This window comes from Cryptomeria japonica, chromosome 6, assembly GCF_030272615.1.
Source record: "Cryptomeria japonica chromosome 6, Sugi_1.0, whole genome shotgun sequence".
Classification (NCBI taxonomy): Eukaryota; Viridiplantae; Streptophyta; class Pinopsida; order Cupressales; family Cupressaceae; genus Cryptomeria; species Cryptomeria japonica.
In genome coordinates this window covers 240838703-241127060 of record NC_081410.1, presented here as the reverse complement: position 1 = coordinate 241127060, position 288358 = coordinate 240838703, and the positions used below count along the sequence as shown (strand labels likewise).

General features: G+C 36.7%; 1 protein-coding gene across 6 annotated transcripts; it reads left to right on the top strand.

Moving 5' to 3' along the window:
* The first annotated feature begins 113295 nt into the window (after window positions 1-113295).
* LOC131075655 (protein root UVB sensitive 4) lies at window positions 113296-246730 on the top strand. Of its 6 annotated transcripts, none has more exons than XM_058012492.2 (11): window positions 113297-114174; window positions 115177-115323; window positions 115406-115552; window positions 145325-145387; window positions 145507-145583; window positions 230442-230547; window positions 230680-230782; window positions 230976-231124; window positions 231229-231294; window positions 245550-245820; window positions 245918-246730. In XM_058012492.2, exons 1-10 carry the CDS (start codon window positions 113704-113706, stop codon window positions 245808-245810), a joined length of 1590 nt encoding a protein of 529 aa, XP_057868475.2. In that variant the 5' UTR covers window positions 113297-113703; the 3' UTR covers window positions 245811-245820; window positions 245918-246730. The 6 variants fall into 6 exon arrangements, with proteins under 6 accessions (XP_057868477.2, XP_057868475.2, XP_057868474.2 ...); XM_058012491.2 differs by having other exon boundaries at window positions 245914-246730; XM_058012495.2 differs by having other exon boundaries at window positions 113818-113954; window positions 114086-114174; window positions 245550-246730.
* The last annotated feature ends 41628 nt before the right edge of the window (window positions 246731-288358 follow it).

Genomic DNA, 288358 nt, shown 5'->3' with positions numbered 1-288358 from the left:
GAGTCTCCATAGATGTGTAACTCAACAACCTTCCATTCAATAGCTAGCTTTATTCCATTTACCAAAGCTTCATATTCTGCAATATTGTGGGTACATGGAAAGAGAATCTTGTAAGCCTTTGGGATTGAATATCTTTGAGTGATAAAAATAATTCCAGTACCAGAACCTTGTTGAGTGAAAGACCCATCAAAGAACATTTTCCAGGATCGCTGAGTAAGGTGCGTGATGGATTCATCCAGAAATTCTATGTGCAAAGGTTGATTGTCTTCAAGCAGAGCATCAACAAGTTGATCTACAATGACTTGTCCTTTGATAGCTCTGCGTTCTATATATTCAATGTCAAATTATGTAAGAACCATGACCCATTTAGCCAATCTCCCTGTAAGTGTTGCTTTGCTTAGAAGGTATTTGAGCAGATCAATCTTAGCCACCAGTTTGATAGAATGTGCTAGCATGTAGTGTCTTAATTTCTATGATGCAAAGACCAATGCTAAACAAGCTTTCTCTATGATAGTATAGTTCATCTCATAGGACACCAAGGTCCAGCTGATATAGTATATATCTCTTTCCTTTTTATTCTCATCCTATTGTGCCAAAAGTGCCCCCATTGATGTATCAATAGCTGATATGAAGAGAATTAATAGATTGCCTTGAATTGGTGGCATCAATATAGGTGGATTAGAAAGATATTCCTTGATTTGTTTTAGATCTTGTTCACAATCTTCATTCCAGTTATATGTGACTCCTTTCCGTAATGCCTTTGTGAATGGTCGAGCCTTATCTGGTAGTTGAGAGATGAAACATCTTATGGATTGGAACCGCCCTTGGAGAGTCTACATTTGACTAACATTCTTCGGAGGTGATATTTCCATTATAGCCTTAACCTTTTTTGGATCCACTTCAATTCCTTTCGCTGAAACAATGTATCCTAGGATCTTACCAGATGTAACTCCAAATGCACAGTTCTTGGGATTCAATCTAAGTTTGAATTTTTCCATCCTGTCTAAGATTGGACCTAGTTCTGATAGATGTGTTGACCTTTTCATAGATTTGACTAGAGTGTCATCAACATAGTCGTCCATATTTTTGTGCATCATATCATAAAAAATTATTGTTACAGCTCTTTGATAAGTAGCGCTTGCATTCTTTAAGCCGAAGGGCATTACATTCCAGCAGAAAGTTCCCCATGCACAAGTGAATGTTTTTTTCTCTTGATCCTCAGGTGTAATTTTGATCTAATTGTATCTAGAAAAACCATCGATTAAAAAGTACATTTCATAGCTAGCAGTCATGTCCACTATCATGTCTATGTTGGGTAGTGGAAAATAATCTTTTGGAGAAGCTTTGTTTAAATCTCTGAAATCTATGCAAACACATATTAATTTGTTAGGTTTGGAAATAGGTACAATATTAGATATCCACTTGGTATAATCAATTTCTTTGATAAATCCAGCTTTTAGTAATTTTTCTAGCTCAACTTTAACAAGTAATGCAACATGGGGATGCATTTTTTAGAGTTTTAGCTTAACAGGTTTAACTCCGAGAGTGATAGAAAGATGATGCATTATGAGGTTAGGATCCAAACCCTAGATTGTATCCAAGTCCAGCTTTATTATTTGTAGACTTAGTTTGTAGTTTAATAGGTTTAAAAATTCCTTCTTGACGCTTGCCCAGAGGAACGGTACCTGAATATCCCATGCGTTGAATCATCTTATAGCCCGGACCAGATTGTTCAAGGGAAATCCCTCAGTGTTTCACTTCTTTGTTTTCACTTTCTTCTTAAAAATTAATTTGAGAATAGCCTCTTCTTTTGTTCCATCTGTAAGGGAAGTAGAGGATTATACAAAAATACCATTGTAAATGACATTTGGAGTTGAAATTTGTGGTTTTATAGCCTTAGTTGGTTTTCTAGACTGTCTTGGCGATGGAGGAAGAGACATTAGTGAAAGTATAGGTTCTATCTTGTATCCATCTATGCCAGTACCTGTGGTTTTCAATTTCTTTTCTAATTCTTTCATCAAAGTTTCTAAACTTTCAACTGCAGAGGATGCTCTATTATGAGGAACAAAGGTATCAGTACATTGTTTCAATGCATTACAGGTGTAGCTTGTATCAGCAAGAATACTGACTTCAACTCCATTATAAGGAAATTTCAAGCATTGATGATGTGTAGATGGTACTACTTTCATTTCATGAATCCATGGCCTAGCCAGCAAGATATTGTAGGAAAGAGGAAGGTCAAGCACCTAAAAAATAACATCTCTTTCTACAAGTCCCACCCTGGTCGGTAATAGCACCAGACCTTTAAAGGTTCTCTCTTCTTCATCATAAGCTTTGATTGTTATTTTCTTTGCTGGATCAATGACATTTTCAAAAAATCATAACTGTATCAGTAAATTGGAAGTAAAAATATTCAACCCTGTGCCTCCATCTATCAAAACATGTTTGACTCAGTGTTAATGGATCATAGCTTTGATGTGTAATGGCTGGTTATGTGGGTGATTCTGTGAATTGTCATCTTCTTCAGAGAAGGTGAGGTAACGAGGTGAAGTCAAGTGACCCACCATAGATTAAAACCAATCCACATCAAAATCTTTAAGGATGTTAGTAGTGAGAAAAGTTTTGTCCAAGATCTCTTTATGAGCAGAAGAGATCTTAAGCAGTTCAAAAATGGAGATTTTAGCGATAGTACATTTCAATTGTTTGACAATGCTATAACTAGGAGAGGATGATGAAACTAGTTGTTTAGATTTAGTCATGATCATATATGTTTGTCTGTTTGAAGAAGTCAATAGTTTTGATGTTGTTTGATCAAGAGTAGAGGAATTAGCTCCTTTGAGAGTAACCTTCTTTTGAGCGTAGGTCACAACATTTGCAGTTTGTGTTTTATTTTGTTTATCTTTGACTATGATCACACTGCAATATTTAGATTGGGAAGATTCAATCATGTTGATCACATTGTCATTATTGGCATAGGTGTAATTGACTTTGGCACCTCCTTTAGATTCAGAGGATTCTCCTTGCTCATAAGTAGGCAAAGGATCTTTAAAAGCTTTATGATCAGTATTGGTTGCATGACTTCTAGCAATAATTTTGCCAGCATCGATAAGGTCTTGTATCTTGTGTTTGAGTTTCATGCAGTTGTTTGTTGTATGACCCTTGTTTCGATGATATTCACAGTATTCATTTTCCCTCCACCATTTGGGTTTAATTTCTGGATCATATGGTTTAAAGTTGTCAAGCAATATTATCAGATCATTTGCCAATAAATTCTTAAGAGTCTATTCATACAATTCTTCTAGAGGAGTGAAATCATGTTTAGGCTTTGAAAGCCAAGGCTTCTCTTTAAACCACTCTTTGGATTTCTAGGAGGGTTTTCCGTCGTAGTTTCAGCTGCTTTGAGGGCTTGTGTGCCGCTAGCCAGATTAAATATTGTGGGTTTTGATTTTGGTTTAACATTATCCACCATTCCATCATTAATAACATTTCTATTGTTATCTTTGTCGTATTTCCAGTATTTGTTCTTTTCTTTGGAAGCAGACCCTTGTTGTGTTTCTTTATAAAGTGATGTATCTCCTTTCTTTATAAGCACATCTTCCATTCTGAGGGTACTATCTACCATTTTGTTGAATTAGCCAAATTAAATATTGTGAGTTTTGATTTTGGTTTAACATTAGCCACCATTCCATCATTAATAACATTTCTATTGTTATCTTTGTTGTATTTCCAGTATTTGTTCTTTTCTTTGGAAGCAGAGCCTTGTTGTGTTTCTTTATAAAGTGATGTATCTCCTTTCTTTATAAGCACATCTTCCATTCTGAGGGTACTATCTACCATTTTGTTGAATGAAGGATACACTTGCATTTTGATATTGTATTTCAATTCAAGGATCAAGCTATTGACAAAGATGTCCATCTTCTCAAAATCTGGAATAGATCATGAATATCTAGAGAACATCTTTCTCCAACGTTGAAGGAAAGTGAGAAAAGGTTCTCCTGATTTTTGTTTGGTATTGCAAAGCTCAATCATAATGACTGGATGATGAATGTTATAGGAGTATTGTTGGAGAAACAATTCAACTAATTCCTCAAAAGACTGAATTCCTATAAGTAGGCTTGAAAACCATTCCATAGCTTGTCCTCCTAAACTCCTCGGGAGAATGTGCATGAGATACCTTTGTTCATGCATGAACTCCATACATAAAGCACAAAATTCTCTGACATAGTCTTAGGGATCTGTGTTACCATCATATTTGTCAAACTTAGGAATTTACACTCTTGAAGGAAATGGAGGCATGTAAAGGTTTTTGTCAAATGGGAACAGGCATATCATGTCCAAAGATATTGCTTGGATGATTTATCCTTGTTTTTCATTTCTTTGATTTTAGTCTGTAATGCTTGCAATTGTTTGTTTACCAATGCTAGTGGTGTCTCTTCCTCTTTAGTGATAAGAGTTTCAATGTTATAATAAATTGGAAGTTTAGCGCCTTTTTTAGCTAGCTCTAGAAAATGCTCTTCTTTTTCTCTATCCATGATCATTTTTATCATTTTTCTGAAATCTTTATCATTTTGATAGCTATGTATAACAACTTCTGTAGGTTTGGAAGCTTCAAACTCGCTAGATGAGGAATCACTATCATTAGCATGGGCTCTGATATTGTCATGGGTATCATTTTTAGCAGCATCTCTTTCTTGCCTTTCTCCAGACATGGTGGGAGAAGGGTTGATCAAAAATTGGTATACTTGACGACAAAGGTTTGTTAGAGATAGAGTCTTCTACAAATAATGGATTATTCTGTAATGAAAAGGATGATCCTTTACCTTTGGTAGCTTTCTTGTGAGAACTTCTGGTTTGAATAGGCATTTATGACCGATGTGACCAAGAGCTAGATGTGATGCAGAAGTCAAGATCAAATTGGAGCTAGTTGTTCATTTAACATAGTGATTTGAGAGAAGTGTCTAAGACTCAGTCTAGTTTCAAGAATTATCTAACCTGTATAAGACGTTATCTAAGTAACTTAGTTTGATTTAAGAGAAGTTACTAAGACTCCATCTAGTTTTAGGAACGATCTATCCTATATAAGACATGATCTAAGTAACTTAAGATTGATAAGTAGTTGATTGAACTAGCTAAAAGATGATCGACAAAATCGTGCAACATAATGACAGGGGTACACTATCAAGATTTTTTATGCTCAAAATTATGATGACCAAATATACGCTCATTGTAGAATGATTAGGCAAGTATAACAATTCTAGAAAAGTGTGTAGACAGACAAGTTTTTGGACTAACAAAATTAGAAATTTGTACGACAGAGTTTTCAGACCCAGACGACCCAGACAGTTTCTCGTACGAGTTGCTACCTGTACTTGCATGATAGTTTAGTATTCTCTAGATGATAATCTGATGAGGATGATGATTACTCATATGACAGTTTAACTTAGACCAGACGATAATTCTCTGGGACCAAGACGACAATTCTAAGGACCAAGACGACAATTCTGACAGGACCAGATGACAAACTGACAAGACCAATTCAGACTCGTACGACAACAGGTATATAACCAAATGATAATTCAGTAGACTTGTACGACAAATGACTAGATAGAGACAAGATTATGACACAGACAGAGTTTTGATCACTGACATAGATGAAATTCTAACAAGGACATAGTTTTTATTACTGAGTTTTTGACGTTTTTGATTATTTTCTCCAATTTCAGTATTTCAGTTTCAATTTCAAGGATGAAAACATAGTAAACACACAAGATGTATAATGACTTCAAGCACAACACGCTAACCCTACAGAAGTTGGCTGAGAGAAGAAAACCTTTGCTTCCAGACTTGGGTACACACCCAATAGCTAATCAGAATACGATCGCTGAGTCTCACACAATGGATTCTCAACATCGTATTAGCCGACTCCAAATGCTAATGGGGGCATGAAATGGCAAGTATCTTGGGAGAGTTACTATCTCTCTTGCACAAAGATTATCCCCCTTTCGGAGGTGAATCGGGTAGCATCTATCTTATAGTTCTTAGTCAGGAATTTCATTCGAAATTACCCCTTAAAGTCACGCAAGCGTGATTGAGGCTTATAGCTCGACAAGGTACCGAAACAAGATGTATTCACGTAAATGTGATTGAGACTGTGAGGCCCTACAAAATGTCTAATATGAGAGATCTCAAAGAGAAAACTCAAATAATCCCGTCCTTTTAGACGTTAATCACCAGAGGCCTATTTATTATAGTGAGTTGGAATGCTCGGGTCCAACTGTACTCACTTGGGTTGTTCTCACAGGGTAATTACTTTTTCCCACGATGACAGGCCCGCTAAATGTACACAAATCTCAAACTTAGAAAAATCTTCGAGGGTCTAGGTTTTTGATAGTCTGTGTAGACAAGAGCATACTCTCCTACCTCTTAGATTTTTCTTAAAACACAAAAGACAGATTTGTTCATTAACCAAATAGAAATTTCAGTGCCTAAAAAATGAATTTAAATAATACATGAAGTTCACTTGAATCTCCTCGGGCAACCTACAAAAACAACAAATCAGTAGTCATATTGTTTTTATGTGACAGGCGTGTTCTTCGACAAACGTTCTGCAAAAAAACTAGTAATGCTGTCAAAATCTCTCAGGCAGACAGAAAACAAGCCAGGGTTAGCATTAGTACCATAAAAAAATTCAATAAGAAAAACCCTAACAATGCAATTTTTTTTAATAACAAAAACCAGAATATCGTACGAGTATTCTCACCCAGTCATACGATACTTGCAGATTATCGTTTGGGCCTCTGTGAAAACTCGTACGAATTTTAGCAGTAATTGTACAGAAAAATCCGAAAAATAAAAATAAGTTGATCTACGAGGCTAAAAATTGTAGTCTTCTACCCCACGATGGGCGCCAAAAATGTATGTAAAAATTGGAATAAGTCTTTGTAAGTTGTAAGACACAACACTTCAATTAAGTCATTGCATGCATGGTTAGATAGATATAATCATGAATATAAAAACCATAACAAATCGACCTATTTCCTTCTAAAAGATGTGAGTATAGACTTGCTCTCAGATTTGTCTAAGCAATACCAGTGACTAGACTACACCCAGACAAAGGATTTAATCTATATGAGCACAAGATTAAGCTAAATGGATGCAAGATTAACCTAGATGGATGCAAGATTATGCTAGATGAATGAATATTAAGCTAAATGAATTCAAGAAATCATGATTAAACTAAATATGCAAAAAGATAAACTAAGATGTGTATACACCTAAAAATGGTCAAAAGATAGTTAATTAAATATGCAGTTATTTGATTAATCCCCCTTCCCAATTAATTGAATTCACAAGCAATTTGATTAATTTCTCTATTCATCTACTAGTAAACAAATCTACATGATTTATTTATACAGTCCATTTCATATCCCCCTTTGATTAATTAGTTCTAAATTAATTAATTCCCCTCATTTTAGTCAATTCTTCTAATTCCTAATTAAGATTAACAAACTCAAGTTTGTTGAGATTAATTATCATTTTCCAATTATTTGAATTTCTAAATTCAAATGAGCACATGGCTCCTAACTTTTAACCCTCTAACCTAACCCTGGGTTTAACTAACCCTATCCTATCTTGCACATCCTAACCTCCTTATCCTAAACTCCTATGGTGTGGATATTCTCCCCTTGAGACACATGGCACGTTTGCCACATGTCTCCTCCCTTGGACACTTTCCCTCTCATGAGCAAGGCTCCTTGACACTTGTTACCACAAAGATGACAAGTGTCCCTTCCTCCAACCTCTTCTCCAACTTCCTCAATCTTGGCCCTTGATATCTTCAAATCAAATTTGGACCGTCGATTCCTGCCACCTCAGCTTTGGCCTTGGAATTCCTATAAATACGCCTCATTTTGGACAAATAAGGATCCCTTGCATTCATAGTTTTAGCATCATTACTATAGGAAATTTGCATTTCAATTATCTAGTAATTAGCATTTTGGATTAATCATAGCATGTTAATCTAGTTTCTTAGATCATGCATTTCATATCATTTGCATAATCAATCATGATCAAGTAGCTACTCAACTCTTGAGTTGCCACTTTGGAGGTCATTGCTTTGCTAAGAGCCAATCAATCCAACACCTTCAAGGTCCTCAAGAATAGAGGAAAATGGGACATTCCAAGGAAGGCTTATGGTTTGCATCTTTAATTTAGTTTTCAATTAAGCTTTCCATTATGTTTTATTGTCTCATTATATGTGTATGCCTTTCCTATTTACCACATTTTTAGCATCACATTATTGGTGCCCACTATGGGGCCCATCCCCTTTGATCTTTATCAACTTTGCTTGTAGGAAATTTTATTGACAGGTTGATTAGCTCTTTCAGTGTGTAGATTAGCTCTCTCAAGCTCCCGAATCGCGTTCTTGGTCTCTATTGTAGCATCTTGGCACCTCAAATAGCGTTTATGGGAGATTTCTCAACTTTGTTTTTATGTTTTTCTCTGCTTTAGCATTTTTAGTATATTTTGTAGCATTTTTGGTATATTTGACAGCTTTTTCAATCGATTTAACAATGTTTTTGGTCAATTCAGCAGCGTTTTTGGTGTGCAGAATATCATTTTGGGTCCATTTGGCAGCGTTCTTGGCACATATGATGGCGTTCTTGGTCAATTTGATGGCGTTTTCAGTTTTTAATTGATTTTTCTAACGTTATATTTTGCATTTCTTATTTCTACTTCTGGACTATCATTTTCCTGAACCTAATTTGCAGATTATTAGTTTTGTAGGTACTTATTTCGCTATGAGAGACTGGAGTCATAAACCATTTCGTCATCAAAGAATGCAATATAAACTACTAACTTTGTATGCAGCTGCGGGATTTTGTACTTATTTTTGTTAAATTAGGCACATAGACTAATTACAATGGAAATGAACAAACATGTCTTATGTGTTTTGATGATAGGCGAGTATGCTCTCACCTTTCTTAGGTGATCAGAAAGCTAGACTCGTCTTTTTCTTTCAATAGTGCATATCTTTAGCGGGCCTGCCCTCCCGAGGAGCCTATAAGGCCAAAGCCACTAAGGTCGGTGAGAGGGGAATGACCCAAGTGGGAATGGCTAACGCCAAGTACTCCAACCCACTATAAATTAAATGTGATTTGATGAAAATCAAGTCAACGGCAGTGCTCAGGAATAGCTCTCCTTCGTACCTTCAAGTATATCAAACCTTGGTTTTCAAGGCTGGGAGACCTCTTAATTGAGGTTATACCCCAACGCTCCAAACAAATCCCTTACTAGTTCCAATTAAAATTATAAGCTACCCAGTTTACCTCCAAACATTATTAAATTCTTAGTGCATGGAGGGGGAAGAATCTCTCCTTAAGATACTCACCATATGTCCCTCTTGAGCGTATGTGTGAACTCCCCTTTTGAGACCTTATTTCTAGGCTCATAATGGGACTCCACTAGCTCTCACAAAGGCAAAAACATAGGCGCCCTTTAGGGGGTGACAAGGTTGTGTGAGCTAACAGGGTACCAAGTGTAGGCTAAGAACTAATAATGAAGCCAATCTCCTTAGGATAGACTGAATGACATGTTTTCAATTGTTCAAAACCTGTGAAAACTTAGGCTTTCTTTAAAGATTCTTGAACATACACTTTATGTGTCCTTTGGGACAAAAATACAATCTGAATTATGTGTTTGTAATTCAAGTCAAGATATCATCCATTAAAATACAACAAAAATTGCAAACTCAAACTTTAAATTGTCAAATTTACAAGTTTCACAACAGATTAGCTCTTTCAATCCAAACAGTAGCTCTTGTGGTCCAAACAGTCGCACTTTCAGTCCAAACAGTAGCTCTATTGGTCCAAACTATCGCACTTTCAGTCCAAACATTACCTCTATTATTCCAAACAGTCGCACTTTCAGTCCAAACATTATCTCTTTTGGTCCAAACAGTCGCACTTTCAATCCAAACATTAGCTCTTTCGATCCAAACAGTCGCACTTTCAGTTGAAACATTAGCTCTTTTGGTCCAAACAATCACCCTTTCAGTCCAAACAGTAGCTATCACAGTTCAAACAGTCATGTTTTTGGTCCAAACAGTAGCTCTCACGGCTCAAACAGTAGCTCTTTTGGTCCAAACAGTCACACTTTCAGTCCAAACATTGGCTCTCTTGGTCCAAACATCAGCTCTCTTGGTATGAATGTTAACTTTCTCACATTTCAACATTAACTCTTCAAGGTTGAGCTTTCTAGGTATAAGCATCAATTTTCTCAGTCTACACATCAACTCTTGGAGTCAAAACACCCATTGTCTAAGTTCCAACATCTTAATCAGGGAAAACTTTAAGAAACCCCCCCTTGGACAAGGTGTAAAAACCTGGCGAAAGTTGTATAATTCTGAGGAAAATTTTAATTTTACTGGCGAATTTTTGCGGTTTACGAAGAAAAATAATAATCTCCATTGGCGAATTAGCCGTGATCGCTCAAAGTTTGTGAAAAATCCTAGCAAATTGTACTATTTTTAAAACCCCAAAAATAATTGCATAGGCGAATGGTAATGTTTTTAAAACCAGAAAAATATTTGCATTGGCGATTTCAACCTATTTTCAAACCATAAAAATAAAATATTGGCGATTTCATGCTATTTTCAAACCATAAAAATAAAATATTGGCGATTTCAAGCTATTTTCAAACCATAAAAATAAAATTTTGGCGATTTTAAGATATTAACTTTAAGTAATTAAAACATGTGGAACACAGTCGTCAACTCTCTGCCTCTCATAGTCGTCAACTCTCTCTATCTCCAACTCGCAAGTTGAAAATGCTAAGCCTTCTTAACCTCGAGATCTAGCGAATGAGGGAAACTGAACTGGCACTCGCCAATTCTCGACCACAAATGTTAAGTCCTCGTCACCGTAGCGACTTGGAGATAGTGGTAACTTAAAAACTTTAACCCTTGTTGCGTACTCGCCAACATAAAACTATTTATCTCAGACCAACTCGAGACCTCGCGACCAAAGCAATTTCACTAACAATCTCTAGCTCGGTAACATAAAATGCTAACACCCAAAAAGCTAGAGACCTCGCGATGTAAACCCAAACCAACTTGTCGCCAACTCGCGGCTTGATCATGTCTTCAGACATTTTACCTCGTGAGCTGGCGATAACCATAAAACTTAACGACAAACTATCTGGTCGCTAGCTAACAACCTAAAAATTTTAAGACTTGGATGTTGACTCATTCCTGAGGGACTAGTTTGAAGGTTTCTCTTGAGTCGAGGTTGATTAGACAAGCGAGGATGATAGTTTCAAAGGCATAAAAGGATTTGATAGCTTCTGAGTTAGAGATGAGAGATCATGGATTTCTGTGAGAAATAAGAGGTCAGGTTGCTTGTTGTCAGGGATTTTGAAGCAGAATTTGTCTAATCAAGGAGGAATAAAATCAAAACAAAATCATTCACAATAGATGAGCCTTAGCAGGATGCAGTGGATTTGATAGGCATGATGATGACTTCTAGGAATCTAGAGTCTACAGTCATGTTGAAAACCACCAAAATGATAATTTTTCACGTGAATGCAGAATGAGCATCACCAAATGAAGTGTGAAAATGTTATAAATACAATGGAGTGGTGACTTAATTGGTAGAAGAGAAAATAAACCTTTTTCATTTTTTTAGAGTGTTTTTTTTCCTCAGAAAGGAAGATGATGTTTGAGCAGGATTGTGCATAAAGTTGTACTTGTTGTGTGCTCTATGATATCGGATGGGTGTTTTTTTGTTTTCTTCTGTGTGAGTTTGTTTATTGTCAGAGGGGTTGTGAAAGTGAGAAGGATTGCCAGAGGGGGTGTGAAAGCCTTTTTTGTCAAGAAGGGCCAAGCATGGCACATCCTCTGCTTCTACTTTGCCATAGGATGGCAAGGGGTTTGAAGAAGGAGCCTGCAGAGGAATGAAAGAAGGATTTCTTTGGGTGGGGAGTGGCAGCCAGTCATCTTTGTGATGACATGGAAGCTGCAACCCCCCCCCCCCCAATAGATTACATTTACCCTAAAGCTCTTGTTTCCACTTTCCTTGATCGTGGGCAGGAAGGCTCAAGTTCGTCTTTCCATTTTCTCTGTTCCTAGGCATGAAGGCTTCCTCCTCAATTTGGAAATGATCTATTGGACTTGGACACAGCGTAACATCTCACATTCCATCTGAAATGAAGGCATCAGGGTGATAATGGCATGGCTCAAGTAGTTTTGCATGTTGTATAGTCATTGGGGTTCCTTTTCTGGTTCTAGTAGTGATTCTAGACTCTAGGTGAAGGGAGCAAGTTGTATACTGTATAGTCATTTACAGAGCAAATGAAAAGCATTTAGTGTCAAGCTTTGTCTATATATAAATTTATTTTGTGTATAATTCTATCTCTTTCAAATAATCAAAATCATGGGATTTAATTTTTTTCATTTGTTGCATTGTTATGGTGTATGTAATTTTTTATTTAATGCTTCCTAATCCTATTATGCCCAGGAATGCAAAATTTATGTTAGTCTGGAATCATATTAAATAATTAAGGATTCACCTTGTTGTAATTGGTGGGCGGATTATAGAGTCATAGACCATCATAGAACACCTCCATATATATTACATAAACATCAATAGCATATAAAATCATAAGAGTATTAAGAATGAAAGTATTAAACACCACAATAGATTATTAGATAGGAATACAATTATACAACATAATTAGTAAAACATCAAGACAACAAACCAATGCCTTATCCTAGGGCATAGAGTCACTTACAATTCAAGACAACCTGATAATAAACTTCAATAAGATTCATTTGCAGATAAATAGGAATGAAATTATGAATAATGCCACTACATACAGTTATACAACCCAGATTCATATGTAAACTGAAAAACCCTTGACCATTCAATTCACAGTGAAAACATAAATTCAACACAAAGACAATTATGTGAAGATCGCATTGCTCAAACTACAAATGATATTGATATTATATTCATAATGATATCAGAAAGTAAATTCACAATGCGATTCAACTATGCACTTATCAAATTCTTGAACAATTGAGCTATTATAACTATATTAATATAAGAGTTTTCAAGTTCAACATCATTGATCAATAAAAGTGGCAACCTCAACCTGAGGATTCAACAAGCTTAGGATTACTGTGAGGAATCTTGGGTAGCAACCTCAACCTGAGATTTCTTCTTTGGCTTTAGCATGGCTTGCCACCTGTCCACCTCTTTGTCTGTTGGCCAACTGAATACCTTTACCTCTTCCAACTTTGCAACTGAATCTGCCCATCTGGCATTTATAACTACCCTGGACTCAACAATAAACTTTGCATGGTCAACCTCAACCTTGAATAGTGAATCAAGAAGACCGTTAAGGAAATCAGCATCAACCTGTTCATTTACATGCTTGATTATTTCTTCTTGCTCCATGATCAAATCTAATTCATTGGTCCAATCAGAAAGTAATTTCAAATCTCCATTACTACCATAAATTGAAGGCACCAATTTATTATAACCTTCCCCAAATGTCTGCAATTTTTCATTTATAAGCACATCCTTCCCTGTGAAAAATGCATAAGTTGCATTCATTACCTCCACCACGTCTTTAGTGTCACTGATCTTGGGAGGGAACTCGTCACTATACATCATTGCAGTATCTAGCTTATCCATTAATCTGCTTCTTCCCGACCAAACATTGAACAAAGGTCCAAGAAAAGCGACAGCCTCAGAGGATGTTTTGCTTGCCTCTTACAAACAAATGTGCATATCATGCACAACCATCAATTTTACTTTCAATACACTAATCCTGAGTTTCAAAATTCTTGACACAACAAAGATAGCCTTGACATTTTGTTCCTTTTCAAGCTTTTCAATTTTCCTTGTGTATTCCTCCATTTTTGTTGTCACATCAGTTGGTATTTCTTGTACTTGTTTTGTAATCTGTATTGGAGGGGGCTCATTTGCAATTTTTTCTTTCAACTCCACTAACTCTTCCTCCAGAGCGCCCTTCTTCATTAGTGTCTCTTCATATTTTTTAGACAATGCAATCAATTGGGTATATGTTCCTGTGTATCTTCTTGACAATTCCTTTGTTGTTGATAAATTCATGAAAGAAACTTGAGTCAAAAATGAGGCAATCTCCGTGTCAGTTGTGTTCTGCAAGTTCCAATTCTATCAGCTTTCTTTTCTACTTGGATATTTAGAAGGTGGGGCTTTTGAGTGGAAGGGGCCAAAGACCAAGCAGCAAGTGTCTTTGACTTAGGATTAAATCCTAGTCCTCTTATTACATCTCCAATTTCAAATTCAATTCTAAACATTGGGTCCTCTTGCTTCCTAATCTGATCAATAATAAAAATAGACTGGATATCCCAGTCAGGCATCATAATCATACCAGTACTCTTTATCAATTGTCTTGCCTGTTCCACAGATATTTCCTCCTTGTCCAGATCATATTCCTGCAGTGCCTTGACAATCTCCTCTTTCTTTTCTTCATTTTCTTCCTCTATGATCAGATTTTGTTTTAATTGATTTTGTTTCAACCTTGTCAAAAAACTTTTAAATTCATTTGACTTAATAAAGTCATCATCTTTCATGAACTCATTTGACAACATCACACGCTCATCAAAGCCTTGAGCAAGGGCTTCGATTGTTTCTCCCTGTTCTTCACTCTGCCCTGCTTCTCTAAGATGTGTCCTTATTTGATGAAAGTAGTGTCCTTGTTCTATAACAATTGCTCTAGCAAGGTCTCTCCTCACAATTGTACTGACCTCAGTGGTTTTTTGTTTATTTGCAGCTAGCACTTGGGTAGATTGAACTTCATCCCCACTCTCTACATCATCAGCAAACATACTAAGTGGCCTCTTGCCATGTGAAGAATGTCCATCTTGGGGTTTTTGCTGCTGAGCAGTCACTTTTGGAATTTGAGGCATTTGTTCCATCAAAGTTTGATATAAACTCAGCATTTTGTTAATCCTCTCCAGGTACGGGCTATCAGGGCAAAAACCTAAGAAACTAGGGTCAGCAGCGAACAATTCTGCTTCAACTCTCATCAATTTTTTCCATTTTCTTCTCCTTTCTTGTACTTCATCTTTTCTCAGCAAATTTCTAACAACGTCTTCATCATCCAATGGTTCATGGTCCTTTATTGTGGCCCAAGGTGTCATTTTTGGCATTGCAACTTTAATAAATTGTTCCGGATCACAGAATCTAGACACAGCATTAACCAGCCTATACTATTTAAGGAAATTGTTTACTTCATCAAAGGAACTCCTACCAATGGTAAAAGCAGATGCAACCCAAAGCCTAGGAAGAAAAGTACCCTTCCTGTGTTTATCAAGGTATTATTTTTCAACTAGGGTCAATTGCCAGATAAACTCCATAAAAGCAATCCTAATTGGAACAAATTTTGGTAAAATATGGGGAGGCTGAGGACACCCATAGACTCTCATCATAGTAAAGTTATCAAAAAAATAAAAGTCCCCCCAGTTATGTGAAATAGGCCAGTTTGGAACATATAGGTAAGGTCCCAAAACTCTCCTAACATTAATTGACAATCGTTCCCTATTTATTCCTAGCATTTCCATAATTGGCGAAACAATCCAATTTTCAAAGAAAAGGAAAGAAGAATGGGGAGAACTACTGTCCCAAACCTGGGTCCATCTTTGTATTGGGACTAAGACACCGAATTCTTCTTTGAAAAGCTCCAATTATTTATCCACGAACTCAACATTATAGAATAAGATTAAATGCATCAGCAATGAATAATGCTTGAATGTAGGGCTGGGTGCACCATTCTAAATTTCAACTAGAGCATTGTGAATGTGTTCAACCACATAGCCCACATAATCATAATCTTTGTTAACATCTGGGTGTTGAATGTCCATAGCCATCATCAGTAATTTAGCTGACACTGTTGAATCTCCATCAAAACCCAACACTCTACATAATCCATAGATTTTACAATGCATATAATGGTGGAAAGGTGTGATGTCAAATGGTGGTTCGATACTCTCTGGAATTATAACCAGCTTCTTATTCACCCTAGGCATGTATCTAGGCATTGCATGCTTCTTGATAACACTTTTGTATTTGTCATAATCCTCTGCAATCCGCTCCAAATCTATATCTTTACATGCAGCACCAGTAATCTGGAAAGCTTCAACAAAGCTATCTCTATTAATTGAAACTAGGGCAGACTGGTTCTTTCTTCTAATTACCCTAGATACTGGGCAATAGCGTTTTCCCAACTCTTTGATCAAATCCACATCAACATACACATTTGGCACAATTAACTTTGCCATATTTAAATCCCAAGGGTTTGACATCAGGACACCCTTAACCCTATTTTTCCAGAAATAATGAAACAGAGCAGAACCAGTCATATTAAGGGTGGTAGGGTTTCTGCATTGGCTACATAAATCTCTCCATGCCAAATGATTTGTATTCAAAGCAACGGAAGTCCCTGGCATCAAATCTACAAATTCATCTTTGTATTTCTTAACCATCATTTCCTCAATGGCACTGGCCTTGGAACCTCCAAGTTCACCTGCTCCACTTGTCGTGGCCTTGGGCTTGGGCTTGGGCTTGGGCTTGGAACCTCCAGCACCACTCATCGCCTGGCTCATTTTAGCTGCAGGAGAAAAACTTAACCAATTTTCTAAAATTTTCTCACACCCAACACTCTGAATTCTCCAACGTTGTTGCAGAGCTCAATTCACTGGATTACCTCGAAGATAGAATGCATTAATGCAATTATACAAAACCTCGGCTTGATAATGCAATTTATGGTATTTACTATTTGAATTTTGGGCATCGTCACTTCTCTCAAGTCTCAAGTCTCAAGTCTCATTAATTTCCACACTTGCATGAACTAGCTAGCTACTGTGGCATAATGACATTAATTCAAACTTCAAACTGAAGTACTCGAGCGAAATTTGAATTCATGCCCTTCTATTTGATTGGCGATTGGCATTCAAAACTTTAACAGAACCCAGCAAACAAGTCCACGTGTTAGTGAGTTAGCGACAATGCTACCAAATCCTCTTAATCACAAGCTCGCAACCCCTTTTACGAATCCTCAAATAATCTTGCGAGTGAGCGACAGCCGTTGATCTAACAAAACAACTTATTTCATCGCAAGCTCGTAACTAGAAACTTAACTTGACTTAAACCCTTGTGATCTCGTGACAACAAGACACTTAACCACCTTCGCATGCTCGCAACACTTTTTGACTTAAGATTTACGAACCTGCGAGCATGCAATGACCACAAAATCAGACCAAAACTTGCATGTCGCCAGATCACAACTTAAAATGCTAAACAACTTCAAAACCTGTGAGCAAGCGACCTAACCGCATCGCATGATCAAAAATTAAAATGACTTAACCGCAAACACCTTGCGACCTTGTGATAACATAAAATCACACCCAGTCGCAACCGCGCAACATAAAATGGTATTTGGGCACTGTCACTGACTCACTTCTCTCAAGTGACCAACTCTCATTAACTGCCACACTTGCATGAACTAGCTAGTGTGGCATTAATTCAATCAAACTGATAGAATGCATTAATGCAATTGTACAAATGTAAAAATCTCGGCTCGATCATGTCAAAACATTTACAGAACCTGACAAACAAGTCCACATGTCAATCCCCATCTTTAATCACACACTCTCAACCAGTTATAACAATCAGGAAAGGAACCTGCGAGTTAGCGAGAATGCTACCAAATCCGCTTCATCGCAAGCTCGCAACCCCTTTTACGAATCCTCATAGAATCTTGCGAGTGAGCGACAGCTGTTGATCTAACAAAATAACTTATTTCATCGCAAGCTCGCAACTCGAAACTTAACTTGACTTAAACCCTTGCGATCTCGTGATAACAAGGCACTTAACCACCATCGCATGCTTGCAACACTTTTTGACTTAAGACTTACAAACCCGCGAGCACGCAATGACCATAAAATCAGACCAAAACTTACCTGTGGCCAGATCGCAACTTAAAATGCTAAACAACTTCAAAATCTGCGAGCAAGCGATGAAACCAACTAAGCTGCGATACCTCATACCAACTACATCGCATGATCGCAAATTAAAATGACTTAACCATGAACACCTTGAGACCGTGCGACAACATAAAATCACACCCAGTTGCAACCTCGCTACATAAAATGGTCAATTGCAAAACATCTTGTGAGCTAGCGACAACTAAAATCTCCCAGTAGTCACAAGCTCACAACTTAAACTGACTTGATGATAAAGGACCTGCGAGCTAGCAATAACCATTAAACATATCTGACCAACCGTTTGACCACACTTGACGTTGACATGGACAAATAAATAGAGGACAACTTAGATTTTCAATGCACGACAACTTTGGTTTACTAGCCAACTAAGACAAAAAAACAAACACAAAACCATAATCGCCATGAACATCGTTTTAAGCATTTAATGTAGAACAGTAGAAAGGTAACAAAGGTTCTAGTAGTAATAGTTATGCAATATGAATAATTTTATGGATCTTGTGAGTTGTGACACAAATTTGTTGCATTTCATGTTCAACATGTTACATAATGTGGAACCAAATACCAATTTACTAATAATTCAATTGTTTGGTAATAATTCAAATTCACAATTAAAAATATGAAATAAGTATCTGTTCTACTTCTGATTGACAAATTCAAGGAATACAATATCAAAAATCATCAATGACAACTATAGTATTGCAATTTTGCAAATTGAAATTGTAATATGACTCAAGAATTGTAGTATAATTATAAATACCTATAAACTGACTGCTAATTCACTTCAGTGATTCAGTCCGACTGTCTAAGGCTTCTATATCCTAAATGGACTCAAGATTAAGAAACTGACTAGTACTTACAGGTTCATCTTCATTCTGAGTCGGGTATTCAAAAATGTCTTCGTCTTCATGCTGACTCTGAGTCTACGATCCATCATATTCATTTGTCTCGGCACTAGCACTAGCAATAGCACCACCAGCTTTTAAAGTGTTGCACACCCCTCATCTATCACGCATGGAATTCCAAATTGCCAGTGCCCTATCATATGGAAAATCTCTAACATTATACTGGGTTACAAACAACCTCAAGCAAGTTTCCAAATTCTTGTCTAATTTGTTTCTGATCTTTGATCTCAAAAGCCCTAATGCACTGAAAACTCTCTCATCTTCCACCGACCCCAATATCATTGTTTGACATAAATCAACAAGTTTCAAATATTCTGGTATTGCAATACGTAATGCTTCACATTGATCTATCCTTTTCCAAAGCCTTATGATTGATCCAGGTTCAAATGGATTCTCCAAGTTAACCGACTATTGTTTCATAACCAATGCAAACTATTTACATTGTTTTCTAAGATGATCTGAATTTAAAATTCCTTCTATTGGTTGTCCATTGCAATATGCATCTTTTGAAAATGTCAATATCAATTCCTCTAGTTTTTTATGATACATCTTTGCGTCATTCGGATTATCTCCAATTGAATGCCAAAATTGAGGATACACATAACCCATGGCTTCAAGTATTTCTTCTCGAGGGAATCTTTCTCGAATCTCAGTTGAAAGTTCATATGCAATAGACTTCAAATTATCACTAACAAATTTAACAATCCTGTCAATATCTTCCTTTTTAACTGGTAGTGCTCTGCCTCGCTTGCCCGTCTTAGATTGGTGCATTGGTATCTGAAATCCTTTTACAAAGACACATAACTCATTTTTTGTATTGAAATGTAAAAAAATTTCAGCATGATTCAAATCTGTAATTATCTGCCACCTAAAAAAATTTGGGCTTCGCCCTGTTAGATCTGAATATAGACCATCCAGGCTCAAACATGTCATTTTACGTAGAGTGCTATACTCATTGATATATATAGTTCTGTCTTGGGATTTCTTAACAAGTTTGTTCATTGAATCTAGCATGGGGAGAAGACTAGCTAAAGTTAACAGAGTCTCTATATCACTTAACTTATGTAAGAGATCAGGAGCTTTGTCTACTATGAGGCATTGCTCATACATTAGTCCGATCAAGGATTGATATTCTGTTAGAACTTGTTCCGGTGGTCCATGCAAGGAGATCCATCTGGTCTCAACATCCCCAAGAAGCTTGTTTCCTCCTGTTACTCCCTTAGCAAAAATCTAAAATTCTGCAAAACGTTTAGGACTTTGGTAGAAGTATGAGTGGAGCTCGTGGACCAGATCTTCAACTTTTGACACTGTAGGGAAATTGCTTACAAAATTCTATATGCTAAATTCATTCGATGGGCCATGCAGTGAATGTCAACCATGTATGGTGCAATACTAGTTTGTAATCTTGCGTAAAGACTGGTCCTTTGACCTTGCATTACTACAGCTCCATCAACTCCAACACACACCAACTTCTTGGCAATTGTCAAGTCATCCATACCAACAATTTCATTCAAAGCTTTCTTAACTTCCAAATATAAATTTTTTGTTGTTGAATTGCCCCTCATTTTATGAACACAGAGTAGATGAGCTTGACGGACATGTTCTTTTACGGTATACACATGCATACAAACCCAAGTAGTGTTATCTACTGCAGTAACTTCATCTATGGATAAAGAAATGAAATTTGACTCTTTTACACTCTTGTAAATTTTCCTTTTCCACCTCAGCGAGATAGTTTGCCATTTCCCATCCAGCGTTTATTGGCCAATGTGACATAGGATAGTGAGGAACATTCAAAAAAGATAATAAATTACTAAATTCTGGGAAATCTTTCATAGGACGCCCTCTCGACATAATATAGAAAACAACACTCATCTGAATAGTCTTTGCTAGGTTTACATCTTTCATTGCATGTTCAAGCCCAGCCTTGATTGTATTTCCAAATCCACTATTACGAATCAGTGATGTTTTGTGGTTATGCTCTTCATATTCTGTGGCATACTTAACATGAAGACATTCTTCCTTTGATTTCCATCTTACTACTCATGTTTCCTTTCCATCTATGATCTGTTTTTCATAAACCTTACCAATATGCTTTTCTATGGTGTCAAGCTTTAGCTGCATCTTCATCTCTCTCTTAGTTTTCTAGCTACAAATCTTACACCTGCATTCTATTGGTTGTTCATCTTTGTTTGGGACCGGTTCAATGAATGGGTACTTTGCTACCCAGTCAATCTTAAAACTCCTTGTCATCTCCCACTCTCGCCCCAGTTTTACTTTCCTTTTTCTTTTCTTCCTACCAACATCATCTTCAGTACTGGCATTTTCATTCGCCAATGGTATCTCATTGTGTGTATCCCTTAGAACATCTTCTGTCATGTCAGTATTGTCATCCTCATTTGATGCATTTAACTCAATGACAATCCCACCTTGTGGTACTGGTGGTGGTGAGCTACTGTGAATGGGTTCTGCAACTGCACAGGTTGATGGACCAGAAACTTTGCCAATTCCAAAAAAAGACTTTATGGTACTATCTTTAAGTTTAAGTTTTGGGCATTTTGATGGACTCCCAATCCCTTCAGTTTCATTGCCCTGAGGAGTCTTACCCTTGTCTGACATCCCAATCCCTTCACCACCCTGAGGAGTCTCACCCATGTCTGACTGTGACATCTTGAGTCTTGACCTCTCACTACGAATTAAAAGTTAAAACTAATACTATCAAATATCAAGTATGAAGAAATGATTACTCACCTTTATGCCTTCTCAATTCTCTAAATCAAGAATGAATGCATAGGCATGTGTTGCAGGATTGTAACTCTGGCCCTCCTCCCTACAATGAACTTCGACTTTCCAACTCAATTTGCGGAATGTGAATCGAGACTCGAGACTCCGAGAGCTCCCAATTTACTAATCAGACACGAACAAATTGTAAGAAAGAGTGTAAGAAATAGTGTATTTATAGCAATCCATGATTGCATTTTTGGCGAATTGCGCGGGGCCTAGGCGTCGCAATTGCCAATAAACATTTAATTTAATTGCATTTTTGGCGAATTGCATGGGCGTGCAATGAACATTTAATTTAAGCGGGGTGAAATGGGTCCTCGAATGCTTATAATGTTTTATTTGATATTGGCGAATTTGGCCGACGCATGCAATGAACATGTAATTTACCATTGGTGAATTAGGTCCTGGGTACGTGGTCATTTAACTATTGCTAGTGAATAGCAGAGGTGATCTAATACCCATGTCCGAGTGATTCCAAGCGACTATTACGGGCATGCACGTCGATGGGGTGTGGTCATTGGTGAAGCCAGTTTCAACAGTGTGTCGTTAACCCCTAAATTCCAGGCGATTTGACCACGATGGTGCCCAAGACTATTCATGTGGAATTCACAAATTGGCGAAGATTCACCACTAAAAAACTCTCTGATCTTAATTTGAAACAACAGAGTTTCTGGTCTAAACAACATAGTTCCTGGTCCAAACAACAGAGTTTCTGGTCTAAACAACAGAGTTTCTAGTTCAAACAACAACTCTCTTGGTCTAAAAAATAGAGTTTTTGGTATAAACAATAGAGTTCTTAGTCTAAACAGTAGCTCTCTTGGTCTAAATGTCAACTCCCTTGGTCTAATCAACAACTCTTTTGGGTTGAATATCAAATTACTCATGTTTCAATACTAGATCTCCTAGTTTGCACTTGCTAGGTCTAAATATCAATTATCTAAGTCTAAAAATCACAAAGGTGGGTCAAAATAAAAATCTCTTAATCAAAAACAATCTCCTAAGCTCAAACACCAAATTTGTTGAGTCTAAACATCACTATTCTAAACTTTAGAGTCACTGCATTGCATAATAGCATTTTTTTTTCAGTATAGCAGTGTTTCTGGTCAGTTTGTCAGCATTTCTGGTTAGTATAGCAGCGTTTCCGGTCAGTTTGTTAGTGTTTCTAGTCAGTATAGCAGTGTTTTTGGTCATTTTGTTAGTGTTTTTGGTAAACTACATCGAAATCAGAAAACAAAAACAAAAACAACCCATTTCTTATACTGTCAAACATAGAGACTAGGTCATCTTCTCGAGTCCCTCAGTTAGGTTATCTTTTTTCAAAACAGATTCAAAGCTAGACACACTAAGGTTCTCAAGTATTCACCTCCAACAAGTTCAAGATCTAACATCTTAAAGTGCAACATCAGGTTTTCTTTGATAAACTGATCATTCAAATATAGTTTCTCATTAGGATTTATCATCCTTTATTATGAAACTACAACACTTGATCAGATTAACCTCGTTCTCTATCATAGGATATATCATTCCTATTGAACTTGGTCATATCAAAAATCACAAAATTTGCACTCCAAAACTAAGATCAAAAAACTTGCAAACAAGCAAATACTTGAAAAGATCATTTTGTGTCTATCCATCTATAATATTTACCTCAACAATTGATCACTTATTGCGACACATTATAGAACATTTAAACCTCACAAAACATTCAGAACACGTGTATGTCCGTTTTAACCAGAGCTCAGAGACGAAAGATTGAAGAAACATAAATAGAAGCATTTGAAATGATTGAAGATTATAGGAACATGGAATACCAAAACAAAATACAAGAAGAAAAGGAAATAACTAAACAACATCTCAGAGAAATCAAACAAGATCATAAATTTGATAAATTTATGGAGAAAATATCGGAGGGAGAAAAAGAAAAATACTTCTTAATGTTAGCAAACTCTGGTGCTACACTCCCCCAAGATTTTAATGTGAGCAATTTAGGATGAAGGAGAAGTAACCTTTTCCATGATAACGAACAACATGAGGAGATTTCCGGTCACAAAAAGGACGACACATCAATTCCTAATAACGCAAGAACTAATGAGAAAACTTCCATTCTGAAAAAGGATGATGTATAAATTCCCAACCATGTCAAATGTAATGAGGACACAAGAAAGAGTCGGCAGGATATGAGAAGAGACCAAGATCATACTAGAGTGCAAACTCATGGTTATGCAAGAATAAATCATGTGTATAATCCTCTCACGGCCCTTACACAACAAATACAAATACTGCAAACATAGATTCAAGATATGCAGAAAGAAATTATTAGAAGATATTAGCTTCAAGAAATTTGTCCTTACCCATTCAACAGAAATCTAAACATGATACCATTTCCTATAGGTTGTGAAACTCTAAGATATGATAAATATAAAGAAAGCACTGATCCCCAAGATCATATACGAGAATTTTTTACGATGAGTATGCAGTTTGCACATGAGGATACATACATGATGAGATTATTTTCAAAGAGCTTAAGTGGACTAGCTATGGAATGGTTCTCCAAACTTCCACCTGGAATTAGATCATTCACAGAATTGGTGGATAAGTTTGTTTCACAATACTCTTACAACATTCAATGTGAGGTCACAATGCTCGACCTATGTAATACTAAACAAAAGAGTGGAGAACCTTTCATGATGTTTCTACAGAGATGGAGACAGTTAGCTTCACGATATCCTCATATAGTGCCAAAATACGATAAAATGGATATATTCATCGACAACCTACACGATCAAATGAGTTATAATCTAAAAATGCAATGTCATCAAAATTTTAAAAAAATGATTGATAACGGAATCGGAATGGAGGAAGCTATGTTAAAGAAGGGTGAGTTGAATCTATACAAAGAAGGAGTTCATCCTCCTAATAACAATAACAACAACAACAATGATAAGCCAGTATTTTGGAATAGAAATCGAAATATTGTCAACAATGGGACAGTGGATAACAACAATGTTGTCAACAATGGGATAGTGGATTACTACTTTCTCCTAAATCCTATGGAAAACCATCAAACTCTAAACAACAACCAATTGTGAAACATCTTCCAATATTTGATGGAGCATTTGTTAGTGCTGGGACCTTATCAGAGGAAACATAATACAAAGATGTGCTACAGTGGCTATACAAGGATGAAGAAGTCCAACAAAAGATCAACAATGTCAGAATACCTATAGAAAAGTATGGAAAAGGATTTAACATCCTTCAAAAAATGGGATACACTGGAATAGGTCCTATAGGAAAAAGAAAAGAAGGTATCTCAGAATCTATCCAACCTCATACTCAACAGGCTACAGAAAAAGCAGGCTTAGGGTATGGACAAGTTACTCTACTAGAGAACACATCCTCTAGCCAACAACAAGATGAATATGAAAACACACAAGAACAACTTGTAATTGAAAGGGAAGAAACAACTGTCAAACAACGAGAACAAACAAACATGAAATGACAAAAGAAGCAAGCTTTTGATCAACAAGAATAACAAACTAAAGGCACCTCCCAAAAAGCATTAACTCTTAATCAAAACAAGTAAGAAGCTAGTACAAACAAAGGAGAGTTGATAGCAAGGTTGACAAAACTCAATCCCAGTCCAGAAGAAGCTGAATATGAAAGAAGAAAAGATATAGCAAGAAAACTAGAAGAAACAAATCAAACACTATATGAAAAAAGTTGTAGATTGCAAGCTACAAGTGAGACAGATTCTAATGAATGGGAATGGGATTCCTATCATTTTGAAGAATCAGCTGAAGAAACTTGCTTTGAAGAAGACATAGGAGTCGATGTAGTTCATACCTATGCAGGGTAAATGCTAGGAACTAGCCCACTTGAATTAGAATCACATTCGATTGACTTGGGCGTAATCAAGGACAATCAGGAGCTACTTGTAAGAGGTCATTCTAATGAGAGTATCGTTCTAGACATTGAAGCACATATCAAAAACTTTGACATCTCTATCATGACCCTTGATACCCTCAAAACATCTCAACCTGAGGACCCCTTACCTCTAATCCACCCTGAACTTATTGATTGGGAAAATGAAAGACATACTGCCATTGATACCTTTCCTAATGACCATTCCATATTTGTATATCTTAATGAAATCAAACCTGCAACAACTTTCACCAGGAATTTCAACAACGCATACTCCAGTCAAGTGGGTGCCAAATCTCCCAGTCGTAAAAAGGAAAATAAATAAAACACTATTAGGTCTAATGTTGAAAACCATTTATTGGCAACATTAGACCAGGAAAAAGTAAAAAGAAATGACGCATCTAACAGTGAAAACTTCCTCGAGGTGCCGGAAGATGGGAGATTTGACACTTTACCTGAGTACTATCAAGAAAGGTCATCAATTTTGATTGAACCAACAGAGGTAGTTAACATTGGGAAAACAGAGCAACCAAAGATTCTACATCCAACAACTTCTCTGTCAGAACAAGAAATGTAGCAATATATGAAATTCTTCAAACGACGACATCAATTTTGCATGGTCATATGCAGATATGCCAGGGTTGGATCCAGAGCTTATTATGCATCACTTAAATGTCAATCCCGAAGCCAAACTAGTTAAACAAAAATTAAGGAAGATGCATCCTCATATCGCTCTTCTGGTCAAAGAGAACTAAAGAAATTATTGGATGTAGGATTCATCAGACCTGTAGCATATCCTCAATGGGTATCAAACATCGTTCATGTTTCCAAACCAAACAAAAGTATCAGAGTATGCACAGACTTCAGATATCTTAATATTGCATGTCCAAAGGATGACTTTCCTTTGCCTAACATTGACATCATTGTAGATTTAACTACTGGACACTCCATGTTTTCTCTAATGGATGGTTTCTTCGGATACAAACAGATTAAAATAGCACCTGAAGATCAAGAAAAGACAACTTTCACATGTCTGTGGGGTATTTTCTACTGGAATGTCATGCCTTTTGCACTAAAGAATGTAGGTGCCACATATCAGAGAGCTATGACAATGATATTCCATGATATGATGCATACATTCATGGAAGATTATGTGGATGACATATTGGCCAAATCATACAACCGAGAAGAACATATAGGGATACTGAAAAATATCTTTGACCGGTTAGAACAGTACAAGCTACAGCTAAATCCTAAGAAATGTGTCTTTGGTGTCACTTAAGGAAAGCTTTTGGGATACATTATTTCAGCTAGAGGTATCGGAGTAGATCTAGCTAAGGTCAAAGAAATCATGGGAATGGCATCTCCCAAGAATATCAGTCAACTCATATCACTCCAAGGAATAGTGCAATCAATTAGAAGATTTGTTGCTCAACTGGCAGATAAATGTCAACCATTTACTCATCTCTTGCACAAAAATATTAATTTCAAGTGGGACCATCAATGTGAGGACACCTTCAACAAGATCAAGGCCTATCTCATGCAACCACTCATCCTAATGTCACCAATTCCAGGAAATTTGTTGTTACTCTATGTATCAACGACCAAAGTATCATTAGGAGTTATGCTCGCACAACAAGATAATGAAGGAAAAGAATGAACCATCTATTGCATCAACAGAACACTAGTGGGATAGGAACTCAACTATTCACCAACATTAAAAGCATGCTTGGCGATAGTTTTTGCTTCTAAAATATTAAGACACTATCTACTATCTCACTCCATCAAGTTGATAGCTAAAATTGATCCATTGAAGTATTTGCTTAGCAAGGCAACATTAACAGAAAGATTAGCAAAATGGATCATGATCCTAAGTGAGTTTGATATTGAGTATGTGGACAGAAAATCTATCAAGGGGCAAGTCATTGTAGACCAACTAGCAGAGGCACCGCTTCAAGATAATCATCCTTTACACATTGAATTTTCTGATGTTGATATCCTAACGGTTACCACAAAAACATGGCAATTATACTTCAATGGTTCATATACACAACATGGATCAAGAGCAGGTATTCTATTCATCACGCCACAAGGTCATACAATTGCGAAAGTGCACAAATTAAGCTTTCCATGCACCAACAATATTGCAGAATATGAAGCTTTGGTTACAGGTATCAAAATGGCTATAGAATGGAACATTACACAACTTCAAGTCTTTGGAGACTCTCAGCTTATCATCAATCAAATTAATGACAATTACCAAACAAAGGATGACAAACTCATGCATTATAAAAAGATGGTAGATGATTTCAAGAAGTATTTTGTAGAAATAACTTTTGAGTGAATTCCAAGGAATGACAATAGAGCAGCAGATGCCATGGCAACACTTGCTTCTCTAAATCAGACACAGGAAAATCAAGAGCGTTATGAATTCCTGGTGGAAGAGTTGTTTTACCCTGCTCATAGTTGTCCGGATTCCCAAACTATCTGTCACCTTGTTGGGAATGTTTCCTCCCACTACGGCCAAACTTATACATACTTGAAAGATAACATCCTCCCTCCCGATTTGTCAAAAAATCAAAAGAGAAACTTTATTCGCCAATCCTCCCATTATACTCTTGTCGTGGATACCCTTTTTAAATGAGGTATGGATGGTACTCTTTTAAGATGTCTCGAGCAAGAATAATCTGAGAAGGTCTTAAATGAAGTCCATAATGACATTTGTGGCACTCATTCAAATGGTCTTACCCTTTCAAAAAAACTCATACAATTGGGCTATTATTGGCCAACTATGGAACGAGATTCTTTTCAGATAGCTAAAACATGCAAACAATGTTAGATCCATGGAATTTTAATTCATGCACCAGCACAAGAACTTTATGCTTTGGCAACATCTTGGCCTTTCTGCCAATGGTGTCTTGATCTAGTAGGAAAGATAAATTCTTCTTCATCAAATGGTCACAAATTCATTTTTGTAGCTATATAATATTTCACAAAATGGATTGAGGCAGTACCTCTCATCAATATCACAAGAAAACAAATTATTGCATTTATCTTGAACTACATCATCTGTCGCTATGGAATACCCATGACCGTTATCACTAATAATGGGCGATCAATCAAAAATCAGGATGTACAAGAGCTATGTGAGAAATTCAAGATCCAACATAGATTTTCCACACCCTACTATCCACAAGGGAATGGGCAAGCAGAAGCATCCTATTATCCTACTATCCATCTATTGGTTCATGCATCCTTCTGCTTGGATTCATTTCCATTAGTGTTATTCATATCCATAATAAAGCCTTTGTACATATGTAGGCATCACAGGTGATTTCTCGCAATGGTTTGGATCATTGTATGTGTCATAATCAAGTTTATTTCTAGATTGGGGGCAAAATCCTGAACCTAGTTGGAGGCAAAAAAATTCATCGTTTTGAGCTTAATCAAACAGGTAGAACAAAAAGTTAGGCAACACTTGTCAAGCGAAAACCAAGACACAAGATCAACTTGTCAACCGTCAACTATCAAATATCAGTCTAAACATGACAAACACATATCAATGGATGATATCTTTTGACTAATTATTTTCACACTTTGACAATAATGGTTCAACTATTTTATCTTGATTTTTCGCTATCATGATTTCTGAGTGACTCTAGGATATCTTTGACTAGAGGAACAAGGAAGGAACATGATATTTTTTCTTGTTTGTTGTCTATAAATTAATCGTTAATATGTGCAAAGTTGTCACGGGACATGATCATCAGAATATCATAGAAGACATTTCGCACTTGCATATAGAAATGGTTAATACTGCTTGTTTTACGCAAGCAACACTTAAGTCATCTTGGTTCAATTATACCTCGATGCTTGTGCTAACTTGCAATATCAAAACCCAGGAAAGTAGTGCTCAGGTCATCATGGTTCAATTATACCATTGATGGTTGCACTCACTTCCCACATTTTAAAGGCTCAATGATGAAACAAAGCAATCACCAAATGACCGGTCCGCTCACTGCATTACATTTCATTTTGCATTTACTTTTTTTTAAGTAGATTTGCATTTAATTTTTACATGGGATCACAACACTCATATTTTCCAAGGCCAAAGGCTTCAACATGGTGTTATCTCTCTTATTACGTGATTGAGCACATTGGACAGAAACAAAAATAATCAATTCATTCATCCTACATAATAAGTTAGTTCATCTCATGTAACCATTGCATACTAAGACATCATTCATGTAAAACATCCAATCATTCATTCATTTAGTTAGATCATTTCATTGCATCCATTTCATATCAATCATATAAAAGTACCATCATTGTATTGTACTGCATCCATCTCATATTAACATGCATAAGAAAATCATATAAAACATCATAAAAATAGAAAGCGTTGCACATACATCACATAATACTTATAAGCATCACCATACATATTCACATTTGCATAACATCATGTAAATATTACATCATAATATAAGAAGCATACATCCATCCTCTATAATCCATAAGCATATCGAAAATAAAACATACATCATGAAAGTAACTACACAACATAATCATATAACAAATAGAATGTGTCCATCATCTCAGAGGTCATGTAGAGCAAATAGGATCAACTGCGTATCATATTATCAAAAAGATCAATGTCCAAGGTACAATGATATCACAAAAATATATGAGATACATCACAAATATACATCACGAGAATCATCAATATCTCATCACAAAAGGTGTGTACATGAATGGATCAATGTCCCATATCAGTGTGACCACTATGATGCAGAGCGAAACTCTATCCTGATGCACTAGGTCTAGTAACACCAGTTGATACCCTTGTACTTGGGTCCCCACCTAGGGGATCTCTCTGAAGTGGCCCTGTCACTCCTTGACTCTCCAGCTGGCTTTGTCTCGATCTCCTACTCAGCTATGAGAAGCTTGGAGCCCTCCAATCAACAAGAACAGTAATATGGTATAAGGCCCTGTAATACTCAGCCTCCCGGATAGGCTAGCGCATCATCTTCAGGGCAGCATTCCCTAAACTAGACTCTTCTGACATTTGTACCTGCACCTCATCCTGTCGACACCTATCCCTAGATGCATCTCTCGTGATCATGAGATGGGCCATCTGGGCCTCTACCTGGACAATCTGGGCCTGTGTCGGTACTTGTAACTATGTCATCTTGACCCCTAGCTGAGCTATCTGAGAGTCTCTCTCTGCTAGTCGACTCTCTAGCTACTGAACCTAGCCCTGTAAGTCAGTAATCTAAGCCTGCTACTGATGAGATGGCATCCTAATGAGGATTTGTCAAGGTGCCTCTGCCTATGGCTTCTCAACCTATGATACTCCCGTAGGTACTTGCTCAACCTGGGGAACCTCTTGCTCTGGGACCTGATGCCCCTAATCCACTAGACCTGATCTGTTGGCATTATGTGAACCAGCATGAAGACATAATGATATTGTATGTTGTCATTGATGTCAATATGAGACATGGTGATAGGTGAAAAGAGAGAGAAACCGGCATATGTATGAACCGGTTTATATACCAAAGTTAAGAGGTATATTTGTTCAAGGTGAACCGGCATGTAGTTATGGGAACCGGCACATGGAAGCATTGTATGACTACCGGTTGATAGGTAGCTTCCACTTCAGGATTTCTAGTTGGAGTACCTCAAGTCTGTGTGACTCAATCGATGATCTTTGTGTGATGAGTTAGCAGTATAATGGAGGACAAATCATGTTGCCACGTAAACTTTGTGCACGTGAAGGATCTTGCATAAAGAAGACTATTCCTATCTACCTCGGGAATGTGCGAAGTCTATCAAATGGTGATAACGCGTGATGGGTTATCAACTGCCATGAAATCGGTGGATAATGGATGATGGAGAATGTCTTGAGATTGATTCAAGACTGTTGCATTTAATGCAATATAATTCAATGGTCAGGATAGAACTGCTTGAATTGCTTAACCTAACAGGTTTAGGGTTTAGGGTTTTCGCTACCAGCCTGTCTGTTTCCTATAAGGTCGATGTTGTGTTTCTTTCTAGGGTTGTTGGCAAAAGTTGTGAATGTGTATCCAAGGGAAGTGATACGTGATTCTTGCCAGACCAAAGGAGAGAAGAGATACCTACAAAGTGAATGTGTAGAAGGAGAAGAGGAGCCTAAATGGATCTGTATTAACACTGAGTGTTGTTAATAGATCATTGTAATTCCTGTTGATATCTAACCACTTCAATAGTTGTAAAATCCCCTAATAGGGTAGCCTTAACTGGTTTGATACAAAATCCCCTAACAAGGTGGTCTTAACAGGCTTGATTCAAATCCCTTAACCGGGTAACTCGAGGTTAATGAGTTTTGAGAAGCTATAGAGCTTAGGAGATCCTTTAGCTATTGAGTTCTTGAAATCCTCTAACAAGGTGACCCTACCAGGTTTAACCCTTAACCAGGTATTATAGCTATCCCTTAACTGGGTGATCCCTAACAGGATCGGTTCCTAGCAGAACCTATTGTAATGTCTTTAACCGGACAAGGCTCCTAACAGAGCGGACATCCAAAGAGTTCAAAAAGCAACTTGTGGGTATTCATCCCCACCATGGTTTTTCCTAGTTGGGTTTCCACGTGAAAAATATGTGTGTCAGGTGAAATGCTTTTATCTTGTGATGCTTTGCTTTACCTATTGAGCATATGAAGGTTCTATGTTTTATGCCTGTATATAAAACATATTGAACTCACTGTTGTGAAGATCTGATGATTAAGTTTACCTGTTTATGCATGAGAGTATAATGATGCTGTAGTATTGAGCTAAGAGGAAAGATTATTGAGTGACCGGTTCATGACTAATTGAGTTGTACTGGATGTTACTGGTTGCACTCTGTTTTACCAGTATCCTTGTTTGTCAGTCATTTGGAGTGTTTGTTGTCTTACCGGTTTTCGACTATATTTCTGTTTGTACTGATTCACCCCCCCCCTCTCAGTATCGGTTTGGTACTAGTGGTTCATCATTGAGTTATCATGATCTCCTCCATCTGACCACCTGGGTCATCCAATCCATATATACATCTCTAGAAGATCTAGAACTGTTGGCTCCTAGTGTGTTAGCCATTGCCACTACTCCGTCATCTCCCCCATCATCATCTCCCCCATCACCATATCCTACATAGTCATCTCCAATGCCATGATCTCCTGCATCTCCTTTGTTAGGGTTTCAAGTAGATCCGAAGCAAATATGAACTAACAATTATATGCAGATTTAAATACAAAAGATAAAGAAATAAAACAAGACACAGATAACACAGAGATTTAACGTGGTTCACCCAAAATGGGTTACGTCCACCATACATAGTCGTCCAATCTTTCTTATTATCCAGCAAAAATAGTACATCAACCTTACAATGCCTTAAGCATCCCAACCGCTTATAACATGCATTTTTAGGGCAACAAACAAAGTTGGCCTTTTTAGGGTTTTATTACAATGTCGGTTTTCATCAACGAAAAACGGCAAAAATAAAATTTCTCAGGGGCTCCCGCCCTCGAACCCCCGCCGGTGAGGATACATGCTGAGTGTACAGTACTTTGTTGATCATTCGTCACATTTCAACAATCTCCCACTTGGAGACTGATCAGGCTCCACACCGAACAATCTCCCACTTGGAGACCGATACTACACGGCACCACTGTACATGCAACATCTGCTGGATAAAACACTAGGACTCGACTGGTATAAATTCCACAATTATCAATCAAGAAGACCAATAGAAACTGATGAAGAAATCAGCTTCTCCTGTGGAATTGCCTTCGTGAACATATCGGTCAGATTCTCACTTGTGTGAATCTTCTCAAGCCGTAACTGACCCTCCTCCAAAATAGTCTGGATGAAGTGGTACCTGAGCTGAATGTGCTTTGTCCTTGAATGAAAAGCAGAGTTCTTCGCAAGATGAATGGCACTCTGGCTATCAGTATACAATGAGCTATCCTCTTGTGTCTAACCCAATTCCTCCAGAAAACATTGCAACCAAATCATCTCCTTGCTGGCTTCTGTAGCAGCAACATACTCAGCTTCAGTGGTTGAAAGTGCAACAACCTTTTGCAGCCTAGAAATCCAACTGACTACAGTTCCCCCTATAGTAAAAACATACCCTGTAGTACTCCTCTGTGAATCAATATCACCCGCCAGATCAGAGTCAACAAATCCACTTAGAGCAACATTAGATCCTTTAAAACATAATGCCTTCGTAGTAGTTCCTTTCAAATACTGAAGAATCCATTTCACAGCATTCCAATGTTCCATACCCAGATTACTCATAAACCTGCTCACAACTCCCACTGCATGTGCAATATCTGGCCTTGTGCATACCATTGCATACATCAGACTGCCAACAGCTGATGAGTACAGGATGTTAGATATTTTATTAACCTCTTCCTGTGCCTTTGGGCACATCTCCTTAGTCAATTTGAAATGACTAGCCAAAGGTGTACTAACTCCTTTTGCATCCTGCATGTTAAATCTTTTCAACACCTTCTTTATATACTCACTTTGGGACAAATTCAAGGTTCTATTTTTCCTGTCCCGTGTAATCCTCATACCGAGAATTTGCTTAGCTGCACCCAAATCCTTCATAGCAAATGACCTGGCTAATTTCAATTTAAGATCATTTATATGTTGCATGTTAGATCCAGCAACAAGCATGTCATCAACATAAAGCAAAAGGATAATATAACTGCCATTATCAAATCTCTTAAAATATACACAATGATCATAATGACATCTATGATAACCGTGTTCAACCATGAAACTATCAAATTTTAAATACCATTGTCGGGGTGCTTTCTTTAGGCCATATAGACTTTTCTTCAACCTGCACACCAAGTTCTCCTTACCTTTGACCTCATATCCCTGTGGTTGTAACATGTAAATTTCCTCCTCCAAATCTCCATGGAGAAAAGCTGTTTTGACATCTAATTGTTCAAGATGTAAATCATCTATAGCCACAAGACTAAGTACAGTTCTAATTGAAGTCATTTTTACAACTAGAGAAAATATTTTATCATAATCTATACCCTTTTTCTGTGCAAAACCTTTTACCACAAGTCTGGCCTTATATCTTTTCTGACCTCCTTCCTCCTCCTTCAGCCGATAAACCCATTTGTTAGGCAAGACTCTTTTTTCTGCAGGTAAAGGGACTAAGTCCCAAGTCTTATTTTTCATCAAGGAATCCATCTCCTCTTTCATGCCTAGCTCCCACTGTTGTTTGGCATCTACTTGCATTGCTTCTTCATATTCTTCTGGTTCACCAGAATCCATTAATAAAATAGAATACAAAGAAGGAGAAAATCTTTCAAGGGGATACTTGTCCTCGTAGAACGTCTAACACTTGCAGGAGTTTGTGGGACAATCTGTTGTTGCTGAGCATCGGGTACCTATGGTATTTCATTTTTAGGAATCTCATCCAACACCACATATTCTTGTTTGTCTTGTTCATGCTTCTTTTCCTACATCTGTTCTTTATACATAACCTTCTCATTGAATATAACATCTCTACTTCTAATTATTTTCTTATTTTCAAAATCCCATAACCGATAGCCATATTCATCTATCCCATATCCAATGAAGGTACATTTCTGAGATTTAGCACCAAGCTTGGTTATGTTTTCTTTATCAACATGGACAAAAGCTTCGCAACCAAAAGTTTTTAGAAAAGAATAATTTACCTTTTTACCAGTCTATGTCTCCTCTGGAATACCACCATCCAAATAGGGGTTGAAGGTCCTCTATCTATCAAATAGACATCAGTATGTACAGCATCTGCCCAAAAATGTAAGGGCAATCCAGCATGCAATCTCATGCTCCTCGCGTGTTCCATGATAGTCCTATTCATTCTCTCTGACACACCATTTTCCTATGGAGTTCCTGGAATTGTCTTCTGCTTTTGAAACCCATTTAAGGAGCAGTAATCTTCAAATGCTTTGTTGCAATACTCACCTCCATTATCTGATCTGAGACACTTCAACTTTTTTCCTGTCTCATTCTCAACCAAAGCTTTCCATTTCTTAAAAGTTTTAAAAACATCTGATTTTTGTTTAAGGAAATATACCCATTTTTTTCTGGTTGAGTCATCAATAAAAATAACATAATAACAAGAGCCACCAAGAGATGATACCTGAGTCGGTCCCCATACATCTGAATGTACAAGCTCTAACTTCTCACTCTTCTTCTCTTTCCCAACCTTTAGAAATCTGACTCTTTTCTGTTTACCATAAACACAATTTTCACAAAACTCTAAATCAATCTTCTTTAGTCCTGGCAATAGATTTTTGGAGTGAAGGGTTTTCATCCCTTTCTCACTCATGTGCCCAAGCCTATGGTGCCACATTATCGAATCTGTTCTTGCAACATTTATTGTTGTTGTCCCTGCAGTAACTTTATCTGTAGCAGCTAAGGTAGAGTAAGTGTTACCAGTACACAGATATAATGTGCCTACCTTCGCACCTTTAGCTACTACTAATGATCTTTTAGTGACCTTCCATATACTATCTGAGAAGGTAACTATGCAACCTTCACTACCTAGTTGCCCTGCAAAAATTAAATTTCTTCTTAAATTAGGAACATGTCTTACCTCCTGCAGAAACCAATCATTACCATTCTGCAACTTGATCTTTATCTTTCCTTTTCCAACAATTTGACAGGGCTCATCATTACCCAAATATACCTATCCAAAATCACCTTGAACATAATCTAGAAAATATTTTCTATGGGGTGTAGCATGAAATGAAGCCCTAGAATCTATTACCCAGGAATCATTAACATTATCCAAACATAAGATTAAAGCATCTTGTAAAGTATTACTTGCAATATTAGCTTCCTTACTGTCATTTTCATTTTTGTCTCCTTCTTTGTTTTTTCAAGACCAACAGTCTTTCTTTAGATGACCAGGCTTTCCGCAGTACCAGCAATCTTTATTTCCTCTAGATTGAGAGCGTCCTTTTTTTGACTTCCCTCGTGACTTCTCATTCCCAGGGCCTTTTCCTCTTTCCTTTGATCTTCCTCTGTTCTCCACATTCAAAACACTACCCAATGATGTTGGAGTCTCACCTGTGCTTTTCCTTCGCATTTCCTCGCTTAGGATAACATCAATAATATCATCAAATACCAAAGTATTTTTACCAGAGACAGAGTTACAGCCATAACCAAGTTATTCCAGCTTTCTAGCAAAGAACATAAAATCAAGAGAGCCCTAACCTCTTCTGCAAAGGTAATTTTTACCAAAGACAATTGACTGGTAATTGTATTAAATTCATTTAAGTGCTCCGCTACAGATCCTCCCTCACTCATTTTCAAATTAAATAAACGCTTCATAAGAAATACCTTATTCGAAGCCGAGGGTTTCTCATACAACTTAGCCAATGTTGCCATCAAATCTACAGCCGTTTTTGCTTCTGTTATATTGAATGCTACAGACGGCGCAAGGCACAATCGAATGGATCCCAGTGCCTTTCTATCTAAAATGTCCCACTCTTCATCTGACATTGTGGTCGGTTTCTTTGCCTTTCCTTCCAATGGCCGCCACAAATCCTTTTGATACAGGTAATCCTCCATCTACATTTTCCATAATTAATAATTCTGGTCGTTAAACTTTTCAACCTTGAATTTGGAATCCTCCATTGCTCCCACTCAAATCTGAAAGTCCTGCCAATTTACAAAAAACCTCGCTCTGATACCAATTGTTAGGGTTTCAAGTAGATCCGAAGAAAATATGAACTAACAATTATATGCAAATTTAAATACAAAAGATAAAAAAATAAAACAGGACACAGATAACATAGAGATTTAACGTGGTTCACCCAAAATGGGTTACGTCCACCATACACAATCGTCCAATCTTTCTTATTATCTAGCAAAAATAGTACATCAACCTTACAATGCCTTAAGCATCCCAACCGCTTATAACATGCGTTTTTAGGGCAACAAACAAAGTCGACCTTTTTAGGGTTTTATTAAAATGTCAGTTTTCATCAACGAAAAACGGCAAAAAAAAAAATTCTCGGAGGCTCCCGCACCCGAATCCCTGCCCGAGGCCCTCCCCAGCCCCGGACCCCGGTGAGGATACGTGCTGAGTGTACAGTACTTTGCTGATCAATCGCCACATTTCAACATCCTTCATATCCATCTCTATAATCCCCTCCATCTTAGCCATCATCTCCACCCCCACCTCCTCTCCCCCCACCATCCCTCGATCGTCTAGGAGCTCTACATCGTAGCCTCTCGTCATCCTCATCTAGAATTGGCTCTGGCTCATCTGAACATATCAGCCTAGGAAACCTATGTGCAGTAAAATATATAGTGTACTCATCTGTCATCCCACTATCTATCAAACCTGATAGATAATCCCAATCCAATGGCCCCAATGATCGATACTTTGCACATGCCTAGTCATATGAGATAAAGGGCCCCCAAGTAGCCACATCCAATCTCCTGTGAGCATAATGAGTTGTACCCTGTGGTATCCCCCGTATCCTGTCATACTGTCTCAACACCCTCATACAAAGGAATCGCTCGATAACATAGGGTGTCGATCCAATCAAGTATCGCATCAAGAATACATACGACATCTCCACTGCACCCTTGGGCCAAATCTCACAATCTTTGTATGATCTCCATATCACAGTATCCAAATCATCTAGTGTCTGTCACCAATACTCCAATTTGCCCAGCTTTCGCTGGATAATGATTCCTGGATACCCGTCAGCATAAGGCCTGCCTACAGGTCTATCTCTATCAGCCAATGGTCGTGTGATAGGCAAGTGCTCCTAGGCCCATAGCTGGAGAATGGTCACCCTTGCTGATAATGCAACTGATCTATGGTACACAACTCGGTGCAAGTCATGGTACAAGTGCGCCACCATGCATGACCCCCACACAAATCGAGTCCCCTGTGTCACCATATTCTCAAGGAGATGACCCCATCCAATGTATAATCCCTTTGACCTTTGATTAGGACAAAGGAAACCCTTGACGAATCTAGCAAGAGTAGTGGGTAATGTTGCATAACCTAGCTCTAGCATCTCTTGCCATGCAATTTCATATCCGCCTATCTCATCATCCTTGAACACTCGACAAAGTGCATTTGTCCCACCCTGCTCACTGAGATCGTAATACACTAGTTTGCCCATCACAGGGATGCGCAATAACTGGTATACATCCTCGAGTGTCACTGTCATCTCGCCTATCGATAAGTGAAAAGTATTGTTCTCACTATGCAAACACTTTACTAAGGCTGTCAATAATCCCTGGTTAATCAATGGCCAGGGCATGTCAAGAAGGGAAGATAAACCACACCTGTCAATGTGGTCTCGCTCTACCTAGCTAAAGCGAGTATCAGAATCCATGTCTTCGAGAAGTGCTCCCGAGACCAGGGATAACTTTAAGAAACCCCCCCCCCCCCAACCCCCGGGCAACTATGTAAAATCCTGGCGAATCAGACATTATTTTCGGGGGGAAATTTTCATATCGATGGCGAAATTTATTTTTTAAATGACGAAAAAATTATTTTGTATTGGCGAATTTTTTTCTAGTGTGCAAAAATGCCATAAATTTCTAGCAAATAATACCTTGTTCTATGGGGAAAATATTTATTGTGGGAGGCGAATAATTATTGTTAAAAGGAACAAATATATAATTGTATGAGCGAAAATTTTTACTCCGAAGGAAAAATTATTTAAATGTATTGGCAATTTTTATCCACTGCTTGAAAATTATTTAAATGTATTGGCGATTTTTATCCACCGCTTGAAAATTATTTAAATGCTTTGGCAAATATTATGTTATTTATGGTATAATACATAATTCATTGGCGATTTCATAAATTCATTGCCATTAATAGACAAGGCACATCACATCACATCAGTACATCACATCACATAATACATTGAGTCTGGACTCTGCACGATGTATCAATAAGCGCGGCCTCTTTGACATGTAAAGGGTGACATGTACCTAAAATCTATCAATGATTTTAAACCGTTTGATGATCGTATATCAATGGCTGAAGTTTTATTTCGGCCCAATTTTCTGAAGAGAACATAGCTCACCAGAAAGTGCCCGGAATGGAATTGGATTCAATAGACACGTATCAAATGTCACGAATCACGATCGATAATTTCGTTCATTTAATATATATCTTTTCACTTATGGCAATCCACTCTGTCCCCATGACTTCCAATGTGATACTTGCCAATTTGGTACGGGTTCATAGCTGTTTCCAATTTTGCACACTCATGCATTTATGGGAAAGATTTGCAGAGATACGAAAGATTTAAAATTTTTTATAGCAGTTAATACTGTTAAAGAAGTAATTATTACAATCAAGAGCTTCAACAATTTATATACGATCTCTGCTTCTTTCATCTTCAATTAGCCTTTGCCATTTAGTAGATAAATCGTCAGAGCTCACGGTATTTTAGGTTTATAGGCTCACTGCTCAGGTTGTTTAATTTGTTAATCTGTTTTCTCAATATGGACACTCCCATCCGCTTGAGAAGCATTTCTACAGAGGACCAGAGGGCCTTTCTAAGCTCCGTTAGAGACCCAACCCTCCAATCAGTCTGCAAGGAGGTTGGGTCATTCACCAATGAAGCTGTGCGGATGGTGCTGGGCAGAGAATTTCTGCGAAACGAAAATAGGTACCGTGTTAACACGGACCTTACATCCCGCTTCTTAGCGTCTCTTCTGGACTTGGGAGGAGACAAGGTGGATATGCTGATGTTGTTGAAGAAGGTTTTCAAGGAAGACTTCCATGGAGACGACATTACTCTTGTTGTTCTTGCAGAAGTAGGGGTGGGGATCCCTTGGGCGAGTGATTTATCCAAGCTTCTCCTCCTTGACCAAACACTGCCAGTGGCCAGGCAACCATTTCTCCTAAACCTGAATGCAGAGCAGCTGACGCGTCACAGAAAATGGGCATGGATTGGCAGGGACTTCCTCCGGAAATGGTTCCTCCTGGATGACTTTCCAAACTACATGTGGCTTGAAGAATTCTCTCAGCTTATGCTGTCTGAAGAATTCTACATGGAAGGAGGGCCAGATTCATAGGGAAAAATTGTAAACAATTCCACTACCTGTAGTTTTTTTTTCCTATGTCCTTGAACCCTAACAGGCTGAGTGCCAGAGGCTCACTCATTTTGGCTTTTAAGTTTTTGGGGGACTCAAGTCTCTAACGAAAAAATTGTAAATTTCAAAAGCATAAATAATTTAATGATAATTTTTCAAATTCCAGTTTGTTTCACTTTGCCTCTTACATTCTTATGGATATAAAAATGCTTTCTATAATTCTATTTCATTTTTATTAATTAATTTCTTTCAAATGCTTTTTGTATATGAGCTACGTTATTTCAATTATTTGTTAAACAATGGAAATAAATTTAATACCATGATCTTTTTATGTAATGCTATTAAAAAAAAATTCAATTCGTTCCATTAATTATTTGTACATTGATTATGGTTGATTATAATTTTATAAATATATACTATTACTATATAGTCATTCAAAATACAAAATTTCAAAAGTTGCAAGATACAAAAGTTTATCGGTCAAGGTTTTTTCATTCAATTAATTGAAACGTTTCAAGATACAAAATTTGTCCACAGCTTATAGCAAGCAGAAAAAAAAACTAGTTCATTGCCGATAGGCCGCTCACTCAGTCTCACTATCCCCCTGGTCCTCCCAGTCCCTTCCCTCCTCAAAGGTCGATGCTTTGGCTTTCCCTTTTGCCATTTCAGCTTTCATTTTTGGAATGCAGTTTAGGAACCCGAAGTTGGGGTCGTCCTCCAAGCTTGCCAATAGTTGTATGGCCCTTCCTTCTTCAGCCCTATCTCTCAATGCCCTACCAACCTCCATCCTTGCCACCACATGCAAAGCATTCAGGACTTCATCCACCCTCGTTAATTTAACAAAGAGTTTCATCGCTTCCCACCCCACTCGGGCTCGTTCACGGCACTGGTATTTGATTTCATCCTCTGGGCCATGAATAAAAGGAAGCAATTCCTCCTAGTCATCCCCTTCCATAATTCGAATGCCAACTCCCGGCACCACCCACTCCAAGATTGAAACCAAGTTAATCAAAAACTCCCCATCAATCAATTTGACCAATGTGAGTTTTACCTTTTCCAGCTTTGGTTCAAATTCACAGGCCCACGCCATAATCAGAGAGTAAACCTCCATGTTAGTTCGATACCGGTGACTGATATGTGCCACCTCCTCTGCAAGCATCAGTCGAGTTGCCGCCCACAACTTCTCCTCCTTAAACCTAAATAGTCCTTGCATTCATTTATCATATACTTTGCCCAAAAAGGGCACCAACTTCTTGTCTATTTGAAGTGTGAAATTGGCCTCCATTGTCTTACAGAAGGTATGATTCTACGAACTACAAACTACAGATTTGTTCTGCACTTGCAGCTGCTTCAAAACAAAAAGTGGTACACAGATGAAAAGGTAAAAAAATATGCCTCCGTCTTAACTCTTATAGGCCGGGTAATGAATGTGCAGAATAAGACATTAATGCCATGAGATCAGGAAAAAGATTTCCTGCCATCCTCCCCTTCCTCCTTTCGTGCGGCATGCCACATACAACTCCTTGTGCAACAATTAATCACCACCTTGGCATTTGTACTTTCCAAATTTTCTCGCCTTAACAGGTTGAGGACTGCAGTTGCACATTTTTTAAAATTAATAGACTAAATTTATGTTGAAATTTTATATATATTTTAAACTATTTTTGAAAATGATATATCGTAAACATATTTACAAAGAATTTTGTTAAACGTTAAATTAATATTTTAGATTTAATATTGAATGTTTTCTTTTTAATATTAAACTTTTACCTTTCAAATTGCATATCAAAATTTATATTTTTATTTAGTTATTTGTTTTATTCTAGAAACTAAGTTTCATGTTTAATACTATTTTTGAATTTAAAATTTTTACAAATAATATTAACATTATTTTTAATAGTTATCTCAAACTATTGCCCAATGCCCAGAATTGAACATTTTAAATTTAATTAAATAGAATTAAGTGAAAGTCTATACTTATAGTCTATGACTCTATAGACTATAAATCTCTTTTTCAGGCGGAATTTTAAAATGATTTAGTAGACTTTAAAAACGAACCAGAAAAGTAACACGAGTATGGTGACGTGCTAGAAAAAATGGCAGAAGTCGTGGGACCCACTTCATCGAAAAATAGGTACCATCGACCGTTGGATGAACAAAGATCAACGGCTAGGGTGGATTTCGGCCCGAATGTGGGAAGCGAACACCTTTCTGAGAACTTTGCCCGAAATTGGACATTTTAAATTTAATTAAATATAATTAATTCTAAAAATCTCTTTTTCGAGTGGAATTTTAAAATGATTAAATAGACTAAAAAAAAAACCAGAAAAGTGACACGAGTATGGTGACGTGCCAGAAAAATGGCAGAAGTCGTGGGACCCACTACATCTTAAAATAGGTACCATCGACCGTTGGATGAACAAAGATCAACGGCTAGGGTGGATTTCGGCCCGAATGTGGGAAGCGAACACCTTTCTGAGAACTTCACCCAGAATTGGACATTTTAAATTTAATTAAATATAATTAAGTCTAAAAATCTCTTTTTCAAGCAAAATTTTAAAATGATTAAATAGACTAAAAATCAAACCGGAAAAGTGACACGAGTATGGTGACGTGCCAGAAAAATGGCAGAAGTCGTGGGACCCACTACATCTCAAAACAGGTACCATCGACCCGCGACCGTTGGATGAACAAAGATCAACGGCTAAGGTGGATTTCGGCCCGAATGTGGGAAGTGAACACATTTGGGAGAACTTCGCCTGGAATTGGACATTTTAAATGTAATTAAATACAATTAAGTCTATAAAGCTTTTTTTCGAGCGGAGGTTTAAAATGATTAAATAGACTAAAAATCAAACCGAAAAAGTGGCACGAGTATGGTGACATGCTTGAAAATTGGTAGAAGTGATGGGACCCATGACAACTGACAATAGGTACCATCATCCGTTGGATGAGCAAAGATCAATGGCTTAGAGTGGATTTCGGCCCGAATGTGGGAAGTGAACACATTTGGGAGAACGTCGCCCGGAATTGAAACGTTTTAAATTTAATTAAATATAAGTAAGTCTGTAAAGCACTTTTTCGGATGAAAGTTTAAAATTATTAAATAGACTTAAAAAACACACCCGTAAAGTCACAACAGGTACCTTGGTCCCTCGTCCGTTGGATGAGAAAAGATCAACGGCTTAGGGTGGATTTCGGCCCGAATGTGGGAAGTGAACACATTTGGGAGAACTTCGCCCGGAATTGAACGTATTACATTTAATGTCCTCAGAAATTCAGAATTTATACTGAAGTATTGAATGTTTTGTCCTTCGGCATCGAATAGTTATTAATAATAATTAATAAAATTACAACATGATTCTTAATGTCCTCGGAATTTATACTGAAGTAATGAATGTTTTGTCCTTCGGCATTGAATAGTTATTAATAGTAATTAATAAAATTATAACATGATTCTTGATATTTTGCCCTTTAGGTTTTACTTTTCTACTTTTTAGAGTTTTCAAAATAAGAGACTCGTAAATCATAATCGTCTTTCATTTCTTGGATAAACCTGTAAATCAAGGGAGATTCAGAAACAGCTACTAGATTGAGGAATGCAAGTTGCAACAAAGACTGTCTGCGCCAATCTAGTGTGAAATAGAAATTCCAATTTCCGGGTAAAATCTAGAACACCTACATCCCACCTTTTTTGCTTTTGGTAATCTCGTGGTCCAATTTGAGGGTTAGCATTTTCAGGTTTTTATCTAGCTACCTAGCATTATTTTGAATTATTAACAATAATAGTGATGGGGAAAACGGGAAGCAGTAGTTCAACAAGAAGCCAAGTGAAAAACAAAATGTACCTTAACCTAACCAAACTGGTTAAAACACCAGGTTTCACTGATGAATACCATGATATTTATGACCCTGCTGTCCATGGTGAAAAGTGTATCATAGATATTAGATATACATTGTCTAGTAAGGCGGCAGATGCATCCAAGGCAAAATTTACTATTTTCAACCCAATGTTACAACAAAAAACAAATAAAATCGCATCGTGGGATGTTGGATTGGGAAGCATGATGTTACCTGAAGTATTCCCTTGCCCTGATTTTATCATGGTCTATGCCAAAAATTATGATGAAGATAAAAAAGCAATTGTCAATAAAAATACAAAAGAGGAAATTCTATCCATAAACGAGGGAGAATTTGCTCGTTTGTTGAACCTAGGATTTGAAGCCCAAAATTCAAACGTCCAAATTGACCTTGAAAAGCTTGCAGGGAATTATGAGACTCTCGATCCAAGTCGCAGAGATTCATTTATCAAAGGTCTAATAAAGATTGGTACTAGTATTGTGTTGGATCAGAATCATAAGCCTCCTTATGATTCTAAAATTTTTGTTCCATGGGTTGAGGATACTATTTCCTTGCTGTCATTTTGCCTGGGATTGGAAAATGATAGGGAAGTGGGTGCAAACCTTCTTGAAATGATTTATAATATCCATTGTGCAAGTCAGCCAGTAAGATATAATTTTATTGGTCACATTGTAAAATCCATGCAAAAACAATTACTTATGATCAAAAAAGGTTCCTGTAAGACATTTAGGTTCTCATCCTACTTGTGTTATCTCCTTCTATCCAAGTATCGTGCAATATTTGAGACCAACAAGCTTCAAATTGTGAGTTATAAGATTGATGAGAAGACTGGGAAGAGAACAGACTGTCCAATATATGATTGGAGCCCAAAGATAAGGATGCATGATAACAAAAAGAACTACAACCATTTTGTAGACTTCTTTTTGGCACCAATGTATAATGAAATTACAAGCACTCCAATGCCTAGGTTGCCTATGTCTTGTAGAGATTGCATTCAACTCGGAAGTCAAATAGAATTGGTTGACTGGTTCTTCATGGAAGAATTCACTGTGTTTAAGGTTTTACGGATCGGCAGTAAAACCATACAGACTTCCAATACATGTGACAGAGAGGGTATTTGCATTAGAGTATGTACAGCAATTAGAGAGCACAGATAGGCACTTCCATGGTCAGCAAAAGAAGAGCATATTTCCTTCCTTGCCTTTCTCATGTGGAGGGTTCACATTTGAGAGAAAAGCATTCATTGTGGCACATGATTTCTTGACAGTTTTTAACTTTGGTGACGAGGGTCTCTGGCAGTATGATCCAATCGGTGTAGTTCAAGAAAGGATTAAGAAAAATGGGAACTCTTCAGCGTTATGTCAACATGAAAGTAAACCATTGCTAGAAAAGCTTAGAAACAAGGACTCCTGGGATGAGGTTAAAAAAGAGATGGAGAAAATTGCAGTTGACAATAACATTTCAACAGAAGAAATTTCATCACAAATTATGGAGGGCCAGGACATCCAAAATAGGAGGTCCTACAATTTCTACATAAAATCTGCTAATCCATCTAAGAAAACTATTCCCAAATCAATTCTACACGAATGTAAAGAGAATTACTGGACTCAAACCAAAATAAATGATTTTTGGACTATGAGGAGGAATCTCGGTGAACCAAAGACAAGTACAGAATTTGATAGCATCGACGAGGATGAAGAGTTTAGCAAATTGTGGAATATGGAGCATCCCACAACATCATATGACAGGAGTGAAGATGTTGATCAGTATGAGCCTGAGGTTGAGCCCACTCAAACAACTACTAAAGTCCCTAAAATATTAGGTATAGTCAATGAGGCAATGAAAGAGAAATATATCAAAGGGTCAAGCATTGTGGAAAAAATGGGATTTGAAGGTGGTGGTCTAGGTCCCAGAGGAGAGGTCATTTGGTATCCACTTCAGGTACAAAATCCATCAGGGTCAAAATCAAAAGGTCCTTATAGACCAATCGTTGGACTTGATTCTTCAGATTCATCAGGGATAGGTACTACTCATTACCCTCAGGGTCCACCTACATTTGTTTCTGGTTCAAATCCACAACCACCACCACATCATGGTATTCCCATTGGTGGTGAATTAAGTGCCACTGCCATTGGTTGGGAATCTGGGGATAGTATTCCTATTATTGTTCAGTCAAGTGCCGCTATGATTGGTGTTGGACAAGGGCAACAACAAAATATCTCTTGCAAGAGGCCACTAGAGGTAGATACTCAATCTCATACTATTGAGAATCCTATATCAAGTGCCACTGACACTACAAATCAATCATTTGTAGCTTCAGATCACACACTTCAAAAGACTATGAAAACTACACATGAAAGTGTCAGTGGGAGTGGGACAGCATCAGGAATTGTTGTTGGTAATCCTAATCCTAGTCAAGCATTAGTTAAAACCACAGGAATAAGTGGAACTGGAGCCTATGGTATTCCTATGTCACCTTTCAAACATTCAATTGCTTCAGCAACCCCAGATTTTCAATTTCGTGATTACTATGAAAATTTTGAACACACGACAAAAGCAAATAAAGAAAAAAAGAAAACATTTCATAGGAATTTTGTGTCTGAAGTTGTAAACGAACAGCCTACAAGGAATAGGGTATTTCCAACGTATGACCCACAGAAAGATATGATGGAGTTCATGGTTGTTATGCCCCTGGACCCATCTAAAGATAAAAATCCACCACACAGTTAGATAGATCCCTCTCAATTTCAAGTTAGCACCCTCCAAATGGATTTCTCCAAAGTACATAATGTGGACAAAATTAGTGTGTCAAAAAGGACCAACGAAGTGGTCTACACTTCATTGCTAAAGGTGGAGAGAGAAAAAAATAAACTGGAGAAACAAATAGAAAAGTTACAGGCAGACCTGGAAAATGAGAAATCAAGGAGGAAAGCAGCAGATAGCAAGTGCAATGAATTACAGAAAAGGATAAAAAATTTGGGCTCTGCAGTAGAAATTGCAGAGTGGGACAAGAAGGATGCAGAATTGAAGGACCTGACACAAAAACTGGCTAAAAGCAATAATAAAATTGTTGAGGAAAAAGCCAGTTTTCAAAAATTATACAAAAGTTATGAGTCTGCTCCCGCCGAAATGAAAAAATTACTGGACCTATTGGATCATGGGAAGGAAAAAGAAAAACATTTGCAAGAGGAAGTAGAGGAAGAAAGAAAAAAATGTGCACAAATGAAAGAAGACCCGCACAATGCAAATGATAAAATAAAAACTTTGGATGATAGATTCAAAGATAATATGAAAAATACAACGAAGTATATACAAGAAAACATTTGGCGGCAAATAATGCAGAGGAGTGAGAAGTTGTGTGAATGGTTTCAATTGACTGAAAGTGTGAGACAATTTTTTTTTTAAATCAAAGGGCACTATGAGAAGAGCACACATGTTTATTCAAAAGAGAAAATGGCAAAAAAGATTCTGAAAGTAGTCTACAGTTCCAGTTACAGCTACTTGGCATCCAAGGGAATTAAGAGCCGCGTTGATGCCACAGTTAAGACATCATCTATCATTCAAAAATGCCAGAAGCTAAGGGAAACATCAGAAGTTATGGACAGTTGTGGAAACAAGATAATGAAGCTGCAAGAAAAGAAAAATAATTTGATTAAACTTGGTTTGCCTAAGCCTGTTGACACAGAAAATAAATTCATTGGAGAAGAAGCTTACAAAAAATCATGGAGAAAAAAATGAAGTCTGATTTAGACTTGCTTCCAAAGGACACAACTCCCAAAAGCTTTCTGGAATTCATCCAACCATTTACAACTCTAAATTCGCTATTGGATGAAACAGTGATGTCAAGTAAATCTTCTAAATATGGAATGTTGACGAAGTTGGAGTTGACTTTCCATAGTTTACAGAATATTGACCTTCCATCAGACGAAGAGTGGAGCACCCTACAAAAACTGGCACATAATTCTTAAGAATCATAGTATGTATTGCACAATTTTCTTCTTTTATTCTTAATTTCAAGGTTTTTTTTTTCCTGTTTGCTATTTTGCTAATCTAGCCTATGAATCTAATTTATGAATAGGAAAAAAACAGCACTCGCTATTGCTATTTTGCTAATCCAGCCTATGAATCTATGATGCACAGTGCAAAACTTCAGCCAGTAAATTTGTATTCTCAAATTCTCTCTTGCTTTAACATTTATGCATTTCTCTATTTCTGATTAGTAGGTTTTAGGCACTGCTATAGCTATTATCTATGTTTAATTTGTCATGACTCATGGCGTGAATTAATATTTAATTTTGAACTCTGTTTTTTGAATAGGAGACATCAAACATGTAGCAAATGTTAAATTGCTAATACGGCCTGTGATGGCCATATAAATATGTGCTGAGTTTGTGATTTTGATGTTCAGTGTTCACATGTTGCAAACTTGCAATTCAACCTGAAGTTGTTGTTGCTCCCTTGTTTCTATAAAAGGGAATTCGGGGTCATTTGCACTTTTGCAAAGGGTTCTGAAACTTTGTATTCACTTTTGCATGGACATTGGAGAATCACACAAGAGTTGTTGTTGCTCTCTTGTTTCTATAAAAGGGAATTCAGGGTCATTTGCAAAGGGTTCTGAAACTTTGTATTCACTTTTGCAATTGGCATGTAGAATCACACAGATTGGTGTATTACTATTGAATGAATTGTATCATATGGCTATATTTTGAAAGAATTAATGAAAATCTAAGTTCTCGACATGTGTATTACTATTGAATGAAATTTATCATATGGTTCTGAAATATATCACACAAATTTGAGACTCAAACATGTATAAATAAACAATAGACATCTATGTATCAATAAACACATTATGGTTTTTTTTATTATGCTATTTTAAATCTGGAAATAGAAAGTTGAAAAATAAAATTACAAATCAATATTAAATTCTAATTGCAAAAAGTAATATGCTTTTGTAATATGAATGATGAGATACAGTAATAAGATTAATAAATACCAATCTCTTACAGTTGCCATTCATCCTCATCAAATTCAGTGCTTTCTTGATTCTTGTCTGTGGTTTCTTTACTCTGAGACTGAGTCTGCATATCTTCACCGAACTGCATCTCAATGCTACCAGTAGGTCCACTATTCCCACTGGCACTTTGGTTTGAAGTGTTGCCCAAACCTCTTCTTTCACATTTGGACCTCCAGATTTGCAGTGCCCTATCGTAAGGAAAAGTGTGAACATCATACCTAGATGTATAGAGCCTCAAGCAATTTTCCAAATTTTTGTCTAGTTTGTTTCTTAGCTTTGATTTTAGGAACCCCAAAGCACTGAAAACTCTCTCATCTTCCACCGAACCCAATATCATGGTAAGACATAAAGCAGCAAACTTCACATATTCTGGCATTGAATCACGCAAGGATGCGTTCTCAGCTATATATTTCCAAACCCTTGTTACTGATCCCTCTTCACGGGGGTTCTCCATTTTGGCATATTGTTGTTTCATAGTGTATGCAAAATGAGATGATTGCTCTCGAAGATGAGTTTCGTCTAATATTCCATTTATAGTTACTCCATTCAATTCTCTGGCAAAATTGTTTTATCAAAGTCAGTAGCTTACTTCAAAAATCAGATGCACTGTTAAGGCTCCAATAATGAGGAAACACAATAGACATGGCTTCCAGTAGGTTGTCAGGAGGGAATCTGCTTCTAATTTCTGACGAAAGATCATATACAATTTTCTTCATAGAAGTAGTTACAGTCTCAACAATCTTGTCGAAATCTTCCTTTGTAACTCTTGCTAGTTTCTTCCTGGGGCACTTTCCTGGTTCCTCGGGGTCAACCGTGGCATAGAAGTGCATTGGTATCTCAACTCCCCGTACATTGGCACATACCTCCCCATCTACACCGATTTGTAAAAAGTTATCAGGATTGTTCAAATCTGTGAGTGTCCGCCACTTAACAAATTTTTCATCAGATAGTGTTGGTTGATTTCGATAGAGATTGTCGAGGGTCATGCATGTCATCTTACGCAGCGTAGCATATTCTGCAATATACAAAGCTCTTTTTTGGGCAGCCTTCATAATATTCCTCATTTCCTCTAGCATGGGCAGAAGAGCTGCTAAAGTTAAGAGTGTCTCTAAATTACTTAACCTGCCAAGAAGTTCAGGAAATTTCGGTTGATCTGATTCGTCGCGAGTTGTGTGAAATAGTCCAATCAAGGATGGATATTCTAAAAACACTCGATGCGCTGGACCATCCAAAGAGATCCATCTGGTATCATTATCCTTGAGAAGCTTGTTCCCATCAGTTAATCCATCAGCAAAGTGTTGAAATTCCATAAATCGCTTGGGACTTCGACAAAAGTGTGAGTAGAGCTCTCTGATTAAAATTTCAATTTTTTTAACCGAAGCAAACTTGCTCACAATTCCAAAAGCTAGATTCATTCTGTGAGCCATGCAGTGAATTGCAGTAATGTACGGTGCAAATGAAGTTTCAATCTTTGTACAAAGACCATTCTTGTGACCTTGCATTACTGAAGCTCCATCTGCTCCAACACAAACCAATTTTTTGGCTACCGTCATGTCATCCATACCTCCATATTCAATTAAACTTCTCTTTACTAGTTGAAATAAATTTTCCGCTATCGCACTCTCCTTCATTTTAGCAACAAATAGTAGATGAGGTTGGCGGGTATGATTCTCTACAGTATAAACATGCATGCATACCCATGAAGTATTGTCTACTGTCGTAACTTCGTCTAAAGAAAATACATTGAAGTTTGACTCTCTTATTTTTTCCTGTACATCTTCTATTTCAACCTCAGCAAGACAACTTGCCCATTCCCATCCACTGTTTACTGACCAGTGTCTATTAGGATAGTTAGGAACTTTCAAAAAGTGTAATAAACCACTAGTTGATGGGAAATTTGTCATAGCACGCCCTCTGCTCAAAATATGAAAAACAACGCTTAACTGAACAACTTTTCCCAATTGTTCTATTTGCATTGCTTTTCCAAAAACAGCTTCAATAGAACCTTTAACTTCAGCAGGCTTCGTCTGTAATTTCTCATGAAAATAATAATCTTCGGCATTCCTCACATGCTTACATTCATCCTTTGTTTTCCATCTTATCATTGATTTTTCAACCCCGTCTATCATTCATTTTTCATAAATTTTACCCATATGCTTTTCTATGGTGTCAAATTTTAGTTGCAACCTAATTTCCTTCTTATTTTTCCAAGTGCAAATCTTACACCTGCATTCTATTGGAGGATCGCCTTCAATTGGATTCTTCACTAGTTCAATGAATGGATACTTTGATGCCCAATTAATTTGAAAATTCCTGACTGACATGTCCCACTCCCGATCCTTTTTTGATTGTGGTTCACCGTTTTTTGATATGGCTTTTCTTTTCCCCTTCCGTGCATTATCATCAATGGAATTATCACCCAAGTTGATTATATCATTCCGGCTAACTTGGGCATCTACCAGATAATCTTCTTCAAGATCATCCTGATCTGAGATATCAGGTTCGCCGCTATCTTCAACATGCGGTGCAGGTGGCGAATTTTGTACTTATACTTGTGATGATGTACCTTCCTGATTTTCACCAGTACCACAATCTTTTCCAATGCCAAAGTACGAAGACAACGTTCTGCTTTTTGTTGGCCTCTCGTGGCCTTCCCCACATTCAGGTTTCCTACCCCTCTTCCTGTTCGACATCTCCAACGAAATAAAGGCTGCCAAAAAAATATCAATTTGCTGAAGAAGCAATAATAGACTATAATGTATAATATACCAGTTCAAAAATACGATCGCTCACCTTTAGGCTTTAGGTAACTAGCAGTCGCCAATACAATCAACAACAATGATTTTCCTTGGTCTAAAACTTCGCTATTGATCAGAATTCAGAGCCTAGAACCCACCAGATTCTGTTGAGATAGATCTGATCTTTGCATGTATTTATACCAATCCTTATATGGCGAATTCCACGGAATTTACCAGTATACAAATATTTGGCGAATCCCGTGTAACTATAACACGATTTATGTAATTTTTGAGGTGATTATAGGTCGTCCAAATAATGACTTATGTAATTTTCGAGGCGATTATAGGTCGTCCAAATACGACTTACGTAATTTTTGAGGCGATTATAGGTCATCCAAGTAATAGGCGAATAGCGAATACAATATAGTTGGCGAAAGTTGGGGTGACTGGAGACACGCGTCAGCAAGATGTCGGGTGAATTGGGTCCCCCTGGATAACAAATCTTCACATGCCTATAGGCGAATTAAGGTCATCTATTAAGGCAACCTCAGAGAGTGTAAGCGAAATAATTAAATTTACCGTGTGTCCACCATATATTGTATTGGCGAAATCATCGCATAGAAACATTTGATTGCATAAAACATATGGTGATCAGGTCGTGACATTGACAAAAATTGATAATGTTCTGGTGACATGGCCACCCCCAGATGGTACAAAATATTCGCCATTTCCAACAGGGCCGACGTGAAAAATTCGCCATTGGCGAATATTCGCCACTAAAGTAATCTCTGCCCGAGACTGGAGGACACTAAAGTGCTCCTCAAATCAAATCATCTCATCATATTAGTCTCTCAATTTATCTATCTATCAAATTAATCTATCTATCAATCTATCTTGCTCACTTGAGATTTTTATCAAATCTCGTTGAGTCCCTATCAATGATGTTCATCTATCATGAGGTCATTATCAATCCTATCTCATCTCACACGTACATCAAGATATTCAGAACTGATCATCAAATTTTATCAATCAGGAGTACCTAATTTTATCAATTAGATAGCTAATTCAATCTATCTTACCCTATTGAAATAAAAAAATCAAATCAAATTGGCAACATTCCAGCATCTTTATCGAAAATCATGACGTTTGGGGGTCGGAGGGAAGCAAGATTTTTATCAAAATCATCAAATTCAATCATTCGAAATTTACATCAAATCATACAAATTCATAAAAAATTCTATCGCATTCAAAAACTTAAATAATCAAGTCATCAAAAGTCGAGATCAAAAATCAAATCAATTCATTAAAAATTTGAAAAAATCAACTAATTAATCTGAAATTAAAAGAAAAAAATCAACTCAATAATGCGCAATCAAGAAAATCATGTCGACAATTATTTGCAAAATCGAGAAAATCATGTTGAAAGTTATTTACGAAATCGAGAATATCATGTTGAAAATTATTTACGAAATCAAGAAAATCATGTCTAACAATTTGGCAAAACACAAAAATTAAAAAAAATTTAAAAAAAAAGTTGAAAATGTTTTAAAAAAAAAATATTAAAATTTTATCGGGCCCGACCCCCGTACAGGTGTCTGTCGCCATGGCACCACCACCCACCACCCCTCCCCAAATGTAGCAAAACCCCAAGAATAAATAATAAATAAATAATTTGGGGGGGGGATGTGATTTGAAATTTTTCAAAAATCGAAAAAAAAACCATTTTAAAGTTCGGAAAACCCATGTCAAAAATGCAAATTTTTTTCAAACTCACATGGTGAAAATGTTAAAAAATATTTTTTTATAAAAATGGCTAAATTTTTCAAAAATCACTTAAAAATTGACAACGTTGGGTTTTCTCGAAGTACGTATCGGTGGACCGTAGGACCGAGGACACTCGTGTCGCCGAACTCACTCGAACCTATGTTGGCGGTACGGGATCACCATTCCTTCCTCCAAAGCAAATTTTTCCAATTGAAGTGCACAAATGAAGAGTGATAAAAAAAATTCACCTTTTTAAACTCAAAATGAGGCATTTAAGTGGGATTTTTATTCCACTAATTTTTAATCATCTAATCAACTAATCAACCTAGTAGGGCAGTGTTTTCAAATTTCTTATTGAGAAATGAATCGGATCGACTCTAAATATATCTAAAAATCGGAAAATCATTAAAAATCTAAAAATCGTAAAAAATAAAAAAAATATCAAAAAAAAAATCGCGAAAAATTCAAAAACATTGAAAAAATTATCTGATTCATCTCCTGAGGGGGCATCCTCGCATTGATATCTATCAATCAGCGCCTAGGGCATCATATCGAGATTTATCATCTCAAAATCGAAACTACATCAAATCCACATCATATCGAGATTTATTGTCTCAAAATCGAATCAGTATCATATCGAAACCGAATCCGCATCAAAATCAAGATCAAATCTACATCCTATCAAAATCAATATCAGCAACATCATCAATCGAGTTTTCTTTGAACCAACACGTCGTCACACATCACTTCAAAGAGGGGCAAAATGTATGCACCTAAAAATGGTCTGAAGATAGTTAATTAAATACGCAGTTATTTGATTAATCCCCCTTCCCAATTAATTGAATTCACAAGCAATTTGATTAATTTCTCTATTCATCTACTAGTAAATAAATCTACATGATTTATTTATATAGTTCATTTCATATCCCCCTTTGATTAATTAATTCCTCTCATTTTAGTCAATTCTTTTAATTCCTAATTAAGATTAACAAACTTAAGTTTGTTGAGATTAATTACCATTTTTCAATTATTTGAATTTCTAAATTCAAATGAGCACATGGCTCCTAACTTTTAACCCTCTAACCTAACCCATTCCACCTAACCCTAGGTTTAACTAACCCTATCCTATCTTGCACATCCTAACCTCCATATCCTAGCCTCCTATGGTGTGGATATTCTCCCCTTGAGACACATGGCACTTTTTCCACATGTCTCCTCCCTTGGACACTTGCCCTCTCATGAGAAAGGCTCCTTGACACTTGTCACCACGGAGATGACAAGTGTCCCTTCCTCCAACCTCTTCTCCAACTTCCTCAATCTTGGCCCTTGATATCTTCAGATCAAATCTAGACTGTCAATTCCTACCACCTTAGCTTTGGCCTTGGAATTCCTATAAATACCCCTCATTTTTAAGTAATAAGGATCCCTTGCATTCATAGTTTTAGCATCATTATTATAGGCAAATTGCATTTCAGTTATATAGTAATTGGCATTTTGGATTAATCATAGCATGTTAATCTAGTTTCCTAGATCATGCATTTCATATCATTTGCATAATTAATCATGATCAAGTAGCTACTCAACTCTTGAGTTGCCACTTTGGAGGTCATTTCTTCGCTGAAAGCTAATCAATCCAAAACCTTCAAGGTCCTCAAGAATAGAGGAAAATGGAACATTCCAAGGAAGGCTTATGGTTTGCATCTTTAATTTAGTTTTCAATTAATCTTTCCATTATGTTTTATTGCCTCATTATATGTGTATGCCTTTCCTATTTTATAGAGACTCAAAAGAGAGACCAATGGTCAAGATCGATTAACAATGAGCGGTTGAAATTCCTCAAGAAAAAGCACAATTCAAGATAATTGAAATAATTGAGAGATCAAATTAAGTTAATCTTGAGATAGATTCCAATTATAGTTTGATTGAAATGCATTCACATTATAAGTCTAAGTCTGCATTGGAGATAAAATTAGTTGATTCCGTGCACTTGAGATAAAAATAGGTGATTCCATGCACATTTCTTTAATTTGCTCAAGATTTTTCATTTAGAAAAAGTCTTTTTTAATGCAAGTGAACCTCTTTCCTCAAGAAAAGCTTTGAGTTTTAATTTTAGAGAAAATGATTAATTCAATTTAATTGTTTTTCTGATTTCTCACGTTATCTCAATTTTAGAAAAAGAAATATCTTAAGTTTGATTTCTCCTCTCAATTTAATTATTTTCTTTTGTTTTCAATTTAACTCTTTCTTTTGCAGATTAATTCCTCTTTTTGTGATAAATCTCTTTTTGTAAATTAATTTCTCTTTTTCTTTAAATTAATTCCTTTTTCTGTGATTTAAATGGCAATTTTATTTATTAATCAAATATGCTAGGATGTTTAATTAAATAATTAAGACAATTGATTAAAATTATTTACTTGAAATGATTAATTAATTAAATAAACATTTAATTAATATTGAGTGATTAATTGCCATGTAATATTAATGATTGAAGAATTAATTAATTAGGTGCTCAAGGTTGATTTAATTGTCTCTGGTTAAGACCTTGGTGGTGTTGTCGAGATTAGGGGCCCATGGTTTAGGTGACCATTTTTAGGGTATTACAAAAACCACCAAATTGATAATGGCATTCTTGGGGTCGGTTTCAAAGAAATGCTTGAAGAGCATGTTCCGCTTGGAGGATCCATTGTTTCTGAAGAGTGTGCAGTTGATTTTGGGGGAAGATGTGGAGTTAATTGGCCACAAATATCAGACAAGGGTGGATTTTTACTCCCTTATTATAGCATTGGGGCTTGAATTGGACTCTTCGTGTGCGAAAGTGCGTAGGGTAATGCAGGCGATTGTGCCACTAGAATATCTGAACAATTTGGAGTCATTGTTGGAGTGGGCGATACCGGGTTGGGGGTTTGATGTCTCTAAAGATATTCTGGAGTACCACCAAGAGATAAGGGGTAGACATATTCCTTTCCTTAGAAGGTGAGAAGCGGTGAATGCCAGGTTTAGAGAGACGCCGAGATGAGGGTGGGAGGCACTGAAAATGTACATGTAGATAATGGAACTAGAAGATATTATAAGGAAGGCCCATGAAGAAGTAGGGGAGGTGGAAGTGAGTGGGAGAAGGATACGCCCGAGGACCAGACGCATGATTGCGGAGACGGCGAAGGTGAACTTGCCTCTAGCAATTCTTCTAGGTAGTGTTGTTTAATTTGTTTCTGGTTACTTGCCTCTATTCAATTGAGGCTTTTATTTCTGCTCATTAGATGTACTCTATAATTTTGATCTCGTATATGTATCAATTGTGTGATAAGTGGTTTGGTACAGTAGGATTTTTGGGTGGGTCTGCAACTCTGTTTTTGGGTAGTGGTTTGTTTGAAACAATGGTATGGTGCAACTCTATTTTCGGGTAGTGGTTTGTTTGAAACAGTGGTATGGTGGGAAGGTAGTTAGGTATTTTTTTGACCTAAGAAGTTTCCTTTTGAAGATGTACTACTTTAATTTATATTAATAAAACTAAACATTATCGATCAAAAAAATAAAATGAGAAATAAATAAATAAATAAATAATCATTTAATTAATTGAAGGCTTAGGATAACATAATTAAATAAATAAAATATTTATTTAATTAGGCTAGGACAATTTTAGGTGTCTACAATTACTACAATGGGATATTATTCACACCTTAGTTCTTCATACCTTAGTGTACAAAAACTCCATTGATACATAATAAGCCTCAATGATGAAAATATTGCCCTATAATCAAGACACAAGAATTCATGATAGTTTCATTTCCTCATATCAACTATTCTATACATCAATCAATTATGTTTCCTAACGTTCTTCACTTCTTACTAATCATTCTTCACTTTCATAATATTTCATCATTCATCCAACTTTCATCTATCATTTGTCTTATATAGGAGGTATCCTTCCTGAAACCAGATGACCATCTATCATTTGTCTTATACAAGATGTGTCCTTCCTGAAACCAAACTTGATATTTATCCAATCAATCTAATCAATCCAATCAATGTCATCAATCCGATCAATCCAATCAATCCAATCAATTTGCTCAATCAATCAATCTTCAAATTGCTCCAACCATTTCTTCTACCTAATCAAACCCATACATGTCATCAACTAGCCATTCTTCTACCTCTCATATAACACTCTTCTACCTCTCATATAATAGTCTTCTTCTTTTGAGAGATCATTTACGTCTTTAATGCACAAACAATCTCTTGAGAGGGTATTATACCCCTACCATTTTTAGGGCATACTTGGGCAAAAAATTTCACTTTTTCTTTGAAACAACATTACTTCGAACATTGTATCAAAGAGAGGAAAAATATACACACTTAAAATTCACCTGTCACTAACACCGCTAGTTATTCTTTCTTATTGATTAAATTTTTTTTAATTATTTAATTAATCTAATCGCATTTCTTCTAAACTAATATTTCATCATTTCTCACAAATTAATTATTCCATTTCTCCCAATTCATTTAATCATTTAACCTTCCTTTCCTAAAATTAATTAAATAGTTTTATTATTTAATTAATTACGATTTAATAACCTTAATTAAATAATCTTTATTATTTAATTAAATTCAATTTTCAATTTCCCATAATTAAAAAATTTCTTCAAATTATTTAATTATCTAATTTATTTCCTCTAAATCAAATTAATTTCATTTTCTTCCACTTTCTAATTAATTCAAATATGTCAAATTCTAATTTCAAATTAATTTTATTTCTCAATAATTTGCATGTCATTTCATATTTTCTAAAATCAAATCAAATGCAAATTCATGCCAAATTCCTACATCACAAGCCTAAATTTCTATCTGACACTGACTTCGAGTTCAACTTCCAATCAACCTTTTTGACTAATCAACCAATCCAGTCAACTAATTAGTTAATTCAGTTAACTCTCCAATCACCTTTTCTAACTCTCAATTCGCCTTTTTTGAACAGTTCAATCAATTCAATCATCTCCCCAATCTAATCAGTTAACTAATCGATCAATCTTGTTCAATTGATCAATCAAGTCAGTCATCTCTCAATCAATCCAGTCATGCAACTAGTTCTCATCGTAATCATCTCCAATCAATTTTGTCTCAATCGATCTCAACCGTTGATCGAATCAATCTCAACCGTTCAAGAAAAGTCCATCTATAAATTTAGTATCATTCCCCCTTTTTCAACAACTAGTATCTTCGAATTTCTTGTGTCAATGTCATGCAGGTTTCACAATGAAATACTGAGAGCCATCCAACCGCAAGGTGCAGAAGAGCAATGGAAGCATGATATTGATTAAGCAAAGGGAGTGGTCTTTAATTGATTTTATACTTTGTTGATTTCAATAGATTTTTATTGTTATTACAGATTAATCAATTAGATTTGGGTTTTTAGTAGTTAGGCCTATTAAATCTTACTGATGATGATGATTTTTCCCGTGGTACAGTGACAAGTGTCTTAATCTTATGATATAATACATAAAGTAGATAAGTACCATAATATTGTGACAGGCATCTTTTAATCTTATGAAATGAGACAAAAAGTGGTAAATATCTCATGTGTACCCTAAGTAAACTTAAGTAATAAGATGTGAAAAGGATCTAAGTGGGTAACTATATGAACTAGTTAGATAAAATACCTTATTCACACTAAATTTGTTCACAACAGTGTCAAAATGAAAAGGGCAGTAAATAAAATTACTCAGATCACCAATGACAGGGATCAGATCATTATGGAATAAAATCTGATCGCAGAAGATGCTACCCAGTATTTTGAAAATATTCTCAATAACTGGGAGCACTCGGACCTTCTTAATAATAGAACCTATTGAAAAACATACCCAAATTAATAACAAAGGATGATAATCAAATTTTGAACTCCAAAATCACCCATGAATAAAGTTAAAGCTGCTCTGACACAATTTCAAGGTGATAAGGCCCCAAGACCGGATGGCTTCCTTGCTAGTTTTTTTTCAGAAGTGTTGGCACATCTTAGGGGACGAGGTCACTGATGCCCTGGAATCTACCCGAAATGCAGGGAAGTTCCTGAAAGAAATCAATAACACCTTTCCAGCCTTACTCCCAAAAAATGAGAACCCCTCAAAGTGGGAAGAATTCAGGCCCATTTTTTTATGCAACATGACTTACAAACTACTAGCAAAAGTCATGGCTAATAGACTAAAGAAACTACTGCCAGCCATAACATCATAAGAAAAAACTGGTTTTGTACCCAATAGATCAATTTTGGAAGGGATTATCATAGTCCAAGAACCTATTCACTCCAATCAATTCCAAGGGCAGCCTAATATGCTGATAAAATTAAACATTAAAAAGGCTTATGACAAAGTGGATTGGTATTTCCTTTGTAGCTGCATGAAAGCCTTTGGCTTTAACAAACAATGGGTGAATTAGGTCCACTTATGCATATCAAACCCAAGGTTCTCAGTCTTACTAAATGGGAAACCAAAAGGCTTCTTTGGAGCTACTAGGGTACTCAAACAGGGAGACCCCCTATCCCCATTCTTATTCATCATCATGTCTGAAGCCCTAGGAAGAAGCCTAGACTTATCACGAAGAGCTGGCAGGCTAGTAGGGATTCAAATCACAGGAGGTGTAGACCCGTGCACTCATCAACAGTTTGTTGATGACACAATGATTATGGGGAAAGGGCAGTTGAATGAAGCCAGGGAAATCAAGAGGATCTTACAATCTTATGGGCTGGCATCCGGGGAAATGATCAGTAAGGAAAAATCGGAGATATTCTTTTTCAACATGAAAGCACATGAGGAATTTAGAATAGCTTCATTTCTAGGGTACAAAATTGGCCATCTACCATTCTCATATTTAGGAATGCCTTTGGACAAAGGCATTAGAACCAATAAACTCTGGGATCCCTTGATTGAGAGGGCTAGGAAAAATCTATCATCCTGAAAAGCCTTATGGTTGACAGGGGCAGGAAGACTAACCCTCATAAAGACAGTCTTGGTAGCAATGCCTATCTATCTACTATCATGTATACCACTCTCAAAAGGGGCCTATAAGAAATTACCTCAAACAATCACAGATTTCTATTGGAATGAAACAGAGAATAAGAACAAAATCAAACTGATATCATGGGACAAGATATGTCGAGAAAGGAGTGATGGAGGCACTGTAATTAGGAAACTACTATGGCAGAATAAGGCCTTAGGGGCAAAACTAGCATGGAGAATGTATACATCCTCAGAAGCCAAATGGACCAGAATCCTTAGGAATAAATATATATCGAGTAATTAGAGAGAAGCAGTATTTAGGGATATAGACCCACCCAAGGGTTCTATAATCTGGAACCTTATAAAAGAATGCCGCATACTCATATCTAATCATCTATCCTAGGATATTCGCGATGGTAAATCTGCCTTTTTCTGGGAAGATTATTGGGGGGGATACCCCCCGATAGACAAACTAATGGATACTACTAGTATAAAGGACCAAATGAAAACTTTATGGGGTAATCATGTAAGGGATTATACAACAATGGAACCATAATTGACAATTGGATGGAAATGGAAAAACATGCACCCATTCATGACGGACATCAAATCCCATGAACTATACCAAATTCTTGGATGCAGAATAATAATATTCAGACCTGGGTCAGATGAGATAATATGGTCTAGATCAAAGGATGGATAGTACAACTGTAAAGACGGTTTTAGAACCATATATGATGAGGCTAACACTGCCAAGGACTACATGCCAAATATACTATGTTGGGACAAATTTTGTCTCCCAAAAGCTGGTTTCTTTGCCTGGGTTGTAATTCAAGGGAAGGTCCTAACTGTTGAACAATTTAAACTCAGGGGCTACGAAGGGCCCTTAATCTGTCACTTATGCAAAGAAGATGAGGACACAAATGACCATATCTTCACAACCTACAACTACACACAGAAATGCTAGTATTGGTTGATGGCTCAACTAGGTTGGTCAGGTGCCCTTATCCCTTCCCTAATGGAATGGTTCAAAGGTTGGCCGATCATCAAAAGGAATAGTAGCTTTCACAACTTATGGATATGCAGTCCAACAATAGTAATCTAGGAAATTTGGAAGTAGAGGAATAGGAGAATTTTTCAAGAAACAGAAATGAAGGTAGAGAATCTTACAGAAAAAATAGAAGCCTCTATCACATAAATCTCCAATAGCAAGAATGAGACCATCCCACAACATGATAAGATATTTACAGACTAGGATAACTTCATTAGAAGGCAATGGAAGGGGATTAAGATTCCTCCATTCACTGGGAAGGTTAGCATAGATAAAACCGAAGCAAGGAAAGCTTGCAAATGGGTGTCCCTGAAGATTGGATGGTTTAAAATCAACTTTGATGGAGCATCCAGAGGTAATCCAGGGATGGCAAGTGCAGGTTGTATAATACATTCGGATGAGGGGAGCTGCATTGGCTCTAAATCCATATATCTAGGTCAATGCACTAATAATAAGGCAGAACTGTTGGGCCTAATAGAAGGTTTAAATATGCGCAAACAATTGAAAATATCCAAATTGGAAATAGAAGGTGACTTAGCCATTATAATTAACGCAATGAGAACCAGAACAATGCCAAACTGGGAACTCAGAAGTTTGCTGGACAGAGCCCTATCTCTACTGGAAAGCTTCTCAGATTACACAATAAATCACATATATAGGGAGGCTAATACACTGAAAGATAATCTAGCCAATATAGGGACAGATGGAACGAATAAAACCACATCCTTGATATCTAGACATTCAGAATAGGTAACTCATGGGAAGCCTGGGGCTTCAAAGGTATAATTCGTGTACAATAACTCCTACCGACACATTCTCATAATTTTCATTTACATACTTCCATCAACATATCTATTTGCAAACATATAGATGTATATGCATAGATAGCGGTATATATGTACATATATATTTATACTTATATACTTGTATGTGCATACATGTATATATATGACACCAGTTATGTGTGTGTGTGTGTGTGTGTGTGTGTGTGTGTGTGTGTGTGTGTGTGTGTACATATTCATATATATACTCACGAATAATAAACACACAGCTGAGATCATCATACACCCTCCTTTGGCTCCCAATGGATTTATCAATATGATATACACATATTAATATTTGTATATATAAATACATACATATGTGTGTGTGTGTGTACATATATACATGTACGTATATATACATGTACATACATATACATATACATATACATATATGTATGCATATATACATATGTATGTATATATATACATATATACATATACATGTACGTATATATACTTGTATATGTTGGCATTACAATAGAAAGGAGATTGTTGGCATTACAATAGAAAGGAGATTGTTGGAATTTCAATAAGGATATTGAGAAGGTTGTTGGAGATTATTGATATAACTAAAGAAGGATGATTACTGTCTTAATAATATTATTTTGTCATTGATGTCAAGAAATTGATTCTCTGATTCAGTATGATGTTGCCATATCTTGAGAAGTATGTTTTGATGAGTATTAAGAGGTCGGTAAGTGATACAGAAAGAATGTGATAATGAAGGGGAATAATAAGTTATTCAATGGGAAACTATTACCAAGTTAGACAATGATGAGATCATGTTGTTTTGATTGTTTTGATATCCTACCTATGTTGTTGATTATAAGTTTAACATTGTACTATGTCACCAAGCAAAGAACCTAGTCAGTAAACCCTAAGGTACCTAGTCGGTAAACCCTAAGGTTATTGATATTGGTTAAAGAAGGCAAAATGTCTACCGAGTGAAGTTCAGTATTTATCGAGTAACAACCGAGTTATAATAGATCGCATTAGATGAATAAAAGCATTATTTAATGAAGGATGCTGATGAGATGGAGATGAATAAATGATTGGTATGTCACGCAAGAAGTTTGTTGAGGATCGACAACATAAAAAATCAAGAGGTAGATCTACAACACAGATTGAACCACAATAACCTAGCACAAGTTCCAAGGAAGGAATACAATTTCCAAGGCGAGGTAAAACATTTTTCAGATCGAAGGATACATTGAACCTAGTCAAGTTTGAAGATCTGATGACTAAGATTGATCATGGGAAATGTGATCAAGGAGATTAAGCAGTTAGAAATTGTTTATAAATAAGGAATTATTGATGAACAATGTATGTGGGCAAATGTATGCACAATGATGCTACAATAATGTTTACCGAGCACATAAGCTTGAAGATCTGATTGAAGAGCAGATTAAGAAGCCTAGCAAGCCCAACAAGGGACAAGATAAGTCTTATGACAAGATTGTTTTGAGCAAATAGAATCTGCTTTAGCATTTCAAATGTGAAGTTGCAGATATATTTTATTACTGTTATTTATTTTGTAAGTGACAAGAAATCTCTTAAACGAGTGGACTTAACAGTCTTATTTGTAAACCCTCTAGCAAGGTAACATTCTAAATAAGTGTTTGAAATCCTTTGACAAGGTCACTTCTAATAAAGTGTGAGACTCTAACAAGTTTGAGGGAAATCCCTTAATCGGGTCACATCTAGCAATGTGTTTGTAATCTTTAACAGGATTAGCTTTTAACCGAGCATACTCTAGAAGGGTATATTTCTTAGTGGGTCTGAAATCCCACAGTGGTTTTTCCCTATTTGGGTTTCCATGTTAAATATGGTGTTAAATGTGTTATGATGTTTTAAGTGTATCTGTTTATGAGTATTGATTGATTTACAGTCATAGTTGCATATCAATAAAGGCTACCAAGGTTGAATCTGTTGAATATATTGAAGATTAAGTTTTTATGATTCACCCTGGCCCCTCTCATCTTAACTAACAATTCGTATCAGAGCTTCGGACTCCAGAAGAAAAGTTTAAAGGTACTTGAGGCAATATCTGAAGATGTATAAAAGGGATGCACCAGAGCTGAACAAGTCAAGTTTCTCCACATGGCAAAAAAGGATGAAGCTTCATTTATTAGGAATTGGAGAATATGCAACATATTATTTGGAGAATGATTACATAGCACCCAGCACCAACTCGATGACAATGGAAGAGATAAAGGCAAAGCAAGAACATATTCAAGCTATGATTGAAATAACATCTACATTAACTGACTCAAAGTTTAATGACCTAGAAGGCTGCAATGATGTCAAAGCGATGTGGACCAAGCTTATATCTGTGTATGATGGTGATGAACATGTTCAAAGAGCAAAAGTAGACAGTCTAAGAGGTCAACTTGAATCCATGAGAATGAATGAAGGTGAGAACATAACCCAATACAGTACAAGGTTAAAGGAAACTGTCAATCAAATCAAAGGAGCAGGAAGAACTATTGAAGAAAAGGATGTAACAAGTAAGTTGCTTTGGACACTTCTACCTACTTATGCCATTCGAGTCTCTGCAATCAATGAATTAAGGTCTGTGCCAAACATGCCATTCTCTTTGGATGCTACTATCGGTAAGCTACATGCATTTGAGTTAAGTAATTTTGATAACAGTGGGTCCTCGGTAAATAAAGTTGAATCTGCATTCAGTTCTTTTCATATTGGTGAATCTAATGATTACAATGATAGAATGTATAAGTATACTGAAGGAAATCATAGTGGAGCAAGTGAAAGATTTCGCAAAAACATGGAAGAGGTACACAAACTATATGAAGAAATAAAAAAGCAAGAAGAGTTTGAAGCATTATTAGCCAGAAGGTTACCGAGAGGCAAAGGTAAGTATAAAGGAAAGTTACCTTTAAAATGTTTTAACTGTGATAGAATAGGACATATGGCTTTTAACTGTCCTGACAAAGAATCTAGTGAAAAGAGAGAATACCGAGATGATAGACAGAAAGACAACCAATACAGAGGACACCGAGACTTCAGAAGGAAAGATAGAAAGACATGCCTAGTAGTTGATGAGGAATCCAACGATGATAAATCTGATGGGACTTATACAAAGGAAATTGTTTATGTGGCTATCAAAGATGGATCAGATGAAGAAAGGTATGAAGAAAAAGCCCTAATATCTCAAATAAAAATGATTCTTGGATCATAGATAGTGGATGCTCACATCACATGACAGGTGATAAACACAAGTTTGTTAAATTAGAAGACTATGATGGAGGATATGTAAGATTTGGTAATGATGCACCATGTCCAATGAAAGGTAAAGGATCTATAACACTTCTTGACAATGCTAAATGTGATGATGTATACTGGGTTGAAGGTTTGAAATACTATTTGTTGAGTGTAGCACAACTAAACAATACAGGACACCGAATAGAATTTCAGAAGGGATGTGTCAAAGTTCATGACAAACATGGAAAATTGGCTGCTACCGAGACACAAACAAAAGGTAATACATTTCATCTTGACTTAACTCAGAACAATTGTCTGTATGCTAAAATAGAAGATACCTGGTTATGGCATAAAAGGTTTTGTCATGTAAATTTTGATAACCTGATCAAAATAAGTAGGAAGCACCGAGTAAGAGGTCTACCGAGCCTGGAAAAACCAGAGAATGCAATATGTTGAGGATGCTAGATGGGTAAGATGACAAGGTCAAGCTTTACAAGTAAGTCCTACACTTCTAAAGGAATTTTAGATCTTGTACACACTGATCTTTGTGGTCCTATGAAAGTTCAAAGTTATTATAGAGATAGATACTTCATATTATTTGTGGATGATTACTCAAGAATGATGTCAATTATGTTTTTAAAAGAAAATTCAGAAGCCTTTCAAATGTTCAAATGGTATAAGGCTAGAGTTGAAAAATAAACAGGAAGACAGTTGAAATGTCTAAGATTTGATAGAGGAGGAGAATTCATTTCTGATGAATTTAACCTATTTTGCAATGATCATGGGATAAAGAGACAAGTGTCTGCACCGAGAACACCTCAGCAAAATGGGATAGCTGAAAGAAGAAACAAATCAATTGTAGATTGTGCCAGAACCCTAATGATAGAAAAGAGGGTACCTCAAACATTTTAGAGAGAAGCAATCAGCACTGCAGTTTAACCCTGAACTGAGTACAACTAAAGAAAGGAACTTTGAAGACACCATATGAAATCTGGTATGATAAGAAACCCAATGTAAGTTATTTTGAAATATTTGGAAGTAGATGTTATGTTCATAAAGATGACAGAAATGGAAAGTTTGATCAGAAAAGAAAGGAAGGAACATTTCTTGGCTATTCTTCTAGAAGTAAAGCATTTAAATGTCTGATCAAATCATCTAACAAAATAATAGAAAGTGCAAATGTGAAAATAGTTGAATTTGCAGAAAGAAATGATGAAGGAAATTCCAAAGAACCAAAAAATTATGAAGAATTTGTTTATGTTCAACCGAGAAATCCTACCGAGAAAGTTGATGAAGAAAATACTCAGTTACCAAGTGATGAAGAAGATCAAACAGAGCATACCGAGCCCATATTAGCCAAGTATGTCAAAATAAATCATGCATCAAGTCAGATTATAGGAGATAAGGATGATCCAGTGATGACAAGGAACAAACTGAGACAAAACACATGTCTGATATCTGAATTTGAACCGAGGATAGTAAAAGAGGCATTTAGTAACAAAGATTGGATAAATGCTATGACAAAAGAGATTGATCAAATCAAGAAGAATGAAACATGGACATTGGTACCAAGACCGAAAGAGAAAAATGTAATCGGTACAAAGTGGATTTTTCAGAAACAAGCTAAATGAAAAAGGAGAGGTCATTCGGAATAAAGCAAGACTAGTTTGCAAAGGTTATACTCAAGAAGAAGGAATTGATTATGGTGAGACTTTTGCACCTGTGGCAAGACTTGAAGGAGTGAGAACATTGTTGGCATATGTTGCTTACAAAAATTTCAAGATATATCAAATGGATGTTAAATCTGCATTTTTGAATGGTATACTAGAAGAAGAAGTTTACATTGAACAGCCTAAAGGATTTATTGAAGACAAGAATAAAGACCACGTATGTAAGTTGAACAAAGCATTATATGGTTTAAAGCAAGCACCTAGAGCATGGTATGAAAGACTGCACTCTTATTTGATCAAGATTGGATTTATAAGGACAAGCGAAAACAACATGTATATGAAAAATGATGAAAACAATTGTGTACTACTTTCAGCCATATTTGTTGATGATATTATTTTTTGTGGACATGACTCCCTATGCAAGAACTTTGGAAATGAAATGTGCAAAGAATTTGAGATGTCATTAATCGGTGAAATAAAGTATTTTATAGGTTTACAAATACTACAAATGAAAAATGAGATTTTCATTACTCAATCCAAGTATATAAAGGAAATCTTGAAGAAATTTGGAATGGAGGATTCTAAACCTGTAAGTACTCCTATGATTACCAATTGTAAACTATCAAAGAGTGATGAATCTGCATCTGTTGATGAGACACTTTACCAATCTATGATTGGAAAGCTGCAATATGTGGTTCACAACAAGTCGGATATAGCACATGCAGTAGGTATAGTTGCAAGATTTTTTGCAGATTCCAAAGAAACTCATTTGACAGCAATCAAGAGAATTTTTAGATACCTGAGAGGCACTAAAGATGATGGCTTAGTGTATCAAAAGAGAAATGTTTTTGACTTAAAAGTCTATACTGATGTTGATTGGGCAGGAAACATTGATGACAGGAAAAGCACAAGCAGTGGAGCTTTCTTTTTGGGAGATAGACTAGTAAGTTGGCTTAGCAAGAAACAAGGATGCATTTCACAGTCAACAGCTGAAGTTGAATATGTCGCTGCAGCATTGAATTGTACCAATATAGCATGGATCAAACAACTGTTGAAGGTATGAATGAGAAAGTTACCGAGCCAGTAACTATATTCTGTGATAATACTAGTGCCATTAACATTTCAAAGAATCCGGTAATGCACTCTAAGACAAAGCATATCTCTATAAAGTATCATTATCTCAGAGAAGAAGTTCAAGAGAAGAAAGTTGTGTTGGAATATATCAGTTCAAAGGAACAAATAGCAGATATTTTCACAAAGCCATTGCCAAGGGACACTTTTGAGTATCTCAGAAGTCGGTTAGGGGTCCTACCCCTATCTAGTACTCCCTGACAGAGTTCGGTGAAAGCATCAATTCTATGAATCTAAAGGATAACTATTTATGAGTTGATGTTGTTTTACACTTTAGGAGGTCACCTAAAGTTGTACAAGAAAAAGTGATTGAAGACAAAGATGCTCTGACCGTGAATGACACTGCAAGGAAATTACTTCACAAAGGAAGAAATCATGAATTAGTTTTTTTCTTTTTGGCATTGTTGTTAAAGGGGGAGAAGACTAAATGGAGAAGACTAATGACAAGGGGAGAAGACTTCGGGAGAAGGTTTAAATAGCTCAAGGATAACAGGAGAAGTCTACACAACAATCTGAATCTAAATCAGTTGGTATTGCCATTTAAAGTTGGTATTGCCATCAATGCCAAAGGGGGAGATTGCTGGCATTACAATAGAAAGGACTGTTGGCATTTCAATAAGGATATTGAGAAGGTTGTTGGAGATTATTGATATAACTGAAGAAGGATGAATACTGTCTTAATAATATTATTTTGTCATTGATGTCAAGAAATTGATTCTCTGATTCAGTATGATGTTGCCATATCTTGAGAAGTATGTTTTGATGAGTATTAAGAGGTCGGTAAGTGACATAGAAAGAATGTGATAATGAAGGGGAATAATAAGTTATTCAATGGGAAACTATTACCGAGTTAGACAATGATGAGATCATTTTGTTTTGATTGTTTTGATATCCTACATATGTTGTTGATTATAGGTTTAATACTGTACTATGTCACCAAGCAAAGAACCTAGTCGGTAAACCCTAAGGTACCTAGTCAGTAAACCCTAAGGTTATTGATATCAGTTAAAGAAGGCAGAATGTCTACTAAGTGAAGTTCAGTATTTACCAAGTAACAACCGAGTTATAATAGATCGCATTGGATGAATAAAAGCATTATTTAATGAAGGATGCTGATGAGCTGGAGATGAATAAATAATTGGTATGTCATGCAAGAAGTTTGTTGAGGATCGACGACATGAAAAATCAAGAGGTAGATCTACAACACAGAATGGATCACAATAACCTAGCACAAGTTCCAAGGAAGGAATGCAAGTTCTAAGGTGAGGTAAAACATTTTTCAGATCGAAGGATACATTGAACCTAGTCAAGTTTGAAGATCTGATGGCTAAGATTGATCATGGGAAATGTGATCAAGGAGATTAAGTGGTTAGAAATTGTTTATAAATAAGGAATTGTTGATGAACAATGTATGTGGGCAAATGTATACACAATGATGCTACAGTAATGTTTACCAAGCACAGAAGCTTGAAGATTTGATTGAAGAACAGATTGAGAAGCCCAGCAAGCCCAACAAGGGACAAGATAAGTCTTATGACAAGATTGTTTTGAGCAAATAGAATCTGCTTTAGCATTTCAGATGTGAAGTTGCAGATATATTTTATTACTATTATTTATTTTGTAAGTGACAAGAAATCTCTTAACCGAGTGGACTTAACAGTCTTATTTGTAAACCCTCTAGCAAGGTAACTTTCTAAATGAGTGTTTGAAATCCTTTGACAAGGTCACTTCTAACAAAGTGCGAGACTCTAACAAGTCTGAGGGAAATCCCTTAACTGGGTCACATCTAGCAATGTGTTTTTAATCTTTAACAGGATTAGCTTTTAACCGAGCATACTCTAGAAGGGTATATTTCTTAGTGGGTCCGAAATCCCACAGTGGTTTTTCCCTATTTGGGTTTCCACGTTAAATCTGGTGTTAAATGTGTTATGATGTTTTAAGTGTATCTGCTTATGAGTATTGAATGATTTACAGTCATAGTTGCATATCAATAAAGGCTACCGAGGTTGAATCTGTTGAATATATTGAAGATTAAGTTTTTATGATTCACCCCCCCCCTCTCATCTTAACTAACAATATATTTGTATGTACATGTATATATATATACGTATATATATACATGTATATATACGTACATGTATATGTATGTATGTATGTATGTATACACATATATGTATGTATATATGTATGTATACATATATATGTATATATACATATGTATGTATATATATACATATATACATATATGTATGTATATATGTATATACATATATTTATATATGTATGCATATGTATATATGTATGTATATGTATGTATATGTATGTATATGTATATATGTATGTGTATATATATATTATATGTATATATATACATACATACATACATATATATGTATACATATATACATAGATGTACATCTATTTATATATGTATGTATACATATATATGTATGTATGTATGTATATGTATATATATATATATATGTATGTACGTATGTATATATATATATATATACATATATATACATATATGTATATATATATATATATACATATATATACATATATATACATATATATATATACATATATATACATATATATACATATATATATATATACATATATATATATACATGTATGTATGTATGTATGTATGTATGTATGTATGTATGCACACACACACACACACACACACACATGTATATACAATCTGATTTTCAATCATTATATGTTAGGCCTTCCCATACAGGTTTCATTCGATTGCTTAAAGCGATCATGCATTGGAAATGCTAGAGTGAAAGGCTAAGAGATAATCATTAAAAAGTAATCATCATCTTTAAATTCGAAACAACAAGGCATTTTGGGGATGGAGACCTATCAGATTTATCTGATAATAATCATACCGCATACCATGAGGTGAATAGTCACTCATCATAGAATAACTTATCTCTCAACCGGGGTTCAAACTTAACCTACCGATAGTGTCGGTTAGCAAAACCAATATATCTAGTGGGAACACTCACAAATTAACTCCGTCATAAACAATGGATTCTGATATTTTCTTGAGCCCAAAAAAATGTGAGATGTCTTTTGTGGGAGAGATATCTAAGAAATGTTGGTCGGTTATTCTGAGGTCGGAGGATGACTTGGTCATTCATGCGACCAAGAGGATTCTGGGAAATGAGCTTATGAACACAGAGCATAGGAAATGAGTCAACAGTGACATCCCTATGGGGTTTGCAGCCATATTACTCATGGGAGAAGACAAGGCAGAAACAACCTCATTGTGCAGGTTAATATTCAAAAACAAATACATGGTTAATCTAGAGCTGGCTATTAAATGTGTTGATGATAATCTTTGTATCCCTTATCTGGAAGATTGCATCAGAGCTTCAAAAGTTGTAGACAAGGAGAATCACTCAAAATAGATTTTAAGAGGCTCATTCTTATCATCAAGGACCAGAAACTCTTCCTGTGGTGACAACCAGATATAACAAGGAATATTACATTCCTTAAACAATGGCTTGGTGTGGTAAAAGAGCCAAAAGGAGATTGGTGGGTAAGCTATATGATTGATGAGGGATGGACCTCGTTACAAGCTGAAAACCCCATCGACATGGGGGCTGAGGAGACACAGTCTTCTAGCACGAAAGCCGCAAATGATAATGATGAATAAGGAAATCTCCATAACATAGTTTTCTTTGTATGTTGATATAATCACTCTAATAAATAGGGAATACGGATCTATAGATAGTAAAATTTATACATAGAACTGATTATGAATACTTAGAAACATATGGCTCTATTATAATTTAGATAAATAAGGGCAAGGCCATTGATTTGGTGTCATTTACAAGACATATATATATTGAAATAACATAGTTTAGAATCAGGATTGATCTTTCAGTTAGGCATATACTCTAATGTTGGTTTTCTTATATTAGCATCTCAGACATGACTAAACAGGTATGACCTAAGGCCACTCACATACATCTATCTTCAGGATGCAGAGACATGAAGTATTTTTCACAACACTTACATATTTGGCTTAATCTAGCATTTGCATTAAGACACTTTCGTGATTAGAATATTAAGGTAATATTATGGATAACATGATAGATGGGTCCTATTATTATCAGTCTCTTGATGACCAATGTTTATTTCATAAATGTTATTGTAACCTGGGTAATCTTTCATATTATAGCCAACAGTATGATCCTAGTGCTGACTCAATATAAAAGAAGCCTATGTTACAATAGCAATAGTGGAAAGTATAACAGAAGCTTGCTGGGATAATAATAGTTCTTTCTTTTTTTGCACTAACACTCCATGAAGTGGTTTGCAGCAGGATTGTGTTGTGAATTTGTCTTGCAGGTGATAGAGTAAGTCAAAAGGCAATGAAATATGGTAAAGGCGGCAAGTTTTCGCAAGGAAGACTATTGAAAGCAAGTTTGCACAAGGAAGATCATAAAAATTACCTGTGATGGGCCTTTTACACTCAGGATAAGGGATTGTAAAGGAAAATATGTAATGTAATAAATGATGTAGAATTTGAATACTAGCTATTGACTGGACCTAAGGTCTTGGGCAAGGCCGGAGGTTTTCTCCTCTCCGCTCTTTCCTATCGGCGCCCGCACTGAGCGGAGATTGTAATTTTATTTATTAAATAAAATATAGCTTCGGCCTTTTACCGAGCAAAAAAGAAATACCTAATAACTTTGTCAACTTATTTGCAATGAAAAAGTATGGCAAGCATGTGTATGTGTGTGAATCTATGTGATTAGAAAGTTGTAGAAAACATTCAAAATATTTCTATTGTTTAAGCATTGAGATAAGTAAATCTTATTTGGACAAGGAGAGTGTTTAAAGGAATCTTTGATTTTGACATCGATTATGGGCACTAACATGGATTGATATTTTAGTGATATTTCTATGAGTGTGATAGGCAAGTCAACACCATCACGAAGAAGAGAACATTGTCGAAGAGAGGTCGCCTAGCTTTGTGAAACTGAATGGTAGTAATGAAATTCACACACACTTAGGATTTGTATCTGAAAATGATTATTTGATGAATGTGTGTGCTTACATTGACTTGAGTGTTTACAAAAATGAAATTTAGATTGCATTTAGTTGATGAAATATTAATAAAGTTTAATGTTAATTTTGGTGACCTTGTTTTGAGTATGGTGATAAAATTTGATGGATGCATTGGGACGATGCATGTTTTTAGAGGGGAAGTATGTCACAATCATATCTCTTTAATAATATTATGTAATCATTATAATAATTTTTAATGATGATATATCTATAATTTCCTTATGTAAAATTAATTTTAAATAATTGTTTTAAACTGCACTAAAAGAAAAGGGTATTCTTAGCCGCACGATAGTGGAGTTAAGCAAAGTGACAATGGAAAACTCATACATTCTATTTTTATCCTCCCTCTTTTCTTATGTAAAGGAAACCAACTTTTTCATGGATTTCACACTTTTAGAGACTTCTATACTTGGCAGTAGAAAAAAAAAGAGGCACAATATAAAAAGAAAAGAAAGGAATTCATAGAAAGAGGGGGCAAGGGATTTGACATCTTATAGTGGGTCAAATTGAAGAAAACAAATATCGCTGGAGAAATTATCTCGAGCCCAAATTACATTGAATTCCAAGACAAGAACAACATTCTAGTATGAATTGTCTTTAATCAAGAGAGGAATGGACTGCAAAGGAGAGAAAATCTACAAAGAGTAAGGTTTTATAATTGCATATTTGACTTTCCTTTGTTGGGAACTTGAGTTGTTGTGTTGTGTTGTCATTGATGTCAACATGTTTGGTGTTGTCGTTGATGTCACTGTGTGTTGCATGGATGTTGCCTATTGTACAAATGTAAATGTTCCAATGTTTTAGTGTGCCTTAGTAGTGATAATGAGCAATTTTAAGGTGTTTTTGGAGGGTTGGTGCAGTGGAAGTTCCAATATGTAGGAAACAATATTCATGCAAGAAAGAGTTTTTAATGTCACAATGGAAGAATGTTTTGCATTCCTTAGATATGTGAAGATTATGGAGTGTAGTTTTGGATATAATATTTATGATCTATGTGTGATACACTATCAAGTTTGCAGGTCCTATATTGCTCAAATGGTAGAGTTGGTTGTTGTTGTTTATGTCAATGAGGGTGTTTGTCAAAACTGGTCTGAAGAATATTTGGCAGTTCTCTAATATGTGGTTTTCAATGTTGTGGATTGGAGGTCATGTTCATTTGGTTTGTATAGTGTTCTAGTTCAATTTTCTAATGATAATTTGGTTGAAAAGTGGAGTTATGATGTTCTGAGTTCTGTGTTGTCAACTAGGTTGGTTTTTAGTTGACTAAGATGGTGTATCTTATATAGATTATGTCTCTTTGGTTCGGATATGCTTTGGTGGTTGAGTTTGGCTATTGATATGGGTTTCATTGTAGCATGTGTAGATTCACATTGTGTTTTATGTATTGGATAATGTTTTTAGGCCAACTAATTAGCGTGCTACATTGTTTGTCTACACATTTCACTTGATGTCGACCTTGGAGGATGTGTTGGCATGTGCGATTCATTGGAATCGTTTGGAAAGGATATGTTGTGATGTGTTTGGGTCATGTTTATGTCCTAGTGTTGACTGCAATGGATGTGATAGGTTTAGGTGGATGAATTTATGTAATAAATTGTTTATTTTGTCTATGGTTAACCCTCAACTAGGGTTTCAATGAATTATCTAGTATATATAGGAGAGTGAATGTATGAATTGTGTATGGAATATATGTGAATTGTTGTGAAGTGGATGTGAATGATGCACAAATAGATTTGGTATTGTAAAAGTACAAAATATAGTTTGTGAAGAGCTTTGAGACAATATTTGAGGTTAGATGTGTTTGTCATGATATTGGTCACTTGACACAGTGGTTCAATGATAATTTCATGATTAGGAGATCTTGTTCATTTCTAGTTAATTGATCCTCTACACTTGTCGGAAGGTGTGTTTCTTTTGGCAATCAGTGCATATATTTGTATCTCGCACTAAGTCAGTGAGTCTTAGCTTTGCAAGTCTTTTGTATCTTGCCCTTAGAAGGTTGTGCACACCTTAGTCTTGCAAGTCCTTTCAGGGGTAGTGAGCTCCTTGGCCTTGATCCTAAACATTGTGATCAATTATTCCTATTGTGAGTGTGATTTTCATCATGGTTTTTTCCTATTCAGGGTTTTCCATGTCGATCTAGTGTCCATGTGTATATTTTGGTTTGTACTTTCAAGATTCATAATTGTAGTAATAAGTTAATTATGGTTTGAAGTTTAATTGATCAAAAGTAAAGCACTTGGAGGTCTAAACTAATTCACCCCCCTCTCTTAGTCTTGTGGTGTGTTCAACAATTGGTATTTAATCTTGGTTCCTCTTAGAGAAGCATAATCGCTTGAGGAAGATCCAAAATTGTGTAGGTGATAGTTTTGATACTTAATGTAAGTACAAATCCAATAGCCAACAAGATGAGAGGGGGGGGTGAATCATACAAACTTAATCTTCCATAAAAACATCAAATTCAACCTTGGTAACATATACTTCAGTAATATAACCAAAACTACTAAACATACAAACTCAAAAGCATATAAACATCATAAACCTCATAACACTAGATTTAACGTGGAAACCCAAATAGGGAAAAACCACTGTGGGATTTCGGACCCACTAAGAAATATACTCTTCTAGAGTATGCTCAGTTAAAAGCAAATCCTGTTAAAGAATACAAACACGTTGCTAGATGTGACCCGGTTAAGGGATTTCTTTCAAATCTGTTAGGATCTTCACCTTGTTAGAAGTGACCTTGTTAAAGGATTTCAAACACTCAATCAGAATGTCACCTTGCTAGAGGGTTTTACAAATAAGACTGTTAAGTCCACTCGGTTAAGAGATTTTCTGTCACTTTCACAAAATAACAGTAATAAAAATCTATCTACAACTTCACATCTAAAATGCTAAAGCAGATTCTTATTTGCTCAATACAAGCTAGACATAGAACTAATCTTGTCCATCTTTTGGGCTTCTATACTCTATTATTCAAATAGGTCTTCAAGCTTTTGTGCTCGGTAATCACTATGTAGCATCCCTGTGCATACATTGTTTATCAACAGTTCCCTATTTATAAACAATTCGCCAATCGCTTAATCTCCTTGATCACACTTCCCGTGATCAATCATAGCCATCAGATCTTCAAACTTGTCCAGGTTAAATGTATCCTTCGATCTGAAAAACGTTTTACCCTGCCTTGGAACTTGCATACATTTCTTGGAACTTGTGCTAGGGTAGTGCGGTTCAATCTACGTTGTAGATCTTCATGTCGATTTTCCTTTGCCATAGATTCATTAACAAACTTCATGCACGACATACCAATCATTTAATCAGTTCCAGCTCATCAGCTTCCTTCATTAAATAACGCATGTAACCATTTAATGTATTCTATTATAGCTCGGTTACAACTTGGTAACAACTTGGTAAATACTAAACTTCACTCGGTAGACATTCCGACTTCATTAACCGATAGCGATAACCTTAGGGTTTACCGACTAGGTTCCTTAGGGTCTGCCGACTAGGTTCTTTGCTTGGTAGCATAGTATAGTATTAACCTTACAATTTACAACATATGTATGATTTTAAAACAATCTAAACATCATGATCTCATCATTGTCTGAATCGGTAATAGTTTCCCATTGAATACCTTAATCATCCCCTTATTCATCATATTCTTTCTGTGTCTTTTACCGACATCTTTATACTCATCAAATCATACTTCTTAAGATATGGAAACATCATACTGAATTAGAAAATCAATTTCTTGACATCAATGAAAAAATAATAATATTAAGACAGTAAATCATCCTTAATCAGTTATATCCATAATCATCAACAACCTTCTCAATATCCTTATTGAAATGCCAACAATCTCCTATTGTCTGTTATAATGCCAAATGCCAACAATCTCCCCCTTTGGCATTGATGGCAAAACCAATTGATTTGACCTAATTGATTCGGATTGTTGTGAGTTGTTTGTGAGATTCTGAAATGCTCTCTTCCCGTCATCAGAATTCTCCCCCATACATTAGACTTCTGCTCTTTTCTCCAGTCTTCTCCCCCTTTTTCTTCAATCTTCTTCAGTCTTCTCCCCCTTTAACAACAATGCCAAAAAGTAAAGAACTAAAACATAATTTCTTCCTGTATGAAGTGAATTCTTGTTGTAATGTGTCAACTTAGTCTCGGTCATAGCATTTTGTCTTCAATTCTTGTTTCCTGTATTGTATCCTGCAATGTTTCCTGCACACCTTTAGAAAACATCCTAAAGTGTGTAAATCAGCATCAACTCCTAAAAGATATTTTGTATAGTCATCAAACTGATGCTTTCACCGAACTCGGTCAGTGAGTAGAAGATAGGGGTAGGACCCCTAACTTACTTCTGAGATACTCAAAAGTGTCCCTTGGTAGTGGCTTGGTGAAGATATCTGCTATTTGTTCCTTTGTGCTAACATACTCCAACACCACTTTCTTCTCTTGAGCTTCTTCTCTAAGATAATGATATTTGATAGAGATGTGCTTTGTCTTAGAGTGCATAATAGGATTCTTCGAAATGTTAATGGCACTAGTATTGTCACAGAATATAGTTACTGGCTCGGTAACTTTCTCATTTATACCTCCAACAGTTGTTTAATCCATGCTATGTTGGTACAATTCAATATTGCAGCAATGTATTCAGCTTCGGCTGTTGACTGTGAAACACATCCTTGTTTCTTGCTAAGCCAACTCACTAGTCTTTCTCCTAAAAAGAAAGCTCCTCCACTTGTGCTTTTTCTGTCATCAATGTTGCCTGCCCAATCAGCATCAGTATAAAATTTTACATCAAAATCATTTCCTTTCTGATATACTAAGCCATAATCCTCGGTGCCTTTCAAGTATCTAAAAATTCTTTTGATTGTTGTCATGTGTGTTTCCTTAGGATCTGCAGAGAATCTTGCAACTATATCTACTACATGTGTTATGTCTGGTCTGCTGTGAACAAAATATTGCAACTTTCCAATCATGGATCGGTAAAGTGTCTCATCAACAGATGCAGATTCATCATTTTTTAATAGTTTACAGTTGGTAATCATAGGAGTACTTACTGGTTTTGAATCCTCCATTCCAAATTTCTTCAAGATTTCCTTTATGTACTTGGATTGAGTAATGAAAATCTCATTTTTCATTTGCAGTATCTGTAAACCTATAAAATACTTTATCTCACCGATTAATAACATCTCAAATTCTTTGCTTATTTCATTTCCAAAGTTCTTGCATAAAGAGTCATTTCCACAAAATATAATATCATCAACAAATATGGCTAAGATCAATATTCCATTTTCACCATTCTTCATTTATATATTGTTGTTCTCACTTGTCCTTATAAAATCAATCTTAATCAAATAAGAATGCAATCTTTCATACCATGCTCTAGGTGCTTGTTTCAGACCATATAATGCTTTGTTCAATTTACATACCTGATCTTTACTCTTGTTTTCAACAAATCCTTCAGGTTGTTCAATAAAAACTTCTTCTTCTAATATTCCATTCAGAAATGCAGATTTGACATCCATTTGATATACCTTGAAGTTTTTGAAAGCAACATATGCCAACAATGTTCTTACTCCTTCAAGTCTAGCCACAAGTGCAAAAGTTTCACCATAATCAATTCCTTCTTCTTGAGCATAACCTTTGCATACTAGTCTTGCTTTATTTCGAATGACCTCACCTTTTTCATTTAGCTTGTTTTTGAAAATCCACTTTGTACTGATTACATTTTTGTCCTTCGATCTTGGGATTAGTGTCCATGTGTCATTCTTCTTGATTTGATCAATCTCTTCTATCATAGCATTTATCCAATGTTCACTGTTAAATGCCTCTTTCACTATTCTCGGTTCAAATTCAGATATCAGACATGTGTTCTGTCTCAGTTTGTTCCTTGTCATCACTGGATCATCCTTATCTCCTATAATCTGACTTGGTGCATGATGTCTTCTGACATACTTAGCTAATACAGGCTCGGTAGGCTCCGTATGATCTTCTTCATCACTCAGTAACTGGATATTCTCTTCATTTTCTTCAACAATTTTCTCGATAGGACTTGTCAGTTGAACATAGACAAATTCATCATAATCTTCTGGTTCTTTGGAATTTCCTTCATCATTTCTTTCTGCAAATTCATCAATTTTCACATTTGCACTTTCTAATATTTTGTTAGATGATTTGATCAAACATTTAAATGCTTTGCTTCTAGAAGAATAACCTAGAAATGTTCCTTCTTCACTTTTCTGATCAAACTTTCCATTTTTGTCATCTTTGTGAACATAGCATCTACTTCCAAAGATTTTAAAATAACTTACATTAGGTTTCTTGTCATACCATATTTCATATGGTGTCTTCAAAGTACCTTTCTTCAGTTGTACTCGGTTCAGGGTGTAAACTGTTGTGCTTATTGCTTCCCTCCAAAATGTTTGTGGCACTTTCTTTTCAATCATCAAGGTTCTTGCACAATCCACAATAGATCTGTTTCTTCTCTCCGCAATTCCATTTTGTTGAGGTGTTCTCAGTGCAAAGACTTGTCTTTTAATACCATGATCATTGCAGAATAAGTTGAACTCATCAGATGTGAACTCTCCTCCTCTATCTGATCTAAGACATTTCAGTTGTCTTCCTGTTTCATTTTCAACTCTTGCCTTGTACCATTTAAACATTTGAAAAGCTTTTGATTTTTCTTTTAAAAACATTACTGACATCATCCTTGAGTAATCATCCACAAATAATATGAAATATTTGTCACCATAATAACTTTGAACTTTCATAGGACCACAAAGATCAGTGTGCACAAGATCTGAAATTCCCTTAGAGGTGTAAGACTTACTTGTAAAGCTTGATCTTGTCATCTTACCCATTTGGCATCCTCGGCACATAGCATTCTCAGGGTTTTCAAGACTCGGTAGACCTCTTACTCGGTGTTTCTTGCTTATTTTGATCAGATTATCAAAATTTACATGACAAAACCTTTTATGCCATAACCAGGTATCATATATCTTTGCATACAGACACTTGTTTCGAGTTGAGTCAAGGTGAAATGTGTTACCTTTTGTTTGTGTCCCGGTAGCAACTAACTTTCCATGCTTGTCATGAACTTTGACAATTCCTTTCTGAAATTCTATTCGGTAACCTATATTGTTTAGCTGTGCTACACTCAACAAATTGTATTTCAAACCTTCAACCCAATAAACATCATTGCATCTTGCATTGTCAAGAAGTGTTATAGATCCTTTACCTCTTACTGGACATGGTACATCATTACCAAATCTTACATAGCCTCCATCATAATCTTCTAACATAACAAACTTGTGTTTATCACCTATCATATGATGTGAGCATCCACTGTCTATGATCCAAGAATGATTAGTATTTATGTGAGATATTAGGGCTTTCTCTTCATACCTTTCTTCATCTGATCCATCTTTGAAAGCCACATAAACTACTTCCTCTGTATCAGTTTCATCTGATTTATCATCGTTGGATTCCTCATCGGCTATTAAGCATGTCTTTCTATCTCTTCTTCTGAAGTCTCGGTGTCCTCTGTAATGATTATCTTTCTGTCTGTCATCTCGGTAATCTCTCTTTTCAGTAGAATCTTTGTCAGGACAGTTAGAAGCCATATGTCCTATTTTATCACAATTGAAACATTTCAAAGGTAGTTTTCCTTTATACTTACCTATGCCTCTCGGTAACCTTCTGGCTAATAGTGCTTCAAACTCTTCCTGCTTTCTGATTTCCTCATACAGCTTGTGTACTTCTTCCATGTTCTTACGAAATCTTTCACTTGCTCCACTGTGATCTCCTTTAGAGTACTTATACTTTCTTTCATTGTAATCATTAGATTCATCAAGATAAAAAGAATTAAATGCAGATTCAACTTTATTTACTGAAGATCCACTGTTATCAAAGTTACCTAACTCAAATGCATGTAGCTTACCAATAGTAGCATCTAACGAAACTGGCATATTAGGTACAGACCTCAATTCATTGATTGCAGAGACTCGGATTGCATAATCCAGTAGAAGGGTTCTTCACAACTTGCTTGTTATATCCTTTTCTTCAATAGTTCCACCTACTCCTTTGATTTGATTGACAATCTCCTTTAGTCTTGTACCGTACTGGGTTATGTTCTCACCTTCATTCATCCTTATAGATTCAAGTTGTCCTCTTAGAATGTCTACTTTTGCTCTTTGAACATGTTCATCACCTCCATACACAGATATTAGCTTAGTCCACATTGCTTTTGCATCATTGCAGCCTTCTAGATCATTAAACTCTGAGTCTGTCAATGCTGATGTTATTTCAATCATAGCTTGAATATGTTCTTTCTTTGCCTTAATCTCTTCCAAGGTCATAGGGTTGGTGTTCAGTGCAATGTAATCATTCTCTAGATAATATGTTGCATATTCTCCAATTCTTGATAAATGTAGCTTCATCCTTTTCTGCCATGTGGAGAAACTTAACTTGTTCAGCTTCGGTGCATCTCTTTTCTACATCTTTAGATCTTTGCCTCAAGTACCTTTAAACTTTTTCTTTCAGAGTCCAAAGCTCTAATACCAATTGTTAGTTATGATACTTAATGTAAAGTATAGATTCCAATAGCTAACAAGATGAGAGGGGGGGGGGGTGAATCATACAAACTTAAACTTCCATAAAATCAACAGATTCAACCTCGATAACGTATACTTCAGCAACTTAACCAAAAACTGCTAAACATGCAAACTTATAAACACATAATCATAATAACACTCATAACACCAGATTTAACGTGGAAACCCAAATAGGGAAAAACCACTGTGGGATTTCGGACCCACTAAGAAATATACTCTTCTAGAGTATGCTCGGTTAAAAGAGCAAAAGTATGTATGTATAAGAGTATATTTCTTAGTGGGTCCGAAATCCCACAGTGGTTTTTCCCTATTTGGGTTTCCATGTTAAATCTGGTGTTATGAGTGTTATTATGATTATGTGTTTATAAGTTTGCATGTTTAGCAGTTTTTGGTGAAGTTGCTGAAGTATAAGTTACCGAGGTTGAATCTGTTGATTTTATGGAAGTTTAAGTTTGTATGATTCACCCCCCCCCCCCCCTCTCATCTTGTTAGCTATTGGCATCTGTACTTTACATTAAATATCAGAACTAACAACTATATCCTAAACAAGCAGCATGGCACTTCAATTTAGTAGAACTTCTGGTAATGTAATTGCATAAGTTTTTTAAACATTGAGAATTCATTCCCTTCCAATTTTTGGGAGAAAAAAATGAATTTGATCTTGGCAAGTAGGAACTATGACCTAAGGTGTGTAAAGGTGGCAACATTCTTCAAAATGTCCTAATAAATAAAAAAATGTATAAGAAAATAAATGATTTTGAGACTCCTACGTAGACAATGGATGTTCTCAAAAATAGTAGTGAAGAAAACACACTTCTTTGACATCTCTACGAACCGACATTTATAAGTTTGAATGATGAGATTATAGTGATGTAAATCAAATAGAACCCTTAAATAATGAAATACAAAAGGTAATTACTAATTGAAGATCATGATATTCAGTGGTCAAATGCGACCTAAGGACCTACAACTAAATTTTTTGTCTATAGCATACAAAATAACTCTTCAAATCTATAATTGAAGATACCTTTCTGCATAAGCTAATATTTCATCTGAATCTAATATTTGATAGTGGAAATAACAAGAGTAAATACATACTCAACTTTTGCCTTCTAATAGGTAGTAGGTAGAGCTCTTCCTTTGAAATGATCTTTGCCCAATGCTATCTACTTTCATAGTTTAAGCCCTATCTGCAATCCACCAAAACATTTTCAACATATAAATTTTAAAAACTTGCCCATTGTTGATATTTGGCAAGAGGACACTATACCCAAAAATCTTTCATTTTTATGTTATTTTAGTTTTCTTTCTTGCGGGGAAGAAAGGAGAAGGAGATATTTAATACACACTATAGAAACAAATTGTTAAAACAAAATTAGTCAAGTTTGTAGCTGAACAAATTCTCTATGCCCCTCATGGTAGTTTGAGCAGTTTATTTAAATGAAAATGGTGTGAATTAAGCAATTTTGGGGTCCCTGAACTACCCATCTTTTCATGTGAAGAAGAAGCCTTACAAAGAACGCAAGTTGTGATCAGAGAAATTTTTATACATCCGATAGTCTCTAGAGCATATAGGTCCTACATGCCATTAATTATTGGTAGCATGTAAATGTGGGATGCCATAACTAGGCCTAGACACCATTCATGTCTGGCTAAACAAAAGAGTAGGACAACTTACCTAAGAAAGAGGAATAGTCTTACCTAAGCCTACACACCATTCATTTCCAGTTTCCACACCTAACCTGCATGCCATTACTTCTGGCTATGAAGAAATGTCAAATCAACAGAGGGAATTTTTTTTGATGGGCTCACATTTATTTCACATATGATTTAATCTTGTATTATTTATTCAATGGCTAAACCGACGACTTGAAAATGGTTTATTGGCTAGACAAAAAATGTTTTCAGACACGAGACAGCTTTCCAGTTAAAGTTTCCCACAAATATAGCCTATCAGTTAATTAAGTAAGAAAAAAAATATTATTATTATCTTTTAGATATATATATTTTATATGTTAAGAATAGTCTACTCATATGTTAACAAATATTAGTTTGGAAACATTCTTTAAATAATAAAAGTTTAGATTATATAATTAGTTCAACTTATATGAGATAGTAAATTTATATTTTCATATTCATTTAACTGTTTTTCTTATTCAAAGTTATTTAATTTACTAATGGGAAGTAACTTTAGTGTTCCTCCTAGACTTGCATTTTGAATTTACATTTCGATAGACTTATATAGACATATGGTGGATACTTAGATGGTTTTTATGACCTATTGCTATCTTAGATGGTATCATTGATGCTAGTACTTTATACGGATTTATGTTATTTGATATGACTCATTATTTTTGGAGATTCACATGATTGATGTTGCTAGACATGCTATATGATATATGAAATTTAATGATTCTTATGGATGTTAGTACGTAGAATCACCTTGATGGATGGATGGATTTATATGTGATTATAGCTCATGTGGATTATATGACATATGATGATATGATGGTACTAACCCTATTCCATGTTTATGATTTTATGCGATGTTTGATGATTTATTATATGACTGTCTTCGTGAGTACAAACAATGTCATATCACTCATTGCGAGCATGATATGTCATTGTGATTCTCTATCACATACCTGCTTATTATGATGTATATGTATCATATATGTTGTGTTTAGTGTTTGATGTAGGGTTGCAGGTACCAGACATTGACTCCACCTGGATTCACAGATCTGAGCATGTCTCTATCCCAATGGAAAGTTGTCGGAGATGACACAGCTTCTCTCATACACTCTAGGTCTAAGTTGTGTACCTTATCAACTGCGCCACGATGCAAGTTGAGGTTAGAATCTTGAGTTGTGTTCATTTCTTTGGCGTAAGATGCTTTGAATCTATATATCCCTAGTTGGAGTTGTATGATTATTTAATTATTTAATATTTATTTTGATTGGTTAATGTTTAATTATCGATTTAATTTATTATTTGATTTAATGTTTAATTGAGGCTTAATTATTATTCATTATTCATTATTATTTAATTACTTTTATTTTAATTGAGTTTTTATTTAATGTTGATTAAAGGAGATTTATAATGATATTTATTTTATTATTTTATTGGTGTCTTTTGATTCCTTATTATTATAATTTATTTATGATAATTTATTTAATAATTGTATTTAAATTAATTAATATTAGTTTCATTTATGCATTGGTATTTTATTATTGAATGGATATTATTATTCATGGGTAATTATTTAATTATGTGGTATTTTGGTTACATTGTTATTTGTAGATAAATATTTTATTATGGGGTGAATAAACTAGTTATTAATTATTTGTTTTCTACCCCCTTTGGTTAATTAATATAATTTACCTACCCTTTTATTCGATTGGTTGGAAGGGAGGGTAGGTAAATAAAAATATATTTAATATATACCTTCCTCGAACTTTGGAAAGGTAGGTATAATATATGATATAATGAAATATTTTGACTGGTTGAGATTTTTTATAGGTTTGTTTTGATTTTTGAATATATTCAACTTCTTGTGCATTCACGGGGGTTGGAATTTTTGGGAATTCTTGGAGATTTTGCTTGGGGAGTTCTGCTTTGGATTTGAATGCAAATTGCTTGAAGGATCTTGCTAGATTTTGGATTTGCGTCTTTAGATTTCTCGTTTTTGCTTCTTTTCCGAGTTGGCTTCACGATTCTCTGCACTTTGCATTTGTTTTTGGAAAGATTGTCTTCATGAATGATTGTTTGGGGGATTGGGAATTCATTTTCAGTTATTATCAATTTTTGAATTGAAGGGATGACTTGGGAGTGATCTATATTCAGATTTGTGTTTCAGATTTCATGTAATGGCTGTAAAATAGGGGTTTGAATATGTTTTCTATGGATTTTAAACCTTGTGATTGTTTATTTCAATGTTTTTTGTGTTGTGTGTTGTCTTGTATTGCCTTGAATATCCTTTTTCAGGTGTCCATAGTGTTTAGAGATCCCTTGTTTAGGTCTGTGAGATTTTGCCAAGATCAAGGGCACAATGGAAAGTATAAAAATAGAGACAAAAGAATGACAAGAACAAACTGCATTCTCATCAAGATGAAAATATTGATCAACTGGATCCACCAATACAATGAATATAGACCTTCTTATATAGGCAAGGCCATATGGATGTACGAGCACACAATCATGACATGTGGCTCAATGAGAAACAAGGGTAGGTAAGAAATACTAGGGGTAGGTAGGAGAAATAATATAATATTCCACAAGAGGTGGATGACCCACCGAATGCGGAGCGTAACAACAAAACAAGACCACAAAAGGTGGAATTTCTCCTACAAGCTCTATCCTTATGTGCACACTTCCCTAAGTGTCTCAAATCCAAACTACGAAGAAATGCATTATCCTAAGTTAACTTAAGTGAAGTGTAATAATATCCATAATGAATATTTATTTACACCAACACCCCCCCTTAAGTGCAACTTAGGGGAATGAAGACTCAAGTCAAGAATGCAAGATGGGTCTCGGCTACTAGGCCATGATAGGTACCCATGTACAATATGCAAATGCAAGCAAAACCATGCAATGCAATCTCTCACAAACGGAGAAAATGAGAAAACCTAGTGAGAAAAAACTCCCCCCCAAAAGAGAGATGAAAGTACAAAAGACTCTCAAAGAAGAAGGACAAAACCTCAAAGAGGAAAAAGTCCCCCCATAAGAGAGGAATGAGAAGTTAGTTGACCCTCCCTAATGACACATCCTGCACCCCCAAGAGAGCTCGCAACTGCTAGAACTTACTCTCGATGAAAGGTTTGGTGAATATGTCAGCAACCTGCTCCGTTGTAGGACAATACTGCAAATCAATGACCTGCTCCTGAATGAGCTCTCAGATATAGTGCATATGAATCTCGATGTGTTTGGTCCCCTGATGCTGGACCGGTTTCTTTGAGATAGCAATAGCACTCTAATTGTCGCAGTGTAGAACTGTCGGTCGTGGAGTGGTGAACCCAAACTCTGTGAGAATATGCTGAAGCCAAATGGTCTCAGTCATTGCATTAATAGCACCTCGATACTCAGCCTTAGTCGAAGAAAGAGCAATAGCATGCTGCTTCTTGCTCTGCCAACAAATGGGGCCTGAACCAAGGTGAAAACTATAACCGGAAGTAGACTTACGATCATCAAGATCGCCAGCCCAATCAAAGTCTGTGTAACCAACCAAGCGAAGTCTTGTGCCTGCTGCATAGTGAATCCCATAGTGATGTGTACCCTGGATGTAATGGAGGATGCGTTTGGCGGCTTTCTAATGAAGCTCGTGTGGTTCCTGCATGAAGCGGGAAACCATGCCAACTGCAAATGAAATATTAGGGCGTGTATGGGTCAAGTAGATGAGACTACCCACAAGCTGACGATACAAAGTGGCATCAACTGGTGGAGAAGAACACTGAGCCTCAAACTTGACTCTTGAAAGAAACGGAGTCGGGGCAGGCTTACAATCAGCCATATGAAAGCATGCAAGTAGATCAAGAGCATACTTAGGTTGTGATAGTGTAATCCTGGAAGGTGACTGTGAAGTCTCTATCCCGAGAAAGTAGTGCAAAAGACCCAAGTCAATCATAGCAAATCTGTCATGCAAAGCAGATTTGACCCTGCTAATGATGGATCCAGTACTCCTTGTAATGATCAAGTCATCAACATAGAGCACAAGTATCAAGTGAGAGTCATCTTGTCGCAAAATGTAGACATTCGGATCGGAATGACACCTGGTGAACCCTGCAGAGAGAAGAAAGGAATCCATCTTGGCATACCAAGCCCTGGGGGCCTACTTAAGGCCATAGAGAGATTTCCTTAGTCTACAAACCAAGGAAGTATCCTGGATGAATCCCTATTGCTGCTCCATATAAATCTCCTCATCAAGATCACCATGAAGAAAAGCACTCTTCACATCCATCTGATGTACAACCCAACCATGAGTTGTAGCAATAGCAAGTGTCAAGCGAATGGAGTTCATCTTGGCTACGGGCGCAAAGGTCTCAGTATAGCCAACACCTGCTACCTGGGAGAAACCTTTCGCAACAAGTCGAGCCTTGTACTTATCCACACTACCATCCGCTGCAAACTTGGTCCGATAGATCCACTTACATCGAACCGTCTTTCTCCCCTTAGGGAGATGGACTAAATCCCATGTGTTGTTCCTCATCAAGGAACTATACTCTTCCTCCATAGCTTGGTCCCACTCAAAAACCCCTGATGCTTCCCGAAATGTCTATAGATCGAAAGCAGTAGCAATGAATGCATGTGGAAGATCCTGATATTGTGATCGAGTTCTCTGTGTATCTGAAGGATCCCCAACAAGAGAACCTGCTGACTCAAGTGTCTGTCGAGCCCAACGAGGTCTAGGTGGAGGTGGAGAACGAGGCTCCTCAACTACAAGTGGACCCTGCGGAGGTGTAACCCTGCGAGTCAGAGTTGAAGGAGTCTAATCATCTGAATCACTAGCATCACTATCCACAATGGAGGAAGGTGGAGGAGGTAGAGAGGCTAAGCTAGGAGAGCTTTCCTCAAATTGAACACTCCTCTCAATGAGCACCTCATGTGTCTCAGGATCCATCAATCTATATGCCTTAACACCCTAAGGATATCCAACAAATATGCAAGGCCGACTCTGAGGTTCCAATGCCTTGCATTTCTGTGGAGGTATGCGAGCCCATGCTGGACACCCAAAGACTCTGAAATGTCTCACAGTCGGTTTCCTACCAGCCCAAGCCTCAAAAGGAGTAATACCTTGCAAAGCTTTGTGAGGAACCCGATTCTGGATGTGTGTGGCACAACTGATAGCCTCTGCCCAAAAGGCGGGATCAAGAGAACGTGCATGAATCATACAGCTAGCCATTTCTACAACTCCGTTCTGTTGTGGAGTGTATGCTACAGAATGTTGAAGATCAATCCCCTCAAATGTACAAAAATCCTCAAGTCTCTTGTTCACATATTCCCTTCCATTATCTGTATGAAGAATCTTGACCACTTTCCCGGATTGCTTCTCCACACGAGTCTTGAAGTCCTGAAATCTGTCAAATACTTCACTCTTATGAATAAGAAAGTAGACCCAAGTGAAGCGGGAGTAGTCATCAATGAAGGTGAGGACAAGGCGGGCCTTACTAAATGAAGGTGTTGGAAATGGACCTGCTACATCATTGTGAACAAGTTGAAGAACTTCCAAAGCTCTCCAAGCTTTCCCCTTATCAAACTTTTCCTCGGGATGCTTGCCCATGGAACAACCTGAACATACACCCTCTGAAAAATTGATTCAAGGTAGACCTGTGACCATGTCTTTAGTGCTGAGCTGCTAAAGATAGCAGTAGTTGAGGTGACCAAACCGCTCATGCCATAGCTTACTTTCTGAATTTGAATGAGTAAGTAAGGCCCTAGAAGGTGAACTTGGCACAAAGTGGGAGAATGAATAAAGCCTTGAGTTGTCATTGACTTGTCCCACTACTACCAAGGCATCATCATCAAGTTCCTTTACCACAACTGAATCTGGTGTAAACTCAACCTTTTTCCCATTCCCATAGTGAGTGATTTGGTAGATAGAGAGAAGGTTGGTAGACAAGTTAGGAACATAGAGAACATTCTCAAATGTTCCATCATCCATGTCAACTGAACCTTTCCCTTCAACCTCTACTTGTGTATCATCACCTATGTAAATGTGAGGTACCTTAGATGGCTCCAATGAAGAAAACTGCTCCTTTGTAGAACCCATGTGATATGAGGCACCTGAGTCAAGTATCCACTGCTGTGAAGAACTTGTTGTAGCCACAAATGCTTGCCTTTTTCCCTTAGACTATGAGGAAGAGGAAGGAGATGAATCCTTCTTTGTGTAGGCAGATGGCAAGTTGATGTTGTTTTTCTTAAGAAGATTAGTTAACTCATCAACTTGCTTTGTGTGGCATCAATGCTCATCATGACCATACTTCTTGCAATATGCACAAGTTGGCTTATCCTTCTTAGGTGGTGTCCCCTTCTTGGAAGAGGATGAAAAATCGCCTTGTGATGGAGAGGATGATTGTCCTTTTTCCTGTTGTGGCTGTGACTTAGATTGCTTCTTCTTCTTGTTGGAATCTTTGCCTTGACTTCCTTGATTCCCTTGATTAGCCACCAAAGCCTTGGACTTTGAAGACTTGAGAAACCCCATGTTCAACAACTTGGATTGTTCCAATATCAACATTTATGTGAAAGCATCAAATGAAGGCATAACATAGGAACTCCCCACTGTCAAACGATGAGTTTGGAAGCTAGACACAAATGTTGCATATTCTGGTGCAAGCTTGTCCAACAAGTTGAATATCAACTAAGCATCCTTTTTGTCAATTCCACAATCCTTAAGCTTTGCTCTTAGCTCATTTGTTTTGGTGACATAATCTTGGATTGTATCAAAACTCTTGGGATCCAAGTTGATGAGCTCATTGTCAATCTTATAACCTCTGATTTCATCAACTTGACCATACAATTTCTGAAACATATCCCAAAGATCTTTGATTGTAGTACACTTTTCAATATGAAAGATGAGGTCATCTAATACATACTTGCACAAAGTTCCAAGAGCCATGCAATTCTTAGTGAGCCATTCTAATTGAGCATTAGGATCAGCCTTAGGATCAGGTGGTGGTGCTATTGTTCCATCTATGTAATGCGTGAGACCTTTTTCCATTAATTTGCTCCATACTTTAATTTTCCATGATGCATAATTATGTGGAGTTAAAGGTGGAAATTTATGAGGACTCATTGCAACAAAAATGAAAGAGCACAAGGAAAGAGAGGCACAATCACACAAGACACCCCCCAAAATTCACTCAATCAAAGAACCCCCCCAAAAGTGATGATTTGGCACTTTATACTTAGTGCATGTACAATGGGCCACTTGCAAAAAATGGCAAAGTGGACTTCTGATTTTAATTTTACAACTGCCTCAATAAGGCCGAAAGAGACTCAAACTAATAATGCAAGAGATCTAAACTAAGATCCAAGCAATTTACAAGTACCAAATAGGCCAAATAAGACCAATATCCGAAAGTACAATTTCTACTTAAAATCTCTGAAATCTGATCATAGATTATGAAAGTAGATGAAAAACAATGCACTTTCAAAAAAAATGGCACCTGAAAAGGAGGTCATATGAGCTCAAACGAGGCCTTTGAAGTTGCAGAATTGAGGATTGGACAGGTACAGCTGAGAGAATCCAAAAATTTTGAAACACTTGTACACCAAAACTAGAAAATAACCACACCACTGCGAAGAGCATGAAAACTTAGCCAAAATAAAAAAAAATTGCACCCAAAAAGGAGCAAAATTGAGCAAGTTATGGGCCTCCGAAGTTGACCCAAAAATTCAAACTGCTCAATGGAGAGAGGTCTAAAAATTTCCAAAGAAAATGCTGACTGGGTGCTGACTGTGCGTTGTTGACTGGGCAGAAGGTACGAATCCCAAAAATAATTTTCAAATATTTTTTATTTTTTTTTTTCAAAAAAAATTTTCAAATTGGAAAATAATTTGTAGAAAAAAAATAATTTTTTTTTTTTTTTGAAAAAAATCCGAAAATTCCATACCGTACCGCCTGAATTGGGAAGAAAATTCCCCACACCCAAAAATCGATTTTTGCCAAAATAGGTTGAATTTATACTCGATTTTTATGGAAACGGCCTCCCGGACACAATGGTGAGGTTGAAAATGCTCTAAGATGCCTCTTAAAAATGCAGTCCCTTAGATCCGAAAATAGAAGCCTTCCACGATGTCTCCAAAAACCAATCAATGAAGGCCCAATGGCTCTGATACCATGTGAGATTTTGTCAAGATCAAGGGCACAATGAAAAGTATAAAAATAGAGACAAAAGAATGACAAGAACAAACTATATTCTCATCAAGATGAAAATATTGATCAACTGGATCCACCAATATAATGAATATATGCCTTCTTATATAGGCAAGGCCATATGGATGTACGAGCACACAATCATGACATGTGGCTCAATGAGAAACAAGGGTAGGTAAGAAATACTAGGGGTAGGTAGGAGAAATAATATAATATTCCACAAGAGGTGGATGACCCACCGAATGTGGAGTGTAACAACAAAACAAGACCACAAAAGGTGGAATTTCTCTTACAAGCTCTATCCCTATGTGCACACTTCCCTAAGTGTCTCAAATCCAAACTACGAAGAAATGCATTATCCTAAGTTAACTTAAGTGAAGTGTAATAATATCCATAATGAATATTTATTTACACCAACAAGGTCTGCACCTGATTGGGTATCACAGTGACACTTTTTGGAGCATATGTTTGTCGGATGTGATCCAAATCTTGGTATAATGTCTTCCTTAGGCTTGTGGAAACCCTATTTAGCATTGGACAAGGTCGCCTATCTGTTCTAGGCTGATGTTAGGCCCTAATTATTCCTTTGCTCGAAACTGGGCAAGTTTGATTACTCATCTTTCCCGTTTTTCCGAAATGTTGCACCTAGTACAAAAGCACTAAAATAGACAACAAAAGTGCTAAACTAGGAGTCAAAAGTGCCAAAATAGTGACAAAATCGCCAAAGTAGTATCAGGTCATTTTTGGGTTGGTTTTTGTTGTCTGGGTTGACTTTTCTTGCGGATTTTGGACTCGAGAGGCTAGGGTTTAGTGTGTTGGATGTTTTTGGGCTTTGTCTCATGCTTTTGTGTCATGATTGAATCCATTTTGTGCTATGGCTAGTATTTTGCACTTGTTTGTTAAGGATTTGTAAGTTGCTCCAACAAGATGTATGTATTCCTTGTTGTTGAGGGTGCGTTTATGCAACTCCATCGAGAGGGTTTATTGTGCCTCGTTGTTGATGACCTTTTGATATCAATGGATTCTTGTTGTTGTCCTACTTATGTATTTAAATCTCTTTTGAGGCCCTTGTTATGGTTGCAGTACGATGCATTGAGCTTATGGCATGATCCTGATATGTAGCTTTGTATATATGTGCTTAAGTTATCTTATGATTCAGTTTTGTATCACATTTGTGCTGATTTATTGGATGCCTTTCATGTTGAGTCTCATGTTGTTGTAAGATGTATCTTGTCATGTTTCTACCCTATGGTCTTGGTCCATGTTGGGAGAGTGGGCTCTTGCATGTGTTGGACCTAGGTTATGAGCACTAGATCTCTAGGAAGGGAGTCTAGACCTATGAAACCACATGAAGAGTTTATGGTTAATTTGCAAGTGATAACATTAATAATTATAATTGATTACAGGGTTGGGTATTTAGGAATTCACCTAATCATGATAAAGAATATGATGTTGTATGCCCTAATTGGATAGACCCAGGGAGAGGGTTTTGGGATCCTAGATTGGGAAGACCGTTGGAGTGATATACTCGATCTCCCTTGAGTGACTCAAAGGTGGAGACAAATGCCACATGAGGTTAGCATGTGATGACACTCTATCCCATATGTGTCCATTATACATATTCCCTTTGTTGTTGATTTTGCCTCTAGAGTTTATTTGCTTGATTAGCCGTGTAATGTATTTTGATGTTATATTTCTTATGTTGGAGTCTTGTAGTGTCATGTTGCATCCTATGGTTGTTAGGTGTCAACTTAGGTCTTGAGTGTGAGTTGGAACCTTTGTCATCTCCTAGCACGAGGGGTAGTACCTAATTGGTTCCACATGGTCGGGTGGTTTGATACCTTCTTCCATTGGGATCTTCCTCTTCTTGGTTAGTGTGCATGGATTGGATTCTTGGATTCTTCATCATGTGATTATTCTTGGAGCTGAATTCTATATATTTGAATAAGAAGACAATGTACCGTGATGCTTGTATTTGTAAAGAGATCATGTATTCCTATGCTATGTATCTGTAAAGGAAATGTATACCCTTATGTTATGTATCTTCATATGATGTAATTGAGAAAGGATATAATGTAATAGTTAGGTGAAGTTCTTATGATATATTCATTGATGTATTATATACTTCCTTTATGTAACGTTAGAGCATAATTTTATGTGAAAGAAAAAGATAGTGTTTTGCACTTGCTTTGTGTTGATTTTGTAAGAAGGAATTGTAAGTGTAAGCTTATGGGAAATTAAGTTGGTAAAATGGTAGTTGTTGTTATAGCCTTCATTTAAGTAATGAAATTAATTTAGTTGTAAGAAATTATATTGTTTAGCTAAATGAGTTAGTTACCTTGATAATGAAGCTTTAAGGTTTCCCTAGTTCTATTTAAAGGGATGGTTATGATAACTATGTTGCTGCTATAGAGAATGATAGAAGAGATATTAGGAGTATTTGTTTGAGTTGTTTCTTTAGAAAACTAAGAATATGACAAGTGATTAAATTATGCCACGTGATTGGATTAAGTCTATGAGTTAATGAAATTGGTGTAGTTGAATGAAAAGTGAATAGATAAGTTGTGAGTTATAATATGATGTGATTAGATGGTTATGTAATAAGTTAGTTTTATGTTAAGTAGTGACGTTGGAATACCCTAGAGAAAAGTTATACTTTGTATAGTTTAATTAAAAAGATATGTTGATGATTAAGTGATCAATCCACTTGCGTGTTATGGTTCTATGGTTATATTTCAAATTGATTCATGTGTTTCATGTAAGTAGGTAATGATGTACTAATGGTTAATGGTAGTAATGATGTACATGAGATGTTGGTGTTAGCGTAGTAGTGAAGATTAATTTTTTTTTTTAAATCTCTTTTGTTAGTAGATTTTGGTTTGTTTCTCTAGGGTATTTTGGTGGGCATTACAGTAACTGTAGCATAGCTATTTTTTGGTATACTTATATTTGATCTATTATATACTTGTCTTAAAAGGGAATCAGAAGGATTAAAAATGTAGTGTCGCTAATCTAGTTTCTTTTAGGATCACTTTACTCTAAGGAAGTCTTGTATGCTTATTAGACATATTAATAATATTCATTTATGATGATAATTGTCCTTCTACTAACATTACCTTTGGATCCTTTATAGAATACTAATACCATGAGAAAGGAAAGTGTCGAATAGGTAAGTCTTTATCTTTTTATATCATGGATAATATTTGAATTTATATTGGTATTGTGAAGATGAATTGTTCTCATAGATATTGTTAAGATGTTGGAACCTCTTTCATATTTGATGACACTTCAACTCTTAATTTGCAATCTTATATCTTCTTAATATTTGTTATTGAAATGCTTATCTAAGCTTACATATGCTTTTGTGAGCTTTATATATGATTGATTTAAATATGTTTAGGTTATACTTTTCAGGATTACTAGTCATGATGATCTCTCTATTAAGAACTTCATGATTTAAATTGTTATCTATATCTAATAATGTGCGTAGGTTGATCTTCATGTTGTGTAAATCATCAATTAGAAATGCATGTATGCATTCTTGTGCTTTCTCCATGTCTGAGATAATTTCATGTTATGTTTACTCTAGGAATAATCATGAACAAGATGCAACTCAATCTTGAAATGATTTTTGATGGTTAAGCAAAGATTGCTACTTCTGTCTTCATATGTATGTTATATACATCTTGTGGCCTTGATATTGTTACATTAGTGTTAGAATATGGATATATCATGTTGCAAATATTTCATTACTATTGTTAGTATTGCATTGCTAGTCTTCCTCGTGTTGGGCTGGGTATCTTTCATGTCATGAAAGATTTCAATGTAGTGTAACTACTTCATGGTAGGGTGGAAACACGCTTTGACAATATTCTTGCCTATGATGTGCTCGAGGGAGAAAGATGTCATGGGTTCCCATAAGGGTGGTCTTCATGATTGTACATTATGTATTCATTATATTCGACCTTCTGATCTATTGCAAAGGTATGTGTTTCCCTAAGCTTTTATCTTGTTATTATCTCGTGTAATCTAATTTTATGTCAAGATGTAATGTCATGTCTCTAATCTTGTATACTTGAACTTGTGGAAATACTTTGTTTGTTTTGTGAATATGTGAATTATGATAATTTGATATTATGGTGGTCATTACACCCGGTTAGGCCTAGGACCATGTAGCGCATAAATGGATTGATAGGCTAACTTAATGTAAATAGGAGATGATAACATTGAATACCACTTAATCTTAAACCCTGGGAGGTATGTCAACAAAGTTTAATATGGATAATGGGAAATGGTTTGATGGTTGACTTGGTAGAATGGTAATAGAAGGTGAAGTTGTAACCTCTTATAGATGACACTCAATTGCTTGGTTTTCACCATGGTATTTACCCAAAGTGCCTGTTTGCCAAGTTTTCACAATAGGACAAATTATTTTTCTTTACTTTTTCCTTCATTTTTTTTGATATCACACAAGATGCCTGTTTACCGAGTTTTCATCTAGGTGACTATTTTTTTGTATTTTTATGATTTTTTTTTGTTCTTTTTGACATTCTACACTTTTTTGAAAATTCTCCTCAAGATTCTCTAAGACTCAAGTGTAGAACTTCTTGATGTGCATACTGTTGATAGGATTGGGCATCAATTCAACTTTTGTGGTAGCCAACTGATAGGTGCCATTTTCATAAGTTGTTGTGATGACATACATACCCAACTAGTTTGGTTCAAATTTACCTAGCCTTTTTCTTAGCTAGGTTCCTTTGATTCTCTTTTAAGACCAAGACTCCTATCTCAAAGAAGTGTATTTTGACTCTCTTATTATAGCTTCTCAGGGGACGATCCTAATATGCTTGAAGATGATGTAATTCATTCAAACATTTCTCATCAAGCAATTCTAACTCATGCAATCTTGCTACCCAATATTCTTAATCTTGGATCAAATTTTGCAATGACACTTTGAATGAGGGTAACTCGACCTCGATGGGGAGTATGACTTCTAATCCGTACATAAGGGAAAATGGTGTGGCTCTAGTAGGGGTGCAGACACAAGTTTGGTGGGCCCATAAGGAAGGAATTTGTTGGAGGTTCCAGTCACAACCAACATCATTAACAACTTTTTTGAGGATTTTAAAGATGGTTTTATTTGTTGCCTTTGCTTGACAATTACTTTGTGGTTAATATGATGTGAAAAAATGGTGTTGGATATGGAATTTGTCATAGAGTTCACAGACATCTTGGTTATTGAAAGGACAATCATTATATGTGACGATGGAGAGGGTTATTTTGTACCTGCATATGATTTAGTCAAGCAAGAATTTGGCTATATGTTTGTCGGTTATGTAAGTAAATGGAATTGCTTGCATCTAGTTGGTGAAGCATTTTTTGGTGATAGGGATGAACTTATGTTCATTTTAAGAGTTTGAATTCATTTTCCCCACAAGGTCAAGTCCCCATTGCAAAAATGTCCATGGAGATGTTATTGGTTGTAATACTTGAGCTGGTGCATGTATTAGGTCCCCATGCATATGACATTGTCAACATCTTTGTACAAACTTATATGCGTCCTTTTCCATTGTAGGCCAGTAGTATCTGATTCACATGAGCTTCTTGGCCAAGGAAAAATTATTGGAGTAGGCCCCACAAATACCTGCGTGTACCTCTTGTAAAGCTGGTTGTGCTTCTATTGAATTGAGACATCAATGGAGAGTTTCATTGAGGCTTTTTCGGTATAAGGTATTAGCAGTGATGGCATAATGTGCGACTTGCTAGATGAGGATTTTGCATTGGTTTTGAGAGAAGTCAAGTGAAAGGTATTGATCATGTAGGTAGGAATACATGTCTTTATACTAGGGTGAATCAAGACCAACAATTTTACACACACACTCAAATGGTGGAACATCAAAAGTTGGGATCATAAGCTATTCTACCAAGAACTTAAAGTGTGTTACATTGTTTGGCATATCAAGTAAAGATCCCACTATGGCCATTGCATTAATAACTTTATTCTTGATTTGGGGGATCTGGTCAAAGAAAATATGGTCAAAGTATTATTTTAAATCACCCACCATGCATTTGTAAGGAAAAGGATTATCATCCTTGGTGAGAATCATCATTGACCTATTTCACTATCAATTAGGAGTCACCATAAGCATGAAGATATTTTATTTTCCATTGTACTATTGTGCAAAGCTCAGTGATGAGAGCTTCATACTCTACTATGTTGTTTGTGTAGGGGAAGTTTAGTCTGTTGGAATTTAGAATGACATCCCCTTTAGGTGTGATGAATAAAATATTTGCTCCTACTATATGATTGGTATAGGATTCGTCAACATACAATTTCCACTTTGTGGAGGTATTTACCGTGAACAGTGATTCATTTGGAGAGTCTGACAATATTAGATGATCTGCTTGAATGGGGGCATCTGCAAGTTGATCCACGATGATTTGTCCCTTGATGGCCTTTCTATCTAGATATTCTATGTCAAATTCACTAAGGATCATTACCCATTTGACAAGTCTTCTTGTGAGAGCAACTTTGTTCAAGAGGTGCTTAAGTGGGTCAATATTTGCAATGTGTTTTGTTTTATGGCTCAATGTATAATGCCAAAGCTTTTGAGACACAAAGATGACTGCAAGACATGCCCGCTCTATTGGGGTATAGTTTAGCTCATAGCCGACCAATGTTCAACTGATGTAGTAGATTGTTCTTTCTTTTCCTTCCTCATCATTTTGTGCCAAGAGGGCTCCCAAAGATAAGGTTGTGGCTGAAATGTATAATAACAAAGGCTCTCTTTGGGTAGGAGATACTAGCATTGGAGGTGACATCAAAGTATTTTTTGTTTCTACTATCCCTATTGTTCAAAAGACACATTCTCTCTTCCCAAAACTCGTTTGTAGTTTTCCACCTACCTGTTTCATATTGAAGATGATGTGAGTTTGTCTTCAATCAAGCAATGAGAATATTTGAACCCCATGGGATATTGGCCTCTAAATAAGCCTTTTATTGATGGTCCAAGGAGGGGTTAAATTCTTCAAGGTAATATTTATTTTTCTCCCTAATGTCTTTTCCCATGTAGCCTTGTGAAACTTATCTATAATGAAAGGCATTAATTTTTTACTATTCTTAATTGAATGTGCCACTAATTCATCTACTTGCAATTTTGTATCATCCATTACTTTTTTCTTTCATTCAAGACGTCTTTAAATACAACATTGGGGTAGTAAATTACTTACATAAAATCATTTTTTTTTAGATATCTTATATCAGATGCACATAATGATAGCTTCAATAGAAATAGCACCTATTTCAATTAAAAGAATCTCATAGCGGATCAATGCTTTTAACTTGAGTTTTCTTGTGATCGTGCATTTTTTTAATTCTCTTTATGTGTATCAATTTATTTTCAGTAGTACTGCTAGCCCAAATTTCATATTCATAAAGCACCCCTAAAGTTACTAATAGCTCAAATAGAGTTTGAATAGTTTTTTGAAATCCTATAACTTTGCCTCTCTACATCTATTTTGAATAGCAAAAAATGCTCTCCACCCTCCCAAAGTTCTTTCCTTTTGGGAGTTTTCTAACCAAGATTGTTATTGACATTAATCCTAGGATATCTACTTTTTAATTCTTCTAGGACACTTCATTCAAAATGAAAATTGAACTGATTCTTTTTCTTTCTATTGGAGAAGATCACGTTCTTAGCCTTGGTGGTATTAACTTGCATACCCACATCTTCACAAAAGTGCTTAAGGGTAAACAAATACTATTGCAACCCTTATGCAAACCTAGCAATCAAAATAAGATTATTAGTGTACAAGATAAACTTGACAACATATTCTCCTAGGAGAACACCATCCCCACCCTTTAGATTCAAGCATTCTTCAAGTTTGTTGATATAAAGGCCAAAGAGACTAGGTGACAATAGACAACCTTGCTTAACCCCAACACCACTCCTACAAATTTCTAAGGCATCTACAAGAGTGATGTAGTGAAAACAACTCCCTCCTGCTTTCAAACAGTCAATCACAAAACACAACAACCATATGCAGAGATTCTCTACTGCTAGATTCAAATTTACACAATCAAAACGAAGATTACACATAAAAGTATTAATTTCTCAAAACTAATATATCAGCAGAACCAATTACAATGCATGGCCTTCCTATGACCTCCATTTAACTTCACACACAATTGGGTTTACATGCAACCTAAATATTCTCTACTCATCTTACACACTCATCTATGCCTCACTCCTCTTGTTATATGCACTCCAAAATTCACTAACAAATGCTTCTTTATTGCCTGTGCAATCAGTCCTTTCTCTGTTTTGGATCATCTCCTCACAACGATCTTAATGCAGCTCCCCTTTGCTTGGACTGCTACCAAATCTCTGCCCACTCTCCCCTATTTGGACCTCTGCCTTTCCTCTATGCAACTCCACCCTTGTTCATTTCCCACGAACCATGCTTTCCTTCCACTCTCCCCTTCATGTCTCCCACGAAGACTCTTATTTCTCCTCTCTCCTCCCCATCACCTTCGTCGGCCAGCCTTAAACAGCACACACTAAGCTTTGACCGCTTAGGTGGCTGGTGTGGACCCCTCCCAACTTGTTTGGCTCCCAGTTCTAAGTTTCTGTTGGCAGATGTTCTCCGTTCCCATTCAAACAGTCCCGTTAACTTTCGAATTCAAATTCGCTTCCCGCCCAGAACTTCTTTGGAGGCCTATGATCACATAAAAAGGAAAAGTGTACCCATCTATTTGTCAGCGTACTCACGTCCTGTGCCCAAATGGTAGCTTTGGAACAGGGTACGGACATCCATCGAAGCATATTGGAAGGGGAATTATATCAGATATTACAGTTCAAAATGTTCTGGTGGCGGAAGCACAAACAAGCCATCTGAACTGGTTGACCGACTGCGTCAAAAAAATTATATCTCATGAAATGCTACGATTGTTAGCTATGCACAAAATACGATTGGTAGGTGTAAATCCAGATATGGACAATTATTTTTTAGTTTATTTAATGATGTTATTAAAGATAAATGTACTCTAGGCATTCAATTTGAAGATCTCAAATTAAAGATTTTTTATTTTGTTGATTGTAATGACAATTTTTTTTATTATATTTCTATAGGTTGTAATTTTTCCTATGATAGTAAATTAGAGATTTGATCTTCACATAAAAATATTACTAATATGAATATTGATAAAAATATTACTAATATGAATATTGATAAAAAGAGATGTTTTCTTATGAATGAAGGAGCTTCTTATCTTGGTAATTTTGTAGAGTATGGGTTAGAAATACTAGTTATTGATGGTACAAATGATGTTGAGATTGTTCTTTAAATTCATCAATTAAATATGTTGATCCTAATCATGTTGATTGTGAAGAGGTTTTGAACTCAAGACAAAATCATTGTAGAATTTATTTGCAAGGACAGTTCTATTGTAGATTTTTTTTTTATGAAGGAATTAAAATGGATAAAAACTCTAAAATCCTTAACTCTTTTTTAACAACATTTCATGTAGATTTACACGATGCTTGGATTGAAGGATTGAATTTTATTTTTGAATCTAAAATGAAAAAGTTTTTCAACATTTGTAGTGGTAATATATTACAACTTTCTATCCATGAGTTTGATAAAAATGCATGTGATAGTGGATCTATTAATTCTATATGAATCATGACCTAGCTATTGATAAATATATTTTTATGTCAACTAAAATTTCTAGATAAAACAATGGAACATGCCATGATGTGGCAATATATATATGAAGGTAAGTATCAATGTGATGCAACTTAGATTGAAGGGGTGCCTTTGTATTAGCATTTTTGTTTTGGTGGACCTATGTATCATGATAAATATGACTTAGTTGGAATTTATTTCATCTCTACTTTTTTTCAATTTCATTCTTCTAAATCAAAGCTAAAATTTAATTTTAATAGGCTAGACCTAGTGTACACTAAGGTATTCCTTCAACATGGTTCTTATAAAGACTTTGAATTTTATATGGAAGTAATAAATTATGTAAATTCCCATGATGGATCTTGTCTAATGGACTATGAATGCTTTCATTCTTAGATGGTAAAGGAGATCTAATTGATCTTTTTGAAACCTTATTTTGATGTAGTGATCTTATTTTATTGGTATAAAATATATTATGATCAAAGTGTTCTATAGAAATTATCTTTCTTTGTAGTCATAAAGATGAAGCTAACATTTGGTATGTGTCATGGTGTACTAACATTTCTTTTTAGGGTGAACTTAAGCAAGCTTTTATAGATAGATAGGTACCAAAAGAAATAAGAGAAGGAGAAAGAGACTATGAAGGAGAGGAGGATAAGAAGGATAATAATAGTCATAAGAATATGGAGAAGGAGAAGGAAAATGAGGAGGACGAAAAGAATGAGATGATGAGTAGGAAGGAAAGACAAAGGGTAACATTTTATGAATTTGAGCTTCAAGGAAGGAAGATCCAATTCTTTAATTTCATGCATTTATTCAAAAGGAAAATGTTATTATTTCTATAATTCCTACAAGTAGTTATAAATTAATTTGCAAAAAAAATGGCCAACCAACTATAAATAAAAGCAAATAAATCAAGGATAATCAAATAAAGGGTAAGAAAAAAATCCAAAAGTGAAGCTCTCTATGGATAAATATATTTTATATTTAAATTATAATTCTTTAGATATTGATGGATTGGATCTATTTCTCTTAGATATACTTGGTTAGAATCATTAGGACAACAAAAATTAATGTGTAGAAGTTTATGAAGATTTGGTATAGAAGGAAATAAAAACTATATTGTAGGATATTACACCAGTAAACACAAAATAAAGTTCAAGGTAGAGAAATTTTAAGAACATAATGAAGAGTACACCAAAGAATCGTATAAAAATAAAGATTGAAAAAATATTTCCTACATGAGCTAACAAAATAAGTTGCAAAAAATGGCGATGAATTAAATAGGCTTATAGACATATAAAAGGTACAATATATAAACATCCACACAATTTTGAGGTGAAAGAGTCATATAAGAAACCAACATAGAGGCGTGATACTAAATGGAATAATTAAACAAATCACTAGGGATCAACATAGAATCAACATACACCTACAAAAAATATTGACATTGAATAAAAACGTAATGGCTAAATTTAAGGTGATTATCAAAGAATAACTATGGAAATAATAGAATAAAATAGAGGTTAAAATAATGATCAAGCCCTAGATCTTTCTATCGTCAAGCTAAAAATATTACAAAGATCACCTATGGATAGTTTGATAATAGGAAATTTCATCATACTTGTAATGAATTTTAGTGGTCTTACCATTGACTTCCTACCATGTTTGAAAGTTGAAACATGCAAAAGAGAGATGGAATGTAGTGCATCTACAAATATTATATTATAATTTAATAGGTGGATAGAGATGCCAACATTGACACACATCCCTTAAGTTGGCTATATTAGGTCATGTCAAAAACTTGTATAATTTATTAGATTCGGTGATGAGTAGGCCTACATTGGGATTAGTGATTTACTCACCCATTATGTTATTATGAAGTATACATAAAGGAGGTAAATATCATTGTAAGGATAAGTGAAGAGTATGATGTGTACTAATAAATCTTGGAGATATAGTGTAGATTAGATTCTTCTAAAGGGAATTTGGTGGTGTTAACCTACCTTACATGGGCCTATTCTATTTAGGGATATTTTAGATATTAGAATGACAATTCCAAGCAAAAGAATGACAATCAAATTAATGACAATTCCAAGCTTACTTGAATTATCTATATTATGCATACCATTAATAAGAAAAAATAACCATCGTATTGATTGATGGGAATGGACTACATTTAGAGCCATAATCTAGAAATGGGAAGGACCACATGCCATGCATTTAGGGACTTGTCATATCTAAGAGAATCTATGCTTATTGTCTTGGATTGTTGAGCCTTAAAATACTTAGCAATTATATTTTATTTAGATGAAACACTATTGTTATCAATATAATGCACTCCTTTAGAGATTACATTTAGTCTCTTAACATTAAGTTTTGGGAGAGTTTTATCCTTTAGTGTTTGACTAGAATATTAGTAGAGACAAAAATTTATCAAGATGAGTACGAATTTTTAATGTATTTAGAGCATTAAATTGAAAAATAATGAAATAAAATACTATAACTTGATGAAGAATTTAAAATAACTAGTAGTCCAAATTGTTAGAAAATTGAACCACACTAAATACCAACCACAAAATAGACTAATAATTGAATAATAAACTTAACATATAAATTATAAATAATAGATTCAAATCTTAACCAATACATATTAAATTTAATAAATATATATATTTTCTATTATATATCTTAATCTTCTGTTATAAAAAAAAATATAGCCAAAAATTATAAACTAGGCCCATAATATATATAAAGAGAACCTTTCATAAGAAACCAAAATAATTGTATATCTTAAAATCTTTTTTGTTCAAATGCGACTTCCAATTCTTGTCTCTTATTAAAATAATTTTAGTTGAGAATTTTATAATGTCAAAATCTATTGAAATCTACAATTTAATTTTAAATTTTAGATATAATAAAACACTATAAAAGAAGGAGATTCTTCGTTTATTATTGAAAAAGGGTTGATAAAAGAATAATTTTATCCTGTATGATAGAGATACATATATGGAAGTAGTTCCAATTTATCCTCAATATTAAGATATATCAAGATTCATCTTTGAAGAATATGATCAATAAAGAGACCCATATCACTTATTTTTCCTAACCAAACAAAAAGCCCTTACCACTGCTTGTTCTACATTCAATTACTTCTAATGGGGTTAGTTTCGCAATGCAAGCAAAAAAGTAATAGTCCCAAGATCATCACTTAAACTTGAATTCTCTATATAATACAAGTCAATAGGAGGGAGTAATAACCAATATGATGGGATTGGCCTACATTGAATAGCCATGTCATCTGGAGATAGGAATGATCACATCCCATGCATTGGGGACTTATTATAGCTATGCTAATCTATGATTCTTGTCTTGGAATGTTGAACCTTAAAATGTTCAGTAATTTCTTTACGAGACTACATTGATTGTCTTAACATAAAGTTTTGGAAAAGTTGGATCCTTTAGAGTTTGGCTATAATATTAATTAAGATAAAAAGATATTAAGGTGATTAAAAGTTTTTATGTAATTAAAACAGTGTATTAAAAAATAATGAAAAATATATTATAATTTGACAAACAATTTAAAATTAACATTAGATTAAATGATCAAAAAACAAATCACACTAAACAATTAAAAAATCTATTTACAAAACACAATGAATAATAATTTCCAACATACAAATAAAAAATGATAAATTCAAATCTACCTATTAAATTTTATCAATTGTGTAGTTAAATTTTATCAATTGTATACACATTTTCTATTATATGATATGTAATAGAAATAAAAAAGTAGAACAATTATAAGAATTATATATTTTATTCTTTCTTGTTCAAATGCCACATCCAATCCTTATTCTACTTGAAAGATGCTTGTCTACAAATAATTACAGTTGAGAAGGTTATAGTAACAAAATCTATTGAAATATATAATTTATAGATTAGAAAAAAGGAAGGATATATATCATGCAAACTTTGTGGGTGAGCATGCAGCAATTGAATCCAGATTGCATATGAAGCCATCTATTTCGGTAGTTTGTCTTGCTGAGAAATATCCAATCTTTGGTCATCCCCATCAATGGTATGAAACCATTTATTAAAAAAGAGATTGTGAATACCATGATAAAACAAAAATGAACGATATAATGAAACTGCTGCAGCTGGATTTTCACCAAAACTAAGCTTGTCCATTCCATTAATTGTTTGTTTTACCCCTTTTCAACGAATCTGCAAGACAAGTGAGACCATGGATAATTTTGAACTATCAAACAAGGCTTATTTTTCATTAATTTTGAACTATTTAACCTCCCTTTTGAAAGAGATTGCAGAGTATCAAGCAAGGCTTCTTTTTCCACAATTTAAATGAGCAAAAATGAAAAAAATGAAGAAAAAATCACAAACTGTTATAGCTGGAATATCAGCAAAACCAAACTTGTCCCAAGGAGGAACGACATCAACTGGTGTGGTCTATTCTCTATGAAGTTGATTCGGCTTTGCATGTCCATGCCCTGTTCCAAAGATCCCATTTTGGTGCAGGTTGGGAGGACACTGATAAAGGTCGCAAAGTCTAGATTTACACCTTGCAATCGCATTTGGCTGAAGGTTTCTAAATCCTTTACAAACGTATTTTGTGCATAGCTTGCAATCGCAGTATTCCATGAGATCATATTTCTTTAACGCAACCGATCAAACAGTTAAGATGCCTTGTCTATGCTTCCACTACCACAGCATTTTGAACTGTAATATCTGATATAATTCCCCTTCCAATATGCTTCGATGGATGTCCATGCTCCAAAGCTACCATTATGGCACAGGCCGTGAGTACGCTGTAAAATAGACGGGTACCCTGTTCCTTTTTATGTGATCACAGGTCTCCAAAGAAGTTCTGGGCGGGAAGCAAATTTGAATTCGAAAGTTAACGGAACTGTTTGAACGGGAACGGAGAACATCTGCCAACGGAAACTTAGGAACGAGAAGCAAGACAGGTAGGGAGGGACCCACAGCAGCCACCTAAGCGGTCAAAGCTTAGTGTGTACTGTTTAAGCCAGCCCACCTTCGTCCCCCCTCTTTTGTTGTTTTCTTCAAATTAATTTTAACGATGCCTTAACTACACCTACTTTGTTCCTCATTAAATAAAAACCTGCAGTCTTTTACTTATTTTAGAGGATTTTAATCCTCATGATGCCCGGTATGGAATTCAACGCCACTCTAACAAACATCAAATAGCTGTACAAACTCATGCATTAGATGTTGGAATGGTCGTGGAATTTGGCGTTACTGCCAAGTGTCTCGAGCCTTCTCTACAAGTCTATTTTTGTGCATAATTCATTTGGCATTTTGTCAACAATTAAGGCGTTTTGTAATTAATCCACATTTTGCATACACGTATATACCATTCAACACATGCAGGTAGGATTTCTTGCAACGGTTATGGGGATTGGCTTTACACCAACGAATTGCCTTGTGCCACTTCATTGCTGTTTGCCAGATGCTCCTGCATCAAAGAGTTCTAATTTTTATCCAAACATCTTCATATAGTTTATAGACAATTGATCTAAATTGCATTGGGAGATCAAGATCTTTCATTCTACATCATAACTTATAAGCAATGCAAAAAGTCTTCTTGAAATCAACAAACCACCAATAAGTGTCATCTTTCTTATTCCTTATCTTTTTAATGGTACGTCTCAAAGTGATTTTGTGATCAATTGTTCAGTATTTTCATTTAGTACTCCTCCCCTCTCTCTCTTTATCCATTTGCCAATTTTGTGCTCAATCATGCTTCCAAAACAACTTTGCAAACAAAGGATTGATCATAATAGTTTGATGGTTGTAAGGATTGTAAACATCACTACTTTTCAAGAGGGGTATTGCTAAGCTGGTAACCCATTCTCTTTGAAACCCATGTTAAATGATGTTTGAATATTTTCAACTTGTTGGATCATGGAGTAAATTGTGTTAACTTGTCACTATGTTATGGGACATAGTCAATGGAAAGGTTTTCTTATGCCTGGCAAGTGTAAGCAATTGAGTTATTTTTGTTGCTCTTATTTATTGAAAGTTAATTTGGTTGTAGAAATTGATATTTAAGCTAGTTCTATTCAATAAAATTTTATGATAAAGATGGATTGGTAAAGGAAATTGATCTTGATGGCATGTTTTCTTGTCATGTTTGATAGATGATTATGGTAATTGTTGTTTACCTCTTTGTAATGCTTTAATTTGGTGTAATGAAAGGAAGAAAATTCTTGTTTCTCTGCTATGATTGTGGATAATTCCTAGAATATTTTAAGGAATGTATGGTTTTAGATGTATCTTGCCAATGGATAATGGCGTTTGTAAAGGATTTTGCAATAAATATTTCATTTATTTATGGAAAGATTTCTATGTGCAATTTGACCTTTGTTGAATGAGTTTCAGGGCTGATGCATACGACATGTTCTTCATCTAGCCTTACGACTTCCAAGAGTAAGTCGGAACCTAGGGGGGGAGAATGTGCTACCCCTACCCTAATCAATTTTAAATCTTAGTTTAATCTTGGTTAGTTTATCTTAATATAATGTTATAGTCAGATGTTTGATTTAATGCGTAGCTGTTGATGTGGTTTTCACACTAGTTGTATGCAAGTTGTTCAGTGTTCCTTTTTCATGGTATTAATATCGGGCTAACGCTTTCATTAAGTTTATATATGTATGCATGTATGACTCTTGGTTGTAGGAGATTTCAGGTACAACGCCGCATGAGTGCGAGGTTCATCTTCACCTGGATTTACAGGTTTGAGTGTACCTCTTTAATCCTTAGAGTTGGATTAGGTGGTCGTAGGACCCTAGTTGACCATAGTCGTGCTCAAGTGAGCATCGTCAGTCGTCGTCGGTTTTCCCTTTTTGGTTGGGTTTGCGAGTCGTTTGTCTAGTTGACTTTCTTGGTTTGCGTGCTTGGTGTGTATGGTTAAATTGATTAATTAGTCCTTAGTATTTAATTTGATTAAATATGTGTTTGTGCATTAAAGATTAATGGACTAAATTAATCAGGATTTCGTTATGCGATTATCGTTGATATTGGATTGCTCGTTTTAAATTGGGAGTAAGTTCAATTAAATGGTTGATTTTGAATATTAAATGCATTTTGTATATGTTGTTGAAAAAGAAAGATTTAAATTTAATTGCAGTAGAATTAATTTAATCTTTTGGTATTTTTGATATAGAAAGGTTAAATTTCAGTTGAGTGAGAAAATCAATTTTGAATTGAAAGGCAAGTTTAATTTGTTGTTATAGTTAGAAAAGAATTATTTTTTTTTGGAAGATTATTTTAAATAAAAATTTTAATTCCAAAAATGGAATTTTGGTCAACTCTTCCTTATAACCTAGATTCTTGGAAAAATTTAGGGGATGGATGTTTTTGGAAAAAAGGTTTGTTGAAAAATATTTTTTGGATGAAATTTGGGGGTTACAGATGGGCTCTCCTTCAAGCTCTTCCAGGAATGCGTATGAAGGTAGGAATTACCTTAACTGTCCTTCTTGTTGCCATGGAAATGCTCTGTTGGTTGAAAACAAAATGCTGGTTGTTAGGATCCAATCTTTAAATGGTTATTAGATTTGATTTTTGGAATTGTGGGTTTAGATATATGCATATGTCTGGTGTTCTTGCAAGCATAGTTGAATCATTGTGTTAAAATGGTTCTTTTGGCCCAATATGAGTCTTTGTTGAAAATTGGGTTGGGGTTGGGAAACCTTATCATTTTGGAAATTATATTGTAAGTCTCTTTATGAGACTGTGTTTTTTTTTATTATTATGGGGTTTTGCTGTTTTGAAAGGAAGTGTTTAAAACCCATATCTCTAATTATAGAAAAATGGATTTTTGTATGTTAAATCGAAATATAAAATTTCGAAGTATTTCATTTGTTATTTCGTTTTCAAAAAATGAACTGTGTGTTAAAAAAAAAATATAGTAACAAACTTGTGTTTGGGGTTGGAGGGCGGGGAGCGGAGCTCCACCCGCCTCCTCCTCCCCTTCCCCGCGCCTTGTCGCAGTTCGCAGTGGCCGCGGGTTCACTGTGGTGGCCGCAGGGGCCGCGGTGGCCGCAGGGCGCCGCAGAACCTGCGTGCACCACAGTGGCGCCGCCCGTAAGGTTTTCCCTACGGCTGGGGTTTGGTCCGCCCAACCCCCGCGTTGGGAGGTGGGCCCGGCCTTCGCCGCCCCCATTTAGCATTGCCTTTTTTTGTTGTGAGTTTTTAATAAATGTTTTTTTTAATGTATTTTTTTTATTATTAAAAAAAAAACAATACATACAATATTTTAATATTGTTTAATGTTAATTTTTTTAATTGAGTTTTTAATTATGATTAATGTGGCGTAAATTATTAATAATGATTAATTTGATATTAATTAATGGTATGAGGGAATATATGCGTTAATTTAATATTCGATTTCATTTTATGATTAATGTACTGTTTTCTAATTAAATTCCAGAATTGTCAATTTCGCAATTAAATATTAATAGGTTATATTTTGATTAATCTCGGATTAATAAATATATTCCTTAATTAATAATTATTTGAGTGATCTTCTTTTATGCTCAAGGAAACCATTTGTTAATCTGGAAATGTTAGAAATGAATATTTAACCCTTGGTCATGATGAATTTAAACGATGTGCTTTTGAAAATTTAATTAAGTATCATTTGGGAAAGTTGTTTAGTTATTGATATTCTCATTTAGTAAAATGAATGGTTAACTTATATTTTTCCTCTGTTTGAGAAATAGACAATGGTATGATTGCAAATTGTGATTTTGTATTCACCTTGCAATGATGATTTCCTGCTAGTGTATTTTGGAAACATAGATCATGTAGAAACTTGATCGACCTTTATTGGTTTAAGCTATGGGAAAATATTGTCTCTTCCAGTTATTGCCTATGCGAGTTTAATTTCTGTATTCGCTTTTGTTTAAAGTAATGGCAAGTCGTGCTTGTTTGTTAGGACCCTGTCGTATGGAATGATTTGGGGTACCTGTTTCAGTCCTCGGTTCCGAGTTGACTATTGTTTTGTGGTAGTGTCGCATTTGGTCATATCCTTGGTGTGGGTGTTGAATGATGATTCGTGGTGGACCATAGTTGGTCAGGTCTCTGGTTAGAGTACCGTCAGTAGTGTACCTCTTTTGAGTCGTGTTTGACCAGATGGTTGCTCCCTCCTTCTTGATCTCCGTTCGTCTGACCATGTGTATTCCTTGGTCTTTGAGTTCGTTTGAGTATAGTCTAGTGTCGTATGGGAAAGTGGCTTTCGATTGGGGGCCGCGCCCAAAGTGGCTGTTGGGTAACCCATCGAAAGTGAGTCTAATAAGTGATAACCTAACAGTAGATTAGAATGTAATTTCTAAGTAAGATAAATGTGCCTCACACATGGGACGAGTGCTAACATAGACCTGACATGTTGTGAGAAGGCCTGAAATGACAATCCATCATCCTTGTCTTCATGAGAGGATGTGTGGGTCCACATGAGGCTTGGATGGGCCGGAGGCTCGGATTAGGTTGCCAGGGTAACCCAATGTATGGGGCTGGGACCTATGAAGACCTGCCATGGTAACCGTACCAGGTTGTGTGATGACACTTGTCCCTACGTTCGCTAGTGTGTTGTCGTTTTGTCCTGTTAGGAGCACGTTTGTGGGTCGCCCTATTGTTCTTGCCCTTGTGAGTATCGGTTTCATGTTAGACCTTGGGTGGTGATGGCTCAGTCTTGTGGATGCTCTTCTGGACCTTCGTATTAGCTTTGATTATGTTCAGCTGGATCCTGTTCTTTTCAGGGATCGTTTATGTATTAATTGACCGATGTGGTCATTTGTATATTGTTTATATTTCGCCTTGATGGCAGGATTGTAATGGTGTAACCTCTTGTACTCCTAACTTTATTATTTATCAGAGGGGTCTTGCAGTTGAGCAGACCCGGAGATGTAGCCCTTTAGGGGTGAACTCCGAGATCATTATGGTGTTATGTGATGTTATTCTCTTATGTTTCCCTTATTCAACTGTATCATGTATGAATAGCTTATGTTAGAATGTATAAGTAGATAAGATGGAATTAACTTTAAATGCTTATATGCAGTCCTTCTTGAATGCCATTTTGATCGAATGCATAAGTGGTTTAGATGAGATTTATCGTAGATGCATGTATGCAATCGTCTTTTAAATGCAATAAATTGGAATATGAAAGAATGTAACTTAGAGTAATGGAATACATATTCAGTTGTTGTTAAGGAAATTAAGTATGCTTGAAAAGATCTCATAAGTTTATGATGAAATTCTAGTGTGTTAGAATATTAGATGTATGGCTTGTATTTTTATGAAAAGCTTGAATGAAGATTATGAATAGATCTTAATGGATGAATCTTTGCTTGTGATTTATATTTCCATCTTCTGAAAGAAATTATCCTGATTAAGAATTATCTCGTTATTAAGATAATCAGCTTATTGGATTAATTGTGTGAGTTAAGTGAATTGTGAAATTTAAGTAATCTCGTTGGGAAACTCTTTAGGTGTTAGTTGATGTCTTCCGCTATGTAATTCTGAATCTCTGATATCTTGTTGTATCTCATGTGGTGTAACTTTAAAAAAAATAAAATTATTGCACTCTATTCTTGTGTTTTGGCTTATCCCTTCGGGGTTTCCTGGCGGGGCATTACATAGATCTAGATCTACATTTGTTAATTGACCATACCATCAAATATTTTTTTCATAATGATTATTTATTTAAAATTAATTTTTAAATGTGAAATATACTTTATTAAAAAAAAATAAAAAATAAAAAAATAAATAATATTATTAAGACATTGAGGATTTATCTAAAATCTTTCTTTTCATATAATAATTTAAAAATAAAGTAAAATAATATTAAAAAAATATTTGAATACAATCATACGGCCATTAAATTTATTCCTCGGAATAGCGTTGAAGTGGCGCCGAATAGCCGGTGTCTAACGCCACTCTCTGCGACGAATGCATTTGGTCCAATCAAACACATTCTCGTTTTTACTCCAGAAACCGCTCTACAATTTTTTCCAATTTCGGAACCCTTAAATTTCAAATAGCACTCCGAAACTTTATAGTTTTAGCGGATAACTACTTACTGACCGACCACCGATAATTCGTCTGCGATTCATGTATATCCTTGACAACAAACCCCCAGCTTTATCTATAATTATAATTTCATCATCGACATTCCGTTTCAAATTCGAAAGCTGACTTAACAGAGATGACTGGGAACATTTGATAATTCCACGACACGAAAGTTTGAAAATGATGTAATTTTGTGCCTGATATCCAATGCCATCCATCATTCAGACAAACTTCTGCCTCTGTTTAAAATTCAATTCTTGAGTTAGTCGTTCTTTATCAATGAAGAGCTATCAACATTCTCTGTTTCAGACCAATTCACATGGACTTAACCAGGGCATTTCTGGAAAGCAAAGACACGGCGGGAAATTGCCTGGAGCTTTTAAGAAACCCATCAAACTAAATGTGCACGCATGTACATGGGATGCTTTTCCAGAATGTCTTAAGACAGAACATAAGCAGCAAAAGAAGATGAAGAGTAAGGAGTTGGAGTATGTGCCCATTCTAGTCCACAATAAAGGGGTCTCTTTACGGTATGCTTGGGACGGCCAGTACCTTCTCTTGGAGAAACATTTAAAAATACTGGAGGCCAAAAGCTTTAAGCAGTTTCTCAAAGATTGTCTCAGAAGGGTGAGGTTAATAATGTTATCCCTTTTTGTTCCAGAGCAGGTTACATCAAATTACATGGATTTTCTCAAATGGAAGTTTGTTCACCGCATATTCAGCTCAGCCATTCAAGTTCAATCCACTCAGGTTGGCATTTCTGCTTCTTCCTTTTCTCTTTGTTGTTTTCATTAGATGATGGTGAAGTTTAGGCTTGCATTTAGGCCTCCTGTTATTGTATGATTCTTGAAGTATCCTGGAAACACATATCACAATATCGTTTCGGCTTTGAGGCCCCATAAACAATTTTAGTCTCGTGGATGTTAGTAAACTCTTCTGTCTTATTCGTCTCTGGAACAGCTGCTATAACTTCGTATAGATTCAGATTAAATTTTATTCTACAACTTTATCTGTAACCTTTTTTAGGGTATATCCTTGTTAGACTGTTTTTACACAGGAGTTACTTTGAGCATTCATCTCTTGCTATGTTTTCTGGTTTTACGTTGTGTCATCTGTGGATGTTGATTTACAAAGTCTCTTTTTTGACAAAGGCAAATAAGGTTACAATGCAATAAATGGAAATTTGACCCCTGATTCTTACATGGAAGCATATTATATTTTGGACCAATAATATTATCATTTTCAATAAATTTTTTTATCATTAAAGTGCGACTCAATGACCTTAAATATGCTGAGAAGTGCTGTTGTTTTCAGTGAAAGGTCAAGGGGTTGGTGCCCTACTCCATTTTCTTTGTTGTCTGAACTTGTGATGCTTGTTGTCTAAGGGTTATGGAAGAGATGTACGCAATTTTTCTTATCGATGGGGCACATATGGGATTAAGACTAAGTTACAAATTACACTTGAGCATTAGTACAACTCAGTGTCTATACACAATGCTGGGACATGCTTTTTTTATAGCGAAATGGAGAAGAAATGAATACCCTTTTTTCTTTTGCTTTGCTGTATGTGCTTGTGACGCTTAGTGTCTAAAAGTTTTTGCTGAGATGTACACATTCGATTTTGGACTGAGAAAGTTACATGGATTTAGATTAATTTACAAATTGTTCGAGAACAAAGCGTGTTGCTTTATTAAAACCTGAACATATCATTGTTTATAAACTGACCAAGCTAGGATGTGGAGCAACTTGCAGGCAATGCTGCTGGCCATTGGAATAGGAGCAAAACGATCTCTTCCTTCAGCAGCAGCCTTGAATTGGGTGCTCAAAGATGGGCTTGGGCGGCTTAGCAAATTTATCTATTCAGCAAGCCTTGGCTCTGCATTTGATGCTGATCTAAAGGTTTGTCATGATGACTTCAATTAGGCTGCAACGTTGTGACGTCCAAATCCCGGCTTCTTGCTAAAATTGGCTACTTTTGCAGAGAGTGAGGTTTTCAACATCTGTTTTGTTCAGCCTCAGTGTTGGCGTAGAGTTGCTGACTCTAATTTTTCCTCAACACTTTTTACTGCTTGCAACAGTAGCCAATATTGGCAAGTCCATAAGCCTGGCAGCTTGCATTGCCACCAGCGTAAGACTTTTGATCTTTGTTTAGAGTACATCTTGAGATTAACTTTCCTGGATGGGATTACATACTTCTGCTCTATGTGTTCTGGTTGTACCTTTGTTGTAAATGAAAATGCCAATCCAATTTTCTAGTTTAAAAACCTTGCATTAAATATTGACCAAGAATAAGAATGCCTATGCATATGCACATCTAAAAAATGATGAAAGGCCTATAAGATTGTAAAGTCGTGCCATTTCTTGTACAAATTATAGCTTACATGTTCTCTTCTTTTGTTCTTTGTGTTTTCGTTGTCTAAGCTACTCTGAGATTCTTTTCATGATAGTCCTATACAAGAAATGGTTGCTTTTTCACTAAGGAAAAAAGGAGAATAGAAAAGAAAGGCCAGCCTAAAAATCCATTTTCAGCAAACAGTGCATAGCTAATGAGCAAAGTGATAGATCAAATTATTTGTCAAACAATCTGCTCTGCCATTAAGAAGAGAAAGCTCTAATCAGATAGCTTGAGTTCACTAAACAACCATCTGAAGTTTCTGTGACTTTTTACTTCTGTTTTAAAATTTTTCTACATTTCTGAAAACTCGATCATGAATAAACTAAATGCTGGACTGAAACAATAAGATCTGTTTGCCCCTTCAAATGGTGTTTGAAATGTCCAAAATTGATGAAAGACTTATTGAGAACTGTCAACAATCACCATTTGCCTCATTATGTGTTCTAAAGCCTGATATGAAATTGTGAATCTAAAGCCTGTGTGAAGATGGAGCTGCAAAGCTTGTGTTTAGTGTATATATGACAGAAGATGTGAAGAATCGTATTGCAAGTGTTTTCTGCAGCAAATTGTCTCATCCAGCAAAAACTTCAAAATGTGTGATACATCAGACAATCTAACCTACTTTTGTAAACGCATATTTAATATGCTAAGATCTAATATATCATATCATAGATAAGGATGAATGCTCCATAATCAGTATAGATATTCCTTTACTAATTCACCAGCACAAAACTCATTTTTCAAATTATTGTGCTTGATAAACTTGCCATTTTCTCTGTCTGCCTAGAAAACAATCAAGATTGTGCAAGAAATGAGTAGTTTATGTGCTGAAACTGATTAGAGATGGTTTTAACACTTAATGAGCAAAACAAAATCTGAAACATCACAAGAAACTGAAAACAAACATACGACATTATCCTAGAGAACACAATATGGGAATCAATTTGAGAAGAGTAAGGCAAATCGTCATTGGCCATTATCTCTGTTGCAAACACAAGAAACTTAGAAAAAACATGAGGATTACCCTGGAGAACACATTGTGGGAAGAAATTTGAGAAGATTAATGCACTTTTCCTGCTCTGGCCACCCATTCTACTGCAAACAGAAGCTTACCACCTTCTTGAGGCGTTCAAGGACACCAATCACCAAAACCATAGTCTCTGAACACTTCCATTTCTTTGCAATTGCTTATAAAAGAGTTATTCTATTGCACCCAACCAACTCGCTATGTACTCATCCAAGAACTAACCGATTTTTCTCACATAGCTTCAACTAGATTTCAACTGGATTGCCTTATGATGACCTGTGAGGGTGTATTTCTACATTGCAATTAGGTATGCTTGACACCAGAAACTCAATTGCTGAAGAAGCAGAAAAGAAATTGTTTTGAATCTGTTTTTTTGGTCAACATATGATCAGACAAGGTGAAAATGTCTCTTAGGTCTTTGTGGAAATACCATGGTAGCTCCACAACCGCCATTTGCTGCATCTGGCAATTTCACAACTGCTACCATTGCAACTGGCAGTTTTGTAACCACCACCTGATGCAACTGGCAGTTTCACAATTGCTATCTGATGCAAGAGGTTGTTTCGCAATTGTCCCCTGCTGGAATTGACAGTTCTGTTGTTTGCAGAACTGCTCTTGTTTTTCAATTGTTTTTTATTTTCTCCAGTTGCCTACTTCAGATGTGTTTGATTTCGAGGTATCTGGATGATCTCAGAACCATCCACAATCTCTGTAGATTCTTGTTAAACCATCATACTCCATTCTTGGTCATATTTAATTTTCTTTAAATAGTTTTTCCAAGTTGTATTTAATCAATTTGACAAATAATGAGAATAGTTACTTTGTTGATTCTTATTAACTTTCATGATCTTATTTGGATCACACCCTCCTTGTTAGAATACTTCTTGACTTTACTTGGAAATTGTTTGTATAATCCAGTTTTTTAACTTTCTTGCTCTCTTCTTCTTGATGTTTTATCTTTCCTTTGCAAAACAACATCCTTGCTCAATAATTTCTTGAGTATTGGGAGAAAGGTCTTCAAAAGATTCTTCTCTTCACCATCTAATATGGAAGGCTCAAAGAGATGAGAGTTCTCACCATTTACAACTGAATACATCTGCCCATAATGAGGCAAGTGTAATTTGAAAGCATTAGTGTCTACTTGTTAAGGATTTCAAATGGACTATACCCAAGTGATTTCAATATCTCTGCTTTCTATTGGAATCATTCTATGCCCAGCTCCAGCCATATTTTGTCCTCAACTTGAATCATGCGCTCAACCTCTGCTCCATGCCTTGGTTTATACTTAGTGTGAGACTCCTTCAACCACTATTGCAGTTGGAGATGAATTCTCCTCATCTTCTCAATAAAATTAACTATGCAGATTTCCAATCCACTTTTTCCCGATTCCTCTATGGCTGCTAAATCACTACATTAAATGGACTAGGGGGGAAGCAACCAAAACAAGTCACAAAAAGAGATCTATTTGTAGGAGAATGAATTGCCTTATTATAAGAGAGTCGAATATATGCCAATTTTTCATCTGGAGTTTTAGAATGCTTCTTTTTACACCTCCTTAAGGACTACACTAAAGCTATATTGATCATTTTTGTTTGACCATCTATTTACTGATGAAAGGTAGTTGAGCTCTCTAATTTTCTGTCCATATTTTCATGCATCATGGTCTGAAATTCACACATGAAATTAGAATCCTAATCTAAAGTAATAGAGCTAGGGACACACCAAAGTGAATCCACATATTAGCAAAAAGTAAATTGTATCATGTAAGAACCTACCAAGGGTTTTGTTGATGTGTCTTTTATACACGACCAAACACATAATAAAATACCCATAGGTATTTTATCCTCTCTTGAATAAAGCTCCCCGAATGCTAAAGATTTCGTAGAAGGATCAATCGGAGAAACTCCAAGGTTCTGTTATGTAGGTTCTCTACTCGTGGATAAGCACCAGTGGTCGTTGTGTTTGCTGTTTTACAAGGGGCCTTACGTACTTTCTAAGAAAGCTTGTTCTTGTAACTACTTTTCAATGAGGAAAGTGAATTCTCCTAACTTTACTTGATGTCTCAAAAAAGGGCAAAAGATAAGGGGCTTAAGGAGGCGATACTAAACTAATCCTAGGAATGACTAAATGAGGACTGGTCTTTATAAAACTCTACCAATTTCAGTATTGCCAAAAGATTACAACTCTACTGGAATTGGTGCAATCTTCTAAGGGGATTCAATGATTTTCGAATCATCAATGGGATAGATACTATCACTGAGATACATATCAATATCTCCAATAATGATTGAACTCTTAAACAATCTTAATATCTCCAGTTGACCACACAAGGCGTGCTTACAATCAGTAAGGAGCTAGTGGTTTGGACTATGAGTTTTATCAAAGATCAAACACAACATTCGTCCTTCAATCTAATTCTAAAACTTAAGTACTATCTCTACTAAGAGTGATTCAAGAAGATAAACAACCATGAAAATAGCCACAAGGATTGCAATAAAACACCATAACTTCAATATTTCATTGATCTCATAGCAAAATAAAACAACAATTGTTCAACTTTCTTTCTTCACTACTTCTTTCTCTGCTGCTAACAATCTTAATCCCTTTCCCTCTTTTTTCTCTAACTCTTAACTTTCTAAAATGAATTGAGTGAGGTCTTATATAGCACTCTCAAATACAATGAACGGCCTGGATCTAAAGAAGATCAAAGGCTGAGATTTTGACACCTAAACCCTAATTAGGGTTTGTTACAAAAAGGACCCCATTTAGATAAACATTATCAATCCATAGCCAATAGAAATTGGCACAAATAATGAGGAAACATAGCCCATTGGGAATAGAGTTGCCACATCATCTTATAACAACTTCTCATCTAGAATTTTGTTCCCTTTTCTATGTTCTTTTCTGGCATATTCAATGAATCTGGACCTAATCTCCTCAATCTCAGCAATGGGAATCTCATGCAGGTTCTTCATCCGTTCTTCCAAGTGAAGGACTTGATCAAAAACTGCGAGAAGGGTCATCTCCCATCCAGGCTCTAGCTCTTTTGTTTTCTCGATCAGGAACATAGTAGCATACATCTGATCTCGTTGTTTTTTTGTGACCACGTTCTCCTCTTTGCAAAAAATAATCTTGATCCTGTCTTCCAATTCTTGGACATCTACATTTGTTTCGATCTCTATCCTTCTGTCAAGGATTGTACATAATACATCAAACACCTTATCCTGAATAGGATGGATTGTGCCCTCAACTCGGCTGCATCTATTATTGATGTCTTCGAAAAGAACTTCCTTCATTTGGAGCAAAGTTGACCATTGCAGAAGGTTATGGGTTCCTCCCTCCATTATCTTCTCTTGTGTTAAAACCGACTTTGGCGTCCTTCTTTCACTTGTAAGATCGGGATGACAATGTCTCTAGTGTGAGTAAATGCATCCATAGTTATCAATAGATTATGAATGATTTCAAGGACTTGGATAGCCTGTGGACTGTCTTCATTAAGATTCATCAATCCATGAACTCATGAGTTGGGCTAAGTTCTTCATCTTTTCTGCCTCATTTATTGATTCAGGAGGAAGTGCATGCAAAGGTGATACTGCTGGATCTTGTCGCCTTAATGGTTGATTAAGGTGGCTAAAATAATTCCTCCAAGCGCTAACCTCCCTTTCTAGCCTCTTATTCTTTTCCATTTCTTCCTTGAGTTTATCATTAAGTGCTCTCACTGAATTAGTTGCCTCTTCCATAGCCTGCTCGGAGGTAAGTGGACCAAGATCAAATGTTTCTATATCATATTCCTCTGCCATAATCTCATCCTCATACTTGTCCACTACGGGTGTGGCTACCTGTATCTTCCTGGATCCTGCATCATCTCTAATTACCTTTGACATCTTTGTAGCCTTCTTCTTTTCAATTTCTTCTTGGGAATTCCCTATGAGACTTTCCAAATCAAATACTTGTTCTTCCTCTTCAACTACAACTACCCTCGTCAGTCTTTCTTTTAGCCAATCTGGAATGGAAGACTTTCTTTCCCTTACCTGTATTTCCTTAGGCAGAGGTTTATGGTCTCTGAAAGGAGATGTTGCTTCATCATCATTCTTTTCTTCTTGTTGTTCATTAGCACCAACCTGGAGAGGGAGAGATTGACTTGATGAGTGCTGAGGTGTTCGTCCTTTGCCTTGTTTATCATTCTGCACCATGGATTCCATAGACTCATCAACTTCATACACTATCTCTCTTTGATCCTCTCCTTGACTTACCTCCTTTTCATGTCTAGAAGAAGTAGTCGGTGGACGATCAGGATTCACCTTTTGTTTCTTCTTGGAGGGTTCTCTCTTCTCCGGTCCTTCTTTTCTCTTCGACCCTTTGGAATGAGAAGTATTCTCACTCACACTTGCTTCTCCTTCTTCTGTTCTTGTTTCTAGGGTGAATGTCATGGCTATATTCTGCTCCTTCAATTTTTGATGCTGTACGTCCACCGATCTGCGAGTGCAATTTAAAACAGGGTTCATCAATGCTCTCAGGTCTGCAACTTCTTGCTCATTCCAATCTATCTTCACTTTTTTATCTTCCTTCTCATAGAATGATTGGAGATATCTACCACTGTCCTGGGCTTGATCGGCTACTCTATAAACTTTACATTTCCTGATAAGATCCAAGGGTAATCTAGAATGCATCTTTCTTTTCACCTCCACATCATCTTGAACATTCATCCAGAAGTCCTTTACTTGAAACTCATGTCTATACTTCTTCCCAACTGTCTCTTCCATATGACCATGAGGATCGAAATTCTCTCTTGAGGCAAAGGATGTGAATGAATACAGAGATAATTCCTTTTCTGCATCTTCAGCGGCTTGAGAATTAGGACACACTTCAATTGAATTTCCCAATAAAATAGGTACGGGGATACCATTTCTATGCTTATGTCTTGATGCTTTAGCATAAGCTGCCAACTGTCTAGTCACTTCAAGTAATATTATTCTGTCTGTAGGATACCTTGGCAACATATAGGGAGGTGAAGGGCATCCATGGACCCTGATGTAGGTGAATTTTGGAAATTGAATGAACCATGCACCATGTTTCTTCACGAGCTCCTGTGCCTCCTGAGACAGTCGATGGTGAGTCCCTCCTTGCAATGTCCTAGTGATATACATTGTGAAGGTGTCATTGACTAGCTTGTAGTCATTCTTAGGCGGATGATGCAGTTGAACATAAAAATCACATGCTCTTATTTCTGTCCCTCTCCCAACAACTACTCTATGTGGTAGCCCTACATACTCAAAACTTCTGACTAAAGAATATATAGCATACGAACTCATGTGGAATGACTTAGTAGGGACTAGCCTCCTCAATTGCACGTCTAGGTTGTTGCTAATGATTCTAGCCCAATCGAGCATTCCTTTTCCTTGGACGATCACTTGAATAAAGAAGAACATCCACTTGTCGAAGAAGAAGGCCTGAGAGGCACCTATAACCCGATTGAGCATGGTTATCAAGTCCCTGAATTCCTCTTGGAAATCAATTCTATGTGGCATATTAGGTATCTTGTTCAAGCGAGGCCTACTCTTGAGTAACCAATTCTTATTGATGAAGTTCAGACAGGTATCAGGATCATCTTCGTAGATAGACCTAGCTCCTTCCAAGTTCTTATAGATCATATCTCTCGGCTTCGGGAGATGAAAGGCTTCACTTATAGCTTCTTTTGAAAGATAGGTTAGGACAGTTCCATCCTCGGCTATGATTGTCCTTGAATGCGAATCATAGTGTCGGGCACATTCAATCATCAGCTCGTGACATTTGACTACGGGAGGGGAAGCCTGCGGCCTTGATGATGCCACTCTCAATTATCTTCTTGGCTACGGGTGATGGCTTGCCTATGTAGGGGGCTTCTCGAAACTTCTTCACATTGAAGTTCCCTAAGTTGGTGTCTCTGATATTGCTCCATTTGGACACGATCCTGGTCTCCAAATCATCGTTCTTTTGATCTTCTTTGATGAGAGCCTGCCGGGTAGCGGATCCACTCGCCTTGGTGGTCGCCATTTGCTACCTATAAAAAGAGGCTTAAGTTAGGTTTAAGTGTAGAATCTTAGCTAGGTGATTTGAGATTCCTTAAAAGACAAAACTTTAAAATTAAGAATTTTCAAACTAAGCATCACCTAGAAATTAAACTAGATATAGAAGACCTAACCTTAAGAAAATTTAAAATGGAAACTTGGATCAGATCTTCAATACCTTGCCTAAAAAACCAGATTAAACACCTTACCTTTGATTTTCACTTATTAATTTGAAAAGATGGATAAAAAAAATGAAGATTTCTGCTGGATGAAAGGTCTTTGATCTGCACTTCAGGTTCGTCCTTGATGATTTAGCCTTTAATCAGCCTTCATGGATCAGAAATTCGCCTTCCTTCTTGCAATCTGCTATGCTATTTCTGCTCCTAAAATTCGCTTTAGGAAAGACACAAATGAATGAATGATTAAAACTCCACAAACCTCCTCCTCTTTATATGGCGACTTCCTAATTTCTTCAAGAGGCCAACCTCTTGGTTTATTAAAAAAATAAAAAATCTCATCCTTGAGGTGGCCAACCTAGCAAATAAGGTTTTTAAAAAAAATAACAATAATTGGGCGGCCAAGGGTGAAATTTTAAATTTTAAGGCTTAAAAATCAATTTTAACACATTTTACAAGTTTTAATTAAGGGAGATTTGCATTGTTTACCCAAATGATGCTTGATTAGCAACTCATAAAAATTGTATCTAGAATGTGGCTTTATTTGTGAATTTCTTGAGAGGGTATAGGCAAGCCTAGGAGATATTGATGCTTTTTAACGTTTGCCATTTTCTCCATTTTTCATTATTATTCCACCATCTTGATCCTTCTTATAATGTTTTTGCCATCATGAGTTTTGCCTTTGATTATGGTGAAAAAAGAGGATCTCTAAGGACTTCGCCCTGGACCCTTTGGAAGGGTCAGTAGCGATTTCCATGATTAGGTCTCAATTGTCTCACTCCTTCACTCCGAATTGCTCTTCAAGGTAAGCATATGCTAGTCTTAGCTCTTCCAAAGCCTAGGGATTCTTTTTTTATCATCCATCATGAGTTTATTAGGTGATTTTTGAGAATTTCGCTTTGGACCCTTTGGAAGGGTCAGGAGCGAAAATTCAAGTTTTAGATTTTGATTCTTCATCTTCCTCACTTCAATTCATCTTGCAAGGTGAAAATACATCACTCCTTGTCTAATCATGTCATAGGGATCAAAGTTTTGGCTTCACTCAAGGAGAAAATAGTTGATTTGAAGAATTTCGCTCTGGACCCTTTGGAAGGGTTAGGAGCGAAATTCATTCCTTGCTTGTCTTCTCTTACTTAGCTCTATCCTTCTCACTTTGTTCTTCCCTGACTTTCTCATTTGAATCCATCTCTCAACCTGACAACATCTGCTTGATCCCCAAAAGGCCTGAAAGGGGAAATTCGCTAGAAATCATGGCTAGGGATAGGACCTATTTAGGATTTCTCTCTGGACCCTTTGGAATGGTCAAGAGCGAAATCCTTGTTTTAGCTCAAAATCTTCATTTCTAGTGGCCAAAATCCATTCAAGGGCAATCCTAGGGGCATCTCCCAACTTCTCTCACCTTGGTCTAGGCTTGTCTTGACACAAATTTTGGAAGATAGAACAGGTTTTAGGATTTTCGCAGCAAAATCCTTGCTCTTGAGTTCATTTCTTCATTCTTCCACTTCAACTCACTTCAAAGGTCAAGGAAATGTTACTCCATTCTTCTCTAAGCCATAAAAACCAAAAGTTTGATTTGTTTTGAAGGGGAAATAGGTGATCTTGGGAATTTCACTCTGGACCCTTTGGAAGGGTTAGGAGTGAAATCCTAGTATTTGCTTAATTCCTTCATATTTGTTGATTATTAGCAACCCAAAGTTATGCCCAAGGACATCTCCAATCCTAATTCACCTTGACCCACACTAGACTTGGCACAAAATTGAGAGAAAAGAGTGGTTTTGTGAAATTTCGTTCTGGACCCTTTGGAAGGGTCAGGAGCAAAATTCCAACTCTAGGCTTGACTCTTCATCTTTTCAACTCCAATCTTCTCTGGAAGGCAAAAATACATCACTCTTTACCCAAGGAACAAGGTTTGTAGCCTATTTCAGGGAGCAAATGAGGTTTATAAAGAATTTCGCTCTGGACCATTTGGAAGGGTCAGGAGCGAAATTCATCCTTTAGGCAAAATCCTCATCTTTCAATGCTTTCAACCACTTCTCAAGGCAAGAACATATCAATCCACCTTCCAACATGCCTTAGAAACCAACACTTGGCCAAAACAAGGAAGAAAATGAGAGTTATGGGGATTTTCGCTCTGGACCCTTTGGAAGGGTCAGGAGCGAAATCCTCATTCTTGGCTTGATTTTCTACTTCATTCCTCCAATTCTTCCTCAAATGTAATCAATTCAACTTCCTTCCATCCTAATCAAGGCAATCCACCATCAAACTAGCTCCAGACAAGGCCAACCTAGGGCTTAAGGCAAAAAAGAAGGTCAAATGGAGGATTTCGCTCTGGACCCTTTGGAAGGGTCAGGAGCGAAATTCTCCTTCCAGGTTGATTTCCATCATTTTATTGCCTCAAACCTTCTCTCCAAGGCAAATATGCATCCAATTCCTCCAAACCATTCTCCAAACTTGGTCAAGTTAAAGAGAAAAATGGAGGAAAAATGAATTTCACTCTGGACCCTTTGGAAGGGTCAGGAGCGAAATTCTTGTCTTGGTCATAAATCCTCTATTCTTTTACATTCCATTACTACAAAAGGCAAAGACACATCATTCTCCTTCCAACTACGCCCAAGGAACAAGGTTTTTAGTGCAACCAAAAGGGAAAAAGGTCTCTTCTAAGAATTTTGCTCTGAACCCTTTGGAAGGGTCAGGTGCAAAATTCTAGTTTTGCTTGATTTCCTACCTCTTTCACCCAATCCATCTTCAAAATTTGGTCTCCTCTTGCCTCATCCAAGTCTATTTGCCATCTACTTAACTCCAAAATCTTCATTTTCAATGCCTTAGGCCAAAATTGAGGGTCAAATGAGGATTTCGCTCTGGACCCTTTGGAAGGGTGAGGAGCGAAATCCTAGTTTAAGGCTAGTCTTTCACCCCTTATCTCCTTTCTACGTCTTGGACACACTTCGTTAGGCTTCCTTCCATCATGATCATGCAAATTTGCTCTTCAAGTCGACATATAACTCAAGGTTTTTGAAAAATAGGGTTTTACATGAATTTCGCTTTGGACCCTTTGGAAGGGTCAGGAGCGAAATTCACCCTTAGGCCATGATCCTGACTTCATTTTTCTCATTTCCTCATTCAAACAAGTGCTTTTACCTTCCTTCAAGCCTAGGAATGGGCTAGCTCAGAGTTTGGATCAGGGTGGAGTGCCTTGTGGAGGAATTTGCTCTGGACCCTTTGGAAGGGTTAGGAGCGAAATCCCAGCCTTGGCATGATTTCCTCCAAGATTGACTTGACTTGACCTCAAGAGTCATCCCTTGATGCATAACTTATCCATTTCCTTGCCAATTCGCTCAACAATTCTTAAAATCTCCTCCTGAATTCTTACTTTGCCACTGGCTCTGTTTAATCAACTCCGACTCGACGGAAGACAAGATTTTGACTCGAAAACCAACAACCCTGACCTATCTTGACTTACAACTTTTATCCCTTTTGCACAATTTATCCATCTTCAATCTCCTGAAACGCAAGATCCTTCTAAGATAACACTAGGGTTCAAGGCGAACAACATATGACTTTCCCCAAGCCCAGGTTAAATTTAGCTTTGAAAGAAACCCTGGATAAGCTTTTCAAAGGAAACCTAATCTACCCAGCCCAGACGACCACTAACTCACTCAAAACACCTAGCAAGCAGAGAAAAAACCTAGCAAAGGAAAAGCAAAACCCAAGAAAAAGGAGGGGGTCCCCATCCTGATGGGCCGATGTGTGAAATGGTCACAACAGGTTCTCAACTCAGACAACAAGGGTTTAGTTGAACCTGTTGCGTTTTATGTTTTGTATTTTGCAATTTCTAACAACAAGCCTAGTTTTGAACAAATAGTATGCAAAAAGCAACATTGGAAAGAGCTGGAAATTAATTGAATTTCATAAAATTAGGATTATCAAAGCCTTATTACATCCAATTTGCATAAACACCTTCAATAAAGAAATCAGACAAGACCAAGAAGATTTATTGTCAAATACCTCAGATTTAAGAAACCCCTTATTTATCCTCGCTGCCATATAGCAGCAAATAATAACAGCAAAATTATTTATCAGTCCAAACTACCCGGATTGGTGAGTTTAGCAGCTCAAACTGAAGCTACCAGCTAGGCATCTCCTTTAGGATTTATTTCAGAATTTTTGGACTCCTTCAACAAAATCGTACCCTTTCAAGGAAGAAAGGTACGACAGATCTGTAGGTTGTACATGCACAAAAACCCCAGCTGCAAACACACTTTTTTTTGCCTCTGTTTAGACTCTGTGGCTGCAATCAATCCTTTGCATAAAAATTAATAAAACCCTTTCTAATTTGCCCAATCTTGGTTTCTGGATAAAACCAACTGAAAGCAAAATCAACTGATATTTCACAGCCTCTAATGCTGCTGAACAGAAATCCACCGTTTTCCTGTACCGATACCTTGAGATCATTTGCAGGAAGAAACCCCTGCTGAAACCCTCAAGCCAAAGTCTTCTCAGAGCAAACTCAATGTCAAATCTTCACATAATGAAAAGAAGACCTAAAAACTTCTTTTATCTCTTCCCTTTAGGGTTTGGCGCTATTCCCAAGAAAAGTACGATTTGGCATTAAATGATGTTTTTAACTTTTAATATTTATTTTTGACTATTGAAGCTTCAAAAATAAATATCTTTTCAGTTTAATATAAAAGTGGCCCCATCCGATGAGAAATAGACCCTCACTTAAGTTATAACTTAAAGTGACTTAAAAATATTAAAACATTAAAGTTTGCCATTTTATAATTTAATTAAAGTAATTAAATATTAATATCTCTCTAAGTATCCATCAAAATTGCCTGTCGTCAGAACTGGAGACTGCCAAGCCATACTTTGCCACTACCCAACCCACTGGCTAAAAATAGCAGGACTGCTAAAAATTGTAAGTGTCTCAAACAGAGTCTTGGAGACCTCAAATGAAAGCCAGTCCTGTAATGCTCACTCTGAAGATGAAGAATCATTCTCTAGGAGACCCTCTAACCAACCTCATCAGCCTACGAGGGTCAGTGATAGGCTAATCTACTCAGTTGACAGATGTCAACTAGAAGGGGACATCACAGTCCGCCCCTCCTGAAATTGCTTGTCCTCAAGCAATCTCAACTCCGGATGCTGTAAAATCTCCTTGCTCTCCCAAGTAGCATCCTCTATCGGCAAATCCTTCCATTTCACCAAGTACTTTGTGATAGTACGTCTTCTGAAATTCCTCTCCTTGAACTCAATGATAGCCTCAAGTACAAGTATCAACTTCCCCTCATCATCCAGGGGTGGTAAAACCGTAGACAAAACAATTTGGTCTCCCAACGCCTTTTTGAGACGTGACACGTGAAACACATTGTGTACTTTGCTATCTGCCGGTAAATCCAACTCATAAGCCACCTCACCTATACGCCTGGTCACTTTGAAAGGGCCATAATATCGAGGCTTGAGCTTCTCTGCTCCACTCCTCTTGAGAGTAGATTGCCGATATGGCTGCAACATCAAATACACCATGTCTCCTACCTCAAATGACCTCTCTGTCCTCTTCTGATCAACATATTGCTTTTGCTGATTCTGTGCCTTGGCTATATTCTCCTTAAGAGTCTTCACAATTTTCTGGCTCTCCTGTAACATGTCTCCCGCACTAGGCACCCTACTGTCACTCAGCAATAGGTCCATGAAACTAGGAGGCTCATACCTGTACAGTGCTGTAAATGGTGTCATCTGAATGGACGTGTGGTGAGTGGTATTGTAACAATACTCACAGAGGTAAATCCACTTCACCCACGCCTTTTGCTGCCCTGAAATATAGTTCCTGAGGTATCCCTCCACCCATTTATTAACTATCTCAGTTTGACCATAAGTCTGAGGGTGGTAACTGGTGCTTGGTGTAAGCTCGGTCCCACAGAGTCTGAAAAGCTCCTGCCAAAAGTGGCTCAAAAACCGAGTATCCCTATCATTGACAATAGTCTGAGGCAAGCTGTAGTCTGAATGCCTCTCTGAAGAACAACTCTGCTACCTGAATAGCTGAATAAGTGGTGGTAATCGGATAGAAGTGGGCATACTTCATCAAACGATCCACAACCACAAATATGCAATCGCATCCCAGTGCTCTCGGCAACCCTATGATGAAATCCATAGATAGACATTCCCACTTCCTGTTAGGAATTGGAAGTGGCTGAAGTAAACTAGCAGGGTATGTATGCTCCTGTTTATTCTGTTGACAAACAGGGCACTCTCTAACGTACTGTAGAACATCCGCTTTGAGCCCTTTCCAAGTGAAGCGCTCACGAACCTGTTTGTAGGTTTTGAAAAACCCGGGATGTCCTGCCATCGGTTCATCATGAAAGAACCGTAGTACCCTACTCTTCAACTTTGATCCTGGGATCAAGAACACTCTCCCCTTGTAAATGATCAAGTCATTTACAACTGTATACTTGCTGTCCACTACTGATCCCTCTATCACACCTGCAACCCAGCTATCTTTGGCATACTCTGCCAATATAATATGCTGCTAATCCTCTGCTATCTGGACCATAGAACTCAGGTGGAGACGACGTGACAAGGCATCTGCAACTACTTTCTGTGTGCCTTTGATATAGGAAATATCAAAGTTATAAGCCTGAAGTTTGCTGACCCACTTTTGTTGCCTATCATTTAAGTCATGCTGCCCAAGGGAATGTCTCAAACTATTGTGGTCAGTCTTAATGCAGAACTTGCTGCCCACTAAGTACTGTCTAAACTTGGCCAGTGCATGCATTATGGCCAACATTTCGTTATCATAAATTTTGTAAATCCTCTCAGGTCCACGGAGTTTCCTACTCTCATATGCAATAGGGTGCTTGTCCTGCATAAGCATTGCCCCAATGCCCTCACCAGAGGCATCATATCGTAATTCAAATGACTTCGAGAAGTCAGGTGTAGCAAGTACTGTACATGAAGTCATGAGCTCCTTGAACCTATCAAAACACTCCTGGGCCTCAGGAGTCCATAAGAAGGCACCCTTCTTCATCAAGTCTGTCAAAGGTGCTGCATGGTGTGAATAACCTGTAACAAGATGGCGATAGAAACCACATAGGCCCAAGAACCCACGCAACTGAGTAAGGTTCACTGGAGTAGGCCAATCTACAATAGCACAGATCTTCTCTGGATCCATCCGCACTCCCTCTGCACTGATAATATGGCCCAAGTACAATAACTCAGTCATTCCAAGGTCACATCTCCATCTCCTACAAGTCAAGTGTAAACTTGCCTAGTTCATGCAACCACCTCATACCAAGGACCAAATCTGTTCACCCATCTGAACCACATAGAAATCAGTTTTGAATTCATAATTGTTTACACGCAATGGGAGTTGTGTAATCATCCTGTTACACTTTAAAGTGTAACCATCTTCCACCCTCACACGGATGCGCTCAAACTCCTCCGTTTGGATTCCTCTCTTCTCAACTAACCTGGCATCAATAAAGTTATGTGTGGCTCTGGTATCCAGTAGTGTAATAACTTTCTGACCAGCAAGTACTCCTCTCATTCTGAATGACCCTTCCTGCTGAATACTAGTGAGCAGTGCCTCCTTAAGGTGTTCATCACCTTCTGCATCCATCTTGTCAAGTCTCGGAGGACCTTGTGTGTCATTTTGAGCCTCTAAATCATCATAACCAGCAGGCTGACCTTCTTGATCAGATTCTGAATCTTCATAATATGCCCACATTACTCTGTTTGCCTTGCCCTTAGGTCTCAAAGGACAGTCATGGTTGGCATCATATGGACCTTTGCAATAAAAACATAGTTTTTTTTGCCTCAAATCGTTAAGTGTCTCACAATCTAAGGGGGGGGCTGCCGTCTTCCCTTTGTAATCATTTCTAAAGTCTGATTTTTCCTTCCCTTTGCTGTAATTCTTATTATCTTTGAAAGACGTTGATCCTTTTGACCCAAATTTATTCTGTGTGGCTGTTACATCCATACTTCGTGCCTTTTTAATGGCAAGTAGAAATGTTGGGGGATCAAATGCTTTGACCCAACCTCTCAAAGGCTCCTGGAGTCCCTCTATAAACAAGACTACTAACTGCCGATTTGACATGTTATTTACCATGCATGACAATTTCAAAAACTCTTAAACATACACCTCCAAGTTCCCTGTTTGTTTCAGTTGTGCTAACTCATGGAAGTAAGACTCTGGATCTTTCTTATCAAACCTCTCCACTAACAAATCAGCAAACTCCTGATAGGTTGTAATCTCATCATGTTGGAGAGTGATGAGTCCATTATGCCACCACTCATGTGCAGTACCGTCCAAATGTAAGGTTGCAAACTTAATTGCATCCCTTTCAATCATGGGTCTTAGTGTGAAGTATGTATCCAGTTTGTGGATCCAGGACCTAGCTGTAACTACGCCACTGCCATCACAATAAGGTAGAGTGAGCTTGCTTGTGGCAAACTCAAGATCTCTATGTTGGAAACGAGGCCTCCTCTCTTGCCTGTTTCTCTCTACCTCCCGTTTTTGCCTCATGAACTGATCAAAATTCAGATTCTGCCTAACATCAGGTGGAAGAAGACTCCACTCATCATGTACAGTCATGACATTATCAACAAAGACAGGCCCTGCCTCAGCTCTAGCAACATCTTCAGGTTCCTCTACCAAGAAATTGGGCCTTGAAGGCCTGTCAACTGTGCGTGTAGCTGCCCTGTGAGGTCTAGGAATATTGGCTACACTCCTATTATCCTCTGGTCCCTGATTGTGTCGATTTGGAGGATTCATACGCTCCATCATGGTGGTGAGTGCCTGTAAAGCCTGAGCAACCTGTTGCTGCCCCGTAGCCATAGTCCTAAAAAATTCTCGTCTCCTCATCCTCAGCTCTGTGGCCTCTGGGTGGGTTGCCTGTATGCCTATCACCCATAGTGTCTGACTGCCTGTTAAGACTCTGTTCTCCTTCAAGGAGGGCTCTTCTGCGTGTGTAATACCTATGTGAACCCGCTTCCTGTGACTGCATGTAACTTCTAAACCCTTAGGATGGCAGGATTTAGCTCTGATACCACTGTAAGAACTTACCAAGGGTTCTCAACTCAGACAACGGGGGTTTAGTTGAACCTGTTGCATTTTATGTTTTGTATTTCGCAATTTCTAACAACAAGGCTAGTTTTGAACAAATAGTATGCAAAAAGCAACATTGGAAAGAGCTGGAAATTAATTGAACTTCATAAAATTAGGATAATCAAACCCTTATTACATCCAATTTGCGTAAACACCTTCAATAAAGAAATTAGACAAGACTAGGAAGATTATTGTCAAATACCTCAGATTTAAGAAACCCCTTATTTATTCTTGCTGCCGTACAACAGTAAATAATAACAACAAAATTATTTACCAGTCCAAACTACCCGGAATGGTGAGTTTAGCAGCTCAAACTGAAGCTACCAGCTAGGCGTCTTCTTTAGGATTTATTTCAGAATTTTTGGACGACTCCTTCAACAAAATCGTACCCTTTCAAGGAAGAAAGGTACGACAGATCTGCAGGTTGTACATGCACAAAAGCCCTAGCTGCAAACACACTTATTTTTGCCTCTGTTTTGACTTTGTGGCTGCAATCAATCCTTTGCATAAAAAATAATAAAACCCTTTCTAATCTGCCCAATCTTGGTTTTTGGATAAAACCAACTGAAAGCAAAATCAACTGATATTTCACAGCCTCTAATGCTGTTGCATAGAAATCCACTGTTTTCCTGTACCGATACCTTCAGATCATCTGCAGGAAGAAACCCCTGCTGAAACCCTCAAGCCAAAGTCTCCTCAGAGCAAACTCAATATCAAATCTTCACATAATGAAAAGAAGACCTAAAAATTTCTTTTATCTCTTCCCTTTAGGGTTTGGCGCTATTCCCAAGAAAAGTACGATTTGGCATTAAATGTTTTTTAACTTTTAATATTTATTTTTGACTATTGAAGCTTCAAAAATAAATCTCTTTTCAGTTTAATATAAAAGTGGCCTCATCCGATGAGAAATAGACCCTCACTTAAGTTATAACTTAAAGTGACTTAAAAATATTAAAACATTAAAGTTTACCATTTAATATTTAATTAAAGTAATTAAATATTAATATCTCTCTAAGTATCCATCAGAATTGCCTGTCGTCAGAACTGGAGACTGCCAAGCCATACTCCGCCACTACCCAACCCATTGGCTAAAAATAGCAGGACTGCTAAAAATAGAAAGTGTCTCAAACGGAGTCCCAGAGACCTCAAATGAAAGCCAGTCTTGTAATGCTCACTCTGTAGATGAAGAATCAATCTCCGGGAGACCCTCTAACCAACCTCATCAGCCTACGAGGGTCAGTGATAGGCTAATCTACTTAGCTGACAGATGTCAACTAGAAGGGGACATAACATATCACCACTCTTAAGAATCCTTTACAATACAAATGCACAATTTATTAAACTGGTCTATCAAAACAAACAAATAACTGTGGTTTTTCACAATTCAACACATGTACTTCTCAATTTTAATTACAAGGAATCAAATGTCCCGAATATATATTTTCATCAGAATGAAATGCTACAACAGCTACAAGGTCAAGAATTAGTTGCATGCTCTCCAAGCTTCCCCAAAGAATTCATGGGTCCCAATCATGTGGTGACTTTAGGTTCATCCCTTTGTACTAGGAGGCAATCGATTAGGTAGTCATTTGACACACACACCAGACACAATGGGTAGGGCACACGACAAACACAATCGTAAGCAATGCACACAAATACACATCATACAAGGATGCCAACACATAAGATTGGGAAGGACTTACCAATCAATGCATAAATAGATGTAATCACAAGCACACATTAAGCTCACAATCTAAGGCACATAAGGAGGAGGAGAGTATCATAGGTTACTGTTGTCATTTTATGACACCCTTGGTCCATCAGTAAGAATCGATCAAAGATACGATCCATGGACCAGCGCTGCCCTAGTTGATCAAGGAGAAAGCAGAAGAATCATGAAGTATGAGGTGTTGCCTTGCCTGGAGGAAGTTCCTCCCTTAGCCTTTTCTTCCTTCCTCAAAACATTGGAACCCCAAGGTTCCGAAGTTCCCTCTTCGTTTTTTCTTTCTTGGAACTCCGGAACCCCGAGGTTTCGGAGTTCCTTCTCTTTGCCTTCTCTTGCTTTTCCTTCTCCGGAACTCCGGAACCTTGAAGTTCCCTCTTCGTTTTCTTCTTTCCTGGAACTTCGGCACCCCGAGGTTCCAAAGTTCCTTCCCTTTGCTGCCTCTCCTTTCTTTTCCCGGAACTTCGGAAACCTGAGTTTCCAAAGTTCCCCCCTTTGTTTCCCCTCCTTATTTGTTCCCCGGAACTCTGAAACCCCGAGGTTCCGAAGTTCCTTTCTCTTCTTCTTCCCTTTCTCGGAACTCCGGAACCTCGAGGTTCCAAAGTTCCTTTCCCTTGCCTTCTCTAGAACCCCGAAACCTCGAGGTTCTGAAGTTCCTTCCTTAGCCTTCCCTTTCTTCTCTTTGGAACTGTGGAACCCCGAGGTTCTGAAGTTCCTTCCTTAGCCTTTTTCCAGTTCTCCGGAACTCCGGAACCCCGAGGTTCCAAAGTTCCTTCCTTAGCCTTTTTCCAGCTCTCCGAAACTCCAGAACCTCGAGGTTTTGAAGTTCCCTGCTGCGTCTCTTTCCACTTCCCTGGAAATCCGGAACCCCGAGGTTCCGAAGTTCGTTCCTTGTCTTCCCCACTTCGGGAACCCGAGTTTCCGAAGTCCCCGGACTTCTTTCCCGTTGGCAACACTTCCGGATGGTGTGATCGACACTCAAGGCTTTAAATGCTCCGACAACTTTGGTGACTTATGAACCTTCTTTTGTGGAGCCACAGGGGTGCATTTAATGTTTTTGGCAGGATTTCCATCAGGAGAGGTATGGGGCCATGCTTGTTGAAGTGACTTATGTCATGTCTGCATGCTCTGACTTTAGAAGGTCAGTCAATCCGTCCTTCTCAGGGTTGCCTTTTGTGGGTATGGCTAGGTTGCTTGCATGTACAGAAGTCAAGTGCATGCACTTCCCTGCACTCCCAGACTGACATGCAGCGGTCATGATCACTCTTGTAACCATTTTTCTATATAAAGGCTGTTAAGCCTCATTGTAAAGGTTCTCTCCCTGCTGGCTTGAGCTATTCTATGCTCTCCCACTTCTCTTGTATTATTCTATATTTTGCAACCGTAAGTTGGCCATTGGCCTTATAATTAATTGAAATCACCATTCTTGCCTTCTTTCAACTTATGTTTGTTGTGTATGTTTCTTACCTTCATCATAGGTGTATGTTTTGTGGTTCTTCTCTCATATATGCTGTGTTAAATTTATTTCTGAGTGTGACTTGTGGGAAACCTTTTCCCCTCTTGACATTCAACGAATTCTAACCTCCATATATGCATTGGGGTCACTCATACAACTGAAGTTTGTGCATCTCTTGGGTGTTTTAGTTGATTCTTTGTGTCATTTCGGGTAGGGATAGAAATGATCTCTTCTTGGTGCATCACCTCCTTTTGTTTTAAGCATTTCTCTCTTCCCTTTACCTTTGCAATTTGTTAGGATAGGCCTAGGAGTTAGTTTTGAAGTGTTGAGTTGGTCCAACACCTGCACTTGGATTGAGAAGGAAGCCGACCTTCTCCGGAGATTCAACCCCCTTGCGCAAGGTCCCACACTTCGGGGTTGTTTCCATGTTTCACAAGGTTGTTGAGTTGATAGCTCAGCAAGGGTTCGAGCTTTTGTGATAACAATTACAATGATGGATTGTCATCACATGATTCTCAAAACTTCATGGACTTGAGGAGTATGCCTCCATCCAATGAGGATTCTCAACAACATTTATATCAATATCAAGAATTGGTTTAATATCTTTCATGGCCATACAATGTACCCATATAGGCATATGGAAGTGATCTCGTGGATTTATCTTGTTAATGTTTAATTCTGTTACCTTGTTCATTTTAGCTATTTTATTATCTTTTTACCTCTTGTTTGTTACATCATATAATTTGGATTTCAAATGGATGGGCGTTAGAGTCCACTCCATCCAAACATAGAATCCTCACTCCTAAGGCCACATGGATAAATACTCAATGAGAGAATGACATAGAAAATGAGGTCTTATCATAGAACACCTTTGGCCAAATGATTCCTCATATTGTTTCGATGAGAGAATCAATCTTGCAAAATACAACCTACAGATAAGTTAGGAATTCAAATTTTGTTTTTGTTTTTTAAGAACACAAAACTTGCAAGTTTATTTCAAATTTAAGTGTTGGAAATTCAAAAGTCACCAAATTTCAAAACTTCAATTTTCTATTTTCTAAGAACGCCCTCTTGAAGACAAAGGCATAGAATCATACTTTTCAAATCACATAGAATTTTTGAAAAATTAAACCATAGTTTTGATGTAAAATATAAGTTTACAAAAATTTAAAACTTGGGATTGTTAAATTGTTCAGCACACATTTTAACAATCCCCTTACTTAAACAATGCTTTAGAGAGGAATGCCATATGCATCCACGAAAGGTGGGCATGGCCAAACCATAATGATGGATCACAAAGCATGGAATTAGGAGGAACTTACCTCTGATCCAAGCCAATACAAATGTAGTTGGCTCTTTGATTATTCTCCACCACTAAATCAGCAAACACAAAAACAATTCTTTCCTTCCAATCCTACAACCTAACTAACAATCCAAAATCCAACCCCATCCAATGCAACTTTCAAGCTTCAAGCAAGTGGAGGAGAAAAACCAAGCAAAAATAACAAGTGTTCTCGAATGAAATCTCTTGTCTTTTATGCAAAACCTTTTTCCAAATGCCCTTTTTGTTGCATTTCACACTTAAAATCCCTTATTAGCAATATATCTGAAAATAATGCATTTTTTAGCATTTTGGGAGGAATGAATAATGTAATTGTATAAAAAACATTTCTTTTTACAAATGCAACATTTCCTTTTAACATTACTTGCCTATTTTAATTCTTTTCATGCATAGACAATATATTCACATAAATATATGCCAATATCCAATTAACATAGATTTCATTCCACTCAAGAATTCTGAACACATTGCAAGGCATCATAAAAATACGAACTTTACTCATACAAGTATAAAATCATTTTGCCAAAATTGAAAAATGTAAGTGCAATTAACTACAAGGGTTGAACAACCTACTTAAAACACACAAACACATTTCATGGCTTATCAAGAGTCCATACTTGATGTATTTGGTTCTAAGCTCACAAGGTCACACAATGATTGTTTCATAACTTCAGATTGAGTGAGATAGGAATTAAAACACCACATTTATACCTAAATCAGTTGTCTCCAATTAATCACCATTAGGGAAATTTGCACTTGTACACTCAATTAAAACATTAGGCATATTTGCACAATACAAAATAGCTTAAGCCCAATATATAGCAACCAACAAGATAATATCCAAAAGATGATATCAATATCTACATCTAAGTGAAATTCATTGAACGCTAGCATGAATAGATACAAAGTTGCATGGTAATATTTATGATGTTGAATTCAATAATATAAGGATAATCACATATAATACTGAAAACAATGAGACTACAATGTTGCAAAGCTCAAGCATATAAAAATCCACTTATATGAATTGAAATTAAATAATCCATACACTTCAATGGCAATACAAAAAATCATGCAAGTATTAGATCGGTATTGAAACTCATAACATAGAAACAAAATGAGGTACACATGCTTGGGGCCTTACACCAATTGAAATGTTCGAACCTTCAATTCTAGTTGTCTACAATCTATTAGTTGCGCGCTCTTTGGAAATGATGTCCTGAACAAGTTATGTAGATAAATCTCACATTGGGGATTGTTATGTAGCGACTGGAAATTTGTTAGGAAAATCTTCACTTAAACTTTGGGTGGTTCCTAAAGGGTTTAAAGCTATGCACAATGGAATCTCGAGATGGGGAATGTAGGGACAAGGGGACCAAGGGCCTAGTTTTGGGGATAGTGGCTAGCAAGGGTTTGGGGGCAATGTCCTTGGTGCATTTCCTATTGTGGTACACGGTGGGCTCAAAGAGTGGAGCCCCTCCACCATGCCCAACTTAGGGCCTTTGAAACCACAGAAACCTTCATGGCATGACTAAGTTGTACCTTTTTTATAAATGAAATAGTGCCATGAGATAACTGTTAAATTACATTTATTGGTAGAACATTATGATTTCATTTATATATAAAAAACATTGGCAGAATATAACAAAATGCATGTAATATATTTGGATTTATGCCAATAAAAAACATTGAGGCACAACCAAATGTATTCAAGATACACATATTACACTTATATTTGAGGATGTTTAAAATGAGTATAATCTAAACATAAGTCAATTAGATATACCAAAATGGGTGCCTCCAAGTAGGGTACTACATATTTCCCTCTTTTAAGAATTTTTTTTCTCAAGTTTCACCTGAAGAGGCCAAGATACAAATGCCACTTCCTTTTGTGTGTCTTTCCAAACAATGCTGAATCTACAAATCAACCACACATCGTCAAAGCTTAAGCAATTGGCACTCCAAGACCTATATTACCTTGACCTAATGAATCTCAATCCATCTATGAAGAAGACCAATCAAGTATATGAGACAGATCACATATGCACTTCTTTAAAACCAGATATAATACACATCATTAATCTTATGTAGGTTGGATGGTGTGGTAAGTCTGTAAGAAACTAAGCTTACTCCCTTGAAATCTCCAAAGTCCAACAAAATGAGCAGAAAACTTGATTCCACACCCAGTTCTTCCCATATTCTTGCAAGCTGTTATTTGAAAAATGATTTGTTACCAATTACAAAACTTCTACAAACTACAAGAGTTGGCATAACTGTTTTGATGATCTTGTGCTTCTTTGAGGTGTTGCTTGGTAAAAAAAGTTGCTCTTTCATTTTAGGATGCATGTGTGGATCAATCATAGTTTGGTCCTCAAGCTTGTATCAATTCAAGGGAGTTATGCATGGTCTACCATACAGTGCCTTATAGGGTGACATCTCAGTAGAAACCTAGTAATTGTTATTATAAGAAAACTCTACCAAGGGAATATAAGTCTTCCATTGGGTTTACTGGTTTGTGAAAGAAATCCTTAAGATGTCTTAAGCACTTAGTTTACTCTCTCAGTCTAACCATTTGGCTTGGGATGTTGGGCAATATTGAAATCTAGATTTTTACAAAGCTGTTTAAAAAGTCTTCCGAAACTATGATAAGAACAAGGAAGCCTTGCAAAAATTAATCTATAGAGCTATTCCACACAGTCTAACAGTGACTGACTTACCCACATACAACCATGCTATGTCCTCTGTGTTATATGTATTCTTTTTTGGAAGAAAATAAGATACCTTGGTTAATTCATCCACAACCATGAAAATAGAATCATGTTTGTAGAGTTATGCGTACTCCAACAATAAAAATCCATAGTGAGTCAAAACTACATCCAATTTCCACTGAAGGATGTTGCATGAGTCAAAACTACATCCAATTTCCACTGAAGGATGTTGCATGATACAATGACCAGTTGGGTAACCATGTTCTGCTTTCATTCCTGGATAGTCCAAACATTTAAGTCACACATTTAGTCACTTTTCTTTTCATGACAAAGAAGAAATAAGAACGCTTAAAATTGACATGCATTTTCGCAACTTTGGCATGAATATTGAAGTGTCCATATTTGTAGGGCATTTACAGAAATCATTGCAAATATGAGTAGAAACAACACATTAGTTTTTTCCTAAAAAAGAAGCACTAAGGATTATTTTATGAAAAAGCTTTTTGAGATATTTAGTGTAGGTCCAATTTGATGTCATTCCAGACAAATTTGTTTATTACTATTCTAATATATTTTTATCTTTTTCTATTTAAAAATAATGGTGAAGGAAATTATGCAATTTGTTGGGTAAAGATTGATGAAGCTGCTGATTATTCATGTAGGGATGAATTGTGACTGGGGGTGAAGGGATTATGTCAATTGAAGTCATGCTACAACCACATTTAGGATCTGTTCATCACAGTGTACCAACATTAGCTTCCCCATTACCATCAATTGCATGCTGATCTCCACAATCTAGCTTTCTTTCCTATCCATAACTCTAATTATGCTGGTCAGATAACCTGCCAACCAAAGGATTGGTTGGGTCCACATTTGGATGATTGTTGGGGTGCTAAAGAGCTGCATGAGTCTTGCTTGGCTGAAGAGTTTGTCTCATCATATTCTCTCTTAATGAAAGAGCACTCAGCACTTAGGTTATGTGCCCTCTTCTTATGGTTGATCCTTATGTTTTTGGAAGAGGAAGAATGACACATAGACACTTTCCCTTTCCCTCTCCTTTTGTTGGGAGAGAGGACCTTGACCTATTGATTGAGTGCTACTACACATGTAACGTGAGTGTTCCTAAATCTATCACCTAAGTGGTGCTTACATGCCTTTGTGTGCCAAAGATAGTTACATACCATACCATGGGAATCATCATTTTGAAATCCAACAAAAGTGCTTTTTTGTGGAAACCTATTGGAAAATGGATTTCAGTATCTATGATACAATGGACAACTTATCAATTCATAATTCAATGATTTGTCAAATTTATATTCAATAATCTTCATATCGCTCTTCATTGAGAGCATCAAAGTCAACATTTGGTTCAAATGTTGTTTCAATATCATTTGAATCAGAATCAGTTGTAATGGCACTCCCACTAGTCATGTCACATGTAGAAGCTACTCCATCCATAGAGACTTTGGCAAGCTGTGCAATAGTAGCATTTAAGTTGGCACACTCAGGAGTTAGATCCCAATTCCTCATAAGCCCCTCATTAATCAGGTTTGTAATCTGACAAGATACACAAGTTGGTGTGCATGAAGACCAAATCCTTAGCTTTTTTTTGCACCCAATTGGTTGCACTTAATTGAGTAGGTAGAGTATGGACTACAATTTCCCTTAGTTGAAGAACTCACAACCTGTTGAATTTGCATACAACATTTAGAATTACAAAACAGAAATAATAATATATAGCAGCAGAAGAAAAATGAGGAAATAAAAAAAATGACAAAATGCATAAAGGAGATAGAACTTTTATTGCAAGAGGTTGCAAGTAAATAGAGTACTGACCATGTAGGTACGACCATTCATGAGTGTCTTTCATGTACTTGTCTTGAAGAATGCAAACATCATGATTCTTTAATAATATGATGTGGCCAAACTTAGTCAAGATGTATATCTACATCTAGGAACTTTTCTTTGAATGCAATCTTGTATTTGATAAGAACCTCTTCATCTCTATATGGTGCCACCTTCATTGGCAAGGAAAGTGTCTCTTTGCTATAATACTTTGGGGACAAAGCAAATGCTAAAAGATGCAAGGGCACAATCATCTTGTTGTGACAATCAACAATGATATTTTGCACTCTTTTTAAGAATGTTTCTGTGCAATCATGCTCCTTGGTTTTTGTAATGGGCTTTATTTTTCATGTAGTTCATGCCATCATAAATTTCATTCAAACATGATTGACATGTATTATCATCTCCAATAATATTCATGATAAGCTTAATGAAACTCAAAACATATTCCACAAGCCCAATTTTTTATCATCTAAGATCAATTCTTTGACTTCTTGGGCTCTCTTTATATGTAATTGCCTCCACACATTCCAAAGAGTGTTGATTACCATGGTGTTCAATGCCTCTCACATTTCATAAGTTGTATCAAGAAAATTGTGTGATGTGAAGTCCCGACAACCTAACTCTACATATGATAATTTGTCGCAAACATTTGAATATCCATGGCCTCCATTTAGATTTCTTTGATCCACTCAATCTTTGTGCCATTTTTTTGCAGTATCAAATTTTGAGATTGGACAACACATGGTGTCCAAAAATATTTGCCCATATGTACCCTCCACTATTGAACCAACAGCTCTACAATTTTTTGCATTATTTTTTATGATTCGGTCAGTGCTTTGAGGGCCCACCATCAATGGCTTGTGTGAGGATATTAGCATTGAAGGTTGCATCCTTCACTTGCCTCTCGCAATCAATTGCTTTAAAAAACATTGTTCCTTTAGGGGACACTATTATGACATTAATTAATGGTCTGTTTTTGCAATTGTTCCATCCATAAAAAATAATGGATACTCTTGTTCTACGTCATGTATCCTTGATTACTCTCAATGATGCCTCTATGAAAGATTTTTCCTTGGCTGGTAAGGTGGTGTGCACCCTTTCATACCCAAGGCTAATGCAATCAATAGGTGCATTGGCAATTGCTATCACCCTATCTTGCCAATATGATGATCTAAAGGATCCCCATCGCTATAAATGCAAATAGCAATGCTCTCATCTGCAACCTCCCTCATCTCATTTTTTAAGGTCTTTTCCAATGGGTCTCTTTTATAGTAAAGAAAGAGGGTATTCTCTCTTGAGGAAGATGATGGTGGCATGAAAGGATATGGGCCAATCAGTTGGGTTAATCCACTAGGAGGTTTTTACAATCCTTTCTTGAAAAGAGGATGTACTTCTTCCTTTGATTTGTTGCTCACCATATCCACATCCTCTTGTTCTTTGACATATCTTATTATTGGTTCCTTTCGCAACATTTTTTATTTGGCCCTAGACAATTTCTTATTCTTAAAGCTAGTAATAGCACATAGGTGATTTTTTATTTGTCTATACAAGCTCTTATATATATTTTGACATTGGCTACAATGTGATGATGACTCCTACCATTAGGAAGTTGCTCAATTATGGTTGTATGTCGCCAAAGAGGTGATGTTGTGTCAAATTGAATGAGCTCTCTACATGTGGGCTAGCTGAACTAGAATTACCGACCATTCTATAGAAATAATAAAAACCAAAAAACAAAAACAAAACAAATTTAAACCCTACTTTTTGTTAACTGAGACAAAAAGACATTATAACTCCTATGTTATGTATAATTTTTAAAAAAAATTTCAGAACATTTCCAAAAAAAATATAAAAAACTGGAAAATCTTGAAAAAATTACAAGATCCATTCATCTTTGATAGATAAATCTTCCCTTGTAGCTCTTTCTTTCCTGTAGATGTAGGAAATTTTTTCCTATAGCCTTCAACTTTGAAGAAAAATGCAGCAACCTTCGAAAATCAACAATGGCAGTTTGGAGGGAAAAATGTTTTACTCAATCTCTTTGTGAAAAGTGATGTTCCCTATATAAAATGATTGAGAGATTAGAGATTTCTAAATTTGAAAACAATCAATAATTGAAACCAAACAATTTTGGAAATGAACATCAGAGATCTGTAGACATATAAGTCTGGATATGGAAGAAATTACATTGACAGCAAAAACAGTTTGGCAGTGATTAGTGACGAATAACATAGGCTTCTGTGCAGATTGTGCTAGCAGCACACTTATTTCTGAGTGTTTGGAATAACGAAACTAATGCTACAGTAAACAATGGATACTCATATTTAATTCAAGCTTGACAACAGAATATAATCCAATTCGTGAATTGAAATGAATAAAGTGCCAGTGTAGTCCAATTGTGTCAGTTGTAATGACCTCCTTCCCACGATTTAGTAAACTCATGGTCCTTACTGGCTGGTATACTAGCTGCGATTAACATGGAATGGATACTGGACTGTCACAAAAGGTTAAGAATGTCTCCAACGAATGCCAATAAACATACCAAAAGGGCCGTGATCCCTTTGACTGTTCATGTGATATTGCTCACTAAACTCCTGGTAGGTATGTTGATATAGATTTGCTTCACAAATGAGAATTATAACTCAGGGAATGGTTATGGATAATTTCCTAACTGCGAATCAATGTTTGCTTTCATTCACTTGTGATGTTTCATCATGGATGCTGTGGACCTCCTAGAACTAGTGCCGCTTGACAAAGATGGAGAATTAGGTTTAGGAAGTTGGTGCTAACTAACAATATTCAATCTTCCACAACAAATAATAGTCGGATTCTCAGATTTGACCTAACAGTTGGTGCTGTGGACGACAATGAAGGTTGCAGATTACCAATTATGAAATTCAAACCAGATCTGCCTGCAGCTATCGATTGCCAACCTGAAACTTGCACAATTTTTCCAATTTAGTCCACCTTGCAACCCTTGAATGGAATTGCCGAGCAAGAGAAAAGGTTTTCATCCTTACTTCTCAAAGCATGCAGCCAGGGGTTCCATCCCTAGTGTAAATTCAAACTCAAACTCGCAATGAAGAATTGCTCAAATGAAAATTGGATGGATTGAAATGAATGTTGGATCTTGATTCTTATTGATATATCTTTTCTAATTTGGGCCCTTGGGTTCTAATATCCTGCCAAATATTTAAATATTCTTTTATTTATTATTATTTAATTTAATTTGTTTGTTTTTATTTTTATTTTTCATTAATATATATGTTGCTAGTTTTTAAAAACAATTTTTAATTTGGGAAAAGGGAAAAGACATGAAATGAGACAAAAGAAGACCCACACTTTTTTGTTTTAAAAAACGTTATTTTATTTGGTCAGTTTTCATTGAGGTGGCCCGAGGGTCTAGCCAGGCTTGCTGAGATATTGGCCTAGTGTAGACCTTGGGCAGACCCCAGGTTGAACCAGACCCACATAGGTGGGTGGTGGGAGGGGATGGGTTCTAAAAAGCCCTACAACATAGATTTAAAAAAGTATACTTGATCAGATCTGAACTTTGACCAGATACTAAAGTGCAGAAAATCTTTGTATGAATATTTCATATGCCTGTACTAATTTGGACTATGTTTGCACATATTAAGAAATTATATCTAGAGGAGGTTTAGGATCTATTAGACCATTTTTAATTGAATTATACCAAATTTTAGCATTTCTATCCATTGAAATTACCTCATTTACCCATATTTCAACAGCCTACAATCTCTAAGTTGTGGGATGCCATTTTGTGGTGTGTGGATTTGAACCTGCGCCACTCACCCAGGAATGCATCCCTTTTAGCATAACATCATAACCTTAATGTATAGAATGGTGTGGGGATTTGAACCTGGGCCACTATCCTAGAAATGCACCCATTTTATCCTAACATCACAACCCTTAAGACAAAATTGTTCTCTATATATATATTGTATGTTAAACTGGCAGTAAACTGTGGAATATGTGATTGATTAACATGTAACATTTAAGTCTTTTTTCTTATTTTATTGGAGCTTCAAATGTTCTAATTTTTTTTAATTTGCAGTCAGCAATTCATCGAAGTTTTGCTGTTGCTGATAATCTGGGTGATGTCTCAGCCAAGTCCCAGGTAAATTCATAAGCTAGAACTGTACAGCGCTTTTATCCTATCTGTGTGTTTACCATTATAGCCTTTCTTTTGGATCTATCTGTTCTTCTTTGTTCACCTGTTCACAATTTGGTGAACAGATACAAATGGTATGTTTTGACAACATTGGACTTGCACTTGCAGCATGCTTGAATTTGTTTTGCAAGAACAATCCAAGGTGGCTCTCTCTCTTTCATTCATAGAGACAAACTTTTCTTCCAAATAGCTTTGCACTTTCATTACATTGCTATCTTGTTTATTGTTTATACATTATAGTCAGTTACTTTGTGGTAGGCTCATTCTTATTGTTTATTCAATTTGCTTTCATTTTCAGATATTCAAATCATGCAGCACATATTAGAATAATATCTTTCTCTTTGTGTTATCAATGGTCATTTAAGTTGTTTCTAATTTTGTCTCTAGTTAACGATTGTTTCTTTTAGAAACATCGTCTTTGTAACTCTATTTAAAGGAGCTTTGTCTCCTCGATTAATTGAACAACATCAATTCTTTGAAATCCATATGCTTTTGCATTTGTATTATGGTATTAGAGCAGAAAGAAAAAAATTGTTTTTCTAAAAATTTTCGAATGAAATTTTTCATCATTGAAAAAACAAATCTAGGGCCTGTGATTTTTTCAGAATTCGAAATTCAAATTTTTTTCTAAAGGGTTTTCTTTCAGGTGGTTTTTTCTAGTGTTTTTCGTGTTTTCTATGGCAGATTTCTTTTTAACCAAACCTTCGTCCTGCAATGCCATTAATCCTTTGCGCGTGACGCGATTTTTCCACCTGCAATTTTTTTTTCTGCCATTTTTGCTTTCTCCCTCAATGGAGCGGCTTGACTTCCTTTGCCCCTTGACAGGAGCGACCTATCTTCCTTTGCTCCTTGAGAAGAGCGACATCACTTCCATCGCCCCTTGGCAAGAGCGGCCTAACTTCCTTTGCTCCTTCAAAGGAGCGATATGACTTCCTTTGCTATTTGAGACACCCACGAAAATCTGAATTTTCGATTAGGGTTTTTACCCTTCAGACCAAGTCGATTTTTTTTTCCGATTGTAGATTCTTGGTGGGTTTTTTGAGAGCTCAATTGGGTTGTTTCCAGAATTTTGTGGGTGCATCGTTTTCTGTGCCTCGAATTTCATGCCAGTGGATTTCAATTCTGATTTCAGATTTTTTTTGGGTTTTTCGCAAGGATTTCTGGGTTGTCTTTGGATTATTTTGGGTCAGCCATAAAATTTTCTCAAAATCTGTGCTGCCGTACTTCATCTGTTTTTTGAAGTCTGTACCTGTATCTGCCTCTATTTTATGCATTGGAATTTGTGCCTGGACTTGTCTCAGTGCATTGAACCTCGTACCTCAGGTTTTGTGCACTCAACATCTTCTCAGTACCTCTTTTTTCGTGCCTCAAAAAGCGTGAAGATGGCTTATGGGCATCGATGTTTGTTTCGGTTTTTAATATTTTTTTACCTGAAAAAAATTCTGATGGGTTTTAATATTTTTTTCCCTTAAAAAAGTCTCTAGGTTTTTAAATATTTTTTGTCCCTGTAAAAAAAAATCATGGGAGGGTTTATGATTTTTTCCTCAAAAATTGTACTTTGCTGCAGTCTGTTTTTAGTCGCACCTGGAGTTGTTGTGCGAACATCTGCACTAGTCTCTTGTTTGCAGTCTATTTTCGGGTATCTTGCTCATCTGCAATAGTTTGGAGGGTTTGTCGAATTTTTCCTCAAAATCGTGACAACTGTTCTTGGTGTGTCTCTAGTTACAGGGAGGAACAATTTTCCAACATCAGGTTGGACGGTTGGTGTTGTTTTGGGTATTGTTGTGACGTTTTCACACATCGCCCCATTGCAAATGGGGACCCATGTTTTTTGCTTTTTAGGGTTTGTTTTCTAGGTCTTTTAGGGTTTTGTCAGTTGGCCTTTGCATTTTTGAGTGCTGTCGGGGAGATCATGGATAGCAGGTCCTGCTTGAGTGAAGTCCTGATCCTGAAATTTGACTAAGTCTGGAAACTGAAAAACCTCAAAAAACTAGATTTTGCAATATAACTCCTGGAGGTCTGAAACCACTCTCAAACATCCTGAAAGTATATATGGAATATAACTTAAAGTACATTTCCTTCTATGTTTCTTCTTTCTTATACTTAAATGTTATATTCCATAAAAATTATCCTGTCAGAGAGTTCAAAATGTCAAAAAGCGCTCCTATCCTTCACTGAGGATCCAGAGCGAAAAGCGCTCCCGTCCCTCTCCAAGGGACCAAGGCGAAGCGCTCCTGTCCCTCACCAAGGGTCCAGGGTGAAAAAGCTTATTTAAGTCATTCCTGGCCTTGTTTGGTCAAATTGAAACATCAAAGGCATGGTGAAGGACGAAATGAACATGATAGAGCATCCAGACTTGATCGAAGACGATGAAATGATGAAGTTTTTGCCTAGAAGGTCAAAAGTGCTCCTGTCCCTCATTGAAGGACCAGAGCGCTTTTCTTTATATGCAGAATTTTAGACCTTTTTTGGACATTAACTCTTATTCGTAGCGTGAAGTAAGATGAAATCTTCCCTAGCAAAGGAATTTCGGGGTGAAAAGTGAGACAATTTGGCTTAGAAGGCAAAAAGTGCTCCCGTCCCTCACTGAAGGACCGGAGCTTGAATTTCAAATTTGCACCATTTTTGCAAGATTAAAGTGATTTTACGATTTGAAGAGGTCAAGGGAAGCATGTTTTGTCCATTGAATATAATTTAAGTGGTCTACAAAGGAGTAAATCAACCCAAGTGACAAAAAGTGCTCCTGTCCTTCACTGAAGGACCATGGCACTTTTTCAAGTTTCTCCTCTTTGTTTGATATTTTATGGCAAAACTTGACTTGGATGGGAAGGACGAAGGATGTTTTATGCCTTGGACGCGATTGAAGGTTTAAAAGAACAAAGAAATACACCAAGATGCAAAAAGTGCTCCCGTCCCTCTCCAAGGGACCAGAGTGATTTTCCAAAAAGTGCTCTTGTCCCTCTCCAAGGGACCAGAGTGATTTTCCAAGAAAGTGTAAATCTCTTGCAAAGACAAGGCAAGTTTGTGATTGAAATGAATGGAAGAGGACATGATTAGCCCATTGAAGATAATTTGGGAAGCTAGCAAAGGACGGATAAGCTTGAAGTTGAAAAAGTGCTCCTCTCCCTCACTGAAGGACCAGAGCACTTAACATGTTATCTAGCCTTTCTCACCAATTTTGGACAAATTGAGGCCAAGGCGCAAGTTTGAAAAAGTGTTTAAAATGCCTTGAAGTGGAATTGAGATGCGAGAGTTGCAAATTTTGACGACAAATGGCAAAAGTGCTCCCGTCCCTCACCAAGGGACCAGGGCGCAATTTCCAAATATGACCATTTACCTTGCATTTTGAAAGGATATTTTTATTACCAAGGCTCAAGATGGAGTGAAATGTGATATTCTACGCCTTGAGGATAAATTGAAGATTAATGTGATCAAGAATTCATGCAATGGACTCAAAGTGCTCCCGTCCCTCACCGAAGGACCAGAGCGCTTTTTATGAAAACAATAAATTCCCTCCGAGATTATGCTAAGGCAAAGTTGTGTGAGATAGGAAAGAACTTCTAAAGCATGGTGAACGAAGGTTTGACTTCAAAAAATTGAGAATCCTAGCCTAAAAATGAAAAAGTGCTCCTGTCCCTCTCCAAGGGACCAGAGCGAAGTCATTAGCATTCTTTATTTTTGCCATATCCCAACGTTAATATCCTCCAAATCGCATTAGATGCCAAATTGTCAACTTCGAAATATTTGAAAAAATTAAATTAAATTGGCATTTAATAAATTGATTTTAGGCCTTAAAAAATCGAACTTTTATTGTGAAGGCATTTAAAATTAATTTTTTTTAAATTAAAAAATTAAATGTGGAGCGCACAAGGCATTATTTGCCTTTATTTGACAAGTCGGCCTACTCCTTTTGGGTTTTTATTTATTATTTCACCTTTTATTTGCTAGGTCGGCCTCATGGGTAAGTGGGAGGTGAGCGCTCTATACATTGGAAGGTGTTTTTTCACAATTTAAATCATTCAATCATCCTTTCAAGTGCGAAATTGGAGAGCAATTTGAGGAGCGAAATCCAGAGGAGTGGAGCGAATTTCTACTAAATGTGGAGAAGCTAGTAGAGGGCGAAATTCATCTTGAAAGCTATCGGAGAGGAGAATTTCTTGCTAGATTGGAGGATAAATTCCAGATGTTTTGAAGGTATTTGAAGGCGAATTTCCAGATTTTTGAAGAGGAAGGTGGAGTTCTTTTCCAAGCTAAAGGAGGTGCATTTTATCCAAGGGAGAGCTTTGATCTACACTTTGCCTAGCAAAATTCATCTATTTTTACATCATTTCTTAGAGTTAATTCTCAAGAGGAGGTATGGCAAAATCATCTTGACACCCTTATTCAAGGTTTGATTTTTTTAGACATTTTTTAGAAAAGTCTAAGTATTGCATGGTTAATTAGGAAATGATAACTCAAGATTTATCATGAAGTTTTCCTAATTAAAATCTTGAATCTTCCTTTTAAAGTTTAATTTTTAGATTTCAAGATATATTACTAATTTTGAAATGTTGTGTAGGTATCAAGATGGCGACGCCAAAGCCCAGAGGATCTATAAGTCGGCAGGTTCTCATCAAGGATGATCAAGCAAGGACAAGGACGACCTTCTTCGATCCAGCCTAGCATCGACAAGGGCGACCTCTTCCAATCCAGCATTCCAAGGCAAGGTACATCATCATCCTGCACATCAAGGACACAAGAAGTCAGAGCAAGGGTTCGTTGAAGAAGCAGATAGTTCCAGATGAGTTAATTAAAGGTAGCTTCTCAACAACATCAAAATTGAATATCTACCAAGTTACAAGTGTCAGATGAGTTGGCATCCCAGTCATCACTCCTCCAGTTAGTGTGGTCCACCTCAGCATGTCCAGATTCAATGTACCTAACTCATGGAAGGTGGCACAAACTTCTATGTACCTACCCCAGCTATCCATTGGTGGAATTTTCCAGAGAGGACATGTGTCCAAGCAATACAATTATTTCATTGGTCAAGCATTAAATGTTATGTAATGGTTGTAACAAACCCTAATTAGGGTTTTTATTATTGAATCTTGGCCATTGATCTCGAATTGATCTAAGCCATCGAATTGTATTGAGGGCACTATATAAGCCCTGGCATTTCATTTGTAAAGGCAGTTGAAAATAGATAGAAAGCAATAGAATAGAGTTAGTGAATAAAGAGTAATTAGTAGTTGATAGAATAGCAATTAGAGTAGAGTAGAGAGAGAAGGCAAAATTGTTGCCAAGAGGTTGTGGTAAAAGACTTGTAACTTCATTGAAGAAATGGTGAAATTTATGGGTCGATTCGACAATTTGCATGGTCTTTATACTTCTCATATTTGATTTCATGTTATTAGATGAGTGGAAGAAATGTGCTTGATTGATGGTGGAATTCGTATATCCATACTACTAGCAGTTTGTTGATTGCAGACTTGCCTTGCGTAGTCAACTGGAATCATTTAGCTTGAGCTTAACTTCAATTGTCGCTTCTTCATTGATATGCATCAACCTGATGGTGTCTATGCCTGCAGTGATGATTTGAACATCATAAAGCTTTCCTTCGAAGATCGCACTAACCTTGTGGAGATGGTCCTGGGATGTCGAAACAAGACTTAGTTAGAATTTCATCAAAGATCATTCATTGCTCTTACATTCTTAGTGTTAGGATTAGATCCTTTCCTTGTCCTCATCTTTTTTCCTTTTTTTAAATCTAAGGCAGTAAAATCCTGTGTTACAGCAATATTCAAAGCAGATCAGACGTTCAATCATCAAATGTAAGTCCCCTTGTGATTCCAGCAAATCACATCATACCACAGAGAGCTTATCCACACGTAGAGACCCTACATACATGAACCTTGGAGTCATCCTGATTGATCCTTTTCCGCGATATCTTCAGCAATCAGAGGCTTTATTCAAGAGAGGATAAGGTACCCTTAGGTATTTTATTCTGTGTTTGATAGTGTACAAAATACACGTCAACAGGTATCTCCAGAAGTTATGCAGTTTCTGGGAGGGTTTGTGGCAGAGTTAGTGGCAGGCTCTTGTCTTTTGTTGCAGCGTGTTCTGAGAAGAAGGGGGCAACCTTCTCTGTTATTTCTCTTGGTAGTTAGAACGATGACCATTAAGGGAGGGTATTAGAATAATATCTTTCTCTTTGTGTTATTAATGGTCATTTAAGTTGTTTCTAATTTCGCCTCTAGTTAACGATTGTTTCTTTTAGAAACATCGTCTTTGTAACTCTATTTAAAGGAGCTTTGTCTCCTCGATCAATTGAACAACATCGATTCTTTGAAATCCATATGCTTTTGCATCTGTATTAGCACATAATTAATTTTTCAGTTTGTTACAATTTTTTCTTTACTGTCTTTGAACAGCCAATAATGTCTTTTGCAAGGATTGACATGTTTGGTGTCACGATTTGTAAGAACCTGTGCCAAAATCTGTACAATTTTTTTTCACTTTCCAAATTCTTATAGGATAGTTATTTTGTTAAACAATTCTCATGAAATCTATTTGAAGAGTTTTGGAGTGAAATATTTTGATTTCACAGTTCTTGAAACATCATGTTATTGCTTAAACATTCATACAACTCATGTACATATTTGTTGAGTCATATGACCAGCAGTTGCATTAACCAAAATGACTAAAAAAATACAACATTTTCATATGGAAGCTTTCTGTAAAAAACAGCAGAGTATAAAAGAAACATTTATGGTATTCTGACCTTTTTCGATAGCAGATTTGACATTAACCAATGCTGATATACACCATTCAATTCTGTAGTTGTGAGGCAGCCAGCAAATTAGTGAGTTTGGAACTCATTTATCCTTCTAACTCCAGTGTTCAATTCCTGGATAAGTGTAACAGCCAGCAATGATCCTTCCAACAGCCAACCTCAACTAAAATCACCATAAATCTTCACTTCTTCCCTCTCGGAATCAGCAGTCTGCTAACCCAACATCCAAATGCCACTTCCAGAGTATGGCATCTACTATGAAGTGCCCAAAAATGCCCTCGACCTGCTCCTATACTCTCACGTCCAGCTCCAAGGGTGAATAAACCAACAAAAGATATTCCTCAATGTGTTAAATTTGTTCCACAACCACACCCAGCCGCAGCAATTCCTCATGTCAGCCCTTGGAATGATGATCACCCAGCCAAGTATGTCAATCACACCTCAAAAGGATGTAAATCACGCCTGAAAATGAAGGAATCCCTAGCTAGCAAATAATAACATTTATCAAACCATGGCGTCCCTGTCCTCTCTAGGCAAATCTTCTATCTATCAAAACTCAGTTAATTTGTCTTGACTGCAAGACTTCCCAATTGATGAAATCCTCAATTGTACCTGCAAATCCTTTCTGTGCAAACTGAAACCTTTAATGGATCTTGTAAATGTAAAATAGACTGTTATTGTTTATGTGCAATCAGATTTACTGTAGCTTCAAATTTCTGGTATATTGTAGTCAGATCGAAGAAATGAAGAACCGATTAAGTCTCTTATCGATTTGCCTCTGTAGGTATGAAGGCAAATGCATATATATGTCACCGATCTTTATCTGTTATTGTTATGTACCACGAACACCAAGTAACAATATGGAGGATGGCGTATATATGCGATTGTCTTCATGGAATCGTGCCCCCACAGGGGGTCGCGATCCTATGTGGAACCATGTGGTTCCACATAGGGTCGTGACCCCTGTGTGGAGCCACGATCCTCTACACCGGCATTCATAACTTTAACCAACTTAAATGTTTGCAAGGTTAATCTGTTAGTTAAACACTAACTAAATTCCAATCTTATTTAAATCGTAAATAACAGAATTAGTATTCTGTGCGCTTGATACAATTTAGTTACGACTGAGACTATAATTTAACACTCCCTTTTAGTCTTAGGAGTATAGGCCTAAAACTTTAATTTAGCTCATCACTAATCTCATGAGAATCACATCACCTAGGTGTGAAGTATCAACGTGTGATACTAAGGATATACTCACTTTGATATCCAAGTTTAAGTATCAGCCTGTGATACTAAGGATATACTCACTTTGATATCACTGTTATAGTATGTGCACTGACATTAATCCGCTTACATAATGTCTACTATAACTTATCATATTACTGATATTCAAATTGTCTGATTTTCAGTTTATATAATCTTCCAAACATTTATAAGATCGTCACCTTACAATGTTAAAATACAAGTGTTCATTATCTAAAGAATCGTCATCCTTTAGGAATAAACACAAGGAAAGGTTACATACTTCATATACTCAAATATATGACCAAGAAGTTTGCATAATTTTAGACATCAATTACATTTTAACCATACCAAGATACCTCTTGAAGTGATCAATTTTCACTCTTGCTAGGGGTTTGGTGAGAATGTCAGCTGTTTGATCTCCTGTATTGACATATTCCAGTCTTATTACCTTTCTCTCTGTCACGTCTCTTACATAGTGATATGGGATCTCAATTTGCTTGGATCTATCATGGAAAACTGGATTCACTGAAAGTTTAATGCAGCTCTGATTGTCACAATGAATGATAGTAGGCTTCAGACTTTCACCAAACAGTCCTACTATCAATTTCCTCAACCATACGGCTTCCTTAGCTACCATGGATGCAGCTATATATTCAGCTTCTATGGAGCTTTGAGCTACGGATGATTGTTTTCTGCAGATCCAAGATACCATAGCTGATCCTAAGCTGAAACAGCATCCTGAAGTGCTCTTCCTGTCTATCACACTTCCAGCCCAGTCTGAATCAGAGTATCCATGTAGGTTCAATGCAGTGTGTTCATAATGCAGTCCATAGTCCAAGGTACCTTGTAAATATCTCAATATATGCTTTACTGCAACCAAATGTATTTCTTTGGGTTCAACCATGTGTTGGCTGAGTGCATTTACTGCATGACATATATCAGGTCTGGTATTGACTAGGTACATTAATGATCCAATAATCTGTCTGTATAATGTTGGATCTGCAAATTTGGAATCTGCTATAGCCTCTTTTAGTTTATGTAGGTTTGTTTCCATAGGAGATGACATTGGCTTACAATTCATCATTCCAAATCTCTTTAGAATGTCAATGGTGTATTTACCTTGATTTAGATAAATACCATCTGGTTTTTGCCATACTTCTAATCCAAGGAAATAATGGAGTAGCCCTAAATCCTTCATCTCAAACTCTGAAGCTAGTTCCTATTTGCATTTTGCAATGAGATGATCTTCGCCTGTAGTTAATAAGTCATCTACATATAATATGAGTATCAACATTTCACCTTTGATTATTTTGAAATATAGATTTGGATCAGCAATGTTCTTAGAGAAACCTATCTCTAATAAGTAACTGTCAATTCTTTCGTACCATGCTCTGGGAGCTTGTTTTAATCCATACGTGCTTTCTCTAACTTGCATACATGTGTTTTAGCATTTTTTACCTCAAATCCCTTAGGTTGCTCTAGATATACTTCTTCAATTGTTCCATTCAAAAATACAGTTTTAACATCCATTTGATGAACTTTCCATCCTTTAGATGCTGCTATAGCCAGGATTGTTCTGACAGAAGTGTATCGTGCAACAGGTGCAAATGTTTCTTCATAGTCAATTCCTTCCTTCTGTGAGAAGCCTAGAGGAACAAATCTTGCCTTATGTTTTTCTATACTGCCATCAACAACATGCTTAATTTTAAAGAGCCATTTAGAAGATACAACTGATTTTCCTTTAGGTCTAGGCACAATTTTCTACACATCATTCTTTAAGATAGATTGATATTCTTCTATCATCGCATCCTTCCATACTTGTTGTTTAAGAGCCTCTCCGGCACTTGAAGGTTCAACATTTATTAGGTCTGTCATTAGAGTAACATAGCTAGAGAACTTTGAAGGTCTTTTGCTTTCTCTAACTGTTCCTCTAGGTGCTGCAAAGGATTCTGCTTCCTTTACTGTTTTAGTGGCCCATAGTGGTCTCTTCCTAGGATTCTCTGTTGTAGTGTTCTCAAGTTCCGAGGTGATATCCTCAGGATGCTCCCTCTGAGTTTCAGAAAGAGAATCTTCTTCCAAATTAATGGAATTAGTTGGGATTTCAGGTGTGATGGAACTCCTTGTTCTGTTAATAGCTATATCTTCCTCAAATATGACATCTCTGCTTAATTCTATTTGTCTTTGAATAGGGATGAATATTCAGTAGGCTTTAGATGTTTCACTATATACTACAGAAATCCCTTTCTGTCCAGTAGGTTCTAATTTAGTTCTTTTCTCCTTAGGTACATGAATATAAACAGGACATCCAAATATTTTGAGATGGCTAATATCAGGTTTAATTCCAGTAAAGACTTCTTCAGGAGTTTTGTCACCAATATGAGAGTGAGGACATCTGTTTTGAATGTATACAACGGTATTAGTGGCTTCTCCCCAAAGTGCATTTTCTAGGTCTTGATCTAACAACATAGCCCTTGCCGCTTCTACTATTGTTCTATTTTTTTCTTTCAGCAACCCCGTTTTGTTGAGGATTGTAGGGTACAGTGAACTCCCTCTTAATCCCAGCATCTTTGCAAAACTCTTTAAATACTTCTGATGTGTATTCCCTACCATTGTCAGTCCTAAGAGTTTTGATTTTCCTACCAGAGTGATTTTCTGTAATAGATTTGAACTCTTTAAATTTCCTAAGAATATCTTCAGATTCTTTACTTTTAAGGAAATAAATCCAAGTTTTCCTAGAAAAGTTGTCTACAAAGATTACATAGTATAATGCGTTTCCTAGTGATGGTTCAGACATAGGCCCACATAAGTCAGAGTGAACTAGTTCTAGTACTCCTTTAGTTTTTCTAGAACTGCAGGGAAAAGAGCTTTTAGTGTTTTTCCCTAGTGCACATCCTTTACAAACATCTGAATGAATTGGCTTTAGTTTAGGTAGTCCTGTGACTAATTTCTCCATAGAGGGTAGAGCACGAAAATGTAAGTGCCCTAGTCTTCTATGCCAAATTTCCGCTTCATCTATGACTTCATGAAGTAAGGTTTGATTTGGCTCATTACACAATTCATGTAGGTGTCCTTGTCTGTAACCAATCACTTGTGCTCTTTTGAAGGTGGATGTTTTAGGCCATGCCATTACCTTTCCTTCTATGAATGAGACTCTATATCCGTCATCCTCAAGTGCAGAGATAGAGACTAAGTTCCTTTTGATGCCTGGTACAAATAGTACCCCAGTGAGTTGGATTGAGATTCCAAACTTCAGTTTGATTGTACATGTTCCGACACCTTTTACAGGATGTGTAGAGTCATCCCCTATAGTTACCTCTTCATTTGATCCCTCTTCTATTGAGTCTAGTAATTCTCTAAATCCGGTGACATGTCTTGACGATCCATTGTCTATCACCCAAGTGTTAGACTTGTTTGAAGCTTGACTTGATAGTGCTGAATATAATACAAACTTCTCAGATTCAAGTTCTGTGTTCCTCTCTACTTTGGCGAATGATGCCTGCTGTTTTACTTTATCAGGACAATTAAATGACATGTGTCCGTACTGATCACATCTATGACATTGGATTTTTGACATGTCTTTCTTATGAAAGCTTTTCCCATGATGGGATTTTCTCTTCTTGAAGTTTCTCTTCTTGCCTTTCTTACGGGAGTCGGTATTCAAAATGTGGAGGTCCTCATCTTTAGTTTTGTGATTTCCCCCTTTCATTTGCCTTAACTCTTCAAGGAGACAGTCATCCCTTAGTCGATCAAATTCTATAAATTTATCCCTTGCATTTATGCCTTGTTTGAATGATTCCCAGGATTCAGGTAATCCATCTAGAGTGATCATTGATAGTTCTTGCTTTTCGACATGATAATCAAGTTTTTGCAGTTGATCTCTGAGTGAACCTATCCTCATGAAGTATGAGTTTATTGTTTCACCTTTATTTATACTTATGTGGTTCAACTGTCTTTTTAGAGCTAGGGTTTTGCTCGGATTGTTTATCTCATATGTCCTTTCAAGGGTTTTGAACATTTCATAAGCGTTGTCATATTTTAATATAAGTGGTATTATGTGATCCCTTATTGCATCTATCACGATTTTTACAGCTTTATCATTTCCTTCATTCCACACGATTTTCTTAGGTTCGTCTGCAGGTTCGGGCTTGTCTTCTTTTATGAATTTGATTACTTTGTTCTCTTTTAATACTATCATAATTCTGACTTTCCAAGCCACAAAATTTGTTGCTCCTTCGAGTCTGTCCTCGAATCTGATTGTGTGTCATGTCCCCTCCTTGATTGTTATTTATAATCTAAATGAAACAATTATTATTATAAACTAATACAATCAACAAATGATTATTTGAAATTATTAATATTTAATTATTAAATATTATTATTAATATCTATTAATATTTAATTATTAAATATTATTATTATTATCCACAAATTAATATTGAAAATTACCACACATAAATTATTTAGTAATATGTGAATCACATTTTAATAGAATTTAATATTGTTAATACAATTAATATTACTAATGCAATTAATATATTATTATTTAATTAATATATATTAATATTTATTATTAATAATATCCTTGAAATATTCAAATAAAAAAATAAATAAATAATATATTATAAATATAATTTATACATCATAAATTATAAACTTAATTTACATATTCTTAATTGTAAACTTAATTGAGTAAAGTCCCAATAGGGGACATTACAGAGTAGTTCTATAAGGCAGCGATATTAATACGAACATTACAGAAGGAGCTTATCCTAAGAACATCGATTAAGAGCATGACACATGAACGTGGCATACAATTAAGAGATAATAAGTAAGTCTACGTGCATTACAAACCCGTAACTAATCACAGATTAGCTAGTGATAAGATGCAATTTAAATAGATACTAGGTGGATATCCACGCTGGCAATAGGGTAATCTTCTCTCCATCTCTCCATGTAAGTCTTCGATGGGGAAACCACACCGATATTAGAACCCTTGAGATCCAAACTTCATCTTATTCCCAAGCATTGTCCAGTAAAGCTGCTAATGAAATAATTAGAGTTATCAGTGTTTAAGGAAATAACGCTTGACACCAATAGATAATGGCAACCACTCTCATTGCTAAAGCACCGATGATGATATTAAATGATAATTAAGACAGACAGCGATTGTTTTATTCAAACCGATTTGATTATGAAGACACAACTATTGGTATGATTAACCGATTGTCAAGGAGAGGTGTGATATTCGTAAGGGGAGGTATAAGACGTGTCTCTTAAGGAAACCCCTTTGTGATGTAAATATATATTTGCAATCTTTTCATCCACAAAAGGGGAAGGAAGGAGAGAACGAAGTCTGCTCTCAACCCACACATCAAATTATTAAAAGAGACAGAAAAATCAAAAGAGAGAAAGAGGAAGTCTGATAAATATCGAAGGAGATAAAATACAGGCTGCAGGTCAAACTGCCTAACCTACCAAGTCTGGTATGTATGCTGCCAACACTGTTAATATTGTTCAATGTAATACAGTAAATAGGGATGTCACAAATGTATATGTAAATGAATATAGTTAATAAATATTTTAATATATGTATTAATGAATATTTTAATACATATATTAATGAATATTAATAATAAATATTTTAATACATATATTAATGAATATTAATAATAAATATTTTAATACATATATTAATGAATATTTTAATACGTATGTTTAATATATGAAGTCTGATGATGTTTTTTATGCAATTGTAATATTAGTATAAACTACAACAGTCATCCTTAATTTCATATGCAGTGGCAGACCAGATCTGACACATGTCAGATCTGTCTGCCATTACCAGCCACCAAACATACTACTAACAAGTAATGTTTTAAGTAGCAGTAGTAGTAATTTATATAATAGGTGGTGATATTACTAAATTTACTTATTTATTTATGTATACATATACTCAAATCAAAGTAAGGGATGATATAACGATCATAAATATAGATATTGATAATAATAATAAATGCTAATATAATACCTCTAGAAATTAGTAATAATTTATATAAATAGTAATAAGTAAATATGTAATGATTTATAAATAAATCAAAATACGATTAACTATTTTGTATTGTAACATAACAAGTACTTGATTGACTAAAGAAAGAAAGAACATTCCAGATATGATTCATGTTAAGGAAGTCTTGACTCTTAATCAAGTTAGTTTAAGTCATAAGTATTTTGAAAATAGATTAATTATGGTTAAAATTGATCAAAAACCTAGTAGGGGACATTACATTGTGTTTACCATTTTAGAAATCTTCGATTTGATATGTAAACTTCGCTTTTAGTCTATTCGGATCTTAAGTAGTTAGGCTCTGATACCATGTAAATCTAAAATAGACTTTTATTGTTTACGTGCAATCAGATTTACTGGAGCTTCAAATTTCTGGTATAATGTAGTCAGATCGAAGAAATGAAGAACCGATTAAGTCTCTTATCGATTTGCCTCTGTAGGTATGAAGGCAAATGCATATATATGTCACCGATCTTTATCTATTTTTGTTATGTACCACGAACACCAAGTAACAATATGGAGGATGGCGTATATATGCGATTGTCTTCATGGAATCGTGCCCCCACAGGGGGTCGCGATCCTATGTGGAACCACGTGGTTCCACATAGGGTCGTGACCCCTGTGTGGAGCCACGATCCTCTACACCGGCGTTCATAACTTTAACCAACTTAAATGTTTGCAAGGTTAATCTGTTAGTTAAACACTAACTAAATTCCAATCTTATTTAAATCGTAAATAACATAATTAGTATTCTATGCGCTTGATACAATTTAGTTACGACTGAGACTATAATTTAACAGATCTCATCATGTTGGCTAGGGAGGGCCTTTCACCATTGAACCCGATCTTCACTTTAAGGTTTTCATCCTAGGCTGTGCTTGAACAATACTATTGAAAAATGGGGACATTACAGGAATCAATAGAATACTTTTGTGTGCATGAGTTGAGAACTTGAGAGTTTTGCTGGCAGAAGTATTGTGTGGGGGGTTGTTCATCTTTAGCATGCCAGTTTCTGTACAACCTCAGTCTAGACCATAATTTCCCTGCAGTAAACTATGTTAAGTTTTTTATAGAATGCTTTCTTGGCAACAATGTTCCTATTCATGTCAATATTTTTGATAAAGTTACATTTTTGGAGTTCCACATGAAAATGTCTTGAAATGTTTTGACTATGGACAAGAATGTTTTATTCATGCAGATGGTGCATCATCCTCCTTTATTGGTTTACGACTTGCTCAAATATAATTGCTCATCATAGTTACAAACTTACATGGATAATTGAACCTTGACATCTAACTTGTCTTGCATATTAGAAACGTGTTTGTTGATGTGTATTTTATGCACTATGCAACACAAAATAAAATACTAAGTATTCTTTCCTCTTGAACAAAATCCTCCCAAGTGCAAAACTATGTGATCAAATGGGGTGACTCCAAGGTTCCAAATGTCAGGTCTTGACGTGCTCTTGGATAGACTCAGTGTGTATGATGTGATATTGCTGGAATCACAAGGGGACTTATGTTGATACTTGAATGTTTGAATGTCGTTGGAACGTGGAAATTAACTCGATTTGAAAAAAAGGAAAAAATGATAAAGGGTTTAGAAAGCTGATCTAATCCTAGGAATGCAAGAGCGATAGACAATCTTTGGTGAAACTCAACTAGACTTTGCTTTTCCATGCAAAGCAACAACTCCACAAAGTTTAGTGTGATCTCCTAAGGTAAGCATATGATGTTCAAATCACTACCACAAACATAGAGACCATCAAGACGATGCATATCAGTGAAGTAGGAATTGAAGTTAGGCTTGGATAAATGAGTTTAGTTGACTACTCAAGATACTCCACAATCAATGAAATACTGGTAGTATGAACATAGGAGCTTTACCATCAATCATGCACAAAGATCTTTCATCCATCTAATTATCATCATCTAACATGAGGATCCAACAAGAAAGCATGCAATTATGTTGAAGAAACAACACATTCCACCATAACTTTAATGAAAAGGATGTTTATTTACAAACTTGGCAACAATTTCTGTCTTCTCCTCTATTATCTATTACTCTACTATTAACCTTTGCAACTGAGAAAGCTAAGCCTTATATAGATAGCTCTTTACAATGAGTGGCTCAGATTGATTCATAATCAATGGCCGAGATTACAAGATGAAAACCCTAATTAGGGTTTTCTACAACAACTCCCTTTCAGTCAATGAGAAAATTACATTTGATTTGACATATGTCACACATTGAATGTGAACCAATAGTAGATGAGGTTAGGTATCTCAAACTTTGTGCCTCCATGGGCGAGTCAAGTACATTGCATCTGGACATGTTGACATGGAATGTTTTGATTGGTCGATGATGATAAGGTTGCCACCTCAATTCGCTTGGTAGACTCGGTACCTCATCATAGGCAAGTTTGACGTTGAGCAACATCCCTTCAACATCTCTGAGCTTGGCATGATGATGATGGGAAGCATCATCTTGGTCAAGCACACTTTCTAATGCTCAGTTCTTCCACCTCCTTAGGAATGAAAATTGTTTCCTCTTGTTTATCTTCCTTGCCTTGATCTTTCTTTGTATCATCTCCTTTAATGCCTGATATGTACTTGATCTTGACCTTTGGATTTCCAAAGGAAATTCAAGGCTGTTGTAGTCGTAGCCTTCATTTGCATTATCTTCTTTTGTCATCACTTTAAATATGCTGATCTTTGCACTTGCATTGCTGAACTCTTTATCTTGAATTTGTTCTTGTCATGATGTTGTCATTGCAAAGCGTTTCTTTCCTTATTAAATCTTCTTCATGCTGCTGAGTTCCTTCATTTGATCCCTTGCCTTTACTTATGTGGTGAAATCCTTCCTAGAAGTGCCAATATGATTCCCCATAATCAGACCTGATCCTTTGCTTCTACCTGCAAAACAAACAAGAGGGTGTAAAATACATATGGTACATACTAATTTTACCTATCTTTCATCTCTATGTGCTTTGATTTGTTTGATTAAGTGATGTCTTTAGGTCTGATTGTAGTCCTTGAGGTCTGACTTTCATGCTTTTAGGACCTAACTTCTAAGCTTTTAGTCATTTCATGGTCTGAATTTTGATCTGATTCCTTATCCTCGATGTCGTTACAGGTCTAATGATGTATGCCCAGATCACCTTCAAAGAGGATGAAAAAATGTCTCCAAGTGAACCTTAAACTCTTCTTAAACAAAATAGCACCACCTTGAAGTAAAGTTTGATTAATGAAATGATAAAAATCTGCCTTGAGCTGAAGTGTTTCGCTCTGCTTTGCCTATGCATAGAATTAGGACTGCTTGAATGATGTTCGAATGTAATGAAGCATCTCCTTTTATAGGCATTGTTGTGTGAGGTTGTGTCCCTTCATCTCCTAGCCGACTTGGTTTGGAAGCAAAAAGTTTCATTTCCACCTTCTTGGTAGCTTTTTGTGGTTTGTTTGCACACAGGGTTGGCGGCATTTCATCCTTCAATTGCACAAGGTTGGGTGGCTTTTTGGGTGTCATTTGCACAACTAAGGGCGCAGTCCTCATGCTCATTTACACCACTTGATGCTGGGCGCATTCTTGTCATCTAATTGGACTTCATCTTGGTGTGGCGGCTTTTTATGCTTCATTTGCACAACCCTTGGTTGGCGGACTTTTAGTGTTCATTTGCACAAACTCCATGCTAGGGCTGTATTTGAGGGTTCAATTGCATAAATTAGGTTGGTGGCATTTTGGGGTTGGTTTCGGCGGCATTTTGATGTTCATTTGCACAAGGTTGAGCAGCTTTTAGGGGCTCATTTGCACAACTTAGGCTTGCATTTCACCTTTGCCTTATACAAATCATGCATTGAGATGATCAATTTGATGTCTCTTTCCCTCAAATCATCTCCAGCTTAGGTGCAATTTTAAATCTCATTTGCACAAATACCTCTTAGTAAGCAAGCCACTACCAAGAGCATGACTTGAGCAAAATTTTTCCGTAGTCAAATTTTCATCTCCAAAATTTTGATTAGCCTAATGCTTCCACACTTCGTCATTTGGATATCTTTCATTATTGAAAACAATCCTTGACATTTATTCTTCAAACTTAACTTTCGCCATACCAAAACCCTAAGACCTATCCATGCTTGCAAAGGAGACCTTGGTGATTGACAAAACCAACCTCCTCACAAGCAAAGGCTAACGACTAAGAGACTGACACCTAACCAAGACAACTAATCTAACAAGCAAAAAGTGGGGGTCCCCATTTGCAATGGGGCAATGTGTGAAACCATCACAACAATGTCCCTATTTTGGAGACACATATGAGGATGCATCAAGGCATTCAGATAATTTAGATGATGTTTCCTAGCATCTATACATCTCCAAGAAGCATTCCTAAAAAATTGGTCGACTTTGTAGAAAATTTTCCTAGATATATCACATGAATTACATTGATTTTTCAAGTAATAATAACTTGTTGGAAAGAGTCAAAACAACCTAAGAAGAACACTAACAAATTTGTAGTCATCTAATTTTTACATGAAGTTTTTGATTTCTCTAGTAGCAAAGAATATACTTATCAAAATCCACAATGATTCTCATAGAAAGAGAAAATAATATGGCATTGTCTATGTGCATGGAAGTTTTATCAATTGATTGAGAGGTAGTTAATGACATTGTTCAAAAAGTTGGACTTGGCTGAAACCCAGTAACCCAAAAATTTGACTAAGACTTGGATATAAGAGGTCTTGGGAATATGGACGAGACATCCCTCTGCGGTCCCATGGCTACCTTATGTTGGGGTGGCCATCCTTGGGATGTCCCTTGCATTTTTTTCAAGTGATTGATTGGTACTCTATGACCTAGTTTAGAAACTTGTACTCAGTTGAAATTCAACAATCCAAAAATTTGATTTAGATTTGGATTAGATGAGAAACTTGGCAAACAAATTGTAGTGTATTGCAATGGACATCCCATGTGATAGACCCCTTAGTAGGGGCTGTTGAAGGGACCCTATAAAAAAATCACCTTTTCAAATTGCAATTAAGCTCAACAAGCTTTCTTTTTGTAGATGTTCATGAGTTTGCAGAGGAACTGAAGTAAGTAGTGAGATGATTTAGAGGGGTTGAAGGTGAGTTTTGAGTTGTTCAAGTAAGGGTGGCAGAGTCGTTAGATGATTTTAAGGGGTTGATAATGGGCATGGAGTTGTTCAAGCAAGGGTTGTGTTACCAGTAGCACTATATGTTAAGTTAGCATTATTTACTATAATGGTCATTTAGTTGTTTTAGATGGTCATAATTACTTAATGTACTTGTTGTAATAACATCACTTTGGTAAAGTAATAATATATTAGTTAAGTTATTTCAAAGTTTACCTTTAGGTTTATGATGCATTATAATAAATCACTTTGGTAATGTAATAATATAATAGTTAAGTTATTTCAAGGTTTAGCTTTAGATTTCTGTTGTATTATGATAAAATCACTTTGGTAATGTAATAATATAACAATCAAGTTATTTCAGATTTTAGCTTTAGGTTTATGATATTGTATTTGTATAAAGAGATGTTGGCTCTTTTTATTTTATTATCAATATGTGTTTCTCTTTCTGAGTTTTCTCTTCAGCATTCTTGGTTTCTTTATGTGTTTGGTTTAGGGTCAGTGATGATTGAGGGATTCCTTCTCAATATACATCTAGAAGCTGAAAGGGCTTTCAATCCAGGAAAACCTTGATTTATTAGGGTTTTTATGCAGCACATTTGAAGCAAGGAGGTAGCTGTACAGCTGCTACAATGATCGTAGAAATTTCTATAATGATTGCACAAACTGCTACAATTGCTGTATGGATTACTACAGTATTTTTTAGCAGATTTCTTTTTGGATGATCTTTTTTAGATTGCTGTTTAACATATTTTTAATAGTTAACTCTGTTTCAGTAGCAAATAGAGTAAAATTTTCTTTTAAAAATGGCTAGTTTGTCTAACATTATGTTGGAGCATAGAGTTTTATGCAAAGAACTATAATACCTAGAAACAGAGGATGTTGGCTGTTTTTGAGTATACTTGCTAGAATCAGCTTGTCTTGGAGAAGGAAACTTGCCCTCCAACAGTAGGAAGAGATCATGACAAGTTTGATGAGTGGGATAGAGAAGTTGTCATTCTGAGCAAGAGCTTTGTGATCAAATGAAATGCTTTCTGAAGTGCAAATTGGAGATAGTGCTGCAGAGATTTGGCAAAGGTTTGAAGTATTTGCATGAAACCTAAGTTAACGGATTCGTGCATTGGACGCTAGAATCCAGTTCGGGTATGAGTCAGAATTGCATCTGGAATTGTTGCCGGTTCAGACTTGCCGGCTCTCATAAAATTTAACAAGATATCTGCAAGGGTTTTGTTATTCAGACTCTCGTGTGGGTATATTTTTAAAATCTATTAGTTCAAAAGTTTAAGGCTATGGTTGGAAAACAATCAAGGAAGAGCATACAAATCTCAAATCAAACAATGGTTGAGAGTTTTTCTTGATTTTCTTGATTTCTGCACTTTGGAGGGTATTTGGAGGCAATACGTCACATCTTAAACTGCACAATAGCATGGAGTCTGTAGATTAAATGGTAATTGCTTGATTATTCTTGAAAGAATGATATGTACATATAGCAATTACGAATACAATGTTTCTAAAAGAAACAATCGATCATAGATGATAGAAAAGGAAACAAGCTAATCTAACTAAGATTACACTAATATTACAAAATTGACGATTAAAGATATAATAACAAATTATTATTCTAATACCCTCCCTAAATGGTCAATCTGTCAACTACACCAAGTTGCCCCCTAAATTTTACAAACTTGTCTAGGATGAGAGACTTGGTGAGGATGTTTGCAGTTTGATCCTTAGTTGGAACATATTGCAACTGAACTGATATGTCTTCTACAAGCTAGCGGATGAAATGACAATGAAGCTCCACATGCTTGGTTTTTTCATGGAAGAACTGGATTTTTGGCAAGTGCACCCCTTGATTGTCATAGTTTATGGGTGAAGTCCTTGCTTGAGACATTTGCATTTCAGAAAGCATCCTTTGAAGCCAAATTTGCCTCACAAACCGCTTTAACAATTCCCTGATATTCTGCTTCAGTTGAGGAAAGAGCTACCGCTTGCTGCTTCTTGCTAGTCCATGTGACTGCACCTGTTCCCAGACTGAAGACATACCTAGATGTAGACTTCCTGTCATCAACAGAACCTTCCCAATCTGAGTCTATGAAACCAATGAGTCTAGGATCTTTGCTTCTACCATATAGAATACCAAAGTCAAAAGTGCTCTTCACATATCTCAACACACGCTTTGCTGCAACCTAGTGATCAGCTTGAGGAGCTGTAAGGAAGTGAGAGATGTAGCTCACTACATAACTAATGTCAGGTCTAGTGGCGGTGAGAGATGGGATTCCCACTAGTTGCCTGAACGCTGATTGGTCCACCCATGGTGAATTTGAATTAGCTGACAACTTTTACCTTTTTTCCATAGGTGTAGAGGCAGGTTTGCAATCCTGCATTTGAAACCTATCAAGCAGACTCCCAGCATACTTCGATTGAGAAATAAAGATATTGCCATCAGTTTGTCAAACCTCAACATCTAAACAGTAATTCAAAAGTCCCAAGTCTGTCATGTCAAAGGATTGGCACAAATTCTGTTTGATTTGCTCGATCAAAAATGTTGAACGAGTGATAATTAGATCATCAACATAGATGACAAGTAGAAGAATATCACAACCAGTAGTTTTGACATACAGATTGGAATTGGAAGGACTCCTTTGAAAGCCTTGAGGTACTTATCAATTTTTATGTACCAAGCCCGAGGAGCTTGTTTCAGGCCATAGAGTGCTTTCACCAGTCTGCATACCTAGTGTTCTTTATTGGCAACCTTGAATCTTGGAGGTTGCATCATATAGACTTTGTCCTGCAACTCAAGACTGAGGAATGCACTCTTGGCGTCCATTTGATGGACTCTCCAACCAAACTAGGCTGACATAGAAAGGACAAGCCGAATTGTACTCATTTTGGCTATAGGAGCAAAAGTCTCCTCGTAGTCAATGCCCTCTTTTTGTGAGAACCCCTGAGCAACTAACCGTGCATTGTGCTTGTCAAGGGTTCCATTAGCCTTATACTTAACTTTATACACCCATTTGTAGCCAATGGGCTTCTTCCCGGGTGGAAGATCAGAGAGGACCCAAGTGTTGTTCTTCAGAAGGCTATGGTGTTCAGCTTCCATAGCTTGTTTCCACTTAGGTATACCTTTAGCCTCTGAATATGTCTGAGGTTTATAAACACTGTGAATGTTGGCCATGAGAGAAAAATTAATTGTATGATGTTGTTTGCTCTTGTTTCTAGACGATCTACCCTCAATGAACTCATCATCATGAAGATCACCAATAGTCTTGGCCCACCACTTAGGTTGGAGAGTAGAAGTACCAACATCAAGTGGATCAACATCACCAGGGATGTCAATAACAAAGTCATCAAGATGTTGCTCAAGATTCTCTTGAGGAAATTTGGGTGGTGCAACAACATGCCGGGGAGGTGTTGATGTGTATTTTACACACATAACAATACAAAATAAATTACCAAGATAATTTACCCTCTCTTGAACAAAATCACCTCAGATGCTAAGAATGAGATCAACTAAAATGATTCCAAGGTTTCTACATGTCAGGTCTTGACGAGTGGGTAACTCAATGGTCGATGTGAATTGCTGTGTTCACTTGGGGACTTACGCGAATGTTTGGATTATCATGAATGATGCGGAATAGGTGTGCTGACAACTTAAGATTTATCAATATGGCTCTAGATTTACTTCTTACTAAAAAAAGGACAAAAGGAATAGGGTGCAAGAAATCTATTCTAAGCCTAGGAATGTAGGAAATGATGAATGGATCTAGTGAAATCAAACCTGGCAAGGTCTCACAATCAGGTATTGACACAAGCTTAGTGCAATCGTCTAAGGTATACTTAAAGATTTTCAGGTTATCACCATCAAACGTTGACACCATCCAAGTTGATGCTTGTCAAGGGACGCGTAATAGTTGAAGTTAAGCTTACTTAAATTCCAGTTGACCACACAAGGCGCACTTACCAACGATAAGAGGCTAGTGGTATGGATTAAGGATTCCACACAAATGAATTCAACAAGTCTTCCACTCAATCTAACATACATGAAAATAAATTCTAAAACTAAGATTCTAATCTAACTTGGAGGAATTGAGAACCATGAATGCAAATACAACACTTGAAGAGCAAAATCACCAACAATTGAACAATGATTATGATTCAAATAGCTGCAGCATATACCAACAATTGAACAATGATTATGATTCAAATAGCTGCAGCATATACCAACAATTCTACAAAAACTCTCCCTTACAAATGAGAGACAAGGAGGCATATATAGAGTCTCTTACAAAATGGATGGCCAAGATTGATCTAAGATCAACGACCGAGATCATGCCAACAAAACCCTAGAATTGCCCTAATTAGGGTTTGCATCAAAAATGGTGCCACCAACATATGGCCCAATGAAAAGATACCTAGTCATCAAATAGGGAATCTTCTAGAAGATTCCTCCCTGCATCTCTCTCTCTCTCCTAGCATACTCCAAGAATCTAGCCAATACTGAATCTAACTCCTCCATGGAAATGCTAGGCAAGGTATCCTGTTGTAAATCAATCACGTCTAGTGAGTCCGAGCAAGCATTCAAAGTGTTCTCCCATTTTGGCATGAGCTTCTGCAAACTATGAACATGAATCAACAAAGAGACCAAGTCATCTATCTGACTCTTCTTCAAAGAGTCCAACTGGCAAAAATACATAAATTTCATCTTGTCTCTTAATTCGGCTAAGCGTAAACCACTAGCATCACTAACATCAACACCCAATAATTCCTCAATCGAGGCAATGATCTTCATCCGAATGTCTTGAATTAATCCTTCCATCTCCATACAACTCGACTGGGCGTTCTCATAAGTTGATTTCTTCATGGCTAATGAACAATACCAGCCATGGAAATCATATCTGTCTCCACTGTGCACAATATTCTCACTGACCAAGGTGGAATTAGGAATCTTCTTCAAAGCTTGGAGGCGTGGAATAGTCTTGTCTTGAATAGGCCGAAACTCTTCCCAAACTCCCTCCAAATACTGGATTCTGAATACGAGCCCTGTTGTCCTATCATATGCATGGACAAACTGAGTAAGGAAATCATCTGCCTACTTTCTTGTGCTCTCAATCCACTTTTCCACCTCTGAGAGTGTACCTCTTGCTGGCTCACAGTGTGAATGCATTCCATGGTCAACTGCAATAGGGGAAATAAGGGTGGGATCTTCACGCCTTGTCCCTGCAATATACTCTCTAAGTCTGATATTCTCTTCTCTGTACCTTTCTTTCTCCGCAATCTCTTTGTCTAACTTTGCATCGATTGCCTTGAGGTTTTCACCAACCTCCTGAAATTCTTGCTTTCTGGATGTACGACCAAGGGCAATTGAAGTGATCTGGAAATCCATAGGAGTAGCAATGTCCGCTGTCACTCCTGCAATAGGAACAACAATTTGCGCAATCCACATTCCTGTCTCATCTCTAGCTATGTGCGACAAAATCTCTGCTCTCTTGGGCTCCTTCTCCTTAGCACTCCTAGCTAGGTAGTCATCAATATCATCAATAGGTTGTACCTCTATCATTTGTTTACTTTTCTCCATAATTCTCATCAGCCATTCAGGAATAGCGGCCATCTCCATACCATCATCGAGACATATTTCTCTATCAAGTCCTCTCAATGTCGAGATAACATCATCATTATCATCAAGATTATTCTTGGTCCAATCATATACCTCATTTCCCAAACTAACTTCCAAAAGGACAGTAGGGGATTGTTGACGTGTCTGAAATCGCATTGCTGCAAACTCCATACGGCCAACGCAGAATAGAATAGCCGGCTGATTATCCTACTCTCTCTTGAGATAAGGAAGTCTCTAATGCTGTTTTCTAAGTTTGATCAAAGGAGACTACCTCAAGGTTTCTTTTGTCAGGTCTTGACTGCGGGATCTCTCAGTGGCTTTATGTGTTTATGCTGGAAACACAAGGGGGCTTACGTTTGATTAGTAATTTCATATACGAATTCCCAGGGACCTCTTTTGGTTTTCTTTCAGGTGATGTTGATTAATTTGAAGCTGATTTAGCAAGACTGCGGATTTCTAAAAAAAGGGGATAAAATTGGGAGGAAAGAAAGGAAGGGTAGGGAGAGAGAGAATGGTAAATGTTAACTAGGACAACAGATTTACCCAAGCAGACAGACACCTCCGGGAAACCAAATTAAGCATCATCAGTCATTCAGACACAATGTTTGCATAAACTCAGTGCAATCTTCAAAGGAGAAACCAGATTTTCATATTATCAAATACAATATTAGAACTTCTACATTCATGATATGTGTACTTTTGATAATCGAACTGAATCATAAAATAGCCCAGATTAACCATGCAGAAAGGAAAAAAGCAATCAGCTATCCTCTAATGGTATGGACTGTGAAGATTCTATCAGATGCTTGGTAAGAACTGCTGTGTAAAATGAACAGACATAATTTAAAAGCTTTCTAATTTAAATGAAGAAGGAGACCATGCACTCACAAGGAAATTTGAAGGTAATTTCAATCCATTGTATTAATTCCTGCAAAATTTCTTCAGAGCTTTCGCAACAATTCAAGAACTTCCTCCTAAAATGAGGGAAAACCAGTCCCCTTAAATAGGTTTCCAAAAATGGATGAATGGCCAAGATCTAATCTAAACAAGTGGCCCAGATTCATCCTTACAAAAAGAGGGACCCACACTCATAAATAGGGGGATAAATATCTACAACTACCCCAAAAGGAGCAATAACTACCAAAGGATAATTACAACTTTTGAAATAATCCAAAAAAGGGAGGTGCACCAAAAAAAACTTTACAATATGTTGACCAAAAGTCAACTGTCACCTTTTTGGAACAAAAGTGCACTTTTTAAGACTTGGAGGGAAAAAGGCATTTTTGAGAAACTACTTTCTCTATCCTGGTTTCACATTCCTTTTGCAGAAACTGGTCTTCGCCATGCAGGTACTCTCGCCATAAATCACGACCTGCTGCTCGTTCCTCGCGGACATATTCCTGAAACTTGATGCATAATTGGAAGAGGGGATTAAAAGGCGGCATGGGAGGGTGGCGAATTTTGTATTGCATGCCTTCGAGATACTGGTTCACGTGCCTTAAACCGTCCTTCCAGCTGGAGCGATTACGCTCGAAGCACAATATGTCTGAATGGAATTGACCAGCAAAACTCAAGTCTTCAATGGAATAAGAAACCTTATATGCTCCCAATCTTTCCTCCCAATCAGGCCGGATTACACTGTCGGACAGGTCATTTATCCACCCCGAAACCATTGATCGGAGGATGGTCTTGCCTAGTTCTTGCATGTTCCCCAGAATTGCCTCACATGCGTCATTTTCTTTGTCAATAATTTCCTGGGCGTCGTTCTTCATGGTGACGGTCCAGTACCATTCCTTGAGAACACTGATGCTATGGGGATTCAGGATGTCAGGCAGTGTGGGAATTTGTGTATGTGTCCAGAAAAGAGCTCTTAGGAGGGGAAGGGTAGAGGCCGCTACTTCATGCATGTGAAGGGATTCTCTCTTTACTTCCAACAGCTTGACGAGAGTGAGCTCTCGATGGAGAGCCATTTCCTTTACTTCTTTGAGGATCTGTTCTCCCTTTTTCTTGATGTCTTGCACCCATTCCTTAACGGCCTTTGCGGTATCTCGGATTCCTTCAAATTCAGTTGTGGTCCTCTGTGCCAATGCCATTGGGGGGATATGGGATTCAGAGGGGTTGTGTAGTGGCCGTAGGAGCTTATCGATGTATCCCTTGGCTTGTTCAGCACGGGCCCGATACATGTCCTTTTCAGCCGTGATTTCCTCGAGCTGTCTGAGTATGTTCTGCACTGAGTCCTTAAATTCCTCCTTTTCTTGCTCTTTTGTAGCTCGTCCGATGGGGACAGTCGTAATGCTATAATCTGCCAGGGTTATTTGATCTGCTGGCTTGTTTACGGGCGGGGTAGCAATATGAAGAGTGCGGTTCCTTTGCCCATCCTTGGTTATCTTAGAGTATGTTCTCGGTTTCTTCTTCCCTTTTGCTTTTGTTTGATCCATTCGTGAGAAGATGTCTTCAAGGTCGATGGGCGCCTTGGTGGCGGCCCTGCGCTGAGCTCTGGCGATCAGCCACTCTTGAGGCACTGTCTGGGTTGAGGATAGGGTTAAGTTAGCACCTTGTGCTCCCATGCTTCCAACTGGCTGATCACAAATTAACAGCTGTCCCGTCATCGGAGGGGTGGAAGAAGGAGGAAGCTCTTTGTTTGCATCTGAGTTCTCCCCTATCTCACTGAATAATTGTCTGACATCTTCCTGTGATGGTGGCTCCTTGGTTCCCTCGAGCTCATGGATCTCGTTTGCTCTTTGTTCCCCTTCGACAGTTGAGTCGTCCTTGGCTGCATGGAGGAGTAGTAATTCATGGCGGCTCTGCTGGGTAGGTTCATGCACTTCGATCCCCTGGGTGGATGGGATTTCTCCTTCCTCTATCTGGTCACCCGGCTTAGTCGGATTGGGGCCCTTTTGCTCGGTGTCCGGCATATCTGGAGCAGGAGGATCATTGGCTTGGAATGCCTCTATGTCGCTCTGGGAAGGCGGAGCAGGTATGCAATCCAAATCTATGGCGTCGTCAGATGAACTGGGGTCCTTTGAAGATGAAGTGGTTTCTGGCCTTCTTATGGGAATCTTCTCCCTTCTTGTTCTTTTGGACGTCCGAGTCCCTCTGCAAGCCTTAGTTTTCTTCCTTTTCTCTGGTTTTTCAGCTGATGTCCTTTCATCTTCGGAAGACTGAGAGTCGAAATTGCCCATCAGATGGTAAGTAAACTGGACCCCTTCATGGACTAGCCTCTCGATCTGGTGTTGTAACCACTGATTTGTGTATCTTGCCGGGGCTGCCATGACTGCTTCGAAATCTGTGATTGGGTCTTGAGACCAATCAACGCCTGGCAAGAGATGCCTTACTGCTTCGAATTCCCGGACTTGGAGACAGTTCCCCGAGTCTGTGAGCTGATCCGGGACCCGACGGTACTCAAAGAGTCGCATTTGCTGCACACTCAATCTAGAATATTCCCGTCGCCTGACTTCGTAGTCATCGGAGCAATTTTTCCAGTAATCTTCAATTGACTCCTTTGCTCTGTAGCGCCTACCGTAAGCTCTCTTTGCCAAATTGTCATGATCAAAACATTTTCTTGGAAAATGTTCCTGTAGGCCATAGGAGGCTAGCTCTGCAAGGGATTCTTCTGCTAGGGTGGGAGTTCTCAATTGGACATCATGGTTGCCTATGATCATTGGAAATGCGAATCCAGCTTGCTTGCTCTCTCGTAACAATATGCCGACAGGGCGTGATTGTCTCGCCACCTCCATGAGGACTACTTTATCAGTTGGATACCGCGGAAGTCGAAGGGGGGCACCTTCAAAGCCAGCAATTCGGAGGTAGGAGAATCTTGGGAACTGAATAAACCAGGCCCCATACCTCTGCACTAAAATGGTAGCTTGCTCTGAGAGCCTTATGTGTAACCCTCCCTGCATTAGCCTGACTAGGCGCATTGTGAAGGCGTCGTTGACGCGTTCGTATTGTCCAACCGCGTAAGCCGGGCTGCTCTTTTCCCTTTGAGCTATATCCTGGTAGTGCAGCTGCGGGTAGCAATCATAAACTTTTACCTGACCAGGCCCATTCCCGATCTCACCTTTCATTATTAATCCTGGCAGTGGCTGGTTCTTTGCGAACATATAGACCAAATAGGAGGTCATGGTGAAATACTTCTTTGTCTCAAGCTCAATCAGCTGAGCGTGGATGTTATCACTTATGATCTGGGCCCAGTCAAACTTAGACTTTCCGGCAAAGACCTGTTCTGTAAAATAGAACATCCATTCTTCAAAGTAGTTGGACTTAGGAAGTCCCATGACTCGGCTAAGTAAGGTGACCATATCGCCATGTTCATTACAAAAGTCACTTCTGGGGGTCTTTTTCACAATCCTGGTGCTTGAAGGCTTTTTCTCTTTGAACCATTCTTCGTTAATTAATGCCCTGCATCGGGCTGGGTTCATATCATACGCCCCCTGTGCCTCGTCCATTGTTGTAGCTATGGGATTATTTGGAAAGGGGATATCAAATGCATCACCGATAGCCTCAGGGGAGAAGTCGGCAATAGTGATATCTTCCAGAAGCACTAATCTGAACTTTGGCTCATAATGCCGAGCAGCTTCCACTACTAATTCATAGTTCTGGATTGCTGGAGGAAAACCTGCTGCTTGGGCGATGCCACTTTCTAGCATTTGCCTAGGCCTGCCATATGCATTGGGTGAGAAGACCCGATCCCTGAAATCCTGAATATCAATATGGCCAAGGTCGGTGTCACCAATGTTGTCCCAGATGCTCTGGACCTTTGACTCTCTTAACCCTCCTCTCTGATACTGATACTTCATTCTTTCAACTTTCCGTGGGACGTCTGATTTGGATGCTCGTGAGGTTTCTGCTGCAGCGGGTGTCCTTGATGATTCTGCCGCTGATTTAGGCATTTATCCTACACAGCCAGACACGGATTACAAGGTGATACGAGAATGACGATGCGGGTTAGATAATAACAGAAGTGTTTCAACAGACCGAGATTAGCTTAAATATCATTCTGGGCTAACAATCTGATTAACTTCAATAGCATCATATTCCTGAAGATTTATGACTAAGCGTTCTCACTTTCGAATTTTTTGATTAATTTTAACAAAGACAAAACATGAGAATTTTGAAAAGAGATGCAGTTTTCGGCCAAACTTCGGGAATGAGTCCTAAATTTTGGATGCTCGAATGATGGAGATGCAGACTCTAAGCATTTCAAATTTTGCGTATTTGCCTATTTGATCCACACATTTTAAATGACCGTACGCGATAAGGCGTACTTACCTGATCGGAGCGAATGATGGGTGATTGCTCGACCTTGCGGTGGGGCGAGCGGATGATCCTGCAAAATTTGAATCCCAACGGTTATCCTTCCTGTTTAAATTTTCGCAGTTTGGAAGATGAAAGAGGATTTATCAATTTTACATGGTTCTGTGCCTAGCAACCTGAATTTTAGATGGTTGATGGGAGGATGATGCAGTGTCTTACCTCTTTGATTTCGGATTGAAGAGTTCCTTTCGAATTTTGAATTGGAGGTTTTCGAATCTAACCTTCGCGGGTGTGCTCGTCCTGACCTCCGCGTTACACACTGTGTCTTCTGCGTTTAATGTTTTGTTTTTTGGACTTCGTTTTTACTTTTACCTTAGAATTTCGGCTGCTTAGGGCCCAAAAATGCTGTTTGCCCGACCTTGTTGAAGCTCGAACGCAGGGGGGGGGGTCCGAAGTGCGTTTTGTACTGTGTTTGCTCTTGAAACCTTACTTCGCCATTTTCCTTCGGAGCTTGGCGTCCGAAAACGCTGCTTTATGCATCTTTGAAAAACTTAACTTCTTCGCCTCTTTTCGGAGCCTGGGGTCCGAAAAATGCGGTTTGATGCGTTTTTGAAAAACTTAACTTTTTCGCCTTTCCATCCGGAGCCTAGGGCCCGAAAAAATGTTTTGCGATATGTTTTAAAACTTACGCTTTTCTCCTTTAGGGTCCGAAGAATGTTTTATAATGTTGTTTTAAAACCTGCTTTACCTTTCGTCCTTTTCGGAGCTTAGGGCCCGAAAAAATGTTTTGCGATATGTTTTAAAACTTACGCTTTTCTCCTTTAGGGTCCGAAGAATGTTTTATAATGTTGTTTTAAAACCTGCTTTACCTTTCGTCCTTTTCGGAGCTTAGGGCCCGAAAAAATGTTTTGCGATATGTTTTAAAACTTACGCTTTTCTCCTTTTCGGAGCTTAGGGTCCGAAATGCATTTGATAATGTTGTTTTAAAAACACGCTTTACCTTTCGTCCTTTTCGGAGCTTAGGGCCCGAAAAAATGTTTTGCGATATGTTTTAAAACTTACGCTTTTCTCCTTTTCGGAGCTTAGGGTCCGAAATGCATTTGATAATGTTGTTTTAAAAACACGCTTTACCTTTCGTCCTTTTCGGAGCTTAGGGCCCGAAAAAATGTTTTGCGATATGTTTTAAAACTTACGATTTTGCCCTTTTCACTCGGACGCGGGGGTCCGAAGAATGTTTTACACTGTGTTTTAAACTTATCCTTCACTAAAATTCGGACCTAAGGTCCGAAAACGTTGTTTTTGCAGTGTTATGTTTTGAAACTTGAACCTTTTGGAAATTTCGGACCTAGGGTCCGGAATGCGATTGCCACCTTATGCTTTCAAATTTTGAATTTTCACCTTCGGACGCTTACATCCAAAAGGGGGGGAGCGCACAACGTTTTAAACTTAACAGCTCAACTTGACTTTCGCCAAGTTCGGAGCTGGAGTCCGAAAAAAATGCTTGCATTGCGTTAAGTTTTGAAATTTTGGAACAAACTTTCGGCATTTACGCCCGAAAGCCAGATCAGTCAAGAGGACTCATTGGTTCGTTACTCCAACGTCGATCAGCTTACGGACTGATCACGAACTCGCTCGGGGAGACACGAGAAACTCTGTTTCGATTCTCGGGACGACGATCAAAAAACTCAAAACTGGAAAGGGGGGGGACCCTGTCGGCGACAGGGGGCGTGTGCAACGCACAACAGGGATCTCGGCTGATCATCATTCTCATTAGGAGGTGCAGATGTCGCTGTGGCATGAAATTCCTGAGTATTCCCTGGTAGTATCACTGTGTTGGAACACTACTGAGTCTCCTTGTTCTGTTCCGTTACTTCAATCACTTCGATTGATGAGACACTGGGAGGGGGTAAAGGAATGATAAATGGAGGAATGATAATCTTCTGTTTCTTCTTCACCTCCTCAATCTTCTTCCCTCTGGCCTTGACTTCTCTTGGTGTGTTCTTCCTTCTCTTGGGAGTTTGACTCTCTTCGTCTGCATGAATCTTGACATCACTGATAGTCCTCTGATCATCCTCGGAAGTAGACTCTTCTGGCTTCATCCTTTCATAAGTGAAGGGAACACCCATGTCAACTAACTTATTCATCTGTATATCTACCCATATGCGGGAGAAACTCAAGACCTCTCTCATCAATATATTCAGGTCAATCTCTTCTGACTCTGACCAATTTGGCAATAGGACTGCCTTCTTCATTTCACTCTCATACCGTGGATGTGTATGATCTCTATCATCTAATACCTGATCAGGAATGAGGAAAAGTCCACACTTCCTCATAAAATCCATTGACATTCTGGACCACATTCTTCTCTTCACTGCTTGCTTGTCCATCAGGTTGGCCTAATAATTTTCTATGTCAATTTTGTGAATGAACTTCTCTCCCCTGATCCTTCCGACCTTCTTGTTTGGATCGAATCTTTCTCTTTTCTTATATGTAGCAAATCGATAGAATGCAAGCTCCTCACTCGCAGTGCTGGCGGCTATGGCGGACTGACAAACCTCTGACGTCTTCCCAACTGAAATAGGTAATGTCATGTCTGTCCTGTGCTTCTCTCTTTGAATAACATCGAACTCTAGAAGTTGCCTCACCACTTCCAACAAGATCATTCTGTCAGTTGGATACCTAGGAAGTCTGGAGGGTTTAGATTGTAACCCATGAATCATGAGGTATGTGAAAGTGGGAAACTGTATATACCACAATCCATATTTTTCTATTAACTCTGTTGCCTCCTTGGACAATCTTCTGTGGATTCCGCTTTGCAACATCCGTGTGATGTACATAGTGAATGCATCATTCACTCTCTTATAGTCTTCAATTCTATACATGCTCAGCTGGGGGTAGCACTCATGACTCTGGAAGTGTCCTTGCCCATTACCAATTTCACCTTTGCATATTAATCCTCTGTATGAAACAAACCGTGCAAGCAGGTATACAAGGTAAGAAGTCATGGCGAATGACTTGGACTGCCCTACTTTCCTCAGCTGAAAATCCAGGTTGTCACTTATAATCTTGGACCAATTTACTAGTGTTCCTCTAAGACAATCCTGGATGAAGTAGAACATCCATCCATTGAATATTGCTCCCTGTGGCATCCCCATCACTCTATTGAGTAGGAATATCAAATCACTATATTCCTCCTTAAAATCTATGCACATGAGCGTCTTGGGAGCCTTGGAATGATGAGACCTAGGTTCAATCATCCACTCTTTGTTAATCAAATTCTTGCATACACCCATCTTCTTCGTGTATCTTTCCGCATATTCATCCTTGGTCACATCCTTCATGTCTATTCCGTGTGGAATCCCGAACACCTCTGCAATAGCATCCTCAACAAGGTAGGCGATGACAATGCCCTTAGGAGTCTTGATCATTCTTGTGAGCAGATCGTAGCATCGTGCACACTCCAGGATAAGCTCACTGCACTGTATGGACTGTGGAAATCCAACGGCATGGAAAATGCCACTCTTCATAATGTTCGCATAGGTTGGGGAAGGAACTTGATCTCCGACTCCGAACATCCGACGCTGCATCTGGTCGAAGTCTAGGAAATGCATGTTTGTATCAGTGATCTCCTTCCATCTGGATGAAATCTTAAGCTCTGGATAAAATCCAGTCTCCAACATCTTCAATAGTTCTTTCCTTTCCTTATATCCAGACTTTGACATCGCACCTGTACGAAGATCGAAGTTAGACTTAGGAAAATAAATAATGCTCTTAATAAAATTCTCGACTTTCTAAAGATTTAGCTAATTTAGAGCATGGAGTCAGGAAAATAATCCATACACTTGATAAATTTTAACAATTAAGTTCAAAGTGTGACAACACTAAGGCATGGAAACCTTCCATAAAATTCATTGATACCTCCTTATGCTTAGAAAATATGCAAGCTAAAATGCAAAGGAGTATACCAGATTAATATTGACTAAGGAAAGGTGTGAAAGGTTGTGTTTTCACACAATGTATGTCTGAAGACACCTTCCGCAGTCAACAATGGAGGTCAACAATTCTGAAGACAACCTGGAAATCAGACTTTTAAAACATGTTGTAATCTTAAAAAATGTGCATAAACTTGATAAAAATCAGTTCTAATGATGAAAACAATCATATTCAAGAATGTAAGTGTGGCTGGTAAAAAATTAATTTCTGAGGACAAGTTTGAAAATTGATTACTTCAGACTTACCAGCACCTTGCAAAGTAGCTAAAAATCCTTGAAAACGATGAAAAATGGCTAAAGAATCAGCTCCAAGCAAAATCGCCAAAGTGGTTAGGTGGCTGGAAATGAAAATTTCTCAAGACAACCGCCTAACAATGGAGTTTTCAGACCTGCAACAGTGATAAGATGGTTCTGAAAATGCATAGAAAACTCCACAAAATACCTCCAAATGCAAATCGCCTAAGTTGGAATTAGCTGGACAATAAAAACTTAAGTCTGAAATTAATGGCAGCCATTAATGGAGATTAAATCTGAAGCAAACCTTTGATCTGAAGCGAATCAGCGAGCTGGAAATGATGGCAGCCACCAAACATGCATGGAAATCATCAAAATGTGGCACCAAACCACTCTTTAAACAAAATCGAAATTTTCCCAACTATGGCGCCATACTAAAATTCTGAAAATGTCATCAATGGCAGCCCAGATCTGCAACAATGGAGGTCTGGAACAACAAGCAAAAAATGGAGGAAAATATCGCCCAAGTCTCCAAACACAAAAATCGCCACTCTTCACCAAAAATCACCAAATTTGCAAAAAATCGCCAAACTTGGAAAATCGAAAATCTGGAAATGGTCTTCAATGGCAGCAAGGGGAATGGATCAGCAAGCTGGAAAAAATGGAGGAGGAAAGAATCCTCAACCCAACACTTCATTTCAATCACTTGCTAAATTTTGCCCAACTTGGAGAAAAATCGCCTTTCATGGAGACACCTGGCAGATTTAATAATAAAATAATGCTAAGGCTCCTCTCTTATACTTGCTTTTACTTCTTACTTTCACCACACAAGCAATGTGGGATAAAACACTTGTATATATACTTGCTTGGCAAAAAACTAACTTGCTTCTAAAAGGTTCAAAATATTAAATGATTATTGCAAGCTATTTAATTTTGCTTTTAAAATTTTAAATAATCATTAATAATTTTTAAAAGCAATAAAAAATGGGGCTTATTTATTAAAATATTGCAATTTAAATCCAAATTAAGCCTCCAGGGGAAAATTGACTTGGGTTGGGATTGAAAAATCCCTTTAAAAATCATTAAAGTGTCGAAAATTGCCCCATAAAGGAAAATCGACGCTAGCTTGGATAAAAATCCATGTATAACTTCATAAAAAATGCACACAAAACTCCCCAGGGGAAAATCAATGGCAGTCTGGATTGAAAAATCCACTCTCCAAACTCACTTAACTTTGAAAACTACTCCCTGGTGGAAAATCGACCTCTGTCCGGATGAAAATCCGGACTCAAAATTCATTAAAATGCACCCCTTTGTCTGGATGAAAATCCGGACAAAAATCCGCAGTCACTTGTCACAAAACATCCTGGTGGAAAATCAACCCAGGCATGGAATCATCCTCAACGTTGTCTGCACTTTAGTCCGCACTCTAGTCTGCACTCTTGGTGGAAAATCGATGGCAATCTGGATAAATCCTGACACTTAGCCAAATTTTAGCACTTCCAGGGGAAAATCGACTTGGGTATGGATAAACAGTGGTGGAAAATAATAGCCAGTATGGATTCCAGGGGAAACCCATGTGTAGTGTGGATTTTGAGTGGGGGAATGGGTTGGGTAGTTTGGAATGTGAGGGGAAAAGCACCTCTAGCATGGAATTTGACCCTCTAACCCTTGGAATATGGATTTCCCTTAGGAATTTATCATTTTAACCACTCAAAATCACTTAGAAATTTTAAATTTAGACTGGACTTAGGCAAATTTTCCAAAAATATGAGCGAAACGCTAGGAAAATATTGGAATAAAGTGCGAAATCAACTTAAATAATACCTTAGGAGTGAGAAAACAACTCCAAAAGGTCTTGGAATACCTTGGCACTTTAAAATCACTGATGCGCGTGTTTAAAAACACGTTAACGCTCAAAAGGTCAAACACTTAGACAAAACTTAGGATCATTAAAATATCAACATTTGCAACTTGATCCTAACACTTCAAAAACCCTAGACGACACTAGGCATGATCAAAATTCCGAGACTCAGGCACAAGAAACGCAAAATTGCCTACTAAGCAGCCAAAACCCTAACCTAACAATGCAAAAAGCAGGAAAAGAGGGGGTCCCTGTTAGCAATGGGGCGATGTGTGAAAAGGTCACAACAGGAGGCTCCACAACTTTAGAGTTTGCTGAATCCCTCCCATCAAGTGGACCTAAAGGAAGACGGACACCCAAATCCTTAGCCTTCAGAGGTTGATCCTTAGGGCTCAAAACAAGAGAAGAGAGCTGAAAAGGCCCTTGTTCTTCATCAAAACAACTCGACTGAATATGAAACGATTAGTGTCTACATCAATCAACCAGTAAGCTTTGTGATTATCACTGTACCTTGTGAACATGAGTTTTTGACTCTTAGAATCCAGCTTTGTGCGCTTAGCATCTGGAATCCAAACATAAGCTATAGAGGCAAAAACTTTTAGGTTGTTGCTTTTGGGCTTCTTGCTAGACTAAGCTTCCTTTGGAGTCTTCTTCTTCACACCCTATGTGGGAGATCGGTTCAAAAGATAGACAGCAGTGTAGACTGCTTCTCCCCAAATTTATTTGGAACACTTCTATGTTCCAACATACACCGAGTCATTTCAATTATTGTGCGGTTTCTCTGCTCAACGACACCGTTTTGCTAAGGGGTGTAAGGTGTGGTAAGCTGACGTTTGATGCCATGATGTGCATAGAAGTTGGAGAAATCAAAAGAACAAAATCCCCCCCCCCCCGCCCCCCTCCCATTATCTGACCTTAAGAGTTATAATATGTTGACCATACTCTTTTTCTACCAAGGCCTTAAACTTCTGGAACATATTGAACACCTTTGATTTTTGTTCAAGAAAATACACCCACATTTTGTGACTAAAATCATCAACAAATAACAAGAAGTACCTAGGCCCAATAACTAAAGGAGTGTTCGTTGGATCACAAATGTCAGCATGAACCAATTGCAATACCTTAGAAGCTCACCAAGAGTCACCATCTGTGAATGGAGTTTGATGCTACTTTGTAGCCTGACAAGCTCCACAAACTCCATGATTCCGAGTCTGAATCTCAGGTAGACCAACTACCAGATCCTCTCAAACTAGCCGAGAGAGATAGTGTATGTTCAGATGCCCATATCGTTGATGCCAAAGATTGCTAATGGAAGAACTTTTTGCTGCCATGGCATGCTTCTGAGAATCACCAGTGTCAACAAGTCTATAAAGACCAGGATCCTCAATACCCACAACTATTGTAGTACGAGTCTCCTGATCAACAATACTACATTTGTGCGAACTGAAAACCACATCAAGCCGAGGAGAGTGTCTCATAATTTGATTGATAGAGAGAAGGTTGAGTTCGATGCTTGGAACGTAGTATACATTGAGGAAAATTAAATTCCTCCCACTAGACTGAATCTGCACGTTGCCCTTACCGACAACGATATACTCTTCCCCTCTTACAAAGATCACAAAATCGATGAAAGGTTGATATTTTGTGAGCTAGTCACGTTGATGAGTGAAGTGTCAAGAAGCACCCGAATCAATGTACCAGGCAGAGGATTTAACATGATTTGTAAGTCTTTTAGCCATAAAGGCGTAAAAGGTAGATTCCTTCTACTCAGTGTGCTTTGCAACATTGGCTTTTGACTGAGACCCTCCCTGCTTCTTCTGCTCAGAAGCCAAGCATTGCCTATAGTCTTTCTTCATGTCACCATACTTATGGCAATAATTACACTGAATGTTCTTTTTCTTAGAGCCGTCCTGGGATTGACTTGAGACTTTCTACTGAGAGGACTAACTTTTCCCTTTATCCCTAGCAAAGGATTTAGCAGAGAAGGCTTTCTCTATGGAGGACGAACTAGCACCGCTTTCAAACTGCTGTTTCCAGTGATCCTGCTGTAGAAGTTTGTTGCACAACTTTGGAAACTTCAAGTCAACATTAGTTGAAGTAAGGTTGAGTGTCTCAATAAAGTGCTCATAAGACTTTGGTAGACTTTTCAGAGTGATGAATACCATGTCTTCTTCCTCCATCTCTCGACCAATTGCCTCCAACTGATCATTGATGCCCTTGATGTTCGTGAGAAGCTCTTGTAGAGGCATCTTTTTAGGCATCGTTATGGAGAACAATTGGTTCTTCAAAAAGAACGCACGACTCTTGTCTGATGTTTCATGGAGATCCTTCATATGAGTACATATCTCTGTAGTTGTCTTGTCGGACAACATTTGAGGTAGTTGATCATTAGTAATTGGAAGTTTGATAAGTATTACGACTTCCTAGTTGCGCTCATCAAATTTGTCCTCGTCTTGTCCAGGTGATGTAGGACGAGATTCTGTACCCAAAACAAGTGTATCAAGATGGCAATATTCAAATATTGTCGTCATTCGTTGCTTCCAGGTGTTGTAGTTGTGCCTGTTGAATCGCTGACTACCTTCTAACATTATGTTAGTCAAGGACACCATCTCGCATGCTTTTCAAGGCACGAAAAACGAGATAAACAAAAGAGGCAGAATACATGCACAAATCTCGAGACATAAAACCGTAACACGAATTTCGAGGCACAAATCCAGAAATACAAGTTTTGCTGAAAAATCTAGAAAATTTGTTGAAGACCCAGAAATCTTCCTAAAAATCCCAGAAAGATTTACTGCACAAAACAATAAACAAACTGTAAAAGAGAATTTTTACAAACCCTAGCTGTAGACAGTATGAAATCCTCAAAAAATGAAGCCATTGAAAAAATTTGCAGGAAAGATAACTGAAACCCTAGCTGGCGCTGTGTGCAAGAATAGGAAAAAAAACACGACCAGAAATAGTCGCATAAAAAAACGCGAGGTCATTGAGAAATCCGTCACACACATAGATGCACCGTTGAGGAAAATATAGACCTTGCATGAGCCAAGGAATGAACACGAACGTGGCAAAAAATAAAAATTGCAATATAAAAGCGACGCAGGATAAGTAGACGCGGACTGAAAATCATGACGGAAAACCAAGAAAATAGAGGGTTGCCGGTGCGAAAAAATAACAAACAACAATGAAAATTGCTTTGTGATTCTTAGTTCCATCGCGCAAAGGAAGGGTTGCGCGGGTAAAACAAATCCCATCGTTGTGAAGCAAAAAAGACGCAGAAACCATCGCCTCACACAGGCGAGTAGAGACGCATGTCGCACAACTCCTGCAGAACTGAAAAAACTTCGAACAATTTTCACTAAAAAAATTCCGATGAGAAAATTTTTAGAATTATAAAATTTTTGAAAAATTTCTACCTGCTTTGATATCATGTAGATTAAATGATAATTTATTGATTATTCTTGAAAGAATGATATGTACATATTGCAATTACGGATACGATGTTTCTAAAAGAAATAATCAATCACGGGTGACAAAAAAGGAAACAAGCTAATGTAACTAAGATTACACTAATATTACAATATTGACCATTAAAGTGTTGACTGTTTCTGTCATGGATGTCAACGGTTTGCTATGCTACAATGTTTCAGAATTTGTGTTTGTGCTGCTTGTCAACTTGCAAGGTGTTTGTAGTCATCCATAGGTTAACTTTTCCTCTTTTTTATCCTTTTGGGTGTGCTGGGAGTTTACATGATGACAGGTTTCTTCTTGTCTCTACTGTATGTTTCTCTTTTGTTTATGGGACAAGTGTTCAACTTTTTGATCAATCTGTTTCTGCTGAAGATGATGTTATATCTGATATTATCCTCTGACAGTGGTGATTTATTCTGCATATATTTGAGCCGTTTCTTTTAGCCTCAAAGGTTCATTGTGAGTGGGAGTTACGATTTGTTTCTTACCTCTTGGTCTGCATGGCTGATGAGATATGATGATACGAATTTGACAGTTTTTGGTAAGAGGCGTTTGTTCTACTGACTGAATGAGCTGTTACTATGAGGTTTTTTTTTTGTGTTGATCAGAATCATGAATATGAGCAGTTATGGTAAGAATGTGCAACAAGGAGGTTATTCATTGGAGTTTACTTAGATAAAAGGCTGCCATTTTTATTGTATGGGTATCATGGCCAAAAGAGAAACCGTTATGTATGTTGGAATTATTGTCATTGATGTCAAAGGGATTTGCTCTCGTCGATAATGTCAAACAAGCATGGACAAGGATGATCAAGTATCAACAATGTCAAAAGAAAAATGATGTATATCTTGTTAAGGCCAAAGGCCACTAAATCATGGAACATGTCACAAAGACAAGAAAGCAATGAAGGCGATGGAAACATATATTATAACTGTCAAAAGGAAAGTAGTATGGAACAATGATGATAACTTTAAGAGCAACTTGGCTAACTTAATCAATGGATCAAATGATTTGCAATTAAAAGGTGGCAGTTCAACCAATATGCAAGTGTGATTTGTATAAAGGAACTTTTCATAGACAATGATTAACATGTAACAAACCAATACAGCGATCAGATTAAGTTTATGAAAGAGAAATTTTGTTAGTTGCAAAGGAAATGACATTGGAATATAGTATGAAGAATAGTGAACAAAGTGTGACAGAAATGAAGCTATCAAGATTGTGTTAAAGACAACAAATTAATGCATGCCTTTATGAAGAAATTTACACAATTGGCTTGTGAACATGACTGGCCATTCACAGTTGGTGATTCAGTATTTTACAGAGGATTACATATTATGTGAGCAATTATTAATTCAGATTATGAAAGACAGAAATTAAAGATACAAGGCAGCAATTAAAAAAAATCATGAGCAACAGCGTTTAAATTATATGCAGTAAATAGCATATTAAAAGTACATGTATTCTATTTGGTGAGGACATATCAGATTGGAGAGAAAGTAGACAAAGTCTGCACTAAAAGACAAAAACCGTCTTATTTACTAGGAGAAAAATGCATTGGTTTGATGGACAAGACAGAAACTCTACCTTTTTAGAAAAGACAAATTTTAGAAGACAAGTCAACGGACCAAAGAGTGGCATTTGTTAGCATGTCAAAAGAATATGAGGTGCGATTTATATCTTTAAGAAAAGTCAAAAGAATATGTTAAGAAAAGTCAATTTTTAAAAGGCAATAAGAGGTGCGATTTGTATTAAAAGAAAAAGATATCGATTTGAACGGTGTATTTTGTTATAAATAAAACCGATTCATTAAGGGACAAGTCTGTGCTAAAGAAAAGGTGCGATTTAATTAATGATATTAACAAAAGGTGCGATTTCTTTAGTTTCTAAAGATGTCTACTTTCATAAGGGATATGTCTCTTCTATAATATGTGAAGATATAAATAGAGACATTGATAAAAAATAAGTGTGAGTGTAAGGAAAGAGTGTGTAAGTGTGTTAAAGGTGTGTGGGTATACAATGCTGAATAAATAATTCTGGAATAAAAAGTACGTGGAGTATGGAAGAATATTTTCTGAATTGAGAGTGTGATATGTGAGAGTGAGAAATAAAAGAAGGATTCATTAAGAAGAGTGTAGTATTGTGTATGAAAAAGGATATTTATCATTTTTGCACCAGATCATGTAAGGAGAGAAGACTAATTGAATAACAGTATACAGTGGAATATGAAATAATTTTGAAGCAGATATATCAAAGAAGTATAAGAGTGTGTTGGTATGGCTGTATAATATCAAAAAAAGGGAGATTCTTAAGAGAATTAAAATGCAGATCTGAAAGAAGACTGTGAGAGGTTATTTGTGGGTATTCAAGCAATTCATGTAAAGATAATATTCAGACTTGCACAGCAGATGTTTTACAGTAGATTTATTAAAGATGTATATGCATGTGAGGAAGGAATATATGCAGATTTAAGAAGATCAAATTGTCCATCATCCGTTGTTATAGCAACATTGTAAAGGTGGAAAATCAGATTTATGTGAAGTGGGTTGGTGCTCACGAATTCTGAAGTAGGAGTTGGTGCTTCCAATGGGTTGGTGCTCACAAAATCGGATTTGGGAGTTGGTGCTTCCTGTGGGTTGGTGCTCACAAATTCAGTTTTGGGAGTTGGTGCTTCCAGTGGGTTGGTGCTCACAAAATCGGATTTGGGAGTTGGTGCTTCCTGTGGGTTGGTGCTCACAAACAGTGTTAGGGGTTGGTGCCTCTAGTAGGTTGGTGCCTACAAACATTGTAAAAGAAGAATTGTATACAAGCATTAATTTGCCGTGGTTTTCTCCCGTAAGGGTTTCCACGTATATATCTCGTGTTCTACTTGTGTTCATTTTGTTAGATCACATATGAATGTTGGTATGCAATGAATATGTTAATGAGATAAGTTATACATTTGTGATTAAAGTTGAAAAAGTTTAAGTTGGTGAAAATTGTTGTTATACTGATTTTTTCACCCCCCTTTCTCAGTATAACCGTGTGCTCTTCAATGTATTCCCTTGGCATGTCACAAGGAATCTTTGATAAAAAATACACAACTCAGAAATTTGAAATGAGGCGTTTTTTTCTTTCTGGAAGTTCTTGGGCAGTAGTTGATGTGTGAATTTTTCTAAGTTATTTTTTAGTGAATAATGTGCACCTTTATTTTTAGTCGATGCGTTGGAGACAATATACAGTGCGTGCTGTAGATGCGGTGAATCTTTGTGAAAGACAATTATTTTGAGTCACAGATGTCAAACGGAAGAAGAAAATATTAAAATCGTGGGCTTCTAATGTTTTACTGTAACATTGATTAGGAAGATGGATGGATATCAATGGAGACAATAATATATCGGCTGAATATTGCCGTAGTGCTTAATATTGGTGGGTGTTGATTATTATTGCTGTTGAAGCTTCTGTGGTAAATACGATCCCTTTCCCAAGCCTTGGAGCTCTTCATTCTTTTCCGTGGAACAACGACCTTGGCTGGTGCTGCGCAAGACTTTGTCAAAGAGCGATAAGAGTTACAATTTGAGCGTGGCTTCATTCCTGGTCTTTGACAGTAATCTCAGATTCTCATGGATGACAAGGATCATACCTGGATGCTGTGAAAGTTTCAGATGAGTGTGATTTCTACATGTATAGTGTTCTTTCTTTTGAAATCCCATACTTTGGAAATTTACAGGTTGCTGGGCATGATAAGCTGTTCATTATATGTATGCCAATGGAAATAGAGTAAATGCTGCATGTTAATGATAGCACTGGGCAACACTATGCAGCAATACATTTCTAATATTGATATTGATTCTTGATGGGTTCAGAAAAAATTTCAGTTATATGTGCTTTAGAGTTTGCCGTGTCAAGGGTTTGTCAGACTATGAGAGATTAATTAACCCATGGAAGGTAGTCTCTGTTAATCTTATGTATGTGCAGTAGTCTCTGTTAATCTTATGTATGTGCAGTTAAAGTTTTATTTCTGCATGAGTATTAAGTTTTTTGTCAAAATCTTATATTTGCTGTTTCAGTGAACAAGAGTTGTTGCTCTTGCTGAGGTTGGTGCCTTTTTGTTTAGAGTTGGTGCTCTTTATGTGAGTTGCAGCTCACTGTTGTAATTGGGTGGGTGCCCATTGGGTTTAATGAAAGTCCTTGATGCCGTGGTTTTTTACCCGAAAGGGTTTTCCATGAGATAATTCTTGTGTCCTCCTTGTGGCTATTTGTTCATATACTTTAATGTGGCTCAATTTGTTTTAAAAGTATTTGAAATACTGATTCAACCCCCCCCACCCCCCTCTCAGTATTTTTGATTTGGTTAACATAAAGATATAATAACAAATTATTATTCTAATAGAGTGGCAGAAAAGTGAACTCGCACAATAGTGGAGATCGTGAGAAGCACGATAGAGAACAAATCTAGGCATTATAAATTTTGAGAAAAAGCAATTCATGCATCAGTGTAATTGCTCAATTGGTCTCTAATGAAAGCAGTTAACAAGAAGATTCCTAAATAAGAATGGTTTGGAAGCAAATGTTTTGAAACCATACAAACCTTCATGGTGCATGCCATTTTTCACAATTTTATCAGTTTTAACCAAGCTCCTAGAGTCCTATAAAATCTTAAAAAAATGTGTGTTGAAGTCATAGAGCAAGTATTAGGCCCTAACTGTGTTTTCTTGTTTTTGTTTCAAAGGATTATATTTTTAGCTCCAATTCTCTTTTTTTCTCCTTGTAAATGAAATGAATATCGTTTTGAAGTGTTAAAGATCAATGTATTTTTCTTTTTTGCTTTTTTTCCTACTTTTCCATTTGACTATTAGGGCCGGGTTTTGCATATGAGACTTGGTGAGTCCAGCATGTTTGATCAAAAACTCATTGGGTACCCGTTTGTTGAGTCTCTAGACCTTATATTGGCTAATTTTCCTTAGGAATTGCTGAGTGTGGGTGTGTCTAGTAACATTGGTTCCTATAGAGAAATGGATCAAATCTGATGCAAATGCAGAAAAATGATGCTTATAGGCTATATCAATAATTACAAAGCATATAGGTTTGTTGACATTGACTCTAGCAAGACATGCTATACTTGTGATGTGATAGTAGATGAAAATGCAGGGCTGTTTCAGGCAACGAGAAAGCAGAATCAGATCTCTAAGTTGATGAAAGCAAAGAAAAATTGGCTGAAAAATCAGGCATGGTGCATGTAGCACCTCAACTTGAAGAGTGGAAAATTCCCATGAAATTTCAAGCTCAACAGCTGCTGCAGACTATGGAGATCGGCAGATGATTCTGTTTTGGACAGAACTGCTGCTGCACAAAATGAAAATCAGCAAGATGATAATGATGATTCAGCAAAAAGAAACAAAAGAAAAGATCCAAATGGTGCTACAACACATAATGATGTTTGCTGGGATGAAATGCTTGATATGAAGGCAAAAGGAAGACCCAAAAGAGGTAAATCAACTGAAACAGAATATTATTCTTTAGTGGCTGATTCACGGTACTCCTTTGAACCTCAAGAAATTGCTGAAGCCTAAGCAAGACTAGAATAGAAAAGGTGCAAAGCTAAGAGGAGACTCTAATTGGAATCTTACAGGATTACCTCTAGGAAAGAAACCTTGACTACAGATTGGTCTACAAAATCAAATAAACAGAAGATGGGACACTTGACAAGTACAAAGTAAGGCTGGTTGCAAAAGGTTTTGCGCAAAAGGAAGTAATTGATTATAAGGAGACACATGCTCCTTTTGCCAAAATGAAGAAAATTTGACTGATTCTAGCCACGACAACACAATTTTGTTGGAAAGTGCAGTAGATGGATGTAAAGAGTGCTTTCTTGAATGTAGACCTTCAGGAAGAAGTTTAATTGTACTGGCCACAAGGATTTGAGGTTCTAGGGAAGGAGCATTTGTTGTGTAGATTGAAGAAAGCTCCTTATGGGCTTAAATAAGCACATAGGGCATGCTAGTAGATAAAGATTGATGAGTGGTTGGGAAAACAAAGACTTAGGAGAAGTCCCTTAGAGACTGGTAAATCAAAGCAATTGAACAGATAAATCAGATTTATGTTCTTCTTTTGACATGACAAATCTAGGCTTAAAACATTATTGTTTAGCTGTAGAATTTATGTTTTGCTTTTAAATGTACTGGCCACAAGGATTTGAGGTTCTAGGGAAGGAACATTTGGTGTTTAGATTGAAGAAAACTCTTAATGGGCTGAAATAAGCACTTAGGGCATGCCAGTGGATAAAGATTGATAAGTAGTTGGGAAAACAAGGATCTAAGAGAAGTCCCTTAGATCTTGGTAAATCAAAGCAATTGAACAGATAATCGATTTATGTTATGCTTTTGAAATGACAAATCTAGGCCTAAAACATTACTGTATAAGTGTAGAAGTTTGGTGATCTACTAGCCATATTTTTATTTTTTAATCAAAATATGTTAAGGATTTGTTAGAAAGCTTTAGAATGGCAAATTTTAAAATCTCATCTACACCCATGGAGCAAGGCCTGAAAGTTTTCACCAAACCTGATTCAAAGACAGCCAATGAATCATATAGGTAGCTAGTTGGTAGCTTAATCTATCTTACAACCTTTAGGCTTGATTTGACCTATGTAGTTAGCTGTATCTCCCAGTTTGTGACTGCTCCCAAAGAAGAACATGGGATAACAACAAAGAGGGTGCGACAATATGTGAAAGGAACACTAGACTTGGACATTCTATTTAGTAAAAGCAAAGAGCTTGAGTTGAGTGGGTATTCAAACTTGGATTGGGCAAGTCTACATTAGGCTATGTGTTTACTGTTGGAACGGGAGGAATTTCTTGGGTTAGCAAGAAACATGTAGTTTTGCTATCCCCTAAAAAAGAAAGGTACAGAGCAACAATGAAAGGGGCTTGTGAAGTTTTATGGTTTAGAAGAGTACTTGATGATTTACAAGCTGAGCAACTTGAGCCTATAGTACAATTTTGTTATAACTAGGGAGTTTATAAGATGACCAAGAATCCCATCTTTAATGAATGAACTAAGCATGTTGATGCACATTGACATTTCATTTGGTAGTTGGTAGAAGATGGACTAGTGGAGCTGCAATATTGTCATACGTAGGACTAGATTATAGATATTGTCACCAAGTCTCTCAATCCAGATAAGTTTATTTAAGTTATTTTAGGGTTTAGTTCCCAGTTTATGACGTATTCCTATAAAGAGATGTTAGCTCTCTTTATTTTATTATCAATCAAGTGTTCCCTTTCTGAGTTTTCTCTTCAACATTTTTGGCCTCTTTGTTTGTTAAGTTTTTGTAATAGTTGCATAGTGAGCATTGAAAGTTGGAACCATAGTAGAGATTGCTACCCAAGTTTGCAAGTGCTTCAAAGGGCATGGTTGGGCTTCCCACTCTTACACCCTTACAAATTCTCCATTAAATTCCATGCACATGTGCATTTAAGCCATGTATTTTGATGCAAGATATCAAGCTTGCCTATTATGTTGATCCTCTCTAGCATGCAATCACTAATAAGGGTTAAATTTTCTTTCTTCATTATCTTGGCACTTTAAATTCACCCTTAATTGGATTGAGTAGAGCTCAAGTGTCTGATGAGTATCCCCATTAAAGATAGCACTTACCTTAAAAAGAAAAAGAAAAAAAAAGTTTGTGATGAGAATAATGCAAACAAATAATAACTTTTTTAAGGAACACCCTAATCCTTCCATTTTCACTTCTTATACATCAACATGATTTTTGCAGGTTTGTGACAAGATTAAATAGGTTGAACATCTGTATTGTCCCAAAAAAAACTTGTTATAATTTGTATTTATATAATAATTTTAATTATATATTTTAATAAACAAATATACTGATAAATTTAATATATATTAAATAACATATTCATAATATAAAACTTTAAATATATATTTTTATAGATTAAGATTTGAGGGTCAATTAAGGGGCCTCGACTCAATACAATATTAGATATACCAAAGATGCAACATCCCAAACACTTGAATAAACAACCCATGTAGGATGTAGGCATCAAGTGAAACAACTAAAGTAAAAGCTAAGAAAACTAAAACTAAGATTATAAACTAGATACAAAGACAACGCTACTACACCCTAACAAATACATCTAAGATGAGCAAAGACCACAATACATAAATTGGTTGCCATGATAAAGTACTATGATTGGAGCCAAGGACAACAAACAACATCACTACTACATTGAATTTGCAAAAAACCCATTGAGAGACTATTTAACCACTAGGGATTGAGCACCACCTATTTAAAGTCTTGTATGGAAATCAATTGCTAGAAATATGATTAACCTTTACTTGCGTGGGCAAAAACTTTGTGAAAATATATTAACTTTATTTGTATATTAATTGATTATATATAATACATACTATATATTATTAACTATATTAAATATTTAGCTATATTTTAAAGAATTATTATTTATTAACTTACCGTATGATTGGTTGAGATTCGGTTGATCAATTTGAAGTTGTCATCAAAATTGTTTAGGGAAAACCATTGTTTACATGCTCGTGATAGCTTTTGTGTATTAATTAGACAACAAATCTATTTTGTTGGGAGACGTTTTTGCATGAGGGATGTGACTTTAGAGTGTTGAGGTTGATTGCTGGCCTTAGAGAAGTTTAAATATTTACGAGGGCTTATGACATGCCTACTAGTTTTGAAGATTATAGAGAAGAAAATCATTTCCTTGCATGGGTGACGAGGAAATTGAAGCTAAAGGAGGATGTTGTGGAAGGTGATGATGAATAGGAGGATCACAACCTAGAAGTTTTGCGTCTAGTCATGGTTGCAACCAAATTTGTGGATTAAATTTTGCAAGAAATCACTAATATTGGTATGAGAATTTGGATGCGTATGTGGGCTTTGGCTAAGGAGATGGATGGAAAATTGGTTGGTATAGTTAGAGAGGCTATGGTAGACCTTTTGCTAGATTTAAGGCTGTCAATTAGGTGTAGAAATGTTTTCAAAGTGGTGTAGGATTTCAATTGTGCTACCATGCTCGCTATAGCAGCCGATTCCTTTCTTCTAAATGAAGATATTGATGGGAGTAGCAACATAGGAGTAGGGTTTACTTTAGTGGTGAATATTCGCCAATGGCGACTATTTCACGTCGGCGACTTGGAAAATGGCGAATATATTATACCAATCGGGGGCCGCCATGTCTCCCGGACTTTATAAATATTCGTCAAATGCATGGCCCAATCGGCCATTGTTTTATGTAATTAATTCAAAGAAACGAGCTGCGGACTCGACGCAGACTCGGCAAGGCTGACCCGACTTGGGACTCGGCAAAAAATCGATAGGACTCAGCAAAAAAACCAATTTCTAGTGATTTTTGCCTAGAGCGAGTCCTGGAGAGTCACAAGTCCCTGGGACTCGGCTAGGGACTCGCCAGGACTCGGCGAGTCCTGGAACTATGAATTAATTGTATCTCTATCAAGATTTCGCCAATAGAATCTACGTTTTCCACACAGTAAATTCAATATTTTCGCCTACACTTTCCGAGGTTATCTTAATAGATGGCCATAATTCGCCAATAGCCATATAAAGATTGATTGGCCAGGAGGACCCAATTCGCCTGACATTTTGTGGAAGCGTGTCTCAATTCACCCCAATTTTTTGCCAACTCTATTATAATTGCCAATTAATTGGACGATCCATAATCGCCTCAAAATTACATAAGACGTGTTATAGTCAAGTGTGATTCGCCAAATATTTGTATACCATATAAAATTCCCGCCGAATTCACCAAATAGGGATTGGTATAAATACAGTCAAAGATTAGATTTATTTCTACACAATTTGGTCGGTGCTGAGCTCTCAATTTGGATCACTAGCGAAGTTTCAGACCAGGAACAACCATTGCTGCTGGCTACATTGGCGCTTGCTAGTGACCTAAAGGTATGTGATCATATTTTTCAAGTGTTATAATATTATTCTTAATTCATCTCTATCTGTTTGCACTGTTGAGTTCATTCTTATTCAGTGGGGACCTGTCAGATGTTGTTAGTTTTAGGATCAGACTGAAAGCAATAAGCAGAATTAACACAATAAACACTCAGAACACAAGAGTACCCCGGGAAAACCTCCCTCTTGGAGGTGAAAAACCCAGCAATAAATGTCTTCTTTATATATCAAATATGTCTAGCAATAATGTTGTACAAAAGGGCAAGATACAGGCCCAACATATGTTGCTTAACTCCTTGAAGCAAATCTCACAAGAACAAATCATATTGGCTTTCTTCATAAGATCGATCTGCTGTAGATAATATATAAACTGCTCTTCACAGAAATTGATCTGCTCCTCTTTGTATTAGAACTACTTTGCTATTCGATCTGCCATAGAATGTATTCGGTCTGCTATATAAGGATGATGATCTGCTTATTGTATGTATGTTCGATCTGCTGTGTAATTTGATCTTCTGCTGGATGAATATTGACTGATGTATATGTGATATGCAATCAGCTACAGGATTCACAGATTGCCAAAGACTGTATGCAATCTGCCAGGTAATGCATTCTCTCAGTCAAGGAATGAGTTCGCTGATGTCAAGAATGAATTCGCTGTTGATTGAGTAAATTCGCTCTTGACTGAAGGATATATGATCGGATCATCAATGTGTGATATTCCACCTTGAATATATATGATATAGCCACCTTTTCACAAAGGTCGGCTCTTGAGCAAATATAATATTTCATCAAGAGGTTGGCGAACATCATAGGGCCGACCCTATAACAAATATAGGTTATATTTTAATCTTGCACCTTTTAAATGACTAAGGCCGATTGGCCCATTAGTCATTTATACGCTAGGTTGGCCTTAGAAGGAATCCGACCTAGCTACAAAACATCAACACTCCCTCTTAGCTAGGGATGAATCCTTCTCAATATTTGAGTCACATAGTGACATCCACCATGGCTACTCCCAGAGGGTGGGTCCATCATGGCTACTCCCATGAATGGAAATGCAAATGAACACAAGTGCTCATGACGGAATCACTCAACGTGATGTCGTCATCTCATCATGACGTTCACTATGGCTACTCCTAGAGGGTGAATAAGCACAAGTGCTAAGTCATGGAGTCTCTCACATGACATCCACCATAGCTACTTCCAGAGGGTGGATCCACCATGGCTACTCCCAGAGGGTGGAACAAGGGCTTGCACCTCAAACTTCTCCTTCATAGAGAAGAACTCATTAACAAGAGCTTGCACCTCAAACTTCTTGCACCTCAAACTTCTCCCTCACAGAGAAGAATCCATTAACAAGGGCTTGCACCTCAAAATTCTCCCTCACAGAGAAGAATGCATTAACAAGGGCTTGCATCTCAAACTTCTTCCTCACAGAGAAGAATGCATTAAGTAGATTTTCATGACGATATGGCTCCCTCTGAAAGAGATATCAACCTTCTGACCTCCTTGTCTAAGGTTGCTTCTGATGAAGTGTCAGACTCCCTCTGAATCTGATATCAACAATCTGACCTCCTTGTCCAAGGTTGCCTCTGATGAATTGTCAGACTTCCTCTGAATTTTGATTCCTCCTCTTCAAAGAAATGTCTTCAGCCACCAACTCAGTCTCATGGCAGCAAGTTCTTCCTTCCTTGAATGCAATCTCTTATTCTTCTTGATCCATCCTAAAAGCATTTCAAAGAGATTAATAATAGTTCATCTAATGAAGCATACATGATTCATTATTACCAATGTTATTGCATGAATTTATACTCTATAAAATTCATGATCATTAATCAAAGGTACAAACAACAAAGAAATACTTATCTCTTTATTGTTGGTACACCATTGTGCTAGACCTGTAGCTGTGACTCATCTTTGCCACCTTCAATGTTGCCATCCCATGTAACCAACCTCATATATTCTAGATGAAACACAATTTCACAAGGAATAGGAATGGATGCATCTACAACACTTTCTCTCATCTCATAACTGACCTTCCAAACATCATCTACAAATCTCCTGTTTGTCGGCTGCTCTGCAAAGAACGACTAGCATATCATTGGCACCCTCGAGCTTATGCTTTCAATTGTCGAGTTTCATCCGCTTGCTCCTTCATTTTCTCCACAAACTCATCAGGCAACACCCATCAGCTGACTTGAAGTGCAATGTCCTTGACAAAAGCTCGCCTTGCCCCAGCCATCTTTCACACGAAATTGGTGGAATAAGCTTTGTTTCAGATCTGCGATTTGTGCTAAAGCAAACTGATATATCAATGTTCTTGCACTTGATCAAATAACCTCTAAAGCTGAATGTGCCTTCAATACCAGCCTCTAATTTTGTAAGATCAGTGAGGTAGATTTGATAACCTCCCTCTAATTTGATTTTATACCAGCGCCTTCACTGCTGTGTCAAAACCAACACCTCATGCTATGATGTTGAATGGTCAAATGTAACAATATTTATATCGCTGTTCTCTGAAATGAGTTCCCTGTGATGCAACCTTTCAATATTGCCTTAAACACAAATCGATCAATTGGCATCAAATCGTCAGTAAGGTTGAGTTGTTGATTAAAATGTAGTCTCTTCGCTGTGGACAAGGGATGAATTTGCTGGCTCTAAACAAGATCGCTAAGTGTCAAAATTACAATTGTTTTCAGTCACTTATTTGCCACTGAATATCGCCTTATAATCTGATCAAGATCTTCTTCACTGTGGCTGTGATACCATGTTAGTTTTAGGATCAGACTGAAATCATTAAGCAGAATTAACACAATAAACACTCAGAACACAAGAGTACCCTGGGAAAACCTCCCTCTTGGAGGTGAAAAACCCAGAAATAAATGTCTTCTTTATATATCAAATATGTCTAGCAATAATGTTGTACAAAAGGGCAAGATACATGCCCAACATATGTTGCTTCACTCCTTGAAGCAAATCGCACAAGAACAAATCATATTTGGCTTTCTTCATAAGATCGATCTGCTGTAGATAATATATAAACTGCTCTTCACATAAATTGATTTGCTCCTCTTTGTATTCGAACTGCTCTGCTATTTGATCTGCCACAAAATGTATTCGGTCTGCTATATAAGGATGATGATTAGCTTATTGTATGTATGTTCGATCTGCTGTGTAATTGATCTTCTGTTGGATGAATAGTGACTGATGTATATGTGATATGCAATCAGCTACAGGATTCACAGACTGCCAAAGACTGTATGCAATCTGCCAGGTAATGCATTCGCTCAATCAAGGAATGAGATCGTTGATGTCAAGAATGAATTCGCAGTTGACTGAGTAAATTCACTCTTGACTGAACGATATATGATCGGATGATCAATGGTTGATATTCCACCTTGAATATATATGATAAAGCCACCTTTTCACAAAGGTCAGCTCTTGAGCAAATATAATATTTCATCAAGAGGTTGATGGACATCATAGGGCCGACCCTATAACAAATATATGTTATATTTTAATCTTGTATCTTTTAAATGACTAAGGCCGATAGGCCCATTAGTCATTTATACGCTAGGTTGGGCTTAGGAGGAATCCGACCTAGCTACAAAACATCAACAGTGGTCACCTGGGAGACCTCAAACATCTAGATTGTAGGTCGTAGGGCCAATAAATCATATAGTCTATTATTTTTTTTTTGGTAGGTAATAGGCCGAAGCCGCAGTATTTTGAATTATTATTATTATTATTATTATTATTATGATGTTTGATTAGATTGACCCTAGACCTTCCCCATTTTTATGGAAGGCCATGAGTCACAACCTAGAATTCATTTTAGATGTCCTTATTGGGAATTGAACTTGGGTCTCCATAGTGAGAACCCAGCGTTTTAACTAGTTAAGCTCAACCTCTTGGACAATCATATAGTCTATTATTACTTCTTCAACAAGTTGATTTTTTTTGCAGCCTTTATATTGTTGGAGATGTCAAACAGGAAGAAGGGTAGGAATCTTGAATGTGGGGAAGGCCAAGAGAGGCCAGCAAAATGCAAAATGTTGTCTTCGTACTTTGACGTTGGCAAAGATTGTGGTGAAAATCAGGAAGGTACATCATCACAAGTACAAGTACAAGATTCACAACCTACACCGCTTATTGAACAAGGCGGCGAGCTTGATATCTCAGATCACGATGAACTTGAAGAAGATTTTGGTAGATACCCAGGTTAGCCGGAATAATATAATTGACTTGGGTGATAATGCCACAAATGATAATGCACGGAATGGGAAAAGAAAAGACAAATAAAAAAAGGATCAACCCACATAAAAAATGGATCAATCCAAATCAAAAAAGGATCGGGAGTGGGATATGTCAGTGAGGAATTTTCAAATTAGTTGGGTGTCAAAGTATCCATTCATTGAATCAGTGGAGAATCCAATTGAATGCGAGCCTCAAATAGAATGCAGGTGTAAGATTTGCAATTGGAAACATAAAAAGGAAAAGAGGTTGCAGCTAAAAATTGACACCATAGAAAAGCATATACGTAAAGTTTACGAAAAACAAATGATAGATGGAGTTGAAAAATCAGTGATAAGATGGAAAACAAAGGAGGAATGTAAGCATGTGAGGAATGCCGAAGAATTTTATTTTCAGGAGAAAATACAGACGAAGCCTGCTGAAGTTAAAGGTTCTATTGAAGCTATTCTTGGAAAAGCAATGCAAATAGAACAATTGGGAAAAGTTGTTCAGTTAAGTGTTGTTGTTTATATTTTGAGCAGAGGGCGTGCTATGGCAGAGTACCCATCTCATTAGTGGTTTATTAGACTTTTTGAAAGTTCCTAACTATCCTAATAGTCACTAGTCAGTAAACAGTGGATGGGAATGGGCAAGTTGTCTTGCGGAGGTTGAAAAAGATGTAAAGGAAAAAATAAGAGAGTCAAATTTTATTGCGTTGTCTTTAGATGAAGTTACGACAATAGATAATGCTTCGTGGGTATGCATGCATGTTTATACTGTACAAAATCATACCCGCCAACCTCATCTAATATCTGTTGCTAAAATGAAGGATAGTGCGACAACGGAAAATTTATTTCAACTAGTAAAGAGTTGTTTAATTGAATATGGAGGTATGGATGACATGACGATTGCCAAAAAATTGGTATGTGTTGGAGCGGATGGAGCTTCAGTAATGCAAGGTCACAGGAACGGTCTTTCCGCAAAGATGGAAACTTCTTGTGCAACCTACATTATTGACATTCATTGCATGGCCCACAAAATGAATCTAGCTTTTGGAATTGTGAGCAAGCATGCTCCAGTAAAAAAATTGAACATTTATTCAGAGAGCTCTACTTACACTTCTGTTGAAGTCCCAAACGATTTATGGAATTTCAACACTTTGCTGATGGAATAACTGATGGGAACAAACTTCTTAAGGATAATGATACCAGATGGATCTCTTTGGATGGACCAACACATCGAGTTTTTTCAGAATATCCATCCTTTATTGGACTATTTCACACAAATCGTGACGAATTAGAGCAACCAAAATTTTCTGACCTGCTTCGAAGGTTAAGTAACATAGAGACTCTTAACTTTAGCAGCTCTTCTCCCCATGCTAGAGGAAATAAGGAATATTATGTAAAAAGCCCAACAAAGAGCTATGTATATTGCAGAATATGCTAAGCTGCGTAATATGACACGCATCACCCTCGATAATCTCTATGGATCTCAACCAACATTATCTGATGAAAAATTTGCACTGTGGCGGACACTCACAGATTTGAACAATCCTGATAACTTTTTACATATCGGTGCAAACGGGGAGTTATGTGCTAGTGTACGCGGAGTTGAGATACCAATGCACTGCTTTGCCACGGTCAAGCCCGAGGAACCAAGAAAGTGCCCCAAGAAGCGACTAGCAAGAGTTACAAGGGAAGAGTTTAGCAAGTTTGTTGAGTCTATAACTACTTCTGTGAAGAAAATTGCCTATGATCTTTCCTCACATATGAGAAGCAGATTCCCTTTTGAGAAACTACTTGAAGCCCCATTGTGTTTCCTCAATATTGGAACCTCAACAGTTCAGCTGATTTTCGAACTAAGCTACTGACTTTGATAAAGCAATTTTGCAAATCCAAAGAATTCAATGGAGTAACTATAAATGGAATTTTAAACGAAACTCTTCTTAGAGAGCAATCAACCTGTTTTGCATACACTATGAGGGAACATTATGACATAATGGAGAACCCCCAAAAAGTGGGTTGAGTAACAAGGCTTTGGACAAATCTAGGTCAGAGCCAAGTGATGCGTGATTCAATATCAGAATATTTCAAGCTTGCTATTTTATGTCTTAGCATGATATTGGGTTCGGTGGAGGATGAGAGAGTTTTCAGTGCTTTGGGGTTCCTAAAATCAAAGCTAAGAAACAAACTAGACAAGAATTTGGAAAATTGCTTGAGGCACTATACATCTAGGTATGATGTCCACACTTTTCCTTACGATAGGGCACTGAAAATCTGGAGGTCCAAATGTGAAAGAAGAGGTTTGGGCAACACTTCAAACCAAAGTGGTAGTGGGACAATTGACTCATGTATTGGACCTATTGGTTTGAATTGTCCCACTGCCACTTTGGTTTGAAGTGTTGCCCAAACATCTTCTTTCACATTTGGACCTCCAGATTTTCAGTGCCCTATCATAAGGAAAAGTGTGGACATCATACCTAGATGTATAGAGCCTCAAGCAATTTTCCAAATTCTTGTTTAGTTTGCTTCTTAGCTTTGATTTTAGGAACCCCAAAGCACTGAAAACTCTCTAATCCTCCACTGAACCCAATATCATGGTGAGACATAAATCAGCAAGCTTGAAATATTCTGATATTGAATCACGCATCACTTCACTCTGACCTAGATTTGTCCAAAGTCTTGTTACTGATCCTTTTTTGTGGGGGTTCTCCATTATGTCATATTGTTACCTCATAGTGTATGCAAAATGGGCTGATTGCTCTCTAAGAAGAGTTTCGTTTAAAATTCCATTTATAGTTACTCCATTGAATTCTTTGGATTTGCAAAATTGCTCTATCAAGGTCAGTAGCTTCGTTCGAAAATCAGCTGAATTGTTGAGGTTCCAATATTGAGGAAACGCAATAGACATGGTTTCAAGTAGTTTCTCAGGAGGGAATCTGCTTATAATATGTGAGGAAAGATCATAGGCTATTTTCTTCATAGAAGCAATTACCGACTCAACAATCTTGTTGAACTCTTCCCTTGTAACTCTTGCTAGTCGCTTCTTGGGGCGCTTTCCTGGTTCCTCGGGCTCGACTGTGGCAAAGCAGTGCATTGGTATCTCAACTCCGCATACACTGGCACATAACTCCACGTTTGCACTGATCTGTAAAAAGTTATCAGGACTGTTCAAATTTGTGAGTGTCCGCCATTTAGCAAATTTCTCATCAGATAATGTTGGTTGAGATACATAGAAATTATCGACGGTTAGGCTTGCCATCTTACGCAGCTTAGCATATTCTGCAATATACATAGCTCTTTGTTGGGCTTTTTTCATAATATTCCTCATTTCCTCTAGCATGGGGAGAAGAGCTGCTAAAGTTAAGTTTGTCTCTATATTACTTAACCTCCGAAGCAGGTCAGGAAATTTCGGTTGCTTTGATTCGTTGCGATTTGTGTGAAATAGTCCAATCAAGGATGGATATTCTGAAAAAACTCGATGTGCTAGTCCATCCAAAGAGATACATCTGGTATCATTATCCTTAAGAAGCTTGTTCCCTTTGGTTATTCCATCAACTAAGTGTTGAAATTCCATAAATCGTTTGAGACTTGGACAAAAGTGTGAGTAGAGCTCTCTGATTAAATGTTCAATTTTTTTACTGGAGCATGCTTGCTCACAATTCCAAAAGCTAGATTCATTCTGTGGGCCATGTAGTGAATGCCAGTAATGTAGGGTTCACAAGAAGTTTCCATCTTTGCACAAAGACCGTTCCTGTGACCTTGCATTACTGAAGCTCCATCCGCTCCAACACACACCAACTTTTTGGCAATCGTCATGTCCTTCATTTTAACAGTAGATAGTCGATGAGGTTGGCGGGCATGATTCTGTACAGTATAAACATGCATGCATACCCACGAAGTATTATCTATTGCCGTAACTTCATTTAAAGACAACACAATAAAATTTGACTCTTGCCCATTCCCATCAACTATTTACTGACCATTGACTATTAGGATACGGAGGAACTTTCAAAAAGTGTAATAAACCACTCTTTGATGGGTAGTCTGCCATAGCACACCCTCTGCTCAAAATATAAAAAACAACATTTAACTGAAACAACTTTTCCCAATTGTTCTATTTGCATTGCTTTTCCAAGAATAGCTTCAATAGAACCTTTAACTTCAGCAGGCTTCGTCTGTATTTTCTCTTGAAAATAAAATTCTTCGGCATTCCTCACATGCTTACATTCCTCCTTTGTTTTCCATCTTATCGCTGATTTTTCAACTCCATCTATCATTTGTTTTTCGTAAACTTTACCTATATGCTTTTCTATGGTGTCAATTTTTAGCGAGATCCTCTTTTACTCTTTATGTTTCCAAGTGCAAATCTTACACTTGCATTCTATTGGAGGCTCGCCTTCAATTGGATTCTCCACTGGTTCAATGAATGGATACTTTGACGCCCAAGTAATTTGAAAATTCCTTATTGACATATCCCACTCCCGATCCTTTTTTGATTTAGGTTGATCCTTTTTTGATTTGGGTTGATTCTTTTCTTATTTGGCTTTTCTTTTCCCCTTCCGTGCATTATCATCTGTGACATTATCACCCAAGTCGATTATATCATTTTGGCTAACTTGGGTATGTACTAGAAAATCTTCTTCAAGTTCATTGTGATTTGAGATAGTGGGGTCGCTGCCTTGTTCAATATGCGGTGTAGGTTGTGAATCTTTTACTTGTACTTGTGATGATGTACCTTCCTGATTTTCACCACAATCTTTGCCAACGCCAAAGTACAAAGACAACGTTTTGCGTTTTGCTGGCCTCTCTTGGCCTTACCCACATTCAGGATTCCTACCCTTCTTCCTGTTTGACATCTCCAACGAAATAAAGGCTGCAAAAAAATATCAACTTGTTGAAGAACTAATAATAGACTATATGATTCATTGGCCCTACGTCCTACAATCTAGATGTCTGAGGTCTCCCGGGTGACCACTAATGGGTCCCCACTGAATAAGAATGAACTCAATAGTGCAAACAGATAGAGATGAATTCAAAATAATATTAAACACTTCAAAAATATGATCACTTACCTTTAGGTCACTAGAAGTCGCCAATGTAGTCAGCAACAATGGTTAATCCTGGTCTAAATCTTCTCTAGAGATCCGAATTGAGAGCTCAGAACCGACCAAATTGTGTAGAGATAAATCTGATCTTTGATTGTATTAATACCAATCCTTATTTGGTGAATTCGGTGGGAATTTTATATGGTATACAAATATTTGGCGAATCACGGTTGGCTATTACACGTCTTATGTAATTTTCGAGGCGATTATGGGCCGTCCAATTAATTGGCAATTATAATAGAGTTGGCGAAAATTGGGGTTAATTGAGACACGCTTCCGCAAAATGCTAGGTGAATTGGATCCTCCTGGCCAATAAATCTTTATATGGCTATTGGCGAATTATGGCTGTGTATTAAAATTTAAGACTACCTCAGAAAGTGTAGGCGAAAATATTGAATTTTCCGTGTGGAAAACGTAGATTTTATTGGCGAAATCTTGATAGAGATACAATTAATTACATAAAACAATGGGCGATTGGGCCGTGCATTTGACGAATATTAATAAAGTTCGGGCGACATGGCCACCCCCGATCGTCGACGTGAAATATTCGCCATTGGTGAATATTCGCCACTAAAGTAAACCCTGCTCATGTCCCAATCATTGATAGTGCCCAAATTGTTGAGAACACAATTATACCGAGGGTGGGTGGGGGGGGTGGGGTGTTGAATCTCTATAATGACAAACTTTTACTTTTTCAACTTTATATCATAAGTATATGAATTAATCTCATAAACATATTTATTGCATATTTTCACTCACATAAGATCTAATTATCATGTATCACAAATATAACACAAGATATACGTGGAAACCTGTTGACGTGTATTTTGTACACTGCCTAACACAGAATAAAATACCTAAGGGTATCTTATCCTCTCTTGAGAAAAAGTCTCTAACTGCTGAAGATTCGCATAAAGGATCAGTTAGGATGACTCCAAGGTTCCTTTTAGTAGGGTCTCTACATGTGGATAAGCTCGCCGTGGTATGATGTGATTTGCTGGAATCACAAGGGGACTTACATTTGGTGATTGAATTTCCGATCTACTTTGCCAGAACACAAGCTCTCACTAACTTAGAATTGAAAAAATGGAAAAAAGGATAAGGGCGAAGAGAAGATCTAATCCTAATACTAAGAATGTAGGAGCAATGACTTGATTTTTGATGAAACTCTAACTAGGTCTTGTTTTGACATCAATGGAACATCTACACAAGGCTAGTGCGATCTTCTAAGGGAAGCTTTATGATGTTCAAATCATCACCGCAGGCATAGATACCATCCACGTTGATGCATATCAATGAAGAGGCGACAAATTGAAGTTGAGCTTAAGTTGAACGATTCCAGTTGACTACACAAGGCAAGTCTGCAATCAACAAACTGCTAGTAGTATGGATATACGAATTCCACTATCAATTAATCACATTTCCTCCATTCATCTAATCATCTACCATCTAGGATTGAAGACTTAACAAGAAACCATGCAAATTGCAAGAAACGACACACTTCACCATTACTTCAATGAAAATGGAGTTTGTTTACAATCAATGGCAACAATTTCTTGCCTTGTCTTCCTATTCTACTCTAATTACTATTCTATCAACTATATTCTAACTCTTCCAACTATTTACATGCTATCTCTAACTTATTGCTAATTAACCTTTACAAATGAAATGCCTGGGCTTATATAGTGCCCACAATACAATTTGATGGCTTAGATCAATTCAAGATCAATGGCCAAGATTTTACAATGAAAACCCTAATTAGGGTTTGTTACAACCATTACATAACATTTAATGCTTGACCAATGACAAAATTGTATTGCTTGGACACATGTCCCTTCTAGAAAAATCGACCAATGGATAGCCGGGGTAGGTACATCGGAGTTTGTGCCACCTTCCATGAGTTAAGTACATTGAATCTGGACATGCTGAGGTGGACCTCACTGATTGGAGAAATGATGACTAGGACGCCACCTCATTTGACACTTGTAACTTGGTAGATATTCAACTTGATGTTGTTGAGAAGCTTGCTTTAATTAATTCATCTGGAACTATTTACTTCTTCAACGAGCCCTTGTTCTAACTCCCTGTGTCCTTGATGTGCAGGATGATGATGTACCTCGCCTTGGAACGCTGGATTGAAATAGGTCACCCTTGTCCTGGCTTGATCGTCCTGGCGAAGACCGTCCTTGATCCGGCTTGATTTTCCTTGATGAGATCTCCATTCGATGCCTACACAACATTTCAAAATTAGTAACATGATTTTGCAATACATAACATAAATTAGAGAGCAAATTTTAGGAAACTTAATGATAAGTCCTTTATTAATCATTTCCTAAAAACGACTATTGAGCTATGAATTCAAAATTTCAAAATTTAAGGCTATGACGATCAAAATTCAAAATCAATAAAACAAATCCATATCGCCATACCTCTCTTGAGAGCTAACTCTAGAATGCAAAATGAAGAAAATTTGCCTAGGCAAAATTGACGTTAGATGGTCCTCAACGTGATCTTTTCTTCAAAATAGCAATTTCGCCACCTTTGGTATGTCCTTGACGTGATCTCCAATATCTTCTTCAAATTCGCACAATATAAAACTTTAGATTCGCACCACCTTGGATAATCTTGGCATGATCTCCAACGCACTTGACAAGTTCGCACCACTTTGCTTTGTATACTCCAAATCGCATTTCTCCTTTGTCTTCCTCAAATCGCATGTAAGAGATGAAAATGATAATGTGAAAATAACAATCTTCACCACCCCCTTTATAGCGCTCACCTCTCACCTCCATATAGGCCGACTTTGGTAAAACTAAAGCAATTTAAACGATTTTTAAATAAATAAATAAAGCCGACCTTCATATCTTAGCGCTCCATTCGATTTTTTATTAATTAATAATTAATTATTAAATGCCTTTATTATTTAAGTTGTCAAATTCGATTTTTTTTTTTTTACAAAGGCAAAAATAATTAATAAATATCAAACACAATATTTAAATGCTAATTAATTGAATTTTTTAATTTATCGAGTTTTAGCATTTAAAATAAATTCAAAAACTTGTTTGAACGCCAAATTTTGAAGATGAAAAATACGTACCTCATCGCCCTGGTCCCTGACTGAGGGACAGGAGCGATCCATCAATTTGGTCTTGATTCTTGCAATTTCGACGTCCAAAGTCTTCATCTCCACGTTCAAATCGACATTTTTGTTAGGTCCTTCGAGCTTGATTAACCTTTCCTTGCGATTGAATGTCCTTTTGTGGTGATATCGCCCTGGTCCCTTAGAAAGGGACAGGAGCGATCCATGTGTTTTCTCCATTTCAAGCACAAATTGGTAATATTTAACGTCCATCTCCCTTTGTATCGCCTTCCAAATGATGTTTAAAACCTTGTACAACCTTGTTTTGACGTGGTCTTCAAAGGATTATAAGTGTTTTGGCAAATATCGCCCTGGTCCCTTGGAGAGGGACAGGAGCGATCTCCATGTCCTGGCTCAAATTTGCAAACACTTGATCTTCGTTCTTCGTTCATTGTCTTCCAAAGGACGCCCTTTACTTCGCCAATCCTTGCATTGTCTTGATTTTGAAGGAGCATGAGTGTTTTTGTAAAAATCGCTTTGGTCCTTGTCCAAAGGACAGGAGCGATATAACTTTCTTATTCAAATTGGTATATTTTGACGTTCGACACCTTTGCATATCACCCTGTTAAGACGCCTTAGATCTTGTGTGATCCTACAAAACCTTGACTTGGCATGGATTTGAAGTAAAATGAAGGATCCTATGCAAATCGCCCTGGTCCCTTGGAGAGGGACAGGAGCGATATAGCCTCTGTGTTCAATTTAAGGATCTTTTAATGTTTGAAGTCTTTGTATATCACCTTCTAATCATGCCTTGGACCTCATACGACCTTGCAAAACCTTGACCTTACGTGATTTTTGAGGGATTTGGCTAATATAATAAACATCGCTCTGGTCCCTTGGAGAGGGACAGGAGCGAACTTCAAGTCCTTGGGTTCATGCTTGCGTTCTTCAACTTGCAATTGTCCTCATCGTGTAAAACGTAGTCATTTGATCCCCTTGGTCGCTTGACACTTGCTTAACTTTTGAAATCTATGCCTTTATGGAAATATCGCTCTGGTCCCTTCCTGAGGGACAGGAGTGAATTAGATGTCTTGGTGCAAATCCTTCATCTTTGGCAATTTTTGATGCTTTGCGCTTGATGGAGATGTCTTAAAATGTCTTTGCCACCTTGTACTTCGCCTTGAAGTGTCTTGAATTTGGAGGAAAAGGCAACATAACTAAGATATCGCCCTGGTCCCTTGGAGAGGGACAGGAGCGAATTTGTACTTGTAGTCTCCATCACACTTCGCCAGCTTCCAAATTTATCTTCAACGGTCTCGTAATGTTCCATTCCATTCATCCATGCCTTGGGTTTGATTGTAACTTAGCCAGAAAATCATCTATAACAAAAATCGCTCTGGTCCCTTAGAGAGGGACAGGAGCGAACTTAAGCATTTTGGTCCTTTGATGGCATTTGGTAATCTTCAATTTATCTTCAATGAGTTCATTTCACCTCCTTCCTTGCCTTCAAACATAAAACTTGCTTGATCTTTGCCCAGATCGTACCTTATGAAGAATTTCGCTCTGGTCCTTCAGTGAGGGACAGGAGCGAATTTGACCCTCTAGGTAAAAACTTCATCATTTCATTGTTTTTGATCAAGTCTGGATGTTCTATCATGCTCATTTCGTCCTTCACCATGCCTTTGATGTCTCGATTCGTCCAAACAAGGTCAGGAATGGCTCAACTAAGCATTTTCGCTCTGGTCCCTTGGAGAAGGACACGAGCGAAATTTGACCTTTCGCACTCTCTATCAGGATAATTTTTATGGAATATAACATTTAAGTATAAGATATTCCATATATACTTTCAAGATGTTTGAGAGTGGTTTCAGACCTCCAGGAGTTATATTGCAAAATCTAGTTTTTGGAGGTTTTTTCAGTTTCCAGACTTAGTCAAATTCAGGATCAGGACATTCCAGACTTAGCCAAATTTCAGGATCAGGACCTCACTCAAGCCGGACTTGCTACCCTATTGATCCCCTGGGCGACGTTCAAAATGCAAAGGCTAGCTAACAAAACCCTAAAAAACCTAAAGAACAAACCCTAAAAAGCAAAAAAACATGGGTCCCCATTTGCAATGGGGCGATGTGTGAAAACGTCACAACAAAACCCTAACGGGAGAAAACCATGACAAATTAATGCTTTAATATAAATACTTCTTTTACAAAGTTCGTAGGCACCAACCTACTAGAGGTACCAACCCTTCATTCAATTCGTGAGAGCTTTTCCCACTAGAGGCATCTACCCCTCATTCTATGCGTGAGCACCAACTCACTAGAGGCACCAATCCCTCATTCAAATTTCCACCTTAATGATGTTGCTTCTTCAACAGATGATGGACAGTCTTTTCTCCACAAGTTTCCTTCTTCAAACTGCTATTATGGTGACAACAAATTTGCCACACAACTGATCACAATCTCTCATAAGACTCATTAAAAATCTGCCATACTACACCTCACAAAATTCTCTTCAGTATGCTTTAAATTCTTCTTCAAGTTCTTTAACTTTGCATGGAACCCTCTTCAAAAGTCTTTACTAATGGCTCCTTATCAACTTGTATATATGCTTGATTCTCTTTTTTTAATTTGCTATAATTTCCTTCCCCAAATCTTCCCCAAATCTGTTATAGTCTCATCTTCAAACTACTATAGTTTCCCTGTCAATTCTGTTTTAAGTCTGATCATAGATCTCTCACAAATGATCTTAACTTCCTCTTCAAAATCTGTTTTTGTCTTCACATATTCCTCGTACCAAATCTGAGACAATCTTCTTATTTTTGTCTTGGTGTATATCTGATTTGTATGTTTCCTCCACACTGATTTTCTATTGCTTTCAATCCCTCTCTCTCTCTCTCTCTCTCTCTCTCTCTCTCTACATATATATATATCTAAAATCATGTTTATTGAAGGGACATATCTTTCAAATGAAACATGTCTTTAAGACCAATCGCACCCCTTGAGAAGACAAACATTAATCACATCTCTTCTAAAGCGTACCTTTTGAAGAAAACTTTCTTTAACACAGTTGTCTTTTTTCTTTACAAATCACACCATTTGGAGATGCAAATTGATCAGCATAATGACCACATCCTTTCACTTTCTAAATCGCTGTTTCTTTTAATTAGTGTTCTTTAACATAGAACATAGTCCTTTATGAATAGTCACATCTCCTCCTTCACAAGTTTGCTGCCTTTTATGTTTATATCTAACAAGAGTTTTGTCTTTTTTAATAGTCAAACAAATTGCTGTCTTAAGCATATTAATTGTTTCTTTTTAAATGCTCTCTAATACATTCATTTCCTTTTAATCACTGTTTTGAACCAAGTGACATTATTTCTTTAGTCATCATTGCCATAATAGTTGCTGTGCATTCTTAAGGAAGTCGCTGCTCTTCAGGTTTGATTTATCGCTACCTTTATTTGTCTTTACTATAATAAGTTGCTGACTTGTCCTTTAAACCGCTGCATACAAATACATGGATTGCTGTATACAAATGCTATTTGATATTATGGATCACTGCATACATGGAGATCAGCTGTCTTTGTCATTATGTATTCGTTGTCTAAAACTCCTTGTAATTGCTTCATTTCTGCACATTATATTGCTGTCTTTAGAGATATTAGTATTGTCGTTTACAATCATTGTGTTGTCTAATATAATTGGTACCAAGTATATTGCTAAGACATGAAGTTGGCTTTATCATGAATATGCAGTGTCTTATTGATCGTGTCTTAAAAAATTGATCAGCATCTCTTAATGTTTACTAACATTTTGATCATGTTCTAATACTGGATTCCGACAACTTGTAACATAGTCATTTTGCATGTGAATTAAATTGAATTGCATTCAATCAAATATATTAGAAAGTTCACTGTCTCCATACTGATTATATTCCTCGACTCACTGCTCCATATATGTCTCCATTGACTTCAAATGCCACATCTTGATTGCTTTCTTGTCTTTGTGACTTGCTCCTCGATTTAGTGGCCTTTGGCCTTCATAAGATATGTGTCACTTTTCCTTTGACATTGATGATACTTAATCTAACAATCTTGTCCATGCTTGCTTGACATTACTGACAAGAACGGATTCAATGGTCTATATACCTTTGACATCAAACTCAAACAACAAATTCCTTTCACAATGGCTTTGACATCAATGACAATTTGTCTATATGACATTTCCTACTTGATATCAATGACGACATTTCCAACACAGATGCCTATTCTTGAGAGTTTGAATTTTAAGGGCATCCTTTAAAGAATGGGATTTAGATTGAGAGGGCCTAGAAATCTACACAATAGAAGATTGAGGACAAAACCCAGAGGGCATTGCCCAATCCAAAAGAGGGTTGAAGTTTCGCAAAAGGTGATTTGTGGCTGCCGTGCATAGGAGAGATCGAGGTCCTTGTATTCTCACCACCATTCGCAAAGTTCTCCAAGAGGAGGAGGTTATCATTTTATCTAGGACAAATTATGTTCGAGAAATCAATATTTTTTTGTAGGTTGGAAGGTGTTTGGAAGCAATATGTCTCTCATAATTTTTGGTTTATTTTTTATATATTAGTTGATTATATTATATTCTAAAATATTTATATTGCGATCTCCAAAATTTGAAAAAAAATTTGCCGTCCTTGAAACTTATCCACACATCCCCATTCCAAAAATTGTGGAGCACTAATAAATATATAAAATAAACTTGAATAATGCATTAAACATGTAGAATGAATTCAAAGTACATATATCTATTTTGGTTATCACTTTGTCATAAGTCAATGATAACATGTCATATGACCCTCAAAGGCTCAAAGTTCAAAATTTCAAATATTGTATAATTGTACAGTCAACCGCAATCTACTCCTTTTCCCTCTCCTGCTATTAGTAGTATCTTCTTGAACTAGAAGGTAAACTTGAATTATCCTCAAGAGTGAATGATTACTCAAGTATGTCATCTTCCCATATTTCCATTGTTGCTTCTTTCCCTAATTCAGCAATATTTTTGTTATTGATCATTATATTTACATATTTGGAATTCAATTTGAATATGGATCGATGCTATATGAGTTCATGGCATGATGAGACTCCTTCCACTCTATCATTTTACTTTGAAGATAAGGGTTGTATTGGATGAAGACAAGGTTATAAAGGTACTCTGAGGTCATTGTGTTTCTTTACTCGGTGTGAATTCTCTTAAATAAGCTCCAATTTTGCTCACTCCTAGAAGTGGTTGACATAAAAAATGGAAACACTTGGTGTTAAGGCTCCATAATCTTTCCATCACAAATCTACAAATAAAACAAAAAAATTATAAGAATTAAGTAAAAAATTGTATTATTAAGTTAAAATTGCATTTATCAAAGAATTGCATGATCAAGGGACCAATGTTACCCAGGGACACGTTTCTTCGGTAAAAACCAAGCATCTTGGAAATAGAAACGTTTGGGGACGGCTGGATGGTTTGGAACGTCCCCTCATGTATTAACTATTAAGTTACATTGTGTATACAAATTTATGAATTTTAACTCTCAATGCAACTCAATTGCTATGCATAATGTATATGATGAATGATTTATCAATGTTATCATATGAACATTTGAGATTTTCCTATATATTTTAAATTTTTCCCTATTTTTATATAGCCTTCCCCTTTGCTGTCCCCGCCATCCCCAAAAATGGCAAATAAAATACCCATCCTGGAAACCCGTTTCGCCGCCCCCCTGTCCCCCCATCCTGGAAACTCGCAGTAACATAGCAAGGGACTCATTTTTAAGCTGATTGCTAGGTTGCTCTTCTTTGAGTACATAAAAATGAAGAAAAGAGCCTCTTATCTACAACCTTGTAGACATTCAACTTATCTAGAAATTGTCTCTTAAGGCTTTTGCTAGGTGTCATCCTCTCTACACGTGGCAAGGCCTGTCGTAACCTCCTCATCGACCTTGAATGAACCTAAAAAAGAGAAAAAAATGGGGTTTAATTAGTACCCTATGGGATGTATTGGACAGTACAATTGGTTTGTTGCAATTTTCACCCCTGATTTTTTCTTTTTAAAGACTATATGAAGCAATATTGAACCTTTGAAGAGTACTTGCTGTTTGTGCTTCAGTTTGTTTTCATGAGAATAATCAACATATAGCAAATATATGTGCATAAAGACATAAATAGCAAGAGTAAATTGTAACTAAACCTCAATCAAGCTTCATAGGACATTGCCAAAGATTACATATCAGACTTCAATTTAATAGTATTTTGAAAATCAGATTAAACATTAAAAAATGCAGACCTGTTACCAACATGATTCACTAGGAAAGATAGCTCTGAGATATGTCCAGCACTAAAGCAAAGCATGCATGGACTCAGGCAACTTCTTGAATTGATAAATAGGTCTCTAGCTGCTCCTAATCTGCTCCAGCACTCACTGTTTGTTGACAGCAGTACTAAACTCAAAAATATAAATTATCATTTCTGATCTGAGATGACCTGCTACATTAGATATTCTGTCCAGAACGTGCCCAGTGTTGTCCTCATTTTTGTTTTCAAAAATGATGGACCATTACATAAATTTTTTGTCAAAAAATGAAAATTTTACTCTATGGCATGCTTCCGGAGGCAGAATTTCGCCTCACCCTTGGATTAGACTAATCCTTAGTCCATCTGCAAACCATGTTTCAAATTTCATCGCATTTTGGTTTCGTTTGCTATGTTTTTCCTTCAATTTTGGGTTTTTTCTCCTTGACTGTGTTGGCATGTCTAAAGTCGCATTGCTGCAACTCTATCCGGCCAACGCAGAATAGAATGATCTCGCCGAGTATCCTATCCTCTCTTGTATAAGGAAGCCCTAATGCTGTTTTTAATTGATCAAAGGGGACAACCTCAAGGTTCCAAATGTCAGTTCTTGACTACGGGATAGCTCAACGGTCGATGTGTTTTGTTGGGAGCACAAGGGGACTTATGATTTGCAACAAGGTGGTCTGCTGCGATTCTCGGACTGTGAAATAAAATCAAAAGGGAAGGGTTTAGGAAACCTAAAATTAACAAGACTAGTATGTGGGTAGACGGATTCAACATAACCAATCCCTGCTTAGCCAGAATGGCTCACAACCTCACAGGAATGGTGCAATCTTCAAAGGGACTTGGAAGATTTTCAGATTGTAAATGCATGGCTAAGCACCCAATTCTGGCGTAGCTCAGACGGACACCTGCAATTGAACTAAACGCAATTAAAGGCTCAGACTAACCATACACAAGAACATACAATCAATATATCCTCAATGGTATGAACCTGAATCCATCAAATACCTGCACACCCAAAATAGGAAGATCTATCTAAAATGCTGAAAGAAACCATGCAAACAAAAGAAAACAAAGACAATAAACATCATATTTCAATGTTCATATATTTGCTTCAGCTGCCATTACAACAATTTCTGCAGCATCTCTATGCTACTGCTAAAATTTATCCTTCTACAAAACTCTAACCTATTCTAACTGAAATCTAACAGCCTAACTAGAGTCTAACTATGTAACAATCTAACCCTTTACAAAAGAAAGGCCTTTGCCTTTTTAGATTTACAATTTGAACCGGAGGCCAAAATGGATTGCATCCAAGGGTCCTGATTTATCCCACAAAATAAGGCTGCCCATACCCACTTAATTCTTAGTTATCCTCTCAAACCACTATCTCAACTACCTGCAACTGTTTTACATCAATTTGGGTCTATTGGGTAGTTGGAAATAGCTGACCACAACTGACCTATTCCCCACTTTGTTTCAAAATATCTTGCGCAGGACCCACAGACAGTTTTACATTAAACAATTGCAATTTCCAAAGTTGAACTTTTGGAATTAAATCCAGCTGTGTATTTCTTGAGAATGCATACTTGCTGCATTTTGTGTTCTTTGTCTTTGGTCTCGGTGGTGGACTTCAACTTGTGGTTCAGCGGCACGCTTCCTAATGCCTGGTTCCGATCTCGCGCTCTTGCATCTTCTTCTCTAGCTTCTAGTGCCTGGCTTTGATCTTGTGTTGTATCTTCGCTTCCCGGCTTCGCTCGCGATCAAGGCTCCTTGACGTTTCAGGTTGATGCGTTAGCTTCTCTCAACGTTGTCGATCATGATCTTGCAAGCAACCTATTTCACTTTTAATCAGTCAATTTGAAAAATTAATTAATAAACTTGACAAATGTTAAATTTTAAACATCTGGCTTCGTCTCGATGGATTTCGGGCTTGAGAAGCTCTTTGTGAGATGTATCGTTTAAATGTCTCTCCTTTGGCATGCGTTGAAAACCTTGGCCAATTCACCTAGTCATTTTGTGAGATTTTTTTTCTCTCTATCTTCTTTTTGGCTTAATAAGCCGTTTTGAGAGGTTTCGAACTCTCCTTTTCATTGTCGACATGATAGGCTATATGGCACGATTTTGGAATATTGGAGTTTTTGGCTTTAAGAGCCGATTGGCGCGAGAATGCCTTATCGGCCTAGATGAGCTTTTTTGAGAGACCCAACCTTTGTATTCATTTTCTTGGCCCATGATCTCCTCTTGTGGGATATCAAACTGTGAATGATCTTTTGGCACAAATGACTGTTATTTTGTGAACTTTTAAACTTGTCTTTTTCGGCCTAAATCATCATTTTATCTCATTTTTGGCCTACAGCGTTGTTTTGTGAGTTTTTGCTTTAAGTTTATTTTCGGCCTATGAAATGAGTTTGGGCGAATTGGAGGCTTTGCAACCTTTTCGACAACTAAGGTTATTCTGCAAGTTTAAGTTTTCTTTATCCTTTTCGGCCTGAAAGCCGACTTTACCAACCTGGGCGCCCTTATCATTTTCGGGTTGAGAAGTCATTTGGTACGATTTTGAAGCTTGATTGAGTTCGAGGCTTCTATTCTCGGCCTAGAGAGCGATTTTGAGAATTTTGCCGAACTTGTTGATTTTGAAGCTTTCCAACCATTTTTTATTTCGGGCAAATTGGAGATTGTGAGAGTTTGATTTTCGATTTATATCCCCCCCCTTTCACTTTCGGGCTATGATTCTCGGGCTTTAGAGCTATTTTGTGCGACTTTGGAACTTCGCGTTTTAATTTGCTTGGATTGTCAATTTCGGCCTGTGAGCCGATTTGAAAGTCTTAAGTTGTATTCTTCAATTTCGGCTTATTGGCCGATTTTGTAAACTTAAGTTATGTTCGTGTTTGAATTTGCACTTCGGCTTTTCATGCCGATTTTCCCTTTGAACGATCTCTCTCACCTTTTCGGCTTGGAAGGCGGTTTGGAGGTTTGGCTGATTTTTAGCTTAAAGCCTGTATTGCACGTTTAACCTTCCTCTTCTCCTTTTCGGCTTTCAAGGAGATTTCACAAGTTTGGCTTTGTTCCATTACCTAATGGCAACGACACATACTCTTCTCTCATGCAGAGCAACAGGGGTCCCTATTTGAAGAAAAATGGGGTGTGTGCGCGACACGCACAACAGACTGCAGGTGGGAAATTTTCCTTAAGTTGCAAGTTTTAATGTTTTCCTTTGTTTTAGTCTTTGTAGGGAAATTTTAAGTTAATTACAAGTGCACTTTATGAAATTAGAGCTTGTAACTTACTTTTTATTTCCCCCTTGATGCTTTTTGGCTTTTTAAGTCATAATAGGAACTTTTTGGATAAGGTACAAGTTCATTTTAAATTATAAATTTAAAAGTCACTTGTAATTTTTTTTTAAAGTTCCTATTTAAGTGATTTTACTTGTAATAGGGATTTTATTTCCCTATTACATGTTTTATTTTCAAGTCACTTGTAAAGGGAATTTTAAATCCCCATTACAAGTTCTTGTTTAAAGTTAAGTTATTAAAACTTGCTGAGGGGATTTTTTTTTTTTAAAGCAAGTACTATCTTTGATGGGGATAGCTCCCTATATTAGTTATGAAAAGATATTACAATCATATTTCAAATATCTAATAACAAAACCCTACATACACAAGGCTTATAACATAAGCTATAAAAATCAGACCCTTCGCTAACCATATTATATGAGCCTCAGAATGGTGGCAACCCGAGACCCAATCAAAGCCACCTGCTCAACGCTGCCCTCCAATAGCCAACTTTCCTTTGACCGTATCATCCGCTTGAAGGGATCCATGTCATCGTTCTTCACCTCCACACGAAACACCTCCCAGGCGTTCTGCATGAATTCCTCCTTTTTGGCTTTGAGGGCCACTGCAGCAACCTGTGCTTCGTCCTCCGAGTCCGAGCATTCAACATCCGATAGATAGACTATAGTTTTAAAAAAAGGGTCCCAAAATGCTGGCCCGTTCTACTTCCACCTCCATGATCGCGCTTCCCACGGCGTCTGCATCAACATCCCTGACAAAACCAACAATCTTTTCGATACAAGCCTCCTTGGATGGTAAAACATCAACCAGAAGGCACATTATAATTTCATAGATCTTCCCATCGCAGCAACTTGTTGAGGGGATTTTATTTTCCTCTTACAAGTTATTATAACTTGTATTTCTCTCACAAAAACCCGATTTTGCCTTGTTCAATGAAAAGTAACATTTTAAACTTGTAAATGAGTTCCTAAAACCCGATTTGCTATATAATGGAGATAAAGTAACATTTTGAACTTGTAATATGAAGAAAGGACTCGATTTTCACTATTAAATGCAAAATTCGAACTTGTTGCATTTCTCCAAGAACTCGACGAGCTTCTTAGGTGAATTTGTTGAAAGTTTCAATCGATTTTTGTGGAGATTTTCTAGGAGGAAGAAGGTGTTTTGAATTCTTAGCTATTTTCATGCATCTTGAAACTCTTTCCATGCCATTCGGTGGATTTATTTGCTGGTTTGAAGGCATTATAACAGCAACACGTGTTTGCCAAAATACCAAGATTTTGTCCTCCAAAATGCCACGAATCTCCTCTCTCCCATGTCGTTTTGCCTTCTCAACCCTAGGCGTTGAGATTTAGGGAAGATTTGACTGATTCTTGTGTCATTTTACAAGGCGTTTTTGCTGCTAAAACGTTTTTCAAAAATGTGGCTAGGGTTTTGAAGTTCAATTTGTTGCTTATTTAAAGGTTTTAAGTCTTCATCACAAGGATTGTTGCATTTGGATTGAAGCAAGGTATGTTTTCTTTTCATTTTGTTTTTATTTCTTGTCTTCTTGTTTTATCTTTCTAGTTGTAAATTTGTATATATGTTGGTTTTGCCCTAAAATCGTTTTTGTGAGAGAGATTTTCCCCTTTACAAAGCAATTTTGTAAATTGCATTGATCTTCCCCATTTTACCTCTTTACTTGTATTCAGGAATTTAAATCCCGATTACAAGTAGGATGAAAATAATTGATCTTCCCATGTGATTGGAATATTTTAATCATTTTTTGGTGAAATTCCAATTTTCTAAGTGGAAAAATACCCATTCTTTCAAAATCGGGTTTTTAGAACCGGATTACATGTTGAAAGTTCTTCCCATTTTCTTGAATATGACATTCCCAAAATCCTTCCATTTTTGTTCATACTCATTGCCTTTATCCGTACATTCCATTCACGCCATTTCTCACATGTCAAAATCTCATTTTTCACTCATTTCTCCATTTTCCGTTTTACAAGTATACTTGCATTCAGGTTTCAAAAGTCCGATTGCATGTTTGTTCTTCCCCACTTGTATACTTGTAAAACTTTCCCCAAGATCCGAAATTGGTCAAAGTCAAGTTTCAAACATTCCCATTTGTTTCCCATCTTTCTCTCACAAAGTTGTGAAGTGTAAGGGTTGGAGTTCTTCCCATCTGAAGAAGATAAAAATTGTTAGTTGCAGCTGATCTTGATGTTGCTTTAACACTTTTCAGTCTTCATTGCAGCATACCAGGTTGTTCTTCAATGTCAGATTTACCATCATCTTCCATTCCAAAGAAGATGAAGTATAAATATGACAAGTACCAGAATGAAGTTTCCCCTTCACAAGTTTCATCTCCTTTGGATCATATCGGATACGGAAATAGGGCATGTTCACATGTTAGAATTCATTAAAAGGGTGGAGGATCCGCAGGATAGTAACATGCAGCGGTTGTTGGACAACTACATTCATCATGCATCTTCTTTTCCAGTGGCTGTCTATAACCTGAATTCGTTCTCGCTTGCGCTCACCACTTCGACAAGGAGACAAGCATCATTAGAAATGATGATGGTGAGGCAATAATCCACCTTGATGCAGATACTATTGAGAAAGTCTTCAGAATACCATCAGCACCTGTGTATATGGAGATTTCAAAGGATAGTGCATCTGAGTACTATGTCAAAAGGGAAAAGGATTGCAAACGTCACATTAATAGATGGATTCATGAGCCACGAACCGCTTTTACAAGATGGGCTAAGTTGTACCGTTGTGACTTCAAGTGGGTAATTGGAGACATCATTACTCTCCTTAGCAGGATGTTGGGTCTTGAGCACTCTAATGTTTTTGAGCCATGTTAATAAGGCAGTCCCATCATATATCATGGGGAGAGATTATTAATGACACTTTGTGTGAACAACTTGTAGTAGTCCCTACTACCATGACATTTTACATGAACTCATACTTAGTGTATTTAGCAGCATCACTTAGACATTTCTTTGGTCTTTCTACCAAGGGTGATCGCTCGCTTATACCTATGTGGGAATACTATGATCAGCTGCCCTTGAGACCCAGCAAATTACATTTCAGGAGGGTTCAAGATGCATTCTTTGGTTACTTCATGTGCCAGTTTGACAAGACTCTAAAGAACAGAAGGGTGTCAGATGAAGCATGGGGAAGAGTGAATGAGTATGGTTGCTTGTTCCTTCAATTCCCGACTTTCACTTATATAAGAGTCGGATGCTACAGTGGGCAGCCATACATGCTTCCTAGATACTTGACTGATAAGATTATTCTTATGGAGTTGGGAAGACAGATCATGGCTGTACATGCACATCAATCTGTCAAACATAAGGTTGGGATGGGGATTTCTACAACCAACCCATTGAAGATTGGCCGGTACTCCCTTATCACATCCACCAAAGCCAAAGCTATGGAGACCGAGATGCAGGAGATTAAACTCAAAAGGTTTAAGTCAAGGGCAAATTTTGACTACTGAGGTATGAAGGAAAAGATCAAAAAGTCCTTCATACATGTGCATCGCATTGAGGATATCTGGGTGGATCTCTGTACAGAAATGGAGGCTCTCAAGATGGACAACTGGAGATTCACCCTTGAGCAAGTTATTGATTTGAACCTGGTGGACATTCTGCAAGGGATGATTGATGATGGGAATGTGATTGATCCAGAGTATGTCTCACGAAGGGTTGATAAAGCCCCACTTCCTTTAATCCAATGGTCACATAAAGAATGCACTTCCATTCTTGAGAGATTTTAGCCTATCCTAGCTAACACCAACACTTGGCTCAAAGGTAATGTTGTTAGACTCATCAAGATCAAGGTTGGAAAAGAAGATGACTCTATGGGGCCTCTTGGACGTAAGTCTGAGATTCAGATCGACAACAAGGAAGGTGCATCATCTTCAGGTACTAGGATCAAATTGCGGGTTAGTCGGGCAATAGTGCTTCCTCTCGAGGAGGTGACAGTTCGTGGGAAAGAAAAGTCCCAGATTCACATTCATGTGATTGATCTTGATGGAGGACGGACAACAATCAAATGATGCTCCTAAGTCATTGGCTTCGGAGTCACCTCATGAGATTCCCTCCTCAGTTTCCACGGAGTTGCCTCTATCTCCTCCTGACACAGTAGTGGATGAGTCTCCTCAGACTGTCGTTCCCATTTCAGCAGTTGAGCCACCTCTTGATCATCAACAAGAGAGTTTTTTGGAAATCTTCGAGGATACTCCTGTATGCATTCATTTGTCAAAGATTGATACCTCTACTTCCGACTTTGAAGAGTTTATGAGACAATCTTCATGCCCTTTGGTTATCGAGCAAACCATGGTTGCCATCCAGACAGATACTTCTCCCAGGGTGACAATGACTGTTCAAACAGAAACTGCTTCTCCTTTGCCTTTAGTAGCCACTGGAGGAGAACTAGTCGTTTTACCTCCATGGCTTAGTTCTTTCATTCCCAAGAGGAAGAAGCAGGAAATTTCTCCTAATGTCTTTGATTATTAGCAACTCAAGCAATCTAGGCCCAAGGTTGCTTAAAAAGCCAAGACAATCTCAAGGGTAACAGTTGATACTAGAAGAAGAAGTGCTTGCAAATCTACAGATGAAGATTCATAATGAGTGGAGGAGTAAACAATTTTCAGCTGCCTCAATTCAAGTTTTGATGAAACATCAAATCTTCTTGCATGAAATCCAATCCACTTTGGAGAAGAACAACTCTATGCTTCTTCAATGCCATGATACCATTGTGAAGACCATAATTGTTGCCAAGAACACCCACGAGCCAAATCCTATTGAGCTACAAACGATCATCCAGAAGTTCGAAGGATTCATGTCTTCACATGCTGCAAGTTAAGTGTTTTTCAACACTTAGTTGCATTTTTCAGAATTGTAATCTTTTAGTTGTAGTTTTTCTTTTGACAAGTTTACTTGTAAAAACGTTTTGTAAATTGCAAGTCAAGTCATTACTTGCACTTTTGTAATTACAAGTAGACGAGTAACAAGTCAATTTATAATAGGACTTGTAACTTTGAATATGTCATAGTTAGTTACTGAATAAGTCATGGTGGTTGAGAGAATTTCTCAAGTTAGCTAGGATCCTCCCACCTTTTTCTCAAGACTCCTCTCCTATAAATACTGGAGGGGGTCTATTGTAATCTTTATCTTTTGGAAAGCAAGTAAAAACTTTGCCAAATTTGCAGCAAAGAAGACTTTGAGCTTTATGTGTAAATAGAAGGATTGAAAGGAATAGAAGAAAATTACTCAAGTACTGAGACTTTGTGCTATATTCTTGAGTTTATATTCAACATTACCTTTCTTGCAAGTGTTTCTTAAAGGGCTTAATCAAATTTGATTTGCAGACTTTGTGTTGCAAGTATTGGAGATTAATTTAGTTAAAATAGAAGTTCTATTGAGAAAAGCTGTAAGACTTTGTGCTTACACTCGTTCTTAAGAGAGATTAGAAGTAGGTTTTATAATAAGAAATAGTTGTGAAGCTTTGAGCTCACACTAGTTCTTGCTGTCTTGTGTAGAAAGAAATAAGTTATTTCAGACTTTGTGTTGTCATAATTTGTTCTTGATATCATTAGAATAGAAAATGGTAGATAGGACTTCACATAGTCAAGACTTTGAGCTTGATATTGCTGTCCTGTCTCGAAGGAAGTGACAAAAGTCTTTGAACTTTCAAGAAACTTCATTTCCTTTCTCTCATTTCATTTCAAAAAGTTGTTACTGCTGTTTTATGTTAAATTGCTATCACTTTTCTGCGAAGAGAAAAGGATATTGGCTTTCTTGAAAAAAGAGAAAAGACTGCTGTCCCATCCCATTTTAGTTTTAGTATTAGATAGATAGGGGGAGCCTTCCCTTAATTAGGAGAGTTTTACTCACACATTGTGGTTGAAGCCACAATTTTGTATATTTCCCCAAGTGTACAAAATTTTCAACCAACACCCAGCAATGAGGAAAGCATCAAAAGGTAACAGAACAACTATAAACACACTCAAGTATTTTGCTAAAATCTACACTAGCACTCTGCAAATCAAAACTATTCACCCAAAAAACTCACACCACACCAAGACCTGCAAACCCTCTTCAAAACTGAAAATCTTCATCTTCACACAAAAATCGAACACCTCCACAAGCCAAAAGATCACCAAACTTCGAACTTCGAACTACAACCAGCTAGGGTGGGTCTTTCATCACCGAAACCAGTGTCCTAGCTGAGGGTTTTCGTCCTCAAACCAGGAGGTCTGTCCTTTCTGGAAATGCTCTAGTAGCGCTTTGTTATATCCCCAAAATGAAAGATGCACAAATGAAGGCTCAATCTCCCTTTTAAAGAATGAGAGAGTGAATTAGGCCAACTTTAGGGTTTTCCCACTTTTTTGCCTTCTTAAAATATTTTGCATTTTAAATATTTCCTTTTCAACCTTAGGCATCCACTTTCTAAGGCATTAGTTTAGCCTTAAGGAAAGATAATGGTCCCCTTTGAAAAACAATGTTAGTCAACTAGGCCATGTGGATAATAGCCCCCCTTTTAAAAACAATGTTATTCTACTAGGCCATGGAGTACTCTTCCAAAAGGCTTAAAGGCAACATTAAAAAGATTGAAATGGCCAATAAAACAAATATTTCTTTGAAGCCTTTGAACTCACCAAAGTTAAATATAGGAACTCCTCACCAACTGAAGAATCTGGTGGCCCACTGACTTACTAAAAATAGTAACTACTAAAAATAACTCCCTACCATAGATAGAAAACTCTATTGGAAAGCCCAAGAAACTCCTGTACGATCTCAACCAGGACACAGAGTCCCTTATCCAAGACCATTTAGCCTATAGAATATCGGAATAGGCTAATGGTACTCCCATGCTGGCTAGGCGCAAAGAGGGGACATTACATTTGTTCCTCAAAAATGAATAATTTTCCAATGATTTCATATTTTCTCTTGTTTCCACCATAGTAGTTACATATGGCCTCCTTGGCCCTATCAATGGCCTCGTAGAGATAACCCATTGGCATTTTCTCCCCATCAACTGAACACAAAACCTCGAGGTTTCATCACCAAAAATTTAAAAAATGAATAATGTAAAGCAATAGAAAATTAAAAAAATGACATAAAACAAAAAAAAAAGAGTAAATAAAAAATCTCCTCTTAATCTTTAGGTTTGTTACTTGAGTATCTCTTTAGTGCTCTTAGTGAACACCTCATCAAACACTATCCACATGACCTTTTCTTCTTCTGCCCTTTTGGAACATTTAGTGTCCAACTCTACTTTGCTAACAAATATTTGCTTGAGAGAAGGTAGCAACCCTATAATGCTTTGGAAAATGATTAAGTTTGTGGCAAGTCGTGTCACTCCTGATCATACAGTCTCCTTGTCTTTGGTGTACTTTGTCATCAATCTGAGTACTCACATATACTTGTAGAGAAATTTTGTAATGTTTTTAGCATTTTGAACCTGTAGCATCATACATCCAATCTTCCCAATGTCATTGTGCCTTTGATTGCAACCAGCGTACCATGCTTTCATGCAAAGTCCTTTCTGCCTTGCATTGCACACTGTAGATTCTAGACATTGATAACACAGATTCAGTAGCATGTCAGCAGGTTTTTGATTGTTTTGAATTTGAATTTTGGAAATACAAAAGAAAAAAAGTATATTAAACAAAGCAAATGCCATTCCAGTTTTCAATAATCTTAAAATTGCAGTCTCAATTAGTCAATAATCAATTCACACTGCTCAGATCCTAATTGCTGAAGATGAAAATGAGAAAAAAAGAAGAAAAGCTGATATTTTTAGCGAGGGTTTATGAACTTTTTCTTTGATATAAAAGTTTCTTATGGATTCATTGAGTCCAAGTATAACTTTCCCATTACTCGTGAGTTTCTGCAGCAGACTTGACTTGAGAGTTGCAGGCAAGTAACTTGTGTGCTGCAGAAGCTTGCAAGTGTCAAGGTAATTGTGTAATTTTATCAAAGAATGAAATGTACATATATAGGCAATTACATTGTCGAAGTTTCCTAAAGAAACATTTGATAACTGAAGACTAAATTAGAAAGAATCTAATCTAACTATAATACATTATTGACCATTAAATAATATAATATTAATCTAATAGCAAGTATCTTTGATTTTGACAAGTCCTTATGGAGTTCAGAATTATACCCCACGGCGGTAGTTTGTGCTAATAAACTGTATGTCAATCTGTTATATATGCAATACTCAATACTGAATTCTGAAATATATATCTAAATTTATATTTATATATTTTTTTCTGTCCGATGATTGCTGTACTATGTTTTTAAAAATGGCATTCCAGGTCCAGTCCGCATCACCCACATCCAAGATGTTTCTTTTCTCCTAGTGATTATCATGCTGATATTTTTATTAGTGAACACATACATGCATGGCACATACACAATGAACACTTCGAGAAAGGAATGTGGTAGAAAGAGAAATCAACTTAAATTAGTCATTCGAGAAAGCTCCCACAGTAATCTAGTTCCTGATTCAACTCCCAGCCCTTGTCTAGATTTCATCTCTTTTTACAATGATGAAGAGGACCGAGATGAAGTACATTCTCCTTTGTACTTCCAGGTGCCTTACCTCTGTGTCATTTTTCTTATGGAAAAATGATAAAGAATTGTTGATCTTTCCTTGATAGAGATTATTGCTTTATTTCTGGATTCTACTGTGTAAAAGTTGTTTCCATCAATGTTTTGGATCACATTCCGTGATCCATCATTAGGATGTAAAAGAGTGCTAGGAGATGTAGAAATGTAAATGACAGAATTACTCAAGGTCATATTTGAAGGTGAGAAGATGGGCATAAGTACAAGGAAAGAGAGACCAAAAAATATAAAAATAATAACAAATAACAAATGACTAACAAAGAAAGAGAGGCGAATTAAGAAAATCAAAAAGAAAAGGAAGTAAATGGAAATGAATAAGCTTAATATGTGAAAATATCGAGCAAAAAAAGCTTAATATGTGAAAACAATAATGCTAAGGAAATGTTAAAAACACAAAAGGAAATGTAATATAATTAACGAAAATAACAGGACAATATAAATCTATTAGAATATATTAAATGAATATAAAAATATAAATAAGAAAATATAAAAAAATGATGTAAATGCAAAAGAATAAGCAAATGATAGAAACACATAATGCAAAAAGGATTGGTGAAATATAATAAATGAAATAAATAAATAGGTCAGTATGAATTTTGAAGAAAATGTATGGATATATAGGAATAAAATGTAAAATACAAAAAAGTATAGAAACAAATCTTAGAGTAAAACAAATAAAATAAAATAAAGGAAAAGAACACCTAATTATTAACTATATAAAGAAATTTCAAATAGTTAATAAATAAGAAAAAGACGACCAATTAATGAGATGGGAATAAGTACAAGGAAAGAGAAACCACAAAATAAAATGGCTAACAAAATAGAGAGAACCCTAAAGAAAATAAAAAAGTAAAATAAAATAATTGCAAATGAATAAATTATAAGTGTAAACAATTAGGCTATGAGAACATATAAGGTAATAAGACAATTAAATAAATTTAATGGAAATTATTATATATATATATATATAAGGGAGAAAGAGATAAAAAATAAAATATAAAGGAGACATGGCATAAATCTTAAGGAATAAAAAATAAAACCTAGGAAATCAGCCTCTATGGTTGTAAATGAATAAAAAAAGAGAACCCTAAAGAAAATAAAAAAGTAAATTAAAATAATTGCAAATGAATAAATTATAAGTGTAAACAATTATGCTATGAGAACATATAAGGTAATAAGACAATTAAATAAATTTAATGAAAATTATATATATATATATATATATATATATATATGAGGGAGAAAGAGATAAAAAATAAAATATAAAGGAGACATGGCATAAATCTTAAGGAATAAAAAATAAAACCTAGGAAATCAGCCTCTATGGATTAATTATAAAGAAATTTCTTCTATTAATAAATAAGAAAATAAAAAAAGAAAGGGAATGATTGAAAAAATAAAAAACATAAAAAGGAAAGGAATAGATAGAGGAAAACAAAGAAATATACCACCTAACAATGAATAAAAGTTAAAAAAAAATAAAAGGACATGAAATAAAATAAAATACAAAAGAGACAAGAAATAAATCTTAAAGAACCAAAATGAAGTAAATGTAAATGAAAAAACCAAAAAAGTGAAAACAATAACGCTTTGAAGACACAAAATGGAATAAGAATTAATGAAATAAATTTAATGAAAATAATAAAAGGTCATTATAAATAAATAAGAAATTTATTAAAAGATTATGTGTGTATATATATACATATATAAAGAGAAAAAAACAATAAAGCTTTATTAATTTTTTTTAATATATATATCTTTTGGGACTCTTTTATATACTGATGATGGATCACGGAGTGTGATTCAAAATGTTGATGCAAACAAAATTGTACACTGTAGAATCCAAAAACAAGACAATAATTGTTGATCTATTTTCAATAAAAATGCATATAAATTTGTTTCATATAGAAATGTCTACACAATGTTAGTGGGTTAAAAATATATCATGATCTATGATCTTGTACCTTTCAATGAAAAGTTATGTCCTTTTGAGTGCCATCATCCTTGTGTGCATCATTCTTATTAATATTTTCTATTTCATTGTGTTGATTATAACAATTTTTTTATATTAAAAATAGAGAGATCAAAAAAGAGAGTACAACCAACGAGAGCCTGAAAGGAGGCCTCACATCAAAGTAGCAGTAGTACTATTACAAAGAGGAAAGCTCAGATACATCGAAAGTGAAAAATAGGGAACAAAAGAGCTAGAGCAGAAGATCAAGGTGGATGTCCACCCAAGCGGACCAACCAAGAGGGCCCTCCATCTAAACAATAGTTTTCTGATCCTGATTCTGGGACAACATCAAAATCTGCTCCTGTTTAGTGTTGTGGTTCTTTCTGATAGCCTGGCTCAGCTTCCGGCAAGTATGCTCGAACACCCGTAAGTTGTCTAGAGTCCTTCTCCATTGGAATCCATAATTGAGCTTGTAGAAGAAAAGGGTAGCTTGACCATCCTCAAGGAACCTTCGAAATTTATCCTTCTCAATAATCATGGTAGTTTGAACCTGGAGGAAGATTTTAAAATGAGTGAGTTTATGAAAAAACTCAGTAAGACCCCTTGGCTTACCTTGGTACTTTTCATCATTCCTGCACTTCCAAATCTGCCAAAGAATGTTAGAAGACAGCATATTCCAGAAGAAGTTAGCATCCTTACTAAGCCCTTTAATGTGACCCGTAACAATTTCAATAATAGTCACATTAAAGGGATAGTAAATACCAAAAAAATTCCAAATTTCTTTAGCAAATAGGCAATCAAATAAGATATGTCTACCAGTATCCGGCAGCCTGCAAATATTACATAAATCAGTATGATAATTTCTTTTAATAGGAAGTCTTATCAATTAACAAGAGCCATTTAAAACATTGGATCTTGGGCTCAACAAGACTTTTCCAAATATAATTCAGCATTTTTTTCCACATTTTAACATCAAAAGAACAGTACCAGAATCTATTCAAATGAGCAATAATATCCTCATTATGATTAATGATTTTATAGTGCATGCCTTTTTTTCTTGAGATCTTAAATCATGAAGCATGGCAAAGATGATATTTCCTTTTGCCTTCTTTATGATGAAAAGAATAGAGAAGATCACACCTCGTTGAATTAAAAATACAAATGGTAAAAGGATTTTCCATTCAAATATATTCTTTGGGATGTCTTAAGCAGGCATCACATCTAGCATACTAGATGTCCATATGATCTGAAGATTTTTTTCTCATAATCTGACTGTTTTAAATTCTAGATGAGGATAGATGAGGATGAAAAGATGGTGCTTATCATTCACTTGAGGGGAGTTGTTTGGTCGATGATAAAGTATTTATTAGAATACTCTCATCAATTTTTAAAAATCTTTTAAAAATAGTGACATGAACATAGTTAGCAGACTCAAGTCACGAGTACTTGTTGGTAGTGTGTTTTTCCAGAGTTAACTTGTAGAGTCCAACAGATTTTGGCAGTGTGTTTTTCCAGAGTTAACTTGTAGAGTCCAACAAATTTTGGCAGTGTGTTTTTCCAGAGTTAAGTTGTAGAGTTTTCTAGCTAGTGTTTGACAGTTTTCAGCTAGTACTCACCATGTACTTGGCAAATCGGAGCCTTTGACTTGTGCCTTGCATAAAAAAATATGGATTAAACAGTCCAAAGCCATTTTTTTTTGGTTTTATCAGTTTTTTTTTTGTTTTATAGAAAATTATGAAAAGGTTTGTGTGGTTTTCAAGATCTTTATTGGTGTGGTTGTGGGGGCTCCAACCTTCGACCTCCATGAGAGATTTTTCTCAACTCCATTGGGGGTGTTGTCCCTCAATCCCGCTGGGTTGTTGCTCCTAATCTCCCTACCAAACTCATTTGATACATTTTGTAGCTGTATTTTGCATAAATTTTATGTTTTTTATTAATTGCTGAGTTTTGTCCAATCCAAGTTGAATCCAAGCTTGCAAACTATGGATAGGACAATGGTGGACTTAAGTTTGTGAAGAACATTGTAGGATAGTTATTTTCTGTTTATCTTATATTTGAGTGATTGTGTTGTTGCTAATCAGTTCATTAATATAAATAGTATTCTCACATTCCATCATTTTCATAAAGCTTCTTTTCTCATATTGAATCACTATTAATAAGCGCAGTTGACTTTCCCATTCTTTATATCCAAAATGTTAGGAAAATTAACACTTTTCTCCAGAAACTTTTATTAGTGAATCCATACTTTTCCTTGAAATAGTTACAGTAATAATTTTTGTCTTGAATATGAGTTGATCAATCCATGGACATTTTCCATTTTTCATTTAGAAGTTTTGTTCATTTATTGTCATCAAATTAATCTTTGCCTTTGAAATAAATAAGTATGAATCGATTTTGACAGTTTGCTTCACAATTTTGAGTCTGGTTACTATTGCTTCTAACCTCATGTTGTTTACTCCTTTGAAAAGACTCAGAATGTAATATTGTACGGTCAATCTTAAAACAAAGAACTAGGATTATTGTTTCCTTCTTTGTGGCTTGGGATTGTGCTCTCTTTATTTAGAATGCACGTCAGATTTCTAACATCTGGCGTTCATCCTCATCTCCATGTTTTTGTATTCTGCTGGGAAATTATGAAGGCGTAGGCTGCTGAATGCTATTTAATTTGACGGAGAAGGCTCATTTCAGTAATTTTATTATACATAACTGATGTTTCATTTCCTGTAATTTTCTGTGTACTGGCAGAATAGAAGCTGCCCTTCCCTTCGTTATATATCCATTTTTTACTGCAATGGATCTATTTGCAATCTACCAGGGGCTCAAATATGTCCATCTTCCAACATTAAATAAAGTAAGGTTATTAACTATACTTCGGAAAATTTATCTATAATTTACATTCATCGTGCTTGTGCAGTATTGACTTTAGGAAGTATTAATATGTTTTACGGAAGTTTACTGATATGAAAACTGGACTTCAATGCAGGCCAGGATTGAGATAATAGCGGATAAATGGATTCACTCGAGGACTGTACCGTCTACTGGAGAAGTGAGCAATGTGGAAGGAATACGATTTTTTCATCCCTCAGGTTGGTCTCTTTGATATATATCCATATTATCTATCATGTATTTTCTGCATAGAAGATATAATGTTGAAATGCAAAGGCATCCTTATTTTTTACATTTAAATCAGATATTGGCTGGAATTCTTTGTTGTACTGAAGTAGGCATGAGTATATGATGGTTATTGAGCTTATAGATGACTTCTAAGATTGGATTCAGGCAGCAGGATTTGGCCACTTAGAATTGGATTCATAAATGCTAAGGAACAAAGGGCAGAGATTATGAGATCTGCTCTGCGATCCATGAAGAATGAAGATAGCTACTTTCTCTCTATGGAGTCTGGACATAGTTTCCCATGGAAGCCACAGGTTATTGCTTACAGAAGCTTACTGTTATATTCATGTAAATGATGGAATATTCTGTTTTATTGCACTTTAGAGATTTTTCCAATGTTGCTTTATACATATTGCAGTTGCGGTTGCTGCTGTGTCTGCATAAAAAGGCAGCTGCAGCGGATATTGTTATGGGTGTGCTCCAGGTATGGAATAGGAATTCAGCTTCTGTCCTGTCCAAATGCTTCTAGATTTCATTGAAAGAATACTATGTGCATTTAGCAATTGACCGTATATCTTACTTTCATGTGTGGATATTTAGGAACAGTTGTAACTAATAGCTGATTATAATTATAGGCATGGGTTAGGGTTAGTGCCTCTCGAATTTAAAGGTTATCTATGCTTAGTCCAGTGTAGCTTAATTGAAATTGGAGTGGTGCTGATGTGCCTCAGAACTGCATGTATTCGACCACCGTAGGACAATGATACTGGCATTAAATTTTCTATTTCCATCTTATACAAAAAAGGCTGCATATGTACTGGCCAGCATTAGGGACATACTTCAAAATAATATATCGTTTTAATGATTATATCCAGGAACCAAAAGATGTCACCAAAAGATGTCCTCTACCAAAATTTATCATTTACACCTGGTTTTTCTGGGGTTTATGCTGCTTTCATGATCTTTCCTTTATTTTTGAGGCCTTAGATTTACTTGCTACTGTTTCTGGATTTGATTGTGTCTCTGCTTTTTGCATGAACGTTTTGAATCACACTCTGTGATTCATCATCAGGATGATAGAGAGCAAAGGAGTAGAGAAATGAATCAGAGCTGTTAATATAATATCTCAACAGAACTCTTACGACTACTGACTAATTATTTTTTCCATTAACCCAATCTGAGGTGAAACGCCAACTATGAATGGCATGGTGGCATTATTTTGAAAATACAGGATAACCAAAAATTGAAAAAAAACAGTGGTTCAGAAATGTTTGAGAAATTGTTTGACAAGTACTATATGTGATGTCACTGAATTAAACTTAGATCATATTTTAATGAAGGGAATATATGATAAGGCGGTCGAATTTTTCTTCATTTGATTTATTTGGCTACCATGCTTCTATATTGTTGTGCTTAGCGTTGGAAATTAGCACTGAAAAAGTAGGAAACATAGTTTTCAGAAATAGGGACAAAGAAGGTTTGAGTTTGGTTGGAACTCTTTATCCTTGTGTACAAAATATGTAAACGCAGGAAATAATACAGAGAATAGCAAAGGTTCTGAAATTTGAAAAAAAATACAGTTCCATTCACCATTCACATATAAGATAAGCAAAATTACATTACAAATTTCAAATATAATAGGGATGAAATGTTTAATGCAAAATGATGGACATTGAAAAATTAAGTCAAGAACACAAATATAATTTCTTTATTTGCACTGTGTCATGATTCATAGACCAATATTTGTAATGATGACAATGTCAATATGTAAACGATGGATTAAAAAATAAAATTAATTGGCAATGGCTACATGAAAATGTAAGAAGGAAGTGCGAGGCACTCTATCCTCTTCTTTGTGTAGAGTCCTAGCTAAATGGTTGCTATTGGGTACATCAAAATAGAATCATCATCATCTAGAGTAATTTCCTATGCATCCTATATTACTAAAGATCAAACAATTTATCCTTTCCAGCCTTTTGAATTCGATGTCCCTTTGTATGCTGCATCTGTATCCAAAAGAATCCATCTCTCCAAGTCAGATGTTTTATTTCTTAGAAGTTTCAACTTTCAATTTACTGTGTATGGTCTATGTTTTCTACTCCGATTACAGATAGCCTTTTTGTGCTCACTAATTGGATAAAGGAGTACATACTCAAAACCTCTCACAAATAGAGAATCTGACAACTTGGGGCACTAGTTGAATAGCTAACTGCTAAATTTTTAGAGCTTGATTGCTATGCATCATTTACCAATCAATTGAATATTTTGAGCCCATGAATAAGCCCCTCCTCGTGCAACGGTGTATCAAATTGGTTCTTGAACATAGCACAGAATACAGAACTGATTTCTTTTGGAGAATACATTTTTTAAGAAAAAGCCTACTTGAATAGTTTTTATGGAATAATCTAATGGTTTTGGGCTCAAGGCATTGGCTGCTACATTCAATAAATATAAATCACATTGATTGGATAAATATTTGTGGTTCTATTGAAATTCTTTGTTTTGGTCTGATCCGTAAATTGCATTTTGATGACCCATACCCTCCATAGTATTAATACCCTATTATCATATTGGCTATTTTTTCATAAGCCTCTCACAATAAATGAGAAATTGCATCAAAGTGTTTAATAGCATCCACTACAAGTTTGCGAAGGCTATCAATGAATTATGTGACTGACAACATTTCCCTTCAAAAATAGCTAAGGCACAAAGCATATGTTGGTAAAGGAAAATCGCCTTAGTGGGCATGGCAAAATGAAAGAGGAAGTGTAAAGTCCTGCATGATCTAGTTTGCAATTGAAAGTGGTTAGGTTGGCATGTGAAAGTTTGTCACATGCCAAATGATCTAATAATTGTTCCTAAATCTTGCTTAGAATGTTCATGTTAAAAAATTCTTAGTGGGCCCTATCACACCTGAGAGAATTTGAGGTGCTTGCTTCATCTATTATGGGCCGTTAGATTTGAGTTGACATGGCAAGATGAATGATAGCTAGTTCTCAAAGAAAGTCCTTCACTCTTTTTTCCCGAATTCTCAAGAGTGTGCCACTTGGCAAGTTGATAGAGTCCCTATGGCTAATAGTTACCAAAAATCTGTGGGCCCCATTATTGAGGTTGACTTTTTTGATGCTGAATGATGAAACAAAGGAATAGTGATCCCTAGATTAACGACTTGCCTTGATCAACACACAATTAGCAGAAAAGGTTTCGATGCAGTGAGGAAAGTTGTGCATTGGTTGTTAAACCGTTCTACTTTTTTTGCAATTAGAAGAAAACATGTTGCCCACTTTCAAAAACATTGCAAAGACATAAGGAAAAAATTGTAGGCTCACCACTGTTGAGGTGTCAATATATCGGGACCAGAATTTTTAGACTCAGCGAGTACTTGCTGATTTTTCACCTTGGCAAGTTACTTGTAGGAAAATTTGCTAGTTTGACTATCGAGTTTTTGGTGAGTACTCACTATTTTTTTGACAAGCACCTACCAAAAACTTGGCGAGCCTGACACAAAATCTCACCAAACGATGATTTAAAGTATTTAAAACATTTTTATAAACGAAAAAATGCCAACTACCTAATTTTTCTTGTAAGCTATAAAATTGTGAAAATGGCATGCGCCATCAAAGTTTGTGAAAATTGCATTGCCCTAGATCCCCATGAAGGGTGTTGCCTCTTGGCCTTGTTGGGGGTGTTGCCCCTAGAACCCCATGAGGGGTGCTACCCCTCAACCCCATTAGAGTCTCAACTCCTAGACCCTTACTAGTTATTGGGATCTTTTTCTCATATAATAAATTTGATTACAATGAGGGGGTTTGGAGTGGAGACTAGAATCAACAACGCAGTCTCAGACGATTATTGTTATCACTATCAAAATATCATTGATCAATGATGAAGTATCATACTATTAGTATCAAAGATTTAAATGTCATTATTATTATAAAATACTATACAACCTTCAACATCCCACAAGAAAGTTACAAGACAAAAATCAAAGGTGGTCATTGATTTGGCCATTTGGCAGCAAGATGGAGGTCGAGTCAGAGCCAGAGACACAACCTTCAATGCCAAATGAGGAGCAACATGGGAGTGCGAGGATTTCCCCAAGTTTTCATTAGATTAAGGAAGAGGAAGATTTAAATGTTGTAATATACAATTTATGAATAATGATGATGATTTTCAAAGGCAATCATCATATTTTCATAATAGTTGCCAACTAAGTCTTGTACCAAGATTCTGCATGATGATGCAATTTGTATGCAAATGAATCAAATTCAATAGAAAATACTTTTGTACTTATATATGGACTCATTGGATGTATTTTGTCATTAAATTTGTCGAAAAAAGTGTTTTTAATGAAATTTATACAATTTTTTAAGTGGTTGAGTTTTTGGTGAGTCGCAAAATTCGGGTCTCCCAAGTTTTTGCCAAGTTAGAGTCTGCCAACTATGGTGAATACTTTTCTTTAAGAACTTCCCATTGTTGAGTAGAGTCCATATGGCCAAAAGTTACCAAAAATTTGTGTGCCCATTTGCTGATATAGACTTTTTTGATGCTAAATGACAAAACAAAGGAAGTGCAGCCCTAGATCAATAACTTGTCTTGATTGACACACAATCAACAATTGAGGCCTATATCCATTGAGGAAAGTTGTGCATTGGTTGTTAAGCCATTATACTATTTGCAATGAGAAGAAAACACGTTGCCCACTTTCAAAACATTGAAAAGACATAAGGTAAAACTCGTAGGCTCACCACTGTTTAGGTCTCAATTTGTTGGGATTTTCTGCTTTTAGACTTCAAAATCTCATGTGTCATTAGATTAAAGACAATATGGCTAATTCGATGCACCTACCACTCAAAACCAAAATATTTGCTAGTGTGTAGAAAACCAATGAAATTGCTAAGGAAAAGAGGGATTTTCACCAAGCCATTGTGTTCAAAATTCACTTCAATTACATCATACATGTTTAGAGTCCAAACTACCATACTTTGTCTTTTGGAGCATTTTCCATGCTAAATTTGTTGCTTGACCTCTTTATGTAATGAATGTCTTCACACTTATCTTCTTTCTTTACATATTCAGTCCTTTCATGATTTAAACTTGGTAGAGAGTGGTCTCTTCATTTGTTAGAGAAGATTCCTTCCTTCGATCAATGAAATGATGACATTGGTATTCCAAGACTGGATTGTTTTTTCAATCTATATGATGTAGTCAAGGAGAGGGAGCCAAATTAATGGGAACCTTCTATTTCCATCCAAAACCCAAATTTAATACACATCCTTGATACACTATGAAAAAAAATTCTATAGCTCTAAATCGGATTTGAAATCAAGAGGAATTGTTCTCATTTTTATGACATCCTTGGTCTATCAGTGAGAATCGATCAAAGATATATTCCATGGACCAGCGTTGCCCCAGTCGATCAAGGACAAGATCAATGGTTATGAAGTGTCAAGTGTTGTCTTGTCGGGAGCCAAGTTCTCAAGCTCTTTTCCCTTCTTTGAAAATCGGAACCTTGGAATCCCGAAATTCCAAGTTCCCAAGCCTTTTGAAACCCGGAACCCCGAAATCTTGAAATTCCCAAGTTCCCAAGCCTTTTGAAACCTGGAACTTTGGAATCCCGAAATTCCCAAGCCTTTTGAAACCCGGAACCCCAGAATCCTGAAATTCCAAGTTCCTATTATTAAAATATTCAATGTTATGTTGTATTAAACAATGAAGACGAAGTCTTCTTAAATAGAATTATACAAGACGTTGTTTCTAAAAGAAACAAATGTAAACTGAAGCCAAAATAAAAACTATCTAAAGATGACTAAGATGACCATTAAAGAAACATTACAATATTCTAATACTCTCCCTTAATGGTCATCGTTCTAACTACCCTGAGAAAAACAGAGAAGGCTATCCCTTCTTCTCAGAACGTTCTGCAACAAGAGCCTGTCATTGACCCTCCCAGAATTTGCAGAACTTTTGGATATCTCCACAAATAAAAAATCATCACAAATCATCCATCTTGATGTTTGGTAACAAAGCTGTCCCTACCTGTAACCAGTGACACCAAGAACAACCACAAAACCAAAACTAGGATTTTGAGGAAAAAGCGGCAAACCCTCAACGAACTTTTGTAGATGAGAACGACGCCCCAAAATAGACTGCAAGAAGCCACAATTTTTGAGGAAAAAACCGTCAAACCCTGAAATTGAAGTTTACAAAACATCGTTTTTTCGGAAAAACGGTAAAACCTTAAGATAGAAACACTTGTACCCATGATTTTTGAGGAAAAAATTGGGCAAAACCCAAAATCCCACGCGAACATCGCAAATTACAGATGACTAGACACGTGAAAAATCGATTAAAACCCGACACGATTTTTGAGCTGAAAAATTGATCAAAACCCAAAATACCAAACTTCGTTTCTGAGGAAAAAAGGGTAAAACCCAACAAAATGTTTTAAGAAAAAAAGATTAAAACCCAGGATAATTTTTATGGAAAAAATTATTAAAACCCACCAAATAATTTTTTGAGGGACAAAATTGTAAACCCACCACAATTTTTTTTTTGGGGATGGACAAAAATTAAAAAACCCCATGAACATTGCAGAAAAATCTTTGCGTGAGTTGCAGGAAAGAAGAACTAGAGCACAAAACATGGACAAACGCTAGGCAAACAAACACGAAAATCGCACTACCGCCACCGCCCAAAAAACCGTTGCCAAGAAAATTGCCATTGCGTGAAGAAAAGAAGCAATGAAACACAGAAAGAACGCGGGCTGTCGATAGCAAATCGCAGGGTATTCGACATTGGAAAAACAAAAATCGTGCTGTAAAAAATCTAGAAAATTGTCGTCGTGAAAATTGCAAACGAATTGCGAAACATTTCGCGTGCAGAACACATGCACTAAGCAGAAGGATGTGTGCAAGGTGTGATAATTTTAGCACTTTCAGATTAGATGATACTCAGAAAATCAGAATTTGTTTCCAACTAGGTTAATTAGATTTTCAGATTTAAGCATGATAAGAAATGAATGCAAAAGAGACAAGACAAAGTTACCCTGGGAAAACCTCCTAGGAGGAAAAACCCAGCCAGAAAAGATCCTCAGATCTGATTATGGTTTTAGATTCAATTGACAATTACACACTTATCTGGAGTATAGAAGTTGCTGTCACAAGGAAGATGGTATGGAAGACTACACAGCTAGTTTGTTGACAGTGATCATGTTTTACAGTCCTTCTAACTTGTCTTGCTGTGTATGCACCTTTCAACTAGTTGCAGTCCTTTGCTTGAGCCTTCAATGGAGATTCATGGAATTTCTAATCACCAATTAGATCTGCTGTTCATTTGGTTAGCTGTGATCACTAATTGGATCTGCTGTTCATTCAGTTCGCTGTGATCACTAAATGGATCTGCTGTTCATTCATGTCGCTGTGATCACTAATTGGATCTGCTGTTCATTCATGTAGTTCGCTGTGATCACTAATTGGATCTGCTGTTCATTCATGTAGTTCGCTGTGATCACTACTTAGATCCGCACATATATGTAGTTTGCTGTGACCTATTGCTTGTAAAGGAGTTCGTTGCACAAGGAGGATATATTTCGCATTTTCTTGCTGACTACATAAATGATATTGTGAGAGGTATATGACTTATTTATAGGAGAGAAACCACTCCTAATCAAGTCGGCTTATGATGAATTAATAACCTTTAATTTATTTGTATCACTTTAACCGAAACCCTTTATTAGATAGGGTTGGCCCTATTCACGTAAGCATGTAGCGTGGTATTAAGGAATGCGAGATGTATAGGGCCCAGCCCTAAGAGTGGCGTGTGGGATGAGAAGGGCCCAGCTCTAAGAGTAGTGTGTGAGAGGAAAAGGGCCCAGCCCTTGGCGGATTCCAATGTTGCCTTAAGGCAATTGGAATCCGCATTCTACCTAGTTACAATCAACAAGGTGGAGGCAAGATTGCGTGTGGGTGCAACACAAAAGCCGTGAAAAACATAGTGCATGGCCGCGGTTGAAGTAAAGAACAAACGCATGCGTTGCAGAAAAAAACTTTGTGCCAGACCCATGAGTTTTTTTAAAACACTTCACCTAGAAACCTTTGAAATGGTAGAAAATTCGCCTAGAAAAAAACGCAAATTACTAAAACGCTCGCCACTTCAAAAACCAACAAAATTATGCCCTCCAGAAATCCTGAGCCCTCTCGTGAGGGAATCAGACCCAGACCGACTCTCGCTCTGATACCATATTATTAAAATATTAAATGTTATGTTGTATTAAACAATGAAGACGAAGTCTTCTTAAATAGAAAAATACAAGACGATGTTTCTAAAGGAAACAAACGTAAACTGAAGCCATAATAGAAACTATCCAAAGACAACTAAGATGACCATTAAAGAAACATTACAATATTCTGATAGTTCCCAAGCCTTCTGAAACCCGGAACCACGAAATCCCAAAATTCCAAGTTTTGAAGCCTTTTGAACCTCGAAATCCTGAAATTTCCAAGTTCCCAAGCCGTTTAAAACCCGAAACCCCAGAATCCTGAAACTCCCAAGTTCCCAAGCCTTTTTAAACCTGGAACCCCGTAATCTCGAAATTTCCAAGTTCCCAAGCCTTTTGATACCCGGAGTCCTGAAATTCCAAGTTCCCAAGCCTTTTGAAACATGGAACCCCAGAATCTCGAAATCCCCAAGTTCCCAAGCCTTTTGAAACCCGGAACCTCGGGATCTCGAAATTCCCAAGTTCCCAAGCCCTTTGAAACTCAGAATCTTGGAATCTCAAAATTCCAAGTTCCCAAGCCTTTTGAAACCTGGAACCTCGAAATCTCGAAATTTCCAAGTTTCCAAGCCTTTTCTTCCTTGAACCCGGGATCTTGGAACCCCCAGGTTCCAGACTCCTCTCCCTTTTCGACTGGGTTCGACTTTTGACTTCCAACAACTTTCGACACTTCCAGATGACGTGATCAACACTCAAGGCTCTTAATGCTCCATCAACCCCTGCGACTTGTCTACTTTCTTTCATGGAGCTACAGGGGCACAGTTAATGCTTTTTGTAGGATTGCCACTAAGTGGAGTACAGGGCCATGCTTATTTATGGTTACTTGATGGCTTTCATGTCAAGCTTGCATGCTTTGACTTTGGAATGTCAGGCAATCCACCTCTTGAAGTGCTTTTCTTCTTGGGATTGCCTTGTCAGGGTATGGCCAAGTTGCTTGCATGTACACCATGTCAGGTTTGTGCACTTCCTCGTCTTCCCTGATTGGCATTCCTCTATGCACGCTAGGAATCCTTGACCATTGGTTTCTCCTCCGCGACTAATTTGCTATATATAGGTCGTTAAACCTCATTGTAAAGGGTTCTCTCCCTGCTGGCTTGAGCTACTCTTTGCTCTTTCACTTCTCTTGAGGACTTGTATATTTCTTGCATTTCTGCAACTGTAAGTTTGGCCATTGGCCTGACAATGAATTGAAATTATCATTCTTGCCTTCTTCAAGTTATGCATGTTGTGTATGTTTTCTTCCCTTCATTGTAATTGTACGTTTTGTGGCTTTCTTTCACGCATATGTTGTGTTAACTTGTTTCTAGGTGTGACTTGTGGGAAATCTTCTCCCCTTTTGATATTCAACAAACTCTAACCTCCATATATGTGTTTGGGGTCAATCATGCAACTGAAGTTTGTGCATCTCCTGGGTATTTCAATTGGTTCTTTGTATCAAATCTAGGTGGGGAGAGAAACATCTCTTATCTTGGTGCATCACCTCCTTTCATTTTAGCATTTCCTTTGCAAGCTGTTAGGATAGGATTAGAAGTCAAATTTGGAGTGTTGATTTGGTTCAACACTTGCACTTGGATTGAGAAGGAAGCCGACCTTCTTCGGAGATTCAACCCCATTGTGCAAGGTCCCACACTTCGGGGTTGTTTCCATGTTTCATGAGGTTGTTGAGTTGATAGCTCAGCAACAATGCAAACTTTTGTGACAACAAGAACCAGGAGCAACAACATCATTGATTGAGAAATATAAGGCATACTTTCAAAAAATTGTATTCTTTCACTTGATTTCTCTTTTCAAATTCTGATCTGAGTTTTTTCTCTTTCTCCAAGAATTTTTACTCTATCGAAGGGAAAACTCCTTATTTTTCCTCTCCAAGAGTTCCCTTTCTCATTTTCCATCAAGAGTCTTTTCTTCATAAAAACCTATGTTCCACCAAGTTTCCGGGATGGGGCCGATAGGTGATGGGGAGACGTATTCTAGGGACCTTTATTTGTGGTCATTTTTGTGAATGACAAATGATGGCAAAGGGGACTACTATGTAAAATATACAATTTTTTTAAAAAATATAGAAAAATTTCAAATACTCATATGACAACATTGACAACAATGATAAGGAATTCATCATATTGACATTTACATTATAGAATCCTTACTACACAACAATAGAGTTCACTTGAGAGTTGAACAAATTAATATTTAATTGCTTCCATAATTCATTGTCAATGTGCATATGATATAAAATTATAAAATAGTAATACAACAAAATGCCCAAAAGCCTACAAGTTTGAACTACAAATGTCAAAATGACAAAGTCACAGAAACATAATGATAGAAAGCATGAGGTTGCCTCTAATGGGTGTTTGCCAACACTACATCAAAATTGTAGTTTGACTTTGAATCTTTGGCAATATGAGGGGCTGCTTCATCTAATGGAACCCCATCCTAGCCTTCCTATGCCTACTCATCAATTTGGGTCGTGTCATTTGGATTAACATCCCATCGTAAAGCTAGAGTCTATTGATGATTTGAAGTCTGACAATCTTGGAGTCATAAAGCACTATGCACAACCATCAATTTCTTTGTGAGAGGTCAACCTATTCATCTTGATAGAGCGAATGAAGTTGCATGTGGACCAATTCCTCTCTCCAACAGAGTATCTAGAAACTTGTGAAAGGAGGCAAATAGCGAGCATACTCAACTTAGATGTATTATTGTCATGCCATGTCTGCCATTTAATAGGATCAGTTTGAGGTAATGTAGCTCTATCTATCTTCACCGTTGGTTTGTTGAATGTTGGACCACAAAGATTAGTAAAAGCAAGCCATTGTGTGCAAAGTAAACTTGAGTTCTCAATTGAATACCTCTTTGTCATCACAAGGAGGCGACCTACTAGCCTTTGGCGCATACCATTTGGGAGTTAGAACAAATACTACCATATGAAGTGGGGTGTTCATAGTGTTCCATCTAAGTTACCGGTTCGGGTTCAGATTCAGGTTCGGATTCGGGTACAGATTCGCGGATTCGGCAATTTTTTTTTCTTGGGTACGGGTACGGTTTCTTCCGTACACACACATATATATATATTTTAATCTTATATATATATATATATATACGTATGTCATATATTATATATATGCTCAAACATCAAAATTATATATGTTCACAGTTCAAACATACAAATATGAAACATACAATGTAACTTTCCCATACAATGATACATAAATGATAATAGATAAATCATAAATTATAAATGAGTTGAATGAATGTTTTGATGCATGAAATGCATCATAAAGGGGCAGATTAGGGTTTAGATGTTAAAATAGGATTAAAAAACTGATTTTTTATTTGTTTTCTAACCTGTGGGCCCCGTTTTTGGCAACCCATGGGCTTGGGTTCACCTGGGTCCTCCTAGGTTCAACCTGGGTCCCACCCGGGTCCTGCCCAGGCGGTTGGGCAGGACCCGGGTGGGACCCAAGTCGAACCAGGCTCAGACCAGGACCGAGCATGAACTAGGACTAGGACTTGGGCATTTTATGGAAGAACCGGTATCTGAGTGTTCCATCATTGCATCATAATGGGCTTAATGTGTTGCTCATATAATTTCAAATCAAGATCTCAATTGTAACTTGCTTGCTTCATTTTTCCAAGCATGTTGTCAAATGTCTCATAAATCTCTCCAACACTAGGAGGGTGTTTATTAGCATATCTAGTGACATCTACAATAGGTGAGATGAAGGAGAAAATATATATGCAAACAAAAAATTGAAAAAAGATAAGTTAGAAAATTAAAATCAGAAATTTAATAATAAATTCAGTAATAAAATTATAAATTTATTAATAAACTCAGCAAGTTATTGAAAATCAACAATTTCTTACCTCACGGTGGACCACCAATAATCATTAAGATTTTAATGTTTAATGCTTTTTCCTTCCATATTGGAAGTTGTCATTGATGTCAAAGGGAATAGACAAGATTGTTGGAAATTGTCATTGATGTCAAAGAAGTTTGGTAGATTATTTGTCATAAAAGGATCAAAAAGGATTTGTTGCCCAAGATAATCCTATTGCAAATGATGAAAAAGATCATTCAGAAGTTGATGAAGAGGATAGTAAATAATGATGCCTCTGTGATGATTGTTGGCTGTAAAATAGTATACAGACACCGTTTCAGAAATATGTAATATTTAACTGGAAAGAAGGGAAGATAGAATGTACTTCAACGATATCATCCAAGGGCCATGTCCCTTATCGTAGCTAGATCTGAAGAGAGAGAGAGAGAAATGAGAGAGAGAGGAGATATAGAGAACATATGAGAGATAATATAGAAGAACAATATATTAAGGAGACATAAGGAATGTAATGAATATATGTTGATTTATAAATACAAACAATTCCGATTTTTGATCTATTATGTGTATATTGTATTTTATCATGATTTACAACTAAGATAGGATCCGAAATACCTTTCCTTGTTGCCTCAATAGGATTAAGTCCGGGGTAGAAGACTACAACATCAAAAATCCTTTGGGTATAGAACTCTGGTTTGTATCCCTCAAATTTCTTGCTAACCTTGGTTCCATTGTCAGGACAAGTTAGAACAAATACTACCATATGAAGTGGGGTGTTCATAGTGTTCCATCTAAGTTACCGGTTCGGGTTCAGATTCAGGTTCGGATTCGGGTACAGATTCGCGGATTCGGCAATTTTTTTTTCTTGGGTACGGGTACGGTTTCTTCCGTACACACACATATATATATATTTTAATCTTATATATATATATATATACGTATGTCATATATTATATATATGCTCAAACATCAAAATTATATATGTTCACAGTTCAAACATACAAATATGAAACATACAATGTAACTTTCCCATACAATGATACCACTTTTCATGAGGTCCAATCTCTCAACCAGTAATTCAAGAGAGATTAGCAAATTGAATTAGAAAGGAAAGAAAGAATGGCCAGCCCTAATGGAGAGGAAAGGAGACAGAGACAAATAATGGAAAGAGAAGAAAGACATATAAGATGGATGGAGATAACAACAAAGTGGAGGTAAAAGCTCGCCATTGGGGGTGCCGTTGAGTGTGCTGATGTGGGTCTGTAATAACCACTGCTATTACTAACTCCAAATTTGCAACTTCATTCCTTGTGTCTCTTGTCCACAACTTGCAAATGTGGGGAATATCAATGTTGTCAAAGAGGATACATTGACAGTGTGCTCACATCACTTGTGTCTCTTGTCCACAACTTCTGAAGAGATGGGTTTGATGCTAGCATTTCTTTTTGGCTACATTCAACATCATTGGTTGCATAGTCTAACCCTGGTCAGAGTATGTCCAATTACTGGTTGAAGCAGATAACCACTTTTCATGAGGTCCAAGGAGATAGCATTGCTTGTACAAGGACTTGGGAGGATCTAAGTACCATTTGTTACCCCGATTCTAGTTGTTTGGACCTCTACATTCAAGTAGTTGCAGATGTCAGGCTTGTCAGGCAACTTCTGAGGCCACCAGACTTTTACTTATATTTTAGCTCATTTCAGCATTGGGAGGTATCAAGAGGTTGCTATCTCTCATAGTCGCAGGGCAGATAATGATAGATTTGTGTGACATCCTTTATGAGCAACCCCTAGGCAACCATTAACCTTTTGTTCTCACTCCAGGGCAGTGTTTCAGGTATACTTCACTATTTATATTCCAGACTACAGGGGCAGATATACTAATCACTCTATATGGAGGATGATCAGTTATGGATGTTTGGAGAGGTACTGGGAGGGCACCTTGCATCCTCCTTGATTTCCTTAGATAGTACCCCTTAGCCTTGGCCATTCTGTTGAAAAAAAAATCATCAGACTGTATTGGCTATTTCATGGTGATTGGAAATTCTGGTCCCTCCTCTGCCCCAGAAGTTGTTGCAGAGTAGGGCCATGTTTTCCATGTACTCTCTCTCCAGGTTCCTTCTGGTTAGCATGAGACCTTCCATTCTCAAGATTGCATTCTTTTGTATTAAATGGCTTTGTATTTGTTAGTATTTCTAAGATTTACACCCTTGCCTTCTTGATCAGCTTTCAATTTTGTTGCATAAGCCCTTTTGGTGCTCTTGATTGTCTAGTGTAAATTGTTCTGAGAAGTCCCATTGACATACTTTTGCCATTCATGGACATTATTGTCTACGAGAAATTGTAAGATACAATGTTATTTTTCCTAAAAATTAATCATATTTCGGTAATTTTTTCTTTATTTTGCATTGAAATGATTATCTCTGCTATTATTTGGTGTGGTCAAGGCCTTCCAATGTTAGAAACTCTTTAAAGAACTGATTCCTTCCAATTTAAGTTTTTGCTTTCCTTTAATGGATCTTCATGTTTTTATTAGACAGCTCTCTTTTTTAATATTTTAATCTTTAACACCAAAATTGGAGCCTCCATTTTATGTGACAATTTGCAATGATTGATTTGTAGGTATGCTATATGCGGGCTGCATTGACTTCAAAACTGAACAGCTTGTCAATGTACTGTAATGGACATGCCAGTTTGAAACCAGAAAGTAGCCTGTATAGAAATTGGCAAAATTTGCTCGAGGAGAGCAGAAAATTTGCACGGGTTGAAATATCTCCTTTATTGGACGAGATGGCCAAAACTGGATGGGTTGTTAAGCATGTATTTTTGTCCCCAAGTGAACAAGTCACTTACAGCATTCCAGGAGAGAACGACCATGAATGACAAAAGTTTTGTAAGTTTGCTGCAGATATCATTATACAAACCTCAATTTTTTGTTTTGATTTGGAGATTTTCTGAATTTATACACATCTTTCATCTTTGCTAGGCAGTCCTAGAACATACATACTCTGAATTTGTATTGGCCGGAAGTCAGGTTTTGTGGAAAGTAAAAATGCAAAATTCCTCGACTATTATCATCAGACACTTGATTTCCTGATGGTTACATGAAGGTCAACTAGCGTAACATGAAATGTACAGCTCTTAAGCACCACACATATCGGAAATGTTTATCTCTGGAATTTAGTGGTGCTCGCAAGTATTCTCTTGAAAATTAAACATAAGTTGTGAAATTTTGTAGCAAAGATATTGGGCAAGACAATTACCAGAAACTTGGTTTTCCAGCTGTCGCATCAACACAAACTTGGTTCAAGCACTGTCAAAGACATGGTTTGCTGGGTTTGTTTCACTATTTCGACAGGATCAGGTCCATTGTTTTTTATTATTGTCTTTCGATGCATCAAAGCTATATTGAGCTTTTGCAGGAAAATATTGGGTAAGACAATTACCCGAAACTTGATTTTTAAGCTGAGGCATCAACATGAACTCAGTTCAGTTACTGTTGAAGACATTATTGTGGTTTTATTCCACTATTTCGATTGAATCAGGTCCATTGTCAGTTATTTTCATCTCATTGTGTCACTGTATTTTCAATAGAGAAAGCTAATATGTTGGTAACTTTCTCAATACCATTCCAGAAAATAAACTTCAATTGAAAGAGGCGAAAAGAATGCCTATTCCTCTCGTCAGTTTTGTTTCCTATATCCAACTTACCAATCAAGAATGTTAACCTTTTTGTAACCTCTTCATTGTACAACTCTGGAGACGAATATCATTAGAACTAATTTGAGATTTCCTTAAGAATTCACCGTTGATATCTTTATCGACTATTCTTAATATATTGATCTCCTTAATTGATAATTTTGAATTTTCTACGTACTATCTTTGTCTCGTGCATATTTTGCTTTTATATGTAATCACAAGGAATCAAAATGTGCTAATTCAGGCACAAAAGAAGCATTTGATTTTGTTATTGCATAGTATATAAAATAGAGACTGCTAGTTAATATCCATGCTTACAAAATTGTGGCGAAGCTTGCTATATAACAGTCAGCAGCTTACAAAATTGTGGCGATGATTCTAGTATATCCATGCTTACAAAATTGTGGCGAAGCTTGCTATATAACAGTCAGCAGCATTTTCTTAGAAATTTGAGAAGCCTAGATGTGTTGGGAAAAGAAAAAAATTATTCGAAGCAGATGGTATTGCACTTTTATCTTGGTCTTTTGGAATGAATACGTAAAAATGTGAATGAGGCTTACGATAAAAGCAGCATCCAAACTGTTGTGTTTTGCATCCAGACAAATAAATATGAGAATAATAATTTTTTTTAAATTGTTAAATGAAACATCAACCTCTTACCATTTAAAAGATCAGATCAAATTATAGGAAGATACCATTGAGGCATATGTTATATTCAAAAGTGAGGCACAGCCTATGACACGCGAACAATGCAGCACTAAATTTACAAGTGAAGCCACACTTAAGATGACCTTCTGTAAAAAAAATAAAATTATACAAGGTAGTAGCATTGTAGATATGTTAGACTAGGCAACTAAGGAATAGCATTGAACCACATGCCAATTTTTATCAGTGTCCTGAGTGCCAAGCAACCGATTATTTTCTACCGTGCATATGTTTGTGGATTTGTGAAAATACTAGCTGTCTTCTAGCGCCTTCACCAACTTCTTTCATAGATTAGAAGTAATATTATCAGAGATGGCAATTCACATCTCTGGCCTACTTGATGGATTCCACTGATTCTAGTATTTGCGAGACTTGGGAATCCGCTGTTTCCAGTAGGGCTGGATGGGTGCTGCAATTTAGAGGGATTAAGACTACTCTGCATTGCTAGAGATAGAAAACAACAGAAATGGAAAGAGAAATATGTTCTAAAGAAACGGAAGTCAATCCTTGTAAGCTTGAATGCATAGTTATCAGGTTTGAAGAATATGATTTCATTAGAAGGCAAAAGTAATTTGGAAATCTGGAATTAAAAAAAAAAGGATAAAATTTCTAACGAATTGAAATATGCGGACCAAGTCAGACAATTCCGATCAAATGCCTTTTAATGCCCCTGTTAGTTTGCCTTGTATAGAATCATAAGGAATCCAGGGGTTTGAGGCCCAAAGAAGAGAGCAATGACAGTGTATTGTCTTCGAATGATAAGGTACACTCAACTACACAAGAAATATGATCGTGTGCAAATATTGTCATTTCAAAACACAGCACCTTTTTGCAGAATATGCCACCGAAAGTAGTGTAAATTATAGTAGCATTATACTTACATGGCAACGGCATGACAAACTGAAAGTATAAATGAAAGTCAATTACACTGGTTTAAAATGGGAAAACATGGCAAATTAAAAATGTTAAAAGGTAAACATAGGGAGAAAAACAGCAATTGTTATTTCGTGTCAAATAGTGTGCATCAAAAGAGAAACAAAGCCCACACTTCAATTACGAGACAAATAAAGATTCAATTGCCGGTTACTCAAATTCTCCTTATCAGTTTTTCTGTCTTACATTACATATTGTCATATTTAAATAGCCTCTACGGCAGCCATAACCAGCGACGTGAAGCAGAAGTCGATGCCCTGGCATCAAAATATTTGCTCCACATGAGCACGATCGTGATAATCCATAATCTCAGTCAAGATATCCAAATCGTCTTCACTAGATGAAGGCTCAGATCTATTTTTATTAGGAACAATCTTATGGAGGTCAAAAGATGATATGTGATGTCAGTGACTGGACCTATGGTCCCGGGCAAGGCCGGAGGTTTCCTACCTGCACTGCAAGGCCGGAGGTTTCTTACCTGCACTACTATTTATTAATAAAATATGGCTTAGGCCTTTTACCGAGAAAAAAAAAGAAGATATTTGATGATATCCAAGATTAGTAATGGTGAATACCAAACTTTTCAACTTACTAGGGGAGAGGACTGTGGAGTTGAGCACCCTAATTTAACGCTTCTCGAAATCTTATGTGGAAATTTCAAATCTTTCAATTTTTACAGCAGCTTACTTGGCAAGTCCCCTACTTATAACTAAGGTTTCAGGGCCATGTCATTAAATATGATGCCACATCAGCGTATTTTTTGCCTAGGTGTTCAAAAAAGCCCCAAAAAAGGATGAGACCAATAAACGCAAAAAAGGGAGACCCATTGTTGTGCAGTTGATGTGACATCACACGATTAGTTGCTTTTAACAACTATGGGTAGTGTAATGACCACAAAGCTATCACTAAAGAAATAATTTACTTTTCACAAGTTAAAAACCAAAAGATAGTAAATCATGGTTTTTTTTTTTAACTCTAACAATCATTTAATTGAATGCATAAATATATTTACATAAAACTTTATAGAAAGGTAATCATTTAATTTAATTTCATTGGAAATTTATCACATTACATAGCATAAATAAAGATTACCAAAGTTACCTGCTTAGGAATCTTGTATCTGTCTCGCAAGCATCGACTAGTCAATTGCAGGATGGAGAGCATTGTCTGGGCGCTCCTCCTCCAACCACAGACCAACGGTCTCCTAGACACCTTCCTATTGGAAGTGACCCTACCCTTCATGAGGAGTATAGACAAGGGGACCTATGTTGAGCCATTTGAGTATTGGTGTTGTGTGCCACATATCTCATTTCAACCATACTACTTTAGACTATCTTCTAACTAAGTATGACCAATATGGAGGATCTATGTTTTGGTGACACTTGTGAACTGATTGGTCGCATGCAATGACAAATACAACACTTTGGCCAAAGTTTATTTTTAAAATAGTCATAAGTTCACTCACCTCTTACTCAACTTGGAGACTATACTCATCCTAGGATTTAGAAAGTTTCAACTCTCCAGTCAAATCACAAATTGTCACAAATTAAACATAGAGTTTTAACCTAGGATTTAGAAAGTTTCAACTCTCCAGTCAAATCACAAATTGTCACAAATTAAACATAGAGTTTTAAGTACTTACCTACAATGGACACCCTCCTTGCTACTGCAAAAATAGGTTTAGGGTTACCACCCTTAGTCCATGTGAAAGTATATGGAAACATGAAAACTTGGAAACATAACTCTTAGTTTAGAACCCATTTGACCAAATATGAGTAATATCTTACATTTCTTGTAACTAGTAATTAGACCATAATTTCTTTTCTAATGAGGAGAACAACTCTCTGTTGTATAATCCTCCCAGAATAACAAACATTGACATATAGACACGTATAAGAAGGAACTCAACATGATTCCACATGCATATCAAACTACTTATCATATTGATAACATAATAATATCTAATGCCAAACAGGGTTTTTTCATATTATCATACAATATGTCAAAATCCCTATGCATACAATGTGCATCTCTAATATCAATTAAAATGAAGGAAAATGACTACCAAGCAAATGGAGAACATGCTTGGATAATGCTTCGAAAAAATTGAGACGAGAGAAGACGCAAGCCTTTGACTCCTTTACAAAGCAAGCTCCTCCAATAACCTTCCCAACTTCTCAAGTAGACAAGGTGAAAGAAAAAAGATCTAATCTTCTTTATCCTAACTACGAAAGAGAGAACACCCAAACAACTACATTCCCTTGCAAAACAAACTAATTCTTCTTTCTTACAATTCCCCCCCAAGTACAAAGCAAGTGTGTCCTCTTCTCAAAAAACACCCCTCATATAGGCGAAGGAGAAGAGATTATTAAGCCACGTATGCTTATCCATTCCCCTTTAAAAGTTCAAGTTTGTTTTATTTTAACCATATTATGTGGGTTAGTTAAAACTAAAATAACCTTTGCAATACTATTAAAAAGGCTTAACAATATAAATTTAAATGCCCACATCCCTTAATTAAATATATTTACGTATTTTAATATATTTAATATATCATTGCCTATGTAATATATTTAAATTTATCTACCTAATTTTCCCAACTTTAAAATATAATAATTTATTCTTTGTAAATAATATATTAATATTATTTAATGTTTTAATTCCATCATTTTGATAATTGTCTTACATCATTTTAATTCCATAATATATTAATATATTACAATTGTCTTACATCATTTTAATTCCCTAATATATTAATATATTACATTATTTTAATAATGGTCTTTTAATTTATTACATCATTATAAGGCTTACATCGGGTAGTGAGTTGGGGTTATCACACCCCCTCTCTCCCTTGTGAATAGGGTGCACTTAATTTAAACCCTCTTCCATGTGAGTAGGGTGTGCCACCTATAGTGGTTACCCCCTTTACCTTTACCACACGCCCTCTCATTACTCCCCACTAGAACGATAATTAGCGTTTTTTCCTCACACCACTACGTGGTGGTCAAAGAACCCCCCCAACCACATGATGTTGGAGACTCTTTAATATGCCCATAAATCCAATTCATTAATGTTTTATTTTGTTTTTAATTAAATGATAATGTTATGTGTGTGTGTGTGTGTGTGTGTGTGTGTGTGTGTGTGTGAATATATATGTATATGTGTGTGTGTGTGTGAATATGTATGTATGTGTGTGTGTGTGTGTGTCTATATATATATATATATATATATATGTATGTATATTTATCTCTCTCTCTCTCTCTATATATATATGTGTGTGTGTGTGTGTGTGTGTGTGTGTGTGTGTGTGTGTGTGTGTGCACATAGACACACACACACATGCATTGCAACTTAAATGTGTGTGTATGTAGGTTTCAAGATGGCATTGACACATTTCCCTTTGTCTATACACCTCTCTTGGATGATACTCTCCTTGTTCTTTGTGATAGGATAAATTCGACGAACTCCTTCCTGGATATCACTTGGACAATCAAACATGTGATTAGATCACTTTCATAAGTAAAGTCATATTTCATAATAAAACATTCTTGCATTTCAAATTCATTGCAAAATAACATTTTAATCTATGTCTTTCATTGCGAGTTTCAAATCACATTAGAAACCAAAAAGACATCATAATACATCATTAATGACAAATTCTACCTTTATAACATGAAAGTTAAAAGTAAAAACCATTCAGAATTGGAATGAAATATTAGACAAAATTTGGGGATGTGACATATTCCCCCCCTTAAGAATTATTGTCTCCGATGATTGCACTATATCAAGTTTATAAAGCATAGTATCAAACATAGAATTATAAAACAAGTCTTTTCAAGACCACAAACATCAAGAAAACAAATGGGGAAATTTTTGATGGATCTCATCAAAATCCTCCCAAGTAGCACTATCTTCAGAATATTGGTCCCACTGGACGTTGCATTGCAAAACCTCCCTTTTGTGTAGGTGAAGTCTATGTGTTTTTAGCAGTTTGAGAGGCTTGATCATTACCCCTCCTGGATCATGCACCTGCAATGTGTTCCAATCCAAGATATGTTCAAACCCACTTATGTACTTTTTCAAATAAGAAACATGAAAAAAATGTGTAATTGAGCAAGAGCTGGTGGCAAAGCAATTCTGTAGGCAACCGGGTTAACTATTTCAAGAACTTTGAATGGCACTACAAATCGTGGTGCTAGTTTGGGTGACTTTCCAAACTTAATGGAGCTCTTATGGGGTTTTACTCTCAATAAGACTTTGTCTCCTATTGAAAAATGTCTTGGGGTATGCTTGGCATTAATATAGCTCTTTTGCATGTCATTAGCTTCTGTTAATCTTTGCTTGATTAGTTTTACATGCTCTTTTGTTTTTGCTATCATATTTGGACCTTGAGGATAATCCTATCTTCTAGCTTATCCTAGCTTATAGGAGCTCGACACTTTCTTCTGTATAACGCTTCAGAAGGAGCCATTTGATTGCAGAATGGTAAGAGTTATTGTAAGCAAATTCCACAAGCAAAAGATGATCCCCCCACTTGTACTATTGATCCACATGATATACCCTTAATAAGTCTTGTAAGCCATGATTAACTCTTTCTCTCTATCCATTTGTCTCAGGGTGATAAGCAAAACTTATATCAAGTCCATAGGGAAGAAAACAAGGTTTGTTAGAACCTTGACATTATACAAGCATCTCTATGTGAAATGATCTTCTCAAGACCTTTGTGCAATCTAAACACCTCTTGGACAAATTTATGGGCTATGACTGTTGCACCATCTGTTAGGTTTCTCAGTATGAAATGTGCCACCTTGGCGAGTCTATCCGCCACTACCAAAATATCATTATGCTTATTCCTTGACATTGGAAGACCTTGTACAAAGTCCATATTGATGACCTGCGACTTCTTTTTTGGAATTTATTTATCAAATAGGAGTCATGTCGGGTGTCGATGATTGGCTTTCACCCTCTAGCATTATAGACGCCCTACCACAAATATTGCAACATCCTACTTCATTCCTTTCTAAAAATATAGTGGTTTGACATCTGAAGAAGCCTCGTCACCCCAGGATGTCTCGAATACGGTGCATTGTGAACTTTTTTCCACATGTTATTCCTCAAATCCCAAAAGTTTGGAACATACATTCTTCCCTTTAACCTAAGTAGACCATCTCGTTCAAAACTGAACCCATCATACCTTGGATCAAGAGGGTTGACTGAGAACAACCACTTGACTTGCTCATAATACTCATCCCCTAACGAGTTGCACAACACTCAATTTCTAAAATCTTAATGTATGGAAACCATAGATGCTATGTGTTGTCTATTGCTCAAGGCATTTGCCACTCAATTCTCCTTACTTGATATATAATTGATCTCAAAACCGTAATAAAAAGTCAACTCCAACCATCTTCTTTGACGTGCATTAAGGTAAGGTTGAGTGAATAAATACCTAAGACCATGGTGGTTTGTCTTCAAATCAAATTTCTTGCCTAGCAGATAATGTCATCACATTTGCAAAGTGTGTATGACTATTGCTAACTCAAGATCATGCTGAACATAATTTTGCTCATCAATCTTTAGTTTACGAGACTCAAGCTATGACTCACCCTTCCTACATAAGCACTCCTCCCAAAGCATCAATAACAACAACAAAGTGACCTTTAGGATCAAGAACATTCAAAATTGGAGCACAAGTGAACATCTCTTTAAGAAGATGAAACACTTTTTGGCATTTCTCTGTCCATTCAAAACATTTACCTTTCTTTTGAAGAGAAGTAATAGGGTATGCAATCTTGGAAAAATTTGACACAAACTTCGTATAATACCCTACTAAACTCTCGAAACTCCTAACCTCGTGCACATTCTTTGGGGTAGTCCATTCTTTAACTGTTGTGATCTTGGCTGGGTCCACTGCAATTACCTCAGTAGAGATTATATGACCCAAACATTGGGCTTCCTTTTGGAAGAAGGTACATTTCAAGAGTTTGGCATTTAATTTGTGCTCTCTAAGACATTGAAGAGCGAACCAAAAATGTCAAATGTGTTCTTCCTCATCCTTGGAATAAATGAGTACACCATCCAGAAACACTAGGCCAAACTTGTCAAGATAGTCTCTAAACACACTATTCATCAAGTTCATATATGCTGCAGGGGCATTAGTTAGTCCAAATGGTAAGACTCTGAACTCATAGTCTCCAGACCAAGTTCTAAAGGCTGATTTATGAATGTCCTCATTTTTGATCCTCAACTGATGGTACTCTGACCTAAGATCAATCTTGAAGAATATAGTCACCCCACACATTTGGTCAAAAACATCATCTATACGTGGCAGTGGGTACGTGGCAGTGGGTACGTGGCAGTGGGTACTTTAGCATACGATAATCAATGCACAATCGCAAAGTTCCATCTTTCTTCTTAACGAAGATAACTAGGGCTCCCCAAGGCGAAACACTAGGCCTAATCAAAACTTTACTCAATAGTTCTTGCAAATAATCCTTTAATTCCATCTACTCCATAGTGGCTATTCAGTAAGGAACCTTGGAAATCGGTTTTGTTCCCAGTACAAGATCAATAGAGAAATCAAAGACCCTCTTTGGGGGCAATCCAGGAAGTTCTTTTGGAAAAACATCCTAGTAATCTTGAAGGAAAAGGTAATCCTCCAAACTTGGTTTCCTTTGCTCTTCAAGATGCTTCTCATCCATTTGCTGGAGTAGGAAAGAGTTACTAAAGACTAAATCATCTCGGGCACACTTCTCATAGAATTCCTCTACCTTCTCCATTTTGACTACAAAGAGTTGACACCCTTTTTGCTTGGCCCTTTTAAGCTGCATGACCGAAATTTGTCTTAAATTAACTTCCCTTTGAATGCCCTAAGGAAAAAATTCATTTCCTATGTCATTTAGACATTCAACTATTTTGGAGTAGCAATCCACCTTAGCCCTATGTCTCCAGAACCAATTCATTCCTATGACTACATCATATGAACCTAAGGGTGCTACATAAAGATTCACCTCGGTGGAGAACCTCATAATTTTAACCATGGCTCCAGACATACATTGCTCTACCTTGGCTTTGGATTGGTTTGCACATTCTATAGTCTAAGGATTAGCCATATAACCAACTCTTCTAGGGAATTTACTAAGGACTCTACGTGCAATAATTTTTTCAGTTGCATTGATATCAATTAGAATAGATATAGGAACTCCAAAACGTGTACTTGAAGTTTTAATGGGAGTGATTTGAAATTTTGCTTGTCAATTGTCAAGAGCAACGTGAATTATTTGTTGGAAGGTGGCTTGTTTAATTGGTAGCGATTTCTCTCAGGGTTGAGTACCTTGGTTCCTATTCAGGCATTGATTGGCATAATGATCACCACCACAAGAGAAACACCCTCATGGAGGCTCACATTTTTCAATAGACTTTCCCCCATTGTCTTTGTTCTTCTTGGCATTAAAGTTCCCTTTCTTCCCATTCTTACCCTTATCATCCTTCTTAAATTCTATCTTATATCCCTTATTCTTGAAGGACTAATTTGATTGAGACCAACTATACTTCTTTTGACTCTTCTCCCATTGAGTAGCTAAGGACTTGAGATGTTGTTCTTGTTTATCAACCTTCTCATAGACTTGGTTCATAGTTTTAGGGCTGAGGACATCAACCTGTCCCCCAATTTGGGTATTCAATTACATGAGTAATTTCCCCACTATGATACTTTTGTCCGTTTGATATTGAGGTACATACTTTAGAAGACGAGTGAACTTTTCCCAATATTCAACCACAAACATACTTCCCTGGGTCAAAATTTGAAAATTGACTAGCTTTTGATCAAAAAACAGTTGAGGTAGCGATGTTTGACGGAAGATGACCACGAATTGATCCCATGTAAAAGTCATATAAGTTTAATTTCTAACTTTGCTTTCTTGTTCATCCACCACATGGATGCCTCTTTAGATAGTTGAAATGCTCCCCAAGCTGTCTTGGCAAGAGTAATTCCTAATGTCAAAGTTCTTCTCCATCTCGAAGAGCCAAGGTTCTGCTACATCACTGCTAACTAACCTGTCAAAATTAGGTGGTGTCACCTTTGTGATATCTCTTGACAACTCTCGAGCTAACTGATCCCTTTTGTGACTTTCATCTTTAGAATGGTTATCATTTTGTCCATTTTGGTGAGTCTAGTCATGCCTAGACTCCTCCTCTTCCTCTTGATAAATTTCCCCTTCCGACTGTCCTCTACCTCTATTCTATGTTCTAGGACCCACTGGTTCTCTTGGGCGTTTGGTTAAGCCTTCCTAAGATCTGGTCAAGTTTATCATTGAGATTTTCGAAGTGTTGTGATACATCTTGGCTTCCCCCAAGGTTAGTCCAAGTATGCACCATAATGGGCTTCCTTTAAACCTTGATAGCCATTGATAAATCTAATGAAGCAAATTTATTAAGTATAAAGGTTTAAAATTTCCATCATTCACATAAAGTCAAACAACATAAAAAGAATGACTTGCAAAAATTTCGCATCTTTGCTATATTTCATCTTGGAAAATTACATCCTAATTTATAGTAATATTGACATAAAAAATTTCTCGTTGTTGTCAAGAGGGGTATATCCCTCTTATTCATCTGAACTAATCACTATCACCTCAAGGGGTGGTTGAACACGCTAGTACTCCCCTAAACCTACAGGCTTCACTTGTGGTTTGGTGGTACTACACTTGCTAGGTACATATCGGGAGATGGATTGTTCCTTAGTTACCACTGGAGGGGTATTAATTATGTTTTTTAGCAACCGAGGCCACCTCTTTTAGCTCTTTCTTCTATTCTTTGACTTGAGAAAGGGATTTTCTAAAATTTTCCTCATCACCCAACCATTCCTCTCCTTGGATGTTGGTTCTTTCTATGGTTTTTAAAAGAGTTACCTACTCTTTCTTGACCTGTTTAATCTCTGTTGGCATCTGATGAACTGGTATGATGATATGATGATAATATATGTTGTCATTGATGTCAATAAGTACAGGTGAACGAGTATGAAGATTGGAAGAAGTTGTTATTGATGTTCAAGTTGGAGAACCAGTATGGAGAGATGTAGTGAACCGGTGTCAGGGTTTCACTAAGTGTGACTACCGGTTGGTAGTCTCAGCTCTAGGGTTTCCGGTTTGGCAATCTAGCTTGTGTGATGCAACCGATGATATTCTGTGATGAGTTAGCTAAGAAATAAGGATGAGATCGAGATGCCACGTCATTTTTGTGCACGTGAAGGATTTCCTTGAGGATCTTGCATATGAAGATCGATTGCATTAAATGTCTATCTCAGGAATGAACATTCTTCCTAGCGGTATGTGAAGAGAGCATGATGGGTTACCGATTTCTATGTGTGGTTAAGAATGGACGATGCAGAATGACTTGTGATTTGTTTGAGATTGTTTTATTCTATGCAAAGTGTCTAAACGGTCAGGATTGGACCGCATGTAATTGTAAACCTAAAATGTTTATGGTTTAGGGTTTATGCTACCAACCTAATTGTTGTCTATAAGGTCGATGATGTTTGTTATTGTTTGTGTTGGAAAATGTTATGTTTTGTATCCGAGCGATGAGATACTTGCTAGACCATTGAGTGGAAAACTGTAGAGTGTGATTGCAGAGTAGAGGAACTGAAAAGGATCTGCCTTAGCATGTAGTGCTGTTATCAGATTAGAGCTTTACCTGTTGTCTTGTAACCATTTCAACAGTAGGAAAATCCCTTTGCTGGGTAGTTTTAATAGGCTTATTGTAAATCCTCTAACCAGGTGACTCAAGATCATTGAGTTCTTCAAATCCTCTAGCAAGGTAACCTTTAATAGGGTATATAGCCATCCCTTAACCAGGTGATCTTTAACAGGATCGGTTCCTAGCAGAACCTTATTGTAAAGTCTTTAACCAGACTAGGATCCTAACAGAGAGAGCTTCAAAAGAGTTAAAAAACAAGCTTGTGGGTATTCATCCCCACCGTGGTTTTTCCCATTTGGGTTTCCACGTGAAAAATCTGTGTGTTATGAGTTGTGCATTTTTCATTTGATGATTGAGTATTCTTTGTTTAGGTGATTATGCATGCAGAGCTAATAGTTATGGTATTACTGATACAACACATGCATATGTATATTGGTGAAGTAGTTATCAAGTGTTGAATGATATTTGAAGTATTCAATTTTACTGGTTTAGATGTCTGAAGTCTTACTGTGTTTAATCGGTATTGCCATGGTTAAGTTTAGTGATGAAGACAACCGATTATCATTGTTTTAACTCGATAAGTTGTTGAGAAGTTTTTGTCTATACTGATTCACCCCCCCCTCTTAGTACCAGTTAGGGTATTTATTGTTCATCATTATTCATCAATCTCTCATTGCCAACAACTGACTTCTTGTGATTTGCTTAAACCTTACCATTCTAGTACATGAACATTCAAACATTAGCTTTCTGTAATGAGCTCATAGGTCCAAGAGTTAAACCCAATGCTTTGATACCACATGTAATGACCACATAACTATCACTAAAGAAATAAACTCAATTTACTTTTCACAAGTTAAAAACCAAAAGGTAGTAAATCATGATTTTTTTAATTTGTTCTGCTTCCAACTCAAACAATCTTTTAATTGAATGCACAAATATATTCACATAAAACTTTATAGAAAGGTAATCATTTATTTTCATTTCATTGAAAATTTATCACATTACGTAGTGTAAATAAATATTACCAAAGTTACCCACTTAAGAATCTTGTATCTGTGTTGCAAGCCTTGACTAGTCAACTACAAGAGGGAGAGCATCATCCGGGCGCTACTCCTCCAACCATAGACCAACAGTCTCCACACAACTTCCTACTAGAAGTGGCCCTACCCTTCACAAGGAGTATAGACAAAGGGACCTATGTCGAGCGATCTAAGTACTGGTGTTGTGTGCCACACATCTCATTCCGACCATACTACTTTAGACTATCTTGTAACTAAGTATGACCAATTTGGAAGATCTATGTTCTGGAGACACTTGTGAAATTACCAGTCGCATGCAATGACAAATAGGACACTTTGGCCAAAGTTTTATTTTTAAAATAGTCATAAGTTCACTCACCTTTTACTTGATTTGGAGACTACGCTCATCCTAGGGTTTAGAAAGTTTTGTCTCCCTAGTCAAATTACAAACTATCACAAATTAAACATAGAGTTTTAAGTACTTATCTAAAGTGGACACCCTCCTTGCTACTGCAAAACTAGGTTTTGGGTTACCACCCTTAGTACATGCGAAAGTATATTTAAGACTTCTTAATAATGTAAAATGCAAACATGAAAAGTTGGAAACATAACTCTTAGTTTAGAACCCATTTGACCAAATATGAGTAACATATTATATTTCTTGTAACTAGTATGTAGACACCTAAAAGTAGCACAATGAATTAAGTGAATTTTAATCATTTAATTATTCTGAATTCTTCCAATTAATTAAATTAAGATTTAATTAATATCCATATTCTTCTAAATTAGCCTATTAATCAAATTATTTCCCTTCTTCTATCCTAGCCATTTAATTAAAATCCCCCTACTAGCCATTTAATTAAATTTACATTTAATTAAAATCCCCCTCCTAGTCATTTAATTAAATTTACATTTATTTAAAATTCCCCCTCTAGCCATTTTAATTAAATCTACATTTAATTAAAACCCCTTTTGCATTTAAATAAATCTAAATTTATTTAAAAATCCCCCCACTTGCAAAATCCTACAAATGCAAGTTGCATCCCCTGTTTGGCTAAAATAAATCTTTTATTTACCAAATTCTGCTTATTTTCCCTCACCCACTTGCAAAATCCTACTTCTCCCACTTGCCTCCTAAACCTCTTCTATAGCCTTCTAGATTCTTCTAAACCCTTTTAACCCGGTTAGAGATCCTACATGTGAGCATTTCTAATTACAATGGCCTAGAGGAAGATTATGTTCTCTTGAAGCATTTTGTCAACTATCTCACAGCTTGTTAATGTATTATCTAACACTTCACGGACCTACACGAGATCACATTCCTTTGTAACATTTCCTCAAACACATACAACTGCTTCCTCATTTGCATATAGTGGGATGACATGTCTAAGGCATTTAGTCAAACAGTTTGCTGCCTTGTTAGCAACTTCACCATTTCACGTGCGTTGCCTGTGCTTCCATGATGTGCATTCATGTCGATCAAAGAAGCTGTAACTTCAACATCCGGTGAAACCATTTACCTTCAACACATTGATGAACGTTCATAACCTGTTGTTTGAAGCTCATTTTTTAATTCTTATGAAAGAGGTTAAGAATGCTCAATTTTTGAGCATTTCTAACCTCTTGACAAAGTGGGACTCGCAAGGTTAAGAAACGAGGTTAGAAATGCTCAATTTTTGAGCATTCCTAACCTTTTTGTGATAGGTTAGAAATACAGGTTAGAAATGCTCAAAAAGTGAGCATTTCTAACCTTTTTGACAAAAGGTTGAAAAATGAGGTTAAGAATGCTCAAAAAGTGAGCATTTCTAACCTCCCGCTTCAACGAACAATCAAGTACATCTTAGAAACCATTGGTCACTGAAAGGAATCAAGAAAGAATGCAATCAATATTTTAAAACAGTTTTTTATCGCAAATGACCAGACATATTAAAATAATTTAAAATACTAAATTATTATTTGAAAAATAATTTAAATATTTTAAATTTATTGCTTTGGCTGGGGAAAAATGGCATAACTTTCAAACGGTAGGGAGTTAGGTCCTAAAATTTGAAACACACATCAATGGTAGGGAAATAGATCCACACAATTATTTACACCTCATGACGAAGCTTTAAATGAGACATTTTAATCATTTGGGAGCAACAGACACCAAAAAATAAAAGTTTAAAATATGACAAAGTATGAACTGGGTTCAAGTGAAAGTTGGCCACACGATATAAAATGGTGTTTAGATCCTGAATTTCAAGCCATTTCCCTCAGTTTGTGATGATTTTCAAAATTCTTTCATTTTTCATATTCTGACTTGTAAGGACCTTGGATTGCATGTTCACTGTTTACGCAAAAACAACTATTGGATCTTTACTCAACATTGAGACCGATTTTAAGTTCAAATTTTATGTAGGCCAAATATGGGGGCAACAATACCATAACAAAGAGACTAATTGCCTTCTAAAAGATGCGAGTATAAGATTGCTCTCAAATTTTTATAAGCAATACCGGTGACTAGACTACACCAAGACGAAGGATTTAATCTATATGAGCATGGTATTAAGCTAAAAATGGATGCAAGATGATAAATAATTCAAATAATAACGAATTCAAGCAAGAATGGATTCAAGCAATAATGGATAAACTAAATATGAATGCAAATAATAAAAAAAGCATAATGTATTCAATGACTCCAGAGCAAAATCAGCATAATGATAATCTCCAAGCGTGTTCTCAAAAATCTCTGGGGTGTATTGGATGAGAGTTGAAGGCTGAATTTATAGAGAATTACCAAGAGAGATAATGAAAAAGCTCAATTTAGGATTAATTGAAATTAATTGAGAAATCATGTTCAGTTAACCTTGAGATAGATTCCAATTATAGTTTAATTAAAATGCATCTAAATTAGAAGTTCAAGTTGCATTGGAAATATGAATTAATTAATTCCATGCATTTATGATAAAAATAGACAATTCTTTGATTTATTCAAGAAAAGAGTCTTTTTAAGGCAACTGAACTTCTTCTGAAAAGCTTTGAGTTCTAATTTTAGAGAATGATCAATAATTGATTTAATTGCTTTTCTGATTTCAAGTTCTAAATTTAGAAAAAGAAATAATATCTCAAGTTTGATTTCTCTCTCAATTCAATTCTTTTATTTTATTTTCAATTTAACTCTTTCTTTGTAATTAATTCATCTTTTGTAATAGATTAATTCTTTTTTGCATGATTAAATGACAAATTTATTAATTAATTAAATATGCAAGGATATTTAATAAATTAAATAGGATGATTGATTAAAAATGATATTCTTGGAATGATTCAATTAATTAAATAACTATTTAATTAATATTGAGTAATTCACTTGCCATTTAATATTTGATGATTAAAGAATTAATTAATATGCTCAAGATTGATTTAATTGCCTTTGGTTAGGACCTTGGTGATGTTTGTCGAGATTAGGGGCCCATGGTTTAGATAACCATGTTTAGGGTATTACATTTGCCCCTCTTTGAATTAATGTGCGAGCAATGCATTAGTTCAAAGAATATGTTGATGTCTAGGAGATGCCAGTTCTGAACTTGATTGATCACGAACCAGATAAAGAGCGAGGTGTTTAGCTTGATTTGAAGCAAAGAAGCTGAACAAAGTTGATTAAAGCGATACAGATTCCGAACTTGATTGAACTAGGAACGACAGAGAGAAAAGATACCGAACTTGAACTTTATTGATCAAGAAGCGGATCTTACTAATCTAGAACTTGATTGAACTAGACACAGTGAGCAAAGATAAAATCGATCTTGAACTTGATGGATCAAGATATGATGAGCGAAGATAAACTGTCTAGCTTGATTCGATGCGATGAAACTGAACACCTGCTTTGATTGAGCATGTGATCGAAGATACTCTTTAAACCCTTGATTGAGTTTAAACGAATAATCAACTTGATGAAAAGCGATGAAACTGATTAACGTTAAGAGATTGATTCAAATGAAGACAAATATCAGCTTGATTTGAAGTGATGAAACTGATATGCCCCTAGCGATTGATTCAATTTAGATGATCGAGAGATCTCAACTTGATGTGAAGCGATAAAGCTGAGATGCCCCTTAGCAATAAGAATTTGATTTTCTTTAGTTGAAAAGATTTTTGCTCGACTTTTGATGAAGATTTGAAAATTTTCTCGACTTTGAAGATGTGAGGTCATAAGGTCAGTTGTATGCCCCCTCGAGAGCAGAATCGAAAGATAGCGAGGGTACATGATTATAGGCAATTTTTGGCGATGATAAGTTATTTAAGCGCAAATTGATTTTGAGGAATTTTTGTAGATTTGGCATTGATTGATGAGAATTGAATTGAGATTCAACATCTTGATGAGCGCAAATTGAAGCGAGAATGAGCATCTTGTTGAAAAAGCGCTAAGTGGTCCAAAATTTGTGAGATTGACTAGCAAATGATCTCAAATTTTGATTTCGATCCTGAAAATGGAATCAGAATGGGAAAATTAGCTAAGGGTACAATTTTCATGTCCATCGGAGCAAGTTGAAAAATTAGGGTTTTGGCTATATAAGGGTAAAAGTGTCATTTTCAATTCATTTTAACCCTCCAAGTTTGAAACTTCAAAAAGCCTTATGTGAAGAAAAATGGTGATTCCCACTTGTGAGCATCGATTTGAGTGCCAGAGACGACATAATTGACCCCAGAACTATGTGCCTGCGGTAAGTGATCGATCTTAAGCCTCTTTATGTTCTCAATTTTTAATTTTTTTGTTGATTTTTCAAGTTTTTGGCACGTTGAAGTCGGATTTTCATGTTTTGTCATGCGAGATAGGATCCTATCTCGTACGACAAACTGTTAAAGTTTGTTTTGTCGTTTAGGGTCATTAGTTTTGTCATTCTAAGCTCACCCTTGTATCGTACGAAAACATTCATAAGATACCATTTTATCGTCTGAAGTCTATTCTTGTGTCGTATGGGGATCTTTTGTCATACAAATCCCAATCTTGACTCATACGAGTTTCTGCCTTTCTGTGTTTTGTCGTTTGGAAAACAGTGAACATTTTTGAAGGTCCAAACTTGAAATTTTGATTTTGCAATTGACGTAGTTGAATTTGCGTGATGTTTTACTTCTCTTGTAGTCTCATTTGGAATGTTTTCTGATACTTCATTGTTTGATTTTTGCAGTTTTGTTTGCCTCATGTTCTTTTCAGATGTGTATATCCACCCACTATGACATTAGTTTGACAGTTGTCAGATGTTGAGCAGGCACATATTGATTTGTGTGGTTTCACCCACCTTCTTGGTTTACTAGATATCCGTGTGAATCACGGAATGCTCATAGCGTTAGTAGAGAGATTTCATTCTGAGCATAACACCTTCCACTTGCCAGTTAGGGAGATGACCATCACTCTCAAGGATGTTTATAGGATTCTCCGTATCCCTTTTGCTGGGGGTATGGTAGATTATGATGCAACACATCTTCTTGGATTACATCAGGTACAATGAGGCTTTTCCTCTGGCTTGTGTACTAGCAGGTTTTATCAGCTACTTTCTGATGCCGAATAGGAGACAACAGGGATTCCTTTGTGGATGGGGCAGGATGCTAGAGAGACTTGTTGAGACCCCTCAGAGACTAGGCTAGGGCTCTTGTATATTGGCCCACATGTATCACAAGATGCATGAGATTGTTTTTTGGGGGGGGGGGAAGAGAATGGCTGTAGGAGTCTTGATTTTACAGGTGTGGGCCTGGGAGCACCTCCCAGTTTGTAGGCCGATTGTAGATGACGACAGGGAGCCTAGTCAGCCGATTGTATATAGGTATTCAGGATATGTCACTTAGCCCCATCTGGGCGAGACTGATTTTTGGAGATGATAGCTAGATGATTTGATAGCCGTGGTATGGAGACCTTACAGGGGCCTAGAGCCATGGGATGACTGGAGGATCATACGCAAAGACCTATTTGTTACGCGCCCACTCATTGGTAGATCACAGACTGTGGTGGAGCGATTCGTGGTATCTCGGGTGATGAGGCAGTATGGTAGGCCTTAGGGGATCTCATAGGAGTTCACAGTGTATGCAAGATATGCTGATGAGGAGAGGCGGGGATGGGCACCAAGGTTATCTTATGCCTTGAGTATACAGGAGTTGACTAGATTGCAGCAACTCCAATGGGACTACATGGGTGAGATTACAGATGTGGGGGTATTGCCCCAGTACAAGGATTGGTTCCAGCAGCATCCATTCCCTATACTTACTAATCCGACATAGCAGGCACCTCGTATTGAGGAGGTTGAGGATGATGCCCCCGCACAGGGGCAGGGATAGGGCCAGAGACAGGGCCAGAGAGCCGAGGCTCCGAGGTGGGTAGGTGGCATTCATGGTGCTAGTAGCAGCAAGGCTCCACTTGGATTGGACAGCAGAGGGGTGAGGGCGGATCCCTAGGGAGTGTAGGTGTGAGGTTGGGTGGAGCTGAGGGGGAGAGAGCAGTGCTGAGACAGGTTCGGTAGATATGGGAGGAGTAGGGTGGAGAGCCTACGAGAGAGCAGGGGGCTAACACAACACGATCGATGAGAGAACGTCTAGCGAAGCTGCAGTCACAGTTGACAGTGGCTCAGACTCAGCTGGCGAAGTGAGAACGACAGCTAGCGGAGCTTAGGGTTGAGTGAGATCGTCAGCTTGTGGAGCTCAGAGAAGAGCGCGATCATCAGGTCGTGGCGATGAGGACAGAGCGAGATGCTTTGCAGTAGGAGGTTCTTCACCAGACGAGTAGGGCAGCTTACTATGTTGCAACTTACAATGTAGCAGTTCCATTAGCGCATTAGGTTGTTCCGTACTCACAGTACATGGCACGGTCAGAGGGAGCTCAGGCACCTCGTCAGGATCCCGGTTAGCAGGGTCCACCTCCTCCACCAGGTGATGAGGGAGAGGCCGAGAGCTAGATATTATTTTTGTAGCTCTGAGATTTTTTGTAGACACACCCATTTTTTGTAGCCTATACGATTCTTGCTTTGATGGGAGTTCGTATATGTCAGTTGACATCATTTTGTACTCTAAGACTTTATACGATATATATATATATATATATATATATATATATATATATATATATATATATATATATATATATATATACGAGATCTGATTTGACTTCATTGTAATTTCGTTGATTGGATTATGAGATGCTTTCTATATGCTTTATTCTATATGTATGCATTTCTTTTCAGTATGGATGTATGTAATGCAAATGAATATGGATGTCTATTTTTGTTTCTTTTCATATGCAAATAGATGATGAATAAGAATGAGTAATGCAATTTTTTTTTTTTAAATGCAATAAGGTGAATGCAAATGAGTAATAATGAAATATACAAATCTATATAAAATGTTTATGTGTGCAGCTAACATCTCAATACATAAGTACTCGATCCAAGAAATGATGAAAAAGAGACCACTTAGCTAAGAAATGATGATGCTTCCAGCTCTCATTCAGAAAAATAAAGAGATTATTACTATACTAAAATCACTCTAAATTCACAAAATACAGAATGAAATGCAAAATGAGATGCAAAATGAAATGCAACCTAAACCTAGTCACTGGATTTAAAATGCTTAAAATTCATCACCGAGCATAACGAACATATCAGGTAGATTAGAGTTCCTTTCTTTTCAATGTGCAATATTAATTATCTTGTCCACAATGACCCTTTTTTCATTCATATCCTTGGACAGATTTCGTAGGGACCAGGATTGCATGATAAAGAAATTCCCTCAAAAGAGACAAAGAAATGACGTGGACCTCCTTGTAACATACAAATAAGCGGAGTCGAGATATGTGTGGCGATTTCACCTTGATGTGAAGGCTCTTATCATAGACACCTAACTAATTAGATGTTTCCAGATCATTGGGATTCATTCCTACAAGCAGAAAACAAGAAAATATTATGCCCCCAATCATTGCTCCTGTTAGTCAAGATAGACTTCCTTGAGTTACTCAGAGGGATAATAATCGAAAACCAATATAAAAGACAACATACAAAGTAAATTTTCATGCATAGCTCAAACTGTTTAGTGATTGTTTTCCGTTATGTTGTTTTGCTTGTTTACTCAGTGATAAAAACTCTTCGGTAGTTAGGAGACAGGTGACTGACTCAGAGTGGACGACCGCATTTCACTAATGGAAAGATGACTTGATTGACACTGCTTAGGACATGTAATGTGCTTTGTCGATTAACCTAAGACTGGGAAATTGATCAGTTTCAAGCCACGAGGGTTCCAACGAACCGGGATGTCACAAAAGTGACTGAAATATGTACAAGCAATAATAAAGATGCATGAAAGTGGGAAATGCCAACGTTGTGTTGATAGATGGAACATTGAGTACAAGAGGCACTTGTTTGCCAGGTTTTCACCTACTTGGCAGAGATTCTTCTGTTTTTTTTTTTTTTTACCAAGGTGCTTGTTTACTAGGTTTTCACTAGGGCATTTTTTTTTCTCTTTTTTTTTTCTTTTTTTTAGGACTTTTTATGATTTTTTTCGATTTTTTTTTTGGAATTTTTCAGCTGTACAGGTTGCTTGGAGCAGAGAATGCTAAGTGAATAATTTCTTCAAGTGGATGGTGTTAATCGGTTCATGGAGCTATTCTCCTTTCAATGTTGAGAGCTGATAGGCACCAAAGACAAATACTACAGTGACGATGTAGGGACCCAACCAGTTGGGTTCAAACTACCCTTTGTTGTCTCGAAACTGTTGATTTTTAGGATTTTCTCTGAAAACTAGGTCACTAACCTAAAATTCTCTTTGTCAAACTTTCTTGTTATATCCTCTAGACATTCTCTTTTGATACACTTTGAGATGATCAAATGCCACTTGTCGACGCTCATCCAACAATTCGAGTTCTTGCAATCTAGATATTCTATAGTCTTCATCAGTAACAAGACCTTGCAAAGAAACTATTAGAGATGGTATTTCCACTTCAATAGGTAATACTGCTTCGGACCCATACACCAAAGAAAAAGGTGTAGCCCCAGTAGGTGTTCTGATACTTGTTCTGTAAGCCCATAATGTAGGATTGAGCTACAGATGCCAATCCTTTCCGGATTTGTTCACTGTTTTGTGCAAGATAGTCAATAGGTTTTTGTTAGATACCTCAGCTTGTCCATTACCTTGAGGATAATATACTGATGACCAGTGTTGTTTAATTTTGAATTTCTCACAGAGCTCATCCAAGTCTTTATTCTTGAACTATCCTCCATTGTCAGTCACGATGGACGAAGGTATCCCATACCTATAGATGATTTAGTTTAGAATGAAGAGGGCTACTTGTTTACCAGTTGCTTTGATGAGCATAACCGCTTCTACCCACTTAGTGAAATACTCAGTGACAGTTATGATAAATTTGTGTCCGTTAGATGATGCAGGATATATCTATCCAATGATATCAAAGGCCAATTGCTGGAAAGGCCAATGTGTAATGAAGGGTATGAGTTCCCTTGCTGGAGCATGTATGAGATTTCCATGTAGATGACACTTCTCACAAGTTTTAGCAAATTTAATAGAATCTTTCTCCATGTCTGGCTAGTAGTAGCCAACCCGTAATAGTTTCTGAGCTAAAGTAAGACCATTCGAATGAGATCCATAAATACCTTCATGGACTTATGATAATGCATGTTTAAACTCTTCAATTTCTAGACATCTAAGCAATGTACCATCCAAACCTCGTCTAAATAGATCGTTAGCAATGATAACATACCGCGAAGCATTTTGGGCTAAGTTCCTTTTCTCATTTCGGGTAAGGTTTTCTGGTATAATTTGGTCTCATACATAAGAGTAAATATGGTTATATCGAGATGAGTAATGTCCAATAATAGAATAGACTATTTGGGTCTCAGGAGAATCATAGGCCAGGTAATGTAACTCTTCCACTAGGAATTCAAAGCAAAAATTGGATTCTTGTAACTCAGGTATAGACGCCAAGGTGGCCATAGCATCTGCTGCTCTGTTTGCTGATCTGGGGATCTGCTGGAATGATACAAAAGTAAAATACTTCTTGAAATCATCAACCATTCTGTTATAAGGCATCAATTTCTCATCTCGAGTCTGATATGTATCATTGATTTGATTGATGATCAGCTGAGAATCTCCATAGATGTGTAATTCTGTAACCTTCCATTCAATAGCTAGCTTTATCCCATTTACCAAAGCTTCATATCTTGCAATATTGTTTGTGCAAGGGAACATAATCTTGTAAGAATTTGGGATTGAATACTTCCGAGGAGCGATAAATAGTATTCCAGCACCAGAACCATTTTGGGTGAAAGATCCATCAAAGAACATCTTCCAGGATTGTTGAGTAAGGTGCATTATTGATTCATCTGGAAACTCTATATGTAGCGGTTGAGTGTCTTCAAGCGGAGCTTCAGCAAGTTGATCAGCAATTACCTGTCCTTTTATGGCCTTGCATTCCACCTACTCAATATCAAATTCTATAAGGATCATGACCCATTTTTCCAATCTTCCTGTAAGTGTTGCTTTGTTGAGAAGATATTTGAGCAGATCAATTTTAGCCACCAACTTGACTGAATGTGCTAACATGTAGTGTCTAATTTTTTGTGATGCAAAGACTAATGCCAAGCATGCTTTTTCTATTATAGTGTAGTTCATTTCATAAGACACCAATGTTATGCTGATATAATAGATAGTTCTCTGTTTTATTTTTATCTTGTTGTTCCAGAAGTACCCCCAGTGATGAATCAGTTGCTGATATGTATAAGATCAATGGTTTACCCTGAATTGGTGGCATCAATATTGGCGGATTGGATAGGTATTCTTTAATTTGCTCAAGATGTTGTTCACATTCCTGATCCCAGTTGTATATTACTCCTTTCCTCAATACCTTGGTGAAAGGTTGAGCTTTGCCTGCTAGCTGAGAAATGAAGTGTATGATTGATTGGAGACGTCCTTGTAAACTTCTCATTTGATTGATGTTCTTCAGAGGCAACATTTTCATTATAGCTTGGACCTTCTCAGGATCAAACTCAATTCCTTTCTTTGAAATGATGTAGCCAAGTAGTTCACCAAATGTCACTCTGAATGCACACTTTTTTGGATTTGGGTGGAGTTTGAATTTTTCCATTCTATCTAGTATAGGGCCTAGCTCTTGAATATGTGTGGATCTCTTCATAGTCTTTACTAAAGTGTCGTCAATATAATCTTCCATATTCTTATGCATCATGTCATGAAATATAGTGGTTATAACTCTTTGGTAGGCCGCTCCTGTGTTCTTTAGCCCAAATGACATGACATTCCAGCAAAAGGTTCCTTATGCACAAGTGAAGGCTATCTTTTCTTGATCTCCAAGAGCTATTTTGATCTGATTATAGATGGAGAATCCATCCATTAGTGAGTACATCTCATACCCAACAGTCATATCAACTATCATATCAATGTTTGGTAATGGAAAGTCATCCTTCAGACAAGCTTTGTTGAGATCTCTGAAGTCTATGCAAACCCTAATAGATTTGTCTGCCTTTGACATAGGTACTATGTTTGAAATCCATTCTGCATAGTCTATAGCTCCGATAAATCCAGCTTTTAGCAGTTTTTCTAACTCAACTTTGACTAGTAGTGCCACGTGAGGGTGCATCTTACAGAGTTATTGCTTGATTGGTTTAACTCTTGGTGTGATAGAAAGATGATAATGATCAGGATCCAGGTCTGGCATATCAGAGTACGTCCATGCAAAATTGATTTTCTATTCTGAAAATAGATGAGTGAAATCTTTCAATTCTTCTGTTGATAGTGATTGAGCTACATGAATGATGTATGGTGTCTCTTGACTCCCAATGTTCACTGGCTGAGTTGGCTCAATCAATATAGAAGATCTCTCCTAGAAATGACTTGGCAGTATATCAAGTATCTCACCTTAGGCGCCTCAGAGAGGTTTTCACCCTTAGGTACGTCCTTTATTTTCTCCTTTTTAGATTCTGACACCGCCACAATGTGGTTTTCGCCATTAGATCTTTTATTTTTATTTTTCTTATTTCTGTGACTAAGATACTTAATATCTGTTTTAGTCATGTTTTCATTCTGTTCACTAGTGGAAGAGTACATGGGCTCAACTGCATTGAGATACTAGGATAATGTATAGTCATTGGCAAAAGTTGATACATTCATGGGTTGGTCTTGTAGACTATAGTCAATTAATTCAGGATTTACCAAGGATAGAGTGTGGAAAGGTTCGAGGGAGTTCATAGTATTTTCATCACAATTGCGGATCGAAAAGTCAAGTTCTAGAAGGATACCTTGCGTAAATGTCTCGAGACCAGGAAGAGTCAGAACATGATTATTAAATTTCACATTAATATTTAGTTGACCTGACCCAATAGACAAACTTGTAGCATCGTTCTCTATGACAGATTGGACTTCATATCGTGGTTCAACAACAATAAGATCATTAGGCAAATTTTCATTATTTTCATAGGATGAATCAGAATTTGATGTTGAGTAGATATTGTCATGAATAGGACTGTTGTCAAAGTCATCAGATGAATTTTCTGAGTCTTCTTCAAGTGATTTAGTGAGTATATGTATGGTATCAACACCAACAACTTTAATGTTGCAAGTTCCTTCAAGATCTGGCTCATTTATCATTTGTATCTGACACACCTTTTGACATGATCTTGATGTTTCTGTGATTCCCTGTCGTCTACTCCATTCAGTTTCCTTTGGCTTGATGACTGGTTCTCCTTCTGTTGCTTCCAATTCTTCCTATGTAGTTCTATACCTGATTTGTTTTGTCTTAGTATAGGGGTACATAGATGAAAAGCTTTATGTTATTCTTCCTTCCTTTAGTCCTTGTTCATAGTTTGCTTGTCTTTTTTGTCTATTTTCCTGTATTTCCTTCTCTAGTTTTATGCGCATCAGTTCTTAAGTATGATTTGTGGTACTAGTAGACTCTTCTAGAGTTTTTGTACTGGATGTATCTGAGAGGTGATCTAGACCCCATTCATACTCATTTGAGTCAGTCTCTGAATCTTCTACTTGTTTCCTACCAGTGTATGTAACTGGAATTTTCAGCGGTGTAAACAATTCCCTGAATCGTTCTACTTCCTCTTTCATATCTTCCAGGACTTCTACTTCTTGTAGCATTGTGGTTGATACCATTAGAGCTTGAGTACTGACTGTTTCCTCCCTCTTGATTGGTAGTTCCTCTTGTTCTGTTTCATAGTTTACTTGAAGTTGTTGAGTGCTTACTGCCTGTAATGTGAAAGGCAGTGTCTTTTTCTTCCATTTAATTTTAGAAGCATGTTTGCGGTCTGATATTTTTCCTAGATTGTATCCCAGCCCAGCTTTATCATTTGTGGATTTTGTTTGCAGCTGAATTGGTTCAATAATACCCGGTTGATGTTTTCCCAGAGGACCAGTACCTGAATATCCCATGCGTTGAATCATTTTGTAGCCAGGACCATATTGGGTTTAGGAAATCTCACAATATTGTACTTCCTCGTTTTGACTATCTTCCTTCAAAAGCCATTTAAGAACTGCATCCTCTTCTATTTCATCTGCCAGGAGAGTAGAAGACTGTACAAAAAGACCATCATATATGATATTCAGAGTTAAAGTTTGTGTTTTCATAGCCTCTGATGGTTTGCCCAACTGTTTTGGTGATGGAGAGAGAGAGAGACTAATGAAAGTACCAGTTCTATCTTGTAGCCATCTATGCCAGTATTTGTAATCTTTAATTTCTTTTCCAAGCCTTTCATCAAAGATTCTGAATTTTCATTTGTAGAGGCTGCCCTATTATGAGGCACAAAGGTATCAACACCTTTTGTCAATGCATTACAGGGGACATTTGTATCAGTAGGAATACTGACTTCAACTCCATTGTAAGGAAATTTTAAGCATTGATGGTATGTAGATGGAACTGCCTTCATTTCATGAATCCATGGCCTGCCTAGTAAGATATTGTATGACAGAGGAAGATCAAGTACCTAGAAAATGACATCTATTTCTACAGGTCCTACCTTGATTAGTAATGATACCACACCTTTAGAGGTCCTTTCTTCTTCATCATAGGCTTTAATTGTTATTTTCTTGCCCGGATCAATGACATTTTTAGAAAATCCTAGTTGTGTAAGAAGAGTGTAAGTATAGATATTCAACCCCGCGCCTCCATCTATCAAAACATGTTTGACTTTGTGTTTATGGATCATGGCTTCAATATGCAATGGCTGGTTATGTGGATGATTTAGCGAGTTGTCATCTTCTTCAGAGAAGGTCAAATAGTGAGGTGAAGTTAGATGACCCACCATGGATTGAAACCGATCAATGTCTAAATCTTTTGGAACATTAGTGGTGAGCAAGGTGTTGTCCAGGATCTCTTTGTGAGCAGAAGAGATTTTTAGCAATTTGAAGATTGAGATTTGAGCGTTTTTCTTTTTGAACTGTTCAACAATGCTATATCCAGAGGATGATGATGAAGTTAGCCTTTTCAATTTATCCAAGGTTGATTCTTTTTGTTTGTTTGACGATGTTGGTAGGTTTGATGTTGCTTGAGCCAGTTTGGAAGAATTAGCTTCTTGGAGAGTGACTTTCTTTTGAGAACGAGTCAGAGCTCTTGCATATCGTGATTCATTTGGTTTATCTTGAACTATAATCACATTGCAATATTTAGATTGGGAAGGCTCAATAATGTTGATGATGTTATCATTGCTTGTATAAGTATAATTTACTTTGGCACTTCCTTTGGTCTTTGAGGAATCACCTTGTTCGTAAATAGGTAAAGGGTCCTTAAATGCTTTGTGATCAGCATTGGTCGGGTGATTCCCGACAATAATTTTACCAATGTCTATAAGATCTTGAATCTCATGCTTGAGCTTCATGCAATTGTTTGTGTTATGTCCTTTATTCCAATGGTAGTCATAGTATTCATTTTCTCTCCACCATTTTGGTTTGACTTCTGGATCATATAGCCTGGAATTATCTAGTAGTGTTATCAGATTGTTTGCCAACAGAGTTTTGAAAGCGGATTCATATGATTCTTCAAGAGGAGTGAAATCACGCTTAGGTTTGGAAAGTCAAGGTTTTTCTTTGAACCACTCTTGTTTTCTTCGGAGGATTTTCTACTGTAGCTTTAGCTGCTTTGAGTGCTTGCGTGCCACTAGCCAAGTTGAATATTATGGGCTTTGAGTTAGCTTTAACAGTGTCTACTACTCCGTCATTAACAACATTCTTATTGTTGTCTTTGCCAAATTTCTAATACTTGTTCTTCTCTTTAGAGCTAGATGCTAGTTGTGTTTCTTTCCATGGTGTGATATCTCCTTTCTTTATAAGAACCTCTTCCATTCAGATAGCATTATCTACCATTTTGTTAAATGATGGGTGTACTTGTATTTGGATACTATTTTTCAATTCTGGGACCAAGTTGTTGACAAATATATCCATTTTCTCAGAATCTAGGATAGGTCGTGAATACCTAGAGAACATCTTTCTCCAGCGTTGGAGGAAAGTCAGAAAAGACTCCCCTGTTTTCTATTTAGTATTTCAAAGCTCGATCATAGTCACAAGATGTCAAATGTTGTATGAGTATTTCTGTAAAAACAGTTGGATTAGTTATTCAAACATTTTTATCCCCTTAGGTAGACTTGAGAACCATTCCATAGCTTGTCCTCCCAAACTCCTTGGAAAAAGGCGCATGAGATACGTTTGATCATGCATGAACTCCATACAAGTAGCACAAAATTACCAGACATGATCTTGAGGATCTGAGGTACCATCATATTTGTAAAATTTTGGGATCTCAACTCGTGAAGGAAATGGTGGCATGTATAGATTCTTGTCAAATGGAAAGGGGCATATTGTCTCCAGAGAATATTGTTTTGGGGGACTTATCCTTATTCTTTAGTTCTGTGATCTCAGTCTGTAAGGCTTGTAATCGTTTGTGTAATGCGAGTATAGGTAATTCTTCCTTTTTAGTAATGAGTTTCTGAACATCATATCCAGTAGGAAGTTTGGCACCTTGTTTTGCTAGTTATAAGAAATAGTCTTCCTTTTCTCGAGCCAGAATAGCTTTCATCATTTTTCGGAAGTCTTTATCCTTTTGAGAGTCACGAATATTTTTTTCTGGAGGTTCAGTGTCTTCTTTAGCTTCACTTGATGAGGAATCATGATCGGTTTTGTGAATACTAAGGTTGTCTTTGTCATTGTATTCCGTCTCATGTATAGTGGGAGATTCAGATTCTTCAAAAATTGGTACCCCTGATGATGAAGGTTTATCAGTGAGCGGGTCCTTCACGTAGTATGGGTTATCTTGATATGTGAAGGTTTGTCCTTTGCCTTTGGCCTCTTTCTTACAAGAAGTCCTGGTTTGAGTAGGCATTTTTTATGGATTAGTGTGACCTAAAGCTGTTTGTGATGCAGAGGTCAAGATCAATTTCAGAGCTAGTTGTTCGGTTAACATATTTGTTAGAGAGAAGCAACTAAGATTTAGTCTGGTTTCAAGAAAGATCTATCCTGCATAAGATGTTTATCTAAGTTGATTCAAGAGTAGTGACTAAGATTCGATCTAGTTTCAGGAACGATCTATCCTGTATAAGACATTATCTAAGTGACTTAGGTTTGATAGGTAGTTGATTGAACTAGCTAAAAGATGATCGACCAAATCGTGCAATACAAATGGCAGAGGTACACTGTCTTGATCTGTTTATGCTTAGGAGCATGATAACCAGTATTATGTTCACTGTAAACTATTTTTAGGCAAGTTTGACTGCTCTGTACTGACAAAATCAGAGATTCATATGATAGGTTTTACTGAGTGGGACGATAACTTAATAGCTTCATGACAATAATAGTTTTGTTTCGTATGAGTTGCTTCCTAGTACCATACAACATATGGGTATGTCTAGGATGACATAAGATTTAGTGTAGTTATATATCATATGACACAAGATTTAGCTTCAGATGATAGATTTATGGGTTTCGTACAATAGAGGATTGAGCTCAAACGACAAATTATTAGGCTCGTACCTCACAGGATATGGAGGAGGACGATAAATGATGAGATTCGTATGACTGTTCATAGGACAAAGACTAAATTCTGAGTTTTCAATAGCTAATTATGACAACTGAGTATGACCAATTCTGAGATGGATTGAGTTTTTGACTAGGATAGACTGGTTTTGACATAGACAAATTTTTTGATCATTGAGTTGTTTCTTGTTTTTTCCAATTTTGGTATTTCAGTTTCAGTTTCAAGGATGAAAACATAGAAAACATGTAGTATGAATAGTAACTCCAATCACATCATGCAAACCCTACGGAAATTGGTGAGAGAAGAAAACATTTGCTTGTAGACTCAGGTACACACCGAATAGCTAATCTGAATACAGCCGCTGAGTCTCATGCAATGGATTCTCAATGTCGTATTATCCGACTCCAAATGCTAATGGGGGCATGAAATGACAAGTATCTTGAGAGAGTTACTATATCTCTTGCACAAAGATTATCCCCCCTTTCGGAGGTGAACCGGGTAGCTTGTAATTTTAATTGGATCTAGTAAGGGGTCTATTCGGCACGTCGAGGTATAAACTCAATTAAGAGGTCTCCCAGCCTTGAAAACCAAGGTTCAATATACCTGAAGGTATTGAGGAGAGGTATTCCCGAGCACTGTCGTTGACTTGATTTTCATCAAATCACGTTTATTTTATAGTGGGTTGGAGTACTTGGCGTTTAGCCATTCCCACTTAGGTTGTTCCCCTCACACTGGTTGTAACGACTTTAAGAGTTTTTAAGCTCCTCGGGAGGGCAGGCTTGCTAAAGATGTACAAATCTCAAACAAAGAAAAAGCCTCAAGGGTCTGAATTTATGATTGTCTAAAAAAAGACAAGAGCATACTCTCCTACCTCTCAAAATTTTCTAAAAACATGAAATACAAATTTGTTCTTTAACCAGATAGAAATTTAGGTGCCTAAAATTGAATTTAAAGAATACATGATGTTTGGTCGATTCTCCTCAGGCAACCTACAAAGACAACGAATCAGTAGTCATATTGTCTTTGTGCGACAAGCATATTCTTCGACAAGCATTCTGCAAAAATTGATTAGGCTGTGAAAAATTCTAAGATAGATAGATGAACAACCAGGGTCAGTCGTCAGAATAATCAATTTGAACAGAAAACCAAAATCATGAAATTTTTTATTTTTATTTTTTTGTCTTTTTAACCAAAACAATACAGAGCCGTACGACAGAGTTTACTAGATTGTACAATACAGGATTCTTGATCGTATGACACCTGCAGTTTGTCATTTTAGCATGTGAGAAATGTCGTACGATATAACGAAGAGGCTGTACGAATGAAAATCCGAAAAGTAAAAAAAAATCTGAAAAATAACAAAAATAAAAAGTTAGTTTTGGAGGCCGAAAAATGTAGTCTTCTGCCCCACGGTGGGTGCCAGAGATGTGTGTGTGAAAAAGGGTCTATAGGTGTAAGCACAACACTTCAATTAAGTCATTACATGTATGGTTAGTAAATCAATAATCAATAAATAAAAAACCATAACAAAGCGACTAATTGCCTTCTAAAAGATGCGACTATAAGATTGCTCTCAGATTTTTATAAGCAATACCAGTGACTAGACTACACCAAGACAAAGGATTTAATCTATATGGGCAAGATATTAAGCTAAAAATGGATGCAAGATAGATGAATAATTCAAGCAATAAAGAATTCAAGCAATAATGGATAAACTAAATATGGATGCAAATAATAAAAAAAGCACAATGTATTCAATGACTCCAGAGCAAAATCAGCATAATAATAATCTCCAAGTGTGTTCTCAAAAATCTCTGAGGTGTATTGGATGAGAGTAGAAGGCTGAATTTTTAGAGAATTACCAAGAGAGATAATGAAAAAGCTCAATTTAGGATTAATTGAAAATAATTGAGAAATCATGTCCAGTTAACCTTGAGATAGATTCCAATTATAGTTCAATTCAAATGCATCTAAATTAGAAGTTCAAGTTGCATTGGAAATATGAATTAATTAATTCCATTCATTTATTGATAAAAATAGATAATTCTTTGATTTATTCAAGAAAAGAGTCTTTTTAATGCAACTGAACTTCTTCTTCTGAAAAGCTTTGAGTTCTAATTTTAGAGAATGATCAATAATTTGTTTAATTGCTTTTTTGATTTCAAGTTCTAAATTTAGAAAAATAAATAATATCTCAAGTTTGATTTCTCTCTCAATTCAGTTCTTTTATTTTATTTTCAATTTAACTCTTGCTTTGTAATTAATTCCTTTTTTGCATGATTAAATGGCAAATTTATTAATTAATTAAATATGCAAGGATATTTAATAAATTAAATAGGACGATTGATTAAAAATGATATTCTTGGAATGATTCAATTAATTAAATAAATATTTAATTAATATTGAGTAATTCACTTGCCATGTAATATTTGATGATTAAAGAATTAATTAATATGCTCAAGATTGATTTAATTGCCTTTGGTTAGGACCTTGGTCATGTTTGTCGAGATTAGGGGCCCATGATTTAGGTGACCATTTTTAGGGTATTACAGTAATGACTCACCCTGCATGGTTAAAGGTAAGGGAACTATTTCTCTTAATGGAAAGAGCAGTGTAGATGATGTCTATTGGGTTGAAGGTCTAAAGCACAATCTGTTGAGTGTTGCCCAACTCAATGACAAAGGATATCCATCGGAGTTTAAAAATAGCATGTGCAAAATCTATGAGAGGAAAGGTGAACTGATTGCAACCGACAAGTAGACTAAAGGTAACTTGTTTCACCTGAATCCTAAAGTCAACAACTGTTTAATTGCTAAAGTAGCTGAAAGTTGACTTTGGAATAGGAGATTTTGTCATTTGAATTTTGATAACATTGTTAAAGTGAGTAAGTCAAAGATAGTGAGAGGTTTGCCTCAATTGGACAAACTGGTTAATGATCTATGTAAGGAATGTCAGTTGGGAAAGATGACATCCTCAACTTTCAAGAGAGTCTTTTTCAGCAGTGCATCTGTTAGATTTGGTTCATACAGACCTATGTGGACCAATAAGGACTAAAAGTATTTAAGGTGATAGATATTTCATGATCTTCACTGATGATTGCTCAAGGATGATGTGGGTCACATTCTTGAAGGATAAAACAAAGGCATTTGGTAAGTTCAAGGCATTAAGGGCCTTAGCTGAAAAGGAGAGTGGAAAGAAGAGAAAGTGCCCGAGGACAGATCAAGCGGATAATTCACTTATGAGGAATTCACTATATATTGTGAAGAGAATGGTATCAAACAGTAGATTTCTGCACCAAGGACACCGCAACAAAATGGTATTGCAGAGAGAAAGAACCAGTTAGTTGTTGAAGCTGCTAGGATGATGTTGATACAAGGAGGTGTAGCGAAAACCTTTTGGAGAGAAGTTGTCAACACAACTGTCTACACAATGAACATGATTTTGGTAAAAAGAGGTAAGGACAAGACTCCTTATGAATACTGGTATGGTAGATCACCTAATGTTGGTTATTTCAAGATATTTGGTAGTAAATGTTTTATTAAGAGAGGTGACTATGTTAGCAAGTTTGAGGATAAAAGTGATAAATGAATATTTCCTGGTTATTTCACCAAGAGTAAGGCCTACAAGTGTTTTAACAACCCAACACAGATAATCATAGAGAGTGCTAATGTTCGAGTGGATGAGTATCCTGAAGTCTTAGGGGAAACCAGTGTAGAGAAAAAGGATTAAGACCCTTGCATTTTGTTTTGGAACCAGAACCTATGAATCTTGAAATCGGTAAAGAGATTACTGATGTACCGGTTCAATCGGAATAGGTAGATTCAGAAGAAGATGATGATAATAAAGATGAACCTGAAGATAATGATCATGTTATTTTGAGGAATGTGAGACTCAATCACAATCCTAAGCAGATTATTAGAGATAAGGATGCTGGAGTGTTGACCAGAAGAAGAATCAGAGAGAATTCTTTCATGATCTCCACTATTTAGCCTATAACTGCTAAGGAAGCATTTGGTGATGATCATTGGGTTAAAGCTATGGAGGAGGAGCTTGAAAAAATTGAGAAGAATAACACATGGAATCTAGTACCCCGACCTGTAAATAAAAATGTGATAGGTACTAAGTGGGTTTTCAGGAACAAGTTGAATGAGGATGGTGTTGTAGTTTGCAACAAAGCTAGATTGGTTTGCAAAGGTATGCACAAGAGAAAGGAGAAGATTATGGTGAGACTTTTGCACCAGTGGCCAGATTGGAAGTTGTCAGAACTTTACTGGCTTTTGCAGCTCATAAAGGATTCAAAGTATATCATATGGATGTGAAATCTGCATTTTTGAATGGAATATTAGAAGAGGAAGTATACATTGAGCAACCAGATGGTTATGCTCAGACTGATGAGAAAGACGTGATATGTAAGTTGCATAAGGCATTGTACGGATTAAAGAAAGCACCAAGAGCATGGTATGAAAGGATTTCATTCACACCTGATGAAGATAGGATTTCAGAGAACCCGTGAAGACAACAACATATATCTCAAATCTGAAGGAGATAAAATACTGGTTAGTGAAGTGTTTGTAGATGATATCATATTTGGAGGAAATGATGACATGAGCAATGACTTTGAAAATGAAATGAAAAGTGAGTTTGAAATATCTCTAGTAGGAGAGATAAAAATTTTCATAGGTTTGCAAATACAACAAATGAAGAGTTGTATTTTCATCACACAGTCTAAGAATGTGAAAGAGATATTAAAGACATTTGGTATGAGTGATTGTAAACCAGTTGGGACACCAATGGTTACAGGTTGTAAGTTGTCTAAGGAAGATGAGGCCACATCTGTTGATGAGAAAGAGTATAGGTCAATGATTGGAAAATTTCACTATGTTGTTCACAAGAGATCGGATATAGCTCATGTAGTTGGTCTAGTTGCAAGATTTCAGAAGAATCCAAAGGAAACACATTCTATAGCAACCAAGAGGACTTTCAGATATTTGAAAGGTAATGTTGACTATGGATTATGGTATCCATATGAAGGAAACATTGATTTGAAGGTGTACACAGATGTAGATTGGGCAGGTAATGTTGATGACCGAAAAAGCACAACTGGTGGAGCATTCTTTCTTGGAGGAAGACTTGTTTCATGGAGTAGCAGAAAGAAGAGTTGTATTTCATAGTCTACTGCTAAAGCTAAGTATGTTGCAACTTATATGAATTGTACCCAGGCTATCTGGATGAGGCACATTTTGGAAGGTTTTAAGATGAAGTTTATAGAACCTGTAAAGATCTTATGTGACAATACCAGTGCCATAAATATTTCAAAGAACCCTTTCTTGCACGTACGAACCAAGCACATTGAATTGAAGTATCATTTCTTGAGGGAAAAAGTGCAAAGTAAAGATGTGATCTTAGAGCATGTTTCTACCAAGGAGCAGCTTGCATATATCTTTACTAAACCTTTGCCTAAGACTACTTTTGAGTATCTTAGAAGTTAGCTAGGGGTTGTACCCCTTCATGAGGTAAATTAAGCATGATGTAGATTACATCAGTCCCGAAGCTGCTTGTAGAATTTTACAATAGGATTGGAGTAGAAGTGGAGTTATTCCATAGGGGGAGCATCAAGTTACAGGTTGTTGATGCTGCACAGTGAAGTTTTACATTGCATGTTTTACTTTCACTTTGACATTGTTATCAAAGGGGGAAAAGAACTATGTGATTATTGTGAGCAGAATTGTATGATTGACAAAGGCAAGATGTACAACCAGCTAGTAACTGAAGACAAACTGAAGACAAGCTGAAGACAAGGAGAGTACATGGTAAAATGTAAACCAAGATTCCTATTCACAATCACAACAATCAATGGTTTGATATTTGTATTGTCATCAATGCCGAAGGGGGAGGTTGTTGGCATTTGCATGAAGATTGCATTAATGATTTTCTATATTGTCATTGATGTCAATTAACCGGTAATGATGTTGTTGTAATGTTGTTTTGTAACCGGTAGGAAGAGCTAGTGAAAGGAAACTGTAACCGATAGGTAAGTTTGTGGAGTGAACCAATATTGCTAAGTATTGGAGAGTTGAACTGGTAAACCCTACCTGTTGTTTTGATAAACCCTAACCGATTAAGTTTGGTGAATTGGTTATATTGGTTTATGATATGATGATGAGTGATAATGATTATGACACGTATGCATATTGTATGAAGAGAGTTTCAAAGTGATTTTGGCGTGTTAAGGTAACAATTTTTTGTCTTTAGAATGAGCAAGTATACTGCATGTAATGCAAAGCGTGTGATTAGTTACTAAGTTCGATGAAGTGGTGATCAAGGAGCGGTCGAGGCTTTCTTGAATGATGTGTAGAGATTGTTATGTAATCCAACGGTCATACTTGAACTGACTTTTTTGTAATCTCTATGAGAATTAGGTTTTTGTTGTGTTGCCGACCTAGTTGATTTGTTTATAAGGTCGATGAGTTGTTTAGTTTCAGTGTTGGCAAAGTTGAATTGAGTGTGTGGTTGCTGAACCAGATGATGTATCTGTAGTTTGAGTAAAAGGCAGATAGGAGCATGAAAAGGATCTGAACAAGCAAGTGTAGTGCTATTCTAATAGATCAACAAACTCTTGTTGTTTTTTAACAATTACAACAGATTGAAATCCCCTAATTGGGTAAGCTCTAACAAGCTTGGTGTTATGAAAATCCTCTAACAAGGTGATCCATTAGCTTGGATTTTAAATCCTTTACCAAGGTTACTCCTCACAAGGTATTGCTTCTAACAACACATTATAGTCAATCCCTTAATTGGGTGGTCCCTAACATGATCTGTTCTTAATAGGATTTTTTGTAAAGCTTTAATAGACTTGGCTCCTAACATGGTGAACTTCAGAAGAGTTCAAAATTATTGTGAGTCTCATCTCACCGTGGTTTTTCCCATTTGGGTTTCCATGTCAAAAATATTGTGTCAAGTGGTGAATGTTTTTGTGGTTATGTTTTATTATGGTTGATTTGCTTAACTACTTAATCCACTTTGACAAGTCATGATAACCGACAACAATATGAAGTTTTACTTATATCACTAAAAGCATTTGGATGTTTGTTACAAGTTGATTATTGTTATCTATTGTTACAATCAACCAGTTTAGCTTGAAAGTTTTTACCTTGACAGTGATATTGCATTGATAGTTCTAAGTTTACTTTGAGAGATTGATTTTGAGATTGGTGAAGTTTTATCAGTTTTTCTATCTAATGATTCACCCCCCCTCTCAGTAGTTGACCGGATCCTTGTTCTTTCATCATACCATCACATCTCATTGCATTTTAGTTTCATTTAGCTTAAATGCATATCCTTTTCTAGCTTAACTATCTCATCTAATAGCATTAATATTCAATTTGGAATTAACCTAGTTTCATATCTTCATCATCTTGAGAATTTAGTCTTGCATCTTGCATTTCATCTTAATCCATCATCTTAGCTTTCACTAGGATCTTAGTTGCATCCATTTTGATCCTAGAATCATTTAAATCTCGTTCTCTAGGTTGTCATCTTGAGGATCAAGTGCTCTTCCAAGTGAGGGACACCTTGAATCTTAGAGATCTTTAGAGATAAAGGAGCATAGAACGATTTTAAAGAGTTTAGATTCATTTAACTTGGTTTGTTTTGATTTCTAACCTCTAATGCAATGTTTCATGTGTGTGTTTGAATTGTTTCTCCTCTTGCAGGCTGATCCCACATTCCAGGCATACATTAATTGGTGCCCACCATGGGGCAACGTCCCCAAAAATAACATCATTTTTTGTGCAATTTGAACACAAAGATCATGTCAAAATATCATAATAGCGCATCAGAGAGTTCTTTTAGCGCATCCATAGCTTATCCTAGCACTTACATGACACATATTAGTGCATAGAAACCATCTTTCAAGCATTTGATCCTGTTTGTAACACATATCCCTCTCTATTATTTCAGCACATAGGAGCACCAGAATAACACATACATGTGTCATAATAGCACATCTGTTTGATTTTCTAGTGCTTATGAATCATTTCTTAGCGCATCTGTTCCATAGTTTAGCACATAGAGCTGATAGAGGCAAAAATTTGTAACAGAGCTAAAAAAAATTAAAAATTAGGCTTGTGACATTTCCTCTTCTCTTTTCTCTTTCTTATAATTTAATTTATATTCCATATATATTGTTAGGATGTTTGAGAGGGGTTTCGGACCTCTAGGAGTTATAATGCAAAATCTAGTTTTTGGAAGATCATCCAAATTTCAGACAGTCAAATTTTAGGGCATTTCAGGATCAAAAGTGAAAAAATTGTAACCAAGATTTGAAATTAGGCTTGTGTAATCCCACCAAAGGTTTTTATTTTTCATTAACTTCTTTCCTTGTAGGTTTTATCTATTTGTTGCAGGTTGGAGGAGTTAGAATTAGGATTTGTGATTTCTTTCTAGCTTTTTAAAGTTGGATAAAAAGAACTCATTTTTTCTTTGGATTAAAAAAAACCTCATCATTTCTTTGGTGTTTAAAACAAGACCTCACTTTCTATTTTGTAAAAAGGTTAAAAAAACTACAAACAAACCTTTATTTTTGCAAAGTTAAAAAAGATCTCTTTTATTTTGGGGCAAACTAAAAAGAACCTCATTTTCTTTGGTACAAAATAAAAAGAACCTCATTGATGATTGGTTACACGATTTTTATTTTGTTGACAAATACACGATTTTATTTTGTTGACCAGGTTTATTTTCCAAAGTTTTGAAACACACATTTTGCTATGAAGGGCTAAAAATAACACCATGCTTGTTGGAGAAACATATCCAAAATAGGACTTAGCAAATTGCTTTGGAAAGTTAAAAAAGAAACTTTGTTTACTTTGTCTTAAAGTGGTAGGTATATGCACTGCCCTTAATTGGGTGATCAAAAAGCCAAATTCACTTTTTCATTGCTTTATTTACTTTCAAAGCATTAAAAGCTTTAGAGGGTCTACCTTCCCAAAGCCTCGAAATGGCTAGTGTGAAGGGTACGACCCAAGTGGGTAACGACTTTATCGCCAAGTTTACCAACCCACTATAATAAAATCTGGAGGTTGATGAAAATCCCCTCCAACGGAAGTTTGTATTTGATAGCCTTCCCCTAGTATCCTTGTGATGCGAAAAGCCTTTGTTCTAAAGGTTGGGAAGCCTCTTAATTGAGTTTATCATTTGTCGTGCCAAACGAAATCCTTACTATGAACCTTAGAAGTAGAAGCTTTGAGATGATTCAGTTACCAAACATTGACAATATCATAGTGCAAGGGCGGGGAAGAATCCACCCCTAATATTACTCATCATATATCTCCCAAGGTAACTACCCAATTGTGAAGCAATTCACTCTGGGTTAATTTATGGCAAAAGGCAAAAAAAGGGGCGCCCTCTAGGGGGTGACAAGGTTGTTTGAGCTGATGGAGTATCGAGACTAGTGGGCTATGATATTGTTGATGAACTTTGAATAAAGTGTCTATTTGATGTGTCCTTTATTATAAATCAAACCAGTGAAAACATTAGGGATTTGAAAATATCCTCACAAAAACATACACTCAATGTTTAGCATAAGGATTATCATTGTTTTCATGTGTGATATGTCTTCTTGTTATGAACATTGAAATATCTTGCAAATCAACCAATACAACAATCAATTCAAAACAAAGAGCAAAGAGAAACCTTAGAGAGAAAAGAATTTCCAAATCCAACAAAGCACCGTTTTGAGGTGGTTATCAACTTTTCAACTATCTTTAGGCAACATTTTCATCCAACAAGATTAGGGGAGTATCAAACCAAGTGATCAAGAGTTTATCATCCAACTATCTCAATGACAACAATACCTAGCTAGGTATTCAAGTTAGTCAAATCAAGTTTCCATATCGGGATAATTTATCCATATCATTTGATGTGATTTGTCATAGGGTCCTATCGAACAAACCCTCTATTCAATTTAGTAAGATAGAGTACCTAAAATGAAGTATCCATCAAGTCAACAACATCAACCGATCCAAACTGAAACTTTGATCACTCATGTGACCATCCCTTGTCACTTGAAAAGAATAAGCTTATTCAAAGGAAATGAGTCCTAGCCTAAATCAAGCTCAAGATATCATGGCTCTCCAATCTAATCCCTTTTTTAATCAAGATCCCACCTATCATGAATCTTATAATGATCCCCTAAGATTTTGGTATTCCATCCACAATGATCCCCTTTTATCTCAAGAGAAGAATCCCATTCAACATCCACCTCCTAAAAAAGAGCATGATATCCCTTCCATCTCCTTCACTAATCTAATTTAAAATCAAGAGAAAAGAACAAAATCAAATGATCCTACTCCAAGTCAAGATGAAGATCAAGGAATCCTTTCATCATCCAAATCCATTTTAGGTCCTTTCATTCCAAAGTCAAAATTTTCATCATCCAAATCCATTTTAGGTCCTTTCATTCCAAAGTAAAAATCTTCATCTTCCAAATCTATCTTAGGTCCTTTCATTTGAAAGTCAAACTCTCCATCCCTTCCATTCATCTTGGGTCCTTACCTCCCTCCATCTACCAATCCATCACCTCAAATGATTCATAAGAAAGATCAACAAAGGCACATATCTTTGAGCTTCTTTCAACCATCTATCTAAACATATTTCTAAAACTATTCTTCCATCATTTCCTTTATCTATTTTGGGTCCTTATGTCCCAAAATTCATTTTTCCTCCCTCTCTTCATCACTTCTCAAATTTTGTACCAACACTCATCTTGAATACATTTCCATCTATCCTCACACAAATCTTCAAACATTCTATATATTATCCAACACCTCTTTTCCATTCTTCCATCCCTTTCATGCAATCCTTTGCATAAATCCTTCATCTGTGAAATAGGCATTGGTGTCATTTTGTCACATGCTCTCCTATGCTCGAATCTCATGTTCAGTCCTTTTCCTAGATATCTATTCATGAAACGCTTTAGAATCTGAGGTTGTTCATCTTTAACATTTTTTTTTGGTTGGGATACACACTCAATCCAAAAAATAACCACTTATTGTATCTTGGTATGGACATATTTTGATTACTATATCTCATACACTTAATCAATTGCTCTAAATCATTGTGATCTCTTAGTTGAAGACATGGCTAGTGAAAAATCTAAAATCTTTCTTTAGGGCCATTGTAATTATCAAACCCATGTAAGTTTCATCACTTCCAAGACAATGCAAGAAAAATAAAGAGAAAAAAGAAATATTAAAAGATCAAAAGCATGAGCAAGAAAAGAAATATCAAGAAAATGAAATGAAATGAAATATAAAAATTCTTGGCTATGAGAAAATGCGAGTAATTCCATTGAGGCTATGGACGCCTGACTGAAAATGGAGCAATATTTGTGATATTACAACGATAACCTCGTCAGAGCTATGGACACTTGCTGGCAACATGGCTCTATCCAAGATGCTTTTGAAGTCAGGGTAACTCATGTAGCTAGCCACACTAGATTCTGAAGATTAGAATGATCATATGAGCCAGAATGAACCCACTTACACACACATGGGTAATCAAAGACTAAATACCTTGATCCAGTTTGGGATTCTTCTTCCCTTTTGAGTATGCTTCCTAGTCGCTAGATATGTTCGGTTGAATTTTTTTGGAGGTTCTAATTGTGGGTTGGGTCTCTATCTTTGAAAAGTTTAGGAACACTTATTCGGGTGGTGCTAGATGTTGTGACAATCTTACATATCACCTCTTTGCAAATGGGGACCTCTATGCTTGGGGTCAAAGTTCCATCCACTCTATTCTTCCTACAATATCTCCCATTATCCTTCCTTCAATATCCATTACCCTATCTAAATTCATCATTTTCTATGATCTTGCTTCACTTTATCCATACCATCTATCCTATCTATTTATTTCTTCCATCATCCAATACTATCTACAATCTTGCTTCATGTTAATCCATACCATCTATCCTAACTATTCATTTCTTCCATCATCCAATACTATACGATCTTGCTTCATGCTAATCCATACCATTTATCCTAGCTATTTATTTCTTCCATCATCTATCACTATCTATGATCTTGTTTATCCTATCCTTTATCCTATCTCCATCCATATCCCCTTTTCCATCCTTGAACTTGATCAAAACTAAGGACAAAAACATGATTTCAAAAAAGATCTTGACGTGCCTCCTCATAAGCTACCTCCATCTTTCTCCTATCCATTTCCACCTCAATAGTTCAGTCATCCATTCATAATGTTCCTTGTCTTACTATACATTGGGGCAACCAAATACATCTTTCTTCTAATCCAAAAACTCAAAAAATCAGAAATGTCAAAAAAAAAACCTAAAAATTAAAAAAAAATTG

Excerpts from the sequence above, each read along its gene's own strand:
- LOC131075655 (XM_058012492.2), top strand. The coding sequence starts at position 113,704 with ATGAAGAGCTATCAACATTCTCTGTTTCAGACCAATTCACATGGACTT. Across the intron at positions 230,783-230,975 it reads ACGATTTTTTCATCCCTCAG|GCAGCAGGATTTGGCCACTT; the intron begins GTTGGTCTCTTT and ends GATTGGATTCAG. Across the intron at positions 231,295-245,549 it reads TTGTTATGGGTGTGCTCCAG|GTATGCTATATGCGGGCTGC; the intron begins GTATGGAATAGG and ends ATTGATTTGTAG.